Here is a 249722-nt window from a genome sequence, read left to right on the forward strand (position 1 = left end):
TACAGCTTCATCCCCGCGACAGATGTTCCTGGGGGGGTGTCATTGATCCAAGTTAAATGAGGAGGACCCTGCTGCCATGTTTAGTTTGATGCAGCTCTCTGTCTTTACCGACCTCGATTCCAATCTTGAGTAGCTGGCTTGCAGGAACTTAATTTTCAAGGCAGGCAATATTAGCAGGGCGTGCCTACCTAGCCTTAGTAATTAATAAGTTCAGCCCCCCCCCAAGTCTATTTCCTGCTGCCGTCGCTATTGTAGAGGAACTCAAACAATTGCATTTCTGGTCATCACTTGTCTCTTCAGTGCTCATTGATGGCTTTGTGGACTTGAATGCTTTGGCACATCTTTCCTAGCTCCGGCTGGTAGCTGGAGGCGTTTTTCCCCCATGTGACAGTAGTTTGTTGCCTAGAGAGATGAACTTATCAACTATCTCTACAATTTGTATGTCAACTTGAATTTCTTCTACTTGCAATGAGATCTTAGTTTTTGCCTGAGAAACATGTTGTTCGTAACTATGTTTTCTGAGGAAAACTCTCAGACGTTATTTACACACCAGCTGTGAAGGGTGGTATAATCCGTGTCACTCGGAGTGAAAACACCGGCCAAAAGCTTTCCTGGTGTTTGCAAGGGTGTGTCTCAATATGAAGCTATCGCGTGGCTTAACAGGTGTGCAGCTAGGATGCATCCCTACCTCTGTCTAGACCTTACATAATACCAAAAACTGATTCTCCAGCTGTACCCTGATCCTGAACCTTCTTATGGATCTTGAATTAGACCCGAGGGGCTATTAGATGTAACAGTGCCTCATCAAGACTTCTGTGGGACGTTGCAGCTGTGAGACTCAATGGCCACTTTGAGTCCAAAAAGGGGTGCTGTCAAAGGGCGATTGCATTTGTAATGACTCTCGGGTGAAGGACAGGGACCCAATGTCCACCGAAGGTCACTCTGCAGTGAAAGTAATTCCTTGCAGCAGGACACAGCTTGGGTCTGAGGAGCTGGATCAGTTCTGATACATTACGAACAGTTTTGTTGCAAGAGATCTGTACCAGTGATGCACTGACAGTTCACTTATGGGAATAAACAACGTAGGGGTGCTTACATGTAAGCTACAAGCCTCATAGGAAAAAAGGCGCAAGTGAGAAGAAAGAAAGAAAACTCTGTAACATTGGAGATACACTAAAAAAAAGGTGGTGGTACAAGACTTAAGGGACAGGTAGACGAGCAGAAACAGTTGTTTACCATCTTTTTCATTCTGTAATACAAAAGTCTTCTGATATCTAGTTTGGCGTGCATTACAGGGAAACAAGAGCTAGCAAAATTCACACAGGCTGTAAGCCAGTCACAAATTCTCAGCCATAGGGCTGCTCAAGTAGAATCCTCATTCACACACATACATATATGTGTGTGTATACATATATACAGGGGCTACAAAAACAGGGAAAAGCAAGATTTACAGACAGATCTGTGTAGGTATTTGGGAGATTTGTGTGAGATAAATACTATTTCTGCAGGGTAGCTTCAGAAATGTTTGTGTTCATTCAGCTCATTTCTCACATGCTATATAAGCAAGTAAATGTACCCACCTTGCAGTTTGTATATAGAGGTGTGGTTTGTTTTCTTCCCCTGTGATTACTGGTGTTCTGTGCGTGCAGAATAAAGCAAAGAGGTTTGACAGCTAGGACGGAAGGTGACTAGGTATCCATTGTTTCTACCAAAGCAGTTGAAATAGAATATCTTATGGGCTGTTTTTAAATAAAGGGAAAATGTTTCCATCACTAATATAAGCATTTTTAAAATAAAATTACTTTCATATTCAGAAAGCAGTTGGATTCCACAGTCAGTTTAGTCTCTCAGTATGAGGGATCAAGTACACTAACTTGGTTACTCTTGTAAAAACAGTGTGCGATGTCCCTGGGACACCCCAGAAAAGACGTACAATCAATTTTAGCGTGTAGGTAATGTTTTGCTCCAAGTACATTTCTTATCGCTGCACGCTACATGACATCAGAATTATTATTAAAATGTCTCTATTACTTCTGTATCTGATTTAGCAGAGCCTACAAGGGCAGATAATTGGGAAAGCATCAGACTTTATTGTATGTTTACATAGTGAAAGTAATTTTATAGTGAATAATTAATTTCTTATAAAAGATAATAGTAAGTTAAGAGCAAAGAATCAAAGGTAACGTGGTCTTGATACTACAAATCCTATTGCAGATAACACTGTTGCCTGGAATCAAATAAAGATATCATACATTCACCAGGAGAAAAAAGTGTGTTTTGGATTATCTCCATGTAGCTGAGCTTTTCCATAATTTTGCATTGTGGTAATGATTCACAGTTCGGAAAATGCTTTTTTCTTCCTTTATAAGGCTTTTTTCTGACAACACCATCAAGCATTACAGTGGTAGCATTTGTATATACTTGTTGACTGAAGTGCTCCAAGGGTAACAGTGATTTAATAGTAACAATGTTATTGTTAAAAAGCAAATTAAAAAGTTAATTGAATCTGATTTTATTTACATGTATATCTCCTTACAAACTAGAGGCCCACCTTTGAAGATGCTTTGAAGAAGAACTTCAAAGAAGTTACTCTGTACTTTGTATTGAGATATACATGCAAATAAAATCAGATTCTTCTTTCTGAAAGCCCTATTCAGTTAACATGAGATGGCAAGTCGGTTCTAAAGGCTCCCAAGACAGTGATGAAAGCATCTTGTTCTTTAGCTTCTATAATTAATCTTCAGATGTATTTCACAGGGTGGCACCTTGTACTCATGGAAACATGACATCACTGTAGCATCACCTTCCAAAAAAGAGCCTAGTTTGGGACATACCTGTTCATATGAAGTAAAGTACTTATTTGTGGTTTACAACTAGCAGCATAACAAGGTGCGTGTGTATCTATCAGCCAGCTTAATGTGCAGAACAATGCAGTGAGGTTGAAATGATACATAAAGAAAATTAATTAACACTGGATTAATATGGATGTAGAATCATGTGGGTTAGGCACATGTGTATTCTGCTTTACAGAATGATGACAGATATGCCCTCAAGAAATGTCACTGAAAATGTGTCAACATGTATACTTACATTATATCTCTCTCTCTATATATACACACACTACGATTTGGCTATCTAAGTGAAGGGATATAAGCATATATAAATATTTAGACTTCTATATTATTACTGATCAGTTTCCGCATCTCTAACATGAATAGTCCATTGAAGTCAGCACTATTACACGTGAGAGCAAGTAGTTTAAAACCTCCACCAGTATTATGTGTGTATCCAGTGTCAGCTTACTGCAAAAAATCAATTCTTGGTTAGCTACCAAAACATTAAATATGTGACCTGCTTAAAAACTAAACAAGTCTTCTGCCAGAATGTGGATGTTGAATAAACCACCTCCTCGGGCCAGCAGTATGGTGATTCGGGCACCCACAACGTGGTAACGAGGGGAGGAAGGAGGGAGAACAGAAGGGACTTGCTGAATCACTCAGAAAGCAGAATCTTTTTGGTTAGGCATACGCCTGCCTCTGAAGTCGGATGGCTGCTCAAAGCTTTTCCCTTCAGTTTGCCCCAGTTTCCTACTGTACACCAACCTCTTTAGCTCCTTGCTAATGTCCTCCTGGGACTTGGTCAGTTTTGTTCCAGCCTTCCTCACTTCTGGAGGTGTCTACTCTCGTTGTGCCCTAGTTCCTTCTCTTTGTCTAAGTATATCTTCAGTTCTCCTCTCCAGCCCTGCTTTGGCCCCTTGCTCTTATAGTCCCTCAAAGACTGAGATGGTTTCCCTAGAACCTAGGAGATCCTGAGGAGCGAAAGCTGATTCTTCCTATCATGGGAGCTTTGATGAATTCCACCAACTATAGACAGCTGTGCTGGTCAGAGCAAAGGTCCATATAGCCCCGTATCCTAACTCCAAAGCAGCCAATTGCAGATGCCCGCAAGAAACTGTAAGAAGCTGGCAAACGTGATGTTGCTTCTGAGTACTTTCCAGTCTCCAACAGGTTTGTGGTTCAGATGCAGTTTCTATGCACGTAGCAATGTTACGTGGCAGTCACCCCAAGAACTAGGCCTCCAGGGCCTGAATGGCCCTGACCAGTCCCACCTGGGACCCCTTCACCCCACTGCCCATGGGCCCAAGAGCCCCATTTCAGCTCAGCCCGGGGCCTTCAATCCCCGCCTAAGCTAAGGGTCTCCAGCTCTCTCTTCAGCTCCTGGATGGACCCCTGGGATGTATGCTGTGGTCTTGGCTCCAGAAAAAAAACCCTGATTTCTTTATACGCCCAGAAAATTAATGTTGAAAGAATATTATTAACATGTCCACTAGTAAGTCTGGATTTCATATTCACAGTATCATGGAAATAATAGTGGTTGGAAAGCACCTCTTGAGGTCATAGCATCATGGGATACTTCAGGTTGGAAGGGACATCATGAGGTCTCCAAGTCAAAGTAGGGTCAACTGTGTGCTCAGACCAGGTTGCCCATGGCTTTATCCAGCCTATCTTGAAAACCTTCAAGGATGAAGACTGCACAAATGTCTTGTAGCACAACCTCCCGCTCAGAGCAGGGCTACTGCCACATCAGGTCAGCTCTGGCTTTGTCTGGCCAGGCCTTGAAACCTTCAAGAATGGAGATTCCACCACCCCTGCAGATAACTTGTTCCAGTACTGCATTACAGTCCAGTGAAGAAGTTTTTCCATGTACAATTTTCAGTTATATAAAAACATGCTAATATTCTATGTGTTCAATAGATATAGGAGCTACTGTACGGTTACATTTGCCTTCCTCTAAATATTTGGTTTAAATGTTTGTAACATGCATTAAGATCCTCCAAGGAAAAAGCACTTTGGAGCTGTACATCAATTGTTTTAATAATCCTGATACTCCAGCTGGACAAGGAAAAAGTCTATCATTGGCTCTGCCAGCACACCCAGTATTTCAGGTATAGTCCCAAACCTAATACAATTTTTCAGACTCTGTCGGGGATGTAAAACTAAGATTAGTGAGAAATGCATTGGTGGTTCACTAGTGTATAATGCATTCTCCTTTGGAATTATTTCAAAACGTTTTCCATGTTTTTAGATGCTGGCATGTTGTAAAAAAAAGTAGGGTTTTCTGAAGGATAAGGCTGTGAGTCACTTAAACGAAATGTTGTGGAGGGAAAGCAGACAGGGAAAAGACTTTTTGCGCAGGATGATTGCTAATCTCCATCTCTCACCATTGTCTTGCTTGGACAGTGTTTGTTCACATGTTAAAATACATTCTAATCAAATTATTTCATCTACCAAACAGTTTCACGAATTTTATTATAAATAACCTTTCTCACAGGACTCAAATGACCCATTGATAGACTTGAGAAAAGGCTTGGATAATATGGCACCACTCCTTCAAATGCTTGCATGCATGTTCAATAGTAGACAACGATGAATTTCATATGTGCTTTTAAAATAAATCAAAACAAACCTTGGGCAAATCCGTCATCCTTGGGCAGCCTGCTGAATTATTTTTGCAGGTAGTCATTGAGCTACTCACTGTAAATGTAACGATGTTTACAATCACTCTAAGGTCGGCAACATGGTATTTACAGAATTCCATCAAGGTCAGCAAAACTGAACCCTTGTGAACCAAAGTGGGAAGTAAATTCTAGAAACAAGACCAGATCAGAACACATGTGACAAAAGGCTTTTCTTCTGCACAGCTGGGGACGTATTAGTGCAGAGTATGGTTTCTGATGTCTATTATGGAAATAATACGTGGAAAGGATTGCTGCATTTTATTTAACCTTAAATTTGTAACACCTGTTCTTGGCAGGCACCTGCTCTTTTCTCCTTTTAAATATTTAAATATTGAATAATGTTTATTATTAATTTAGTACAACAAGATAGAACATGCAGCTCATATCACAAAGAACCAAGGAGCATCTTTTGTTTTCTGTAGCCTGCTTTTTAAACTGTCAGTAATTTATCACAAGAGGACCACAATGGAGTAAGACCTTGCAGAAAAAAAAAGTCTTAAGGTAGCAATTTAAATAAAATACTTGCTCAGTTGTTTTAATAGTTTGGCTAAGTGCCTACAAAAATTGTTTTATTTTCTTTGCCAGTGTTTGCACTTAATGTCACTAAGAAAAACCACTATTCACATTCTCTCTACGAAATGCCACTGAACAGTATTGCTAGTACAGAGTAACCCAGGCATGCCAGGGAAGGTCCAGTAAATAAAGTTTAACTTTTCAAAGCAATTTCAGCCTCACCTCTAGCGTGCACAAACATGGGCTTGTGGACATAATCACCTGCACACACCTCTGAATCTTCAGTCATGGCCAAGAATCCCAATGGTGCGAAACTCTGTATAGACTCAGGGAGCAAATAAAGGCAATTCCTACCACAAAGGTCATACAACAGATGGATACAAGACAAAAGAGGAAAAAGAAAAAAGGAAACAATTAGACAACCTGGATCTACATGATCGACCATGGTTTAAGCACAGCAGCAACCTAATTTTTTTTAAAAGTTCTGTTGGCGTTATGGGCAAGGATGAATTTGTATCTTACAGGAAAGAATTTGTAGGTGAATTTTGTTGATAGATCCTTTGACTTAAAAGAAAACCAGGCAAACTTATAATTTTCTTCTTGAGCCACACAATATAAAACTAACTTGAATAAACTTTTTTTTTTTAATGGTAAACTCCATATGCAAAATTATAGGCCTCATTTGGAAACTTTGATTCAACTCAAGAAAATCCAGTAATTTTTCTAAGTGAGAAGATTTGTGAAGATTATGCCTGCAAAGAACTGTGAAGGCAAGCAGGTAGACTTCCTTTATTGAATGTGCTAAGAGCATGAAATATAGCTATATCACAGTTACAGTTATAGAAATAAAGTTATATTATAGAAATAAAGTTATATTATAGAAATATATAGTTATATTCTAGAAATGTAACTCAGATTGGTATCTTAATATCAAAGTAGGACAGTGAGTTATTTGCAGTCTGCAATTCTTCCTGGTCAGATTTGTAGTTGGCCTCAAGTCACTTCGTGTTGCTTGGGAAATTTAATTCCCTTGCCCCTCTATAGCTTGGGGGCTCAGTATAAATACAACTGCTACGATGTTTCAAAAGCACCAAGTGACTATTTTTTTCCAGGCTAGAAGATACATCGCTGAGAAGTTCCACTGACTACATGGCTGTTCTCCCAAACAGACATTGCAAAGCATGTTTGTAATTTCAGACTCTGTTTTGTTAGACATATACAAATGCAGAATGAAAAACAAACAAAAATCCATTCCCTAAAGAGAATAAATGCACACAGAAATATTGGTACAGAAAACCGTTTCTAAGCAATGCATACGCTAACAGTACACTAGTTTTCTTTTCATATGATTTTACTCCAGTAATTCTAATTAGCAAAGGAAAAGTTAAGTATCAGAAGCATTTTCCTTTGCATTGGAAATACTAAAAAGAAATAGCAGCAAGAGGTCTCAGGTCCAAACAGGGCACCTGTGACTGTGTGCACCACATTCCTGTAGAATAAAGAGGGCCTCTGTAGCAAAATGTTTAAGGCTCAAATACATGATGGAATACAGTGGGCATGCGAGTAGCACTGTTTCAGTGAAGGCAATTGTCTATAGCCTAATAGTTAATTATAGTATGGTACAGTAGATATTAGTGAGAAGACTTTTTTACTATTTTAAGGTTTTCTTAAATTAATCTTAGTAGAATAACAGGTTTAAATGAGACCTCCTTATCAAAGTAGATTAAAAAAACAGCCATAGGGAAAGCATAGTAAAAAGTTATAGACTTCAGTGGAAAATAACTAACTACATGCATTTACAAGTTTTGGTTGTGGATCACAATAATTGTATTAGTATTCAAAACTGCAGTTATAACTGTCATTAAATGCAAAGCACAGAAAAATCAACACATTAAAGAATGGAAGTGGCATCATTGTGAGACTGGGTTTTGGTTTTGTTCGGGGTTTTTTTTGGGGGGGGGGGGGGGGGGTTCTGTGTATGTAAAACCAGGGATTAAATTTGCAAACTTTTGGAAAGAAACTGTAAGGGAGACTCCTGGAAGGAGGCTCAAATACAGTCAGCATTTTTTTTCTTCTAAAGAAGCTACTCCTAAAATAGGAAATAGGCTGAAATTCTTTACACTTTCTTTCACCCTACTATTAAGAAAAACTAAACAGAACTTTTTTAGCTGTATTTCACTGTATTTAAAAGTTGATTCCTATGCCATTAAGCGAAGTGTTTATACGTTTTTACTTGAACTGACTAAAAAATGATTTTGCTAGAAATGCTTAAAACTCGGCATATTCATAGTCCTCTAAGGAATGTGTACTCTGCCAAGTCTGAAAACACTTGGAACAGAAAGAAGGTCTGAGTAAATCTTGCATACTGTGCTACATTTTTTTAGTGATTTATGAACAAGACGCTGATGCTTAGCTTGTACAGTTTGTCTGATCTATGCAATGAAATAAACACAGCTGCATTTATTACAGTGATTGCATAATCACACATTTGGTACCCACAAACTTTTGGGAATATGCAGTGAGCAAGCAGTATGTACTAAAAATCCTAATTTCCTTTACGTTCTCTAATATCACTCTCAATTTGTTTTAAATTTAATATAAGGTTTTGGTTGTATAAGTTAGAAATTTTAATAGTACTGTTTCTGCAACACCAGTAATTCAGATCATTTACATTGGTTGTAAAGCAGTGGTACTACCACTGCACAGGTCATAGAAAATACAAACATGCCAGCCGTCACAGGTATCGCTTTGAGTTTCCTAATTTGGAGTTGTATAGATCCTCAACTGTTACCCCATATAGTGTAGACTTTACTACTCAGTGTAATTTCTAGGTAGCCATAAAATAGTTTTTCCCTTACTGTCAGTCTTCCAAATTATTATTTTGGAATTTGAAAATCTTTTATTAGACTTTATTTGTTAGCAATATGCCAGTCTCTGAGACTGACTGGGTATATAAACAGAAACGCTGAGCTTTGCAGCATGAACACATTGGATCTCATCCCAACTGTGATTTTGTTTCATCCAACTGAAACCAAACGGGGAGGCATATTTTTTAGAAAGTGTTATACACATAGTTTAAATAAGTACTCTGCTGTAGCTGTAGTGACTGATGGTGGGAAGCTAATACCTAAGGAGAAGTTGAGTTCTGCTTTAGTGACCAGCACAGTCTGCATGTTCGGGAAGCAATTTAAGAGACTCCCAACCATTGGATGTATTGTTTGCCCTGAGTACTGAGGCATTCATTTGAGAAGATAATCAGCCTTGTTAAAAGAATACAATTTCAAGTCTTGTTTGACTGAATTGTTTTTCAAACTGTTTTAGTTTTTTTTGTTACGATATTTGGTTAATGAATCAAAATGTAAACTGTGTAATTACTTCAAAGGAGACCACATATAACACAATTAGAGAAGACATAAATGTGGTCAGTGTCTTAGATAAATAAAAATTTCATATGGAGTTTACAAAAGCTTTCAACACAAACTGTTCTTATTAAAGCTAGGGACAGCAACAAAAGACTTTGCTCAGCATTTATGAAATCTCCATATGTTGAGTCTGATTTTCAGCCGATAACTTCTCCAGCCTTTCTTTTTCCAGATGAAGGTTTTCTTTCACAGATAATGACAGCCATATTCCTGTCCTACAGTCACTTGCTGTATGCATACCTGTAGCTATGTAACTCAGTAATAATGAATAATTATACATGACTTAGACTAGATTTATATTAGATATAAGGAAGAAATTTTTCATGATAAGGGTGGTGAGGCACTGGAACAGGTTGCCCAGAGAAGTTGTGGATGCCCCATCCCTGGAAGTGTTTGAGGCCAGGCTGGATGGGGCTTTGAGTGACCTGATCTAGTGGAAGGTGTCTCTGCCCACAGCAGGGGGGTTGGACTAGATGATCTTTAAGGTCCCTTCTGGCCGAAACCATTCTGTGATTCCATCATATTTAGATGGCTGAAGTCCTTGTGAAGTGGAAACCTAAACACTTTATCAATTAGAAAAAGAATATATCAGAAGTTTTTTCTGCCACAGAGGAAGTGGAAGTGAGGAATGCACTTTGTTAAAAGACACAGAAATGCCTCAACCAAATGAAGAAAATTGGTATGGCAACTCCAGGAGTAGTAGTATTGATCCATTGAGATAATTTCTCAGCAACTTGGTTTCTCTATGGGGAGATACAACTTGGGGTTGTTTCGATTTTCCAAGAATTTGAGTCCTAAAGGCAGGTTGTCTCGCAGTCCCACACTGCCATAGTGACTGACAGTCTTCTCTTTGCACTGTAGTCCATTGAACACAAGGACCAAAAGCCTCTGATGATCACTATGTGCTTTGAGCACTGAGGGGGCTGTAATGCTATAGTCATGTTTTCATAGGCTCTATGAGCTCTGGCATGTGTTTCTATTCACAGCCTAGATTTCCCCCCACTGTTCTGCTCCCCTGAGAATGATCCAACATACTGCTGTGTCTTGAAGTGCAGAGAGTACATTTTCCTGCAATTTCTTCACAGCACGTCAGCTGCCTCATTTTGTGCTGCAGGGCTGCAGTAGTTCTACGCTGAGGACTTCAGATGCTTGCAGAGCAAGCTACACGCCATGCATCTGTGAGCAGGAATGGAAGGAAGGAAGCAGGGGTGGAAGAGCTCCTCTTTTAGTGGCAAAGAGCTGTTACGCCTGGTTGGTGTGTTGTTGAATCATATCCTTAGGCCATCACAACTACCACTTCCTCCACGGTGTCACTCCTACTGCAGTTAGCTTTGATTGTTCCATTGCACTATTGCTAGCATGGCTTTTATCCAAAGAAGACAGCTGTGTAAAGATAGGAAAATGAGAAAGGGTTTGAGAGATTTTAAGCTTGCAGAACATAGTGTGCTGACTCTTGACATGTCTACTTGTGTAGATATGCAGAGCTCGGTAGCTCTGAAAAGCTCAGGGACCAGCTAGCAGAACAAGCCAAGGTCTAAACCACAAGCTGGACAGACTTGAAGAATAATTTTTAACTTAATGTTAGGACTGAGAAAAGAGAGCAGGTACAGAAAAACCACTGGGACTGGTGCAACAAACCACCAACCTTTAAGATAGTGCTCAAGAAAATATTAAACTCATTTGCTATGAAAGTGTGGATACATCTGCTAAGTACTTTGAATAACAGGGATGAAGGTGTTGGAGTTACACTGCTGCCTTTGTTTAACAGTGAAGATAACACAGTGAAGAAAATCAGCAAAAATATTACAGAACTAAATAGAAAAGGGAGCTCAGCTCCAGGCTTCAGGCAAGTGCATGACCCAGGGATAAGCCAGACAAGGAGAGCTTGGGGCTGACAGAAGTTTGAAACAATGAATGTCCAGGGAAAAAGGACTTTGTAAGCAACCTGTGTCAGAGAAACACCAGTCATCATCAGAGAAGTTCTGCTCTTAGTTTTAAAAGAATATCCACAAGATTCCATTTCTGGACAAGGCGGGAGTCTTTTGGGCCATGCTGGGTACGAATTCCAGTACACAAAAATACCAGTTCCTGTCATTGGTAAGCTGGAAGAAAAGTGATGATCGGAAGTTCTGCTGCATCGTCAGGCAAAGGTGATCTTCAGTCTAACATAGTGGCATGTAAATTTGAAGAAACCCAGCAAAACAGCTATCATTTTTTCTGTGGTAATTAATTTGATCATTTGATAATATTTATATACAGCACAAAAAGTATGCAGTCATGAGGGACAGACCACAAAAGAAATGGGCAAAATTCTGGTACCATTTAACTTTGTCAGGAGTCAGATCTACTCCCACGTTCTGCCTATCTTAAGAAGGTTTCTTTGAAAAAGGTTTTCTATTGAAGACAGAAATGAAATGTATGATGATTAAAAGAGCCCAGTGGCCCAACAAGACGGGGAGCATCCACATAGTTTTGGTTAACCAGGAAAGAATAAAATGTCAGAAAACATCCTTCTCTTGCAGAATTGCCTCTATTTCAAGCCTACACCAAACTTCTACAGCTCGACAGCCAAAGTAACTCAAAAATACAGAAGCTGACTATGTGCCCAGAACACTGAGCTTGCTTTCTAAATTACAAACCAGAGCTCGTTAGCGCTGCTCTGGGAGCAACCAAGAAATGCCCTCCTCCATCCCTCCAAGTTGTACTGTTGTTTATTTCTGCATATCAACATGGTTGGGTTTTCCTAGCCTACACAGGCATATAGCTTGAATCTGTGGGCTAAGCTACAATGGATGGGCCTGGTGATCCCAGCTGACCACGGCTAAACTACCCTCTTGGCACGTAACTACAATTTCAGGAAGAGCTGCCTGATGTTTCATGGTTGGCCACGTGGCTCTTGTACTACTGCTCGCCGTTTGCTTCTGAGAGCCCAAACGGATTGCAGCAGCAAGCAGAGTGAAGAGCAGCATTCATTCCGCAATAGGTGATGAGTAACTCCCACAAGACTTGTCTTCTGTTTCTTGAAATAGAACATGAAAGTTATTAGGTCCTTAATTTGGTAATTTAACTTGAGGCTTAAAATGCTGAAGGAAGAAAGCTACAATTCAGACATAATGAACTTCCCAGTGAACTTTGAACTTTCATTAAAAATGAAATCAATATTGACTTGAAATATTTAGTAAAGTCTCTACCATCCTTTTGTCTTTTTCTAGGCTCTGTTCCTCTTCTAAGAGGATCTCCCGCTCCTAACTGAGGGTATTTGCAGGTGTGAGACCCAGCACATCGGGTCACAGCTCCGCCAGGCTTAGCTGCACAAGTGAAAGCGACTGCTGCCCACTGAGCTCACAGACCTCCTTCTCCAGCAGATGCAGCTAAACGGAAAGCAGCCCCTCGCTCCCGCCACTTACACACCACGATTGCCATGAACTGCGTTGACGTGAATGTGCGGGGCCGTGAGCCGCAGGGGTGGCTCACCCAAGGGCAGCGGCCTGCCGGACAGCGGGGAGAAGCACCGGGGCAGTCACCGCTGCTGCCCCGCCAGGCACTGGCCCCCCGGCCGGCAGTGCCTGCCTCGCCCCAGTGCTCCCCCAAGCCCGCGGGAGTATAAAAAAGGGGCAGGAGCATCCTCGCAGTGCTGCCAGAAAAGGAAACATTTTCCAGCCATAACTGCTTGAAGTAGACAATATGCATGGGTATCCGAGGGGGATGGGGTGTCCCTAAGAAAGTCTGTATTTCCGCTGAACTTAGAAATTTTCAATGCTTCCTTTCTAGCATGATGAATACTTTAAGTCTCCAACTGTGTAAGTGTTTAAGCTCCGTTTCCCTTCCTATGTCCCTTCCTTTTGCACTGGAAGAAACAAGCTCTGAGACCATCCTTTACTGGTTTCAGTTAACCGATGTTCACATTTCAGGCACTCAGTATTTACATTTCTTTCACACCTGTTTTTTTCTGAGTATTCCATATAGTAACAGCCCATTCTAGAAAAATGGACCCAAGTAAATTAATGAGAAAAAAGTATTCTTCTGGAATAAACATACAGACTTTGAATATTTCAAGAACGTCAGTGCATTCAAAATTCAGCTTTATTTCTTAACTTGGTTTAACTGTCAGTCCTAAAAAGACCTTACTTTTTATGAGACGTTATTCCCACCAGAAATATTCAAGCTGTCACAGTAGTTCATTTTACAATTTGCAAACATAGGAACCAGTGAAATAGGTAAAGTAGGCTTCACTGGCAGTGAAATTCCACTCACAATAGCTGAGGCTCTTTACTGCATTTAGGTGTTGCCTAAAGTTTTGATTTCTTGTTATTATTCTCCCTGCACTCAAATCTGTTTTAAATACTTCTTCCTGCCTACAGATAAGAACATGCAAAAATATTTGCAATATCAGGATTTGATCTGAATTTTCAGAAAGGATATTAGACGAGTAAATGTATCTTTTTAAAAATACCTATTACTAAAACTTCAAAATAAAACCGAGTAATTTCCAATCAAACAAACACACTCACGTTCTTGTGATATCTGCCCTGGCAGATAAGTTGCTGTGGGTTCTTTTTGGCTGACACCTGAACTGAGCTCTTTGCTTGTTTTCCTCCTGCTGTGTTTTATATTTAAGTAAGTCCACCTCATACTTGGTTTCCCCATGATACTCCTATAGTTTAAACAAAACAAAGATACACTCCTCTCAATTCAAACATGCCAGTGAACAGGCCATAGTTCTTATCAAACAACTATCCCAAACAAAGACATCTAAGAACTAATGAAGACATTATGTCCCAAAATAAAACCAGAAGAATTCAATATGAGAGAATGACTGCTTTCCATCCTCTGTTAATCAATCCTGACAGCTTCCCTGTCGCAAGACTATTGCTTAGGATTCCTTATGTGCTTAAATCCCTGATAAAACACCATTTAGCCTGTTTGCACCATGTTCTTCTCATCAGTTTCTACAAATATAGCACATATGCACTCAGTGGTACTGTCTGTAACAGAAAATCAGTGGGTGCATTCCAAGTTGCAAAGTAATCCATAGGTAACCTGCATGGACCGAGGTCTGAAGAAAGGTGGTTTTGTTCTTTAGTAACACTAGATTGCATTACTTCCCCTCCCCCCCCGCCGGGAAAACTTGAAGATGAAAGATTTTTCTTGATTAATGTATGAGAAGAATTAGTGAATTTCAATTTTTGTGTATGAGTATTGCCCCTAAATGTGTTTCCTGTAGATCTTAACTCTTGTGCATGCCATTGAGCCTTTGGTTTGTATTCCACTGTCTGCGGCCTTGCCCCCAAACTCCTCCATGCATCAAGGAGCTTCTGAAACACTACTGGTGGAATAGTTTTCTTCAGGTTTCCCTTAAGTAACTGAGGCTAAAACTACATGAGAGAATTACTATGATGCAGAATATTTTGTTACAAATTATGTGTCCCGAAGATGCTAATGGAAGGGCACAGTGCATCTGTCCCTGGATCCTTCCTTCTCCAGCTGATTCTCTTTCTTTCATCACATCATAGATTCATCAGCTGCAGACAGAGCCAGAGCAGGCTATGGGGCAGGAAGGGACCATACAATTGCTTTTCCCCAGGGCCCTTTTCCACAAGAAGCGAGGGATTGGGTTCCTCTTTTTATCATATAGCAGGAGCCAGAGCAAGGAGGGCATTGTCCAATTAAAATTAAACAGCAGCTGTTGACAGTTGCTATTAGACTAAATTGGTTCTGCGGGGAATAGCCCATTAGAGCAGTCATCTCGATGAAGAGCTGATTGTGTCTTACACGGGCAAAGTGCAGGGGCTTCTAAGGCTTGAACCTCCCTTCGGTCCATACCAGAATTACGGGCTGGAGCAACGTTTGGTGCTGCGACACTCGATGTCACGCTGCCTGGTTCAGACTTTGCTTTTCCTACCTTAGTGTCAATCTTACTAAAAATTAACCACAACCAACAGCTAGAGCTCCTCTCACACCGCGACTCCTGTTTCCCAGGCAGGCTCTTCTTCCCCTGCCTTTGAGCAGCACCTCCGGCCTGACCTGCGGCACGGCAGGGGAAGAGGCTGAGGCGGGACGCCAGCGGCGACCTGCCCCGGCTCTTGCTTGGCCCCTTTCGCCGGGCAGGAGGAGGCGGTGGCAGCGGGGCCGGAGGGGGCTGGTGCCCCCCCGGGGAGCCCCGCTGGCCCGGGCGCAGAGCCCCGCGGGGCTGGGCCGGGCCGGCAGCGGCTACCTTGGCTGTTAGCTGGCCGGGAAGGGTGAGGCTCTGGCAGAGGCTCCAGTTCGGGGAGCCACAGGTAGGCGGCGGCCTCTTTTTCTTTTCCCAGGTTCGTGGAGGCTTTTTTTTTTTTCCCCTCCCTCCCCTCTCTCTTCCTCTCTTTCCAGCTCTCGCTTTCCGGGTTGGGAGTTTGGTGCGTTCAGAAAAGTGCCTGCAACGGCGCGGGGTTCCCCAGGTGGGGCTGCTCCGGGCTTTTCTCTCCTCCTCCTCCTCCTTCCTCCCCCCCCCCCCCCCCGGCTGGCTTTCCTCCTTTGCGGCCGCATCCAGGGCACTTCAGCCCCCTCCCACGCTTCCTCCTTCTCCTCCCCCCCCCCATCTCCACTTCGGGGAGAGAAAGCCGGGCTCTTTCCTGTCTCCCGGCCGCAGGGCAGCGCCGCGCCGCCGCGGGTTCTCCCCGCGCCCGCCGTGCGGCGGTGCTGCGGCGGCGGCCGCCCCGCTCCCCTCCCTCGCTCCCCTCCCCTCCCTCCCTCCTCCCGGGGCCGCTCCCTCCTCCGGGGGCCGCTCCCGCACATGGGCGCCGCGCGGGGCTCCCCCTCCGCCGAGGCGGCGGCAGCGGCGGCGGCTCACCCCCGGCCCCGGAGCGCGTAGCCCGGCTGCCCTCCCGCCCCGATTCATTTGTTGTTGTTGTTGTTCTCCCTCCCTCCCTCTCTCTCTCCTCTTTCTGAACTTTTGTCACCGCGGCCGCTGCGCGGATGAAGACTTTTTGCGCCGGGGACGCCTAGCTTCTCTCCCCCCCCTTCCCCCCCCCCCCCCCCCCGCCACCGTGCCCTGCGCTGCCCTCCTTCCCCCGGCCGCGATGCCGTTCCCCCTGCGGACCGTGGAGCCGCTGAAGCTGTGCAGGTTGGAGGAGGCCGGCGGGGACGGCGCGGAGCGGGGCGGCCCGGCGCCGGGGGACCACGCCGGGGCGGCGGAGGGGGGCGGCGGGCGCCGCCGCGGCGCGGTGCCGCTCTTCGGGGCGCTGGAGCAGGTCAGCTCGTACGCGCTGGTGTCGCTGCTGATGCAGCTCTCCGACCTCTCCCGCTGCGCCGGCGACATCTTCGGCGGGATCCTCAGCGAGGCGGACTCCCTCTGCCACCGCAACGCCCGGCTCCAGCGCCGCCTCGGCGCCCTGGAGGCGCTCCTCGCCCGCCTCGACCACCGCAAAGTCAAGATCCGTGAGTGCGACCCTTCCCCGCCGCTGCGAGCCCGGGACGGTGGCGGGGCGGCTCGGGGCGGGGGGAGGGAACCGGCCGGGGGGCGCCCGCCCGGTGGCGGGGCGGTTTGCGCGGCAGGCTCTGCTTTATTTACTTATTTGTGGAAAAAAGAAAATCAAGAGGGAAACTTAAGCATCCCCCCCCCCCCCCCCCGCCCTCCCCGTGTTCAGGTGGCGGCGGCCGCCCCCGGCGTCCCGCCGCGGCTCCTCCCGGGGCCCCGCCGGTGCCTGCCGGCTGCAGCGCGGCGCTGCTCGTCCCCCTCCTGGTGACCCCGGCCCCGGCTGCCGCCCGGGCAGGGAGGTGTCGGCGTGCGGGGCCGGTGGCTGCCGGTGTTTTCCCCGTGCCTGTGTCTGGCAGAAATCTATTTCGCTGGGGAGAGGGTGTCTGCAGCGAGGGCAGCGGGTTGACACGGGGGCGGAGGGGAGCGGGCGGGCTGTCGGCACTTCCAGCGCAGGGAGAGTTTAGCTGGGAGATAGCGCGGTAATCCGGAGGGTGGGCTGGGTGGGTTTGTTGATATGTTTATGCCGAGTTTGCGCTAGACTTCGGATCAGCCGGGCTTCTGACAGTTCAGCCCACATGCCTGATTAATTCTTTTGTATGTGCATGGGAAGACCTCGGTAAATAGAAACCTGGATACACTTTGCAGCTAGTTTTGTATCTCTCGGTTCTCCTGAGCTTCTGTTCTGCGTGCAAAACTGATCCCAAGCTGGTGTTTTCAACTTCTTATGGAGCACAAGCAGCAAGATCCAGACTCAGCCTCGGATTCCTAAGTAGTGGCAGCATGGGGAGGTTCTCGTTAAGTTTCTTTCTGAGCCTGTAAAGTGGCCCTCAGAAGCGAGTAATTGTACAGCTAGCTACACAGAGCTATAGGAAAACTTTTTTCCGAGCTTGGTCCAACTTTGGAGAAAGGATCCGTAAAAATTGTATCATCTGCTACATGGAGTTTCATTTGTGCGTGTCCTAGCTCCCCACAGACTAAGTGAAAGATGGCTTGCAACATCCGCTTAGCTTTCTCAGTGTGTTGGAAGCATTCACGAATCCAAAGAACTGTGTTGCAACTTCTGTGGCAGCTGTATAAAGTATAAGCCTAGCCTAAATAGGATTGCTGCTCGGAGACCACCAATAGTTTTCTTCTAAATGGCAGTAGAAAGCCTGCTTTGCATATGGCATACTTATGAACAAAATTGATAAGGAAGGCCTTTCACAGATACGATTCAAAGAGTATGAATCCTGTATGGGTAACTTACCTATTTCATTGCAGAATTATTCCTTATGGTATACGTCAGTATATGGTCCTTCCAAAGGAGGAAACCATCGTCACCCTTACCAAAAGGCTATTTCTGTGGTTTGTAAGTGTTAGGCTAAAGTTCTGTGATAACCAGTTTGACTTTTTTGGTGCTTTCTAACAGCTTGACAAACTTAGGGAGCTTTTCTTCCTCACCAAGACAGGTATATCCTTTTCTGCCAATATAGTTATGTTAGTTTGGCATGGCATGGTGCAGTCAGACTTGAAATGAGAATGTTTTATTAGTGGGGATACCTGCAATATGGTGGTATATTACATTGATGCCCTGATAGGAAGCAGTATTTATTTATCCCTATTTTAAATAGGGAGATCATTATTACTGTATACTGATACAACACATCTAAAGGGAAGGGTGAAATAAGGCTAGTGGTGCACTGTGCAAACCCTGAAATTTTACATGTGTCAGTTATTGTAGTCTCTCTTGGTCATTGTTTTGCACAAGTTATATATTTACTATGTAATTTTTTTTATTACAACTCAGTTCTTTGAGCTAAACCTGTTATTGCTTTTAATTTGATGATCTTTGCTCGTCATTGCAATTCACAAAACTGAATGCTGTTCTTATGTTTGGCTTTCTCCATTTGGTTTTAAAGTCTTTGGTAAGTGGCGTCTCTGCTGTCAAATTTAATTTTGCTGCTTAACAGCTGCATTGCTGCTGCTAATATTTACGTTTCAAAGATCTCATTTATTAAAGTCAATAAGAATTAATGATGATTTCTTTCTAATATTTTTTTTTTTAATTGTATGTAGTGCAGCCTTTTTGAAAAGGAAGATTATTTTGTTTGCCTATCGGTCACAAGGCATTGATGTATAGGCTAAGCATATTGACATGAAGTTGCACATAAAGACATGTCAATTCTCTTATATGCTTTCTACATGTTGTAATCTGGCCAAGGAGGCCGGGTGGGATGATCGGTTGTAGTTAGCATCATGAACGTCTCTATAATGCAAGCCGTCAAGGCTTGTCTGCAAGTTTAACCCTGTTCCTGGCATTAAAGGGAAATATGTGCAAAACAAAGAGAATGGTTTAATAATGCTGGCTTTGTTTGGGAACAATGACAAGGGGGATTTTTCCTTCCCATGTTTGAAGATACAGAAGCTTCATGGAGAAAGCTGTTCGCTGGTTTGGGACTGTAAGAACAACAACGATTGTAAACAAATTTAATTGCTTTCCCATTTACTAGATTATTATTGCTCAAAAACCTTTTCTTGTGGGGAAAATATTTTAAACTACTGTATCTCTCATGATGCACAGGCAGATGCAGCATGACATATCAGATGACTTAAGTATTTTGCTCTGACTTTCAGGATGAGGGGATAGGACGTTGTACACCTGCTGTTCAAATCATGGGTAATTTCTACTTGAATAAATGGCTTTTGTTCTCTTTGTGGGGCCCAGACAATAACTTCCTCTTGGAACCGAAGGTCCCAGGGTGACTTTTATGATCCCAGCATGATCTTATATGAGAAGGACCAGAAGAGGACTAGCAAATTTCAAATCTGGGTCACAATCAGTTCTTGGGAGGTAGCTACAGATGGGCAGCTGGTATAAGCTATGCTGCATATGTCCCTGGTGCTTGGGAAAGTACACACTTTGAAATTGCGAGGGGTTTTATTTGTGTACTATCATCATTTTGTTTCATCATTTAGTATCCTTCAGATAACAGGGGTCTGTTAGTGCTTGTTCCTCGCTGAGCATGGGTGGGGGTGTGAGGGAGGGAAAGGAGGGAGAACAAAGCTCCTTGTCTTCAGTTAGTCATTCTTTACAGTCGTAGACTGCGCTTGCTTGTCTGGCTGTACGGTGTGTCCTTGTGTGTGTGTGTAGGATCCATATGCTCCTGGATATACGTATTGGAGTATTAATAGGTAAATGTGTCTTGAATGATCTCTGCTGTTTCTCTTGTGTTATATACTCTTTGGTATCCTGTAGTGAATGCATTAGTTCAAGTACATCCATTCGTTGCACCACATGTAAAAGAACTTTGTGACGTGGCAAACTGGTTAATGATGTGCTGTACTGCAGTAGATGCTATGTCTTTGCAACCCTTACTAGGGCGAAACTTCCTCATCTATCAAGAGTGGCTGGACGTCTGCCATGCCCTTCAGCTGGGAGGCCTGCTTTCCAAGGGTTTTATATTGGTGTGCCACATGCACTCGGAAAGCTTAATTTCATGTCCGCTTCAGGATATTGAAGGTAGCTTTCAGTTGTATGTGATCTTAGTGATGGTTGGTTTTTCGAGGGTTCGCCACTGATGTTGGGGTTCACTGGAATGGTTCAGCTCTCTCTGGTTTGATTTGGCTGTCTTAAACTTTCCATTTAGGGTGGTAGAGAAGCTTCTTTTTACGTCGCCCAACTGAGAAACTTGTGCCTGACTCTATTTCAATACAAGGATATTTTTAAGGCCATTTAGTAAAATGCTTTCCTGACATGTATTTGAGCTTTGCATGATGAGCAGGGTGTTGTGCCATAAGAAGGGACATCAAAATATGATGAGACATGTTCCTATGGGGCCAATGACTGGCTTATAACTCATGGTGGTGGGAGGCACTAATGGCTCCGGGTGGTTTATAAAATTCAAGTGTAGTATGCAGTACTCATGACCTTAGTTTAACTGCACTAGCCACGTCTAGAGAATTAATTAGATTCAGTACTTTTTTTAACAGTCTCTCATCAGGTTTTCATTAAGCTTATGTGCATTGCTGTTTTGCGTGGTGTTTTGTTATATGTTTCCAGCATCCAGCTGCCGTAATATGTTTTACACCATGGAACTGGCCTAACAGCTTTTCATCTTCTAGCAGTGTGCATCTGTAGCTGTGACCTAGCATTAGGTGATGTAGTTTTCATCACTTTCAGTTCTTAAATGTCAGGGTGGGTGAGGACAAGTGCCTCTTTGAAGTGATCAGAGCTCATCAAAAGGCCTATGATGGCAGCAGAGAAATCTTGCGTGAATTACAAGGCCAACTCTTGGGAAACGCTGTGAGGCCTTAAACAGTCATTGTTTTTATAGGGCATGAAGAAGGACATTTTTTCCATTAATATTTGTCTTCTGCCATCTGCAGACACTTATGCAAAAATTAATATTGTTGTTGTTTTCTGTGAATCCTAATGGTTTGACAGACTGGAAGGCTGTCCCTTCCATCTTCTGTGGTATTTATTTTCAGTCTTTCTGAAGAGATGTTTTGAGAGAAATGCTGGGAGGTTAACCTAATGACAACTTCTGGTTCAGCTTCTCCAGTAGTAGGATGGGGTTTGGCCAGTTGTACCTCCTATTCTAACAAGAAGAAACTGATCCTGTGGGAGGGAGGAAATGCTACCTCCTAATTAGCGTTGTTGTTGTTTAAAATCCTTCAGTGTTTGGTTTTAAAGGCACAGCATAATCATTTGATGTTCATGCAGAACGTCCATACATATGTATGTATTTTTTTTCAAGTTTAAGCACATTAATGCAAGAGAGCTGGGGGGACGGGGAGTATGGCTTTCTATTTGTCTGCATGATGGAAGGACAATCCAGTTTACACTTCATCTCCTGCTATTTTGTTTAGTAAGTATTTTCCACTCTTTGTGTGCAAGGCAGTACTGGAGCACATTTCCTGCTTTAGCTGAACAGGAAGCTTTATTCAGCTTATTCCTAGGGAAACCCCTCCTCCATCCCTCGCCACCAAAAGTGAGCATTATTCGAGACAGTATCAGCAGTAGGCAGGAGATGAACGGGCTGTCTGACTTTCTGGGCTTTCTATAGCTTCTGATGTAAGGATAGAGTGTACAAGATACTCGTCATCTTGTAATAACAAGAAGAAACCTTCTTTAGAAAAAGGTTTAGGAAAAAAAACCAAACACACACCCCCCCCAAAAGAAAAAAAAAACCCCACACCACAACCAAAAACCCCAAACCAACCGCCAAAACCATGGTGTGCTGTTGAGGAACCTTTGGTGAGAAAGGACTGACTTTCAGGTGAAAAATTCTGTTCTAACGCTGTGTGGGAGCTACAGTTCGGCTCCAATACTCTGCAGATGCTTGAGGTGACTGCGCACTATGGTACTTTCCTCCTCTCTGTTGCTGTGTAATATGAAGATTCAGCAGCAAAGTTCAAACCACGTTAAACAGTTAATTGCTAAGTTCCCCTTGCGGGGGGCGGGGGGGGGGAAGAGATTTTCTCTTTTACCCTGTTGTAATTATTCAGATTGCTGCTCAGAAGCAATATAACTCTTGTTTTATTTAGCTAGTGCGAGACTAATTATCTGTGGAAATTCAACCTGATCCAAAGGAGATTTTGTTTGAAATAAGCAGGAAGAAAGTCTGAGTTAGAAAAAGATTTCCCATGGGGACGGTGGGCCAAGTCGCTGTCCTGCTGAGTGGCAAAGCTCCAGCTGAATTCAGTTTGATGAGGGTTTGGCTTGCTGTTTTGAAAACAGTTGACACTCTTTGGCTGAAATGTAGAGCTGCTTTGTACATTGCTCAGAACCTATTATACACCACCTATGAACATTTATTTCTGTAGATCTTATGATTGGCTTGATCATTCAGGAAAACTGTGTTTAGGAGAGGTAGTTAATGAACTAAACATACTTGTATTAGTTGTTTTTAATTAGGATCTATTTTGAAGGTTCCTAGATATTTTAGGATACAATAAAATGTCCTCAGAAGTTTCTCTTCCTATTAGTATTGGCACGGTCTCAGCTTGGTTGAGTGCGAGCTAGTAATCTTGGTCTTGTGGGCTTCTCTCCTAAGCTGCTAATATGAAGTTCCTGCAGAAGAGGCATTTTTTGGGTGAACCTATTAACAAACATAAAACAACACAGTGGAAAGCCACTGAAATTCCTCAAAACCTCTGTCCTGGAATTTAAACCAGCCTCTAATCAGTGGAGAGTCAGATGAGGCTTTCAAGAGGGATGGGGAGCAGATTATCCCACACATGCTTAGTGATTCCTGCACCTTCCTCTGAAGCGTTTGATGCCGGCTGCCATCAGCCATGGGATACTGAGTTTAACCTTGCCAAGGCCAAATTCACTGTGGTAATTCCTGGCCTTTTTCCGTATTTCTGGGTGAAGGAGGGGCAATTTCCCTTTCCCCATCTTTCTTTTTTTCCCCTGCATGTTCAAATAAATGATAGGATAAACGAGGGCATGTGCTTTGGTTCTTGTTATCAGGAGCATTAGTGCAGCACAAACAGAAAGGGAGATTGAGAAACAGAAGGAATTAAAAAATGCACATTGAAGGCTTGGCAATTATGCAAAGTCCCAGTTTCTTTTGTAGTCTTAAACTAGCTATCAGCAGGCAAGATCAAAGCTGTCCACCCTAACAGTTAACAAGATCAATTAAACATGGTAATTACACGTTGTTCTCGGCTGTAGGTTGTATAGGAAACCTGCTGGTTGGATGGCAGTCTCCAGAGAGCCTGGATGACACGCCACTTAAGAGACTGGAAAAAATATCTTTCTACCTGTGGGTTAAGCACAGATTAATGTGGGTGGACTTTGCAAGTTGTTTGTATTTATATTGTACTGTGTTTTAGTTGGGCAGGGCTTCTTCTGGCTTCAGGCTGTCGTGTTTTTTTTCTTTGTCATTTGTGAATTATGGTGTTTTAAGTTAGGTTGGTTTTTATTTATTTATTTATTGGCCTCTTGTCCTTTAATCAGCACTGTGCCTATGAGATTTCCTTGCCCTTTGAGAATTATGAGTAGTTAGAATACGGATATTTAAGGTCCTACTGAACGTGGTTGTGCTTACATCACTGTGCAATCTGGAGGCAGGGTCGCTGTGCCTGCAGAGAGAGGCGGTGCCGAGTAATTGCTTTGCCGTAACTCCTCTTGGTAGTTTCCCCATCAGAGCCACTGGTCTACACGCTTTTTAGGTTAAGGCCTGATTATTTTTTGTTCTCCTTCCTCTTCTTCTCCCTTCCTCCTTTTCTTTAGTAGTTTAGGCTCCCCACCCCAGGTGTGCTCTGAGCTGCCTCTCTGCCTCCAGTCCTGCCTGCTCTGAGGTGTGACCGTTTCAGTGCCCGCTCTGCACCTCGCCACCCATGTCGTGCCTGATAAAACTGGCCTTGGGCATCTCCCCTTCCTCAAATACAACACTCCCTGCATGCCTGATAGTTGGTAGGATTTGGGAGGAAGGAGGGGAGGGGATGGGAGGCAGAGACAAGAAAGGGTGAAATTTGATGGAGCTTCTGGCTTTCTCATGACAACCCCTTCTCCCCCCTCCATTTCATACCCCTCGGTGTTAGCCCCAGTGTAAAGCCTTCCCGGCTGGGGTTGTGGCACAGTGGATAGCACCATAGTAATAGTCTTAATTCTGTCCGAGTATGTCCCTTTGTTTGTTTTTAATGCTTCCCTTCCAAACACAGAGATGTCTATTGCTCTGCTGTAGGAGTATAAATCCAGAGCAAAACCATTTACACCATTACAGTGGTGGAAGTGAGAGTATCCAGGTATTACTTGAAATAAAAAAACCTCAAAGGAATTCACTTTAATGTGTATCTGTGGCTGAGTTCTTGTACCTGTTGAACTTAAAGGACATTTTAATGTTTCAGTAGGTTTAATTTCCCTAATCTACATGTGAGCAGCAGCTCTGTTTTAATCTGAAATTTAACATCTTGACAACCAGTAGATCTGTTAAGTTAGTTGATTGGATATTCCTTTTACTGTAATCAGGCTGTAGTCTAACTAAGCAAATTTTGATTAATCTAAGATTGTAATTTTTTAATTAACTTAGCTCCTACTTTTCAGAGATTAGGACTATAACATAATGCCTCCTGAAGTAAATTGGAACTATGGATGCTATCTGAAGAATTCAGCCACTTAATTTTTCTACTACCAATAAATACTGATGTAAATAGTAATGGAAAAACGATAAAGTAGATATTTCAGGCATATTGAGTAATAGTGACAGTGGTGGTTTTTTATTTTTTATTTTATTTTTTTCTGGTTGAATGGCCAAGTGGAAAATGAAAACAAGAGACTTCTCCAGAATATTCTAAATGGTAATGTATTGTACTTGAATGCTCTTCTTTCTCCTTGCTCCTCCCAATTTTTTTCCTTTTTAGTATCAAAATGCTAGCTACAGAACAGCTCTTATCAACTTTTAAGTGGTAGGATAAATATTGCTGCTCACTGGCTTCCATATATTCTTCTGTGTCTGATTGTTGCATTGCTAAGCTTTCTCAACAGCTTGGGTTTGAGTAAGAAAGCAAGCTTAGTCTTTCTCCTGGCAAACGGACATCTGTCTTCTGTTTTCTACTTTGGCGAGTTTTGGCTTTTGGCCACAGATGGAGTTTGCTTATGGGAAGCTCAGCAGGACCCGGGAGGAGTGCTTTGTGGGTTATCTCTAATGGCATCTTTTGTTCCTGTTGTATGGGAGGAAAGAGCTCCCAAGTGAGTGCTGTTGGCTTTCCCTTCCTATTCAGTATCTAGTTGATGCTGAGTAACTGAATCTGCTTGAATGGCTTGAAAAACTAAGTGATGTTTGGCTAATGCGGTATCTTTAAATGTTAAAAAGAAAACCTCAAAATGTTGTTAGCCACGTTGTCCGTAGAGGTGCTTAAAACATTTTGAATTAGAAAAAGGAAGCCAACTACCAGGAAATGGGAACAAGCTCTTACAAAACTTATCTAAAACATTCCCTTTTTTTGTTAGCTGTGGTACTTGATTTTCAATTTAGAAGAAAGATAGCCCAAGCAAAGCTTGATTGATTACACAGCAAGATCCACCCCACCCAACCCCACCCCTTACTCTAGACATGATGCAAATAAAATCCTTTTTTCTCAGATTTTGAATGATTTTTTTCCCCCCCTCCAACATATATACTAGACACTGAAAATGTTTCTTTGCAGAAGTCCAAGAATTTCTGGAAATAATCACTCTGCAAGATTGAGATATATGTTAATGTGTATATGAACAATAATGCAATGAAGTATATGGTTATAGTCTCCTTTATACTATTTTGATTTGTAGTGTTGGAAAGATGGAGGCCCTGTTTTGTGAACTTCAACATTTTAAATACGAGAAAGAACTTAATAAGTTTGTTCTACGTGTGTTATGAGGGAGAAGGAGAATGAAAATACTGTAATGTTCATAATATGCCTTGGTGTGTTACTTTAGATGCAGTTTTTTAAAACGTGTTCATTAAATTATTTCCATGTTCTATTAAAATAAAGGTAGGTTGTTACTGCGTGGTTCCTCCTGCTAGCTTTTGTTTAATAGCATGTGTATGTGATAGAACATCAAGAGTATTATAAGGTATAAGCATGTTTATCGCAAAAAGTCAGTTTGCATGGCTGAATGCATGCCATAGGGAACGAGTAGGGTAGGAAATAGAAGGGTGATAATGGGGGAATAGAAAGGTTTTGTACCAGTTGTGTTCGGGAGCTTGAGGGAAGGCAAGATACAGGAAACTGGTATAGCAACTGATCTCCACGGGGCCAACACCCTTCCCTGTATCTCTGGCTGGTGCCCTCGCAGTGGGGAGCGTGTGCAGTCCTGTTGGGCAGGCTGGGACAGCCCGAGCCCTGCGGGGAGCAGTCCCGCGGAGAGGGGGGGCCCTGACCCCGTCGGGCTGCAGCTGGGCTTGGCCCTGGTTGTGCAACGTGTGCCGAAGTGGCTCTGCCTCCATGCATGCTGAAATCCCGGGTAGCATCATGTAGGGTTTACCTCGTCCTGGGGAGGCAAGCGTGATCTTAACGAGGGTGGTTTAAATGTAAATAGATTATTACAGTTGATTTTGAAATTATAGTCACAGTTATAATTATATAATAATTATAAAATACATGGAATTGTAATCTATAATCATGATCTTTACCTTCGGGAAAGACAGGAAAGCTGGAGAAAATGAGGTGAGTGTGAGCCAGTTCTCTTGCCCTGCCTTGTCTTGGTGGTCGGCAGTAGGACGGGGCTGCCCTTCAGCAAGAAGTCCCCTGCACGGAGAGGAGGGAGGCTGTGCTTGCTTGTCCTGAAGGAAGGTGAAACTGCAATGTTGGCCGACTTGCAATCACAAATTTCCTTAAAACATTAGAAAGCACTTATTTAGCACAGCCACAATACAGATTTAACTGTGAGCGTAAGGCTCTTTGCCCTGAGAGAGTCTAGTCTTAACACATACAAGTCAAGCTAGAAGATGGCAATTTAGCTAAGTGTGGTTTAAAAAGGTCTGTGTTGAAGAACCCAAAGTTTCACAATAGTTATGGGCCTTCTTGAGGTCTAGAGGAAGAGCAGGTAATTAGAAACCCACGGAGTGTTTGCCTGAGGCGAAGAATACCACAAAAATATAGAGCTCTTGCTGTTTTTTAGTTTGTCATGTTACAAAAGCCTCTGTTTGTTCTGTATCTGTTACAGAGACATTGTGTCTACTTGATGGTAACGAAGACCAAAACTATCTGCAGTACTTATTATCTTGCCTGCTCCCACTCATTGCTGAGTTTGGCTTGAATTCTGTAATTTGTGATGTCCCCTCTGAAGAGTGTGGTATGTAACATGGGAGGGAGTGCTCTTCAAGGCGTGTTGTTTTGACCCTGTTGCTCTAACAGAGCATGTTTTCCTCTCCCACCCCTTTTCCCAACACACAAAATACAGTAGCTTTTTCCTTAGGAACCATTTTGTAACTGTTAGTAACCTTGCTGAGAAATTGTGAAACTTGCTGCAGTCTGGAAACAGCTACAGCTTGTAAACAGTAGGATGAAGAGTAGGTAATTTAGCATTGTACCTAGACTAGAGATAATGTGCTGCAGGTTAACACATCAAATATTTGAATGGTTTAAATGCATTGTGTATTGCAACTGGTAGAAAATTGCATTAGGTCATGATAGACAAAAGCTTGTCTTCATTTGAGCTCCTGTCAGCTTGGCATGTTTGTGCTCCGTTGGTTTTATCACTAGTTACCTCTGTGCACATATGGTATTTCCAATTTAGATTATTATTAGTGGCTTATAAAAATAAAACATGAATAAACTTAATCCTGAAGACAAATGAAAGCATGAGTATATTTCTAGTAGAAGTTTAAACTTACCAGGGAGAACCCCAGAATATCTGATCATTTAACAGAAATAGCAAATCGGAAAAACGACTGACTGACAAAAGGCAGATACCACCAAATAGCAGGCTTCGGTATGAACTCTGTAGGTAAACACTGAAGTGACCAGAGTCCTTCTCATCAGTCAGCCTGAAAGTCCTGCGTGATCTCAGTTAACACTAGAGCATAGTCTTCACTTACAGGGTGTTACAAAAGATACTTGAACCGTGTGCTGTTTGCTGCAGTACCTTTTTTGATTTCTCCCCCCCGCCTCGGTGGCTGTTGTTGAAGCTGTGACTGTGTGAGTTTGAATGCAATGAAACTTTTCAAGGAAAAGTTCTTGAGGCTGCTTGAGCCGTCACCAAAGATCATGTATAGAGAGCTTTGCAACTGAAAGGGTAAACGCTCTTTTCGTGGTCATTGAAATTGCAGAATCCCAGACTTCGGACGGCACCTCTGGAGATCATAGACTGATAGAATAGTTTGGGTTGGAAGGGACCTTTAAAGGTCATCTAGTCCAACCCCCCTGCAATGAGCAGGGACTTCTTCAACTAGATCAGGTTGCTCAGAGCCCCATCCAGCCTGACCTTGAATGTTTCCAGGGATAGGGCATCCACAACTTCTCTGGGCAACCTGTGCCAGTGTTTCACCACCCTCATTGTAAAAAATGTCTTCCTTATATCTAGTCTAAATCTACCCTCTTTTAGTTTAAAACCATTACCCCTTGTCCTATTGCAACAGGCCCTGCTATAAAAAGTTTGTCCCTATCTTTCTTATAAGCCCCCTTTAAGTATTGAAAGGCTGCGATAAGGTGTTCCTAGAGCCTTCTCTTCTCCAGGCTGAACAACCCCAGCTCTCTCAGCCTTTCTTCATAGGAGGGGTGCTCCAGCCCTCTGATCATTTTTGTGGCCCTCCTCTGGACCTGCTCCAACAGGTCCATGTCTTTCCTGTGCTGAGGGCTCCAGAGCTGAACAGAGTACTCCAGGTGGGGTCTCACGAGAGTGGAGTAGAGGGGCAGAATCATCTCCCTCGACCTGCTGGCCATGCTTCTTTTTATGCAGCCCAGGATGCGGTTGGCTTTCTGGGCTGCGAGCACACATTGCCAGCTCATGTCCAGCTTTTCATCCACCAGTACCCCCAAGTCCTTCTCCTCAGGGCTGCTCTCATTCCCTTCGTTGCGCAGCCTGTGTTGATGCTGGGGGTTGCCCCAACCCAGGTGCAGGACCTTGCTGGCCTTGTTGAACCTGGTGAGATTCACATGGGCCCACTTCTCGAGTTTGTCCAGGTCCCTCTGGATGGCATCCCATCCGTCAGGTGTGTCAGCTGCACCACTCAACTTGGTGTCATCTGCAAATTTGCTGAGGGTGCACTCGATCCCACTGTGTATGTCATTGATGAAGATATTAAACAGTACTGGTCCCAATACGGACCCCTGAGGGACACCACTTGTCACCGATCTCCATCTGGACATTGAACTGTTGACCACTACCCTCTGGATGCAACCACCTAATCTAACCCCCTACTCAGAGTAGGCTCAGCTTGAGCAGAGTGCCGAGAGCTGTGTCCAGTTGGGTTTTGAATATCTCCAAGGATGGAGCATCCATAGCCTGCCTGGGCAACGTGTGCCAGTGTTTGACTACCCTCATAGTAAAAAAGCTTTTCCTTATGTTTAAATGGAGTTTCTTGTATTTCAGTTTGTGCTCATTGCCTCTTGTCAAAGCATTATAAGCGGGAACACTAATATACTCTTCTTACTGGAAGGTAGTCCAAGAGGGGTGCTAATTTGCACCCAAGATGGACAAACCTGATCAAGAGAGCTGGGGTGCTCTGTGGCCTTAGGTAAATGTCTTAGCACATTTATCTGAAAAAGGATGGGTAAGGGAAGGTGTTAGTTAATCAAGTAACAAAGCTGGCAGCCAAAAATCACATTTTTTAAATTATAATTTTTTTTATATTATTTATTTATAATTATTTACTTGAGGACTTCCGACCTTGCAGTGCTTCTTTGGAAGAGCTTTAATACTCTCAATAAAAATACCTACTGCTTCTCTTGAAAGGCAAGGTAATAAACTTGATCTCAGAAAGATGGAAACTATCTCCAGTGGAGACAGTGGAAACTGTTTCCAGTGTCTCACCTTACAGATACTGTCAGCAATATCTCTTAGAGAGTGAAAAGCATTCAGTGTTTGCAGGAGGAGTCCTGAACAACCCTTCTGCGTGCTTAAGAATTTCAGCAGCAGCTTCTTTTCGAGATTCTGACAAAGATTCTTGGCTAGGTTTTTGGAAACTGTCTAGGATCTAGGTTACGTTAATACAGTACCCTTTTTTTGCTTGTCGATGGGAACTTTATTAAGCAGGTTAGAAAAGATACCATATAGTTCTGTTCTTCACCTTGCTTGGGGCAAGCAAGTGAACTCCAGTGAGAATTACGAGAAACACCTTTTTCATCATCCACAGCAGCAGTTGATCAAATGAAGTAGTCCCTCAGTATCCTGAGTTGCTGCTAATTAAACACATTTTCCTATCCTTCCCTTAAGTAAGCACCCCTTTAGGCTGCGTTAAGTGCCAGGACTTTGTACGCGTGATGGTGCTTTAAATGAAACTTGTGATTTAAGGGCTAAATAAAAGCTATTGGAGAGAAATAACTTATTTTAAAATGTTTTTGTTAGACTGCAGGATTATCTGGTTTTCTACATAACCTATTACTTACACACATGGATGGCAAACTATTATTATACATTCATTTTTTTTCCCAATAAAAGTTCATAAACTCTCGTTAAAGTGTCCAAATGCACATGGAGGAAGCCAAACTGGCATTTGATAAAGCTATATTTAAAGCTCTTGGCAGGACTTTTCCCATATGAAAGATGTTATGTGTAAGCTCTTGGAATAAAACTTTAAAAAGTTTTGAGATGACAATTCTAAAGACTACCAGATCATCCTAAAATAAAGCGATTTAAATACTAGATCACAGTTTTGTGTCAGAGTTCTCTTGTCTTACACCGTCTTTGTATTGTACATGTAAATTGATTTTTGTTACAGCACCTCTGGGAAATATCTGCTGGATAAGCTTGTCATCTCAGGTATTTGGCACCTCCGTTGCTTTCTGCTGTGGAACCTTGCAAAAATGGGGTTCACTGAAAAGTCTGGCCTTAAGTATTTGAGCATAATGAATGATTTATTTTTTTTCCCCTATTGTGTTTCTAAGGAGAATAGTTACAGCCTGTGGAATACATCCTGTTTTCTCTGCTGCAATGAAATCCTTGCTTTTTATTCATAATACCTACTATTTTTCTTCTTTGTTAAGGCTGTCTAGATCTGACCCAGGACTTCTTAGAGCCAAAGGCTAATAGAGATGTGTTCCTTTGTTTTTTACCAGAGAGGAAAAGGTTGGGGTTTTTTTTAAACCAGTTAGTTTTCCCTGTGGTGTTTTCAATCAAACCTTGTGTGTGTGTGTGTCCCCAAAAAAACCCCAAAACAACCAACCCCCAAAACTCCCAACAACAACAAAAAAACCCCACCACCAAACAGAAAAGCCCCCATCAGGTGAAAACAACTGATTGACTTTGTCCAAGCTGTAAGAAAACCACAGAAGTAAAGGCTTTTTATCCTAAATGTATATATTCTGATTTTGTTTTTCTAATCTGTATCATTAGTAGCGTACGTTAAGAACCTAATCCATGGTCATTTTAAAGTTGATTATATTCTTTGATATACATTTTTATGTAAGTATTGTGTAGCTAAAATGTCTTTTTGCCTGTTTCTTGTTTGTGTTTAAGGTCAAGAAGACACAGAGTGGTGAAAGTCTGGGTTGACTTACGATTTGCGTTTTCCAACATCAGTTTTGACCTTGAGTTGCTAAGTATGAACTTGGAACAAAAGAGCTTTATAGAAGTGGTTGATGGATGGGTTGTAATATTGAAGTTTCCCTCCCCCATGCTCACATCCTCGGAGCTCAGTCTGTTGTTAGACTGAAGCGCTGTCTTGGTAGGGAAGCGCCCACTTGCTTCGGGAGTTAAAAATGCTGAGGCTGGCACTTTGGGAGTGTGTTTATTATAGTGAAGATGTAGGAGAGAGAGAAAAAGCAGAAAGTGTGTAGGTAAGTTTTGGGTTTTTTCTTTTGGGAGGATATCCCCCAATGTTTCCTAATTAGGTAATTGGCTTAGATCAACATTTTGCCTATCTATTGCATAGGAAATGCTATTATATTCCTTTTATCTTCTCTCTATGAACAGCTTGCTTTCTGTGTGGATTGTGGTACATTTTTTTAAATCACTTTTTTTGTAAAAAAATCTTTTTGAACACTATCCGCCTCCAGCTTTCCCCCCATTTATTTCAGTAGCTCTAGCTATCGCAGGTTTATGTTTCGGCAAAATTGCTGAGATTACCTCTCATTCTTCTTCACTGAAATGCTATAAAAACAGAGAGGGGGTTGTTTTGGGAGGAGAGGAAATTACCAGCAGTGGAAGTAGCAGCCTGAATGGTGGTATATCCAGGAATGCTCTGGAAGCCGGATTTTGCAATAATGAAATTTGAAAACAGAGTTCCTCCTGACTAAGGATTGCCCTTGAGTTTTTAATCAAGCTTTATTAATATTCAGTAATGAGTATGGTGTAAGGGCAGGACTGCCGTAGAGCAGTAGTGGGGCGAGCGGTGCCATGTCGAGCTGGTACTGTGGCTCCCAGCTGGGCTTCTGCCAGCCGCCTGGGGTGTCCTGAGATCAGAAAGTGGGGGAACGTGGCTACCTGTGCTGTCATATCCAGTTGATGTCTCCTTTGCGTTTAATTAGTTAATCTGTTTTGCTGTGGATGGAAAAGGTAAAGTGGTTACAAGAACAGATGGCACAAATGGAAAGGGATGGATCGAAGAGAAACAAAATCAGCATGAGGCAGGCATCGGTCCCATTGAACTAACCAAGTTCTGTCCTCTGCAGCCATCTTGCAGTCAAGTTAGATTCTCATGTGTGTTGTCTTACTGTTGCCAGTGCGGGTTTTGTTTGTATGTGAAACAAAAATAAACAGATGAAGGGGAGGGGTAGAAGTGTCACTTGTTTTGCTGGAGGGAATGTTAGGAAAAAAAACGAAATTAATGTGAAAAATCAATAGAAGTTGAAATGCTGTGGATGAAATCCTATGAGTACTACTGATGCTTAGAGTGCTCACGGTTGCCAGCATCCCTATGAGACCTCTAATAATGACCAGCACTCTTGTACTGTAAGCTTGCAAGATGTACTCTAATATGATTTAAGGCTTGCCTGAAGGTTAGAGATCTTTCTCTGCAAGTCTTGAAGAGACAGATCTTGATTTTGGAAACTGGAAATACTCTTACTGAATTTGTGGATGCAGAAGAATGGACTGATGCACAAAGAACTGGGAAACCTCTGTATGAAAATACCACCACAAAAAAAAAAAAATAAATGAAAGAGCAACATCCCTTCTTTCACGGCTGATATTTCAAAGTGAGCCACAGCATAGATGTGGCCATCGTGATGTGGCCATAGCTGTAGCTAAAAGACGTTCTCGCTCATAGATCTCAGAAGGGCTTTGAGGATGGCAGAATTCCCATTTTACAGTTAAGACAAAGAAAATTCAGAAAGGTCAAGTGGCATGTTGAAGTAAGCTAGTATCAGAGCCTGCATCTCAATCCTGGTGAAACAGGATATCCCAATGGATTAAGCTGCTCTCCAATTTGTAGGCTGCACAAGCTTGATCTGGCTGGAATTGGCTTGCCTTCTGTTGAACTTCACTTTGATCGGTTTGGCTTTGATGAATAGGGCATCAGTGGCCAAACCACCAGATCTGAGGAGGAAGGGAGTAGGAGTGCCTGGTATTTTGCAGACTGGGGCTGACTGTGATGATTAAGATGACTTTAATGATAAAAGAAAATAATTTCATTATTCCATGTAACATTCCATAGACATTTAAATACAAGGCATTGCTTTTCACCCCAGCATTGTATGAAATTAGTATTTTTATTATCATTATAACATTTCATTTTGGTGCACTAGGAACTTCACCGCAAAAGTACCTTCTCTAATGATCAATGTTGCAATGGTCCAAAGGTGTCTTGGATTTCCTGTTCGCCTGCTCGGCTATGTGTGTGCCCAGAGACACTCTCTGCAACGCTGTGGTTCATGCTTGCTCCTCCAAATCTGGCTTGCGCTGGCAGCCTTCTCGCTGATCTGCTGGTTAATGCCTGGGCTGAAATCTTCCCTTCTGCTTCAACAATCCTAAAAAGCCTTCCTCAAAAACCCCCACTTTGATTAATTCAAACAAATTGAAAAATAGTTTTACCACATAAATTGGTAAAGGATTATAACGTGCATGTACATACCAAAATTACTTCATGAGGTATGTCTGAGGATTTCTGTGGAAAGGGTCAAATGCTTTTTGACTTCGGTTAAGTAAATTTCACAAAAGATGTGTATGTGATATTCCCAGTGATTAATTGCTCTCAAATACTTATCCCAGCTGAGTTATGTAATATGAATCTCTGAAGGATTCCCAATAAAAAGTTTGTGAATGGTAGATGTAAATGTCTGCAGTGGCTTTTGAAATTTTAGACGTGAAAAGTGCTAATGGGAAAAATATTTTACATAGCTCCTGAGATAAAGATGGGGTCTAGAATTTTTTAAGGTCTTGTGTTTAACTCCCTCCCAGAATTTGAGGCTTTGCTATAAATTGTTCCTTGTGCTTCTGGCAGAACAAAAGTTGAGTGTATTCAAAGAAAGTAGACTAAGGCTGAGAAGTGAAAAATACCAAATGGAAAGGTGTGTACCTAATGCCAGCTGCTGCATGTGAAAATCTGCTATAATACACTGCAGATTGTATGATAGGGTGCTATTTCTGAGTACCCCAATAAGGATATTTTTTTTGGCAGCAGGATGATTAACAATTTTTCTTGGTTACGTGGAGTCCTAAATTTTTCAGAGTGCTTTTGCTGGCAACCCAGAAATTGGAAACGGACAAACACTGAGCTGAACATGTAGAAGTTTTCAGTATGTATAGAAAATTAAATTTCAAGGTTCACGATACCTGAAGATCACAGAAAAAGTTAGGAGTTTTCTTTGCGTTTGGTTGAAAATGGAGTTTGCCAGGGTGTAGCCTTTCTGAGGCAGTTGGAGGCAGGAGGGGGTTACCTCTTGTGCCGGAGTGCTGACATCAGCATTGACTTAGGAGCCCTGTGCCTGCTGCATGCAGGGGATGGGTAAAATGAACAGTTTCTCTACTTAGGTGTAAAGGAAATACAGTAAAACTTCTGTTGTGGTAAAGGAAAGCATACCTGAACACTTGAAAGTGTGAGATCTCCAATCCAGATAGGCAGACAGCCTGTGCTTATCTTGTCTGTGTTGCTCGCCCTCACTACTACCTCAAAACCAGCTTTTAATGATGAGGCTGCCGACACACTCGCATTTCTCCATATGATGTGCACTTCTATGATCCTGTTCCCTTGTATTGGGCTTTCTTTGTCACTCGTCGATCAAGTTCTTGAGTGGTATCATGCCAACCATGTTTTCGGCGCCATTTACATGGCAGTGGTGGCTTTCAGGTCTTAATTGCCTGTGCCCAGCTGTGGCAGGAGAAGTTTGGCCCGTCCACGCTGTGTCGGTCGCAGCTCAGTGCTAGCTCACAGCAGCCCCCCTCGCTCTCCCCCCCAAGAAGTGGCAGTCCAGACAGGCTTGTCCAGTAGGCTACTGGTGGGACCACTCCCGCTTCAGTTACAGACTGGTTTCTTCTTGGATGCTGGGAAGATCTTGGTGTTGGTGCAAATAAAAATAAAATCAGACCTAATCTGTTTGTGCTCAGCTGACTAATGTGACCAGTATTAAGCGCAGCTGATTGATTTGCTGATATTCTGTTTTCCCTACAGGGTCGTAGCACAGACCTTGAGATACTGGGATGCTGTGGTCATGGCGCTTGAATAATTATTAAAAATAAAAAGAAGAGAATTTTTGCTAATGTAAGAGCGTATTGCAGCATTTTTGTGTGTTGTGTTGTTTTTTTTAAGGATGCCCACATCTGCAGTCTATCATGCACGGCAGTGCTGCCCTTTCTGTTGTAGAGGAAGATGGATCTTTTGAAATGCTTCAGCTGGTGACCAGTAGCTTCTTGCTGTAGTGTTTTACTTGGTCCATAGTTGGTCCATATCAGAACCTGATGATTAGATATGCAGGAGAGTACCGAGAAGTGAGGAAAATGCACCATCGTTGAAGCGATGAAATAGTAGTGGTTCCACCAGTCTCGAGCTCTAAGTCAGGGCTTTAAAACAGATTTAGACTTCAGGGAAGCAAACGTTACACAGAACTGGAGTTTATAAAGCTCTGAAAATCACATGTGGGGTTTTTTATGCCGAGGAGAGAGACATTAGTCCACGCTTGCATTCATTTAAAAAGCCATTGACTTTATACAAGCAATGATCCCAAGGAAGCGCTCCTGTGATTCCCAAGAAGGATAGGCAAAATCACTGGCTGGCATGAAGGCGGCACAGGACACGCGTGGGGCATCTTGCAGCTCCTGATGAGCAAATGGGGGGAATGATTTGGGCAAGCGTGGCCAAATGCTGCCATTTGGGGCTGCTGCCAGTTAACAGGAGTTAGGGCAGCCCCTGGTTTCGGTGGCACTCGAGGAAAAAAAACATCAAACAGGAGCCAGCTCTGGTACTTTGTTGGCCAGCCCTCCGTTGCTTTATGACCACTCGGTGTTGGCAGTACCTCTTTCCACCTCTTCAATGCCAGTGGCAACATTTGGAAAAAGTATCCGATTCCAAAATAAATGTGCGCATGCAGATTTGCTGAGAATTAACACGAAGTGTGAAATGAAAACAGATTTAGTTATTTTGGTGTAAGTTGGTATGTAGTTCAACTCTCTGTAACCACTCCCAAAGGATATAATAAATACTGAAGTGTTTAAATATAAGGCTTCATATTTTCTTTAATAAATGGTTTTGAGTAAAGTGTCCTGAACTGTTGTTAACTGTGTAGAGCAGTTAATGGTATGAGTATGTTTTCAGGATTTTTGTTCAGCTTATGGGTTGATAGTGCACTGATTGGAGGAAAAAAAAAATCCCTGTCTGTTTATAAATGCATCTAAAATAGATTTTTTTTTTTTTAAATTCAATACCATTAGATATTTATTGTCTTAGGATCAGATTTATAGTGGTGATGTTTTTAGGGTTTCTTTTTTTTTAAAAGCTCTCCTCACAGTCCTTAAAATAAAGCATGCTGTACTCTCTCCCAAGCCCTGCCTCCCCCAAAAGAAAATATTTTAAAACATTATTTTTAGCTCAAAAGTAATTCAGAAATTACAGGTTGAGTTTTATTAACCTCCTTCCCAGCCCGCTGCTACCTATAAGCATGTGTGGCCTGATCTCCTATATGAAGTCATTCACGTTATTGCCAGCTGAAATCTGTTCTGGGTAATATAATTCCCCAAAGTAATGCTTTTTTATTTCTGAAACAGTGAATGTCTCAGCACCATGTGTTTATGACGATAGTGATATTTTCAACCATAACAGCGTTACTCTAATTTACACGCATGGAATGACACTCTTAATTTGTAATCTTTTGAGGCACTTGGTCTTATTCTTGCAATAATTAAAATTCAGCTGAATAATTATGAAGACTGGCCAAGCTTGTCCTTACTTTATGTATTGTTTGCTTGTTTTTATGGTTGCAGTTTATGTTTTTGACAACCAAACCCTGAAGCAGAAATGGCAAACAAGCCCCAGTTGGCATATTTCTAAGGTTAGCTACGCAGCAATGAAAATTGTGACAGCTATCAAGTAGTGGGAGTAGCAACTAAACTGAGTTATTTGAAGCCATACATTGCGTTCATTCATATGTGGCAGTTCCTCCATATTCTGCATGTAGTTCTGTTCATTTGTTTACGCTGTAGGAAATAAATTACATTTTGAAGATCAGCAGAGCTTCAGAAGTTATTTACTCACAAGCTTTATTTACAATAGAAAAAGTACAAGTTTTTATGAACAAACTGTAATGAATCTATGTAATATATATATCTCACTGGTCAATATCAGATGTCTAGTACTGATTCTTTTCATCAGCTTTACTAAATGTAGTGAATATTCTTAAGCTTTTGGCAAAGTTAGTATTGTAAGTATTTGCAATTCTTAAATCCTGGAGACGACACCTAAAAAACCTGAGTGGTCTGGATTTGTTTTATCTCAACACCTCCAAGTCCCGCTCGATATGTACCACTTTGTACCATTTTACAGTGGGGAACGGGCGCGGAGGTTGGCTTTGCTCATCCCCTTCCCTCACTTACGGGATGAGGAGTGTACAGCTCATCTGACTGTAACTGGAAACAACTGCTGAACTTTCATCTGTTAATTACCCATTCATTGAGGACTGCACTGCTGTAGCATCTGTTAGTCATTATATCTTGTTTAAAAAGAAGCCAGTAGGAAAAATACAGGAGGGAGAAAAACAGTGAGGTATTGGTTTAGAGCACAGAATTGATAACAAATGTTCTATTTCTGGTTTCTTTGCTGCCATGGAAGCCTTGTACCTTCATACAAATAATATAAGTGTCTTTCATCACCTGTTAAATGAAGTCTGCGCCAGCTGCTTGCAGGTGCTTTGATTATTTTTAGTTTATGCATGTATCAATAGAAAGCTTTGAAAATTCTTGGTTTTGCTTTTTCTTTCCTCTGCCTGTGATGTCGTATTTCTTTGTTGTTTTTTTTCCATCCATGGTTGTTATCAAGCTTTTCTCTAGATGGCTTTTCACTTTACTTTCTAAAGCGCAGCGGCACAGGGAGCCTCGAGAGGCTCCAGCGACGCAGAAGCTGGAGCCTGCGTTGCAAGGCTGCGGGAGGTAGCACCAACTGCTCTCAGACACAAGCTTGAGAGCTGTCACTACGCCGGTGTCAGTAGCGTCTCTTGAGCTGCCTGCAAGGATCTAACAAATTCATAAGATTGAGTTGGGATTTTTAGAACAGTAACAAAGAGAATTTGTGCAGTGATTGTGAGAGGGTTTTATATTTTAACTCTTATTGTTTTGGCCTAGAATTTACAGGTATGGTTGCTGCTTGTTCCCAAACAGAAGAATAATTTCACACCCTTACTTATGAACAGGTCTTCCCTGTTTGATATGATGTGAGAGAGCCATGTACAGTGTGTGCTTAGCTGTTGGAATGGTGCTCTGCATAAAACTACAGTGCACTTCAGTTTGTGCTGATTTTTGCTTCAAACTGGCTTGTGTGTCTTTTCAGTAAGTTTTATCTATTGGAGCATCTACGCTATGCCCTGGCATAACCTGTCCAGCCATACCTAACACACCAGAAGAGCTTGGTGTGGGGTGTGTGTGGGAAGTAGCAGAAATAAGGCACCACTGAAACATTCCAGACCTCTTCCAGATGCATTTTGACCCCCAAGAGAAGGTAGAAGAACATGAATGCCCCCTTTGATGGTGGCAGCAAGCTGGTGGATGGGCTTAGCCCACCACACTGGGTGACACCTGATCAGCGTAACTGCAGGTTGCTGCCACCCGTCGTCCTCTCCTCCTGCTGTTGCTGCAGGCTCCTTGGGCCAGATCCAGTGAAGGTGCAGTGCTAGTTCAGCCTACTGATCCAAGGGGAAACTTTCTGGCAGAAGGGACAGCACACAGTTTTACTGGATTAGGAGTAATGTCCATACTGGAGGTATGATGGTGCATTCACTTTGGTAGTGCCCACCTTAAAAGCTTCTGCCCTCTTTCCAGTGTGCTAGCTCAGCACCAAAGTGATCACAGAAATAAGCTAAGTTGAGATAACTGTGAAGAAGTAAAAGAACCTGGTAGGAGCTCTTTATCTGGCATTTGCTTACTATAGAACCATACATGAGTAACCATGTCCTTGGGAGGTTGCTGGGCTTGGGAGTCTGGACTTGCTGTCCAATAACTTACCTTGCAAGCTAACCCTAAATGCCTAAACTCAGTTGATACCTCCCTCCTTGTTTTTTTGATTTTTCTTTTTTTTTTTTTTAATTCTTTAAAGACAACAATAGGTACTTTTCATTAAGCGGTCTCTTCAGACTGAAGGCAGGCAGAGTGCAGGAGCTTCAGTCACTGGGCTGGTGTGAAATAGCAGCGCTTTCTATCCCTCCTGCTGAAGTGAAGGTCATAGGACCAGAAAGGAAGAAACTGGGAAAGAAGCCTCCTAGGCTTTGTAGCCTGGGAGTTAGGGCACTTGGCTGTTTTGGATTAATGTGGGTTTTGGTCTGCACTCTGGGATTTTTTTCTGCTTTACTCCAGTGATTTTTTCCATGTCTTTTATTAATGATAATACAACTATTATTAATAAAAAGTTCTGTGTATCCAATTCTGGGTTCTCGATTCCACGTAATTTATAAATCTAATTCCTTTACCTAGATCGCCAAGTATTTTTGGCATGTCAAAATGGAAAACTTTGCTTCCTATATTTCTCTAGAGTATACCTCTCCGCTCTCTCAGCATGTCTTGTCTTTGTCTGTAGGGACTGGAATTTTCACTTAGCTGAAATTCCTGTTTCTCACACACCTTGAGTATTCATTAGTTTCCCCTATTGAAATTGATGCCAGACCTGTGTGGCTTGATCTACTGCTGTAATTAAATGCAAATTAAACCAGTTTTGCTCAATCTTAGTCTGCATTACAACTCACTAATTAAAAATGCCTAATGTCTTGAAAAACCTGAGTCACTGAACTTAGCCTGGTACAACAGTCTGTGACTTACGTTGCAGTGGCAGAAAGCAGCTGGTTTGGAGTTCAGAGCACAGCAGATGCCTCTCAGATACTAAATAAGTAGAAGACAGGATATTACCCCTTCCTGTTTGCAGCTCCTTTAATAGGAATTGAAAAAGTTTTTTTAGACAGTTATTCACAAATGACGGGTTTAATTCAACCAGTGCTAATGTCCAAACAGGCAGGTCTGCGCTTGTAATTTTTTTGATCTTTTCTGTTTTGCTGGAAACTCAGGGCTTTTAGGCTGCCCTGTAATCCCGCTTCCCTGGGAGCCGGGGTAGGAGGACTGCTGCCCCTCCGTGTTCAGCCCTGCCTGGCTCTTCCTACATTCATTGGTGTCTCATCTCCTTTTGCATTAAGATCAAGTTTCCTCTTTCTGCTTGATTTCTCCCCTTCTTGCACATCTCTACGCTGTTTTCATTTGTTCTGTACATTTGCCTTCAGTATTTGATGCTTCCCAAAAAGCTCTCCTGTTCAGAACACATTAGGGTTATAACAAGCATGCCCCTTAATATTAGCTCTCTTCTTTGTAAGGTGCACATGGGGCCTGATTTTGAAATTCCCTTTGGAGTGGGGAGATTGTTATTGCTCAGCACACTTTCCCTCTACTGTGTTTGTAAGCATGGCTATATATACAGTTTAGCTCGGAACACTGTATATGATAACTAGTAGACACGCTGGTAGGAGCAGGCGTATTGGTGGGTAGCTATTTACTGCCCAGTGTACAATTATTGCTTAATTGCTTTTCATTAGAGTTGTTTTTTTAAACTGGTTCCACCTCTATGCATGTGTTCATTTCTCAGGCTAGTCTTAAACAGCTTGGGAAACTGTCTGAAGATTGTGTAGCCGGTGCCACTCCACGGGCTGTATATCTGGGATGTTTTGGGTTGTGATCACTTTTTGGAACTTTGTCTCCCCACAAGAAGACGACCTTTCTCAAAATCAGCCCCAAACCACAATCCAAACACTGTACGAAGTTTTTACTTTGTTTTCAGTGTCACTAATAGAAAACTGTTTATTCAAAGGAAATGTTTAAAATTAATGGTGGTTCTTTTCCTTGTCCCCAATGCTTGGTCATTCCTAACATTGATCCTGAGTGCTCAGATTGTAGTTTCTCAGTAATGTAGTTTGAGTCAGGATTTCTTGGATTTTAGCATGGCATGGACTTCTTTTTTGGTACCAGCTTCACCAAAGGACAGTAAATCTTCTTGCATCTATTGAGCAAGTGCAAATTTACTATGCCTGCCCAGTCTGTAATTATAGTCACAATACCAGTGAGCAAACTGATCAAATACTGCCTCCACAAAAGTTGAGGTGACTGGCTAGCTAGCATTGTAGTGGTTTTGACCGTTAGTGATCTGTATTGGATGTGAACCAGTGCTCTAATACTTACATGTTGGTCAGATTGCTCATGCCCCTTGGCTTTTGTGAAATGTATTTGTTGGTTGCCTGTGAGCGTTACCATAGAGGGAAGGCTGTTAGAGGTTTCACAGTGATAGTAATATTTTGTCTTTTAATGTGTGAGTCTTACGTATGCAAGTGCAGAACCAAAAATGCAAAGAGCTCTGGTTTTGGGACTCAGGCTGTTCTTTTAACCTTGCCTTCTGTCATTGCACTTTTAACCCTCTCTGTAGCTTTTTCTGAATGCAACAGAAGTAAAAATGATGGGCATTTTGTAAGCAGCAGAGAAGCATGCCATCGAAAGCCATTTTAAGCTTGCGTATACAGCGTTGTCCAGTTGGTTGAGCACTGGAGTAGACTCACAAGACTTGGACTCCTAATTCCAGCTCTACCATTAATCCCCCACAAAAACCGGGATAGACTCTTCCTGTGTCCCTATATTTACTAGGAGGTCTAATTCAAGTGAGCTAATAGGAAGCATTGAACAATCCAGTGAAGAGCGCATTTCTTCAGTTCTTCCTGTTGAAATCAAGGCCTCTCTCCAGTTCCTGTTTTACTCTTGTTACCATTAATAATTCCTCCTAAACCGGTGCTGTGACTCGCATTTCTCTGCTCTGTCTGAAAGCGAAGCTGAGCGGAGGAGGAGAAGGAGGTTGGTGCATCCTCTGCTGGGGCAGTTTCCTGCCCTGCACTTCCCTTTGCCTGCCCAAGAGCAAGAATTAAATTGTGGCAGGCGGGGCGGTGGGGGAGGATGGGGCCCACCCTTTTAATCAGGAGTGCTGAATTCAGCTGAACTTGGGGCTTCAGGTGCTTCTCTTGCTGCTACATACCTCGTCATGCCCCAAATCAGAGTTTTAAGTATGGTACCGCAGAAGAAATAGTAAAGCAGAAGCCCACGTCTTACTTAAGCACATGCAGGCAGCCCTCCCCTGTGAGCTTAAACTGTGCAGACAGGGAGTCTTGGCAGGGGTGTGGGTAGAGGTGTGGGCAGAGGGGTCCGATGGAGTGGCGGGAAGTCTGAAAGGAAGGAGGTGTTGAGTAGCAAGAAGAGATAATGGTCAATGGAGGAGGGGCCAGACCAGCACTGGGGCGCATGGGAGCACCGCAAGGTTACTAGAGGGGAGATGATAAAAGAAGGGATCAAGTTTAAGTAGCGAGAGTGGGAGAAGGAAGAGGAGAGTATTCTTGTTTGTTTGTTTGTTTGTTTTTAAACAAACAAGTGCAAAACCTGTCATGAGATGGCCTTTGTGGAGAGACATAAACCAAAGTTTGCAGCCTGGTTAAGACTGTGGGGGTGCATCAGCTACTGTGCTTGTAAGCATGGGAACTAGTGCCTGTGTTCCCCTGTACAAAACCTGATACTTACAGAGAATACTGCAGAGATTTCTGGTTTAGGCTTGGAATGTGGCATTTCAGAAAAAGCAAATGTTCTGCTGTACGCGGGTATGTCTCTCCTGCTACCAGAGGGTTTCTCTGCTGCCCTCTCAGTTCCTTGTCGTGCCTGAGGTTGGATAAGATCTTGCAGAAGAAAGTAAAACCAAAGTATGATCCATTCGTGATGAAATGTTTGCTTCCTGACCCTTCTGAAGGACTGTTTAACTTCCAAAGATTGAAATATTATGATTATTTTAGCATGCCCAACCTTGCTCATTGCCCTTTCCCAGTAATGGTTGCTGTATGTTTTGAGAAGAATAGCCATGCGTTTTTTTTAAAGATTTGCATGTGCATACTGAAATATAGGTTCGATCTCTTCCACAAAATAATGAATGTGATTAGGGGAAAAAAAAGAAAAGGAAAAAAAAAGACAATCCCTGCCCTCTCCAGTACAGTGTCTGTGGAAGTATCGTCCAGCTTGTCTTTGCTCGAGGGTGTTTTCTCCACTTTCAGCTGCTATATGAAATGCACTAACTCCATAAAATCATAATAGGCGATCTCAGGGGAGGTCAAATATAGAAATTATACTTAACTGTATAACATGAGTCTGCTTAAAAGCTAACAGAAATAGAACTCGGCCACAAATAATATAATGCTGCAGGAGTAATAATACACTATATTCTGGGTTTTTTTCTTTTATGTTCTTCCCTGTCTGCAGTCCCTGGTAGTTTGGTTTTGGGCATCAACCCTGTATAGCTCCAGATGAAGCATGTTCAGAGGGAGAACAGTGGTTTTTACCACGAGATTTCGACAGGGCATCCTTAAAAGAACACTTCCTCTTCTCTCAGGTCAAAACTTCTGGTTGGGCAAAACTGATTTGAGATCAGTTCTCATCAAGGAAATCCAAAGAGAGTCAGTTTTAATTTCTAGAATTCAGTTTCATTAACTACAATCAATGTAAACTTTTCCAATAAAAAGGAAGCTAGTTACTGGATATTTTTGCAATCATTGGACTAATATCAGATGTATTAAAAAAATAAAGCAAACTCATGGATAAAGATCTAACAATTAAAATTAGGTACTGTCATATGTCTTCAAGTATCTCAAGTATGCGATCATGTGAACAGTGTTTGTACGGTACGGATGAGCATGTCTGACCGCAGTGTTATTAAGGGCAGGAGATTCAGGTTTGGATAACATAGAAAGTGACTGGCTGAGCAAAACACGGAATCCGGTGCCATGAGTCCTGTTTTTATATTTTATTCATAGGTCTACTGACTTTCTACCATGGATCTGTAGTCTTGGTGTCTATTGTGAAAAGGAGCTTTGCATAATGTATGATTCCTTTTGAAATGGACTTGAAATACTTCTTAAGGGCACTGTGCTCTGTCTTGGGGGATGGACTTGTAAAGAATTACAAGCACTGGTTGAAGAGGTGCAGAATATCTGGTTTCAGAGTCTTTCCTCCTATACTGATAATAATGTTTCTGTATAGTAACTGTGTAAGCAGAGAGTGGTGGAGGAGATCTGTTGTGTCTACAGCGGTGAGGCAGGTTGAAAGCTGAGAAGCTGCTGTGTGACAGCAAGGGCTTCCCTGGTTACTGTCAAATTGTCTGTATGTATTTACTTACCTTACTTTTTGCTCGCAGCCTGACAGTCATGAATTTTGGTAATTCACAGTGGGGAAATTTGACTGCCAAAGGAATTGGCTTTTGTTGCATGATGGGATTTGAACCCTGTGTATGACATTGCATTTAACAAGAGTTTGCTCGTTGCAAATGTGCTTGTGTGTTCATTCTGTCGGGAGCAGAAAGTACACTTGCAGCCCTGCCAGGGAGGGGAGAAGGAGGGAGAGGCGGAAGTCCAGAAAATGGTAAGTTCTTGCCTGAATGTAGACACTGTTTTCTGCTGTGAACTTTTGTACCTGCAGCACTCTTGGATTCAGCTCTACCAGTGGGAGCAATCAGCTTCTGGTCAAGAAGCGTGTTCATGAGAGCCAGGAGGAGATTTCTGGGGGAAGGGCTACAAAAGCAAGGGAAACAAATGCACATTGGAAACAGATTAGATTCTTGAATCTTAGTAAATTGAAAAATTACAGGATAACTTCTGCTTCAAAAAGCCTTCTGGAGATGAGCTAGTATTTTTCGCAAACTGGAATGACCTTAGCCTTTCTTAAATTGCTGCTCAGTGCGAGAACACAGTTAAACCAGGAGATTAAAAATGAGCAGAGTTCATATTCCTACCTGCAAATCAGCTAACAACTGACACTTTCCACACTTGGTGGGAAAACAGTACAGGAGTAGCGTTGAGAAGACCCCAGAACAAATCAAGCACGTATGAGACAAAGAATCAGCAAAATAATCTTGAATTAAGAATTGTGGTGGTAAGCAGCATGGGCATGGCATTTGAAGTATTTACGTTTTTTTTCAAGTTCAATTGAAGCTTTAATTTGTGGTGAGATGGTTTTTGAAGTGCCGGCATTATCAAGGATTGGCACTACAAGCCAGTCAGATGTATAATGTGGATTGGAAAATGTTGAACAAAGTGGACAATAACTGTATTTTTTTGAAAAGTGTCTCTAAATTCATCCCGTTGGTGAAATTCTGTATCTCTTTCAATTGGCATTTCAGGTTTACCGACTGAAAATCTCTGTGGCTTGACTGGTTACGAATGTTTTCATGCAAGCACATTAGCTTTTAAGTTGGTACATAAGCTGCTTTTTTTTAAAGAAAGTGAATAAGCTTGTAAAATAGTGTGTTGGAAACAAAAAAAGTCTTTTTTTCATATAGACAGATCTGATTCTTTAGAGAGCATCAAGATAATTGTCACGATTTTCATTTTAAAAGGAAACCAAGAAATCTTGGCACAAGTGTAAAACTTTCTGTTGCTATACTGGCCTGTTGCCTGGAGCTAAATATTTGCCTCATGAATTTTCCTTTCCCTATCAGGAACAGGAAGCAATGTTACAAATGAAATGCATTAAGGTTTGTAAGTGATGCCTGTTATTCAAAAAAGGAAAGATGCTGTACATATTACATGATTATAAACAAGATAAACCGATTTTTATTCTGGCTGAAATTTGGACGATCACTTATTTTTTGTGATTTGAGCACTTCCTAATGTGGAGAGTTGTATCTGCTTGCTGCAAGTCTCCTTCATCTAGATAACTAAAACATGTATTAGAGTCAGGTTTAGTTATACAATTTCGAACACTGTCAAGATGACTAGACACATTTTCCTTTTCCTCTGTTTTTCTCTTCATTTTTCTTTTCTTTTAATGAGCTCAGCCATCAGCGAAGCGGGCTCTTGCTGTTGCTTCTCGGCCTTCAGTCTTTCACGTGCTTCTTGTAACTCCTCGTCTTCCCTTTCGTCCCTGTCCCTGGAGGGGTGCAGCAGTGGCTGGGGGCGAGCAGCTGCATCTTCTCTCCTGCGTCGCTCCCAGCGGGCACAATGTCTGCGACAGGCCGTTACCTGGAGTAAAAGGAAAGAGAAGCCAATCCTGTCGAGGGACCAGAAAACCACAGAGGCCGCGGAAATATGGAAAAGGCGTTTTAAGATTTTTTGTTCCTTTCAGGGGCTTCTGGAAACGCTCCTGCTTGTTGGGAAGACCTCACTCCGCTGCGTCAGACAGCAGGAAACCCAGCGTTCCAGGCAGTGTACCTGCCTGCATCCCAGGCGGTGTACCACAGGCTTGGTCTTAGGTACATAGTATATTTTGTCAAACACAATGAACATGACAAGTGGCTCACCTTTTCCTGCTGCTTGGGACGAGGTAGAGGATGAGCAATTGATTCCTGCCCTTCTCTTAGTCATAAGGGAACTCAAAGCCACCACGCTACACGCATACAGTTGATAATATGGTGAACAGTTCTCTAAGGCTACAATATCATGGTTTTTCTCCCTATGTGTTTGGGTTTTTTTGAGACAATAAAGTGATAGTGCTAACTTTGATTGTCACTGAGACTGATGAAGGGCTTTTTGCTTTAACTATGTATCCTACAAAAGCTACTCCATGCGTGGAAGATATTAGTGATATTTAACAATAATAAGCCATTCAACTTGTATCTTTGTTGAATCTGCAAGGGCCTCGCTTTTTGCTGTATTTTTCTGCTTTGTAACAGTTGCCATGTTTATGGTATTAAAGGATAAAATTTAATGGTGAAATAAATTAGCTAAAATGCAGAGCTTTAATTTTTTTGCTACTTTCTGATTCTATGTTTCTGAAGTTGGGCAAGTTGGGCTTTCGCCAGTCTTTTTTCAGGGATATCATGTTGTCTGATGTTTAATCATTTCCCTTTCATTACGTATTGTAAAGTAAGATTTCTGATCTCCGGTACAGACTTACATATTTTATTCTCTTTATAGGTAATTCTCAAAAGTTTTCCTTTCATTTTGCCTATTTTATGCAGCTGTGAAAGGGCTTCCTTCTTAGCTAAGCATACCTGGCATTAACTGTTCACTGTGTATATCATTATTACATATTTATAGTTCTTGAATTAAGCTAGTTTGAATGAGAGTTGGGCACACAATGGAGTTTTTCCATCTATTCTGGAAAAGCTTTGCATGGTAATAAGCACTGCAGTTAGCTGAAGTACTCTTATTTCCTAAGGAGATCTGCTTTCTCTGGACTCTTGAGGAATTGTGGGAGGGTGCTGTGGTAGCCGTGGTTTGTGTCTACCTGTGCATTACCATATTCCCTTGTAGGAATCAGCCAGAAGAGTTTTAGAAAACCGCTGTACTGTCTTTTATGTTTACATTTTTGATCTGTGTAGCGTTCCGGGAATCTTAGGCAGTAATAAAAACTGCAGTCCTACAAGGGACCTGTCCATTGGCTTTGCAATCCATTGACTTTACTGGGCAGGCTTTTGTTTTCATAAAATGTATTGAGATACACGCTTCCAGTTCCTGATTCATATCAGAATCAATTTATTATGTTGAGGGTTTTATATTTAACGTCTTTTTGAGTTTTGTGTTGCATAAAAGCATCAAAGTATAAAATATTTTTTTGTCACTCAACTATAGTGTTTGTATGTTAAAAATAATATGTGTGTATGGAGTCATTGTTCTGCATAAATCTTTAGAGTGTAAGAACTGCCCTTCATTTAGATGACTTCTAAAAAAAAAATACAGAGAGAGAAATTAGAACCAAACTGATACAGCTCAACCCCAAGAAATACCTGTGTCCATTGCAAGAATTTGAATGACCTGGATTAGAGGCTTTGAATGGGGAGCTGGAGGAGAGGGGGAAGAGAAGGCGGTGTGTTTAGGCAAGAGAAAGAAGATGAATAAGTAAAACACCCAAGGAAAGATCAGGAAGTTTGGGGCTCAGCCTGGACGAAGCTCAAGGTGTGTGGCATTGGGATTGTGCCCTGTGTGACAGTGGTTTTGGGCAGCGAGCAAAAGAAGCGTCTCCTTTTTAATCCCTCGTGCACACAGGGCCACTGTGGGTTGCTATGAAAACTTTCAAGCTCTCATTGCGAATTCTCTCTAGCTACAGCAAATTATCACACACAGATTTTGTACGGCTGTTCTAATGCAAATGGACAACATTGATTCTTCTGTCACAGAAAAAGTGATATTGAGCAAACCATCTGCACGGGTGTTTTGCCTGGTACAAATGCTGGGAATATAGCCGTTTCATTCTACTAAGCTTTTATTTATAGTTGATTTAAGGCTATTTTTTTATTTGTGCCTTTTAAAGTGTGAAAACTTTGACTCCTGTTTTATTTCTAAAGATATTTACTATTGAGGAGCTGATGTACTTTGTTTTGGAGGCCAGGCTTTTTTATGCACCGAGTTGGTGTCCTATGAATTGAGATAAAATCTCTGATAAACGTGGACTAAGTTAATGATTCTTAACAAGTCGCCAGGATGATATTTATTGTTTGCAAGTTGTTTTAACTTGTAACGATCCCTTGACAAACCAGCAGAATGGCCTGTGATTTGCAGCAGCCTGTGTGTCACAGAATGCGCTTACTAGTGCTTTCCACTCGCTATTCAGCTTGCTGTTCCCTGCTTGTTTTCTGTTTTTAAAAAGTATTTTCATTGTCAAACCGCATCCAAACTATTCAGTTGGAGCAGCCCATTTGCCGGTGCTCCGAGATGCTTCGTTTTGTCCCGGCTGACACCTGATGATGGACGCAGAATATTCTGAACCGAGTGGTAAATATGAGCCTTCTACTTATGTTGCTATTTTTAGATATATTGATTTTATTTAGGTCCAGCACATGTTTTATGACTGTGACTGAATGTGGACGAGGTCATGGTACTGTTCGGAGCTCTTTATACCAGCAAAATCCCATGGATGTAAATATGTAGAAAACAGACAAACCATGCAGAAAAAAATCCTGTTTGCAGAACATTGCTGTGATAACAAAGGAAGATTTTTGTCTTCTTTTATTTCTGAAATCATAAAAATCCTACATAAATATGTAGGTTCATAACAATATTTGTTAGCGAATAAGGGTCTTCTATGAATCTGACTTTACAGGCCCTTCAAAGCTAAATAGCAAGCTGAGAAGGACCTATCCAGAAAAAGGCATTTGGAATGTCTGCCTTGGTGAAATAGGAAAAAAATGTAGAAAAGCCTGAAACTATGAGTATACATTTAGTGCTAAGTTTTGGGAGAAGATTGCACAAAAATCTACAGACCCAGATGAAACATATAAAATAGTCTATGCAGTGCATCTTGTATTCTTTGCATTTTTAATTTATTAAAGGTTTTTCTGCTCAGTTAGTGTCATATCAAATACTGAAAATTGGGATGGATAAGAGTGCTCCAAAGAAACCTTTCTGATGTGTTTCTAGAATTCTTGTTTGTATTTTAGGAATTAATGCAATTATTAGGGCATGATTCTACAAATATGTACAATTTGTCTTTTCTTGCACCACCTAAAGGGAACTGCTCACACAGTCAATCAAATGAGTAAGTCTTTGCAGGATTAAATCTTAAGTGGTCTGAAAAAATAAGACCTCTAAAATATTTTTATGCTTTTAAATGTTTTTAAAGTATATATGTAGCTGATATTTTATCTCAGGTATGTGTGTCTGCATAATTTCTACAGTGGAAAACCCTACTTGTTTGTTTCTTTTTGTTTCTCTCTCTTTCGCGTGCTCTCTCTCTCTCTTTTTATTTTTTAACTCGACAAACCAAAAGATACTTTTAAAAATTACTCGCTTCTAAAAATCTAGAGAAGCCCCAATGATGTCATACTTAAAAAAAAAATAGTTTTTTCATTTTGATGTTGGAGAGCTTTTGTTCCTCTTCCTACTGTGCAAGTGTTTATATTTTACGTTTTTAAGGAAATTAATTTTGAATGGTTTCTGATTAGTGGCTTGGCCCTGCTTCATTGTCATGCTGATTTGCATATGGTTCTCTTAAAATATCAGCAAGGCAGACAAGGTAATGGGGGGAGAGCCAGCAGCCCTGGATGTTTCTGGCCACCTTAATGTGGGGAAAGCCTTTGAGGTAAGAGCAGGAACTGGGGAGCCAGGTCCTGAGCTGGGTGTCCCAGGCAGGGAGTGAGGGACGATGAGGCGGGGAGGCAGGCAGCCGTCAGAGCAGCACAGGGAGGGATAGCTGGGGAGTGTGCAATAAGAATATGGTGTCTTCTTCTCCCAGATCAGGGAAGTTCAACATCTGATTTATAGCATTGCATAGTGGGCTAGAACAAAGGGAATGTAACTGGGAGCAAAGGTGCAAAATGCCAGAAAAACGAGCGGCTGAGGGGAAAACGCTGTGTTATGGCTTCAGGTGCAGGCAGCAGTGCAGCCGCTGGCTGCAGGGTGCAGTTCGCTGATGACTGGGTCTGAAGGCTGTGCCAGCTCTGCACCCTAGCAGTCCGGTGCTGCTGATAAATAGAGAATTGGAGTGGTGTGGTGGTGCCCAGCTGGGATGTTCTGTGCCAGCCGAGTCATTACTGACCGAGGTGGGACACATTGGCACTGGGACCTGACCTTTAAATCATCTCCCCCTTGTAGTGAGGGGTGCATGGTTTCCCTGCAGGGTGTCCCTAATCCAGGTTATTCCCTATCAGTGCTGCAATCTTCCTGTTTGCAGGACTGAGATGTGTTATTGCTGCAGTTCCAGCATTCATTGCTTTCATTCATTCGACCTGAAATACGTGAATGCCAGGTACGCAGAAGTGCTTTGTAATATGGCTGGAGATATGTAAAGGATTGGAGGGGAAAGCACAAATAAAACATCATTTCCACAGCACATTTAATTTTATGTTTGCTTACATGTGGAAGACCTAATTGAATTAAAAAAACTTCTTCATTTACTAAAAAGGGAGTTTCTTCATGACTATACAGTCAGTAGCTCTAAATTTAGTCTCCTACCGCTGTCAGGTGAATTTAAAACTTGGTTAAGCAGGTGAAGTTGGGCTGCCTCTTGGTCACAACGAAACAAGCAAAACCCAGTTGTGTTTCCTTAACCCTCCTAGGAAACTGCAAACCGGAGGTGTATCCGAGGGTGACAGGTTGCAGGTATTCCCCTCCATTTTTTGCTCCTTAACCCTTGCCACTGCTGGGTGGTCAGCAGCCTTGCACCAATGCACGCGTCTGCCACAGCAGCGCGCTGCTTAAGCCAGTTGCCCCGTGTCAGTTTTTCTCCTCTTCTTAGCTTTTATAAAAACTGGTATTTTATTATTATCTAGTAAAGAATCGTACGTGCTATGTCCCATCTTGTACATTTGCTAAAATTGTTTTATTTCACTGTCAATTTTTTTTATCTTGTTGGAATAAATGGGGCTTTAAAAAACCACAGTGAAGAGTTTAGTCTAAGGGAGGGCTTAAATCTTAAGTTGCTTTCATTTATGTCCTGTGATATATTATGTAAAATCCACTCAGGTTTTCTTTGTCATATTTTAAGTAATAGGCGCTGCTGTGCTTGCAGTGTAGCCTCTAATGTTAATCTAATGAGGTGAAGAGCAGGATTGCAGCTCTCGGTACTCTCGGCTGCTCCGGTAGCTGCCGTGGTCCCGGGTGGTGGGTGGCAGCCCATGCGCCCGCTCTCGGCTCCGGGACAGCGCCCGCACTGGGGCTTGAGCTGGTCGCTTGAAGATGCACTTGGGCATGTGTAGCAGTCACTGGGGTGGGGACGTGCCTGCAGGCTCAGCACCTAGGAGACAACCAGTGCAGAAATGAAATTTACGCTTCATTTTCACATTAGTCCTCCACCTAATTTTTTTTCTTTTCCTGACAAAGTGACTGTACCTGCTTTTTAGCTGGCAGAAGTCTGTCAGCCTGGCACTTTGATCCTGAACTCAGAAATAAATTGTGATTAAATTGTGATGCTGGTCTTTCCATTTGCTGAAGCTTGCAGTAGCTGCTCAAGAGGAACACAATGCCCTGCTAACTCCGCTGTGTCACTGTTGGCTTCATCACGACACCAGAAACATCTTTTGTTCACTGGTAGTTTATAAAGCTTTTCCTGATTGTTTTTAAATTGGCGTTACCCACTGGGAGAAGTTCTAGGTGGGGGTTTTGGTTTGTTTTTTTTTTTTTCGAAGAGCATGAATGCACAAATGTGCCTCTACTTACTGTGTGTAGGCTTAAGTGAAGTCTGAAAAATTTTGAGGGAGAGAACACCAGTATTTGATGTTAATAGATTTGAGAGTAAGCCTTTTTTTTTTTTTTTAACTGAAGACCAGGAATTTGTGTAGTGCCTGGAGGTGCTAAATTCCCAAGCAATAGACAATAGAGGAATTGAAGTAACTGAAAAGTTGAATGTAGAAGGTGCCGCTCGTATGGTTGTAGAGCTCAAGTAAACTGCAGTCAAGTTGTTTAGGTGTTTATCTATATACTTTTTAATTAAATAGTTAATAGGTTTATATTTGGGAATAAAATAATATAGAGTTTTATGTAGAATCTGAATTATTTTTCCATGTTTTTGTCCCTCACCTCCAAAAAGCATAAGCAAAGGGAAAACATCATCAAGCTAAGCTAGTACAAAGTTACACTGAACTATAGAGCTGTAATGGGAGTTTTTATAAATTCTGTTCTTTCCATCTGTTTGTGTTTGGGATAGGACAGGCCAGAGCTGAAATTTAAGACTTTTCTGACTGTTTCAGGTCCTGCTAATTTGCCTATGGGTAATTCAGAAGCAGTATCCCTTGAGGGCCTCGTGCCTTCTGTGTGCTATGCAGAGATGTTCCTGACCCTTTCTGTGATCTGTGTGAAACAACCTTGCTTACCTGTTGACTAAAATGAATGAAGTTCTGTTTTCTGTTAACTGGCAAATTACTTCTGCTGCTGTATTTCTTCAAAATGATCTAAAAACTTCTGGGAGGCCCAAATGAAATTGCCTTTTTTTTTTTTTTTTAAGATCTAGTTCTCTTCAAGTGTAAATTGTTTGGAACTGAAGGTTATTGCAGTTTGAAGTTTCTGGTAGCACATGGAATCTTTGATCTCAGTTGTATTCCAAACGGCCACATCATTCATGTTTCCAAGGCATCACTGTGGTTAGCATAATTTACAGACTTTTCACAGTCTTACAGGAGACACATAAGTCAAAACTTTCAAAAATAGGTATAAAGCTTGGGTTTTAAACAAGTTTAACTGTTGACAAAAGTAGCTTGATGGGTTTCCCTCCCTCCCTCCCTCCCCAGAAGTGAAGTGAGAAGCTTATATATAATAACTGGTACAATCACTGTAGACTCTTTGCTATATTATAGTGTAGTACCATATGGACAGTGGCATCGCCTATACCTAGTGCAGTGCCATATGGATACAGCTGATGTGTCTACTCTGTTAACTGTGCAAGAATGATAATTTTTAATTTACAGCTTATTTTTTAATAATCTTATGCTTGTTTCCTTCTCCTTCTTCCACCACTCAATACCAAAAATGTCAGTTCTGATCTTTTTCTTTTTTGTGAAGGCTGTGTGGTAAGACTTTAGGGTTTTAATGGTGAAAGAAGCACAGTGTTTCCTTACCCACTGTGTTAGTTTAGTTTTTGTGAAACTCAGAAGTTTTTACAAGAACTTTCTGGCATCCGTTGTGTTGGTGTCTGCACTCTTGATTTTGTTACTCTTGCAGTGTCACCATTTTGCAAACTCTTGATCTTCCAGGCTAGACGGGATCTGCATTTCTAATACAAAAATTCAGACATTTTTACAGATCAAAATGGAAAAAAGGTAGACAAGTTCCTCCAGAGCTATTAACCTGGCGCCTTCTCATGAACGCTAATTAATTTACTCAAAACTACCAATGACACTTCAATTGCAGCGACTTTCCTTGAAATGTGAAATACTGCAGTATCCACAAATTTTCAGGATTATTAAAAAAAAAAAGTACCTCCAATAATGCCTGAGGATTCAATTTTGGTAGCTTTAATATAAAATTTGCCTTTTTTAAAGTAGATATTAGCCAAATAGAAAATATATGTACAAAATACAAAGGTTGTTCAGAAGCTTGCACAGGGTCATAAGGTCAGAGGGTGAAGCATGATGAATAAGGAAATAGGATATTTTATTAGACTAAGGTGCATTTAAAATATTTTAAGAGTTATATTTACTGGAATGTTTTTTCTGATACTTCACTGTATGAAAAAAATCCAAGCATGCTAATAAGTTGTCGGTATTTTCTTTTCCGCTGTCTCCAACTAAATTGAAGCCCAGCTCCATCATGATTTTCTTTTCCCAACCTATCCTCTTTATTCCTAGTCTGTGAGAGTGTAATTTGAAAAACACACCTATCCCCTGGGCAAGAACCAACAAAGTTTGACTTGTTCTACTAGATGAGCTCTTCGACCAAAATAAAATCCTCCCAAATTAGAGCTGGGGTTGGGTTGATGAAAACAATAAATTGAAGATTGAGAGCTTGCCGATATTCACATTTCCCATACCAAACTTAGTATTTGTCAGGTATGTCATCATCTGTCTTGCCATCATTTGTCAAACTAAATGCCGTTGGAATCAATGCAAGTTTGGCATAAATCTTGATAACAAGTCTTGATTATAGGTAATAATGAACACCGGAAAATTGTGGTAATGTTTTTGGTAAATGCTAAATTTTGGTGTGGTGTGGAAATTGTGGGAGAAATTCTGCAAGACCGTGATTGAGATGGACATCCTTTTGTGCTCATAGTCTATACAAACAGGCTGGCTTTGGAAGAACACTGGAAGTTGCTGCGGGGGTAGCAAATATTTTGGAAGTTGGTTTTGGCTATAGAGTCATGTTTATAACTGGCTGTTACATTTAATTGTGGTGTTCACAGTTCTTGTCTAGTTAGAGGTTTCTTATTTCTTCTACTCTTGGGTAAATTTCACTGTGTGTGGTTAAAGCTGAAATCAAACATTAATGTTAATGCATAACATTATTTGAATGTTACACAAACAGATACTGAATAGGTGTTTGAGCAGATTCAAAGTGAATATTACTGAAACAGAAGCAATTTTAGCAGGAGGTGTCATGTTGAAAGCAGTGCAACAGAAACTTGGTGCTATAATAAAATATCTTTTTGAATTTAAGGTTAAAATTTAGGTACATTGCTCTTCAAGTCTAAAGATGGTCCTTTAGTTGGAGACTTCCTTATGCTGAGTTGTGGGATATAGCAACAAGGAGCAGTTGGCCTTAGCCTGTGCTGCCAGAACCTGGTTTGATGAGTACGTTCATACACAGTTCAGTCTCGGGTCTGCTGGAGTGATTTCCTAGTGCTGTTGGCTGGCTCTTGTGATGGGAAACGATATGGAAGTTGAAAACAGTGTTTCAAGGAGAGGCTACAACTGGCAAGCTCTTCCACTTGCTCACATGCAGAAATCTACGCATTTTAACTGGGCATATACCAAGGCAAACAGACTCCAGTTTCTGGGAGGAAAACTGCGTTTGTTCCTGAGCTGCTTCATGTGCAAATTGGGTACCTTTGCCTTGGCACAGGGCGTGTGGGTGGAGATAGGAGCAACTTTACTTGTCTGAATTTTACCGACTGCTACAAATCTGTCAGAAACCTGATGTGAGTTTTGGTGTCTGAGGAAGGAACTACCGCAGAGTTTAAGGAGTTCCTGCCTTGAGCCCTCTGCTGCAGGTTAGTTCCTCGACAGCAAGATTTTCCAAAGCTTATCTATCAAGTGCTTTGTCATGAAGCTTCTTTAAAAAAATTTACCCTCAATCTACTTTGAGGTTTCAATATAATAGAGATGTAAATAAGGCAGAATATTTTCAGGCACATTTTATAAATTCAGAAATAGTTCACTTCTTTGTAACCTGCTCCAATTTTTACACAAATTCTTCTTAACCACAATTTATTATACTAAACTACAAGACAGTAAAAATTCAAACCAGATATCATTGTGACTCTTGGAAATTTGCCATCTCCAGAAGGTGTCCGACTTCCTTAAAAGCATTAAATCTATCCATATTTGCAATTTTCCTATTTTGCAATTAGTATGTGCCTAAACTTTCGCATTTTTGACAGCTTTACTACATTGTGCAGGTGCTTAATGTATTTGCACACTTGGATTTATAGATGAATGTCCAGGAATTTTTTGGTAATATTAGAGAGCCAAGTGTTTTAAAAAGAGTGAGCTTTGGCTGGGTAACCACATGTTTTATGGTTCTCTGTCTTCTGTGCTTTTGCCTTATATTCCCTTTTGTCTGGGCCGTTTCCATGCCGCCCCTGCTGTTGAGCCGGCAGACCAGGGGGAGGGTAGCAGCTAGCCATAGCTCCTTGCAAAGCGGTGCTCTCGCCACCGTTGCTCTTCAGCAGAAAGCAGTAGGCACATCAGTCTTTCCAAATATTTGCTATTATCCTGTTCTTCCAAGCTTTGCTGCCTTCTCCTGATGCTCAACTAGTTTGGCCCGCGTTGTCAGTATTGTGTATTAACTTTACCTGTCAGTGAAGTGATTGCTTCATTGTTGTTGTCCTTGCCAATTGTAATGTTCAGTCATTGAATGTCTTTCCCTGACTTGCTTGTTGTTTTATTTTTCTTTCATGTTATATAGCGTGCATAAGCTTTTGCTGAGTGATATATGCAGAATTATTAATCATTTTAATATATAAAGGCTTAATACATACCTGAGTCTAATGAGTAAGGACATAGTTGTTTAAGCTGCAGATTTTATTTCTATCTTGTAACTCAAAATAAACAGTACAAAATCATAGGCTCCATTCCAATTAACCATGCTTATAATAGTACTGTGAAGCTGCATGTGTTCTTGTCTCTATTTTCTTTCCTTCTGTCCATCAACCCCCACCATTTGTTTGTTATCCCCATTTGTTTTATTTTCTCTGAAGGCTGTAAATGACTTGGAGAAAACATTTTATATTGTGTGTTTGTATGGCTCAGGTTGGAGTCTCTTACTGTACGCAATGGTTGTTTTCCATGGGAGTGACACAGGTGAAAGACAGCAGTTCTGGCACCAGCATTAAAGGTGGGGCCAGTTGTAGGATGAGCATAAGCTCCAAATTATGATCTGGATGCAAAATTGGGGTAGCCTGTTTTTCTGTTCTGCTCGAGTCTGTAGTTGCACACTAAGCTTTTACAGAGCAAAGTCTCCATGAACGCTTGGTTAGACCTGCACAGCTCATGGAGTGTCATCCAGTAATCTCTATGCCAGGCTCAGTAACTCGCGTTTGAGCTGGTCATCTCTCTTAGAAAAATGTTTGACAATTAAAATTTATAAAAGCTAAAAAATATTTTTCATCCTAAAAGAGAAACATTCTGAAAGTATACTTCAAAGTCTGTTCCTATTCCCTAAGAGTTCGTACTCTACAACGTACATGAAAAGTAGAAATTTTAGTTCTTTTCAGAAGAGAATAACTACAAAATATTTGAGCTTAAGTAATAGTTTTTCTAGGAAGTCTGGGTTCCCCTGGCATTACTTGTATAATCCCATGTCTATGGAAATGTCAAGTTTGCCATTTATTTGCAGCATTTCAAGATACAGCGCCAAAAGGACTTACAGAGGCCACATACTCAGCAAAAATGTAGTGCAGAGAGAAGCCCGAACGCTAGCAGCTCTGAAGCTGGAAATACTGGCTTTATCGATGTGTATCTGTTGTACAGCTTTTGATCAAGCCTATGAAGTTTGCATCCTCACAATGGGGAATTTTCTAATGCTAACACTTTTTACCAAATAGGCAGGGCTTCCAGTAAAGCATGGCACTGTGCCAGCCCATGATGTCTTTCTAAGAAGCAGGCAAAAAAAAAAAAATCTCACTGTTACATTCCTTTTGTTTTCCAACCGCCACAGTCAGTTAGTTTTGTTAGATTTACATGAAATGTATCCTTCTACGGAAGTACAGTAGCTGTACCGAACACAGTATGTGCTGTACACTCTGAGAAGGTTTCATGAGCAGCATAAGTTTCTTGCAGTACCTGCGGTATGTTTGTGTGCTGGTGTGATGCCAGGGAGCCAGAGCTTCTCTCGCTGTTGTCAGAGCTGAAGGAAACGCAGTATTAGAAACTTATAATTTTCTTGTTTTGGGGCTTTTTATGAAATACTTAAATGAGAAGAAAGTAACTGTTAAATAGAAATAAATGTAAACCTGGGGAGGGTAGCTGGGAGAGTTGATAAAATACATTTTGTGCAAGTTTGACTACTTGCACCAGTTTTCACATAAATAAACATCATTAGGATGTGCTTCCAAATCTTGATGAATTTTTTTGATCTGTGTACCATGGTGTAGTGCCAGGAGCTGGCTTTCAGAGACCCGAAGAGCTAAAGATCAAGCTTTGCAACTTAACTTTTAAGTGAGCTGAAAGGTTCTACATGTTAGTACGAGGTTTGGTTAAGACACTTCTTGGAGTTGTTGTTTGGTTAAACTTTCAGGTGTGTATATACTAATTTTCTGAATTACTAACTTACAAAAATAAGTGGAATATGGATTACAAAGATGCATAGATGCATCTGGGAATTATACCTTTTGTTTCTCTGCTAATAAAAGGCATAAATTACCTTTCCTTGTCTAAGTAATTGTGAGGTTTGCTGGGGCGGGGGGGCACAAAACAAGCCCTGCTACCTAGCTCAAACTATTTTTTCAGTGCACATGGGTTTTATATATGGTTAGTTTATTCTCCAAAATTTCTCTTTGCAAGAATTACTCAAACCAATGACTCTTGCTCCTTTTCTCCACTGAGTTGTTGCACACGTGGTATTTACTGCACGTGAGGCTGCTTTTACATTCTGCAGAAGCCTGCCAGTTTTTTTTCTTCTGTTTCAAAGCAAGAGTTCACATCTGAATGTTTCCTGACTCTCGTGGTGGAAAAGGTCTGTTCGAGTGCGCTGTAATAACTCTGCAGAAGGGTTAAAACCCAGGGGAACAGGAATCAAGCATTTGAAAAGATAGAAAGGTATTTGTATTCTAATAAAAGTGATGAGTATTTTTTTTTTCTTCAGGCATGAACACTGTTTGCCTTGCAAATGAGAATTCAGTTTCTCAAATCCATGATAATTTAAGCAGTTGTGAATGTATGAATGAAACAAAATGTAGAGATTGCGAAAGTAATGCAAATGAATGAGAAGTTTTATCTTTTTTAAAGTTGAAGTAAATTGGGTTGAGGGTATTTGAAACCGATATGGAATAAAAGAAACAGGCATTTAGCTGCACTCAGAACCCTGCTTATAACACAAGTGTTTTAGCAACTGCATTTTTTCCTTGAATTCAAAGCTTTGTTTGAATGTAGGTGTTACACACACTAGAACACCAGAGCATTGGCTTTGGCGAGTGAAGCTTTTCTACGTGCGTTTTCTTGCACATGGGTGTTCAGTGAGCGCAGGTGACAGGCCTTGGACAGTTGCCTCTCTTGGGGATGCAACGTCATGATTTGTCTTTTCGTGACCTAAAATCGGGATTGCAGCCTGGGCGTGCCAGCCGCAGGCAGTTCCTTCAGCAGGTAGCTCATGTCTTACACTCTGTAGGGGACTCTCTTCTGCAGTCTAGTGACAGTAGATGTTGTCAGTGACAGGGAGTCAGCACCTTCGGTGTTACTTATTCATACCTTGAAAACGCCTGTTGGATACACGATACGGTACTGCATGAGATGTAGCTTTCTCTCCAAAAAGGCTTATGTGGATAGGCTTTACTTGCTCATTTATGAATTCTTCTAAGCCTAGATAGATTTATCTCTGGCAGGGAGAACTGGCTTAAACTGTGTTTTTACAAGATGAATTCATATCCCGTGTTTCCACCCCGCACTCGCATGCACACCCCTCTCAGTTTTTCCAGTGCAGCCATACAGCTCCCCTGTGACCCAGAGCAGGGACTGGGTCTGACTTATAAATGCAAAGGCAGGGGGGGGAACCAACGTGTTTTGCAGTTTTTGTTTTGCTCAGCGAAGCTAGATCTGATTCTCAGCGTGGCTGTGTAAACAGGCGTGCTGGCATCGCTGTAAGGCAGGCAGCAGCATTTCAAACAGGCACTACCGTGGGAGGCTCCGGTGGATGAAATCGTGTCAGGAGCTTCCAGTGCGTCTGTGCGGGGGTCAGCCCGTCCTCCTGTCACTGGCACAGTCATGCTGATTTTTTTTCCCGACTTCATTCACACCTCATCCCTTTCCTTGAGGTATGAAACAGCCTTTGATTCATTTGTAAGCTTTGGGAAAATTAACACATTCAAATATGGACGGATTTATGCAGGCAGTCTCTCCGATTAATGGTGTTGGCACTGTCAGTTCCTTTTGAAGCTGCGTCTTTGAGACATTTACCTGCTTGCTTATTTTCCTTTTTTCTGCTCAGAAGCCTAGCAACCCCTTTATAGCTTCCTTTCTCTTCACCAGGGAAGCGGAGGTACAAGTTGAAGAGCGCTTCTGACAACACTGATCAAAAATAAGCATTTTTCTACTTCTTTGCAACCTCTAGCCTTTACACCCCACCCCCACCCCCCCCAGTTAGTCTTTAAAATTTCCAGTACAGTAGCAGACAAAAATAGTTAAATTTAAATACTTTGGAAAAAGCCTCCATCCTCCCTGTTCTTGACTTCCATTTTTCTGTGGGCTGATTGTACTGTTATTTATCTCAGTTCACTGCTGGGGTAGGTTGCAGATTCATCTCTAGTGTGAGAAGGTGGCAGAAGCTGCCACTGTTACTGCTGGGTTTTGAATATGTTGTAGTCTGGTATTTTCCTGCTTCTAGAGCTCTTTGAAGAGCCTGAGAACCAGTTGCATGTGCTTTTTGAACTCCTTCCTCTTGAGCGAGGCAGGAATCCCAACTGGCTGTCCCTGCTGATGCAGGAACCCGAGAGCTTTTCCTTAGGACTGCATCCTGAAAAATGGATGCAGTGACATAATGGCCACCCTGTTTTGTGTATCCTTTTCCTTCATTCCTTCTGCTCCTCCCAAGTCACTGAGGAGCAGCACATCAGCGTGCTTGAAACCATGTAGAGATATCTGCAGCATTGCTAGGATTGGCACACAAAAGAAATTGCAGGTATAGGGGTGTTGGGGTGGCCTTAGCCATAAGAATTGGTGGTGGTCTGATTCTTACTGCATTCAGGTTTCGATGCTTTAAACAGCTAAATTGTATAAAGTCATACATAGTAATTTGTATGAAGTAAGATAAAATGAAGAGGAAAGGAAACAAGACCCAAGGGCCTTTAGCATGCTCTTATTAAGACTGTAACCAAAATACATGTAGAAATTATAATTGAAGACCAACCCGAGTCTACTTTTACACCTCTGATCTGAATACTACAGTTTCAAAGGGGAGGGGTTAGTTTGACTTCTCAGTTAACAGAGGAAAGAGAGGAGAGGTGGAAAAATGTCTGATTCACCAGTTAGTACATATCCAGAGTTGTCTTGTCGTGTTAGGCTTCAGCTCATTTTGTATACGCATGATTGCAATTTCCCCTTTGCTTAATGCACGGAACAAAACAGCATTTCAGGAGAACTGGCAAAAAGGATGGGATGCGCACTGTGTGCGGGGTGTCGCTGCTGCCCCTTGCCGTGCCTGATGCCTGCACCGGCTCGTCCTCCTCCTCCTGGCTGTGTCAGCCGGGTGGTGGGCTGTGGGGCGAGCTTAAGCACGGGAGGGCTACGCGCGCACACAGCCTGCTGGCTACTCTGCTTTGATGAAGTGACTTTAAAGGCATTTCAAAAGCAAGTATGTTTTTGTGATAGATCAAACGGGTATCGTTGATGTAGTTGGTTTGAATTTTTGACCAGAGAGATACAAGCTGTAATTTTCCAGTGGAGGTATGTGCCGTGCTCTACTCTCACCCCATCCCTCCCTCCCCAATTTCTTTTTTGTTATTTTTCAAAAACACAGAGATTTGACCCCTTGGATGTTTTAAGACTGTGCTAGTGCTGCGATACATCAGGAGCACAACTGCTGTGGGTATTCTCTTTATCCAGGCCATCGTTCCAACTGTTGCAACAAATTATACATAGCTTGTTAGGAACAGAACACAGACTTTCCCCTATAAATCGCCAGTCCTCAAGTGCAGTCGGGTTCAACTCCACGCCTGAGCCTGCACAGCTTAAGAAAGTCTGGCTTTGTCTGACGGGCACCAGAGACATTGCACGTAGACTAACCAGACGCTGAACCCTTATGCCTGTGTAACTGAGATTGTATTAGTTGTGCTTACATTAGCTCTCTGCTGAATGGAGTCAGCCTGCCACAAAGCAGGGTGACGTTGGCAGCGGGGCTCTGGCCGGATCCCATCCTTCCAGTTGGAGGGGAAAGCATTCCCGGCCAGGAGGAGCGCGGTTTGAAAGCGGAGGGAGAGAGGTCGTGTTTCAAAGCTGCACACAGAGCTGATGGGAGCTCGGGTGGTTGTAATTCAGGTGGAAGCGGAGGGAAATGAAAGAAGGAGGAATGTAAACGGTGTGTGAAATGTGAGTATGCCGGCTCAATTGTAATATTACAAATCCAAATACAAATATTTAAAATCTTTTATTTAACGTCATTGTGTAACCAAATTCATGTGCGGTCAGAACATGAATGCAACTTCATATAAATAAAGAACACCAAAGTTACTTAGAAAACAATCCACATTTAGTCAGTTTGGCACAGTTTCCCCATGATATGTCACTGTCTTCCAGTCCCTGCATTACTAGTAGCGTCACTTTTCAGTATGCTCTCCATAGGACAGTTCTGTAACGTTCAGTGGTCCCAACTGTGACACCCTGTAACAGAGGCACCTCACAGCCACTTAGTTTTCCGGCCTGATTGAATTAAGATGCTTTGAGCAGGGACTATGATCAGGAGTACTGTACAGGCAATGCGGAGCATAGTTTGAAGAGTGGAGCAGAGAGCAAAGAGTGGAGCAGAGTGCCCTACTCAAAACCAAGAGACAGCTCTTGGAGTGAAATTGCTATCTAGGTTGATATTACTGGCATTGAATATTCAGTGTTTTGAAGGAGAGATATGAGTTGGATGGGTATGTTTTGTGTGTGTTGTAGTATGCCAAGCAGATATGCAGAACTGATTTACCACTTGATGTTTGGCTCATGATGGGAGGTGGAGCTTGAAAACAACAGTCATTTAGTCCCAAGTTTCTTCCCCAGTTACTTTTCCTTTATTGCCTTTCTGCATTTTTTAACAGCTGCAAAATTGTACGTTCCTCCAATGGAAGACAGTGACCTATATATAACTCAAGTCCCAACGCCATTAGCAGTGTAATAAAAACAAGTGATTCAGAAACTTTTTATCAAAGCTGTAAATAAACAATGAAATTAAAGGTCTACTGAAGGTGATCATTTTCCACGTGGAGATCTGATGGCCTCGTGCACATACACGGAAGCTGTGAAGTTCCCGTCCTGCTTCTGGCATTGACAGTGACTGCCGCGGCGGTGAGCAAGTTGCATCACTTCTCCCCTGCCTTCCGTGTTAAATAGTTTCCTCTATTAACTGGCCGAATTGTTTGTTTCCTCTAGAGTACTTCATCAGGAAGCTGCCAAACCTGACGTACGGTGGAGCCTGTCTTATTCTTTGACTGGTCTCATTGAAGTTAGTGGGTGTGCTTGTTAGGCTGTAATTAGACTTTGTTATGAGTAAGCAGCATCAGGCTATAAACCTAATATCCTTCTGAGATGAGTGCTGCTTAAATAATAAGTAACCTTCTGTTTTGTCTATCCAGTCTAGTTTAATTCCAGTAAGCTTTCAAAATGAAACACTATATTGTATGGCTCTAATAATTTCCTGTAAATAGCAGCTATTTCATGCTGCATTTAGACCTGCCTTATACTTGATGAAAATACATGTGCGTTTTGCGCTGATGTTTCCTTTACTTACTAATATACACTTTTTAATTCAAATTTTTTTATTCAAATATCTTTCTTTTGCAAATTAGCTCTTCCTGTTTGCTCTTGCCTCCAGTACTTATTCTCATCTTGCATATTACTGTTCCTTCCAAAGCAATTATTGCTTACATTCTGTGCTGTACTTGCTGTACAAACACTATCATATGTGATATAAAATAAAATAGAGCTAGATATTTCAAACTTTGCATCAGCTAGACCTGCTTAGAGAATCCTGTTTTGTTTCTTCTTCAGTTCTGTCTTCCTTTTGCTTCCCATGTTTTATCTATGAAAGCTGCTGTGTCTGAAGACCCTTTGCTACCCTTGTGCCTTTTTCTAGTACTTGGAAAAATATGACAGGGTTAGGAGGTGGGTGATGGCCATCAGTAAGACTCGGGAGTGGATGAACTCCCAGAGAACATGATCCTGTTTGTAGAAATGCAGTCTGAATTATTTTAAATTAGAAAGTCAGCTACAGAAATTCTAGTTGTCAAAATATGTCCCTCAAGCTCTCTGTGCTGTGTAGAGCCATGGCAGCATGCTGGGAGAGCACGTGTGAAGCTGCCTATATTGCCAAGAAGTCTTATATTTACAGTGGTTTCGAATGTGTTGGCTGTCCTTCCCTTGCCACCTCCTGTCCCCTCACCTGCCGCGTCCTTTGCTCCCGTGGCCATGTGGCCTTGCACTGTGGCTGGTTGTGCCGGTGCTGGGAACTGAGCCGGCGTGGAAAAGGAAGAAAGGAAAAGGGGCAAGCTTTTTTCATCAGTGTCAGATTCTTGCTGGGTATGACTAGCGGGGAGAGGGAGAGGAGGGATGAAGTGGTGAGGAATGGAAATTGTTCAAGCCAAGGTACTGCTCTCACTTTGAGCGATAAGACTATGGTCTGAGAGTACATCAGCCAGTTATAAATGATTGACTTACTGTTGGCTTAGACGTATAGCTTCAGACCCTTCTGCTGTTTATGTATGCTTTTAACAAAGTGGATATGGTTAATTTAATCTATATTTATGATGTAGTTGGGACTGCTCAGGACAACGTGAGGTCGGTTACCAGCTCTCTGCTAATAGGTTGTAACTTTTGAAGAGGCACAAGACAGAAACCGCTTTTGTTTCTGTGTGCGCTCCCCCAGGAGCTGCCGTACCATCTCCTCCTGGGATGAGCTCTTCCTGGCCCAGGTGGGTTTCTTTAGGGACGCAAATGGGAAGAAGTGTGTGAGGGCAGGTCTCGGTGCAATGGTTTCCAAGAAGGGGGAATAAAGCGTATGGAGGGTAGCGGCTTCCCCTGCGGCATTTGGGCTGTGCTTGTGGATCGGATCCATCGCTCTTCTCCCACGCGCTGGGGGAGGCTTGCAGCATACTCCAGCAGGTACTGCGAGAAGGGAAGGGCAGAGGAGGTGTATTTTGGGTGGATTTTGACTTTCCCCTCAAGCCCTTTCTGAACAGAACAAGAGCAACAAACCCCCCCCCCCAAAATGTTTTTTCATAAAAGGTGTGAAAACAACCACAAACCCTTTCGTGTTACACAGATAATTTAGAAGGCACCTTATACACAAAATTCAGTTGTTTGAAGTTAGTTTTCGTTGAAGTTGTATGTGTGCCTCTGAAATTTCCAGGTGCTTAGATATTTGCTTAACAAAAAAGCTTGTTTTCTTTGAGCTAAACTAAATACTCAAGATTTGAAAAGAATTCTTAGGCAGAAGAGCCACCTTCTCATCCTGAAGACTAATTACTGAGGCTTTCTGTTTTCTCAGGAGTCTCATCCTCTTAGAATAAATACTGCATTTTCAGAGCACATTTCCTCGCTTAGAATTTCACTTGTTAGGATTAGCTATTGTAGTGCTGTCACCTACCCCGCGGGGTTGCTCCTGCTTGGCTGCGTGGGGGAGAAAAGGGAGAAATTACTGCAGCTTGCAGAGATGCTTTACCCTAATTATTATTCTTCATTGAGGAGCAGTGGTCCACGTTAGTGCTGACCACTGGAAAGCATGCATTTGCAAAGTGTCCACTCCTGGAGATCCAGGAGGAGAAACAGCCCGTATTCAGGTATAAGTAAAATTTCTAATGCAGCTGCTCCATGTGTAAGTGTTTTCAATCTGTTTCTGTTTTTCGCTCTTGCAAGTCTTCATGGTTTTTGAAGGGAGGGAGGAAAGGATTGAAGTTTCTTTTTATTAGGTTAAGTAAAAATAGGACGTCAGTGCATGTACAGTCTACTTTGGGGGCAATCAGTATGGCACCCACTACGTGGCCTTGATTATGCAGTTAAGGGATCAGAAGCACTCTGTTTTTTATTCTCCACAATTTAAGCACAGTAAAATGCCGTCAAATAAGGTCTATCAGGATCCTGTAAGTTTGATGAGGCCCTTTTCTTGCATTTTTCTTCCCTGCTAAGCTGCTCGGTATTCCAGCGTCCTCCAAACTTTTGCATGCTGTGAAGTAACGAAGCAGAACATTAGATCTTTTAAATCCTAAGAGTGCCGCAATCTTCTGAGCATTTCACAGCACTGTTGTCAGCGAAGAATGCGTGTGTGTATTCTCTACGTTGTAATCCCCCGAGTGTGAAATTAGATCTGCTACCAGTTTCTTTTTCTTTTTTTCTCTTCTTTAATTCTTTTTCATATCAAATATAATATGTAGTTTAATCACCCTATCTGTTTTTTGGGTATATAAAGCAAGGGATTACCCTTTTGGTAAGTAGATTTCCACTCTTTTTTTTTTTTTTTTTTTAGTAGTACAGCTTAATAGTACAATTTAAATAGAATGAATGGTTGTATGAAGAATTATAGACTTTTTTTTGTCTTTATTTTTACATTTGGGCTTCTTTTGAATATTTACCAATGTCAGTCCTATACATCCCTATTTATATTTTAAAAATCTGCTTTAGTAGCATATGGCCTTTTTGTGATGAAAGTTGGGCTTAATGAGTGCTTTCAAAACATTATTTTGCGAAACATAAAGATAATTTTGTATTAACTTCAAGTTTCAGTAGCACAGTAATAAAAGTGTCTTAAATAGTTCTTTACTGTGTTTTTGTTGATCACAACAAGTGTTAAGTCTTTTTTTTTTTTCCCCTCAGTTTAAACAAGTCAGTAAACTTTTTTTATATCTGTGTCTTCAGCTGTGAAAAGAGACCGATGCTTACCTGGCACATCATGGAGTAATGTGAAACTAGTTAGTGCTTGAGATTTAGAAAGGGGCCGGGGGAGCATGGAGAGTTAGTGAGTGACTGACGTTAGTAGCTGGCACAGATGTACAGTTATCTGCAAGGATAAAAATATACAGACGACTGGAAAGACACGAATGAGATTGAATTGGATTAGTTTGAATAAAGGGATCCAGTGGTGCAAATGGCTTAAACAGCTGAAATTGTCTGCTCTGTGCTCGCCGGCATGATGAAATCCTTACAGGGATATGGGAAGTCCCTGTGTTATGAAGGATGGAGAAGGTTCAGGTTCCTTTATGGAAAGTTGAGCTACTTGGAGATGTTCATCTGAGGAAGCAGCAGGTAGTGCTTGTTGTAAATGTGTTTTGAGTTAGCAAATCTGTTGTGAGTTTATCTGGGGAGAGAGTTAGTGGATGGGTGGGGGGAGGCAAGTATATGTGGTCTGTAATGCCGAGGGGGAAAGATCGTTTATGGGCAGCTTTGGGATTCCAATTTGCTGGAGTTGGGATGGACACAGGGACAAGGTGCCAATTTCTCTGTCTCTTAGCACAGGTGTGAGTAGGGCCGTTTCTGGATGCAGTCATTTGTTGGGGAAATATCTAATTTTGTTTCTGTGTAAATTAGATTTCATGTTTGGAAATAACATGGGCATATTTCTAGTCCTTGCTTATTGCAGGTGGATTTAAATAGGGGGTTATATTTTTGGCATTTAGCTGACTAAACAAAAGAAAGAGTGTGCTTTCATGCTTGTGAAAGAACAAGTTGTCCTTGCTGTTCAGAATAACCTAGCTTTTTCATCTGAAGATGAAGTTAGTTAAATAGTCAAAGCATACACAGTGCACAAGGTCTGCTGCTGTAGAGAAGCATGAGTATTCTTTACTTTAAATGAATACATTTATTCACTGATTTATCTTCAGTAAAAATGTAGGGATTATAATGCAATGAAGCTGTGAGGGACTTTGATGTAACAAATCCTGGAAGCTCAGGTGAGACTGTGGAAAACTTATAACTTCCTTATACTGATAAGCTCATAGGGGCTGCAGACTAAGACTGGCAAGGAACAGTGATTGTTTTTTCCTTAAAGCTGATTTGCAAAAATATTTTCATGTCTTTTAAAATAATAATTAAAAGCTTTGAGTATTCACAGATACCCTTGTTTAAGAGCAATCTAAGCTTCTGTTACAGTTGAAGTCTTCTGTGATCCTGTTCTGTGATTATGGGTAGGAAAGAAGCAGCATTTGTTGAAGTTGTATACTTTGCCTTGTCGTGGCCTTGCATGTTTTTAGTGAAAAGTGCGAACACTTGAAATGTTGGAATTTCTTTTAAGCAGCAGCACTCTGGGCTTTTGCCTCCATACTCTTTAATCTGGGTGAATATGTCTAAACAACTACGCTGACATGGCAGTCATCATCCAAATGTTTACATTGTGCTGCAAAATAGAGGAAAGCTCATGAAAAAAATTCCATTATTTGAGATTTATTTGACATACAGGTGTGTATGGTTTCAGGATGCTGTTGCATCCCTTGTTTCCTGGAGAGTCCTCTGTTTGATGTAATAATTGTGGCATTTTTCTCCTGTGTGAAACTTGTTGCTGCTAGCTATCTTTTTTGGCTTCTAGAGGCATTTAATGAAGCCTTCTCTTTAGAATCCCGTGAGAGATATAGCAAGATCAGAGTGGAGCAGAGCTGCCTGTTTATCACTTTCCTTGCAGGGAGAGTCGTAGATGCCACGCTGACTTCTTCCTCGCTGCCTGGTGTGGCTCACAGCAGTGATTTGCCTGTGACCTTTCCTGTGAAAGCTGCTGTACTCGTGTTCGTTAGTGTAGTTCTTGCTCACACTTAATAAAGGTAGGTCCTTTGATGCTGTTGGCATGATTCTATACTTGAGGGCCCTTGGCTGCACTGATTTGGTCATAGTTAAAGCATAATGAAGTCGTGTTTGCTTGCTTGCTTGCTGCTCAAAAGGCTTGGTGAGAACTTGTGTATGCCTTTGTGTTAGGCATATCTCATACTCAGGATATAACTTTTGTTTTAAAATTGAGCAAGGAGATGTGGTGGAACCCATCATTCATGATCTTTAGGATATATTTGTTTCAGTGTGGGACAATTAAAAAAAATTTCATAATTCAGAAAAGAAACAGGTCAGCCAGGTGCAAGAAACTCTGTATGTCTGCTGTGCTTTATAATCTAAACAATTTCATGTTAAGAACTTGATCTAAAAGACTTTGAAAAGCTTTCCTTCCTCCATTTTGAGCTATTTCATGATTTTTCCAGTGAATACAGCAATAAACTTGTTGATTGGATGAACCTTCCAAATCTTGTTACATTTCCATTTTAATTGGAAAATGAATGAAAAGCTATTATAACCAGGGGCAAGAGCAGATGTGAAAGAAGTGAGAATCCTCACAGGGACTCCGTTCCTTGCTGGAGTGGCCTTTGGTATGTGCTTTAGCAACACATTTAAATTATTCATATAAAAAATTTCAATATGAGTAATAACCATTCAGTGCTCCTTCAATGATGTTCTTCTGAAAAACAAGAACTTTTAAAAACCTGGTAGGTTTTGAGACCAGGTTTTGAATGCTTTAAAAGAAAAGTTGGTCTTAGACAGATGTAGTCTCACAGCTAATAATATTGAGAACTCGAGAGCGCCTTCCAGTGATCACAACTGCTTTATCAACACTTAGTCTGGTCTTGCTTCTGTTAAAATTAATGAGAGTTTTGTCACCAGCTTCAGTGGAAGCAGGCTACATCTCTTTAATTATTTGAGCTTCGCTTCACTGAAGTTTGGTAGTAATTGTAAAGTTAAAGTACAGGCGCAGAGTCAGAAAAACAGACGTGAAATCCTGGCCCCATGGAAATTAGCTGACTTCTATTGTGGGTTTCCTCACAGAGCTTTTTAATAACCTACTCAACTGAGATAACTGCTGTTCTGTAGTTTTCTCTGTTTGTAAAGTGGAGGAAATGATATCATAAATCACAAGGTGGTCATGGGCCTTCGTGTATTAATAATCTCTAATGGAGTGTTAAGATTGTTCTGGTTGAAGCGTGACGTGGATATGTAGATAGATTATTGAGTCTCTTGTAAATAACAAAGTTGTCTGTTGCCTACATACTAATTCACTGGTGGAAACACAGCAGAAAGAAATCTCCTTTATTAGGAGAAGGCATATTTAAGCAGGTACCAATTAATTATTTGAAGGTATCTGTAGCTGGATGGCTGTTTCAGACAAGGGCGTCTCCTCCTTGATGATCCTCATGGTGGTTTTCTTTGTGTTTTTTTCCACCTACTGCAGGAAATTAAAGAATCGTGGACCTGCCTTCATAGCATGTGCACATAGTATATGCTGTGTTTCTTTGTAGAAAATACCACGCTGTCACACGCTAACAATGACAGGTTGTGCTGGCTGTGTTGTATCGGATCTCTCCTGTCAGAGGAGATGAACAGAAATGCGGCAGGCCTGGAAGTGGTTATCCCACCAGTGGTGCACTGCTGGGAATTTGAGGCTCCGAGGCGGGCGTGTAACCTGCCCCTTGCTCAGCACCTGGCCCGGGAGCTCCGCTGAGCTTAGAGATCAGTCGTGGGAGTTTGAGTGAGCCTTCAGAGGCTGGGCTTCAGTCAGGGCTTCCCTCAACCTGTGGTGAGACGCCATCCTCCCCGTGTCTCACCACAGCCTTTCTCTGGGGCTTTGAAGAGGGAAGGTTGGGGGAAGTCCTGATTGATTTTGCTGTACAGGTCTGGGAATTAGTATGCAAGTTATGAGACCCATAGGAATCATCAGCCAACCCTTGCATCTCTTTGATGACTTGCTGTGGCGGCATTGTGGAACAGTGCTGCGGTGAGGCCTGTATATTCTGCAATCCTGAAAGACACAAGAAGTGTTTTAAACATCTGTTTACTTAGCTTTAATGTACAGTCTACGAGCAAAGGCAAAACCAAATTAGAAATGCGGGTGTTGCAAAGGTTTGTGGCAATGCTGAGTTATATCTAAAAGAAGACAGTAGGAATTGCTGCAAAATGATTATTTAACGTAGGCTGTAGGTCGGCGGCAGCCTAAGAAAACCTATCTGTGAACTCAGTGGTGTCTCCTCCACTGCTGTCGTCCCACCCTCCCCTCTCTGCTGAGCCATTTCAGTAAGCCGACAGAAACAAAACCCGTGGGATAACACAACAGAAAAAAAAGATTATTTTCTGTTGGGTAAGTGGCTCACGAGTGGAGGGCTGGGATGCTGGCAGACAGCAATTAGATCGGTTTAAGCTGCATGAAACTGGGGCCTCGGGGCTTCCCTCTGCTTCATTTCTCAGCTCTAACTAGCCGGTCTCTGCTCCAACTCGAGCGGGGCTTGTGGCAGGAGCTGCCAGCCGGCGGGGCCATATAGGGGGTAAGTGCCAGTGCAGAGCTGGGAACGCAGCGGCTGGAGCTACATCTCAGCTGCTACCCGCTCTTTGGCTGGTCAGGCTTCCTCTGCTCTTGATGGGCTTAGTTGGAAAGCGAAGAAAATTGGGGGCATGTTTTGAGCAAAACCTTGGCACCAGCGCCTGTCGCTGTGCCCTCCTTGCGCTGGCGCACGTGTGTGTGATGGCATGGGGAACCAGACGGAGGTGGGGAGGATGAAAAATGGCCCATGAAGGTTTGATTTGATTTACTTGACTTTGTGGGGTTATTTTTCAGCCGGATCCGTTCCTTGGGCCGGTTGGCTGCCGGCGCAGCACCGGTCCCTGTCCCGTGCAGTGCAGGGTGTGGGCAGGAGCAGCTGCGGATGGCGGCTGCTGAAGCAGCGCTGCCGCCAGACATTGAATCGCAGCTTAAATACAGCTCGCGCTGCTCTAATACTTAGTTTAATTTGTTTTGGCTTCCCTAGAGAAAATCATTTGTTATGAAAACATAAATGTGATAACATTGCTTGACTAATTCCTCCCTCCTTAACCATATGATGTGCCACAGGGAACTGGGTGATTCCATTTTTCCCGAAGAATGCTGGATTTCAGTAACCTGTGAGGCTGTGCTAGTGCTGCGTCTCTATTTCGGTAGCCTGCACTGAAGTGTTTATGAAAGTTGTAAAGAAATGTTCATTTCCAGTTAAATTTTAACATTTGTATTTTAAGAGGAATACTTCAATATTTTAAAGTACTTTGAACAGCTCTTTTTGGAACACAGCTTTATTATTTCATTAAAGCTCAGTGCCACTGTGTCTCACAAAATATAAGTTGCTTTAGAAAAGTGAACATCTCCCATTTTTTTTAAAGCAAATGCCTTCATTTAGTTGTAGGTCAATGGTAGATTTATTTTTTTTTTCAAATATATATATATAGCAGAAAAGAGGGAAGAAATACATAAATATGTAGAGTTGCTCTGGTTTTGAAAAAGCTTACTACAATTGCATTTGTGCCTTACACATCAGTAATTGAAATGCCCTCCGTTTACAAACGTACTTCTTGTTATCTGTTCACTTTGACACAGATGAGCCAAATTAGAGTTCAGTGGTAACTATATTAATTGGAAAAATTGAACAATATTGTCTTAATGTTTCCCCTTGTAATTATGGGAAATACATTATCTTATTTGTGGTAGTGGTTGGCTACCCATATATCTAGTAATTATAATTGTTACAAAGAAGTAAAACAGAAACAGATTTTTTCTGATGCCACATGAATTTCACTGGGAATCGGTAACGATTGCAACGAACATGCATTTTTGAAGAAGGTTAAGTAAACAAACAAAAAGATAAAAAGGTTCGTTGGCAGGCTGACAACTTGCTAGAGTTTCTGCTGACTCCTCTGAGTTTCCACTGTGATCTCCTTCCTTTGAAAACAGGACGAACGGGTTCAAAATTATTTGGCTGTGCTGTCTAAATTGGCTGCTTTTCACTGTCACAGTAAATGAATTTTGATTAAAGAGATGCTTTGAGCAAAGGTGGTGACAGATTTATGCTCTGCAAAGCTTTACCTGGTGACCTGAGTCTCTAGGCCTGGAATTATTCTATATTTAGAAGGGAACAATTAAATATAGCAGGAGCAACTGAGGTTTTTTATTACAACTGTGTAGCATTTATGATTATCATAGAATCATAGAATGGTTTGGGTTGGAAGGGACCTTAAAGATCATCTAGTTCCAACCCCGCTGTGATGGGCAGGGACACCTTCCACTAGACCAGGTTGCTCAAAGCCCCGTCCAACCTGGCCTTGAACACTTCCAAGGATGGGGCATCCACAACCTCTCTGGGCAACCTGTTCCAGTGCCTCACCACTCACAGTAAAGAACTTCCTTATATCTGATCTAAATCTTCCCTCTTTCAGTTTAAAGCCATACCCCATGTCCTATCACTACATGCCCTTGTAAAAAGTCCCTCTCCAGCTTTCTTGTAGGCACCCTTTAGGTCCTGCAAGGCTGCTATAAGGTCTCCCCGGAGCCTTCTCTTCTCCAGGCTGAACAACCCCGACTCTCTCAGCCTGTCTTCATAGGAGAGGTGCTGCAGCCCTCTGATCATCTTCGTGGCCCTCCTCTGGACTCGCTGCAAGTGGTCCATGTCCTTCTTATGTTGGGGGCCCCAGAGCTGAACTCCAGGTGGGGCCTCACGAGAGTGGAGTAGAGGGGTAGAATCACCTCCCTCGACCTGCTGGTCACTGTTCTTTTGATGCAGCCCAGGATACGGTTGGCTTTCTGGGCTGCAAGCACACATTGCTGGGTCATGTTGAGGTTCTCGTCAGCCAACACCCCCAAGTCCTTCTCCGCAGGGCTGCTCTTAATCCATTCTCCGCCCAGCCTGTATTTGTGCTCGCAATTGGCCCGACCCATGTGCAAGACCTTGCACTTGGCCTTGTGGAACTTCATGAGGTTCGCACGGGCCCACCTCTCCAGCCTGTCAAGGTCCCTCTGGATGGCATCCCTTCCCTCCAGCATGTTGACCACACCACACAGCTTGGTGTCACTGACATGCTTGCTGAGGGTGCACTCAATCCCACTGTCCATGTCACTGACAAAGATGTTAAACAGCGCCAGTCCCAATACTGACCCCTGAGGAACACCACTCGTCACTGGTCGCCACTCAGACATCGAGTCGTTGACCGCAACTCTCTGAGTGTGACCATCCAGCCAATTCCTTATCCACCGAGTGGTCCACGCATCAAATCCATGTCTCTCCAATTTAGAGACAAGGATGTTGTGCAGGACAGCATCAAATGATTTGCACAAGTCCAGATTATGCAGATAAAGGCTACACTTTGGTTTATGGATGAAAGCTTTACACTTTTTTTTTTTTTGGTGTGTATAAAAGCCAGGTCAGAATTCAAGTGCACAGATTCTAACCTAAGTTTGTGGCCTTTTGATTTAATAATATGTTTTAAATCAAGTGTAAATAACAACAGAGAATGCTGCTGAGTAAACAATTCACTGAATGCTTGGAAGAACTGCTTTAACAAAGTGAATAGTAAAACAAGGCAAAGACTCTCAACTCCTTGCTTTTTAAGCAATACTAGTGAAGTGAACCTTTACGTGGAAGTCTTCAAAATTCAGGTTTACAATACAATCAAATTAGTGTCCGTGTTCTCACACTTGCTCACTCCGGATGGAGGAGATTTATCAATTCAAGTATATGTAAGAACATTTTTAAAAATGGGATTGAATATTTTATACGTTCCAGGGGCAGCATCTCTTTTTGGATGACCTTTTTGTTAGCTGCTTTGTATATAGGACTTTACCTACTGGGTAGATTTAAATAGTGTGCAATATATAAAAGGAATGGAAAGTGTATCTATCTGCTTATATGTATAAATAGATAAAAGCAGATATCTGATGGGAGTAATTTCCTGCAGAGAGAAGATGCTGACTGAATACACTCCATTCTTGCACATTGATTCCCCCCCCCCCCGGTGTGTATGTGTGTTTTATAGAACAGCAAAAGCCTTTAATGAAGTCATCTGGCTGTTGATTGCTTTCATATCAATTTAAACTGTATTAACGAACTTATTATCAATGATAAGAATGGTGAGCTGCCAATAGTATTTTCTTTCTTAGTGGAAGTTAAAACAATTTCATTTATATTAGTAAAAATGTGCAATTGTAAGTTCCTTATCTGTTGCTAGTAACTCTTCCACTTGATGTTTTGGTTTGGAGTAAACATGAATTTTGGGCTTTAATTTAGTGTCTCAAAATGAAATACTTCTCTTCCTCCCCTCAGTTTTTCAGCAAGGAGATTTTCAGGTATTTGATTGTGGATTTTAGCTGGCTTAGGTCACCTTATATGCAAAGGCTGTTTTAAAGCAAGAATTTACTACATTTGGGAATTTTTAAAATTTTTATTGATTTCAGGACTAGTACAATGCTCGTGAAAGTTTTGGTGAATGTGTGGGTTAACACGCTGCATGCCTGGGTAAAGAGGATGTTATATTGCTGTGCAGTTTGTCCAGATACTGTATCCATTTGCTACCTTGGTAATAGCCATATCAGAGCAGGTAAGGGCGAGAAGAGATGACAGAGATGGAAGGAAAACAATGACTCTGGCAGGGAATGGGGCTTTCCCTGTGCTGCCCAGAGCTCTGCTCTGGCTGGAGGGGCGGCCAGGTTGGCCATCAGGTGGGGAGGTTGGCCTCTGCAGTGCTAGGAGAGGTACTTGCTTCCCACTCGGAGTCTGTAAGCAGATCCCGTGTTTCTACTACAGTCTGTCCAAATTTAAAAACCCTGGAGTTCCTCAAGCCCATCGTTTGGTAAGAGGACAGACTATTTTTACATGCAGTGTGTAAAGCCAATATTACACAGTCCAAGAGTATTACAAGAAAGTGTTGGTATGTGTAAAAAAAATACATATGACCAAGTTTATATTAATGCCTTTATGTGAAAAGTTGTTTTTAAAAAAAGAGTTCATATTGCATCAAATCCAGGTTTAAATAATGAAGTCCAAGATTCTTCAGTTACTGATGAGTTTCGTACATGGTGCTATTGTAATTTTTGGAAGAGAAGCAGGAGTGACTTCATTTGATTCGAGGGGTATGGCTTTTTTCCACCGTCTCCTGGAACTGGTCTGAGAGAGAGAGAAACACATGTACTCCATATCCCTCCACAAAACTACCGAGGGTCCGCATTTACAAAGCCCTCATTGAAATGTGCTAGTCCTTCTCAAATAATTAAAAATGAGAAATGAATCACCAAGTTTGTACAACTGTATGCTCTGCTCAACGACACTTTCTTTCTCTTCAGCATGGTAAATTAAAAAAAAAAGAAAAAAAAAAGCCAGTCTGGTTGACAGTTTCTAGGAATATTCTAGGCCTTAGGACCAGAAATCTGTTCATTTTATTTACATTAACTTCCCCCAAAAGGGAAGAAATAAGCAGCGCAGTGCTGTGTTAGCACAGCCGTGCTTTCTAGTGCTTCTGCAGGTCGCAACAGTAATTCTCCTGCTTACTATCCCTGTAGAAAATGTGCTGATAACATGAGTGATCACCTCCGGGAGAAGTAACAGGTGAAGGGGAACGGTAACGGGAGGATGGAGGAAATGGTAAGGGGGACGCTAGTTTCAAGAAACCACCGGCAAGTGGTAAAATGGAGACTTGTTTGGGGGAATTTTTGAACCAGTGGTGAGGAGGCTGGCGCAAATGAAGGTTCTGCGGGGTGGGAGGATGAAGCATGAAGGTTGATGGACACAGCGCAGTTGGCCTAGAGAAATGATGACATGTATGGCCTCAGATATTTTCTCTCAAGCACGCAGTTCCCTCCTTGCCACATCAAGTGGGCTCAGGCCACATAAGCCTCAGGGGCAGTAGGTGTCTGAGAACTTCAGCTTTGGTTGCTACGGCTCTCTGTTAGAGAGCAGATTTTATCTTTGCAAGAAACTTGATTTTAGTGTCATGTTCCTTTGTATGGACTCGCACGCTTTTGCTGGAGGCCAGCTGTGTTCAGGGAGCAGGCTGCTGGCTGCGCTGGTGGCACGAGAGGGAAGCCGACAAAATCTGTATCGCCTCAGGTTCATTTGTAAGCAAGGGCTTGTTTGCAGCGGTGGCGGGTAAATGAAACCATGCAGCATCTTCCTTAGCCTGTGACAGGGAGTGTTCATGCCATGAGGCACTGCAAGTGGCTTCCCCTGTAAATTTGCCCCAAATGATGGCGAAGTAATGCTGGGCTGTTTCTTAGAGGCAGAGGTAGGGCTGTACTGCTGAGAATTTAGAAAATGGAATATAATAAAAACCAGGCTGAAATGACATCATTCTTTTCTGTTTCATAAGCACGCGCTGCATGTGTGGACAGTGCACAGATGTTTTGCTTTGATAACTTGCTGTGTAGGTTTATGGCCTCAGAACGTCGATAATTAAAGAGGTTGGTTTTATTTTGAACTGTGTGAAATTCTGTGGAAGCATGTATCAAACTTTAAGTTACATCTCTGCAATGTTTAGGGTGTTCTAGTCATAAAAATTCACTACTTTCAGTATTTAGTATTTTAAGTATTTTTTTATTACTCTTCCTCCTCCTTTTTTTAGTTGCTAATTGTTTCCAGAGATTTTTTTCACTGTGATGAAGACCTCTGTTGACATTTTTCTTTTCTTTATTTAATTTTTTCTTTCTTTTCTTTTTTCTTTTTTTTAAGTGCAATGTGTAGGGAGGTGTTTTGATTTCATCCTCTTGTGAGAAAGTCAGAGCAGTAAACTTCGAACACATGATGTTTCTTGCCATCAGGATTTCCTGCTAAAGGTGTCCGATACCACAAAAAAAAAAAAAGAAAAAAAAAAGAAATCTCTGGAGAGCTTTCTAATGATTTGTCTTAGTTTACTCTTGTATTCCAGACTAGACTCTATTGTGTCTAAGAGCAGGATTGATATAGCTGCCTGAATCTGCTGATTGCTAGAGAACAGCTTTGCTAGATGAACATAACACATTCCATAGGTTTCTCCCTTTTATGGTCTCAGTTACAAATAGTTTTTTAGCTCCAGTATGGTTTAGTGAATGTATTCTGCTTTTAAATAGACATTCAACATATGTGTGTCTGCTTTAACAAAGGGCCAACAAGCCATAGATCAGATCAAAAAATCATTTTTCAGTTTGACTATATAATCCTACTAAATGGAGTTTATTTTTCTTGTATGTCTTTTCTTTTGTTTGCCAAAGATCCTGTTCTTTAATATTATCCCTAAGTTTCCTGAGAACCTCCCAATCAAATGACTAGGACCCTATTTTGGTCTTTTGTGTTGATGATTCAGAAATGCCATAAATTGAGAAGAAGAGGGAATTAAGCAGTAACATAAATATAGTGGAGATGGTGGCTGTAGCAGACTGCTTCAGCTGTGGACCAACAGTGATTTACAGCAGTGCATAGCTTGTGTTTCTTTACAGAAGACGTGTTTCAGAGCAGTGAAAGGGATCAATAAAATGCAAGAAATTTTTCATTTTATATCATATGAAGAAGGCTGTGCTGAGTTCTCAAAAAAAAAAAAACCAAACAACCCCAGAACAACAACAAAACCAAAATAAATCCATGTCCAAATCCCCTATGCTTGTTGTAAAATCTTGTCCCTTCAAAGAAGCTTTAGGTCAGAGGCCTTATGGGGGCGAGGGAAATACTCCCCTCTTCCATCCCCAAATTGTGGCATCTCTCCTGTGGGCAGAGGGTCATCGTTGTCCTTGTGATGGAAACGTCAGCTCTCATTCTGCTGACTATCTTTATTTTCTCTCAAATCCCCATTAGTAAGCTCCTATGTTGTCCAGCACTCTCATCGTTGTCTTCCTTTGTGTGGCAGAAGCATGTGACGTTTGTTGTAAATGTTCTAGACTTTTATTTAGTTCTAGTTCTAAAACATTATTTAGTTCCAAGGTATTATGATTCGTTTTGAGTATCTGATTCTTCTGCATTGCATATCTCTTGCCAGCTGTATGTTTGTTTGATCATAAAAACAGAAAAAGCAATCTGGGTTGACCACTCTTGCTTTCAAGGCAAATCTATCAATTGATGGCTTACTTTATTCAATTTCAATAAAAACATTTTCAGTATACTCTGATTTATCTAGTCAGTCATTAATGCTTCTTCTTTCTCACCCCTCAATATATTGGCTTAGTTTTCTCTAAGAAAGGACAAAAGAAGAAAATGTCAGTCTATAGCAGATACAGGTCACTTGGCTAAATTGGTAGGCATGTTTCATCTTTAGATACAAAGTGTTAAATGTTCATTTGGTCCCTTCTTGCTTTTTCTGAGGATAAAAGCAGCTTTTTTTGGAAGGTGATCTGCAAACTCAGTAGTAAGCTGTCTCTTAGATGAAAATAAGAAAACATACACAGGAAATTTTTCAATAGGAACATGTGGTTTAATCTTTCATACAATGCAATATAAAAATGGATAAGCTCATTTGTTGGTGAGTTGGCTTCAGTAGGTGGCAGTGATTGACTTTTTAGTCTTCTGTTTTTGTCCTAAATTCATTACTGATGCAGGATAAAACGAAACAGGAGAGGAGGAGAATACATGAAGTATACATCTTGTGACAGTAATTGATAGCTAGGTGGAGGCATCCATCCGGAGCTGCCTGCTTGCGTTTATACACACCCAGCTTCGGGTGATTCAGAAGGAGACTTCTTTTACACAGAGCTAGTGAAGAAAGGGAGGGGGGTGGACATGCTAGTGGTGATCCCATTGTGGCCACCTCAGATGTTGCTTACTTTGTGCTTAAAAAAACCTGTGAAGTTACCCTTTTCAGAATGAGAGCTTTTAAAGATAAACTTGGTTGTTTGGGTTTTTTTTAAGTTTGATTAAAATCTTAGTGTAATCGATGATGAGAGTTTTTAAGAATCAAGATCAGATTTTCAGTAAACTCGTTGAATAAAATAAATATTGTAGGACAAGAATTTTAAGTTTCATTAATTAGCTTTTGAGCAAAATCATTTTAGTCACTTGTGCTTATGTTTGGCTGTGTGTTTTCTGGGAGGAGAGTGTGCGTTACTGGTTCGTACTGGCTAAAGTCTTCACCATATAGAAAGCTTTCTTTCTTATTTTCATGCAGTTGCTGCTTCAGTTCTTGCTTCTCTTCTAACACTTGGGATCTTGCAGTATTTTTGTTAGTATTCTTTTTCTAGCTACTTGGTGGTGAGCAATTACTTCGTAAACTGCTTTCACTACTAAGGGTGTGCACCCAATTACCCAATAATGAAAAGCCTGTGTTTTTCTTGCTTCCACCCTGATGGGGCATCAGCTTGACAGGAGTGACATTAAAATTATTGTATGCAAGCGTTCAGCACCCTCCCCAGGAAAGCATCCCTTATCTTGCTTTAACTGCATTCCTGCAGTGTAACTGCTTCCATTACAGAGAATTTGGCTAAGATCTCCCCATCTGTAGAAGTGTGTTTAACCAAAGCATTCAGGATCTTGAGTTTACTTGAAAAAATAATGAAATATGAAAATAAAAAGGATTTTTTTATAGCTTTATTTATTTTATGATTTTAGTTTTTTTATTCATTAGTTTATTTTCTTTTTCTTTGAAGATAAAAGATGAGACTTCCCCAATATGTGACTCCAGAACCATGTAAAAAGCACAAATGATTCATGAATTTTGCAGAAATCAGCACTGTGAAAGCAAATTGCACATGCTGTGTTTACATCCGTATGCAGAGTCAGTTGTTGCTCTGTGCTACCTTGCCTTCTTTGGCTTAGTTTCCCACTTGCACTATCCTGGGAAGCTGCGTATGGAGAGGGAATGATACTGGAGAACATGTTTGATGAGGTTAAAGATATTTTCTCATGTGTCAGTGTGTGGCTGTGACTAACAGTATCCATCAATGGAGAAGAAAGCAGTCATTATGGAGAGGCTGTGGGATGAGAAGAGAAGGTAGGAAGGAGGCCAGCCTCCCTGCAAGGAGATGGCAGACCCAGTTTTACAGGAAGAACCTGTAGGACAACTGCAGATGAACCTCTGCTGAAGACATGCAAAGGCAACAGCCCTCCCTAAGCTTAAAACTAGCTGGTAGCGCCTGAAGGATGAGTGGACCTGCTGCTGAAGGCAAGGAGGGTATTTCAGGCTGCATCTTGAGCTGTTTTTCCGAGAAGGGGTGTGTGTGTGTTATGTGTTTTGGTCAAAGAGTGAGCTTGTGTCCTCACCTCAGCTGCAAGGCAGTGACATCTCTTTTCCATCAGGGCTGGAGGGCCAGGGATGCCTGTCCTGCCCTCTGCTCACATGAATGACTTGTCCTTTTTTTTTTTTTCCTCTCTGTGCTTGCCGCTCCAGCACAGAAACGTATTTTCTGCCCTGTCTTGTAGTGGCTTTCTGCAGTAAGGTCTCAAGGTGAAGGTTTCCATTAAAAAAAAAAAAAAAAGATGTGTTGAAAGCCAAGCAGCAGGCAACAACTTTGCCAAGGGGGCCTAGAGTTAAAAATCTGTAAAGGAAATAAGGTTCCCTGGAATTAAGGTGGAAATACATTTCCACTTAATTTCAACAGGCTGCCCTAACAAATTGTAATGTCTGTAGTTGGCTGACAATGTAGAAATAACCCATGAACTAAAAGAAAAGTTTACTTCGAAAGACGGCTCTCTCCAATTATTTACCTTGGCTTCGTCCTCTCCTGAATTGGGGAGAACATAACAGTGTTTCCCTCTCTTGATCCCTGTCTTGGCTGGTTGCTGAGATGCTTTTAGATATAATGAAACCTTCTTAGCACAGGAGAGAACTTCCAACATAGCAAAACTGATTGCCAAACCAAAAAAAACCCCAGTCTGCATCCAGTAATGACCTTCCTGTGATCTTGGATTCCGTATTCCTTTTGTGCTGTGGCAATGACTTTTCCACACTTTTTTATGAATTGTTTTGAATTTTTTTTTGGTGACATAATTCACATAAATGTTCTGAGTGCTCTCTTTGCCCAACCCTGACCTCATCCCACTATGGAGTTTCTTTAGTATTTTTTCCTGTGTTGAAAACTACCAAAGACTTCAGGCATCATTTTCCCACACATGGTGAAAATAAAGCACTATTGAAAAAAAATAAAAAATCACCCCCACAAACGGATTTTCCCCCAAGGAGCAGCTCTGTTTGAAAATCAAAGCTTTTTTTTTTTTTTTTTTTGAAGTACAAGTTGAATAGGGATCCAGGAAGGCACTCTGCTCTGACCTTCTTCTCCTTATCAATACCCTGAATTGTCCAGAAGAGAATTGGAGAGCTTGTAGAAACCTCTGGACAGATGTAGCCTTGGGGGTATGGCTGGTTAACCTGATGCACTCTGCTTCTGAAGAAGTTCCTGTTCTTTCAGTGCTCATGTCCACCCTTCTCCTTCAGCTTGCCGTCCCATCGGTTGTGCTGACACAGCTGTTTTGGGGCCATAAGTTGGCTCACTGCAGTGATTTAGATTAAATCCCAGCATTTCCGAAAGGCCGCGGTTGCAGTGGTGCAGTGTCCCGGGCAGTCCCTGAAGCAACCATGCTTGCACGGGAGGAACCCTGCCGCGCTGCAGCGCAAGAACAAGCACGCAGAGGGCAGGGAAAGACGGCAACTTTATTTTCTGGCTTTACTTGAGAGCAAAAGAAAAGCTACTTTGTAATGACCCCACCTGAGGGTAGATCCCATTGACTACCCAGGAGGGTGGGCTGCAAGCACTCTCCTGGGGGCTGTCATAAGGGTTTTTTTCAGAGATACTCGCAGTGACCCCTAGAGCATCCCAGAATTTGGGAGCCATAAAGCAGCTGCTTTGTCTGTTTGTTTAGATTTTTTTATAACTGTCTATAAAGTGGTGCTTTTTTCCTCAATTTTTTTTTTTCTTAAGAGAAATCATACGGGGTACTAACTTGACAACTAAACTGTGTCTTTTAAGATGGCCCATTCATTGCTGAAGGATGCTGGCAGGTACCATATATTTTAGCCAAGATGTGATTTGTTGTTGTTGTTGTTGAATGATCTTTAGAGCTGTCAGTCTGTTGCCTTTTGCTGGCCCTAAACTAAACCGAATAACTCAGGATCCTGTAACCAGAGTGGCCCTTCATAAATGAAGGACAGTTGGGTGCAGTGCTGTAACAACAGCCTGTAGAAACAGCCTTAGACCAAGGCATCTTTTGTTAAGCAGAGGAATATTAGCTACACTGAGAGTTCCTTAAAGTGGGTGGTTTCTACCGCCAAGCTCAGTAATGCTTGTCGTAATGAAAAAAACAATACTGTCTGCAAGTGAAGATTGAAAGCATCTCCTCACATCTGTTTGTCTAAGCTTGGGAAAAGGTGCCATTGGATGAGAGGAGCAAATCCTGCTGCGGCCGTGCTCGTACTTGAAGGAAAAGCTTTAAATGCCAGCAAATGCCAAGGCGTCTTTCATGAAGTTAGTTTTAATTTATTTTTAGACATGATTAATAGTTACTGCAATATTTGCCTTGCACATTTTTTAATGGAATGCTTTAAAAAACTTGTTTAATATGTGATCCCTTTTGTGTAATTGTGCTCTCATACAATGTCTTTGGTGAGAATGAACTAGCACAGTTTTACCCAGAATTGTTTGGAAGACACCAGTGTGGAAAGCAGAGATGACTCACAGTGCCTTGGAGGAAGAAGAGCTAGCAATTAACCACAGAGCATGGCATTATCTCTATGCCAAAGCTGGCTAAGAAAACCAGCATGTTTTCCACTTTGCTATTTCAGGAAAAAAAGTACCGCGGAGAACTATTGGCTCTTTAAGCAATCTTGATAATCTTGTCAGCTTGATGAGTTTAGAACAGGTAGCATGGGAGGCATGTGAATCAAAAGAAGGTGGTAGTTCCCATCTAGAAACCATTGTTATTTTTATTTGATGAATAAATACATACGAAACATTCTCCTTATTTGTCAGCAGACTCCTCCGGGTGAATAAACTTGGTTGCATAACAAGAATGTGGTATGTGATAGAGCACATGGTTAGATAATAAGTATTTCTGCATAAATGTATTTTCTGTGTAATCGCATGTGTCTGTACCCATATTTCTTTAGGAATATCTATATGGCATCTGTTTCTACTGCTGGCAGTCTGCCAGATGCTTGTAAATAAGGAATGTTTATTGCAAGCGAAATAATAAGTATCTCTTACTTCTCAGTGTCATTTGTTTTCCATTTGCGTTTGATGCAATAGGGTTCGTGTTGATGAAGGTGGCTTGACTTTACAGGCAGAAATAGGTGAAAAACACAGCAATTAAATCTTCATTTTGATTTCTTTACAATAAAAATCTGTCTTTTAAAGCATATGTTGAATATTTTCTTTTGGGAATGTGTTTCATTTAAATTAGTTTGACATGTCCTTTTATCTATAGTGACCTTTACTTTTGCCTACACAGAGAATACAGTAAGAAGGGGGTTAGCTTCCATTTTGGATCCTACTTCTTTTCCTCACCCCCTCACCTCCTGAAAGATGTAAAGACATATTGCTGTTGTGGTGCGCTGCCCTGGGCCTGTTCTCGTGGAGATCTCCTGCTGCTCCACTTCTTCCTACGTAGGTGTGCAAGCTCAGTTACCGAGCTCGAGCCATGTTCCTTGTTTCTGCCAAGGAGAAGGTGAAAGACCTCAGGAAATATTGCATTTGGCACATGGGCTGCCAGTTGTGCCAATTGCTTTACTTCATTTAGTAAAAAGAAAAAAAAAATTGGTATAGATAGGAGCAGTATTTTGGCATTGGCTGGAGGAGAAGTCATGCTGAAGGAGGTGTTTGGGAGTTAATGATGCATCAGGATTGATACTCGGTTTCCAAGCATCTGAAGAGGAAGGCTTTGAAGAACCTGCGTGATGAGGAGCTTAGAGTTGCTTTCAGGCTAGCAGAGTATTGCAAGCAGATTGCCTTGTGGGCAGGAAAAAGCCCTAGGTGAAGACTAAGCCTGTAATTTAGTCCACTGGTTAATAGTGAAATGTCAGGGCGACTTCATTTAAAAATTACTATCAAGGTGTGAATCTTCTTTGCCTTCATGGAACCACCTGAAATAGCGATTGGTGGTTGGCACTGGCTGTGAGAAGTCAGTAAGTCTGTGTTCTAAGCTCTTTCCTCCTTGGGAGAAGTTGATTTGGGGTGTTAGTATTGTGGGAGACATCCACTAGGCTCTCAACAGATTAGTATCTGATGAACAAACATTTTTTACACCTGTAATTTCAATAATACGTGATTTCTCTTTCACTTTCTACCCCTCCCACCCTGTGTTTCACTAAGTAAGTGGTATGCCAAAAGATGAGCTTTCTTTAGATATGTAAACAAGAAGCTGTGGTGCAAATTACAGAAGATTGCAAAGCCTTGATTTGGTTTTCTCTGTGCTGTGAGCAAAGAGCAACGATTTAAGAATTGACACTCTTGGTTTTTTAACTGCAACTAAACAGCTGTTCTGTTGAGGGTGATTACTTCACATGCCAGTGGTTGAGAGGCAGTGTCAGATTATTCCTGCTGCTGGCATGAATGTCCTTATTTATCCTGTCTTCTACTGAGGACAATTTGAGCTTTCATTTTCCCTCCCCTCCTGTCCTCACCTTGTTTTGGCAGCTGATGAATAGGAACCCTTCCTGTGTGTCCAATGTTTTATGTAGGGTCTGCTGGGGGGACCACGGGCTCTACAAGAATGACCCTGTGTATTATTCTTTTGTATTCTGGGGTCTTTCTCCACCTAGAAACTGCTATTGGTAGGGGAAAATGTTAAAATGTTTCAGGGTTGCAAAAAAAGAATCAAGGTTGATTTCAGGTCTGTATGTGGCAGAAGGGGAAATTGCGGGGGGGGGAGAAAATTTTTCTCGTTGGTCACAGTTGGTGTTCCTGCTGAATACACGGATGTGTACATATGGAGTGAGCACATGCGCAGGCACTCCATGCAGAGAGAGCACATACACAGGCCATATGTTCATTGTTTTAGAAGTTTTGTCTTCTCATGTATTTTTACCAAGCTTTTAACAGGGCTATTTTAATTGGGATTAAATAAAACTATGTAGGACAGTAACTAAGACACAAACTCTGTGTTTTCCTCCTCGCTCTCTGTGTGTCAGCAACATTCCTTGTGCTCATCCTCCGCCTAGAAATGAGTTTCTTTTAACCTAGAGCCTGTTGTGAGGAAGAGACGAGATTGCAGCATTCCTCTAGGCGTGGCGGGGCTGGGTTTCATTTACAAAGTTTGTCCAGAGTTGCAACACACTCCTCTCTACTAACCATGTATCAGGCTAAGCAGGCATGCAAACTTACAAATGAACTGAAAAAGCATGATAGCAATCCTATACCTGTGCACACACATGCAGAAGTGAGCCTTCTGTCTTTCTTCTGAGTTTCAATATTTATGCATGGTTTACGGAACAGTACATTCTTAACTTGGTTCCTAGAAGAGACATACATACAACGTCAGTAAGGTCAAATAATTTTGCTGTTTTGGCTGTGAAGTAACTTTGAAATATGTTTTAAAGATACAGGACTCAAGACAAAAAGATGTGCGCAAACAGCATTCATATCTATAGGAAGAAATAGTTTCCTGTGTTTTGCGTGTCAAAACAGTGAGACCTGGTTATAACACACATATGAACTACATTTTCAGTATCGGAATGGTCAAGTCTGCCCAAGCGTCTCACTGGGTTCTAAAGTTCCTTTTTAGCATCTGATTATTGCAAATATCTAGTAAGACTTACTAAATTGCATACTTTGTAAGTCAAAGAGTGTGTAAATACAAACAGGAAAAAAGAAAACAAACCAAACACCTTTTGCATTTATGGGCCTGGTAAATAAGATGAAGAATGAGGATTTCTGAAATTACTGACGATTCTTCTCTGCTGCTTCTTTAGCCGCTCTCTCCTTTCTTGTTCTTTGTGGTTCTGTTATCTACAAAAACATTCAGATTAGGGCGTTAATTAGTTTATGTTAACCAGCAGAGGGCTTCCACCTCAAAGCAAACAGCCATATCCCCTCTGCAGTTTCCCTGGTATCCTCTTAATCAGAGAAGTGGGAAATAGAAAGACATTTATTTAGTTGTCTAGGGTACTTTCCTGCTGGCAGAATGGTCCTCAATTGCATGTTAATAAATGTTTTTTATACAGTTTGTTTTTAACTGGCTTCCAGTTGTTTTTAGTACAGCTGTCAGCATTTCCACAGGAAACTTGGATGATCCAGTAGAAGTTTCTTGTGCTTCACCAAAATCTCGTATTTCTAAATTTCTAATGTAACTGGCGTGTTGCAAAGTTTCATGTGCATATTCGGGTATTAAAAGTGATTTGAGCACTTTCTTAGTATGAACATAGCATATGCTGAGTAAAGTAGTAGGAGAGAGTAAACTGATCTTACAATTTAAAGCAATGCAAGTTGCATTTATAAAGTCAGAATTTGTTTAAACGCATGTGTTCATTGCAGAGCGTTCAAGAGCAGAGAGGAATACATGTGAAGTAGAGACAGGGTATTACAAAAGCTCACAGCTTTCCTGGGAGGTAGGAGCTGCCCGATGAGACGCAGGGGTTGGTTTGATTCAGAGCGTCCTTCATGTCAGCTGGGACACCAGTTTGGAGTGGGTGGGTGCCTGGTGGAGTAAGGGTCAGTGCGGTGCAGCAGTAACGAGGCACTGAATGCTGGCTGACTTCTGTATCACCTCTCGAGTTTCTCTCCCGGACCCTGTGAGTGACTTCTTGTGTTGATCGGAACTGTTATTGATAACTTTTGGTGATGCAATGGACAGACGAGTGCCTAGGGAAAAAAAAAATCATCTCTTCTTCAGACAGAAAATTTACTTCCTCCTCCAAAATCCAATACTTAGATAGTTAATCTTCACAGACTATCAACACTTGGGATGTGTTGGCTAACAGTTGTGAGTGGAGTACTTCCCTGGCCCAGCCTCAGCTTTGGAGGGGAGGTGACCCTACGGCTAAGAGATTTAAAAAAGATTTTGTGTCATGAAAGCAGAGCCCTACAACTCAGGAGGACTTGTGTAGGAATCGAGGCAGTGGCTACAGTTAGCGGGAGCTTTTAGCAGAGCTGTCTTAATTAGCGAGTTGTCATGCCCGGCTCAAAACCCACTAAAATTGCTGATTACATTTTAAGCGCCGATAACAACAGCTTTCTATGAGCAAATTGCTAAAAGCTAAATCACAAGTGTGCGTCACCCTCACTGTGTCGCTGCTGACGCCGCTGTCTCACCCCGGCACCCCTCGGGTGGTGGGAGCGGGCTTCGCGGCCAGGCGGCTGGATCCCTGCTGCCACCTGCTGGCGCGCCCGGCCCGCGCGCCCTGCCCCGCCCTGGCCGCGCGCCCTGCCCCGCCCTGCCCTGCCCGCCGGGTACTCGGGCAGGCAACCTGGCAGCTCCTGTTGCAGGTCCTTGCGGTGCCTTACGCTGCAGTGCTGGCGAGGAGGGCTACCTGTGAAGTATCCGAGTACTTGGCCGTTGTATGAATTCATTGAAGTCCTGTTACTTGTCCCCTCAGATTGTACGATGACATAAAACCTCACGTCAACACCTGTGTGCTGGGAGAGCAGAAGTTATTTTACCAATAAATATAAGCTGCTTTATTTGGAAAATAGTTATTGGTTGCCATGAGGTAAAACTCCGCTGTGTACGGCCAAGGCTGAAACTTAATGCAGTTCGAGCCCTTTCCTCCTGTATCCCTCAGAATATCCATCATACTCTTACCCAGCAAAGCTCAGTACTTGAAACTGCTCCTGCGGTCACTGATGGCCTAACTCCTTGCGTTCTTGGAAGCAGATTTTCTCTGAAATTTCGAGTTTGCATCAGTTCTGGAATTATGCTGATTAAGAAAACCAAAAGCTTGCGAATGCATTTGTACCCGGTTGAAGCAGGTAGGTGTCTTACACGCAGTGAACTTGCCTGCTCTTTTGGCATCAAACCATTTTAGAGAAAAACAGCATTTGTTTCTGGGCGATTCTGGTGTTCGTTCTGCCCCTCTTACAAATATCTTACTTTTTTGCTAACAACCAAATTGTGCGAGCGCCTTGTTTGTGCTCCTTGCTCGATTCCTTTCTTACAGTAAGAGTGGTTTTGTTGGCTGGGTGGGAGGTACCCCCACGTGCGGCTGGTGTTGTGGGGAGAATCAGGCCCAGTTTAGCCTAGCACTTTATAGAAACTGTCCTCCTGGTTTTATGAAATTTCCTTACCAAAGTAAGTACAGCTATTCAATTAGAGAAAATACTGCCTGCTCTGATGCAGTGAATCCTTCTGCGGTACAGAAGTTGAAGGGAGGGAGGCTGGTGGCAGGTACATCATACAAACCTGCCCAAAAACTGTTTTATCTTCTATGGTTGTCTGCAGTCTGATTTTTTTTTTTATTTATTTTTTATCCCCCCCCCCCCCCCCCCCGACCTAATAAAGTTGGAAATGTGGATGGGATGCTTGAAGCAGTCCTACAGTGCAGAACTCCCTTCTCTTTTAGGTGCTCATTTATGGTACGGTATATTTTTAAGTTGGAAAAAACCCCAAAAGGATAAAATGGGTAACAAAACATAAAGGAAATTTTCATTTGTAATTAGGGCATTCAAAGGCTCTGTAATAGTTGCGATAGAAGCAATTAATAGGCATTGCTTTTTGTGTGAGACAGGGCCTACTTAAGTAGGTCGCAAGGCTGGTAGCCAGGAGACCTACTTTCTTTTCTTAGCTTTGCCGCTTATCCTTTCTGTGATCTTGGGCAAGTAACTTCATTTTTGATCCTTTTCCTTCTTTACTATTTTTTGCCCCTCTCAGGTCCATTCACGTTGGAAGGGAAAGAGTTTCTCGCTACGTGCTCTGCACAAAAAGGGACACAATCTTAACTGGAAGTTTGAGGCCCTGTTGTAATACCAAAATGTTCTCTGTGGCTGCTTTGCTGTAAGTAATCATGCAAGAATATGGATTACTTTGCAGGTTTGCTATGTGACCATTTTATAGGGTACCTGTATAAGAACAGGTACGCTGTAGATAAAGACCTCTGACGGAGGTCAGGTTCACAAGGTTTCGATACCTACTGAAATTCCCACACATCTCTGCCTGGAGATGATGAGCTGCGCTGGGGAGGTGACCATATGTAGCGGATCCGGTGGTGTTGGGACAGTTTTTGGGATGGAGGGTCTCTCAGGGCTGCCGGGGGCAACCAGTGCCCTTCACTGGCTGCAGTGAGAGCTGCGTAGTGAAGGGTTGAGTCTGCAGGCAAAGTGTTTTCAATGGGTTTTTGACGGTGCTTAATCGAAATGGCTTTATGACTGGCTGGTGATGAGTTGTTACCACCTGAAGGAAAACACCCAGGAAGCCTGAGAGAGAGGTGTCCTCTCGGCTGTTGGAGCAGTGGCTGCCCCAGGAAGCGGTACTTGTGAATCACCCTTGTTACTGTCTGGTTGAGTCATCAGAAATGATAGACTAGGAAATGTAGGAATTAAATTAACATGCAAATTGTGCCAGAAACCACAGCCCAACCAAAACCAGAGCACGTCTGCGGGGTTTTGGGGTTCGTTTTTTTTCTTTCTGTGTTGTTCGGTTTTTACACTGAACCGAAGCCTTTTCCGTGCAACAATTTTTTTGTTTGCTGGCCTCAGGGGAATGCAGTGGCTGTGAGCCGTGTACATGTGTTTGCTTAACAACTTTTAGAGAATTCTTGGACAATCAGGTTGTGATAGATGGTAAAAATCCTGATGGCATGTGAGCCTATGCATATTTGCTCTTGTTCACCTCTAAAAATAAAAAAAAGAGGGGGGGAGGAGGAACCAATTTAGCTTTCTACTTCAAAACCTGGGTTTCTTCTTCTGTGATTCCTTCGTGTTTTTTTACTGAGATGGGCTTGTATTAAGTGAACCAAAAATAATGCCTTAATCTTTACATGCATAACCCGGAAAATATGAAGCCTATTTACTTGTATGACGACTTCATAAGGGAGAAAATAGTCAGGTTGGAAAATTAGCTAAGCTTATTAGAAGTATACATTGTTTCTCTTAAATGGCTTTGCAGAGTGTTTTACAAAATTAAATTTAATCCTCTGAAGTGTGTCAGGTGCTAAAATTTCCAACTCCTTCGCCTTGCGTTTGGCTGATGATTAAAGCATGGATTAACCTGCAATTCCATTGGTGTTAATGCCTCAATATGTATTTCAAATGATAATTGCTATTTTCTCTTGATCTTGGGAAATTTACTTTTGATACACATGTGCAACAATGTATGCTGATATTAAGCTTCTTGTCACCTACAAATAAAAAGCATTCTGTGGTAATGACAGTATCGTGATGGATCTTTTCCTGCAATGAAATATAATAATACCAAACTCTGAGCAAAGCATTGCACCACTTGTATTTACAGTAACAATGGAAATGTTGTTATGGTCAATCACCCGCAGCAATGTTTTCACCCCTGCATCATCAAGTTGTGACTCAGGACCATGATATAAAGGCAGAGCTCCAGACAGGTCAGGAAAACTCCTGAAATCAAAGTGCTGCCAAGACTCCGGGCAGGTCTCTGGGATTTACCCTGGCATTTTGGGTTAACCTGAAAGGGTTTCCTTCTTGTTGGTTTCTCTAATCTTCTGTTTCTAAGTAGTGCAGTGGAGAGGAGATGACTGTGATTCTGCAGTTCCTACCAGTGTTTTTATACATCTGGCTCTGTATAATTTAGCCAGTAATAGCTGTGGTACTTTACAGTTCTCTGTACTTTGCAGTACTGGCAATTGCAAATGTTTGCTCTTTCTCGAAAGAAAAAATAAGTTGACTTAAAGTATGGTCTTTGATTCTTTGATTTTTACCTTAAATCCTGCCTATTTGAACATGGACTGCCCCAAAATGGATATTCCAGTGTTTGGGTCTCTAGGGCTGTCACCCCACATTCTCCAAATCTTCTTTTAAGCAAAAGGTCTAAAGAATAAAAACGAAACAACCCCCCCAAACCCTACCCAAGTCTCTTGTCTCATCAGGGATGGGGAGTGGTGTCTTTTAAAGACAAAAACCTCCAAAATAGAAGGCCTTGATGACATAGTGAGAAAAGCAAATGTTAGCAGTGCGTGCTTCCATTCGTGCATCTCTTCAGCCCCCCTCCCCAACCCCTCTACACCACCACTGACTTTGGGAAGTGGTGGAAGACGTGTGTATGTACATATGCATTACCTCTCCAGGCGAGCTCAATTTAAATGCAGCCTATTAAATTATTTACAGAAGACAGTTGGCCAACCCATTGTGCTGTGTTAGTAGGAGCCAAAGGTCACTTTGGTGTGCCTGCTTGATTCATAGGGTAATCTGATACAGTACTTAGCTTTTTGCCTCCCAGTCAGTGGGTTAAACCTTATCCTCTTATTATGAGTCGGAGAACCATAAGTTTCAGAAAAAGCCGGAGCCTTTGTTTTTAATGGTTTTGAAGAGGCTGTGCAGCAGAATCCAGAGGGCTGCGAGAGCATCTGCCATGGGGTCGGGGCGTGTTCTGCAGTAGTGTAAATCTGACTGACAGCTTGGGAGCTGAAACACTGTACCCTTGTTTTCTTAAGCTGCTTTTCCTTTTGCTAACATCATCTGCAGCCAGTAGGATGTTAAGGCATTAATGCTTATTCTTCAGATAGGTGGCACTTTTTTGGTTTTTCATTTTGTTTTTTTTTCCCCTGTGTTCCTCGCTACCAGCATCTCCTTGAGGATTCACTGAGCTGATTTTCTTGGGTATCTCATACATTCAAGTCTATTCTTTTGCTGCAAGATACAAACTTGTGTGTTTTTTGTCAGCTTGCATCTTTGTGACAAATCCTGTCAAAAACCACGGGTATTGGGATGCCTTGGTATTGCCGACTTCTGTCTGCTTTAAAATGCTGCCTTTGCCTCACCCCCTTCCAGGCTTACTCCCTCCTGGAAGCAGCATTGGTGTTGGCACGCAGGGCAAGTGATTGGCATTGTGGCAGCTTTCAGTAGTGCCTGACTTTTTAAAACCTTCACACCATGGAGTGCTTTTTCCAGCTGCTAGTTTAAAGAGAAGGTGGCAGAACATAGCACAGCTGGGAGTGAAACCTGTTTTGTGAGCTGCAGTCACATGAGTGGGAGTCTGGTCACTAAAAATGTCTGCTCACTCACGGATTTTGTTTGTGTCTATGCACTTGTTTGGGGTTTTTTGTTTTGTTTTTTTTTTTAAATGTACCACCAGGTACAGGGGCACTAATATTTTCAGCACACTCTGTTCAGGATGCTTGTGGTGTTTGCAAGCTCCAGAATTTTATTTTCCTCTCTTCAAGTCCGCAGAGGTGCACAAGTGCGTTTCTATTTCTGCACGCAGGGTTCAGAAGTTTGTGCTGCCACCGAGCTGGCTGAGGAAAGGAGGAGTTTTGCTTCTGCGGTCGTGCTTTTAGGAGAGCGAGCCTATCGTATTTCACTCTAATCCTAAGCGATAGCCACGCAGTCTGTTTTATTGTTAGAAGAGCCTTCCTGGAGCTCCTTCACCAGGCTTTTCACTAGGGGCAGCCAGAATGAGGAGGCAGAAGTGTGGTCAGTCCATCGTCCCTCCTGAGCTGTGCCATGCTGGGGCGTGATCTCTGCCTACTCTTCCCCTGTCGTGGGGTGTTTTTGATGAGCCAGAAGAGAGAACTGAATCGCATGCACGCTCCTGGGGAGTGATGCCAGGAAGAAGAGTGGAGCTACAGTTTTTGCTGTTGAGTGGAGAATGGGGAAAACACGTGCCTTAGTGCTATATTCTGCTCAGCCATTACATGCTTCTCTGAGCTGCTGCAAGGTGCCACTTTCTGCTGCTTTTCTCCCCTTTGTTTTCTTTGGCAGCTCCCTAAGTGCTGTATCAAAACAGCTTCAGGGGAGCTGCGCTGGCACAGTGACCACCTCCATACTGGTGCTGGTTTAAATGCAGCGAGAAGAAACCTGGACGGAAGTCGGATTGAAATTGTTTAGCCTCCCATGAAAACCACAGAGAAAGGGGACAGGAACAATTTCAGAAAGGTCTGTTTGGAACCGAGGCCAGTAGCTGGCTTGAAAGAAAATGAAAAAGGAGTGTGTTTCAAGATCTTTCAAACTCAAACAAAACCCAGGCTCCCTCTCGCGTGCTGTAAGCTGGATAAATTTCTCCTCCTTATCAAGGCAGACAAAGAGATTGTTTCGCAGCGATGGTGAACTCTCCTCCATGTGCATGCAGCAGGTAGACGAGGATGATGAGAACTGGACCTACAGGAGCCAGCATAGAAAAGGTGACTCGCTTTCTCTTTAACCCTTGTGATTGCTGGTGCCGTGTCAGCCCCTGGTCCGTGCTGTTGTCCAGCTGCTCGGGTCCCGCTGGGAGCCGGGAGCCGCAGGTGGGGTAGGAGGAGGAGAGCAGCACAAAAGCCTAGGCGCAGCACCGCCCTGCCAAGTTTTTCTCGGGTTAAAACTGTGAAAGCTTATAGTAATCAATGGGGAAAACCTTAATTTCCCATCTGGGCAACATAAAGGTACTGACTGTGTGGTGTGTAGGTAAGTTTTGTTTATGCTTCTTGTAGCCAGTAGTCACTGGTGGCAGATCCTTTGGGCAAGTGCTGCAGGAATCTCTCCTCTGTATGTGGTATCAAAAGCCATTTAAGACTCGACTTGTAACAGTCTGGGTGGCTTTTTGGATGACTGCCTCATGGTCCTGCTGGAAAATTCTAAGTGTATTTTGTTTTATGAGGGCAGAATGAGAAGAGGTCCCAGATGCAAAATAAAAGAGATGATGGGATGGTGGTGGGAATTGCTCCACAGAGAGGAGGAGGGAGATCTAGGATGCAAGATAGGCAGCTCTAAATGAACCCTTGAAATACTCAAACCTGGAGTATATTTTATATGAGACTTTTAAAAAGTACTTTTTTGTGTTCATTTTTTTGAATGGAGTTTGTCAGGTACTTATTCAAGCATACCTCATATTTACCATAAATCAAAATAAATTTTGGAAGTTTGCTCCTCTGAGATGGTGAGCTACTGTTACCAGTGCATTTACTGGCTGGCAGGCAGTGGGGGGTGTGTGTGTGTGGTTAAAAATACTTGATAAAGTGATTTGGTTGTAATTTCTCTAGTGCTGCCAGAGCACTAGTTTGTTAATGGAAAGTGTAAGGTTGACTCAGTTCTGCTGTAAGGTCACTTTTGTAAGAACAGGCAGGCTCTTACAAGGTTCAAGGGCATTTGAACTTCAAAGGCATTTTTATTTCTTTTCATTTCTGGGAGCAGTTAATAGCTATTTGACCAGAATTTCAGTTCCGAGTCAGAATAAATTGTGGCTTTAGTAAATGGTTTGGATGCAGGAACACTAACACAGGATGTATACACTTGTGCTTTGCTCCCAGCACGCTAGGAGACGATTTTAATCTGTGCTTTGAAGATTGTTTTTTAACCCCTTTCGCTGCTGAAAAACTTCTAAAAAGGGAGTTGCATTTGCAACCAGTGGCTAATTTTTACTTTTGATTGTTGGCTTGTTGATATTGTACAGCAATGTCAGATACACTTCTAACGCCTGTGGGCTCTTTCACACTGTGGATCAGAAGAACTACGTGGTCCTGTTGCTGGTCGCTGTGTAACTTCCATAAAGTTTCTCATGCTGCCTTCCTTAGCCTGCGCTCACGCCACAAGGCAGAGATGGGAAAGGAAGCTGTACTGATGGATTAACGGTGTATTAATTTTTCTGAGTGATTTACATAAAGAGCCCATTGTACAGGCTGGAAGGGGAGGGCAGAATTCCTCCCGTAATTGGGCAGCAAGCTATGAAAGCCTCCCTGCCTGCCTGTAGCAGAGATGACAATACGTCATTTTTGAAAGGAAGGTGGAGGGAGGTATAGATCATGCAGGCTTTATTTCCCCTTTGCAGGGCACAATTTGACTCGACTTGTAAAATCTGCCTGCATCATAAATCTAACTGTGCACTTCTGTCTGACCGGGATCCTCTGCTTGGAGGGAGCTGACAAACTGGCAGGGGATGCCAGGGCTGAAGGGAGTTTGGGTTACATACGCAGGCAGAAGTAGTTTGTACATGGCTGGGAGTGTTTCACCCAGGGCTGCAAGTCAGGCTTGCACGATGTCAGAGCAGTTTGAGTATCAGTACCTGGCTGAGTCATCATCTTGGGTTTATATTCAAAGGCAAAACATGTGTGATAAATGAATACTTGTGTTCTCGAATTAGCTTGCTCCATTGGACCGTTGCGTTACTGCTTGCCAGCCTTTGTAAAACTGAGGGCTCAAAACAATATTGTCTTTGGTACTCGAGTTAACCACATCGCTTAAAATTAACGCAGACTAGAAAGAAATGGGATGCACAGCAGGCTGGAAGGATGGCTAGTTTTATATAGAAAACCAGACTGTTTATTTTAAATTAGCTGAAAAACTATAAACATTTCAGCTATCAGAGTAATTTTGCCTCCAGTTCTTCCTCAGGTAAATTGCTAAAAAGGTAAGCCTGACAAATCACAGGCTCTCCTTCTACCTTTTTCTTTGCCTAACTGTACATGTAAAGGCAGGAGTGTTAACAGAAGTTGGAAATGAAGGAATTATTGTTTTTCTTTCTGAGCTGTTTCTCTTCCTGTCTTTTTAAACCTCTTACTCTTTTGCCGCTTCATTGCTCTTCCCGTCTCAGATTGCATTCCCACAAGGCTGCTAGGTGACAGGCACAGGACAGCATGTGTTGCGTGGTATTTCACCAGCGAAGTGGCTAATCTGCATTGGCTGCAAACGGGAACTTGCAAACAGTAGCGAGCAGGGAGATTGGTTGGATTTGTCAGTTTAAAATGAGCAAGAAAAACAAAAAGTAAATGCTAACTACAAACGTGGGGCACACCCTGATGTCCTGCGCAGCTGAGCTCTGTGTGGAAGTCGAGTCGCAGGCTGCTGCTTCGCTCTTTGTTTTTTAAAAGGTACACAGTAGTGCAGAGCATTTTGGAACTAGTAGCACCAATTAGACTTCACATCTGATAAAGCAGTTACTAAAAGAGACGGTAAAAGTTGATAGTAAAATAAAGGTTTGTTGTTTGAAACATTTCTTGCTCAGCCCTCTTCCTCCCCAGTCAGCTGGAAGTCACCAAAATTTGAAATGAGAGCACACTAACTCCCATGTTTCTCTTCTTTAACCTGAATTTTTAGTTCAGATTTCTTACCTTTTGGGCTAGCAGAAGTTTCCTTTATTCTGGAGCATGCGTGTGGGTGAAATGATATTTTTTTATTCCCTATGCCTGCTCCAAGTGTCCTTTTTCTCTTGCGTAGGCACTGCTTATCCCTTTCTGTTACAGGCGTTCCCGGAGGTTGCTCCAACGGGAGAGGGCAGGCCAGTGTGGCCAGAGTCGATCTGAATTCATCCGGCCTGTTATGGACAGAGCCCGTGGAGCTGACCGTGCTTCATACGGCTGTGCACGGGGTGTCGGGGCAGCGGTACCAAGGCACCTTTGCTGACGGGTGCTGCTGACTGAGGTTGTCCGTCTCATGAAAGCCACCGGAGCGGCAGACGCCGGCCTTCTGAGTTGTGTAGCTGCTCCGCCGCCGCCTTGGTCAACAGAGCTGGCTTGTTCTGCTGAGCAGGGTCCTGTCGGCTCATGAGGCAGCTTTGTGAGCACTCCGTAACTTCTGTGCATGAGGTTTCCCTGGTTTCCCTCACAGAAGATACCTGTGCAAGGATGCCCTGTGCTAGTACAGCTGCTTTGAAGAGGCAGGCGTAGGACCAGTCAGACTTCGATTTTTGTCAGACAAGCTTTTTGTTGGTAGACATTCTAGTTTTCATCCACTTTGCTCTTCTAATGGCACAGCTTGCTTCTGGTATGCTCAGTGGGAACCCAGGGAACAGCTTGATTTTTTGCAGTGGCTGAGCCTAAAATTCCCACCAGAAGCAGGGCTGGTTTGCTCGCTGATGGTTCCTGGAAAACCGAGCAGGTCCTGGTTTGGAGGCTGTTCCCTGTGTCTTGGTGCGTTTCTGTGTGTGCTGGAGGTGCAGTGGTAGGCATGTAAAGCGGGCAGCGTGCTGCTCCTGCCCCCAGGTGTTTTCAGACTGAAGCTCAGAGTGTTTTTTTTCTTTAAAAAACACATTATTGAAAAAACACTGACAGAGTTATTCTTTGAAACTGAAGCGAAGGTGCTTGTGTGTGTTGCAAAGGATTTCTGACCTGTGGAAGTATTTAACAGTCATTCATGTGGGTCTGTGCTGTTTACCATGAGCATGACATAGCAAGTTAACTTTGAACAGAGATAACACGAGTCAGTTTATGGTACAGATCTCACCATATTTACTTTGACTTTGCAGAAAAGGAGATGAGTCGCATTTCAGCATCATCTTACCGAGTTTTGCTGACTTTATTTTTCTTCTTTTTTCTTTTTATTTCTTCCTTCCTGTTGGTTTTGAGGGTTGGAAAAGGAGAGCTTTTGACAGCAGCCCTGAGCAGTGCTGCCTTCACGGCTGGTCTTGCTGATCTCTCCGCCGTGCTGGCAGGGATGCAGAGAAAGGGAAGATGTTTCTCCGGAGTGGTTAAATACGCCTGAGCTAGTGACGTTATTTCTCCTGTTATTTCCTTCCAACAGTGATCTTCTGGCCAGGTGTTGGAGAAGCACAATTAGCAGTCAGGTCTGGCCACAGGTAGCAAAACATTAAAAGAAGCTGTTACCCAATGGGGAGGTTTTCCCCCTCTCCCCCCAGCTCCTGTCCCTGCTTATTGCTCTGATTTTTTTTACCCACTGCCTCCATTTTATTTGGTTGCTTTCCAACCTTTCTGCATCACGAGAAAGTCAAAAGTCTTGGCTGCTTTTTACTGCAGGCTGTACTACCTGGAAAACATATTTGGAGTCATTACGCAGAGAAACCTTGTTTGTCGGATAACTGTGGTCTTTTAAAGACAGATCAAACCCAGTTCAAAAGGTGGCAGCCACTGGCTTTCTGCTGTCTGCTGGCCAAGTCTCAGTCCTTAATATAAAAGCGTGTGGAATGCCCTTTTTTTCCTTGCAAAAACAGTCTCAATGTGAAGCTTTCTTTTAATGCTAAAAGTCCTTTAAACTCATAGGTAACTACTTGTGGGCTCAGCTTTTCGTGTCCTTGTGGCGTGTCCAGTGGAGGTAATCCTGATGTCCTGATGACAACTCTTACCAAAGCTGTCAGTTAACTTCCTAACTACCCACTGCATATCATGGTCTGAGAATGTCACAATTACCAAGGGGTTAAATTTTCACAAACCGAACAATTAATTTCTTCTGTCACAGCAGCAATATTGGTGCTGCCTTATTATGTCAGTAAAAATGATGTTCTTTAGCTATGCCTATACTACCTGTGGTCGGTTTAAACATATATCACACAAGTTTGATACTATCAGATGAGTTTTTCTTCACATTCCAGAGGCAGAATTGGGACTCAAGACCTTCAATTTTTGTAATACTGAGGAGTTTGTATTTTCAGTGCTTCCTGTAGTAATGAGATGTAAGAGTACCAAGAACTAGTAAGTCCCCATAAGCAACATTACTGAATCCAGACTTGCTGTTGCTATTCTAATGTAAAATCATTTAATGGGGCTTTTTTTCTGTATGTTTTTGCACAAGATCTTGTGTTCAAGGGGGGAAAAAGTCATGTCAGTTACTACATAGATAAGGGCCTATAAACCCGAAGGGAGCTGTTAGCATTTGTAGAAGCAGTAATATGTGATGGATTGTAGTGTTGGGGTGGGTGTGTCTGAAAAGTATTCTTGAAGCTTTGGGCAAGTCCATAAATAATCATGTATGGAAACCTCAAAAAGCATTTGCGTAAGAGACTGGAATGACTCCAAAACAAATATTATATGTTTTATATACCTTTTTGTGGAACACATCTTTTTTTTTTTTTTTTTTTAAAGAAATGAATGTTTTATAGACATGCAATTTTGTATATATGAGCACACATATACAAATCTAAATATTTAAGTGGAAAAAATAATGAGAGATTTGATACAAAGGCCAATTTTCTGTCTTGTCATCCCATTTCCTTTTACGTGTTGTAGGTTCTGTATGCAAAGATAAAATTGGATATAGTTATACACATTTGTAACAATTTGCCTATATGGTCAAGTTTGCATCTTAATTTTTGTGCTTGAAACTGTTGGATGTTGTGCTTTTAGGGAAGCAGTCCTCAGCTGGGAGCAGAGGTACTACTTAAATTACTGAGACATGGACTATTTGTCTTAGCACGTTTGTATCATGGCACAGCAGACAGTTCTGTAAAACTTTTATGATATACAGTGGCAATCAAAACTTCTCATGCTGGTAAAACAGCTGGAGACAGTCGAAAGTCCTGCATTTAACTACAACTTGAAGTAGCAACTTTGTATGCTTGTACATAAATGCAGACTTAATCAAAACTTTGCCTTCTTTCCCATGTCTTCTGGTAAATACTGCTGTAGATGGGAATCTGAAAGTGGGTTTGCTAAGCAAAAATTTGTAAGCCACAGAAACAAATTAAGTAAGAAATATTGATATATATCGCAGAATCATTTGTTCAAACCCATACCTCTACTTTCGCTTTATCAAAAAAACATGATCCAGACATCATTGCTATTTGTTCTATAAAATCCTTGCCAAATTTCAATCCTTTGCTATTTTTATAGTACAAATAACTGTTATTTAAAAAAAAAATTAAAATTGTTCTTTGTCACCTGATCAAAACCTTCCAGGTGAAAATAGAAGAAAAAATAACTTGCTATGACCTTAAGTATTTGCTGCAGTCCTTCCCTGTTTCCCAGCTGCTATCCCAGTGTGTCCGTTCCTCTCCAGGAAGCAGTGGCTGGAGAACTGTAGTCTGTGCTAAAGGACATTTCCGACTAGATTTTTTTACAAACAGTTGTGGCTGGTTTCACTGTCTATATGCTGTCTACTCCAAGAGCCATAACCTCTTACTAATGTAAGTTTACTGTGTTGAAGGGTCTTAATCTCTCAGGGGATTGTGGAATTTTTTTGTTATGATGGAGTTGAAGGGAAGAACACGCTTGTACGGTGTTACTGTGGGGAATCAACATGTTAGAGCTGCTGTCTCAGAAGTGTGCTTTTGTTAGATGGAGGGGAAGTTAACCGCTGGTATTTGAGAACCATGAAGCTCCCCAGGTTGCTGCTCCCGGGGCAGATGCTGGTTCCTTCTGGGCTGCTGCGAAGTGAGACCCTGACTGTTTTTACTTTTTGTGGCGCACCTTGAATTTCACTTGCAGAGTAGCTCCAGTAAGAGTTTTCTTGGCTGGTCGCTGTAGAAAACCACAGTCTTGGGAAATGCAAACAAATTGAGTAGCACCTGACTTAACCGTGTGTTTCCAAAGTTACCAGGACATTGCAACCCAATTTGTCTTGCAGTTTCGCTTTACTTGATGTGTGGATTAGCACTGTAGCTAGAGCAGCGCTCTTCACAGAATAGCGTGTCCTTTGCTTGCTTCTTTGCAGCAATGAAGAAACGCACAGGGTGCTGTGATTTTCCTTCTGAGAGTGTATCGTTTTGACCTTTATGAATGGTTTCAAGTTATATTTCATGATGTATACACTTCTATATACTTTTATACACTGTATATACTTTTTCGTGTTCCCAGGATACTTCTCATTCCCTCTGAAGTCCAGCTAATCCTTAGGCTGAAAACTTGGGGCAAATGTTTTCCCCTCAGTAGAGGGTCAAAACTGATGTCTCCTGACCTTCACATTTTACTCCTAGCTAGCTGTATTTTATAAAGCAGACTGGATGTTTTCCAGTGAGACATTGTATGCACTGTTTGAGCTGAAACAACGCGCTGTATGTGCTTTCCTATGCACTGGTCATCAAGTAAAAGAATACATGAAAATTTCTGTTTCCCTGTAGTTGTTAGCCAACTGTTTCATGAATTGGCCCCTAAAACTGAGGGGACCTTTGTCTCTGGCGTGGTCATAGCTCACCATTCTGGCAGGACATTGCAAATATTACAGCTACTTGGTTTTCTCCAATCTCCATCACAAATGAAAAGAAAGTGAAGTTAAAGGTTAAGAATGTGGTTTAATGACTAAAGTTAATGAATTTTGCAAGAGTGTATTTAGCTTCTATTACAATAGTTGGAACAATTAAAAAGGGTGGATTTGACAGTTTGTAATTTAAACTGTGAAATTCATTTTCTCTTGTCTTTTAGATGCAGAATCTCAATAAAAATAAAGAAATTAAACTCTAGGTTTTCCATCCACCTGTTTTTTTTGCTGACATTTATCTATTAATTTATCTACTAGCCTCTCTTTCCCACTTGTAGGTAGAAACCCCTTTGTTGTCTTTTTCTTTTTTTGTGGGGAATTGAAATGGAAACTCTGCTATAACCTTATGTGTAGCTTGTTGTTCCAAAGCCTGAGCTGAAGTGATCTGTTAAAATAAGGCTTAGGTGCTTATGATATCTACACAAGGGGTATTTGCAGTATGCGAGCATGTATGTTGGACACATAAGAGTATGGCGTATTTTCCATCCCAAGGAAAGGTAATCAATATGTACACCCTCTGCTCCTTCTAGAGCTTCCCTTACATGTGGCATGGCAGCTTCTGCTTGGCACTTTATCTCCCTGAAGCAGATGGATTCCCTGGACATTGAGTCTCGATGAACTTGCGGTGTACCAAAGGCAGTTATGAGCTGTGAATTAAATGCATTGCAACTGGTGTATCACTTGCCCATTCACTCAAAACAAAAAGATGTGAGAAGTGCGTAGAAGGCTTTTGGTAAAGTTGCTCAGAAGTTGTCAAATCAAACACCGAAGCAGAGGGATTGAGAGGGCTGCATATTGCTTGAGAGTAGCTCACAGAGATGCCAAATAGAAGTTGCCCCCGGTCGCAGTTTCTCCAAGGTAACACAGGTCCATAATAAAAGTGCTCGTGCATTTGCGTGCATGTATATTGGAAGGGAGGGAGGAGGCAGAGACATGACCCCTCTTCCCACTTCTTACATGAACTGTGGGCCATGTCCATTAACCATGGTACAAGAAGCCGTGCTTGCCAGTTGGCAGGTCAGGTTTGATAGGGACGGCTGCTGGAGGGAGGCACGGCTTGGTCTCCTCGCTGCTTCGCCCGGGAACGGCACCTGCCCACCGGGCACCGTGTGCCTGGTGCACGCAGCACGTCCTGTCAGTCGGGTCCATGACCCGCTCCCGTCGCCTGCTGCCTCTCTTTCCTTTTGCTTGCTTGCATGGGTGAATTTTCTTACTTCCCTGTGGCTGTGTTTTATTCTGCACGTGCAGGTGTTTGCTCCCTAATGCAGCAGGGATGCTCACGGTTTACGTATTTGGCTTAATACTCTGAATCACGCTCTTGTAGGCACCTCGCTAGTGACTATCTTAATTAAAGAGGGACCTATGGAAAAAACAGGCTCTTAATTTTGGTTCTGTCATTCATGCCTAATTTCAATGCCTGAAATAGGTATAGAAACTAATGAATAGTGGAGGCTCTTGCCTTTTAGAAACTGAAATTTGTTTGTACTTGCTTGTAATTTCCATGGAGTCTTTTGTATCTGTTTTTCTCCCTTGTAGTCAAGACTGCTGAAGAGCTGATGAGTAAGGATGACTGATTACAGCATACTGTACACTTACATGGAAACTTTCATCCAGGAGTTATTAACTCAATTTTATTAACCTTGAGTAATGCATTTACATGCATGCATTTACATGCATTTACATGCCATATACGATAAATACGGCATTTTCATTTCAGAATGAAAATGAGGTCATTGTGACATGCAGTGGCAGAATCAGGTATGAAATGATACGTTTGACTTGTAGCCAACTTAACATGCTTTTGCAAAGGGAGAAGACCCCCTGCGCTCAGCAGCACAGCGCCTTCCACTGAGGTGCCGGCTGGTTAAGACGGTGGAACTGGACCAACACTGAGGGGGCTGCAGCTCCTGCACAGTCTCTGGCAGATTGTGATTCAGCTGGGACTGTGGGGAAGGCAGCAAATCTATCAAATTAATCAGGTCAAATGAGATATAACTCATTTTGTTCTCCCTGCTCCACGCTGACACTTCACACACACGTGCCGGAGCCTCAGTGAAGCAGCAGTCGCATTTCTACCCCAGGGATGATGGCAGAAAACGCCTCGGGGCTGGCTTGGGTTTGTAGTGAGGAAAGAGCCAGAACAGGTGGGGATTCAGGAATATGTCCCATTGCAACGCACAGGTGAAGCTGTAATAACCTACAAACCGCTCTGACAGCCTGCTCTGCGCACGGTTACTGATGAGAGTGCTGGTTCCGTTTGCTACCCAAGGACAGTGAATGCCAAAGTGCCAGTTCTTGTCCTTTGTTTTCAAGGACTTGGGTGTATTTTGGCCCATAGCTTTATATCAGAAGAGAACTGCTTAAAGTACTGCTGGTTTTAGCTCAGTATTTCAGTGAACTATTTTTGGTCTGTTAAGTAAGCATTTTGATGACGTGAATGAAGACAGCTCCCAGCTAGTACTGATGGTGTGCCTGCATGGTTGTACCCCTTAGGTCAGAAGAGAAACTGATTTTTCTGTTTGCTTCTTTGTGTTTGTCTGATGCGTGTTTCGGCCTCGCGGAGTTTTTTGATAAAAGACCATTGCTCTGTGTTTGGTGACAATGTGCTGTAATTGTGCGTATTTCGGGAAACAACCTGTTCTTTTCTCCTCCTCCTTGTAGGACAGTGCGTAACGGTACAGTTGTCTTTGGATGCCAGGTTGATAACGGGGTAATTCAGATGTCCTTCCTGCCACCCGTGTTTTTGATATTCCTCATTACCCAAAGGCGGCCGCAGAGTATTCCTCATTGGCTTGTTGTTACCAGGGCTAGTGAAACACTGACGGCGTCAGTCTGAAGGAGCAAGCCCATGTCAACCTGTGGTAGACCTGCGGCGATTTTCTGGAGCAGTGCATAGGTGACTGTGCAAATGAAAGTGCCCACGAGGGGCTTTTTGGTTTTTGTTTTAATAGCAAACATTATCGATAAAGCCCTGTTGCATCCATTAATCAAAGATACTTTGACACTCAGCCCTTGCAAAACAATCATCTTTTATTTAGGAGCAGGTCTTTTAGCAGCAAATTGAAATTACTGGATTGCCCGTTGTTTTTCCAGGCTTTTTCTTCAGAATTTCTACTCTAGCCTCTCTTTAAATTTAGGACTGTCAGTGACTGTTTTGGTACAATTAGTTTTCTCCTTCTCATATGGTAAGCCTCTATGCACTTTGGTCCTCCCTGCACAAGCAGGAATGTCCTCTTTGTTCGACTTCTGCAGCAAAGAAATTCCTGAATGAATTTGGAGAAGTTGGTTACAGATTCCTTTCTTGACCTATAGCAGCTCTTAAAAAGATTTTGCCCTCTCTGTGCCCTTTGTCTGAAGAGTAAGGCAAACAAAAGATAAGGCGAACTAATTCATGACTTCATTGTATTTGTTTTCTTCCTCACTTAAGGCAGAAGACAGCCCATTCCTGAAACCATTTATTTTATTATTTTTAATGCCAAGCACTTTGCACCTGCAGACATTGCTGGGTTTATTACAAAGAACTTTTTGTTTGTAATAATCAGAAACCATAACACAATTTCACAAACGCTGTGTGTAGTATCTAATTGAAAACTCCGCCAGTATAGCTATAGCTAGGGTGGGAAAAGGAATAAAGTTGTTTCACTGAAAATTGTCTTTTGATGAAAAAAACAGACACATAGATAAAAGATTTGACTTTGGCTCCTGAATTTATATGTGACTAAAGTGGAACTATGTCCCTCCTTCAAGTAAGAGGTCAGTTTTAGGTTTAATTCTCTGGGAAAACAATTTCAAATGGTTTCAGAGGTTTTATTGGAAGAAGGTTGTTTTAGAAATCTGTTTTAATTATGGGTAAATGTTTTTTTCAAATGTTTATATTGGTTCTGTTCATCCCTGTTGCTTAAAAGTGCTTAAATTCATTTTTCTTCTATGTTTGAATATTTGGAAAATTCTTTTTCTTGTGCCATTCTTGAAAGGTACGACAAGGCCCTGTAGCTGCGAGTCTGGGAGTACATGAGTAGCTCTATACTCGTTTCACTGATAATTTGAGAAGGTCCATTCACCGCAAGTCACCTGCCTGCATTACTTTTTGCAGGACAGGACACATCCTTTTACTTCCTGCTATGGTGAATATTTATCAATTTGAGGTATTTGAGTTAATCACAGGGTTATTCTAATTATTTACAATGGATTCTGCTTTAAAAGACATACTTCCAGCATGATCATTTGAGCAAGTTGCTTGTTTCATTATGTTTCCTGTGACTTTCCCCAAACGAATTTCATCTTCTATAATAATTTTTAAAATACTTCTTTCCTTCCTCACTGTATGAGGAAACTCCACCCTAATCAGTGAAGAATTCCTCAAGTGGAATGGATAACATAATACACACTATCAACTGCAAGAGATAATAGCAAAATACTTTCCCTCGCTTTGGAGTTACAAGAATATTTGGTTTTACTTATCAAAATAATGGTTAATATCTTTTCAGCTGCTGCTCGGTTTCCGAGTCGATGCTGCCCCTTTAAAGATACGCTGGGGCTGACCTGACCTCTCTTTATCTTCCCCCTCTTATCACCAGTGGGACCACAGCTCCTGGTAGGCTCTGGATCTGGCTTTCCTTAGTGCTTGAGCCGACTGCAGACTAAACGGTGTTGGGCTGTGACAACCTTCGAGTTGAACATTTTATTTTTACTCCAGCTGTTTTGTTTGGGTAGTTTCTCAGGGTGGGTTTTTTTTTGTTTTGTTTGTGTGTTTTATGCACAGTTTGAAAGGGAAACATGTCAGAATGATTCAGGCTTTAGAAAAAAATCTCTTTCAATAGTTGGCACCCATCCAGAGTATCAGAAACGTACGTCTCCGCAGACCGCTTTGGTTCTAAAAGGGAAAAGGATTTAATTAGACGTCCCAACAGCCCTGCTAGCTGGCAGTCAAATTGGGATGTGCTTTGCTGCACAGCAACACGTGAAGCAAGACAGAAACAGCCTACCCCCATCCTTTTTCCATGAGTTGGGCAGGTCTGAGCTGCATTTTCTTCCATGCTTATTTTAATGGTGCAATCTTTACTATCAAAAAATGGTGCAAGTATATACATATTTTTCATAAATTTATCTCCCTCCATCCTGTTGCATTTTCAGGTTAGGGCAGCTAAGAGAAATGGCACTAATGACGCTATGTTTTCAACAAGGGAAAAATGACACTGATGTATTTCTTCTAGTTGTTCTCAGAGAGCTGACAGAAATTTCAGTGACTTGAGAGGAAGGGAGAGAACGAAAGACACGGTTTGGTGTGTCAAAATTCCTGACTCCATGTGGTTTAAACATTTCTATTTAGAAGACCATGACCAGCCCTTATTAAATATGGATATACATGCACAACTCTCCATGTCAGTTGTGGTCTCCTCTATGGAGCCAGTCTGTTTAGGAGCCAGTCTGTTTAGGAGCCAGTCTATTTAGCATCCAGCCAGTAGGGGCGGTGCCTCCATGAGAGGTGGCGATGGCAGTTGGCATTATCTCCTCTACTTCTCCCTTCATGGGGTAGATGTGGTGGGATATGTTCCTGGAGGCAGCGCTTCACACTTGTAGCTGTCTCTTCAAATGCAGCTCAACATGTAATGCTTTACACAGTCAGTATAGTTGTAATTTGACAGTTGGAATATATTTCCATGTTATTTCCGTAGAGTTCACCCCGGTACAATGGGGAAATCTAGTTCCCTAGTGTCACAGACAGCAAAATGAGATGTAGGGAGTGGGAGAACCGGTTCCCTGATGGGACTCGGAGTCGGGACCAGGTGTGATGTCCTGCAAGTGTCACAGCTGCCAGAGAGGGTCCAGGCACCTCTCCAGTTGCTGCAAACGCCCAGGCAAGAGAAGAGCATCACTTGGACCTCCTGCCTTCCTAGATGGCAAGGTCCACCACCTTTGAGACACTCAGTGGAATATGAGGCCTCCTTGGTTTTGCTGCTTGTAAAGCTGCGCACATGTCTTTGGGGCACTCATAGAGTCCTGACACACTAAAAAAGGGGGAAAATAGATGCTGGACTGCTTTATGCCTGTCTGGGGTTTGGTAATTCTGCTCCCTTCCCAAATCTGTGAATTTTTATTTCATTTATATATTTTTTTAAGCAGTCCCTCTTTCGCAATGGGCATCAGGAAGGTGGGGATCCCATTCAGGCTTCTTTGCTCTCCTCCCGGTGAGGGTGGGAGAGGGAGCTGGTGAACAGGACACAGAGGGTATCCCCCGAGGAAGGGACGCTGGCCGAAACCCTCCCAGAGGGGTATGTGCCACTGGTGTTACAGCCCAGAGCAATTTCTGACTTTTCAGCACTTTAATACCATGTTGCCTCTAAGTTGTGTCTAATTTCTCAGACAATATTGTTGTTCCGTAGTTGGCTTCCTCTTCCTTGTTTTATTGACAGTTTTTCCCACTGCCTATGTGCAGAACTGACTGCTGGTTTTGTCTCGTTTTTGTATTTTTCTACTTGTGTTTGTGATTCCCCTAGAATCTGTTGTGTTGTTTCTCGGTCCCCAGTGGTGTGTTCGCAGCTGCTCTCAGTCCCCACTGATTATCACTGATGCGCTGCTTACTTCCCCTTCCAGGTAATTAGTGAGTAGATTTAACAAGATTGGACCTTAAAATCCCTCTGGTATCCAAGTAACCTTCCTCCAGCTACAATATGTTTTTGTTTATTTTGCCTCCATGAAGTGTTTATTCCTGAAGCCCTCTGAAGAGTTATGGTAGGAAATAGTGCGTGCATGCCTGGAGCACCAGAAAATGGAATTAAGGGGAAAGGGCCCTTTTGCTTCTCAGAGCATAAGGAAATCTCGACATTAGTCTCTACTCTTTCTAGAAGTGTTTAAAAGAGAAAAGGCAGGCTAAGCGATATAAATGCTGTTTGTGGATTTTGAGCTAATCCACTGTAATGTCTCCACTTTTCTGCCACTGCAGCCTGCTCTTAGCCCACTCTAAAATGAAATAACTTTTCTTACGTGGTGACAGATACTTGAAATGTGATACTTTAATATCTAAGCATGGCTAATGGTACTCAGCATCTCATTAGCGCTGCTTCATCTGGGGTCTAAACTGCTGTTTTCAAGGTGTTTGGACCCCAGGGTTTTTTCTGGAGCTCCACCCAAAGATAACCTGTGTTTGCACGTGCTCTTTATTTTCATTTGGCTTTACATGATTTTAGGACTCGTGCATTTGGAGACAGTTGCAATTCGTGGTTGTTCAGCGAGGTAGGTTACCCTGACCCTTACCTTGCTCCCTGGTTCTTGTATTTCTTTGCTGTACAAGGCCAGGCCCTATAAAAGTTAGTCAACAGAACACAGCTGCATTTAGACCCAAATATCAGCAGTAAGCACAGTGGTGGTGGCAGCTCTTTGTGACCCTTATAAAATGAAATGCTTACAAGGTTGTGTGCTTCTATTCCTGAAGGTCTCCTCTGCAGAAATAGAGTGTATGTAAGAAATCTTTTTAGCCACAACATCTCTGGTATTGACCTGGAGAAGCAGTCTTAAGGTGCACAGAAAGGAATATACAGTATTCAAAACATAAGCATTTTCCCACTTGGACTGTGGAGAGTAGCTGGTGTGTTGTGGAACTTTGGTACCCCTAGAACTGAGATGTTAGTGAGAGGGAGGAATACACCTTCATGAGGTTCAGGCTGGCCCTGGCTCTAGAAACTGTGGTATTCATCTTAATATAAGAAGTCAGTTAAGATGCAGCACCGTTTGACATCTTGTTTAGATTTTCCCAACTATGAATCTTCTTTGTACAGAAAATTGGGTGGACGGGTCCTCTGTCTCTTGCTAGTAGTCAGGTAAAGATGCGCTGTCTCTACCTCAACTGTTCAGGTACGCTTGCAAGATTTTTGTTTATTAATTAAGCCTGTATGCAGAGATGAAATAGAAAACTGCATAAACAAAGCACTTGCTGGAGAGCGACCAGACATACATTCCAGAACAAAAAAAAAAAAAAAAAAGAAAAAATTAAATCGCAAAGAGCAGAGTTAGTAATTCGTAACGAACAGTTGAGTGGGATTAAAGTGATGTACTTCTCTAACGCTGCCCGCAAGCTGAATCCACAGCGGTGAAACCCGCTGACCGATGAGCTGAAACAATTGCCTTCAGGCCGGCGGCGGCTGGGACGGGCCGAAGGTGACCGGCAGGCCGGCTCTGTAAGCCGCGTTTTATTCGCACGCGTTGTCCTTCGGGCCGAAGAGGGGAGGTGAGCGATGGGGAGGTGTCGGCGCCGCCGCGGCGGGGACCCCAGCGGACTGGGCGTCCGCCTCCCGGGGCGGCGGGAGCTGGCCGGGGCCCCGCTGCGCCGCCTGCGCCGCGCCGCGGGATGGGCCGGGCCGGAGAGCAGCTGGCCCGGGCACTGCGGGGTGCCGCGGCCGGGAGGGACGGCCCCGCCTCGCCTCTGCCTGGGACAGACGGCTGCGGGATGTTCTGCCTGAAAGGTGAGGGTGCGGCGCTGGTGCCGTCGTTTCCAGCTGGACCTTTGCGGCTGGTGGAGGAGGGGTTTTAGAATTGAAATGTAGTCCTTGAAAAGAACCAAACAAACAAAGAAAGTGCATTCAGTGCGTGGATGAATTCGGAGAGCGTATGAATTCGTTGCTCCTTTTGTTCCTGCGAGCGGGACATCGCCGCCCGGCGTGAGTCCTGTGGGGAGGCGCAGGGCAGCTCGCCGGACAAAAGGCCGGGCCGGCTCGGGGTGTGCGGGTGTGCCTGTGTGGCGGGTCCGCTCACACAGCGGGGGGGTTCAAAGGGGGGTGCTTTGCATCGCCGGAACGTCTGTAGCGGCTTATTGTGTGGAGCATCTTTACTGGTGATACTGCACCAGAAGTTTATTTACCTTTATTCGGTTTTGCCCCCGTTTGGATGAAGTGTCATGATGTGCCTGGAGAAGAGCAGAGAATTTGGTCGTGCTGCGGTGTTGCAGATGCTTGATAGAAACTCCTGCTGCTCTGCCGGGTGATGCTTACTCTCATTTAGAGGTGGTGCAGAGCCATTGGGACAATAAGACTTTTTATGTCCAAAGAGGTATTTTTATTTTATCTTTTAATTGAACTTCCTAAGGACGTGGTTCTGAAAGTAAAAGACTAGGAAAAGCTTACTATTTTTGTTTAACGTCCATACTTCTGTTTTTATTAAAAACTGATATTACTGCTACTCTTCTTTCCTTACTGAAGTACAGTTTTTGAAAGCTGACACCAGAGGGCTGTTGTAAGGAAGGGTTTAGGAGTTGTAAAAAACCTACTTTCCCTGGGAAAGAACAGCAATTAAGTTAAATACTGGAGTGCTTATCAATGCTTGCTCAATATTTTTCTCTTCTCTCTAAGCTGATTCAAAACGTTGACTACTTTTATTCTACTAATGACTTCTATTTGTGCAAAGTCCCCACTAAGGATCTTGGTACAGTTGCAACCATAAATTTAAGAAGGCATTAAAAAAGTTCCTTTCCTGCAAATTTCAGAGTAGTGAACCAGTGTTCTAGAGAAAACCTCAATGAATTGTACAACACAATTTGCTATGCAGTGGTTTATCTTAAATGAAATTATTCCTGTGTACAAAGTCAAAAAACCTGCACTGTTTAAATTTTAACTGCACAAAGAGGTTTTCAATTCATGATAATTCAACAGATCACTGGAATTTAGAAACAATGAAAGACAAAACTTTCGTTAAAGCATTAACTTCGAGACAGAGGATAGAAGTTGTTTAAATGAAGAGTATAATAGGTAAAACGTTCTCAAGTGAGTTGGGTAACCAGGCAGCTAAGAACACTGAGGCTTCTGTAATCTAGATCACCTGACTGAAAATGAACCAAGGAGTAAATTTGCAGAGATTGTCATATGTGCAGCAAATGAGTTTGTACAGAAGCAAAATATTTTTCTCTTGCATAATAAACTTGAATTACACTTGCCTTTTTTTTTAATCTTAAGTTGAATGTATGGAAAAAGTCTTTTCAAAATTTTCAGGTTTTATTTCTGAATAAGAAAAGTTGTTAGTTACAAGATATAAAAGCCCATCTTAGGGCTCCGCTTCAAAGCAGTGAAGGTACTGGATAGTTTTGCTGCATAGCAACGTATTTTGATGTGTTTAATTTTTTCCTGTTTGCATGCACTTACGTACTGTTTTCTCTAAGTCGCTGTGCTTTGCACTATTTTTTAGTTTGTAGTAGACCTCTCCTCACCTTGAGGAGCAACAGTTATTGTGTATTACATTATTATGCGTTGAAAATCACGATCCTGAAATAATCAGCTGGGGCGTTATCATTGATAACCTTAACATGCGAAGGAGAGAAGTTGTTACGCACCAGTCCTTTTACTGACTTGATGGTAGCCTGTATAGGGAGGAGGATTTGTTTGTCTTTGAAACCGCGCGACACATTTGCCTTTCGGATGCTGGTTTGTTTGGGCTCTGAGGGCTCAGGAAGAAGTAGTGTAGTTGTTTAGGCACTGCCCTGGCCGCCAGCTCCCACGGTGTTTTCTCAGCCTTATCCAGCGAGCAGTTTCGATCAGATGAATTAGTCCCAGATTTGCATAGGGACTGAGTTGGTGTATTCAGTGGGCATGGATGTGCTGGGTGTGCATGGGATCGGTGATGAAATCCCTGCTCTAAAACTCGGTCTCCATGAGCTCTAGGGGCCTGCTGCCTCTAATTTTTTTCTTTTTTTTCAGGTTGCTGTTCTGTTTGCTTTATGATAGTCCGTACCTTCAGCACGGAGCCTCTTGTCACTCTGCCCTTCCCAGCTGCCCCTTAAGATGTTTGGGGAAAAGAGGCGATGGGTGCTGGGTGCCGCTGTCCGTGCATGGTGGGCGACCCAGCATCTCCTGCTTGCAGGCTGACCCGAGCTCTCCAGTGCCGGGGCGGCCCTCTCACCGCACCAGCCCGCGGGCAGCGCTCGGCTCTTTGGCACGGCCCTTGAGGTGACCCCCATCGTGTGAAACACGAGTTGTATTGGTGTTTGATCAAAATTGGGCATCTGCAGCAGAGGCAATGCTGCCTGCCTGATGCTGCATGCTTGTTATTGACCTTTTGGACTGAATGGGTACAAATGGAAGATTTAAATAAATTTTCTTATAAAAGAATTAATTCCTAGAAGGGTCACGAGCCAGTTCATTGGCATGTGCTGAAAAATGAGCTCATGTTTCTGTAATATTTGCCTAGAGTTTCTCTTTCCTTCATAGTTTTTGGAGACGGAGAATAGTGCCAAAAAATGCTGTACAGCAAGCATGTGCGCTTACTGCTTGCCTGCGCTTGGGAAGTATTTTCCATCGTTGCTTGTCTTACAGCTGTGGATTTGAGAGGGAAGTCTTTTATACTAATAATAGCAAGAAGTTATGATAGAAGCTATCCATGAAAAATCCCAGGCATGTGCTGCTTGCTCCCTGGAGAAGGGTTCCATGCTAGAAATGCAGATTTTTTTAATTTATTTTTTGTAAAAGATCACAGAGCTGCTCACCAGTTGTCTCGTGTGTTCTGTGCGTGTAAGGACATTCCTTGGATTCCTTTCTTGGCAATGTTCTCATAAAATATCCAATGTTTGAAAGCAGAAACAGATTTTCTCTGATGTCTTTAAACAAATGCCTTTTCCAAGTTGAACTAGGCAAGCAAAAATTTGTACAAGTTGCTTTCTTCTTTTTTCTTTTTTCTTTCTGTTTAAAGTTTTACTTTTTTGTGTGTATAACACCAGGCCAAAATGAGGGAGGGGACGTGTAGTAATCTAAATGAAGGAATCTGTCACAGTGAAGATTCTTTGCAGAATTTAATGAGTTTAGTTTAAGCCTAAGATTGATCGTGTGGCCTTTGTTCCTCCGACTTAATTTCAGTTTTTTTATTTCTGAGTTGTGTGTAATCATAATGGGACTTGTGAGTCAGACCCATTCTTTTTGTAGTTGTTTTTTATGTCATACGCATTATTTTAATAAGGTGAGTAACTTTGAGGATGTTTCTTATCTGCAATTCTTCAAAATATAAAAGCAGTTTGAACAAATGCAGAATTAGTACGAACAAATGCAGAATTAGTACAAACAAATGAGAATTAAGTATCAAGCATATGACTTTGAGTTAAAAAAAATCTACTTCTGAAAGAAGAGCTCTGCTATTTTTCTTCATTTGTCCTGCGTCTTATGGAGTTACTCTTTCTGCTGTGCTTTTTCCAGTCTCTCTTCTTTGCCACTGATTTTCCTATCCTCATTTAGTGAATGGCTACCTGGTTCATCTCGGATGCAGCTGGGGTCTGCCGCTCGCTCTCTGTCTGCTGAATGGAAGTGTTCACAGTTACACCTGTGTGAATCCCTGACGTGCCAGGAGAGCCACAGAGAGCTCTGTCAAACATGGTGTATTCACACGCTATGGAAAAAAATCAGTTTTTACTTAATTACTAAAGGGATTTTAGTGTTTAAGACTGCTAGAAGTTTGAGAGTTTTGTTGGTCAAACGACAGCTTTATTATCTCACGCTGAAGGAAGGAGAGTTACAGAGGTGAGGAAAGATACGTTTGAGGCTGAGCATGGCTAACAGCATCTGGCACAGGACCGGCCTCTCTCTGTCAGGCAGCAGTAAATGCGTATCGCTTCTAACCATGCCTGGAAGTACGGAATGAAGCAGAACATAACGAAAGGAAGATTATAGGTCTGGATAATAACATTCTCACTAAAGTTAGCCAGGTGCTCAGAAATATTGAAGATCCCGTGTACTTACTTTTTTCTGTTAAGTATCATTCAGCTGCTCCACCTATGGCTACGGTCCTGGTGTGTGATGTTGTGCTTGAGCACCGAGTAAAACCCTGTTTCTGCTTGGATGAATTTACAATCTAAATACATTGGAAGGGGGCACGATATATAAAAGCAAAGTGAATTTCTAAAGGCAGCAGAGTGCCTGGGTGGCTGAGCTGCGCCGTGCCCGCACTGCCTACCCCACTTGTTTCTTGGCTCTGTTTGCAGCAGAGGGGGCGAATGGAAATGTCAGAGAATACTTCTGCCATGCCGACCCATCGGGGGAGAGTGGTGTACCCCAGCTCTTGTTCCTGCGATTCAGAGGTTGCCCGTAAATAGATTTGTTCACCACATTGTGTAAGCATGTTGTTCCACTCCTTGGAGCTGTTTTCATTTGACCGCTGCTGAGGAGACCACCAAATGGCACGGGCACAGAACCTGCAGAATGAATGCCTATTGTTTGCTGTGGTTTTGCTTTGCTTTTTTTGGTCATAGAACAGGGTGTGGGTGCCTATTTTTTCCGTTAAATTTTTAAGAAGGCCAATGGCAGTGGGTGAAGCAGGGTGAACGTAATCAGACATTAGATAAAAATCTCTTCCGGCAGGTACACCAGCCTTTCCCAGGGCACGTGGGGCTTTCGCCCTAAAGTGGTATGGTGACAAGGCAACTCGTATAGATTCAGCTGTGAAATCAGTTAGTATTGAGCCTCTCCTTCAGTAAATCTTTAGCTGATGATTGGAAATGTGGAGATCAGGATAGGCTCCTGTATGTGCCTAGCTTTCAGTACTTGAATTCAGCTTGTGCTTTTCAAACACAGGGCAGTATAAATACACACAGACAAAAATACTTGATGCTTGTAGTCCAGTAGTTTACTCAGGTGGTGTTCAGTCTTTAAGACTCTATGAAAATCGACTCATCTACTGTCACAACCGTATAATTAACACACAGCTTTTCCTTAGACTCTATTTTTACTTTCATGTGAGCATTTAATGCACACTCTGCCTTTCTGCTCCACATCTAGTTCTTTACTGCAGGCTGCAACAGGAGCCGTTTGCACAATTCACACAGCACTGCAATCCTGAAGAGGGCCTGTTGGTAAATGAATCATAGGTAGAAAGATCATCTGCTGTTTTCCTTGACCTGCTAATGTTTGCTTTTAAACAATATCTATTAACCCACTCCATCATCTGGAGGGCTGCGAGTACAATGCAGATGGTGATTGCTGTGCAAAGCAGTAGTAGAGGGCAGTGAATTTCTGTCAAATTGCAGCAAGAAGCCAACACTTAATTTTAAGCAGTAAAAGCGTGCAGGCTAGAGAACGCTAAAACAAATGTAAAAAGTAGCATGCACAGCTGATTGGATTCATAAGCATTGAAAGAATTTCATGCTGAAGTGGTCTTTGAAACAGCATGCACATACTTGGAACCTATAAATATCTTCATACATTTTTCAGTGGTTTAAGCAGAGTAATGATTTCACATTGTTTAAGTATTGCGTTACCAGATTTGTACTGTCTATGCTTGTCACTCTTCTACATTGGCTTTTTTTTCCCCCAACAGCATTTGTGCAGAAGGCCGCTGTTACTTCTGGGGAAATGCCATAAACCTTTGTCAAATGGGAGACCCGTTCCCTGTGAAAGCACATTGCCTGCTATTAAGAGATGGAAATTTTATTAATTCTTTTATTCAGAGTCCTGTCACAGCTGTGACCTTGCCTGTGGTTAATGGCTGGCAAAACAGTCTATAATTACCCGAGGCATCTTTTTTTAATACTATCCCAGTGTTGTCTGACTTCCAGTCCTCTAGAGCATCCCACTTTTTTCTAGCTATATTTAAAAAAATTTCAGAAAATGTTTTTGGCATTTGAAGCTCTTGTCTAACTTATCTGGACCTTCAGACTTTAAAATATTTTAAACTTGATTGCTGGTCATATGCAGAGGGATAACAGAAGCATGGCTTATGTAGCCTAGCTGGTAGCTTGGGAGGTAAATACCACAAGGACGGAGGAAACCTGTTGAAGTCCAAGGGGAGTATTGGCACAACATGAATGGTTATGAGTGCATTCTGAATTAATTGAAGTCAGACGTTAAAAGGTCCCAAACCATCCGAGGAGGGAAGTTGTGCAACAGACTTCCAAACAGGATAATGTGGACAAATAACTGTTTTTAAGATGGTTCTTGATAAGTCTGGGGAGAGTTTAAGTCAGAATTTCTGGAGCAGGTAAAGGAAGTTTGTGACAGAGGGCCATTGGGCTACGTGGAGGCTTGGGGACAGGATTGCGTTTGTCCTGTGCGTATGTTGTAGTTATCCCATGTTTAGGTGCTTCTGTTGGTCCTCCTGTGAAGCCCAGGAAGAATTATCCCTTTAAATATGTAATTGCAGCTTCTGAAATTTCTCTTTATTCTGTTCTGCTTCAATGAAGGCTGGCCGCGAGGAAAGGCAGGACGAGGAGCAGGGTGTGCTGCAGGTCCTCGCGGCATCAAACTGGCTCGCAGGTGTGCCCTGCTCACCCCATCCTTCCCTTTAGACTGAGCAACAGGTACTGCTGAGGCGGAAATCTCCCTGCAAGCTCAGCCTGGTCGGGACCACGGGGCTTTTCCTGTCCTCTTCTAGTGCTGGGTGTGCTGCACTGTCCTTAGAAGTTTTATCTTACAGATTTCTTGCTCTCACAGGGGCTTCAGACCTCGCTGACACCCTTCGATTTTCTCTTGCTCATTTCCTGTGATGCACTGTAGTTAGATACATAGTGAGATACTGCCGTGTCTCTCTGTAGGCTGCTTGCTATAAGGTCTTTCTTGGCCCGCGAATCCTCCTAATCCAGAGACCTGTTGGAAATCTGCTCTTTGCAGCACAGCATCCTGGCCCCTTTCCATTTCTGATTTTTAATCCATCCCCGTTTTAATTTAAACCCATCAATAGTTGCTGAAACAGATAAAATGGGAATTTTAGCCACATCCCATAGTGAAGACAGGGACTAATACTTGTGGTGCTGAAGCAAAGGTATCTTCAGCAACAGCAGATACTGCTTTTTAGGAGGGGAATGTGCTTTCTGTCTGCACCTCAGTCACAAAGTCTTGGTTTATTTTGTGTGTCTTTTAGCCTTAAGAGAATTGCTGCATCTTTAACATGCTTATGTGGGATAAAGAAGCGTGACGCTTAAGTAATGAGGAAAACCCAGGTTTTTCCTCCCTTCATTATTAAGGTCAACCAGTTGAACGCTCTTGCCTGAAGGCTTAATTTGTGGGGAGGTTTGTGTTAAATAAATAGGAGAAAAGCTTTCTACCATGTGAATGCACAAATGCACCCTTCTTTAGTCGGTCAGATTTGGGTTTTTTTGTCCCAGTTTCATACCTCAGATGAAGTCAAGATCACAATGAGGTTTTTGTAGTTGCTGGCAACCAGGAGCCATCATTTGTACAGCACCCTGTGGATAGGTGCCCTTCCCCATGCAAACCATGCCGGAAAACAGCAGATAGTGGGAAAACTGAGTCCTTCTTGAGGAAGGAGGATGCAAGGTTTGGTGTTAAACTTCTCTCCTTACAGGCAGAGTGCTGGAGTAAAGGTGGCTGTCAAATTAGGAGAAGGATATGTGCTTAGTACCTTAATTAGAATTTAAAAAATGAAATACGTTCTTTCTCCTGCCTGTTACACAGCTATGTTTTGAGAAATTTATGAGGAGCAAGGTCACTTCAGTTCACCTTTCCTTTTCAGAAAAGTGAATTTAAAAAGGCAAATGACAGCTGTCAGGTTGTCTCTGTTTCTTTGTTACCTTCTGAAGGTTTCAGAAGAACACCTTCCCGTGACACAGAGTTACGCCTTACTCAGCTGTCTTCCCCTCTGCAGCCATGGCAAGACTCGAGATGGCAACAGCACTCCTTGGCAGGATTGAGGCCAAGAATGTATTTAAGAATAGAAGAAATGAAAAGCTATTTTTCCTGCCTAATGGATATTTGGAAGACAGTTTTTGTTTCTTTTCAAAGCCTTATTTTTCTTGATCTTCGGTGTGTCCACGTGTATCGTTATGAGTCGGTGCATGCTCTGGAGCAGCGTGGCTGGCAAGCGCAGTGCCCCTGCCTTGTGGCTGTCCCGAGGATGGCTGTGGCGGGAGATGTCCCACCCTGTTGGGTCACACAGCTTGTAGCTCCACCCTGAAGATCTTTAAGGGTTTTTCGTGTTGTTCTCCTCTGCAGAGGTTGCTCTGATTACTTATTGCTTTTCTTTTTAAAGGATTGTTTTCAAATCAGTTAAAAATAATTTTACTTTTCTGCTAAAATTTTGAAACCTGTTCTTGAATTACCATCCTAATTTGTGTGGCTTTACTGTCATTTTTCTTTTTTAAAAAAAAGTGTAGTGCAAAATACATGTAGAGGCTGAATGACTCTGTTCAAGAACAAAAAAGTTTATAATGATCTGTTCAGCTTCAAATTTACCTTGATCCAGTAGCCTGAGGAGGATGTATTCTGTCAAAATATGGAATTTCAGAATATGTAATTCTGAAATTAACAGAAACATAGATTTGAAGAATTACATAAATTTTCCATGTCCTAGTTTATGGCTTTGATATGGGCCTTGTCATAACCAAGACATTTTGCATTGCTCAGTCAGGGTTGTTGCAGAGGAGATCCTTCTCTGACACATTGTCAGCATGTAGGGAGGGTAATCAGAAAGGACACTTGTTTTCAAGAATATTGCTTGGAAATTCAGGATTAATTTCATTTCTTTTTTTGCTAGTGAACAGACTGAAAATGAAACCTATATACAAGTGGATCTCTTAATTTGTGTGCTTACTGTGGCATGTATACAGATGGCTGCTCTTTCCAGTTGATTCTGTGAAGCTCACCCATTTGACTTGTATTTTTTACAGGGCAGTAACTCCAGATACCAAGAAAGAAGGGCACTGGTGGGCTGCGTAGCAGCTATAGCACCTGCATTTAATCATTTTGTTGGAAAATCAGATACTGTAAGCACAGTTGACTTCAGTAACTTTGTATTCTGTATGAAAAAGCAGTCCAGAAAGTTTGTTGTTAGCAATACAAAAGTGACAAGTCAGTATGAATTTTCTGTAAAAATCGAGACTATATAATTGATACTAACTAGTTTACACATCATATGGATATATTATTGATCCAGGACTCAAGAAGAATGTTCTTCCTAGGGTGTGAGTTTGTTTTGGATTGAAATACTGTTACTTTGTACTGCTCCTCAGTAGCTTAATCTTTTCCATGGCCATGGGTGCATATTTTTGTCATTACTCTTTCTAATGGAATTTGATGCATTCCTCTGCTGTGATCTGTAAATCCAAGAGTTTACTTACTCTTTTTAAAAAGCCTTTATGTGACCTGTTGGAAAGTAGGTGGGCTGTATTTAGCCATAATTCCTAAGAAGCTAGTGCTAACTGGCTTATCTTGCATAAATATGATTTTCAAGTAAATGTGACACTTCAGATTAAAAATTTTGTACTGAACCATTCCAGGTTAATGTGATGATATTTGATATAAAGTATTGTTGTAGTTCTTTTAACATACTTCTCTTTGCTGAGGTATAACCTTTCCTTAAGCTGCTGACAGAAGTGTGTGACAAGGTTACTTTTTTCGTTGGTTGTACACTTAAAAATAATAAAAATACCTTATCTTAATCACACAGCAATGATTATGAGAAACTATGTCTACACTGGCAAGTAGCATGACAGAAGAGAGAGGGACCTGTAGCATGGCGTAGTCGTGAGGTCCTTGCGCCTGCGATGCAAACCAGTGGCATGGGATGTGGAGGTGGCCAGGGTCGTGCCAAAAGGAGCACCCCTGAGTTGAACTAACATGCAGCTGAAATGTGTGCTGATATGCAGGAAGATCCTTTCAGGCTGCAAAGTGAAAAACACGACCATTGAATTTCTTATTTTTATGACAATTACGTCTGCCATTCTTGCTTTTAATATTGTTGCATTATATTGTAATGTATTTGTATCTAATGTATTAGCTGGTGTTCTGTGGTCTGAAAAAGAGTGAATGAATGCCTCTGCCCGGCAGCAGCTGACTGATGTTCTTTGATGTTGAATGTTGTGCCCTACAGAGTGGAAGGTCTTGACCTTGCGGGGGTGGGTATTACCTAGCAGTTTACTGTCTAAAATGGGTGAGCAACAGATCAGCTCATCTTTTGACATCTCAAGAGTTTTTTTTACTACACGCTGAAGCTGCGCTCTGTTAGTAAAACTGAGTTTCACTTTTTTTCTTTCCTACATGGAGCTTAAAAGCAGTTCTTTATAGGGCGCTCATCGAAGCACTCTGACCATGTAAAAACAAAATGGTTTTAGAAGTACCCACTAAAAATAATGAACTCTCTCAATACGGATTTGAATTCTTTTAATCATTTTTGTGGTTTTAATCTTGAAAGCCCTCCTGGCTCTCCATGACGCACCTGGCCGAAGCAGGCCTTCCCGGGAACGTGCCTGTCCAGGAGGTGGCACTGCGTTTTCGACAGCGGTGATGGTGTACATGAACAGAAGGCAGCCTCAGCAGAGCATCTCCTCCAGAAGGAGGAGGGCTAGGATGCTGTAGCCTTCTGACTGAAGGCTGCTTTTCAACGGTGGCTTTTCTCAAGTAGTGTAGGTTGCTTTGGTTTTTGTATTGAAAATCCCACTGTGTGTGGACTCTTCCAGTGAGCTGCTTGGGTGGCAGGGAGGTCGCTGCTGCTCTGTATCGGAAGGTGCTTCCCTCTTCAGGCTTTTAAATCCATTAAAGGAATTGTGAGAGAAAATAGGAGTGGGGAGACGACGACTTTCTCTTCTGTTACCATGGTAATGAGTTTAATGAGTAGACCTGAAACGGGTAATCCTACCCAAGTCTGAATTGCCATTTAATGAGAGTTGTAAAATAAGCTGGTAGAGATGTGACTGCTTTGCTCACAGAGTGCGTGGGTGTACCAGCATTACCGGCGCTGCCATCCATTGTGGCTCCAGACTGGAAGCTACTTTCTCCCCCAGCTTTTGGCAGCATCATCTTTTGCTCCGTGTTTTCAGAAGCATGAGCAGATGCGTGGGACCCAACCCCTGGAGTAAGGCAGCAAGCATAGCTTCTGTTTCAGCCACCAGCAGTAATATCTAATTGCTTCCGTCTCGCTAACGGCTCTGTCTTCTGTCCCAAATCTGTGTCACCCCCTTCCCGAAGGTGGTCTGGTTCACAGAATGCACCAACCAAAGTACTTTATCTTCCTTTTTGCATGGCGACAGAGCTAAAACAGAAAGGCATAGAAAGGCTTTTCTGAGTTACCTGCTGCTTATACAGCTGGCTTTATTTGCTTTCTCATTTAAATATTGCAAAGCAGTGATCAAGAGTTAATATCAAACATAGGACATTGCTTGTTGCTCTTAAGGCTTCCTAATTGAAAGTAAAGATGAATAATTAGAACACAGAAGTGTATTTTTAAGTGCCCAGGGACTGCCAATAATGTAATGCGAAGTGTGTTTTTCTCCTCTAGCGTCTTACATGTGCTGTATATCAAAAAACTTACTGCGTTAAAAATAATTACAGAGGGCTATTACATAACAGCAAAGGAAAAATTAAATTAAGATATAAAGGAGACGGTAATGGGTATGTTGAGAGTTGATACAGTGGGGAGATACGGGGAGGCTGTTCCGGATAGTAAGAAAAGACTCTCCCCCACTGTCAGCATGAGAGATTTGTATATGAAGAGACAGAAAAAGGCTGTTGATGGAAACAAAGATACCAAAAGTATGTGCAGCAATCTCTGCGTGGTTTTAATGAGAAAGGTGTTAATTCTGAGCTTACAGTGAATATGAAACCAGAGGAGCTATTTTGCTAGTAGGGCTATAATTGCTGGAGAGTGACAGAAAGCAAGAAACTTTTTTCAGGAGGGTTTGTAAAGATTTTTTTGCTTTCCACCAAGGCATTGATTCCTCACAATCCTTTTAGTTTGTTTTTGTTTTCATTTTTATTTTTGTTGTTGTTGTTTTCTGTTGTGTTTTATGGGTGCCTGCTGTATTGAATGGTTTGCAGATTCGGTGTCCCTGCAGAGGGCTGAAGTTTGCCTAAGGATGACACTTTGAATCTAGGACTGGCTATTCGGGTACCAGGAATTAAATTAGCCAAATGCCCCAGCATTCAGGGGTTTGCATCCAGTTTGTTAGGCACACAATTGCCAGCAACACTTGCTGTAGCTTTTCACAAAGCATATTTGATTGCTAGGACTGCTTTTAGCTGTCATGCCAGTCAAGCTCTTTAAGCCGCACATGACTTATTACTTATGTCCTTTAAAAAAAAAGTTAAAAGCTTGATAGATGCTATGTGATCACAAGCATATGATAAAAATACATCCATGAACGTAGTAGGGGATAGAGCTAATGCTGGAGAATGTGAAGATGGCCACGTGGAGAGCGCTTTTTGGAGCATCATGAAGCTTTGTGTGCATTCTGGCAGTGGTGCCTGCCGCCCCCCCGAGCCCCTTTCATCTCCCCTGCGCCCTGATGTCTGTCGGTATTGTACGAGCTCATCAAATGTTGGGCTTGCTTTAAACACTGTAAAGCTGATATCTCCTGCTTGCTTCTTGTTTCAGAGATTCATATTCAGTTAAAAAGCAAATTACAATGCCTTGAGGTTTTTTTTTTTTTTTTTGCCTTCGTTTTGAAATTCTTTAGCTTTTGTGTGCTGTATGTGTATTTAAGGAACATGAGTTAAATCTTCAGACACACTGAATTAATGCATAGGAAAGAGGAAAGGTACATGCACGGGCCAGGAGAGCAGGACATCCTGTGTCCGATCTGGCCATTGCCAGCTCCCGAGGATGCTGGGGTGCTCCGCCGCGATGGGCAAGTCCTTGTTCTTGTTGTGTCGCAAGTTGTTCGTCTGTAAAGGGAGGATACTTTCTCTCCAAGAGTACTATTTTAAGGCTTAGTTAATGCTATATCGCTCTGATGAAATAAGTTTAATGTATAAATTTTTTTTCTTGTTTGTTTTAAAAATAACTGTTTAAGTACAATTTAAAACCTCCAGCTAATCAGCCAAAAAGCCCAGAATATATCAACCCATCACTGCTTAAAATAGAATTGCTGTCTAATTAGGGCAGAGTTTATCCCTGTGGATTTCTACAAGCTCTCTTCAGTTTGCAATGTGGCTGTTGGGCTTGCATCAGAAATTACTTCATTTGATGGTTTTGTTGTGCATGGTGTTCATAAAAGTGCTGTTATTGTTGTTTCCTTCTATCCAGAGGATCTACAAATTGTACATAAAGACTGATGATACAATTTCTTATGTAGCATATTTATAAAGATTATCTTAATACCAGAGTAGGATTGACATGACCATACTTTGTGATTCCAAATCCCCTGAGTTCCCATTAGGTATATCCTATATGCTTTTTAAACTCCTACGTGTAATAAATCATCAGTATCATTGCTGTTCTCAGAGCTCAGGAGCATATATGCCTGTCTAATAAAAGGGCTAATGTTTTCTTCAGTTGTTTTTTTTTTAATTTTGTTTCTTGTAATCCCCGAGTTACAGTTTTGGGAGTCTGTCAAACTCTTAACAGTCTTTTTTCTTTAGACCAAACGTTGTTTCCAGTATAATGTAATCAATTTTCTCCCTAATTATTCAAGCTCTCCCTAATAGAGCCTGACTGTAAAGAGGTGTTTTAGCAAAAATGAAATATGCTGATAAAGATGAATATGCATGTTTAACAGTCTGCTCAGAACATTCATACTTGCATTACTAGTAATTGAATTTTTAAAAGGTGTGAAAAAGAATAATAAAGGAAATGTTATTTTGGGGAAATCTTTATATAAATGATAACCCAAGGCTGAGAAAAATGAACAGCTTCACTTTTGTGTATTTGAAAAAATAAAACAGCACTATAGCTGCAGTAGAATAAGTGAAGTTTAATCAGAAGTTTTGTGGTAAAATTTTGGGTGAAATTTTGACTTTCTCAAACTTAGACAGAGTATTGCTCCATATAGACACAGTATAAAATAATAGTTTCTTTTTATAGGAATTTTTGGGGGAGACTAGAAGAAGAAGAGGCAATGTACACAATGTCTTTCTCACATGAGATGGTACTTCCTCTTCCTAACTCTCTATGGTTTTGCATTTGCTAATAGCTGAGACCGTAACTGTCACCAAATCTGTTATCGTATATGTTACCAAGGTCTTCCAGGCTTCAGGGAAGAACAGATTTATTCTTCAAGTGAAAAATTTGTGGGGACATTAATGCCTACCATATGGTAAATATACTTGTTAAACTGGATTTCAGCCTTGACCCCATTATTGTGCATCAGCCTTACTTCGTGAGCACACATTGCAAACATGGCTAATTGAGTATGTCTGTGGTCTAGAGAAGTGCATAGTAAATGTCATGGGGACTCCAGGCCAATATGTTGTCCTGTGTCATCTTGTTAAGTGTTTGGGAACATCTGAGTCTGCTGAACACTGAATTTTGTCTGTGTCCCCTGTCTTCTTGCTCCTGTGTTTGCACTGCATGTTGCCTAATAATACTGGTTTGATGTATAGATCTACACTTAACTTTTATGTCAAGTAACGTGATTGCATAGAGATACAAAGACTGCATGCAAACATCAGCTGATATCCTTTTGAAATATAATTTGATAACATGATTTTGAGTCATTAAAATAAAAAGCATAACAGAAATCCAACTGTATTCTTGTCTAATAAAAGATACCGCTCCTGTCTGCAGGAGAAATAAATACAAGCCCCAGTGCACTCAATAGCCTGTTGGTGCTCGGAAATTTTGTGCATCACATCTATAAAAGTGACTCTTCCCAAGACCCTGATAGTCACAGGGAATCGAAAGGGTGAGGCAGCAGGCACAGCGGCTAGACAAGTGGGTTACAGAGATACTGTCCCATTAGGGAGGCGTTAACGGGGCCTCCTTATGAACTGGTTCACTAACAGCACTCAGAGCTTCATCCCACCCAGGAGGACTGTCTAGACATTCATTTATTCTGGCGGATGCAAGAATATCAGTGTGGTTGATGAGTGAGTTGAACTCGGCTAGTGTTAATCACAGTTTGTCTTTCTCATAGTCTGATGAGTAAATGTACTTGGCTTTGTAAATTTGTATTTGCCTCAAACGCCTGGTTGACAGCGTTCAGTTTATGCCGGTGAGTTTCTGCTGTATGTATAGACGAGCCAGCGGTGCCGACAGCTGTCGCCCATGCTATTGGCACGTTTTCCCCATTCCATCCATATTTTTGCAGATACTTGAAATTGTTGCCAAAAAATGTAAAATTGCAGGCAGGACTTGTTTCATCCCTGTTTATTAAAGTTACCCGGCACGTTTCATTATAAGACCTGTTTTCATCTGTTTGCAGGTTTGCTGAGATTCGACCGTGTGTGGTGTGTATAAAACACTATATAGTGAAAATTATTTGCTCAGGTTGCTGTGCAAAGTAACAGAATGTAAACAAAAAAACCAAATACCAAACAAGCCAGCTTCTTGCTAACTTTCTACACTTTGCCAGCACTGTTGAGTCAGCGTTGCAGACAGTTTATGCTGGGAGGTGCTCTGTGCTGTGTTTTGCATGTTTGAATGCTGATGCCACACTGGTGCAGTGCCTGCGGGCAGCTGGTGTATACACCCTGCTCCCGGGCTGTGGCTGCCAATGCAGGCAGCAGCAGCGCCAAGGCAGCAGGAGATGCATGTGTGCATCAGGGAAAAGAGGAGATGTGCATCTGATCTAATTTTTTTGTTGTTGTTGTTAAACTGATTTTTTTTCTGTCCAGAAGTTTATTTTAGATATCAACCAAACAGCAGATAAAGCCTTTTCTAAAATGTGTAAATACTTACTTGACACTGTTGTGCTCCTATATATAGAGCAGCCACCTTCATGAACGGTATGGGCTGCGAACAAAGCACTTATAAAGAAGAGTTAAGGACACAGACTAAGAATTGGTCTTTTTTGTACTTTACTGAGGGTTTTGATATCTTCCCATTTTTAAAAACAAATATTATCCCATGTGATCTTTTGAACAATATAAATAAAAAGCAAACTTTTAAAAGTTGCTGAAGACAGCAGTTTATGCAGGGTGCATGTCTCTTGATGGACTGTTTTTCTTGCTGTCCTAATCTGACTGTGCTGTTGCAGCCAATTCAAAAGCCCAGGAAGGGCACGCTTCCTGGATCCCAGAGAAAAACAGTATAGGGGATGCGAAATTAGGGTTGATGCGGTTACCAGCATGGAAACTTGCTTAATAGTGCAGTATTTGGGAGAAGTGCCATGGACTAATGGCTTGCAGATGAGGCTAAGAACTGAGAATACCTCAACTCTAATCCTGGCTTTTCCACTCTGTGGGCAGGTTACTAAATCCCTTCTAGACTATGTCTTCATCTTTAAATAGGAATAATACCTACCCTCTAGAGGCATTGTGAGGATTTATGTATTTATGCAGTACTAACAGAGTGCAAACTGATAACTGCTTGTGCTTTGTATTCAGCATCAGTCCAGTTGTAGTCTAACCTGGAAGATACCTTCTTCTTTTGGTGACAATCATTATGATTCTGACTTTGAAAGGGAGTTTCTTTACTAAAATCCAAATACTGAAATCGTGACACTTCGCTCTTTTTTCTTTAGTCTGTAGATTTTTCCTGCTTTTGCATTCTAGAAGAAGGTAAATGTTCTTGTTCTTGGCAGATGCCTGCCAAGTTACAGTTCTCTAGCTGTCAGTGTCACAGTGATTACAGTAAGTTAGCTTTAAATAAGCTTCTCGGATATGGCCATCTGCGTATGGCCATAGTACCTGTTGTTCAGGGGGTGGTGAATAATCGGGGATAAGGCTGAAGAGAAGCAGCAGGCTGGAGCGGAAGCAGGAAGGGAGAAGTCTGAAATCTATGGCAGGTGACTGGGTTTCCCCGCTCTCTGCAGCCCATGTTTTCCTGCTCGTGGCTGTGAGACGGGGGCTGGCAGTAGGGCAGGGGCAGGGCATCCAGCAGCTGGAGTGAGCTGCTTAACCAGGTGGTTGATTCTTCTTGTTTTCCTTCTTTTTTTTTAAGGGCTGACAGATTCCTATTCAAAACAGTTCCCAGCATAACCGAATAGCTTAGCCTGCCTAAGTGCAGAGGAGGAGAAAATCTTTTCCTTCGCAGCCTTTTGAATGCATCCGTTCAAGGGTTATGAGCAGGCCACTCCCTTCTGCTCCAAACTAGCCATTGGGGACAGCAGGGACATCCTTGAGAGCAGCATCTCACAATGATCGCCTATGTGCACTGCCTGCCCGCGGACCCGATGGTCGGGTGCCTCGGCAGGAGCAAGTGGCAGCCCAGCTGCAACGATGAGGAGGAGGAACTTATCCCGCTGCATTCCAGCAAAATGGGAAACACTCACACCAAGCTGCCCGGGCGCCTCAAGAAAAAGTTACTGAGCAAAGATGACAACTCCTTCTGGCCAAGTAAGAAAGATCAGTTTCTTTTCATTAGTTGTTCTGGTCATTTAGCGTTGTGTTGTCGTTATTGAGGAAATAAATAAGTAAAACAGACTTAGAAACAAGGAAGATACCCTTATTTCTCGTATTCTTTTGGTGGATGAAGGCATTGGGAACAACTTCCTTCTGAAAAGAATGTATTTCCACTTCAGGAGAGCATATGTAAATATTGTATCCGGTGGGACTGCTAAGTTGATACAGGATGACACTGTCTTTGTGCATGTGATATGTCTATGTTTAGAGGTCTTGAGCACTTGCTTTCAGTTCAATAATGCTCCTTTTCAGCAAAGTGATTGTTTTAGATGAGTGGAGCTGTTGACGTGGCACTCTAATTGAAAACTATAGAAACAATCAGTGGATGAAAAGGCCAGGAAAAGTAAGAAAAAGGTCTAACAGACTCAAAGATGCTTAATGCAGTTGATGAGTACTTATTTTTTAAAAAAATCTGCCTTTGAATAACCTCAGGTCTGAGGTTATTTTCACTCTGAACGTGAGAAGAAAGAATTCCTGAATTGTGATGACTCTCCTTTTTTAATCTGTATAGTTTCAAGTTTCACTGGTAAATACAGATGGGAAATAGGGAGAGAATAGGACAGACAATGGTAATGTTCAGCTGTTTTGGTTTTAGCCTTATTGCTTGCCTTCCCTTTTTTTCTGACCACCTAAGCAAAGGCACCCAGCTGTTAGTGGAATGGTTGCTCAGAAAGTGTATTTAAGGGTGATGGGGGAGAAATTTCACAAGACAAAGAAAGCTTTTCCTGCAAAAGCCAGCTGGCTAGCTATCTTGCACCAGGCCTTTAAAAAAAAAAAAAAAAGTACATGAATATATTTGCAACTGTATTGATTTTTCTTTTCCTCATTAGTCTCATGCTGATCATCTGACAATGGCTACTTATTACCACCAATTGAAAAATCATGGTCTAGCCACACGGTGCTAACACTGATTAGTGAAACCACCTGTATTTCTGTTTTCTGTATTACAGTATTCTCCATCTAGTGCTAAGCAAGCTTCGTTTGATGTCACCGCCTGTAGGAGCGTGATTTACCACATGGGTGTTTCAGGCCTTTTTCAAGAGGAAACAATTTCTTAAAATATGGGGAAAGAAAAATCCAGCTCATCTACTAAATTTTTGTATTTTAGAGCACAGGGTCAATTCTGGTTCATTCAGAGGGGAAAATGAAAATGCTTCCTTTATGTAAAATTATATAGCCTCCGTACTGTAGGACCTGGGGAACCTCTGAAGAGGCTAGGTGCTAGGAAGCAGCTTCAGGGATGCTCTCGGGGAGGAGGACATGGCCCCTCTGTGCCCCAGCCAGCCTGGGGGGGATGATTTTGTCTCGCTTGCTGGGTGACAGGTTAGTTCGTTCCTACAAAGTCGTGACATTGACTTTCAGAGCTGCTTCTTGTAGTGCCCTTGGAGGTGTTGCGCTGGTATCTGAGCTCAGGGCATCGGGAGCAGCTGCTCCGTTTGAACCTGCTTCTCCGGAGTGTGGAAATGGGATTGAGGAGCATAAGTAGGGCACTGAGAAATCCCTGCTCCCTCCCTGCAGCTTGCCTCCTTTTTATCTTTGTGCTGTCTGTAGGCAAAGGTGTCAATCCCCTCCTTTCTAAAATGCACTTGAATTGAAATTATAAAACTTTTCAGAAGATGAGTAGAGACAGAGGAATGGGGAACGGAGCAGTACTTTAAAGAATAATTATGTGTTTAGTATTAGAAAGAGATAGTAAATACATGCTGATGATCTTAAATCTTCTTTGCATTTAAAAAGTTCAGAAACTGAAACACGGATTTTTTTGCTGGTTATTTTTGCATTTAAATAGCCAAAGTCACTTCAAGGCACTGTCCAGTTTCTTCTTGGATGAGAACTTAATGACCTCTGAATTGAAATTATGTAAATAGGTGTGCAAAGAAGAACCTGGGAAATTTTGCCCATCTGAATGGTGTGATATAGTTCCTATATAGACAGTGGGAGTGTCTGCTCTCCCTGTCCAGGTGCATTCAGTTTTTATTGTTGCTTCAACATATTCCTAATGAAGAGAGAAGAATTCTATTTAATTCTATTTAATATTTTAAAAATTGTGTGCATGTGTGTAATTTTATTGATTTATAATATAGCACTTATATAAGCAATTGAATTGTTTGACTTGTGATCTGCTAAAACTTTTTAATGCAATTTCTAGTCCCTAACAATAAACTTTTACGTGTTTCAGACCAAGTTTATTGTTGGTTCCTTTATGTTGAGTTTCACTGAAGTCTGGTATGACCCCATGCATTTTATTTGTTCTTTTTGAATTACAAACCATTGAAGTTTCAATATTTAATGTTGGATCCTTGAAACGGTGAATGGCAAAAATCAGTTAACCTGCTTTCTGCCCTTGCTTTTCCCAGGAGAACCGCTTGTGCTTCAGTGGTGGTGTCCTACCGCGGTACAAGCATGTACATGTGGGACACCAGCTGTGCCCCGCTGGCTCCCTTTCCTTCTTACTCATTCCCAGTCTGTAGAAACAAAAGAATGGCAACGTAATTAAGACATCAGTTAAAAGCGTTATTTGTGGGACAGGTACTATTTCTCTTTGAGATAGGGAGGCTGTGTTGCTTTTAAACTCTGTTAATGTTTATTTTAAGGAACAAAAGTGTTTAAGAGTGGAAGTGCTTTCTGGGACCAGGTCAAGTGATAACTGCAGAGCACAGCAGGGGATTATTGGCTGAGCTTTATCTCTGTTGATAAAGGCATCCCTTTGGGGTCCTTATCGAGCGTCATGAGAACCGCACTTGGAGAGCTTTCACAGTGCTGTTGTACTCCATAGAAAATGCCCCCGGTAGTGTTAGGGTTGTTTGAAAACATAATACAGTCAAATTATTGAACTTTCTTGTGGGCTAGGGAGCCTCCTCGCTGAGGGGATCTTGATGGTCTGCAGCAGTAGTCCCCGGCACTCCTGCTCACCCTATAGCATCTCTGCTACAAAATACTCAATAGTCAAAATATTTGTGGTGTGATGTAGCAGCTGTGACAATCAAGTGACCGTGTTAAGGTTTGGGGTTTGTTAAGCTGTAGCAATTGTTCTGATAAAACTGTTAAATTAGTGATACTGTGAAGTGGAGGTTCTGCATTACCAGCTCAGCCTCGTTTCAGCATCTGTGATGCCATTCCTCTGCCATTCTTTGCTGCCAGATTGACTGTAAATAGACAACGTAGGATTGAAATCAGCCAGAGTGCAGCAATACATCCTTTAACAGCCTGCCTGCCTGCCAGAAAAACGGTATTGCCATGGTGGAGGGACTATCACCATCACGTGTTCGATTACAGACAAACTCCAGTGGTGCTGAGTGTTTGGGAGTTGGTTTTCCTGCAGCGAAGTTAAGCTGAGATCCTCCACTGACCAGGTTTGGCAGAAATGCGAAGGGCTTGGTTTGGTTTGGTTTAAATGCCTGCTGAATTGGACTCTGAGGCTGTTGGCAGTGACTGCTGCCGTGGGAGGCTGTCACCTCCTCCTGGTTAGAGCATCGCCTGCTTCTTGTGGTTCCCATTGCCACTTCATATTTTATCAAATTCGTGAAGTTTAAAGATGTGGTATGCTGTTGCTAACCTAGCTAAACTGTAGCATCTGCCAGCTTTTTGTGACGATAAAGTTTTGGTAAGGATTTTGGAGTTTTTTTCTTTCTTTTACAGATGTGGGAGTGAGCCAATGGCAGTATCAGATTACTTGTAATGTTTGTTAAACAGTAGCTTCAGTTATTGGGATTTTTTCTCAGTGTTTTGTTGCCTGCTAGCTCATGAAAGAATCCTTTCTTCTTTTTCATTCATTAGTCTTTCGAAGGACAACAGCTCTGTCTTATCTGTAAAGCCGAGACCTTTCTGTGTGTTGTGAGTTTTGTGAAAAACATATAAAATTTGAAAGAATAATAACTAGATCTGTTTATAAATTAATAGGATGTTCTGAACCAAGTTGGGTATTTTATTATTCACTATTTGCTATGGCTTTTTTCGCCAGGTTTCTCTTCCAATAGCAATGAGATTTAAATTTCCCAATTAAAGGATGTTATATAAAAAAAAAAAGCCAGAATCCTTGCGACTTGGGAGGATTCATCCTTTGCCTTCTCTTTTAGCAGTGTGAAACAAAGACTGAATCGCTTTCCATCTCTGCAAATCCCGCGCTGTGCGGAGCATTGAGCAAGCCTTTGTGGCCTTCCGTGCCCTAAGTGACAGAAGGACTCAGTCTATCACGGTGAATGGCCGGGACGGCTACTTACAGAGCCTCATGCAAGTGACTGGCCATCCTCGTTGCCAGCTTTATCTGCTGCATCCAGCTTGTACCATAACAGCTGACAGATCGGATTGCATCAGATAAAGCCGGGAACTGGTTTGTTTTGAAAAGAAAAAGTAACCTGAATATAATTCTTATTACGTGCCTAAAAAGAAAAGGGGATTTTCCCCCCTTTTCTCTCCATGTTCTTAACGAGGGCTTGTCTTATGGCTGAGTTTTCTTGAAAGTTTTGTTCATTTGGCCAGAACAAGCCACCAATATCTTGCAAAGCAGAGAAACTTGTCCATTTGTACAAAATTACTTCAGGTCTTGGATAAATAACAACTCTTCTGGTGTGCATTTCTGTATGTGTCTTGCATTTTTGGCTCATTTTGCGGCACGTTCCCTGCGTGTGCCATAGAGAACAAGCCTCCCCGCCTGTCCTTTTCTGGCCAGACCATGGAGGTCCAGCTCTTGGTCTCCTGTGCTGTTGCCATATGGCTCGTAAGCCCTTTTGAGAGTCAGATGCAAGAGCATTGTGGATGAAAGGAGGGATGAAGAAGATCTTGGAATATCTGGGTAAAAAGAGATTAGTGTTGGGATGTGGTAAAACACTTAATAAGTGAATCAGTAACATGAGTATGAAGGCCTTGATGTGTTGCCTCACCGAAAGAAAATGCTTTGCTAGCCTGGCTGCTCACTGCTAGGTGTGAACTTGCGCTTGCCGTTGCAAGGAGGTGCTGGTGGTGAATATTTCATGCGTTCCTCTCTGCGTGCGAGCAGATGAGAAGCTGTGTGTGTCACTCAGGAGCACAAGGAAGAGGTGGGGAGGTTTTGGTAAGGAGCTCATTAATATCACTGAAGTGCATCTGGAAGAGTCTGGAAAAATAGAGTTCAGAAACATCTTTTGTGTAGTGTTTTCAGCAATTGGAGCAGGGAGCATCTGCTGTAATTAAGGAGGTGGCGCAAGGTAAGTGCAAATCCACATGTGAAACCGGTGAGATTGGAAAGCCTGTGGTTGAGGATGTTGGTTAATGGTAGACTGAATAGGCTCTTCAGTTCTTAATTTGATTAAAAATCCTGGGGTTTATGGATGGTGGGTACAATATGTTTGCAGATCTTACTGGGAGTTGCTTTATCTAGTGCGGTGAAGTCAAGAAATGATTTTGAGTGCTATAAGAAAATCAGACTTAAATCAGAGTAAAGCTGAAACACGGTAAGGAGAATGTGAAACGCCACAGAAAAGGCACAAGCGTTTTAAGGGATGCCTTTATCAGCCTGGCTAATGGAGTCACACTAGCAATCAGAAATGGATTATGGCAGTATTACCAAAATCGATTTTACTATGCCATGTTTCTTACTGCGTCTCACCCTCCCCCAGGCCAACACTTTGAGATGAAGTGATAAAAGGTAACCAGGTTTTATAGCTGCAGTGCATTTTCTTGTGCTGGAGGAGTAGAGAAGCAAATTCTCCGATTAACAAGGCAGATATTCATATCATTCCTTCTGGAGCTCATTTTCCAGGACCCTGCAGATCGGTGCCTTCCACCCATCTCCTGAGTCAGGTGGTAGAGGGCTTCTGTGCCGTTTGGCACGTTTGCAGTGCTCCTGCAGCAGAAATCCTCCTGATTACTTGTCTTCTCTTGTTAACTGCTACTAAATGTGAAAATCTTCAAAGGCTTCCTTGCCACTCCCTTATTTTTCCTGTGCCAACTGCTCCTCACACAGTGTCCTTTCCCTTGTTTTTTCTGACACTATTGGGAAGCCAGAAGCTTCAATAATTGACCCCTTGGAAAGGTGCAATGGTGTGTTGCCTTGCAAATACTTTCATTTATCAAGTATCGTGTTCGATGCTTTGTGTATGGCATGTGCTGCCCCAATTTGAACGTGGGTAACCTGCAGTGCTGCTTTTGCAGAGCCTGTGGTAGGTGGTAATGCGATGATTGAAACAGCATATTGCCATTTACGTTGTGGGTATGGTGACCTCTGTGTTGTGCTCAGAGGGAGCAATACGGGCTGTGCCGCTTACCGCCGGTGAGGGACAACCAGAAAAGGGTGTACAGCCTCCGCAGGGGACACGGGCTCCGCTGGGGGACCCTGCACAGGCAAAGGGTCTGGCTCCTGCATGGCAGCGCCTGTGGCGAGGCCTCGGGGGACCAGGCTGGCAGAGCATCGCTGCCATCCGCCCCAGCACCTCTGCCCGCTGGGGGATCTGGGTTGTGTGGGTTTGCTGGTGCTGTGGTCCCTGTCCCCTTGTCCTGCCAGGGCGCGAGGGTTTTGCTCCTGCTCTCAGCTCCCAAATAGCTCAGGACTGTCCCTGAAACCAGTTTTCCTCCGTATGGCTCCTGCGTGGGCCAAACTAACGCCTTTTAAAGGAAGCGGTATTAGAAGTCTGATAGATTACAACAGATTCTTAGCCCTCTATTGTTTCCCTGCCCTAATCCAATGACAGATCATTGAAAAATATGCACGCTGCTTGATCCTCAAGATTTTCAAACCTCTGCTTGGACACAGTTATAGATCAGCTCTGCTTTTGTCCCCCGTCCAGAGCCACTCGCTCCATACTACGGGCTGTGATACTTTAAGTAAACACGCACTCATTCTCTGAAATACATCACTTCTCTCCTTAACTCTCGGTTGGCTTGTGCAAACATCTTGGAGGTAAAGCAAACTTGCGCTTTGCTGGCATTGCAGCTGGCAGCATATAAATCTGTCTTATTGATACCTTGTAGTGTTAATAAAAAAAGACATGTTTAAAATAATCCCAAATGCCAATAGGCTTAGTGACATTTAAGCATGAGCGATGCTGTCAGTTCATCCGCAAACAAAAGCGGTACATCTTAATTTGTCTAATTACACTCTAACATGCAGACCAGCTGCTGCTGTGAACAAAAGCAGTTGATCGCACCATTTTATTAATTGCATATTAATTGCCGCATTCATGTTAACCATATGGGAGGCAGTGGAGTGGAGTGAAGGCTACTTAGTGGTGGAAAAGAGAAAATGAACTGGCAGAGTGGTATCTTCAGAGGAGAAATCTCAGAATGATAGGGGGCCTGGAGCTTGCTGATGCGATCTGATTTTCAGAAGGAATCTGTATTTTTTTCCCCATGCTAAATTATTGTATTTAAAAGTGAGAGGGATTTGAGTAGAAAGGATTGTGCCTTGCATGGTGACTGTGTGTTTGTGAAGGTACTACTGTGCAAGCTGGTACTGAATTTGTTTGGTAATTTGCAGAAGGCAGCCTTGCTGGCATGTGGCCGTCTGCCTTTGCCTGCCTGCTGTGCCAATGGATGCACCCGTGCTGCCTGGAATCACTTCTCATGGGAGCAAGGCTGGAAGAGCCAAAAGGAGTACAAAACTTGCTGATTTTTATGCTTTATGCAATTTTGCTGCAAGTATGTAGTCTTTTTAGATAACAGTGGTAAGTCTTGAGCAGAACTGGGCTTCTTAGAGTGAAAAATAAAAACCTTGACACAGGTGGGTTAGCTGGTTTAAAATACCTACAGCAAAAAGCAAATGGTAGTAAACTGGCCGCTGCATGAATCTGGCATTAGATTACCTTATAGGATGTTGAATAATGATCTTCTGAAAGTGAGACTTTAGAAAGCTGCCCACTTTTCTTCTTTTCTGTTTTTGTGCCCTGTGAAGGCAGCAGCCGCTCTTGGCAGATGCGCGGCAGTTCTGTCGGGCAGCAGGTGTAGGTTACAAGTACGCACGCAGTGACTTCTCTCCTGTCACCCCCAGACTGACATTATCACGGTCTATAGAGCAGCTCCTTTGGCGGGGCTGTGGGGTAGCCGTCTCCTGCCTCCGGGCAGCCGCTGGCCCGCAGGTGGGCACCCGCAGCAGGGACAAATGATATGATACGTGCAGAGGAAGCTTACTGAAACAAGACAAAAAAACCACCCAAGGTCTACCTTGAGTTTGTTTGCTCTCTCCTCCCCTTCACACGTCTTTAGGAAGGTGAGCAAAGCCCCATGCTGGAATTTTTAAGCCGATGAAGGGGCAGCAGGTTCGGTAGGAGGAAGACCCAAGGGCAGCTCGTTGCTTTCTTAGAAAGGAAGCAGTGAGTTAATGGCAGATCAAATAGAAATATGTCTAATTATGTGAAAGGAAGCTCAGGACTGGACGTGGAATATACAGTGATTTAGAGAACTCAATCTTGTCAGTTGATTAAATCTGCCTGCTTGGGTTTTCTAAAGTGAGTATTTCAACATTAAAGGCTTAGTCCCACCTCACTGCCAACAGATGACATTTTGCTTGCATTTCCTAAATGTCTCAGAAGAGCTGGGATTGGGAGAGATTGGTTATTTAAGGGAAAAAGGGGGTGGGGGGGCACAGCCTTTGTTTTAATTAATGTATTGTTCCAAAAAAACCTCACCCTAAAAACGTTTTTCAAACTGTATTGCAAAGCACAAAAGGAGGCACAATTAAGAAATTACTAATAAGCAGTTGAAAGGTAGATTGGATCTGATCTATTCTAAGAATATGTGGTGCAAACCAAACAATAATGGTGACGTTCTTATGGCTAAGCAGAAATTGGGGCAGAGGGGTTGTTTTTTTGGTTTTTTTTTTTTTAATCAGAAAAATGCTTTAAGTGGCTCATCGCAATTACGTCTCAGTTGGTGCTGTAATACACTGCAGTGGGATCTGGATTATGGGGATGATGCATGATTGGAAAGACACAGCTTGAATTTTGGATTGCAGGCGGTGCCTGCCATTACAGCAGTTACAGAAACAGAGCCTGACTTGTGAACTGACCAGTTTTGACCTGGAGTCATTGGAAGAGAATAAATGCAAAACCCCATGATGCCACTTCTCCAGTCACAGCAGAAGGGTACTTAATCAGCATCCCCGTGTCTTCTGTGCGCAGGCAGGCAGGCTGTGGCCTGACTATTACTAATTTAAAGGCCGAATTCCCCAAAGCACTGCTCGTGGCTGTTAGGCTGCAGCTCCTGGCTTTTGTTTGGAAACTGTTTTTCAATATGCTGGCGACCATCTAGGTTACCAGCGAGGGCTTGTCCCCATCAGCTGAGCATGAACTGGTGTTGCTGGAGACTAGGCTTCTGGAGAAGAGAGAAAAATTTGTAAATATTGTGGTTGAAAGGCAAATTATCCAACTGTGATGTCTTTTCCGTGGGAGTGCTCAGCTACCGCTCTGCGAGGGATCAGTGGCCACGTGCTGCTCATCCCGAAGGTCTCATCCCCCATCTGTCTGATTTCTGATCTGAGCCGCGATGACTATGGGATAACTTTTCCTCCTCTGGTTCAGTGCTGTCATTTGTTTGTCTGCTGTCCTTTGGGTGCTTTGACAAGGAGTTTAAGAACAGTGAAGTTTTACACACAAGGGCTGCAGAGCACGTTTGTCATTGCCCAAAAGCATTGACAGAGGTTTAGAAAACCATTTCTCTGCAGTTTCATGATCTGTTCCAGGGAGGGCTAATTAAAGTTGTAGCTGGGTAGCATCTCCAAAGCAGGTTTGGCACCTCTCCTAACTGAATGATCCCTCATGGTTGTTCTCCGCATCAACTTTTAATCGGCATGGCCCTCCTTTTGTTTGTCAGATGTTTGCCACAAACACGATGGCACGGCTGGACCAGGGACAGTGGGCTGCTGTTTGGCAGGTGTGAGCAGGTCCCCAAGCAGATGGTGGTAGCAATGTTCAGGTAAATAATTAATAGCATCAGAGAAAAAGACACTCTTTTATGTCCAGTAGCTGAAAGTGAGCATGAGGTTTTTATCCTGTGTGTGATGCTAACCTTGTCCTGTTAGGTTTAATTAATCCGAAGAGGAGCAGGATGCTAATTGCCCTGACATAAAAAGAAATACTTTCAAAGCCTGTATGAACAGTGTTTTAATGTCTCCGTTCCTGGAGCAGGGTGTATGCTCTGTACAGAATATTAGACGTTGTGGGATGTGTCAGATGCTTTTAATGGCTGTAGTTTCAACTATGTTCTTCAAACCAGCCGTGGTTTAAAAACAAAAATGTAAATTGAGTTTTGGTGTGCATCAGCTTCGACGATTCCTGGCATGGTGGCAAAGCGGGCATCCTGTTAGGCAATGCTTCTGTCTAACTCAAGTGGACTGGGATTGAAGTTTGTTTAGTGCTGCATTGCAGCATCCATAAAGGGTGCCAAAGTCTAGAACTGCTTGTATCATTATCCATAAAGATGGGAAAAAGGAAGAGCCTTTTCATGCATACTACATACTGCAGAATAATTTTGGGAAAATATAGCTGTGGTTTTATTGATTGGTTTTCCTGAGGGTGTAAACTTTATTCACATTGACCGTGTTATTGATCTCCCACTTCCTTCTTTATGTTCTGATCTGATCTTCTGCTTCAGGGGTCAGCCCTGCCGTGGAGCCGGCAGGAAGTTTCCCACCTGACTCTTCCAGACTATTTTTAAATCGAGCTCCTCCTCTTTTCTCTATAACTTGTGATGTAAAATGCTGTCTCGTTCCAATTCTGTAACAGCACAAGCTGTCAGTAATTAACTGTCCTCTGGACAAATCTGTAACCCAAAGTTGAATTGGGATTGTTGTGTGTAGTTTAAAAATGCAGCCACTGGGATACACTGTAGTTTTATCAACTGTCTTGAGATGGCAGGGTTGTTTGCTTAGTAGTAGTTAACGACTGATATTTCTTTGCCTTGTTCTCACTGTCGTCTTAATAACAGCTACTGGGAAGTTTCAGGAATGACCGAGCTGGGCAGGACAGTTGATTGTTGCAAGCTCATTGTCTGTGCTGGAACACCCATGGTATTTCTGCACAGAAATTTATTTTTAGGCTCTGCATAGTTGTCTCTGTATTTGTTTGTGTGGTGTCTGCAGTCTCCGATCAAGTGTTGGAAATCTCCGAGTCATAGTATATCTCCTGTTGGCAGGATGATATGTTTAGAAGCTCTTTCAAAAATATATTGGTAGTTTTAGTGTAAGCGATGTTGGTCTGAATTGTGGATGCATGCTTGCATTTCAGTTGACTTCAAGTGAGAGTTCACCACTGGAAGCAAGTTACTCCGAAGACGTGATGTCAGGTTATAGAGCGTGTGATCTGTTCGGAGCTGAAGTGGGGGTGATGGTGCCATAGCTGCACCCTTTCAAAGGTTTTCAGATACAAATAGTGAAAGTACTTGAAGAAATATTTTTAAAACTAGCATCAGCTGTCTCAGGTTTTACGCTTACACTTCTCCTCCAACTTTTCTAACTTATACTTCAACGCCTCCAACAAAATACAAACTTTTCTGCAGTTTATATTTTGGGGAAACCAAGGATACCAAAAGAGACATTTTTGCAATTAAAAATGGTATCTTTCATTTTAAATGGTGTATGTTAAACCCCTTGTCATGTTACAACTTTACTGTTTGTTCAGTTTTCTGATGTTCTCCAGCCATAGCTGGGAATAACTAGTTTTTCTAAAATACGAAAAAGTGTAGGTGTATGCAGTAGGGATCCTGTAGAAAAAAGTAGGGATCTACTCCTTTCCCTTTCTGGCAGAAAATGGAGGCAAAAATGGCAGACTAAATGCATGAAGGGAGAGAATCTCCATTTTTTTAATCTTTTTGTGGATTACCTTTTGAGGAAGTAGATGGTGATGCCTGTTGTTTGCTTAATGCCCCCACATACTTATTCATTGAAACCATTGCCACAATATTAAAAATCATGATAGTTGGTGTGCTCACCAGTGCTTTCTGAAGATGTTTGGTGGCAAGGCACCTTTTTCACAGTAGCATCATTTAAACTGCTAGATGCATTTTGCTAGCGATCCGAAGAAACGCAACTATTCAGCTGTTGATGTTGACTGACCACGGCATATTGTGAGGTTTGGGCTGCTAGGTTGTGTACGATTAATAACAAGGATGTTTGCACCTGTGATGCTTTTAATCAAACAGGTGATAATAAAATTTTAAGTTGGTATCCACATTATAAATTTTGAAAGTTCAAACAATTAGCAGTGTGAATTTGGGAGGCTATCCTTTCATTTGGCTTTATTGAGAACTTCTAATAAGAAGATGCTGACCACACAAATATAATCGTAAAATTTGTTTTCAAAATCTATTGGTATTTGATAATTTCTGAGATCCACACGCCCATGGCCAGCCAAAGACGCGCTCTGGGGATGCTGTGGTACAGATGTTGGTTCAATTGTTTCCTTAGGAGCTTAAAACAGGTTGCTGAATCATGCAGCAATATAATTATTAGGTGACTGTTATAGGGACTTGATGCCTTACCTTAGTTTGGAGAATACTTTTTCAGGGCAGATTGTGCCATTAGTTAATTGGAACATGCCCAGGTTTTCAGATTTTGTCAAAAATCTTAGGGCTTTAGGGACAATAACAAATGTCACAACTGCTGAAATCCATTTATTATTTGCGAACCTTAGCTTTTGCTTATCATTTTGCTATTGTGTTGTGCAGCTAACATTTTCAGGTGAAGTTTTTGAAAGTTTCTAACTAAGAAACAAAACTTTTTTTCAAGCTGCTGTGTGAGACAGTGAGTGAGCACTTGGTGCTTGATTTTGGCATGAGCAGTTATGTGATCTTATGAAGGCTGGTATTTTCCAAGGAGCTTAATTTTTTTCACTTATAGATTGCAAAGTTCTTAGGAAACTAGAGGATGTACTGGCCTAATTTTAAGAGAGGGTGTCTCCAAGCTTACATGTGAGTCACCCTGAGTCTATTAAGAGTCAGCAGAAAGAAGAAAAAAAGAAGAATCTGCCAACTCCTTATACCAGGGTAATCCATATACAAATAAAAGTATGCCAAAGAGCAATGTTGGGGGGGAGACGGAGATAGGCTACAAGAATTCTTTCTGTGACCTTTAAATAAGTGAAATGAGTGGGGAGCGTGTCCCCTTCAGGACACCCATAAGGAGAATGCAGACTGAGATTAGTTGTAGATGTCTGTTGGATATTAGTGCGGATCCACAAGTGCACAGCTGCCAAAGATGGAATTACAGGCTGAACAGGGAAGCGGTTCGGGACAGAAGTTCAAAAATGGCATTTTTGCAGTCTGGTTTTGTTGGTTTCGCTCCGAGTCCTACAGGACGAATCGATGAGAAGACTTACGCAAACTTGTCTGCCTGGTATTTTTTCTATCACTGATTCAGAAGACAAGCATCTTCTCTATGGTGCATTATTAGGGCAAATAAGAGTCAAGATTTTGCAGACTAACTTACTTGCTGCAGCCGTTTTTGATCAGTTCTTCAGGATAAGCCATAGCACAGGAGCATTGAGGTGGATTTGGAATTTAAATTGAGAATATTTTCTGGTGGCATTTTAAAAGGGTCTTCCTAGGGAGAGAGAAAAGTACTCTTCTGGGGGCTGACATTGCCTTAGCTGGGGTTCAGGAATGGTCAAAGGAAAAAGGATTGTGCCCTGCAATTTAAAACAAAACCATGAAACAAAATAGCACATTCACTAAATGTTTTCTGTTCTCCTGCCTGCAGTTACAGTGTGTGGGAGATGCTCTAACCAAAAGAAACTGCTGCTTTGTCTGCAGGCAGCCCTGCCCACATGGTCCCTTTTCTCTCTGGTGATATGTTTGCATGATAGAGGATCCTGTGGAAAGATGTTTTGAATTGTCAAAGGAATGAATTAGCTTTATTGTGCTGTGACCTAAATAGGATCATCAGATCAATCAGTCTGCTGCTTTTCTGTCCTCTCTGGCTTAGGTTGTGCTGCTTCTCCTTCTCATCTTCCTCCCTCTTCCCCCTGCCCCCACCGGGCAGCCCCCTTCCCAGAGCCTGCAGCCATAATCCCTTATGAGCATGAATAAAGGAGGGCGCTGCCGCTGCCGGGGTACCCTCTTTAAAGCAGTACCTGCTCTGTAATTGCCTGCGCGGAGACAGGCTCAGCGCCCGGCTCCCCTGCCAGTTCGCTGGGGCACGGGTCCTTCTTGGCTTTTTGTTGCGGTGGCTTTGGGATAAAATACTTTTCCTCCTTTGTTCCCTCTCCCCCGTGCATTCTCCTCCTCCTCTTCCTCCTGATCCCAGGTTTAATGAATTGTAATTTCTCAGTAGCCGGGGAAGTATCGCCCTTCACCAAGGCTGAGGTTGCCTTGAAAGAGGCCATTGTGAGCGAGCTGAGCTGGAGACAGGAGGGCAGCTGAATGCGGTGCCGCCTGGGACTGCCTTTGTGGAAGGAGCACTTTTGTTCTCCTGAAAGATGCCGGGAGAGGGCCAGCCGGGACTGGCTCTAAGGGAGGGAGAAACCCCTTCTGACCATAAATTATTGACTCCTGTGGTCTGCGAGAGTGGCTTCGACTCCATTTAAGCACCTGTAAGTGGTTGATGGCATGGGTAAAGGTGGCCAGAACAGGCATAAAGCTTGGGCACAAGTTTTGAAAACACTTGAGACATTCACGTTTCTTATCTCAGGTGCTTGATGTTTTTTAATGATGGAAGTCTTGCCTAGAAGTGAAGGTGCAGCTTTCAGTGCCGGGTGGTGTTGGTCTGAGCCAGGCAGGAGCCTTGTGACCTGCAGGAAGGGGTTTATAACCCTCCTCCGGTTCAGGCTCGCCCTGCAGACGCCTGGGTGCCTCTGCACAGCCTGGGGAGGGGGTGCTCGGGGTCAGTCCCATAGCTGCTCCCCTCCCGACACCGCAGCTGCTCGGAGGGGGCGGACGGGGGTGGCAGGGAGCAATCCTGAGCACATCCTACACGGACCCATCCCTGCAGACACACTGGAAACAACTGCCTTCCAACAGCTTCTTCCCCACATGTCCCCGTGCGAGCTGCTGGAGGGTGGCACAGTGGAAACTTATTTCGAGCGAGTGACATGTCCATAAAAAGCAAAGGCATTGATTTAATTGTTTTGAGTACACTGCTTGCCAATGTTTCTGCTTTCCCTTTTGCTTATTGAACAGAGACTCGCTGGAAGAGCTCTCACGGTGCAGTTCCCAGCTCAGTTGTATGGTTTTACTTTTCCTTTGCTCTTAAAATGTCATCGGTGCTATACGGTTGTTTAATGGAGGATTTTTCCATCGTCTGAATAAAGTCGCTAAGGCTTACTTACAACTTCAAGTTTAGGTTTTGAAATGATGATACATGTTAGTAGTTTGATGCATCATTCCTTTCATGAACTTGATGCATGTGTTGGGTTTACCTCTCCCTCATGAAAATAAGTGGTAAAATTTGTCTTGATTTGTGGGAGGGAGCAGGAATGGGTTGCTTTAACTATTCTTGTGTTTTATTTGGTTTTTTTTTAACTTAGTACTTCCTAAATTTTGTGTGGCACGTGTGCATAGGCTGATGAGCAGCAGTAGGAAGGAGAACAGTTGATTCTCACCAATTCGTTAGTGTCCCTGACGGACAGCTGCCCCCGGGGCTGCTGCTGGGCAGCTGCTCTGGCTGTGGGTACGAACAACCCAAGTACATCCCTTTTCAACATTTGCCTTTTTATAAAGCCTCAACTTCTTCAACGGATCTTGTGCACTGGTGCAAGGTTCAGGGCATTGGGTTGTGAATGGGAGCTGAACAGGAGAGCCCCCCCCTCCCCCAGGGGCTGGCCTGAAATATTTCTGTGGAAGCCAAGTATTTCCAGATTGTTTCACACGCGCCGATGTTTTATGTTGCCGTGAATGTGGAGGGGTGGCTGTCCCAGATGGCTGTCGCAGAGCAGGTCAGCTGGAAAGCCTCTCTGAAGAGGGGAGAGAGCAGGGAAAGGGGTGAAGGAATGGCCGCAGCGTTTCAGGCACGCCATGCGCAAGCAGCCACTCGTTCACTTCTCTTCTGGATGTTCGTGGCCTCTACTGGAAATTAAAATCAGTTTAACCACTCGGGGATTAAAAACTATTATAATGTGAACTAAAAAAAGACACAGTTTTGCTAATGAGTGTGTTACACCTTCATGATTTTGAGCGTGCTGTTTGGCACTGCATCTTGTGCCTCTCATTTTCTTTGCTTCAATCTCTGACTTGTTAGTTACAAAGGAGTTTCTTCTGGGCCAAACTTGTAACCTAAGTTAACAATCCCATCCAGTATGAAGTGAGAATTAGCATTTGCTGAAAATCTTCTCTGTATTTTCTGTATTCCTTGTGATAGTATCCTTGTGCGGTGGCAAGTGAGTGTGATCCCTGCTTGTAAGGATGTGGGAACTGAGGTGGTGGGTTAATATTAACTTGTACAAGGTGAGTAGGAAGTGTGCCACAGAGCAAGGTCTCCCCAGTCTGCTACCCATCTCTGAGTCATTTGCTTTTAAAGAACTGATATCACAGTGTGTGCACGCCTACTGTTCGTGCTGGGTTTATCCAGCTTTAACAAACTTTTAAATTTTTACTATCAAGGTAATTTTAGGTGTGTTGTTTTTTGTTGTTTGGTGGGGTTTTTTTGTGGTTTTGTGTGCTGGATTGGCAATGTTGGAGGCTAAAGTCCTTTATCTGTTTGTGTAGTGACTACAACATAAATCTTCTCAAACTGCCCCATCTTTTCCTTCTCAGTGTAGAGAGGCGGGCTGTGGAGAAGCACACTTATTTCATGCTTTCAGCTCTAAGAGAACTGCCATTAGAAGCCAATTGCGGTGACAGTTTCTTGTTACAGGAAAAGCGTTTTAGAAAAGCTGGATTGAGACAACATGCTGAATTTCATGGAAGCCAATGGGTTTGTCTCAAGTAGGGAAGAGTTTTTGGTCATTGTTGACCTAGTGCAGACTTCGAGAGATGCAGGTACAAGTAGCCAACTGGTGTTTCCTTTGGGGTATCCCCTCATGATAGCCATTTTTGATGTTTGACCTCTTTATCAGCATGACCTGAAGGAAAGTGGAAGCCGAGGGGGGTGAGGATGAAAGGCAGACATCATCGTATGCATTGGTTGTTACAGGGTTTGAATAGCTGCCTCCATACTGGAGATCAGGGCTTGAGGACAGTGATCAAGCGCTTGTTCTCAGGAAGGAGAAATGCTTCAGGGTGGGTTGAGGATCCAATAACAAAGAGCGACACTGGACTTGGCACACATCGCAGCCCAACGTGAAACAGGGAAGGGTTCCCTGAGCCGTCCAAAGTACCCAGGATCATGTTGATGCACAGGGGCTTGACCATGAAAAGGGAACAAAGTCTTACTTCCCAGGGCTTGCAAGCCTCTGTGAGGTGCCCTAAAGACCTCGGGGAGAATCTGTCTCACTTCCAGTAGCCCAGTCTCCCTCACATGCTAGCTGGAAACTGTCACCTTCCCCTGTGCCAATGCACAGTAGCTCCCCTTCCCACTTACAGAGGCACTTTCTACATCCTAAAAAAGATCACCACCACACTAAAGAAGGAGTTACCACATTCTGGGTTTGCTTTTGGATGGCAACGCTGCTGGAGTTAGAAATGGAGTCATTCTGCACTCGCCTCCAGAGTGTGTCCAGCAAGTGGGCATTTACAGTGGTTTTAATGATGTATGGGTGATGGCAGATTCCTAATGGGGGTGGTATTGTGTATGTGATTTAAAAAAACCCCAGCACTAAATAGTCATCTTGTTATCAGAGTTTGATGCCAGGGTCATTTTTTGTGTAAGGTGCTTGATGGAAATCAATGCAAAAGCAGAGGTGCCTTCCCTGCCATTGCTGCCATGGCACCATGGTCTTCTGTCCCTTTGGCAGAAGTGAGCCAGTCAAAATGTCTCTTGGACCAGCAGCTGCTGGAGAGACCTGCTGCTAATGGCAGTTTTGGTGTCAAACCCGTGTTGTAACTGTAAAGTCTCTGGGTTTGGAAAATACTGATAAAATGCTGATAATAGGGTTCAGAAAATGATGGAGGCACTTTGTTTATAGTCTGCGTGTTGCTGAGTCTCAGCCATTTGGTGAAACTTGAAGTTCCCGGGGAGCATCTGCTTTTTACATGCTGCACTCCAGAGGCCAGATCCTCCTGCAGCTTTGGGGTCAGTCTGAGCCCCCTGCTGCTGGCATTTTTCTTTTTCCTGAGGAAAAAATCCTTTTCATTGTTAACCCGAGGGGGTTTCTTAAGCTTGCTTTGTGAGGGAGGGCTTGCTTCTTGAGCCTAACCACTGTGCAAAGGGCATGCCCTGCTGAGCACATTGATTTGGTGCTTAGCATTTCTCTTTAACTTCTGCAAAATTGCAGTTCACTCCTAGGAAGGATGGCTGTGGACCTCTGTACAGATATATTATTTTTAAGGCATGAGGATATAATGTGCATCTCAAAAAGCTGGGCTATTTAATCTCTGTGCACAAGTTTTATTTGATGAATAACAGGTTCTCTGTTAGCCGGAAATAACTCGATTTTGTTTTCCATGTATCTGCTCTGAGATGACGCTAATAAGAATGAATTAGGAGCGTTACTGAATGAAATTCAATATGTAAAATTAGTGGGCTGATGTCCCAGGCAATGGCAATGACTACGGGGGGAACAGTGGACCTGGAAGGGCAGGCAGTGCAGAGGGGAGACTGCATGTTGCAGCCAACTAAAACGCACCTCATGGGTCCTTAATAAAGTGGGAACGAGAGGGTAAAAAGGGGGGAAGGGGGGGGGGGGAGAAAGGGGGAAGGATGGGAGCGGTGGGAAAGCCGGGCGTCCTGATTTGCACGAAAATGCAACTCTCATTTGCAACTGGAAGGAGGCTGCAGGGCAGCGGCTGGGGCGCGGGGCCGGCGGGGCGCCGCCCGCCTCCCGCCCGCCGGCGGGCACCGGGGAGGTGCAAAGGGCGGGGGAGACGGTGCGGCATCGCCCTTTGCTCCGCCGGCAGAGCCGGCTAGGGCCATGGGAAGGAGAGAGATCCCCTGCAAGCTCGGACTTTCTGGAGTAGGCAAACTTGGAGAGCGGAGGAAAGGATGAGAAGAAGAAATGACTAAATGCGTGGGTAGCAGGAAAGCCCGATTTTTGGTCCTGTGCAAACGTGAATAACAATTAACTTTTTTTTTTTCTCCTTCTCCTCCTGTTTTGCATGTTGAAACTGGCTGTTTTCAGCCCACAGGGTTACATGTGAGGGGGAAAATTCAGGCTAAAGAATTGTAAAGGGTTTCGTGCATCAGGAAGATCTAGACAGATTTAAAGTTGTGATTTCAGGAAAGAGAGGCGGAGGGGAGAAGCCTGGAGAAATTCGGTGCGCAGAGTTTGAACAGGCTCAGTCTGGAAAACAGTCACCTTTCTGCAGCTCCTCCTTTCTATGGGATTTAAACTCCAGGATCGCAGTTCAACACCTTGAAAATGGTGGTTTTCATCAACACAAAGGTTAAATCTCTCATGAAACTTTTCAAGAGAAAGGGTAAGTAGTTGTGCGTGCTTGCTGTCCTTTCGGGAGGCAGCCGAGTCCCGCAGGAAAGAGCAATTGCCTTAGGCTTTGCTCCTGCTTTCCTGAAGCCTCTTTTTAACATTTATCTCACTCTCTTCTTCGTTGAGTATTTTGTAGTGTGCGGAGGCAGCCTTATGAGGTGCTGTAGGACCTGTGCTTTGGGGTACTGTTGCTTTTGAAGTCCTTTGCCGCGGTGGTTTTGAAGGAGCCAAACTCCTCGGTGTGAAACAAGCAGCTCGGTGACAAGGCTGAGTGTGTCGGTGTCACCTGCAGTCGTGCAGAGGTGTCCTGTCTGCTGGGGCATCCTCCCAGCGTCTGTCAGGCATCTGTCTCTGCTTGTGCAGCTGCTGAGCGCATGTGTAGCTATGGGCTTGTATCTCTGAGGTGTCTACATAACGCTTGTTCTGAGCCGAGTTTTGGTTTTTAAAGATGCTCTAGTTGCAGAAAGGCTTTTAAAACCATGATTCTTCATTTAATTCATGAAGATAGACAAATTGCGCTAGGGAGAGTAGTTGGCAGATGTGTGCAGCGCTTCTGTCGACTAGTTTTGATGAGCATTGCTCTGATGAGTAGTAAACTTCAATTTTGGTATGGTGGGACTGCAGCAGGCCAGTGAGCTTGGTGGCTGGTGTTCCCCTCCTTTTCTTCCTCCCCAAGCCTTACTCCCCTCCACGCCCAGCTGCTCAGCCAGGGGATGGCGAGGGGTGCTTTTTGGGCAGGTCATTGATTATAGCTATCATTTTTTCTGTAATATTGGGATGATTGATGCTCTAACCAGGTAGGTGGTGACTTGTCAGTTTGTCATGATTTGGGTTTGACCTCGTAGTTAGCAAGGACGAGAACAGCAGGCACAGACTGAACATGTTATCTGCCTTGTTGCAGCCAATACGTCTGCGAGAGGGGAGGGGATGCAGGACGAAGCCACCTCAGAGATGATGAGACCAGTCGAAAGTCTTCAAAAACCTTTTTTGAGGTCTGATACTACTCTAAAAAAAGTGAGGAAAGGCAGTTAAGAACCTCCCCCCACCCCAAGTCCTTTTAGGACAAAACAGGCATTGAACATTAAGCTGTAGATAGGTTTTGAAGCGAAAGGCATAGCTTATTTTCTTTAACGAGTACCGATTATTTCCGTCTGAAATGATCCCGGCAGATGCACAATGGTGTTAGGGAAAGAGTCATTTTTCAGATGACAGGAGGCTGTTGCCTTCGTTTTGCTTCTCAGTTTACACGCCTCCTCTGCTACCACAGAGGCATCAGAGAAACTTCACAAAGTGATGCTACAGGCAGCACAGCAGCGCGCAGTGCCCAGGCAGCGAGGAAAGCAAAGGGGAGGTGCGGAGCTGGCAGCGAGGGCAGCGCAGCAGGGCAGGTGCTTGCGAGGCAGCACAGCTGTAGTGGCTTTTTTCTGCTTTGGAGAGCTAAAAGCAAGGATGTGCAGCACACTGGCTGAAGGCCAAAGGGTGTCTGGGGGATCATAAAATATGACCCCCAGCTGCCCTTTTCCTGTTATTACAGGGTGGAGGGATAAGGCCATTCAACTGTAGAAGTTTTTATTGATGATAAACTTTAAACAAAAGGTGATGGCTGTCTCTCGGGAAGCATAAATGATAAACAAATATTAGCAATATGTGCTTTGGCTGATTCATTACTAGACTGTCTGTAGGGAACTTTGAACTTGAGCAAGGTCTGTATTTTATTTTCACATGTGTATATGCTGAGAAGAGGTGGCCAGAGCAATCCCTCTTCAGTGCTGTTGTGCTCTGAGCAGTATTTGCCCAGGGAGTTGCTGTTGTCCAAATCTGCTTTCCACTCACGGCAATGGAAAGTAGCTGATTTGTTGGCTTCAGTGGAATCTTTGTTCCTGGTTTGAGCGAGCGTGAGGTCGGAGAAGGTTATTTCCTGATACAAATGAACCTGTCGTAATCTCTCATGGCGACTGTCATATTCCCAGGGTCACCTTTGAGCAAGAGGAAGCTATCCTGCAATGCACAGTGCCTGGCAGGATCAAGGGATGGGGAAACTGATCTTGTTTGTGAAGACTGGGAGCTAGAGGGCGGAAAACAGAGTTGCAAGTTCAGAGTAAATACAACAGCAAGTATAAACACAGGAAGAGGGAAAGATGCTTCCTACATAACATAAATTTAGACTAAAAATGAGAGGAGGGTTTTTAGCTGTCATGGAAGTGAGGTTCTAAGAGAGCGTTCTGGTGGGACTACAGTGGCAAACAATCGTTTTTGTTTTAAGATGATGCGTGGCAAACTTACATGTGGGGTTTCATGATATAGCTATCTACAGTAGCATTTAATTTTCTTATTATTGTCTCTCTCTGCAGCTGTTTCCAACCTAGATGAAGAGAGTAGATGGACTGTGCACTACACTGCTCCATGGCACCAGCAGGAAAATGTCTTCCTGCCCTCCTCAAGACCACCTTGTGTGGAGGACCTGCACCGACAAGCCAAGCTGAACCTCAAGTCAGTACTGAGAGGTAAGCTGCTGCTGCTGCTGGCACAGATGTGTCCTAAAGGGACAGTAGTTTTTGCCACAGTCTTTGCAAATGTATCCAAATTGCAGGCTTTGGAAGAAGCTTATTTGTTTTTCTGCCTGCAGCACATGGGGAACGTTAGTGGGATGTACCCACTCAAATGTAGGGATAGGGCAAAAATGCTTTTGCTATCAAGAGGCAAGGAAATGTGTTACCTGGCAGAGCACTCTAGAATGGAAAAGGGGAAGACCTTGTGTCTTTTGGCCATTTCCGTTTAGTCTTTGGAGTGTTTCCAAAACGGTACCTTCAATTTCAGTAAGTCCTGAATTATTCCATTTATACTTCAGTGTAAGAACCACATCAGAGGTGTTTCATTTGGTGATTTCTTTTGTTGTACAGCGTCATTTCTAGGGATGTGGCTACGTGTGAGAGGTCAGAAAAGGTGCTGAGGGCAGAGAAGGGAAATGGGGAACAGGGCACTCACAAGGCCTCTTTCAGTAGTGAAAGTGCTTTCTTGCAGAAGGGTGCAGCGTATTTTTAAGGACCCTTAGTACCTTCATTGGGGGTGTACCCATACGGTCTGGCACGGGAGGCATTGTGTTTTGTTAGTGCAGCCATGAGGACAGAGGCAGGCAGCCAGCAGAACATCTGTCCCTGGGCCAGAAGTAAAGTTTAAAATTACAGCTTAATGTCCGTGTTCTGGAAATGGTTAACCTAGATTTTTCTTTACATTGGCTATTTAACAAAGGGGTTACCCTGCAATGAGCCAACTCATTTCAAGTCCCTTTTTGTTTCCGCAGGAACTGCAGGTACTTGATACCTTACAGAGTTAAACTGATTTAAAAGAACATTATAATTTTTGTTTGTTTAATGCAACATTTCTGCTTTTTAAACCTGCAGAAAACTTCATTTTGTATGTCTGAATAGAGAAGTATTTGGCTGCCGTATTTTATTTCTCTTGCCATTTCTCCAGTTAATTGATTTTCACCATCTCTTACTAGGTGCCTTTTGTTATCATTTAATAGGGGAGTTGACAGCCAGTGTTATTAGCTCACGCATGGCTCAGCTGATAGCCTGTGTGTCCTCTATACTTATTATTGGATTAATACATTTGTGCAGCCCTTTAGCCTTGAAATGTTTACTGTTCCCTTGCAGGCACACTTACCAGTTCTTTACAAAAGAAAAATATTTGCCTGCTTTAGATTAAAAAGAATACTGCTTGTGGTTAGCTTTTTGTAAGCTTTAACTACTCATTCTTCTGTTTTTCTGTTCTCTGTTTGGGACTATTATCGAAGAAAACTGCACAGGCTAAAACGCTGCTCTGATTTTCTTGTGTTTTATCAGAAATGTATCTACTGCAGTTTCATCTTCTATTTCAATAAATTTATATCTAATATATTTGTGTGAAACTAAGTAATATATGCTGCTTCCCCCAGCTTACACATCTGAAGTTATTTCAGTCTGCTGGTATTTTTCTCTGGAGCTGCTGCTCTGTATAAAACAAAAGTTATTCAGTACTACTAACAACTAGTTAGCCATTTGTGTTAAATAAACTGGCTTGTGCACATGATGTAGGACTCCTTGATAATGAAGTGAATTTCAGTTTCATGCTTTCAGGGTAGTAATTGAGAGAGAGAAGAAACTGTGGTGCCTTCACCAGACCTCAGGCTGCTGACGTAGTCGACGGAACTCTGCTATTTATTTATTTATTTAACCTCAAGCTCTTCCCCTGGGCCATGTTTATTCCCTAAGAGCAGTTTTAAAGTAACTCCTTGCTGTGGCCTGTAGCTGTCCCGAGTAGCTATAGCATGCATTTAACACCATTTTCAGTAATTTCATTCTTGCCTCTAGGGGCTCTGAGTAGTAAGAGAGGCACTGACTAAAATTTTATCCGTTTTACTCTCCTGCTGCTTCAGCCAGCACTGTGAAATTAGGAAGATGCCAGTGCTTCTGATCACATTTGGAGGATTGGGTTAAAAGTTCTGTAGCTGAGTTTCATTCAGTGTAGAAGTGCTGTTGAAATTGTGACGTAGTTGTGACAACTGCCGAACTGCTTTTCCACCTGCTGCTTTAGAAAAGACAGAGTTTTCCGAAGCTTCTTAATGGGCAGGAAGTAAATCCAGTGCTATGTGATTATAGCACAGAAGACCTTGAAGAAAAGTAGTCTCATGAGAAGCACCGTTGGGCTATCATGGGAACTTTAATTCTGCATTTCTTGGTCTCATCATGAAGCTTGCATTTTGAGGGTGTTTCAGATTCATTGGTTGAGGTGAAGCGTGGGGCAGTAGAACGGCTGCGTGTGACCTGACGTGCTGCGTACGTGGTGGGGAATGAACAATGTTGCATGACAAGGCGCGCGCTGTACTCTGTGCAGGAAACAGTGGATGAATCCCCTGTTCTCCAGAAAGCATTTGCACAAACTGGAAAAGAGTAGAACAGCAAACTTAATTTTTTCTTTGTGGTAAGTCGGAGATGAAGTAATGGACGTGTATGGCAGTGGAGAAATACTCAGGTTTAATAATAGGAGAAAATTCCTTGCAGTAAAGATACTGAAGTGCTGAAATAAATCTTTGAAGCTATGAAATTACTGGAGATTTTTAAGAATAGATGAGAGACTACTCAGAAATCGTTTGTGTATATTTAATCCTACCTTTAGAGGAGGCTGGGAAGGAAGAGAGAACCTCTGGTGGTCCCCTCGAACCTGGTAATGGGGTCCTGAGGGCTAAACTAGTAGCTATAGTTCAGACCATTGAAACACACGTGTGAAAGTTTTCTAGTCCTGTTCTTGTTTGGATTATGAGATCTGATGTTGCTGGTACATGGCAACTTGATTGCAGACTAGTAATTTGTTACTGCGTTCATTGCTCCCCCAGTGAATGGAAAAGTAAGTATAAAACTTAGGTAACAAATAGTAATTCACATGTAGAGCACAACAGTCATTTAAACCACCTGTAAAGATACTGAATGTATAAAGTAATTCAGGCAAGGTATTCCTTTCTATCAAGGTGTTTTCACCCATCTAATACTAACCAGATGAAATCCTGGCTAGCTTTTTAGACAATGCAAGGTCAAACCTGTTTATTCTGGTATGATTTTAACATCAAATTTTTGACAGCATGGGTCTAGCTAAAACAATCTAGTGAAATAGATAGGAAGCTGTCTGTTGTCTAGAATAAACTTTTAAGCACCACTTAAGGAGCAGAAAAGCTATTATTGCTGCTTATTCTTAAATTTGTTTAAGAATAAAAAGTTAGGGATAGAGATATTAAAATGTATGATATCTAACCTGTCTTGAGAGAAATGGAGTACTCTGCCTGGTGATCTCTGCATGCTCTGCATACCTTTACAGGAAGCAGTGTTGTGTTTTGAGGAGGAGGAAGAGATTTTTTTGTTAATTTTTTGTGCAGTTTATTATTTTACTTTGTATATTATATATTGAAATGTTCTCTGCTTATCACACTGTGGAAGTAGATGCAGCATGTGATAGTAGATGCTGCATGGGGAGATTTTTTTAGATTTTTGTACCTATGAACTAGCCTTTTACCCTTTTGAAATCCAGGGGAAATACTGTGCTTTTCCTTTATGAAGCTACTTTCAAGTATAAATGGTGAGATCTTGCATTCAAATTTGTTCATAACTGAGGTAAGCTATTTATCCTTCTTTAGGCATGCAGGTGCTCAGGTGCCACCTGAGGTTTTAAAAAGCAGTATTGTCCAGTAATCTGAATTAGAAAATGAAGCACCTGGAAGCTGGAAAGTTTGTGAAGCACAGTATATCTGTTCCTGAGAACTCAAGTGGCTTTATGTAACTTACTCTAAAATCTAAAGTTGTCATTGACTAAAATCAGGGGCTTGATATGTTCAACCCAGGCTGCGTTACTGCATTTTAAATGAAAGCTCTCAGTGCTTAACCTGATGGCTGGAGCAGAAGAGCAAATTCAGCTGCACTTCAGTCATGGTACCATTGCAATATGATTTATACATTTAGAAGATGATGCAGTTCTTGGGTTGCGGTGATAGATCTCGGTTTTTTTTAATGTTTTGTTTGCATTGGATAAAACAGGCTCTCCTTTTCTTTGGGGAAGGAGCCAGGACCTTGGAGTGCCTGGTGGAGCAGATGGGGTGACACGTGCCATCCGAGGCGCCTGTTTCCTTACCCTCAGGGCCAAGCTGCTCTAACGGGCCTTTCCTGAGAGCCTGTCTTAAGTGGCCTCTTCCTCATGTTTTCGTGGTCACCTTATGGAAGGTGATTCCTGGTGTATAGACGTTCAGATAGAAACAAAACAATATTGACCCTTGAGGAGTGTTGTCTGACTCTGTGCTCTGTGTCACTGTTTTCTCCTAGGGAGTTGTGAAAATAAGAGATGAAGAAGATAGATGGGACGGAAGAGCTGAGGCTCTGCATGGGGTCAGGATCCTCAAATCAATCCTATCCTCTTGCACTGTGTGCTCTCCTCCAAGGCTGAAGGACTGCTTGACTTGTTTAGTCTCATGTTGCCAGTGTCTACTGAGTGGCTGGACCAGCTCTGAGAGTCTGGTCTGGACAGTAGCAGAGCTATGAGTTTAATGTTGTTCAGAGTGGCAGTGGTTCATTTTTTTTCTTAAGGCAGACCGTTACCTGTGCTAAAGGGGCAAGTGCCACATACTTCAGTGTTTCCTACAGCTTTTTTGATCTGTGAGGCCAAGAGGTGGGGTGAGTGTTCAACCAGAGTCAAGAGGGTAGCACCATAAAACAGCCCCCGTCCCTGACACAGTGCATTGACAGATCTGGCTTGTTGCTCTGCAGCAAGGTCGTGTTTAAAGGACCAGTGTCTGAAGAAGTCCCTAAAGTACAGTGGTCTTCACCTGGGAGCACAGATACAACAGCAGTAGTATATAGCAATGACACAAGTATTTGGTAAGAAAAGTAAATTGAGACTAATCCTCATTTTGCTAACTGTCCTATAATCCAAAAATGACAGGCAATAAGGCATGAAGCATGAAGATGGGGAGGAGATACAGCACTGTTGTGGCGTTGTTTTGCTTAACTGCTTGGAGCGTGTCATAAGTCTGCCTGTCTACCTTCTGAACAGGTTTGCAGCGTTAGCAGTGTGTTCACAGGTGTAGGTCCAGTGTCCTAAAAGGAAAGCCTAAAGTAATCTGGAGTGCACTGCCCTCAGATAATCTTGCAAACTATGATGAAGTAAAGGAACAGAAAAAAATTTTCCTATCATGCACTTGAGTTCTCTTTGCTTCTGCATTTTTCAAACTATCCTATATTCTCCCTCAAATGTGGATATAAGTCAGTTGCAGTGATGGGAGCCAGAGCAGGGCATACATAGCCAGGTTTCCAAGGGGCAGTTATCTTCCAGTTCCCACAATTAGCAGTGTAGAGCACTTTTGATTTAAAAAAAAGAAAAAAGCAGGGGAGGACAAGCTCCACTGTTGTGTGTTGTCACTTGTCCATGAGTTGGGAGACAACAGGTATAAAGGGAAGGGATGACATAATCGTGTTAAAGGGCAAACACGGCCAGATTGAAATGGTATTGGGCTGTCAGGAGATAGCCAGCTCCGGAAGGGTCTTATGGATGCTCTCTCTGTGCAGTTCAAGTTGCAGATGAGGGGCAATGTCTTGTCGCACGCTGCTGGTTACTGCCCGGGCTGGCTGTCCTTTCCAGCAGATAAGAAGGTGTCAGATACGTACTGAGGAAGGTGTAGCTGTAAATAGTGGGAACAGTCCATATGCTGACTTTCATACTCCTTTTCAGACTGTAGCTGCGGAGACTTCCTGCACAACTGCCTGTACTTTGTGCCTTTTTCCCCCCAGGGTAATTGTGTTGATTCAAGCTATGTACATAATATAGGGCTCGTTGTTCCAATGCCTGCGATGATTCATTTATTATCTCATCTTCAGAAGAGCTGGATTTGGCTGACTGTAGCTTCTGTTGAGCTTTGTTGGCCAAATTCAAGGAATGTATTTAAGCAGCAGTGATTGAAACACTTGATTTGTTTTCCAGAAGACATCTGGTTAGCATTGTCAAATAAAACGGGATTTAAGTAGTTACTCATAAAGCCTCTATTATGTCTTGCTGCAAGACCCTCCAGACAGGTACACGTTTAGTCTTTGTTTTCTCAGTGCATCTGCCAGATCACTGTTCAGATGAGCAATATTAGGGTCAGCCCTACTAGTTGATAATCCTGCTGAGAAGATTATGGACTTAAAATAATCTTATGTTTCATTAAAGAGCTGCAAAATAGGGAGGAACCACTTTATTAACAATAGGTCTGGTTCAGGTTCAGAGAGATGTCAAGATGTGAGCTCCCTACCTTAAGGAAACCTTAATGAAGTAAAAGACCATTAAAGGCTAGGGGTAGACCATATGTTCCGGAAAGGCCTTGGAGCTGTAAAATCAAAAAAATCAACTTATTTATCTTTATTTTAGTTTCAATAGTCAATTTAGTACCAGAGGTTCTGCCCATGTATCCTGCCCTTTTTACTGTTCCTGAATTAATTCACAGTACATCTGTTGATGGTTTTGGCCGAGTTCCATACTCCAACTGCCCTTTCTAATAAGGAATTTAAAAAAACGAATATTGAAATGAAACTAAGCAGGATTTGACCAGGAGTCTAAACTGCACATGTTTGAAAGCTGCTCTTGTGCTGAAAAATCGAGTTACTTGGAAGCATTTAGGTTCCTTATTTTTAGCTTAAGTTATATAGCGCAGTGCTGAGTGTAAAAACATACAGGGTGGTTATATGTAGATTGATTGCATGATATACCTGATAAGTGAAAGCAATTCCAGTGAAAGGGTTAAAAGAAGATGAAAATTTGTTTCAAAATAATACTAATGATACTATTTTTTTGTTAAACCAGGTTGACGTGTTCTCTTAATGTCTCATAATACAAGTCAGAATCAGTGGGAAGATTTAGCTGAAAGATTATCGAACCTCACCCCACTTCAGATCTGTGCCTTTAGTGGAGAGAAGAAATTTGAACTGTTACTGTCTGTGGTGTAGTTGTTTCAGTGCTAGGTAAAGCAACTTCTGTCACAAGGAATATCAGACTTTTGGTTGTTTCTCTTTTTGCTTTTCTTCCTCCTTCCTCTCTTAGATTGGGGTGTTATACGTGCTTGTTTGCAGCATTTTAGACAGCTTTGAGTTTAACATTAAGTGTCCTAGGAGAAAAAACAATAAAAACACCCTTCATACTTTTATATTAGCTGTGTGCAGTTGTCTAAGAAACAACAAATATCCATAAAAATGCTAGAGAAAAAGTGGAGAGAATGATTTGATTTTAATGCCAGCATCAAACATGCTTGCAGAAATTTAAATTCACTCGAGACAGTGATATTATTTTGAGCACTCTCCAGTGACAGCTTGTTAACAAATATAAAGTGTAATGGCTGTTGCATTTTGGTGCCATTAAAAAGGTTTTCTGTATGGCTAAATCATGCAGATTACCTGGGGAATTAAGGGTGGGATTAAATGTATTTGTTTTTTAAAAGCTTCAAGAAAAGGAAGAAAGCAATGATCAATGTGTTTGCATTGATTTAACCCTGTTAAAGGTATTTTCACATGGCAGAGTTCCTTTTAGTTTGGATCCTTCTTAAAGACTTGCATCTGATTTGGACCCTTGAAAATAAGTCTAACTGCATACTTGCTTTACTGTAATGTTGCACTTTCATGCCCCATTCTTGTGCTAGTACAAGCATCTGTACAGCTGAGCCCTGAAGCAGGTTAGAGAAGCCGGTCTGGAAGGATGGGCTTCCCAGCCTGGCTGGGTGTCCAGTTAGCATGTCAGGACACCCTTCCCAACGAGACAGTGAGCACTTGTACGTTAGAGAGAATAGACCTAACATAAATACATTTGGTCGCTTTCAGTAAGATTTCTGTGAAGTATCCATTCAACAGACTTCTCCATCACGGAGTCCAACAGCCCTCTGTTAGGGTTACCTTCATCCTGTGGAGCCCAAGACTTCCTTGTTTCTGGGAAACTCCACACAGCATCTGTCATTAAAAGCTACCTGTGTGGCTGGGCTTGGCTGCTTATTCAAGAGAGGGGACACACGTAACAGTCTTCAAAAAGTCTGATAGACCTCTCTTTTTACTCATCAGGTAAGAAGGCCTTGCAGTAAACGATTAAGTTTTGCCGGTGGGTTAAAAACTTGCCACTTCATATGGCACTTGCCTGTGGAAGAAGCATGTTGGGTACCAGTGTTCGCTGTCTCCAGGCTTGTCTTAAGCTTTTTTATATGTACTGATAAAAATAAAGATCTAGAAATAGCGATATAAAATTGCATTTTGGGGGAAGAGAGGGGAATAATAGGGAAGGTAGCTGGATTGGCGAAGGCTGGTATTAGCCAAGGCATCTAGATCGAGCTGTTGAGCAGAAGTTTTTTCAGCTGGACTGCCACGGTACTACATCTGTTGCAATTCCTGACCCATTAAAACGGGAGTCTGAACAAAACAGTGCACTGGATATATCACAGCTGAAGTTCATGAACTTGCTTTGCAGTCAGCATTGGTTACAGTTCAGTTGTTACACAAGTGCATCATTGCTGTGGCTTTACAACATGTTTTAAAGCTTTGATATAGAAGCACTCCCTGTGATAGTCAAGTTCTGCAGATGATATGGGGATTTATACATTTGAGGGGAATGGGATTTGATCCAAGCTGAATGAATTTTTGGGAGGAATATGAAGTGGTAGAGGCAAGCTGTCTGCCTCATATTTAGATCCAGGGACAAAAATAGATGCTGCATTGGAATTAAATTGAGCTGCTTTTTTCAAAGTCATATTTAGCATGAGATATTTGTCGAAAACAAGATTGCCTTCGTACAGCTCTGCTTTTATACAGCCTGTTTCATCCACACAGAGCGCTGTGCATTCTTATCCCCAGTTTACAAACGAGGGACTCGTAAAGAGGCACGGAGCGAAGGCAGTAATTTTAGTTAGCTTTACTAACCAAAGAGACCTTTGAACTACAGCGTCTGTTTTAATTACAGTCCCAGGCGTAATCATTCTCAACAAGCTCTTTATCTTGAAAAGTTACCTCCCTGAAATTCCCCGGTTAACTGCATAGTCTGCAGTTCCCCTCGTCTTATCCACGTCTTACTACAGTGCTGCAGGTAGGCAGAGAGGCAGCTGTGCCCTTGAAGAGGTCCCAGTTTGGTAGGTGTGCTCAGAGCATGTCTTGGTACACACCGGTGTGTCCAGTCCCACACAAAACCTACCTGTGGCTGTTACAATTCAGATGGTAACCTTTTTGCCTAGTATTTACAGCACGCTGTTAGGAAGTTGGAGATTTAGCCTGTGCTCACATCATCCTTAAAGAATTTAAATTAGTATTGACATGAAAAATACTTTCTTAACTTGCAGCACTTTATTTTAAGCAACTGTTGGATAAAAAGCACATAATCCTCAGAAGTAGAGATATTGAAATCCCTGTTACATTCTGCTCCTCATGAGAGAGATGCCTGCAGTGTTGGACCCGGCATTGGTCGTTATTCACATGGTGAGGATGAGAGTTAAAGAACCTCAGGTTCTTCCTTAGTTGGCTTTACCATGAAGTGCCTCACTATATACCCGCGTGCTGCGGCCAGAGTGTACATACCTGCTTGGACTCTGCATTTAGGAGGCACGTACACGAAATTTAGATTGTGTCGTGTCTGTCTGTAGATGTAAGTTCTTGACTGGATCTAACCTGAAGTGATTTGCTCAGATGCAGCAATGCTGGCTGGGGAATCCAGGTCTTTTGACACCTACACCTGTCTGTCACCAACCCATGAGGTCTTAGTTGTCTCAGCTGAACTGGAAAAACAAATTCAAAATATGCATGAAATAAATTAAAATTATATGCAGTTATTTTTCAGCTTTGAAACAGAAGGTTCTTCTAAAACAAAAAGCAGTGATATAGTACATATTGTGATTGTTAAAGTGCAGCATGACCTATGAAGTAATGGGTCATTTTTAAAAGTTTGCTTTTACAAGGTGAATGTATATTGTACTGCAGTCTGTCTGGTTTTAGGTGAAATTTTGAAAAGCTACTTGTAAGATAGTGTTTGTAGTTCTGACTTAGGGAGGAACATGGCTTGTTGGTATTTACGGAAAAAGGGCTTGGCTACAATGTTTGAAGACTTAAAAAAAAGATATCTGACCTCAGGGAGTAGAGCAATTTTCCAGTGATATGTGCAGTGAATGGATAAATGTGTTTTAATATACTAGTCAGCAGATTTATTTCTGTAGTTGACAGTTTAGCTGACTCTTGCAGTTACAGCCTCTCTCTAGTACAAAAAGGAAAGAAAAAAATCCCCCTCTACAAAATACAAGTTACAACATGAAAGGCTCTGCCAAGAAGTCACCCTGGCTTTAGCTGAGATGGTTTTTCAAGCATGCAGATGCAGCTGTCAGCTCATCGCTTGTCCCTCCTTGCTGACAAGGAGACACCAGGGGATGGTGCAAAGGCAAGCGAAGCGTGTGCTGGTCTTTCCCCTTTCTGCCTCTGCACCGGGGAGAGACTGTCTCGGTGGCTTTGGGCAGCTCTGCTGAGTGGGCAGCATGTCTGCTCCTCTGGGAAGCTGCCTCTGGTCCGACTGGCATTTTCTCTTTGGGTTTTAGTGATTGGTCTCGAGTTCCAGGTGTTGTTCTTGGATACGAGGCAAATTCAGATGTTTCTGAGACATTATCTTTCTGCCTTTCATTGCTTGACCCATCCAGTGGGATGGCTAGTTATGCCAAGCAAGTTGGAGCTATTTAGATGTCTGAATAACCTTGATGCCGAGTTTCTAAGTTTATGCTTGTGAATATCGTGGTAGTTTAATTCTTGAACCAGTGTCTTTACTGCTTACTAATAACTACTTAGAAACACAGAAAAGTGGCTTTTTTATTAAACTCTTTAATACATGCTTGCGAGAGTGTGTCTGAGTGTGTATGTGTAGATGTAGACAGCTACAGAGCTTAAGGCCTGATCCTGCAACAGTCACGTGAGCAGTGTTTACTTCTATGAGTAATCTCATTAGGGCTAATTTAGGGAGTGATGGCTGTACATTCAGGCCTGAGGCGTGGAGGACTGGTCCAAGGTGGTGGCAGAAAGCTGTGGCTCTGCGCTGCTGCTGGGGCTGCGCCTTGGGGAGATGTCCCAGGCTCAGATGGGATCCAGCCCTGAAAACCAGCACCTGGAGCCTTTCTCCCTGCAGCCAGATCAATACAGGGCGCCCCGACCCTGGCAGGCTAAAGAACAATTTTATGAAGAAGCTCGTGAACAATGACACCTAGTCTTGCGCAGTTCATTTACAATTCAAAAAAAAAAAAAATTACGGAAAACTTCTGAAAACGACCATGAATCCATCTCCCTCTGACCAGTTCTGCAGCTGGCAGGGCGATGCGTTTTCCTTCATATAAAATTCAAGATACTGTGACTAGTTTTAGTGGTAGGAAGCTCAGCAGGTACGAAATGTTACCAAAGTCAGTTAAAGGAGGGGAAAGGAGCCAAGGCATCCAGTCCCCTCCCAGCAAACCCAGCCTTCCTTCCGTCACGGAGCAGTGCAGTGTGTAGGTCTGACTAAGCAGACAAGGTAAACATTAATCCTGGTTTTCCACAGTAATACCATGTCAGACGAATTACTGAGGTATCAGTGCTGTGCCTTCTGTTCACTCCGGTGATTTGTGGCTCAAATTATCATGTAAGAATATGGTTTCAAGTTGTTGGAAAAGCAGTAAATCGCCTTTGTGTGCGAGACTTGCTACTGTGTGTTACCAGCTCAGGGTCAGATGCAATTACATGCGAGTTCCTCCTATAAAATGAGAGGAGATCTGGGCTGAGAGGCCTTGGAGATATTTTCATAGACTTGGCCTGACTGCCTGTCACAGAGGCCATAAGATTTTACATGAAGAGGTCGAGTTATTCATAACAGTGTTGAATTCAGTGCCTGTGGCTCAAAACTCTGGTGCAGAATCACAGTCAGGTCGGTTGAGCCCTCGCTCTCAGCATCGTGCTGCTGATACCTGCCGGTTCCCCCGCTTATTTAGCAGGAGAGAAGAGAGCTGAGAAGGGTGATGCACTCACCTGCTGTCGGTGAGAAGCACATCCTCAGCACACTTCTGTCTGATGCCAGGATTTAGCAAACCCTGCGGTAGTGCAATCCCGAGCAGACACACAAGTGGTTGGGTATATGGCAGCGACTTGGACACAATGGTATCGCGCACTGACAGCTTTAACTTGTTTTGTTCTGTCGTGCATCTCCTGAACTTCGTATCTACCCTGTTCTAATAACTGTGGAAATGATGAGGGGACCTTTAAAAGGTTTTTGACCACATTTCCCATGCACTTTCTTCATGCTTAACTAAAACCACCCTGTGAACAGCAAAACTCAACTTCAGGTAAAATTTCCTTCTCTAGGAAGGGTTTAACTCGTACCATGTAAGTGGGGATAAATTACATTGTAATATAATCTGACTGCTGTCATTTTTAAGCAACATTTATAATACAGAGGAGGTTTTGAAATTTAATGTATCACTAGTACAGAAGGAGATGGACAAGAACTAATTTATGGTTTTACCTAGCCAGAAAAACACTGCCAGGGCAGCAGAAGATGACGGGCAGCACCCTTGCACACTCAGTCCCAGAAGCAGTCGGAGGATGAAGGGGAGGTAGTTCCAGCCTTCATGCCATGGCACTACCCAGTGTAGCCACTGATCGCAATTGCCAAGGCAGTGGCTCTTTCGATGGCTGGGTGAATCGTCAGTGTTTGTGTAAAGAAAACTGGTTCATCTGGGGCACAATAATATTATTGCACATTTCAGATCAAATACACGTAAGATTAGGACTTTGAGCTTGACTGCAGCACGTGCTGCAGATTTGAACTGGCAGGCGCATCCTTAGGAACGGGTGTTTGTGTCCTGCCTGATGCAGTCTCCTGGGGTTTGCCCTGGCAGTTCTTTGGCAGAAATATGGAAAGGCTGTGCACGGTTTTGTATATTGGATAATGTGGGTAGTGGCAGCCCTGCCGCTGGGTCCAGCCAAGAGTGTGTATGTCCGTGGCTCAGCTAACACTAACGTATTGTCACATTCTTAAAACTGAAGATTTTTAATAACTGGAACTAGCTGTATTCTTCTGTTACCTAGTCAGCTTCAGTACCGAAATCTCTGGAATAACATGCATAACTGTTAAGAACTTTTTCACTTAACTCATTGTATAGTGCTCCTCTCTGCTTGGGGTTATGGGAACAGGACAAGATATTGCTTCTCTGGGAAAAAGAGAACATGTCTGGAGTCTTTCCTAGAGTAAGTATTTCTAGCTTCTTCATTGGTATTTTTTACATAAATAAAAACCTTTTATCTGAAAAATAAAAACCTGATTCTTTACAGAAGACCATGTGCACCTTTAATAATAGTGATGAGATGGGGGGGAGTGTGCTTCCAGCTAGAACAGTTTTTAAACAGAAGTTGCCACCCTTGGTCTGGCAGTGACAGTAGCTTCAGTTAGATGCAATGATTGACCTTGTGTTGCACTTGTGGGCTGTTGCAATGTGAAGTAAAAGTTACCTGCCTAAAACCTCCGCTGAGGTTTGGCCTTGAGTGCCATCCACGGTGTGTGTTTCCTGCTGTGCTGCAAAATGTACGGTGACAATACCTAAATAGAAAAGCTGTTCCTGGGTACAGATCCCTTTTTTGTTGCTGTGGTTCACCTGGCGGTTTGTAGCAGTTCTCTTGGCTTCTTCAGCAACGTCACTGCAATAACTTCTGATGTTACATGAATCTTGTATTGTGGACAAATGGAGGTTGCGAGCTTGACAAACTGCCAGTTCTTTATTGTCAGTCCACTTGAACTTGTGGTGGACTTGAGACCTTCGGTGTTGACTTCCTTAAGTTTTTGGAGCTCTTCCGGCCTTCATGAAGTGCACTATTCATCATCTTCATCTCCTTGGTTAGGAAAATAAATAAGGTCAAGTAACTAATATCAGAGCGTGCATCTATCACGCTGCAGAAGAGCCCGTTGCCCTTGGGGCGTGCCATGATGCCTGATGTTGGAGAGTCACAGGAGTGGCCAGCCAGGACCCTGGGCCTTATCCCAAGAATGGGAGGAAGAAAAACCACATTCTTACATACCCCTTAGGTTGTATTCATGTTTGTTTGTGGTGATCTAGTGACTGATCTGAAGGTAAAACTTGCAGTGTCTAAGTTAACAACTTAGCGTGTTAACCCACGCTACAAGTTGACGCAAGTCTTTGGGCTGTCTTGTTCTGCCGCAGCCCGCTTATCCCTGTTGATTTGTAGCTCAAACCGACAAAGAGCTCATCAGGGTGCTCACGTTTGTGAGTGTTATGTGCTGGATCTGGCTGGATCCAGTGCCAGATTTGGGAGGGCTGTGGAGGAATTTGTTTTACTGCGGTTGCTGGCAGTCATTTTTCATCCCTCTCCTGAAGTACGGCAGCTGTTTGCCAGATGTGTGCAGTGTCGGCATGCTCACACACATGAAACAGGTAAACGGGGTTACCAGCCCTCTGTTCCTGAGATGTAGCAATTGATCTGGATCTCAAAACCCACCACCACGGCCCTTGCTCCTTGAATTGAGAGAGAAGTGACAGGTTCATGCCATACTGCTCTTTTTGACCCCATATGGAAACATGTGATAGGCCAGGACGTACGTCTGGCTCTGATGGAAATGGCTAGTTGTCAAAGTGTAAGCTTGCCTTCTCGCTGCGCGTGTGCAGATACAGGGGAGTTCGCACTGATTAAATCCTCATAGAGCTGTGGTTGCTCTCGGTCAGTTAACCCATCAGCACGGAGTCCTCCAGACCTCAGTCTCAGAAGCATCTGAGTATAACAGACGACACGTATGCTGGAGTTGCAAATTCTAACTCCACTTAATCATTTGCCAGGCAAAAGCCTCTCTAAAACCTTGCCCTCAATATAATCATTGCATGTTTTCCATTTTAAGGCGTATTCAAAAGATCAAGATAGGGAGACAGATGATAAAATCACAGAAAGTCTTTCTCCACCAAGTGATGAGAAAAGCGCTTTGTGTCATGATAATGCCTGTGTATTGTGCAGAAATTACAGTTCCTTAGACAGAAATGTGCCAAATACTTAATTTTCTTTTTGCTTTCCTCATTTTTCAACAGATTGAGATATCTGTCTCTGGAAACGTAAAGCTAACAGTTTGACTGGGCTGATGAGTTTGGTTGCTGCATCTTGAACATTTAATTTTTCCTTATGCTCTGGCGTCTGCTATTCTTTAGCACAATCACACTGAATATCAATTAGGAGGCGGGAAGATGATTGTGGAAAACTTGGGTGAGGGGGATGAGATGCTGACTGGGATTTTGGCCGCTTTGAGTGGGGATGCATGTTTGCTCTGAATTCTTTCTGAACTTTGAAAACACTTCAGTATTAACCTACACGTGCTCTGCAGCGACATGAGATTTTGAGATCCCCGTGATTTGCATTCCTCTCTCCAAAATCACAATAAATGGTCTCTTCCGCGGGCAGGAAGACAAGACAAGTGGTCAGTGCCAAAGTTATTTAGCAGATGGTGCTTGAGTAGTGAGCAACATCATCATTTCAAGTGTAAGGCACATAATGGATGTCTACCGGCCTGGCAAATGAGACCCCCGGTGTTACTCACGTGCTTCCGTCTCCCATCCTGCAAGATGCTGCCATCTGTCAAGACACCGAGCCAGGCCTCGCTTAAATAAATAAATAAATCCATTTCCTCCTTCTTTCCAAAGCTCTTGCCATCTCCTGGGTTAAATAAAAGCCATGTGTATATACGCTATGTGTGGGCTTATGTATATAATATATGCGAGGGAGGGGGAAATACAGATACCAATATGAGAAATGCACCTTTGGGTTCTGTTACTCGGGACAGACAATGATAATGCATGGTAAACATTTTCAGGAAAATATTGTGTACTTGTGTAAGTGCCGTTGTACACCAAGTGTAAACAGTAATGGCTCTTGTCATGAATTAATCTCCTCTTTATCTGTCTTTTGGCAGAGTGTGACAAGCTGCGGCGGGATGGCTACCGGAGCTCGCAGTATTACTCTCAGGGCCCCACCTTCTCCTCGTCCTCCAGTGGAATCTGTGGAAGTTACCAGGATGATTATGAAGAAATTGAACAAAAGGTAATGGTGGGGGGCAAAGTGCTGGAAAGAATACATGCCTGGTGTGGTTTAATTGCCTACCATAACATTGTACAAATAAGGCAGGATTTTTAGAAGACTGTAAAGATGCATATTCCTTTTAATTACTGTGATATTAGGTCCTCTGACTTCCCTAGTCTCTTAAAAATCCCAGTTCTACCCGTGCATTTACATAAAGTTCCCACTGGCAAAATACAGGTGTGAAAGCCAGAAGGAGTTTGGTAGTGTTCTGGAGGGAAGACCCCAGCAAGGGTAGCTGTTTTGAATCTGTTAAGTGTTTACACTCAAGTAGCAGGAAGAGCTATTAGCCAGCCGTCAGTGTACTCCAATTGTAACAGCAACATGTGCACGCTTTGAATTGCTAATACAGGCAGTTATGCAGTGTCGTTAGGTAGAGGCTTTGTCCTCATGCATCACAACTGTTTGCGTAAAGGCATCCAGAAGAATGAAAGATTGCCCCACTAAATTGGGTTTATCAGCTTTCTTTCATTTTGCTTCATGGTTTTCATGTTTATATGCCCACATCTGAACTCCGTGTATACTTAGCTTAGAATCTAGAAATGAATTAAGCAAATAAAGAGAGAAAGAGAAGGGACATTTGAGCAAAAATCCTAAGAAAGTTTTCAAGACATATTGTTATATATACGTCAATTTATGTACACTTCAATTACAGAACTAGTAAGTTGCGTTAGTGTTCTAAAGACGAAAAGAAATTTTGCTCCCCTGTCATTCCCTTACCCTGTTGTGCCTGTGGGCTCTGAAAGAGAAGCTAACTTTGGTGCTGGGGGAAAGGACATTACTGCTGGGGTGGACAGCAAGATGAACCGGAGCCTGGCTGTCCAAACCTGAAATGCTGGAGCTCCTGGGATTTTCAAGATAGATAATTCTAGAATACTTTGCCACAAACTGTTGCTCAGAGAGTGGGAGGATATCCTTGATTGTAACGCAGTTTAATTTCTTTGCATCGTTACTAAACCATATGTGCCTCTGTAGCATGGACCAAATAACTCTGTCTCTACACAAAGTGTGCAAATCCTGAGAACTCACTTTAAAGGGTACAGTGTTTTCAGTTCTGTCCTCCATGGTTTTTAATCACATAATAAAAGGTGCTGTGGAATATGTACAGTCTTTCATCCAGGTGGTGATTGCATTATATCTGTGTATTGGCAGGAAATGTTAGAGCATCTTGTTTAGCTGTGTGTGATATGTACTGGCAGTGAGCAGAGAATGTAAAGCACATTCATACTGTTGAATGCATTATAATGACAATTTGCAAAACCTTACTGAAATCAGTGGAATTATGATTTCCACTGGGGAAAATATTAACACAATTTTTGTTGCTATTAATGTACTTCATATATATGCATACATATATGTTACCAACTGGTCTTAGCCAATGCTGTGCAGCATATGACCATCTGCACGTATGTAAAACTAATGTAACATTTAAAAAATGTAAATACGCTTTTTTTTAACAATTCGAATGAGAGCGTATAAGCATGGGTGAGCTGTCGTCCTTATCTTGGTTAACGTTTTTCTGGAGTGTTAATGTAACATGTTACTAACAATTTCTGTGCATTCTGAAAAAAATTAATGCAACTAATTATGCTTCAAGGGTAGGGATAGCACTTCCATTTCAAATCGGAATAGTTTCCTTTAAATATTTTTAGCTGAAAGGATGATTCAGAGCTGTGGAGAAAGATAGTGGCCAAACTGACAGTCGTGGATGTTACTGATTATCTCAGAACCTCAGCCTTAACCCTGCTGCTCTTATTTGCAGCTCAGAAAGGCATTAATCCCTTGTAAAAGGTAGCATGATTCTCCCTTCATATTGTACAACTGAGTGTTTAGTGGTGTCCTTTGACCACTATCTTTGTTTAATTGGCTTTTTTTGTAATGGCCTAAAATTTTACTCTTTTTTTAAATGAACTCTTACCACAACAGACCTCTGAACTTGAATTATAATCCCGCTGGTAAAGTGCCAAGTAATTCTAGTAAGTCTTATGCCTTGAGCGAGTCATATTTCAGCTGTCAGAAGAGTTCTTCAGTAGCAGTGTGGAACTGGGGTCACCAAAATCCCGTGATTCAAAATGTGAACTTCTCACCACTAGATGAAAGCTTTGTAGCTTTGATGTCTATTCAAAGCAAAAAAGCCAACATTTAAATTCTGTACATCCACTACTTAACAGTTGAAATTTGAGAACAGCAGAATAATGATGGATGGATGAATAGCTATTTACTGTCTGGAGATTTGCTTCGAAGTTGACATAATTACCAACTTGCAGAAAAACTATGTTTTGCTGCATGGCGATTTCACAGAGGAAACCATCTTTCCCTACTCTTCTTAATCTGCTTTAAAAAAAAAAAAATGTAGCCAGATATTCCACTTCTCTGTCTTTGCTGGAGACCTAATATGAAACCGTGGCTAGGTGATGCGAGAGGATGCCTTGATCCACAAACATTCTTATGTTTTGTGATACAAAATGAAGTTCTTGGAACTGCCCTTTTACTCTTAGGTTGATTCTTACAAGTTATATTAATGGAGCACAGACCAAGCTCTACTGCAGTGTATTTCTGCTGATCCTAATTGAGTTTGTTGGCGATTAAACTGATTTATCTGGGTTTTACATCTCAGTACTGTGACCAGTGTCCTTCTCTCTCATCTCTTACTGCTATTGATGCGACTTGGGAGCTGTTCCTGTCCTTCCGTATCACTCAGCTTTCTGAGTGTCAAAGATGTACTGAGATGTCGCTTTCAAACTCTGGTTCCCCTTATATTCTGAAATGTGTACATTGTGTATATTAAATGTATTTGTCTTTTGTGTGTTTTTTTCCTCATTCTTTTTTCTTTCCCTTTTTATCACTCATTCTCTTTGTTTCTTTTTGTCTTGCTCAACAGTCTAGTCTGTTAGACTGCATCTCTCAGTCTTGCATTAGCGCCTGCTGTAACTTGGTTCCCTGGAGCAAAAAGGTACCTTGCCCACGAGTGGGACCATCCAGCTGCCATATCTGCAGCTTGATGTTACTTGTAGCATTTAGCATATATGCAATCTTACTCTGCTCTTAGCCTTCAGTCGTTACCTGCTTCTGTTTTCTGTTTTAAAAAAAAAAAAAAAATCAACTGCTCAACAGAAGAATGCCATGCCAGGTTTGTTTCCTTTATTTTTCCTCATTACTCCTTCTTGTCTGCAGTCCAATATCCTCTGTTTACTTGGTTCACTGAAATTTTTTAACTCCTTTTTGTCTATTAACATTTGCCTCCTTTGAAACCCCTCTGCCAATGAACGCTGTGTTTTATTTAAATGGCTGCTTCATTGGTTTTTAATTAGCCAAGGAAAACCTTTACTAATTTGGAGTAATGTATTTTTCTTAAATGATGAATGTGAGCTACAGAGAGTACTTGCTCCCAGGCATACAGTATATCATGTCTTTATTTCATCTATGAAAATGTTTGTATGCCAGAAACTCATGGTATTTTTCCCCAGGTCCTGTCATTTGGCTTATGAACTTTGCCTTGATACAGTCTGTTAAGCTTCGGGTGCAAAAACATTTATTTTGCTTATTCATGGGGAAAAAACCCTGTATTTTCACCGCTGTACTCAGCCAAACTGTTGGTTGTCTCTTCAATATCTGCAAGAGACTGTTTAGTATCTTAAGTGAAAACAAATGCATTAACTGTATTGGCTTGAGGGACTTGAGGAGGTCTAATTCAAAATTTTGCTTGGCGTTAAGAGGGACTAAAGCAGTTGGGCACTCCAGTTTGGAGGTGGGAACGCCTGAGAGCGCTAAGGCATGGGCTCTGGCAGAACTGGAGATACTTTTAGGTGGTGGTGCCCTCAGCTGGCCTCCCTGCCCCTCTGCTGCAATTGCATGGGGGTGCTCTTGTAAGCAGCACATGTGTTTTATACTGCTTCACATTACTGCTCAATTTACTGAGTTGAAACAGCAATACAAAGCATAAAATGCCAAAGCGTAAGGAAGTGAGTACAGAAACTCTTTGAACAAACAAAAGAGGGTAATTCTTCACTCACCACATACTCACACTGTGCAGCTGCTGCAGGAATTGTGGATGCTGAAAGTTTACGTGGGTTCAGAAAGCAACTGGGTAAATTCTTGGGGGGAGGAGGGGAGGACTCCATCCAATGCTGGGAGAATATTCAGGGGAAGGTATCCACTGTATGCATCCTCTGATTTAATTTCGCCTGTATATCATTGATTGGCCATTATCATAAGGCAGATACTAGGTAGGCTTTTAGGAGCTCTGAACTGATGCTGTACAGCTCTTCTTATGTTTTTAATCCCATTGCAACAGAGTAGAGGAAGAAGAAAGGAACACTTCTGTAGTGCTGGTTAAGGTGATAACTTGCTTGATGGTCAGTAATTTCTGCTTACAAAAAAAAAAATCCCTTCCTTACTGAGACAGTGAAGGTTATGAAGTGGAGGATTTAGTAGGATAGCAAAGTTGGCTAGTGCAACTGAAGATCTGTGTGTAGAAGTAATAAAAGGGAATATTCTACGAAAATTGGGGGAACTAGACTGAGGACCTTGGTCTGGAGGACACCAAATAGAGCAGGACATGACTAATTCAACTTAAGTGTAAATTAATGTAAATTTATCATGTGGCAGTGTTCCATAACACAGTGTGAAACCTCGCAGGTTGAAGCAGGCACATAAAGTGACATTCTCAATTGACCAAGAAAGAGGAATTTAAAGGTTTGGGGCTTGGGTTTTTTTTCCCTGTTATTGATTGTCTTGATCCCTTTCCATTGGGTAAAAGGGCACGTGAAGCCATCAGACCTAGTAACAGGCTGGAGAAGAAATAGGATGTTGGCAAATAGTAATAGACAGATGAATTGATATGGCTGCTGTCCGCAACACTGATATTCCCCCCCCCCCCCAATTTTGTTTTTCTGAGAAATTATAATTTTAGAAGTGATTGCAGTAGACAGGTAAATGACATGACTAGAAGTTTGAAGTTCCTTTGCTGAAAGGTAAAATTTGTGTGGATTGAATTTTCTTCCTGGAGGTCCCATCTTTTTTCAAACAGTGTAGTATAAACCCCTGGAATATAAAAAGATTAAGAATACACAGGGTATTTAGGCAGAGCGTGCTGTGAGATACACGGCATATACTCACTTGTCATCTGGGACCTCTCAAATAGCGTGAATGTGCTGAGATAGTGAAACCCTTTTGTTGTATCTCAGCAGCTGAGTAGGCTGGGGGACAATATGTCAACAAGGCATCGGAGAGGCTCTGGCTTACTGAGCCATATAGCTTGTCTATAGGGTATTTATAGGCCATTTTTCTCCTGGATTCTCATTTCAACTCCCATTTGAAAGTTCATGCTTTTTCCCCTCTAATGCATGTTTGTGGAAACACTGTGAGGTCCAAGGCTGCTGCTTTCACATCCCACCTTTCCCTCTTCCCATGTCCATTAAAAAGAACGAATTCCAACAAATTTTCCTGAGGAGACGAGTGTTAACATCCCGTTGCACAGAAATTTGGCCATTTAAGTCTAGCAATAAAGTTGTTATGAATCAGAGATGCTTTAAAAATGGGACAAGTGCTTTCTGTTCTATTATGAACACAGTGTTTATGATGAGCGTTGCTAAGCAGATACATAATCTCAAAGTACCGCCTAGTCCAGTTATATTTCTGATATAACAGACCTTACTTCAGAAGACATTCCTGTTACACAGCAGCAATTCACTGCATCTTTCGGCAAGCTCCTGTGTTGTAAATCTGGGAATGTTTGCTAAAAATATGTAAATCCCTATTTTCATCCTGATTATAGAGGTAAATAATTTGTGAAGAAAGCTGAAAGATGAGCTGCTGTTTTCCTCTGTGTGCAGTAAAGCTGTGTACGGCTTTGTCATGCTGGTTAAAAGTATCTTCACATCAAAAAAAACCCTATACCACTATCATTGTGAGTATTTTGGAAGAAAGAATGTAAGTACAGACAGTCATGCTTCTTCAGGAACTGTGGAAAGTGTACCTACAGATGAAATGTGAACGTTTACTCCTACACCCAAAACAGGCCACAACTCTGTTACTGAATTATTTTGTAGAAGTACAGACTGCTGTCCTATGGCAGAAAATCATTCTTAACTGCCACAGTGCTTTGAACTCAACTGCACAATTGGGTTTTCAATTGCTTTTCATTCATTATATGCTCACTGGGCTGATTCATTTCTGTCCGTCTTCCTCCATCTGTCCCCAATTTTCTCAACTTTTAATTCTGCAAAATTTGTGATTGTTGCTCCTCATTTTTTTGGATAATTAGGATTCCCTTGTAGTAGATGCTTCAGTTCTTCAGTTTTTCTATCTATTTATATACTGTAATGGAAAACGTGTTCTGCTTGGTTAGGGTAATTTCCTTGAAAAGGAAGGGTGGCTTTGTAACCAGTATCTCTGCCACTTGACATATTGGAGTAGCCCCTGGTGACTGCTGTATGACAGCTGAGACCTGGCACTGCAGTATAGTCTGAATGTGACAGAAATTGATGCTGACAGTATCAACCAAGCAGAGTATCTGAAGGTCGCTGGAGCTCGTCCTTGCCCCACACAAACTGCAAAACCAGGCTTTAGGTGTCTCCCTTGGTGCCCCCGAAAACGGAGAAAGCGATATTTCTTTGCCTCAACCCCTGATTACTCCTTTAAGTGCACACACGCGTGGCTGCTGTGACACTGGGCTAGCACCCCTGCGCCACGTTCCTTACAAATCCTTTCTCTCTCTCAGCTGTTTTTAAACCTAATTGGGGGAAAGCATGGCCTGGGGGCAGCTTTCCCTTCTGTAATGGCTTTTCTCTCCCACATTGCTTAAGTTAATGAAGGTTTTTATGAATTTGAGTGATTTGAGGTGGGAAAGTCCTTGTGTTTGTGTGTAAGTACATATACATATGTGTGCCCACTCTGTATATGTGTATAAACAGTGTATGTACACACACTCATAAAAAGATAAGCATTCACATTATATTTTTATAGAAATCTTTTTTAGAGCCTCTTAAAAACAATGCAGACCTGAAAAAATATTGGTGTCCTCCAAGAAGCTTGTATTGAAAGAATTGCTGGGGCTTTCACAGAGCTGAGCCCTTTTCTACAGAGCAGCATCTGTCCCATCCGCAGCCTCTCTAGTAAAGAAATGCAAGACTGACAGAAAAGGGTAATTTCCTCGAAGAAAAGCTCCCACGTTTCAAAATGTGGTTCCAAACCACAGGATGACATTAGTAATAATTTCATTGCCTAAAATGTTTTTTTATTATTACCTGAAGAGATTTTACTTTTCTATTCTTTTACTTTTTGCCTGGAAGTTGCTTTTATTTTTATTGAATAAAATGTTGGGCCCTGTCCTAAAGGATGTAGTGTCGAAGCATAATAGAATAAATAAATGGTTATTTATTTATAAACAGCAGGAATTCCTCATGGTAACAGGAAGAAAATTAAAATCAGAACGATAAACAGTGGTTGCAGCACAGTGTCTGGGCATGTCTTTTGTATAGCACTCAGCTTCAAGAGAAAACAGATCGCTTAGACTGAAAACCTGTAATAACAAAAAAAAAATCCATCTGTTATAAATAGCTGTGATGTTTCTTTCCATGACCGTGTACAGCAGTGAGGGAGTAACTACCGGGAGAGGCAGTGATCCAGTACTGACAGCCCTATTTTGGGTAGTATTCTGCTCTCCAAAGGGAGAGAGCAATAAAGAAAAGGGGGGGAGGACTGTAACTCTGGTCTCGTGGTAGAGAGGGAGGTCCCAAAGCAAACACCCCTGAAAGAGTGGAGTCGGGAGGTTGCAGAGACGTCTCTGCCAGTGCTGCAGCTGCTACGCAACTCCTCTTCCATGGTTTTCTTCTCTTTTTTGTTTTGCCTGGGGGCAGGAGGAGGTGGAGGTTGGTTTTCCTCCAGGTCTTCCTTCCTCTCCCTGCTTCTGGGTTTCCCTGGGGTGCCTTGCTGGCAGGAGCAGGGAGTAGAGAAGGCTGCTTCTCCCGGGTTTGCTTGGAGCTTGTGACCACCTGCTAGAAGCCCCAGTGATGTCTTCTGCATGCCCTGAACCTGCCTGTCCTCAGGATTTGCCATGGACTAGTACTGTCCTATCAGTAAAAAGCTACATGATGGCTTTCTCTGCCATTACTGTCATGCAAGCAAGGACCTTGTAATGAAAACAGATTTGCTCCCTGAAAGCAAATGGCTTTTTTGGTTATAACTTCGTCTGGTGGAAGGATTTGCGCAGGCTGTTGCAACCTCTTTTTCTGGTGCAGAAAGTTTTTTGTTTCATTGGTTGGTTTGATTTTTTTAAGTGAAACACCCATCATGGAGGTGAAATCTGCCACTTTGATAAGGAATGACTTTTAAAATGACCATTCTATGGCTACTAATATTGCTAACTGCTTCACCCCTGAAAAATGGGCAAAATGAAGCCCTTGACTGTGGCATGAGTTTCTCCAAAGCCAAGTTATTCTTGCTACCTCACTGATCCATGGCTGATGATTTTGTAGAGTGCATTGGCTGGTTCTTTTACTGAGCTCTCCCAAAATCTGTCTCTGCATAACAGGCTTCTTGCTGAGACCTTACGCATCCTTAGAACCTTGTACCGCTGGAGCAAAGCAGCTCTCAAATCTCATCTTCCTAGTAGGGCACTGGGAGGGGAGAGGGGAAGGGAAGTTAAACCGCAGTGCAGTGAGAGGGGTTAATCACTCCAGGGACGATGTCAGTGTGTAAGGTAATTAGTTACTGTGCTTTGCTATGCTCAAGACCACTCTTGTCTCTCTCATGGGTATATATTCCTTAGACTGATCAGATGTCTTGGATAAGTACAATCCAGGTGTTTTGTTGTGGGTTGTTTCTGTGTTTTTTAAGTCACTCTTTGTGTAGGTCAAAGTGTGATATGTGTGAGGGTCTATTTTGCTCCACAAGCAATTGTGCTGACTGCAGTGGCAATGCCTTAGTAATACCATAGTCTTACCTTTTTTTTTTTTTTTTTTTTTTTTTGGTAGTAAACTTACGTTGTTGCATGTATTTCTGTTTGTAGTGTCCTGTCTCTTCCCCAGAAGAAGAAAAGCTTATTACCATCAAAAGGCCTAAAACTCCAGTTTCAAATGAGTTATCAGATATCAACACCCAAACCAACTGGACTAAGTCACTCCCACTGCCAACGCCAGAAGAGAAAATGCGACAACAAGCACAGGCAGTCCAAACGGATGTGGTTCCTATTAATGTGACTGGTAGGCTTTTAATTTCAGTAATTACATTACACTGATGAGGGAGGGAAGGGGTAAAAGGGGATCCATACAATTGGATAGTATTTTGACACTCATATATTTGATGCATGAATTGTAAATTGCTTATTGCACCTTTCTGTGAAAACAGTGGTTTGTGTTTAATAGTCTCTCTCCAAACTTAATGAGAAAACCTCAAAATCCTTTAAAATGATCATTAATGAAGATAGTCTACGCAACATGGGCTTGAAACAGCATTAGATATTCATGAAATAGAAGAAGAGGATTGATAAATAGTAGTGTTTTGCTGTGGACTGCACTGAAGATATGTAATGGAAAATCATGTTTTATGCAATGCTAATGATATTTCAGGATTTTCTTCCAGGAATTTTATGTAAGGAAGGTTATCAGGGACTTCTGTATTCCAAAGACTAAATGTTACAAAATTCAAGCAAAAAAACTAGGGTCTTATTTTTATCAGCAACAAGAGGTTTAGGTGACAAGGAGAGTAGGATAAAACCTGCAAAAGTTAAAGGGGCTACGTCTTCGAGCAAGACTCTCGGTAAGACACTCCACTTACGTGACCATAGTCCATCTTTTCTTGTTACGAACTGTGTACTAACTCTTCATTTTGAAAATGCTCTTTGGTTTTACAGTTGCAGAAGTCCTACTCTTTGGAAGTTAAATTATGTTAAAGCCTAATGCTGAATAGATACTTTGTTGTATGTAAATAGAATTTCTGTGAAAGATTGAATTATCACTTCAATATAATAATCCCTCTTTTTCTGCACAGTATCAAGATTGTCTGTTATTAGTTAATTCAAATAACTGACCGTTTGCCTGCCAAAACCAGGATGATATTCAATATCCAATTTATTTCAAATGCCATGTGGCACGCTCTGGCTCTACGCTCACTCTTACAATCAATAGCTTGCAATGTTTGGTTTTGTTTTGAAAGTAAATTAGGTGTTCTCTTTCCATGCGTAACTACCAATAATTTTGTCATCTATATTTTTATAAACTAATATTTTAAATAGTATTATTTAATAGTATTTAAATAGTATAGGAACAGTACTTCTGTGACAAACATCAGAGAGCTCTGAAAAATCAACAAGAAACATTTCCTTAAAGAAACAGCAGAAAATATTTTAAATAAATAGCACAAAGACAACAGAAAATTGTGAACACCCCACCTCTGGAAAATAAATAGAAGGAAAATAAATGCAGTGCTGAAATGTTACTAGGCCAGTTGGCATTATCTAGGGAATGTAGGATACAGGTGCAGAAGGCCGAGTTATGGGGACAACGGATAATCTGACATAATCGATAAGCTTGAGCAGGGCTTAGATACTGCGACAGCAGGAACAGAGTACACTTACAGAAAGAGTAATCTGCTGTTCGATTTAATGACCCTGCGTACTGAAAATATATGGGGGAAGCAAAAAGATGGAAAGCAAAGTGAGGTAAAAGAGATCAAATAACCCTCATAGATTTAATTCAGTGTCACTGGGAATGTTACCATGTTTGGCTAAATTACACTTGTGACTTCAGCCAGCTTAATTCAACTGGTGTAGCAAACCTTGTGTCCCCTGAATTGTTTGGTTTGCATTCATCAAACTCAGCAGTTCTCAACTTTTCTGATAAAAGTAGTGCATGTGCATATTATACCTCACCTTTCTGGAGTGTGCTGTTGAGCGTTTATTCCCTTATAAACATGGTAATCAGAAGGGGTAGAAAGGGAGGGCAGTAAAGGAAGACTGCTGTTGCAGTATGTGGATGGGTCTCTGGGATCCACTGTTTCCTTTCCCTTGGAATAATTATATTGCTACTGTGAAACAAGGCAAGCACCAGTAGCAGACTACGAGCCACGCACAACAAAAAATAGCTGCTGTCCTTGTTCCTCTTTAGAAAGTCACAATCTGCTCCCCTCCTCTGCCCTCCCACACGCCGAGTAATTTTATTTTGTGAAGTTCCCTATGCTACTGCATGAGGCAGGAAAAAAACGACCAAAAATTCTGTGCCGTTTGTTCAACGTGCCGTGGAACAAACCATTGTCAGTTTTTGTTTTGATCTGGATTTTTCCTTTGCTTGCTCTTTTTCTCACTCTCTCGCAAAGGAGGTAAAAAACCTTCCATTTTATTACTCGTGGCATGAAATAAAAGGTTAGCCTCTGAAGAAGCTACTGGCAATTGACAGCATTTTCAGCAGTGCATTAGTAATGATTCTGCTACAGTGGCCTCTCACGTGGCTGTGCAATAAATGCTCCGCGAGTTCAGCTTTTGGGGCTCTTCAGTGAACAGATTGCAACTAATACAGTAGTAGTAAAAATCTGTTGGATAGCCTGAAGGTGCAGGGGCATTGCATTAGGCTGACAAGCTGCTGACTAGACATCCAGATTTGGAAGCAGTTTCAGTCTTTGGGAGTGCCTGGGCTGAGCTTATTCTGGCATGGAAGGGGTTGGGCTGAATTTTCAGTGGTGGCCAGTCTTTGCTTTTACATATCCTGGGGGTTAAAAGATGTATAATGGTGTCTGCTCTCGTGGGTTTTCCGGAACTAACTTTCTTTCCAGATGGAGGAGTCTAGTGATGGTGGAGGTGATTAGTGCCAGGCTGGATCCTGCAAAACATTTAAGCATTTGCTTGAGTCGGGCTTCACTGACTTCAGTGAGATTTGAGCACATACTTAAATATTATCGGTGAATCCAAGGAAACTGAGTAAACTGCATGAGGGAAAACTGAGTAAACTGTATAAGAAATGCCTAGATGATTTGTTACAAACCTGTAACAGAAGGAGAAAAGTGTCCTTAAATCTGCAAAATATATTTAACGTTAACATCGATAGTTTCTAAAAAAAAAAAAAAAAAAAAAAAGACAAGAAGGGAAAAAAGACAGACGTTCTGATTCTGCTTGTTGGAATTTATTGAAACTGCTAGTTTTAAATTCTACAAATTTGCACAGTGGCTTTGAAAAAGCCTTTATGTATCGAAAGCCATTGAAGATGGAATGGTTGAGTTAGCTCTTGGGTAGCTCAGAGGAAGAAGTTACTGTGGATCAGTTGACACAGTAGCATTTCCCCATGGTCATCCTGTTTGTGCTGTCTGAGGCTTCATGTAAAAGACTCTCTCCTTGTTTGCACCCTCTATTTACCATTTACATTTTATTCCAGGACATTCAAAGCTGTATTTTAATTTCCTTGCAGCTCACCATCTCAGGCATAATTATTGGCCTTTGAATGGATAACGATATGTTCAGAGATGCAAAAGTTTCTCCTTCAAATTCTTTGGATTTGTTACAATGTGGCTAGAATTATTATTATCCTGCATGGCAGGATTACCTAATGGTTCTGACCCTGACCCCGTAAGGGTCCTAACGTTCTAATAGTGGTAATGCCCCAGACAGTGGATAGTGTGTCTCAATATTTCGGGGCTTCTACTAAGCCAGTGGGATCCATACCTCTAAATTTTATAGATCCCATGGGCTTCCTCCTCCCTTAATCTGCGCTGACTTCAGTCAATCCAAAACTTGGATGAAACTGGCACTTCTTTGTAGCTGCAAGGATTCCGCTTAGCACAAGTGCAGCTCATGGGAGCACAAGGCTCCAGTCAAACAGAGTCAGGGTCTTTATATTTACAATATGATGAATGAAACTGCTACATTTTTTCCTTGCATTTTCACAAGTCCACATGCTATACTTTAATATATGACTGTATCTTTGACTGTTATAGAGGTAATGAGGTTTTCTATGCTGTTTGCACGACACACATCACACTGATGTGCAGTCAGCCAGGGATAATATTTATGACATACTAGTTACTGTGCATTAATCACTTTTTAGAGGTAAATAATTTGGTCATCAATTTTCAAAAAAAGCGTAGAAGGCAAAAACGATATACATGTATATCAAGTTTTTTCTGCATTTAAGTTTTAAATGGGTCATCTAAAGGACATTTAGCAGTGCTTTAAAATGCTTTAACTTCTAAAAAGGGAACTTACGTGTGAGGTACAGGGGGTAGTCGTTAGATTTTTAGAAGTGACAGAGAATTAACTCAGCTCACAATCTACGGGGCAAGTTTTATCTTGCTACTAGTAAAATGGCCAAATTACGAACCTCTAAACAAAAGTGAATTCCTAAAGAAAAGCTGCTTAATGATAGTGGTGCTTCTGGGTCCCATTATGATACAGCACATGGTCATCATAAGGCTTTGTCTGGCAACATGCACTTATACACACATTTTTTCAGCTCTTGCCGTTGTATATTTTTATAATCATTTATAAAGTTTCAATTTTAAGCAGCTTCCACTTTGACTGAAATATTTATGAGACCACAAGATCGGTTTGATCTCTGCATGCTCCATAGTACTTATTTGTATTCATGTTAAAAGATCACCACCAGAAATGTGGTACACTCGACAGGTTCAGAGCAACTTGGAATGAAAAAGAAGCGTCTCGTGTGATTTAATGATGGAGCTGCGCAAAGACGTTGTAATAGCTGTTGCCAATAGCAATGTCTGTTCCTGTATAAACCATTGTGATCTTTCATTTTCATGAGCAGATTTGCTTTTTCTGCAGCTCATTACTTTAAAATTAAAAAAAAAACAAAACCACACAAAAAAACCACAAAGGGCCAAATGAAAGCAAGGATTCTGCTCACTTGTGGAATTAGAGCTGCTCTCACCAGATCTGAACTGGGCTCAGGAAGTCAAAGTTCCTTTTAAAACCTGCAGTACTGTGTAATGGATGTGTGTGTCTAAAGCCTTACTGTGATGATATGCTGTATCTTCCTTCAGTGTAAACCTTCATTGTAGGACCAAGCTAACATCATTTATTAATGCCTTTTTTTCCATTTCTACAACGAAACTAGTGGAAGAAAGTGCATGATGTCAGCGTGCTTGGAAGTAATGTTGCTTTGCTTGTTCTACCATGTATTAGGGGAGAATTTCGACCGCCAAGCCAGCATTCGGCGGTCTCTAATTTACACAGACACGGTGGTAAGACGGCCGAAGAAAGTCAAAAGGAGAAAGACTATTACAGGAATCCCTGACAACATACAAAAGGAGCTAGGTATGGCTCATCAGAACTGTATTCCATCCACTGTTCATTGTCACTGCTTATCATTACTCGACTAATAACATTACCAGTGCTCATGAAACCAATACAGTCTGATAGCCTATTACAGTTCCAAATACGTGTGTGCCTCCTTGCCACCTTGTGTATCGGGAAATTAGGACCTTTTATCTGTTGACTTCCATCTGTTGAAGGGAACAGGGTATTTGGAAAATGGTGTGCTGGTACAATGGAAATCTGCAGGGATGTAAGGTTTCTGGGCTTTAATGATTTCCTGGAGATTTGGTCTACTCTCCCCCAGGATGTTCACTGAAGCAAAACTGAAGTGGGCAGGCATTTTGGCTTGCAAATAATTACTCAGTGGAGTAAAACAATTCATGGATGCCTTCCCGAATCTGCCGAGAGTTGCATCAACAGTGAAAAACCTGTATGTTTTCCAGTTCAGTTTAGATCTAATTGGCGACCCCTTAAGTATCGGTGTTACTTGATTGGAAGTAATTTACATGGGCTCATTAGCGATTGCATATATTCCAAAGGAAAAATGCCTACTCGGTCACATTTACACTACCTCAGGCTGTCCTCTTTCACAGTTAGTAGCATACGTGATATTCAAAGCTGATGAAGCAGTCTGAATTTTGGCAGACCTTTCAGACACTTTTTGCAGAACTCTGATTTAAATCAATTTTATTTTTAAAAAGGATGTTTCAGTTTTTCCCAAATGATAACTTCACAGATAAAATAATGCTCCCCCTCCCTTTTTTTTGCAGTAAAGGAAGAATGTCTTTTAAAATAGTCTGGCAGAACATAATTTTAGGTGCTTTACATGTGGAATCGTCTCATATATTGACGATTTCAGTAAGTTTTACTACCTTGCATTTTGCATTTCTTTTTTAATTGTTTTCAATTCTTGGTTCTTTGTCTAGATTTTTCAGAAACAGAAGCACAAATATGTAACTTGTCTGGATGGGTTTGAAATGAGCTAGAGGGCCAGGCATAGAGAAAGCCAAGAAACAAGCAAGTACATGAAGAGCAGTTTGTGAGTGGAACTGTGCCCCTTCAGCATCTATAATGAAACAGTGCCCTGCCATGGGAATCCTCTGCCTCAAGAAAGAGAATTCAATTGCCCTAACCCTGTTAGGACAGCTGAAGTTAGGCAGCTTTAAATTTCTTTGCCTTTGGATCTCACATAAGGATTTTATTTTGAACTGCTGCTCTGAGATTCGTTCAAAGCTGTCCGGTGTCTTTGTCCGTCTCTTCTTGTGGGATGGGTGCTATTTTGTGCCTGCCATAGGGAGCTCCTCCTCATAGTGTGGGTTCCCTTCCTCCCTCTTCGCTGTCCATAGTGGGCCTTGCCACCTGGCAGGAGACACTTTCCAGACCTGGAGTCTTCCTGGAGGTCAGAATGTGAATTTGTTATTTCCTGAGAGAGAACGACACATTTATCAGCCTTGCAATCAACTTTAAGCAAGATGGAGATTTAAATAAAATAAAGTAGATTTGTTCTAACCAAACAAAGATCAAAGCTGGAAACAAAGCTACATAAAACTTAATATTGAATTATTCTTAACAAAAGATTTCCTTCTCCTGTTTTAGGTCTCTCTGAGGCTAATCCCTCAGATACCATGTTTACAGCTGGTTTGAGGAATAGCAGAGACAACCCTCATCCTCTCTCATCTGTTCAGGATGGATACTTTTTACATTCCCTTCTTCCATTTTAAACGAAATCGTTTTGCTCTTTGTCCAGAGCTGAGATGAAATTACTTGTGCTCCTTTAAAAATGCTTGTGTCACTTATGCAAAACTGATAACAGGACATCTCTTAAACTGTTCATTTTCAGGGTTGTTACAGTGGTCTTGAGTCTAGTGTGGTATTCCGAAAATTAAACACATACCAAGGTCATAGTTTTCGACAGAGATTCTTTCACACATGTAGGACCTACCTCAAGGGCAGATAGCGGAGAAAAGCAGAGTGAAGCAGAATGTTTTGTCCCACACTACCGTTTGTCACTTGTTCCCGACACTCTTTCAGGCACGTGGATTTTGAAATGGATGACAACAATACTTGGGTGGATGTGCGGAGAATGCTTCCTGCCAGCAGCATTTCCAAAACTTTGAGGTTACGTTTGTGACCGCTTCAGACGGGTGTTTAAATGCTTGAAAACATCAACTGTAGGTTACCTGGTGGAATAAACTGAGAATGCAGTTGGCATCTATCTTAAAAATAATTCTTCAGTTAATATCTTAAAAGAAGTTTGTGACTTTTGCCAATCTGTTTGCTAAGGGTGACAGGTTTTATGGTCTTGGTTTCGGTCTTTCATCTCTGTGCTGAGCACATTTCATGTTGCACTGCTTGAAGGTTTTCCTTGGCTCCTGTTTTAAGTTGTGGAAATTTCAGGGCTGGCAGTATCTCACTGTAGGAGCGCTCTCTGGACGGTTCCCTGGCCCACAACCAGCAGGCACGTAGGGCTTCAGCCATCTGCCCTACGGTGGAGGTTGTCTGAGGAGCTCCATGTTGCTTCCGTGGTGGTTGTATGTCGTCCAGACAGCAGAATGTATGCCAGGAAAACTCTCTGATGGCAGTATCCATCCTGTTAGCGTATTGCTTTCCATCACAAGTGCGCTTGAAAAGAGAACAGTTATCAGTGTCTTCAGCTTACAGGTGGGGAAACCAGGCATGCTGCAGTGAAGTGACTTAGCCAGAGTCACCCACCATGCTGCTGGCAAGGCTGGGAATAAATCAAGTCTTCCCTCATACTTGTTCAGTGCTCTTTCTGCCTTTTCTCCCCTGTCACTCCCCAAATATTTATGTAGCCGTCCATTCCCTATTTCTCTTACGCTGTCCCAAAACAAACAACGAGTTGTTTTAAAACATTCCACAGTTCATTTGATCGGAACAAGGATCCGGACTAAACTCCAAATCAAGCAATTGCATTGTGCCTATTGACATTCTCCCTGTGGTTTCAGCTGAATAAATCTCTTTGTTTCTCCCCTAAAGCATTGCTGTGAATGGCTATAATATTTACACAAAGATTAAAATCCCTTGGTACACCAAAGTTGCTGTGCACAGGCTAAATAACCAACACATACAGCAGATTCTTGTTACCTCTTGTTTATCCTTCAGAAGGAAGCAGAAACTTGAGAGAACCTCAAAGCTTCAACCAAGCTTGAACTATTTTTATTTCTTGCGAGAGAGCCTGGAAGAGCTTCTGCCAGGACGAGCTGCTGGGATTCTCCCCTGGCTGCTTTGGCTCCTTTGGAATAAAAAAGACCAAACAGAAGAGAGAGCCTGCACTGGCCTGAGCTCAGTGGCCGTGGTACCCTCGTAGAATTTATCCAAATGTACTGAAAGCAGTCATTAACTGCACCCATGAGGCATGCGCTGAAAGTATCTTTAAACATTCCTACTTTTGAGCATTGTAATACTGCCGTGTTTTCACAGGTGTCTTCCAGTGATGAACCAGTCTCTCTGCATAGACTGGAAACTTCCACATAAAAAATGCTGCGTAAATAAAATGCGATGTGATAGATGGGATTCTGAGACAGAATAAGAATATGAGATGCCTACCAGTTTAGAGATGCCAGTTATTTTCTGAACATTTATTTTTTAACAGCAACACCCTCTCAGTACTGTTTAGCAGAGTGACACCAAAGTAAGAGGAGAAGGCAAAGCGTTCCTCTCTCTGCCAAACACAGCAATGAAAAAATTAGTTTTGCATACCTCTGAATTACCTTCATTGTCTTGCAGAACATAAATATTATATATATATTTAATGGAGTCAATGTTGGATCAAAACTGCAGAAAGGGCAAGAAACTTTGAGATGATGTTTTACTTCAAGTTTCTGTGCTCTCAGTTTCTCTGCTCTGTGTTGCTATTATCCATCGCCTCTAGCTGTCTTCTTCAGATGGTACCTTATATGCAAACCAGTGTTCTCCCCTCAGGCAAGAAGATGTGATTCCCAAACAGAAGTTTGGTAGAGATGAGCAGCTCTCTGGGAGAACCTGCCGCAGGCCTTGCTCATTTCTTGGCTCTTGGTTATCTTCAGCTTCCTTCTAATGTTCCAACTCTCCAGATGAAATAAGGCAGCAAAATGCCTTCACATTTCCATGGTCCCTTCTCTGTGTCAGTGCTCTAGGGTCTGGCTCAGACCAGACTAACTTTCGTTTTTTTGAAGGTACCAAGTTACCTGGTTGTGAGTGTTTCTCCAGAGCTCTGCGCTGGTGCAGTCCCAGGCACCAATGGACAGCTTCTGGTGTCCCAGACTCCCTCCCTGTCTTGCAGGAGGAGCAGGTCCCAGACCTGAGTATCGGTTCCACCACAGTTCGTCTTCCAAATAAACATACCTCACCAAAGCAGGGGAGAGGAAAACCATCTTCAAGTTTTCCACCTTTTGATTTCTTCTTATTCTGCTAGGCATTTTGCTTTTCTTTAATCAAACAGAAAGTTTCTGTCCTCTTTTGGTTTTCAAAAAACATCTTCTAATTTTATGCTTTGTGTGTACTTTCCTTGAATTATTTCAATAGGGTTTTTTCCACCTTAAGGTGCAATTCAGGGTCTTTATGGCTCTGTGATTTTTTTTCCCCCCATCTACTTTTGTTTTTTTCTTCCTAACCAAAGTGTTCAGAGGGTCAGAATGACCTCATATGCTTTTCTTTAGCTTATTTCCCTGCCTCCCATTTTCAGTAGCTCACAACAGGTTGTCACCTGTAGGACCTCCTGTCAGTCATCAGGATGGATATGACTGATACCTGAACTGTCCGTCCCTCATTTGCTTTCTTGTGGCACAGCTCAGACCCCTGTTGGTACCAGCCGGTGTCCCAGGTATCATTTGGGACTGTTGAAGCTTCTCCTTTGACATGCCTTAGAGGAAACAATTCCATCTCAGCTACACAGGGGCACATAAGTCCTTCTGATCTTTGAGAACTCAGCTGTTCTATTAAAGACTCCTCTTAATTGATATTCTTTTCCAGTTAGTCCCTTTGGCGCTAGCAGTCATTCAAGTTACAGGTCCCACAGGTAAGAAGAGTCCCAGATATCCAGTGGTCCTGCAGAAATACCATGCAAATATCCAGCTGTTCAAGCCAGTAATTCTGCACCTGCTTCAAGTTGCAATTTTAACAGTCTTTGGAGAGAATACCTCTCTCTTAGAGTTATTGTGCCTTTTAACTAATACTGGTTTTATAGCTGTAGTTTCTCAATATTGTACGTTTCCAGCACTATTCATCCAGAGATCAGGGTGTTACAAAATATGTATCATCTGCTTTTTGATAATGGGGGATGAAAGACAGAGATGCCAGGAATATAATATAATCTTTACCAGAGGCTGTTCAGTTAGTGAAATGAACAGAAACAAGAAAACTTAAATTCCCTATATTTTCATCAAAATTCGCCCTTTCAGGGTGGCAGTGATACATGCAAGGATTCAGGATATTTTTTAGCTGGCAGTACTGAAAAGTATCGCAGGATTCTCTGTAATATTTTTCTCCCCTCTGAGAGATTACAGATGCTTCACAGAGCACAGTGAAAATTCCTTAAAATTACCATAAGCCCAGTGTACTTGTCTGTTTCTTGTTGAGTGTCTATTAAAAATCATTTGGTATGTAAGTACTAGGGTAAAATAGATGAAGAATCTCTGGGTTTTTGTAACACTGGAAGTTGTGGTGCCTGCACAGTGACTTGGCCAGGTCACCAGGTTTGGAGGAGGATTGCTAGGTGGGGCATGAGGAGAAGATGAAAGCAACAAATCTTAGGAATGTGCCTGTGGCACAAGAGGCAAGTGCTTATAGTAGAAATGATTAGTCAGAAGAAGTTTGGGAAGAGAGATTACTTCTATATACTAGTTGAAACAAGCATGTTCTTTGTGATATCAACACACATACTTTTTATCCTCTCAAATCCTCAGTTCTCTATGCTCATTTCAATGCAGAGGACTTTTCTGCTGATTCTCTGCAGCAAGCTGCTTGTGCCACCAGATCAGCCAGAGTCACAGGGAGACAGGGAGTCTTCTAGTAGCTAGTACCTGGCCCTAGGGATTACATGCAGACACTGTCATTTTTCCATCGAATTTGCAGTCAGTCTCAATCCCTGTCATCTCTAATGAGCAACACCAGTAACTACCAGAGTCAGGGAAAACTGGTATAACATGTATATGCCTATCTTGGATCAAGCGCTTGGAGCTAAGGTATGCATTTGAACCTCTTCTCTGTGCTTCCATGCAAGAGTTGTTAAATATGTTGCATGTTTCCAGATAGTGGGTGTTCTTTACTTGCTGCTGGAGTCTACACTGAATGTGTGGACTAGGGAAGAGCATTTGCCCTAGGAGATACTTTCAGCATTTTCAGCATAGCAAGAAGTAGGGTAATACAGAAGAAAGGAGCATAGATACAGGTCTCCTGTGGTGGACATAGCACTGGCTGCAGGGCTGCGGGACACAGGATAATACAAAATGCAGACAAGATGATTATTAATTACATTCAGCCACATTTATCATACCACCAAATTGCAGCCACTTCTGACTTCATAACATTCAGCATCTGTAACCTGACGTCCAGTTCTGCAATATTTTTTGCTGCTGTCTGCTCAGACATCGCCCCTGCAGCTAGATGGACTTATGGGTGGTATTCTTTAAAAGCCCTGATTCAGTTCCAGAATTTTGGTGTTGCAGAAATCTTGTAACTTCTGACTGCTATTTATTTAAGTAGAGGTTTTCTGAGAGACATAGCCTTTTCAATGTAATAGTCAATTAAAGGTTTGAGCTGTCCCTTAGAATTGGATTGTTCATCTTCTAGCTGCAGTACCAACAAAGGTGGTTTGATTTTAAGGATTTTTGAAAACCCTTCCTTTTCAGTGTTACTCTGGAAGCAAGTGAGGGTTTTACAGTGCATTTGTAAGTTGCAAACAAAATACTCCTCACTATCCTCCTCTGAATTCCACGAAAGTCTTAAAACCCTCAACATTTTAAGAGAATACCTGAGTCTTAAGTGTTCCTTTGGTTGTTTTTTTGAACCGTTTTCCCTGCAGATTTCTGTTGTCCCCCTTCAGGAAACGGAACTGTAAGAAGAGCAATTGCTGTATTATAAAGGGCATGTAAATCCTCACAGCTTTGCATGAGATTGTGCATACATGTAAAGCCAAAAACAAAGCTGAAGTAATTTCAGAATATGCTGCATTTATACAAAAAATATTTAAAACCTCAAAGTCATATTCTTGTAATAGCAACAGCCATGAAAAGTCCCTTCCCTGACCATATCCCATATAATGATTGAAGGATGTAACCCTGTAGTTTATACTTCTGAGACTGTGCTGTCTTGCCCCCTCTGAACCCGGCATTTATTTGGGCTCTGAACCATTGTAACTACAAGAGGCCTCGCACTGGTGCAAAGACCTGCCCTGACAGGCTTCCCTGCAGTATCAAGGTTGTAAAGGTTTACTGCTGTTGAGTCAATTTATGCAGTTTCCATGAGCATATTAGACTGGACCCTAAGTTACATCTGTTCTAGGAGCAAACACAGGGTCAGCACTGATGCTCAGCAGCATCCTGTGGTTGTTCATGCTGCCTTCTTGTTAGAGTGCTCCTCCGGCACGGCTCTGGCCTGGGCCAGCCAGCAGTCCCCCAGGCTCTGTCTGGGCATGAGTGCCAGGGGATGGGGCAGGAGCTGCTCCCCCGGGCATTCTGGTACAGCCATCCTTGGCCTCTTTTATTTAGTGGCGTAGAGATAGCGCCAAGGTTTAATTTTCTATTTCAGACATTGCTGTGCGTTTGCCATAAACAGCATGTCCCAATAATGCATTCTAACACTCCTGGGTTTGGAAGGAGGAAAGGGGAGGTTAGCAAGTCCAGCGTTGTTCCACTTTGCCATTTACCTTCCCTAGCAGTAACGTTTTCAACAAGCATAAACCATCCATCTGCGTTATGCTGCTTGTGAAATAGAGTGCATTTAGCTTCCTTTGTGACTAAAAACATACTGCATACTGAAATGAGGTGCTCCCAGCCACAGGTCAGTATGTGACAGTATTAGATACTCGCTGTAGTGCTGACAGCTTCGTTCTCCACCAGCCCCATCCTTCTGTCGTGTGTGTGTGTGTGTGTGTTTCATAGTGGCAGAAAGAAGAAAAATACCCCATCTCTTTCTTTATTTATATAACTTAGTATGCAGATATTTATTACTGGATATTTTTAATTGGCTAACAGTTGTCATCAGTGATGTCACGGTTCCAGAACCACTCGTAATGTGTACTTTGATGTTTTTCTCTCCCTTAACCAAAGGGGGACACTGATTCTATAGAAGAAACACACATGGAAAGCAAAATTAAATTATTTTTCTTACTGCACAGTTCTTAATAACTGTATACATAATATGCAAATACCTCTCTTGGTTGGCTGCCGTAGTCCATCTGTTCTGACAGTATCTCATATTAGATTATCCAAGATATTTGCCAGCATCCGACTATCTAGCTTTGCTGCAAGCCTCTAGCAGAAGCAGAAAGAGGCTGTGTTTTCATGAGAGCAAGAGAATCTACACAAAGCAAACTAAATAGGCTTCAAGCTGCTAAAACACTACTTATGTGCCTGCGGATAAGAAGTAAACAATCTTTTTGTGTGTGCTGCTTTCACTGTAGCCTTTTCAGAGCCCTCTTTTCCTTATCCTAAATGCATCTTTGCCTGCCAAGAATAAGGATAATTAAATGTCCTTTAAGTGGTGTTTAAAGCTGCATGGTAAGAACACCTATCCTCCTGATCCAGTTCCATAAAGTAAATATGAAAGGAGAACAGTCCTATCAGGCGTGCTACTTCATCGCTCCTGAGACTAGCTAAGGCGGAGACTTGAAATAACCGATCTTCCCCCGCAGTGACATATGCAGCATCCTTACAAGCATCTCCAGCAGCACGCCTGCCTCTCGTGTCTGCTATTTATACAGTAATGCAACTGAATTGAAAAGCAACAGCTTTACACAGACTAATTTTAAAGCAGTGCTCTGGTTTGTGATTTTAAAAGGCAGCTACCAATAAAAATGTAAATTAAAAAGAACCCTAGAGTCCTTTCTACTGACCCAGTGATAACTATATTTTGAACTACAGCTGTTTTTCCATTGTCCTCAAAGGTTTTTGTTATGCCAATATATGATTATTACTACTTTAAAAAAAAGTACAGTTATTTTTTATTTCCTGACAGTGCTGAGGATGAGACGACCATCATTACTAGCTGTTTCTTTTCCCCACTTTTCAGAGTTTTTCCTTTATGATAAATAGAAAGTAGTTGTATGGAGAAATGTTATTTGATGGTTTTCTTTGCAGTGTTGGATAATGTCTGTATAAATGCTGTTGTAGCATATGTATTATTTGTGGTAAAACAATGCATGTTTCAATGTGTTAGCCTCCTTTCAGATGAACTGCAAGACTTGGAGAGCTATCTGTGTCTCCTGAAAATTTTTTTCTGAAGTCTAATGCTTTTAAAAAGCAGATCTGATTATTCACATTAGTCTCCAGATTTCCTTCCCCTTTTCTTTATTGCGTGAGGCATTAGCATGGAAACACACTTCACGTTTCTCAGGCTTTTGTCTGTTCCTGCTGCTTTGCCTACTGGAAGTCAAACAGTGCTACTTGGTTTCTGACATAACTGATTGCTATGGAAATTATTACCATGTCATAAACAGAGGATTTCATGTGTCGAATGTGCGGCAGGAACACAGACGGTTCTGTAAGCAGAAGGTTCCTGGTAATAAGGAAAAAGGGAAGAGAAATGCAGAAAACACACGATGCCTGTGCAAAATCCATTGTTGCAGATTCTTTTTCAGAAGGCATAACCTGCAAGAGCGTGGGGATCAAGCAGTTTGCTGGGTTTTTTTGTTTTTAAATGAGTAAGAAGATAAATGTGAATTTGTGCTTCAAGAAATAATTATTTTATTTTGACTCCAGCAGTTGGCACTGGCCAAAGTGATTTCCGAGGGCATTCGATGTATGTCCCAGATCACTGTTCCACGCTAGGGAGACTAGACAGCTATCGCTCTGCTATGCAGCGCTCTGAAACCAAGGACACCAGCTGCCAGACAGAGGAAGTTAAAGTTGTGCCCCCTTCAATGAGAAGAATACGTGCGCAGAAGGGACAAGGCATTGCAGCCCAGATGTCTCAGTTCTCCAGCTCATCTGGAAACATGTCAGTGATGAGTGATTCTGCTGCAGTTATATTTGCTTCTCGCCAAAATAGCGACATCGGTTTTCACAGCTTGCCTCGGGCTGGTGTGAGAGTGTCTCTGCAGTCCCTAGAGCAGACACAGAGCATCTCTAGGCAGACAGAAGACGTCACTGGCACTTTACCCCACCAGATAAGTAAATTGCAAGTGGATGATAGTGTTGTGCATCTGAGGAATAATCCTACGACGGGGACCCTATCGAGGCCAAAGTCTCAAGAGGTGAGAAGCTATGATAGTGAAAAGTCCACAAGCCCAGCATGTGTGGTCTCTCCTCATGCCACCTACTCAACGAGCATCATACCCAATGCAACACTGTCATCCTCCTCAGAAGTTATCGTTATTCACACTGCCCAGAGTATTGGATCATTGGATAGTAAAATGACCAGCTCCACTGCCTACCCAAAGCCAAGAGACAATCCTGTTGCCAGCAGTGCAGTAAGTGGGAAAGAAGATCACCATTCTTCAAGCGGTAACTGGAGTGAGAGTAGCTCCACACGTCACTCACAGACTTCAGATACCATCCCATCTAATACTGTCATGATGCTTTCTCTTGGTGACTCTGCTGTCTCTCTTAGCACTCCTGGAAATGCAGAGGCTGGGTCTCAGAGCATGAGCTACAGCTGTGGGAACAATCTTGCTTTATCAAACCCTTCCCAGGACAGCAATGGTAGGAGTGAATCTAGCTATTCAGGGGAGCGAGCACAAGCAGCAGCGAACAGCACAGAGCATTGGCTGTACAAGTCTACAGAAAACAGTGAGACTCCTTCACGCAAGGTGGCTTGTACCACACCAGGCTGTGCCACTCCCGGTAGCAACCTGAGCAGCAGCAGCCTGGAGAGGACTTCGGTCAGGGACGATTCTACTTCTCTGTATTCTGTGGACCACGATGGTTATTACAGTTCCATGCATATGGACTCCGGACTGAAGTCAGACATGCCATGCAATAGTCCTAATGGTTTTGGGAACCCCAGAGATAGCGTGATAAATGTCTTTGAAGGAAAGGAGAAGAAACATCAGGATGAGCAGTCAGGCCAAGGTGACAAATCCCTTGCAAGAAACATCTCCCTGAAAAAGGCAAAGAAGCCGCCTTTGCCACCATTCAGAACAGACTCACTCAGAAGGATGCCCAAGAAGAAAGGGCAGTCCAATGGACAGGTGCTTGATGAAACCCTCATTGCCACCCTCCAGCATTCTCTGCAGTTGAATCTCAAGTGTAAAAATGGCAGCTCCCCTTCCCAGAGCCCCTGTAGTGATTATGAGGATCCCTGGGTGTTGCGCTCCCGCAGCCAAAGCTCAGTCAGTGCAAGCAGCAGCATGATGTCCACCACTGCTCCGAACCTGTACTCCATCTGCACAGTCACTCCCTCTCAGAGTGAAACAAGTAGCATCAAGTCGGAGTACGCTGACCAGTGGGGTTACTACAGTGAGTATGCTGCAGTGACAGATGACCAGGTAAAATCCCCAGTAACCCATTCTGCCAGTACATCATCTGCTCTCAGTGACTGCAGCATCAGCCACTTCAGTGATGGCTCAAGGGCTTCTGTGCCACAAGTGCCCAGTGGACTGGCCAAACCAAAGAGCACTTCTCCGGAGAAATCCCACCGAGTCACGTCGCCATCGAGTGGGTACTCCAGCCAGTCCAATACACCCACTGCACTTACTCCAGTGCCTGTATTTTTAAAATCTGCATCATCAGGAAACGGGAAATCCAAGCTGAAGCCTAAAGTGCCTGAAAGGAAATCCTCTCTTCTGTCTTCAGTCTCCGTGTCTTCATCCTCCACTTCTCTTTCTTCAAATACATCTACTGAAGGGAGTGTGAGTGTGAAGAAATTGGACCCCACTCTGAGCTCTCCTCTGGATTCTGGTGCACCTCCTCCACCACCTCCTCTTCCAACATCTCTTCCACATTGCCCCGAGCTTTCCCCTCCCCCTCCTCCTCCTCCAGCAGAAGTCATGGATCTGTCACCATTGCCAGCCTCTCCCACCTTCCCCCCTCCTCCACCAGAAGCTGATGTGAATTCTTCCTTTGCCCAGACTGTCCCATGGTTTCCGCAAGAACCCTCCGTCAGTTCGTTCTCTTCTCCTGTTCCTCCTCCTTCTACTTTCCCCTTAGCTGTCCCGCCACCAGCACCACCTCTTGATCCCAAACTAACAAAAGGTGCGACAATATACCCACAGTATTCTTTTAAGAAACATAACCAGGAGGATTCTTGCTACAGTCCAGTGAAGCAGCCACTTATCAAGCAAGATGCATCAAGACCTGTGATGCCCTTAGTAACTACCAAAGCATTGCAAATGGTGCAGCTGAGGTCTGTGAAAAAAGCGACAGAAGGTGAACCATCACCTGAATCTGCTTCTGAAACCACCTCTCAGGAAAAGGGTACTGTAAATTCACCATCGCAGTCTTCCCTAAAGCCATCTCTCTCACTAAGACTCAGTAGCAGCTTAGGCGAAGAGGAAATGAAAACTCAAGGCACTTCATCTAAAAACTCAGTTCAAACAGTGGCTCGGGGTTCTCCTCTCATGCTCTCCGATAATGTACCTGCGCTTGACAGCGATCAAAAGCCTGCGAGTGCAGTAGATCTAAACAAGTCTTTCGAAGCTGATGCACTGGGGACGGCTACTGAAGACACACCTGAGTCTTCAGTGCAGAGTGAAGACCTCCATTCTGGCATGTCAGTTCAGGGGTCACCAGCGTCTCCCAACAAGACTCAGGTCGTATTGCCAAGCAAGAAACCACCTCCTATTTCAAAGAAACCCAAACTGTTCCTTGTTGTACCACCTCCACAGTTAGATCGTACAGTGGAGAAAATAGCTGAAGTGAGCGATACTGTCAGAAGCACATCAAGCCCAACTAAGAGAGACGCTGTGCTTGCACACTGCGAGGAGGCGAGAAATTGTCTTACAGATGGACTCAGTTCTAGCGAGATGGACTCTGGCAGCCTGGTTCCTGAGGGAGGAGCTGCTGGATTCACCTTCTCTGAGACAGTGGGAGCTAATGCCTTTGTGGTACAGCCTGCTGCATCACCAGTTCAAGAAGAACCCAGGCAGGAGGAGCAGTCCGCTTTTGATGAAGGAAGCAGTTCAGGCAGCAGCCAAGACAGTGGCAGTAACACGGACGGGCACCTATCTCAGGAGAACGAAAGTGGTGAGTCTCTCTTCTCTGACTCTTCTTCAGATGCAGCAGTAGCTATTTTAAAGAAGCTGGGGAGTGAGAATAGCAATCCTAGCATTCAGGTGGGCTTCTATAGAGAAAAGAACCTCTTGCGATAGTTATAACTAAAAGCCTAAAGAAAGTTGCAGGGATCCGATTAATACTTTATGAGATTTCTTATAATTCTTTTCTGACTTCTCATTCTTGCAGACATGGAAAGAAAATGATGCTTTATTTAACTGTGCTAGGATTAAAACATGCTATGAAGACATGGCTAGCTTTGTTAATTTTGATTTTGCATTTTCGTGGAAACCGTACAAATTTTCGTTCAGTATTGTTCTCCGCCTGTGTGTGTGAGCAAGCATAGGCATTTCGTGCACTGCAGTTTCCTAAGCAAGCGTTGTTCTGAAATCACAGTAGTGACAACGGGGCACTCGCTCAATCTCTCGGATGCTTTGCCTTAGAGGCAGCGAGGGCTGGTTTCAAGATTATATGCCTGTTGGGTTCCCACAATGGACTGACAGTATTGTTCATTCTTTCTGCATAGTGGAGGTATTTGAATCGGATACAGCAAATAGTTCATTTCTGCCGAGCAATAGTTATGGGGAAGAGACGGACGGAGTGGCAACACCAGCGAGACCAAGGACTACTGAGGATCTTTTTGCAGCCATTCACAGGTACTGCAGAAATTGCCCCTCCCATACTGTCAGGTCTGGTAGTTCTGTCAAAAATTAATTAACATTGTTTTACTAAAGCACCCAATTACAACAGTCATTGCTTTAACAGAAAGCACACATTTATCAACTTTCTACTAAGGCTATATATGAAAAAGATAAGGAAAAGAATTTGTGTTTTATTGTTTTACAAATTTATTTAATCCATTCTGAACTAAAAGCTACCAGATTAAATCAATATAGATTATATTATAAATATCCTGCCCCTTAAAATATCAAGTTACGCCTAGTATTTATTGTACTGTTCTCAATCTGCCATAATAACTCTACTGTTGCTTTTTCTGTGTATCTTTTTGTTTTCATTCTCGTTCTTCTCCATCTCTTTTTACTCTCTTCGCTGCTTATATGGTGCAGTTTGGGACAGAGGCTCAACGCTAATGCTTCATGGCAAGCGTGGCTGAAACTGGCAAGTAACGCAACATGTCAGTCATATGGCAAAACATATGGCAAACGCTGGATTATAGTTTGCCATAATCCAGCCTGAGGTCGGGTGTTTTGTGTCAAACTGGTTCATGAATGAAATGTGCAATACTGGCTCTATTATTAATGACATTATTCATTTCCCTTAAAAACAAAATCATTCTGAATAGGCAACTAGATTTTTGTGCCATTCACGTTAGGTTGTCAAAAAAAGAAAAGAAAAAAAAGCTTAAAACCACAAAATGAAATGTGTGCACCATTTAAACAGTACACACAGAAGACCATTACCACTCTCTGAACTACTGGGCTTGCTTTTAGACTAGAATCGATGTAGCGGTAGTGCCATCTTGTGGCTTTGTCTCTTACTGCAAAATGTAGAGGGGCCGTCTCTTTTAACTGGTCACAGAAAGTGCTTGGCAGCATCCGTGTAGGTTTATCTAGGTGTTTAGTCAGTTTGCACATCTGTGCATGAGTTCTGCATCAGGAGTACTGAGGGCCGGGAAAAGCCTGTTGTGAGAACGTGGCTGGGAGCTGGGAGACTGCAGCACTTAGGATGCAAATGCTATTTTTTCATTTTTGGAACGATTCTGTTTCAGATATTACAAAAATTACATATATATGATACTGACATTTTATAACTTACGGTTACCTCTTAGGACTTGGCCTGTAGGAGCTGTTCTAAAAATGGTCTGTTGCATTCATGTTGCATGGCGCTCACTAGGACTGCGACAAATCTGTTTTTAGAATGAAATATTCTGGCCAGTAGCCTTTCTCCATTATGTATGCAGATAGAGAGTGGATCTCTGTGTGTATGCACATACATGTAATTCATGAGTTTATGGGGAAATGGACAATGGAACTGGATGTGACATAGTTAAAACTGCTTGACACATTTGTTATTAAGACCTTGCTTTTGCTGGCTTTAGACTTGAACCACTATCTTCCTTGGCTGTTAATTAATAAAACCCGTTCTGGTTCCTTCCCCCCCCCCCAATTTCTAAAAGGTATTATTTCAGTGATTGGCACTCTTGAATATGTGCTTTGGAGCAAGACAAGAAATTTAGTGGTATGTGCGTTAAGGGCAGGAAGAACAATCTAAGTTTAAGTCACAGTTTTGTTTGAGTATATACCCTATCTCTGTCTGAAAAGCCACCAAAACCAAATTTGGTTCTTAATTTTAAGTTTCTGCCGTAATTCATACATGCTGAGAAAAGCTGGTTAGATGCTGACAGCGAACTGACTGCTCTACATTGCATTCATGGTCTTACTGAATTACTTCAAGCCAGGATAACTAAGTCTTTCCCTGCAGATCTTTGCAATTGAATTTTGCTTTCTGTTTATTTGGAATTTCATTTGGGTTTTGGCAGGAGCACAACCCCAGCATTGCAGTGTTTAAAGATGCCCATAGGCAGCCACAACCCTAACGAAGGGAAATCTTTTCCCTGTAACTAATGCACACACATGTTCGCATACAGACTCGCAGAGCATCCAAGCACCAAATTCACTTGCTGCCTACGGTACTGACACACAGTTAAATCTAGACAAGGTTCTTATGTTTGCCACTACTGAAGTCATCATTTAATCCCTATGCTATCTTCTGGTGTCCATTCATTCTCGGGTTGAATGGATGTTGGTATTACGTTCTTCTTCCAGAAGGGCAGGTGGAGGCAGCAGCAGCTGAAAATAACAGCTGTTACAGCTGCCTGTGGGGGGTATCATCAGTGATCTATGCATAAACTTCAGCACTTGAGAGACAGGATCGCTCCAAAGTCTTGGCAGAATTTATGGCAATGTCTGTTGCTGCCACCTACTCAGCTGAAGGATCCTGCTACTTCGTTTTCTGGGTTTTTTGTTATCAGTAGGCCGCAATGCATAAAGACATTTGAGCTTGCCTTGGCAAAATCTGAAGGCCTTTAAGAAAGTACAGCTAAAGATCACGTTAAGTAGAAACCTGTCTTACAAGGGGAATGGTGTGTATTGAACACATGCTTGATAAAAATTAATATGGAATTATAGCATGACAATCTTGTATTTGTAACAAGTCTGCTGACTTGTTTTAAACTTATGCCAAAATAGCATATGTAAAATTAGCCTTTATACGATCTTTTTGAATTAATTCTTGCGTAGCCTGCAAAGAAGCAAAGCAGCTTTGCTACAGTTACAAGGCATGTAATACATTTCTTTCTTTAAGATTTCTAATAATGTGAAAATGGGGCAATAGAAGTCCAGTTTCCACTTACTCCTAGTTCCACGATTGTTTCTTAATTTTGTTTTTCTTATCCCTGCACTTTACATTTAAATTAAAAAACATTCCGCCCTTTCATTTGGAAAGATAACTTTCATGTCAGGAAGTTGGTCTCTCCTTCATTTAGTCAAAGAGTTGCAGTGACAGAGCACCAGCAGAACTGTGAATTTTGTCTGTGCATCTTAATAGAAGCTGGAAAACTCAGTTTTCACTCTTCATTTAATGTTTGGGTTTGGGAGGGGATATTTTTTTTAAATCGCTTAATCCAGAGTGGTTACATGTGGCTCACTTTACTTCATCTTAACATTAGCAGCAGTGCATTGCAATATCCTTTTCTAAAGGCAGGTGCACTAAACTACACTTCTAATTCTCCCGAAAGCATCAAATGAAATAGTAAAACAAAACAAAGCAAAAAAACCCAACATACTCTAGATTACGTATTTTTAATCAAATCCCCAAACTAACAGACAAATGACATTGAGTATACTCTTTATAATGCATTAGTCTTAGCAGTTGAATACTGACTCCAGAAAACCTGATTCACTAAATTCACTGAAGTATTTTGGACATCAGTATTGCCGGTTTTAGTAGTTTCGTTGTTCCAGATTTGCAGAAAAAGAACAATAAACTTAGCTTATACCTCCAATACCTGCATTAATGCCTATACAGTTTTGGTGGTGTTCTTACTCATGCTTTAGATTTAGATTACTTCTCCCTTATCCCTCTCTCTGCTTTAGCTTAATTCATTGTCATCCCTCTACGCTGAGTTTAATTAGGGGAGGTAAAAAGTTTCATTTTTTGTTTGGTCCTCTTTTGTTGTTGTTTTTCAAACTCAGATCCAAAAGGAAAGTCCTTGGCCGTAAAGATTCTGAAGACGACCGTACCCGCAACCATTCTCCGTCGCCCCCCGTAACTCCCACTGGTGCTTCCCCAACCGTAGCTACCCTCAAACAAGCCGGATCAATTCAGAGAAGCGTTCGCAAGAGCAGCACCAGCAACGACAACTTCAAAGCCCTGCTGCTGAAGAAAGGGAGCCGCTGTGACACCAGTTCCCGCATGTCCGCGGCAGAGATGTTGAAGAACACAGACCCGCGGTTCCACCGGACAAAGACTGATGCCTCCCCTGACCTTTCCGACAGCCCTGCCAGCTGCTCACCCAGCAAGAGCAAACGGGCCCAGGAAGAGTGGGCCAAGAGCGAGGGCCTGATGCCAAGGAGCATGTCCTTCTCTGGCACTAGGTACGGCCGGTCACGAACGCCCCCCTCTGCTGCCAGCAGCAAGTACAATGTCCGCAACCGCATCCAGAGCAGCCCCATGACTGTCATTAGTGAAGGAGATGGGGAAGTGGTGGAACAGTCAGAGGGCAGGGTCCGAAGGACTTTGGAAGAGCAGCAAGAGAGGCAGCTTGATATGTTTAACAGTGATGAAATGGACATGAACGACTTTCCATATGCTGAGGAGGCAGGCTGCAAGGAGACCTTGGATCCAACCCATCTAGACTTAATGACTCAACCAGGTACTTCAAGGAAGTATCTAAGCCCTTCAGCTGAAGAAAGTTAAAAGGCAGTGACAAAAGGCATTGGATATTAGTCTAGAAAAGGACAGAGGACTAGATTCCAGAAGAAAGCCCAGACCAGGACAAGTTTACTTTGCTGAGCATTTATTCCATGAACTGCATGTGTGTGTTTAAATGCTAAAGCAATGATGGTTCTGCATGGTTGGGTTGGGGTGGGGAGGACTTGCTTTGAATGAGTGGTCTGTGGCTTAAAGAAAGTTAACAGTTCAATTTTTTGTGTAAAGCCTTAGAAGTCCTCTTGTGGGGGGGAGTTTTCTCAGAGCCTGTAGGGGTGTGAAGTTTTTCTTTTTCTTGAGACTGCAATTGTGCAAGCAAAATTTAGGAATAAGCCTGAAAAAGAGGAATGGGAAGGCTCCTGTGGTACAAGCTGGACATCTGCTTCAAAAGCATTGGAGTGGTGCAGCGTAGTGCATTCGTTAAGCAGAGAGAGGCACGATGAGGCACATTCACCTATGAGAAGGTTAGTAGGGTTGGTGCTGGGGTTACATGGCTTATTACTGGGGTATGCCCCTGTGTTCGATGAAGTGTGTCCTGCTAAAGCAATTAGGTCATGAATTGGTCCAGGGTACTTTTTTTTTTCTTTTCCTGAGGGAAAATGAAGTACATAGTTAACGTGGAAAAGGGAGCCAAGTTTTATTACACACTACTAGCTGCTATGCAGCCACACACATACGCTTGGTGAAACACTCATTTCCAAGTGAATTGCTTCCTTGACTAGAGTATTCCCTTAGAGAACTGGAACAACTGGATGTGTGTGGAGGATGCAGGCAGACAACAGAAAAGTGGGAGAGGAATTAAGCAGTGTACTGCCAGAGTTTGGAAGGGTTATGTTTCTGAATTAGAAAGCAGAATTTGACTTTGAGAACTTGCACTACAGAGCTGTAGGTGGAGCCTGTCTTTCAAAATTTAAACTTGGGAGTTGTGTTTTGCCAGAAGTCTTTCTTCCATTTGTCAAAATGGGAAGATTATTACTTTTCATCACTTGAAATACAGATACTTGCTAACTTTTGGTTACCAAAGAATAAGTTACAGTTACTTTCCTTTTTGATTTGCCTGCAGTATTTCTCTTCTTTTTTAACCTTAATAATTTAGTGAGGTTCGTTTTTATTGTATATTTTACAGATAATAAAAACATTTAACAGTTTTCCAATTGTAAAGACAACCATTAATTAAAACCGGAATATTGGCTGGAGTTTTTGGTTCTTAGTAGGAATGAAGCTTTTAATTTTTAAGAAGAATTTTGCATCATTTGATGGTGTGCGCAGTTTTTGTATTGTTTGTAAATATTGAAAGTTGTTAAAATATCTTTTGATCTCCCTACCGTAGAATTTATACATTTTTAGATTGCTTTTAAGAAGAAAAAGCACTCTTTGTAGATTATTTATTTTAGAGAAATATGCTTGTAATCTCTTTCTTCAATCCTTTACTTGTTAGTAATGTAAATTTCAGGGGCCTTCGTTTAACTCTTCCCTTCATAAGAGGGGAATAGTGATGAAAATGCTGTGACTTTGCTTCAATAAAGAAAAAGGCTGCCAGTTGCCATATTGTCTTTTGAGTTGACTAAAATCTCCTTCAAAAGATGTGTCCCGCAGCGTATGGCAACCCACTGAATGCCATAAACCATGCATCCAGCTACTAATCTCCAGTTTTCGTTGCAAAATTTACTAATTCACTTTAGAGGCAACTAAAGCGTACTTACATATCCATCCTATTTTGGCATCTCAATGCTGAGACTAAAAAACCTGAAATAATCCTAAGCTTTTTCCAGTATCCTTTGTGAGTGTTTCTACTACTTCTCTCTTACTTACTTGGAACCTGTCCCAGAAAACTAAAATTCTTGGAGAACCAGATTATAAGCAGAGTGAGTGAGAAGTGAAATGGAGAAGGTGAATCCAGCTGCGCTGACTGGAACAAGGGTGGGATTAACTGGTGCACAGCAAACTTCCTACCATTTTTGCATGCTAAATATATTTAAAGAACCATTGGATTTTTTTAATTAAATGAAAACCTAATTGGATAAAGTAGATCGTTTCAGATATTATTAATATTGATCTGAACTACGTACTGTTGCAAAGAGATCGTGCAAAACATTCTGCAGCTGCTAAATGTCTCATGAGTGTTGCTTTGGTGTTTCTCCCAGAGCTGATCACATGAAACATAGAGCGCTGTGTCCTTTTCACAGCAGGTACTGTCCCTTTCAAAGCTCTGTGTAAATGCTAGCTAGTCCTCATGCCACCATCCTGACAGGAAAATACTCAGGCTTTGTTTTATTGTTTACTAATGGGGAAATCATCTAAGTGAAAAATTGCAGCATTGGAGAAAATTACAGTTCTGGTGTCTGCAACTTCTGCAGTACTTTGCAGCATTTTGTGCGAAGTGCCTGTAGGAGGGAGCCTAGCCAGCTTGTTTCCCTGATGCTGGCCAGCTGATGCTGCCTGTCGTTTTTATAGGCTACATGGGGAACACTTTGGAAAGTCCCGGCTTATATGCACACCATCTTGTCAATGCAAGTAGGTGAGATTAAACGTAAAGGTAGCATGGGCTGAATTTCTTCTCTGGCCACAGGTAGCCTTGATGCTCATCTAAAACCCACATCTGGTGTAAGGCGAGTTTGGGTTGAGGCTCAGGTTTTGGCTAGTGTACAGAAGGCAGTGTTTATGTAGCCCTAGTGATGTTGCTACATGACTACATTTTACAACAGTATAAGATGTAGTGAAATACATTAAATGTGCTGAAATATGTTTAATGCTGTTTATAATGGTATTTAGGCAACTGATGTAGCTTTCTTATAGAGAGATCACCATGTCATCTCCCCACCACCATCATCCTCTGTAGCAGCACGCAGAACTGGTTAGTAGCTCAGTTTTTTCAGCAATACTGTCCTTGGCCCAAGTTTCCGCTACAAAACCTTAAGAGCACAACAGCTTTAGGCTGTGTTTTCTGTACTGGCAACAACTTTGGTGTGTATGTAATTATGGTAAAGAAAACATGCTTAATTTTCTGTCACACATCCAACTTCAAAGTTACTTTCTTTCATTATAAGCTTCCTCCATAGGCAGGTTTTGCAGTTGTGGCTTTATTGGTCAACAAGTATAGATTAAGTTTAGCAAACCTCTGCTAAAGACATCCAGAGCAGTAGGAGAGGAGGAAAAATACACAAACTTTGGCCATGCTAAGGAGACTGTTGTCATCCTGATGCTTAATGAATCATACTGTTACACGGCTTGCTCAGAGTTTACAGTTGGTTTACAGTTTGCCTCTAAAACAAGAATCATTATTGAAGCTAGATGTGAGATTAATTTCTGGTTTTCCTTTTATTGGGAATGATTTTCAGCTTCAATCTTTTCCTAAATTTTGCTCTGTATTAACTCATTCTGTGCTTCCTTCATTTATGTTCAAAGTTCGTTCTTACTGCTGTCAGATGTAGGCAACCCCAATCCCCCTTAGAATCAGAGCCCTTCAGTTACTACGTTAATACACTCCTAAGGCTCTGTGGCGTTTACAAGCCTTCACTGTTTATATACTGGAGAGAGAAGAATTTATTATCTTAATTTAAATGAAAGATGGTTATGCAAGGAGCAATAGCTTGGTGAGAGGAGGTTTTGAAGGTTACTGGAAATCAGTTAAAAGAATTGGGAAAGAAGTGGATTTGATGAAGACAGTGTTTCGAGGAACCAGGACTGGACACTGGTTCATGCATAAGGCTTGGCCTGAAAGAAGGCACAGAATAATGGCAGAAAAGGTGAATCAGGGAGATTACTGAGAAGAAGAGAAGTACAGTGAATGCACAGAATGACAGTAAAGTATGAGGTGGGCAGGCTAATGCAGATTCTTGAAGACAGAGAAGCTTCAGCAAGTACAGAAGAGAGAAAAAGGCAAAGGAACAATGGGATAGTCACAGCAAGGGGAAAGAAAAATTTTAGCCTGTGTGTTTCTTCACAATTCAAAGGGTATAGAAGGCCAAAGTCAGTCAAACATGTCAAAAACCAGAAGAGGAAAAAGAGCAAAATTCTGTGAGCTTAGAGAAGCAGTAAAAGGCTGAAGCGAGGAATGCTCTAGGAGATGTCAGGCAACACTGAGCAGGCAGCTACAGGCTTGAGCACAACTCTTGGAAGGGTTCTGTACAGAAAAGCCATGCCTGAAATCTGGAAAGAATATGGCATCAGGAAGATTAAAGCTCAGATTCATCTTGCCTAATTCCTACCAAGAACCCTGCGTCCAGTGATTCCTGTGGCCTGGCTACAGTTCTCCAGACACCTGCGTTCTGGTAACTTGCTAAACCTTCAGTTGTTTCCTGGAGCGAAGAGAGGCCACTTGTGCGTGCAGCACAGGGATAAATGTCTTCATAATATTGCAAGCAAATACATTGTCAGGTATTGTTTGGATCCCACAAAGTTCTGGAAGAGCCATTTATAGCAGCAGTCACTGCTCCAACAAAGCTGTTGCTATAGTACGTTTAAGTGGTTCAAAATGATGCATTGTTTGCTTCCATAAGAGAAGATTAAAAGGATGGACTTCAACAATAAAACAAAGTGTTAAAATAATTTATGGTGGCAATGAGGAATCATTTTATCTATTTTATTTAAAATAACTTCAGTACTCCCAAAAAAGAAAGCTACAAATTACATTAGCTATATAATGTACAAAGTACATTATATTAGCTTTCTGAGTTCCTCCCTTATACTTTATGTGCTGAATAACTTTCAGAAGTTACTTCTTTCATGGTTAAGACTAGAAAAGTCTTCTGACATAAAGTTGATAATTTTCTTGGTTCTAAAGAGGTGTTACTGACTTTAAATCAGAGTGCAGCATTAAAATCTTGCAGATACTCAGTACTGGATCATGACTGTGGCTATACTGCTGTGAATTAATAAACACTCAACAGAGTAAAATATAGAGATGTTTGATAAAGAAGTGGTATGTCATATATTGTTCTGAAAGACTAGGTAAAAGCCTTGATAGCAGTTCCCCAGCAGAATGAGTACATTTTATGTTGTAAATTTAGCTCTTTGCAGTTAGGTTCTTTCACGTAATGTGCAACCAACCTTTTAAGGGCCAATCAGTTCTTCTCTCAACAATGCTAATACAAAATGTCATTGATTTTTAGTAGGAAATTGTCTGTTAATAGTGAATCCAAATATGTGTGTCTATGCATGTGGGGGGGTATATACAGAAGAGAGAAACGCCAATCCCAATGTATATCAGTTGCTTCTGTCTGTAGTATACTGCTCTATTTGTGCACCAGCCTTCAGTATGAAAACAGAAATTCTAGCTACTGAAGGAACAAAAAAAGTAAAAATCTGTCAGGACATGTAGGTTGCAGAAGTTTCTGCATATTCACTGCTTCTTGGAAAAAAAATAGTAAAAACGTAAGTTCTTTTAGATGGTAAAAGGTAATTTGTGGGGGAAAAAAAAGAAAAACATATCTAAATTACAAAAACAGTTAGATAAAATCTGGCAACAAACAAGAAATACAGGAAACAAAATGTCCTATCTGCCATCTGAAGAATGCTTCCACAGTGGCAGTATTTAAGAATTGCTTAACTCCCATGTTCTTCTTGTGCATCTCAGTAGTAAACTAATGTTTTCTTTAAAAGTCAGTCAAATATACATTGTTGGCTCCTGAAGGCAGGAATTTTCTGTGTCCATTTTTCTGCAGCCCAGTGTGAAAAGAGTGTTAGAAATGTAGCTAGTAATTTCATTTGGAAAAAGTAAACTGATTCCTAGGCCAGTTTAGAACCGGTGAAAGAGCATTACAGTGACAAGAGCATGCAGTGCCCAGTGCAGCATCACCAGTTGAGAAGCTGCCCTAGTGGAGTCTGAAGGACGGTCCCATCCTTCTCTCCTTAATCAGGATGTTGTAACGCGCTGCCTGAAAAATGGTGATTATTGTAAATTACCGTGCCAACTGGGAGCTGCAGTGTAGGCAAAAGGGTTAAAAAAACGCAAAGCCCAGATTTATATAGTCAGTGCAGCGGTCACAAGCTAGGGAGTGATAATGATTTTAATATACTTACCTTTTTATAGAGTCCTAATACAAAGCAAAAGTACATTTCAGAAAGGAGATCTTAAGACAACAAAAATGTGTGCACCAGGGAGCATGTGGCTGGGAGCAGAGGTCACGCAGTTGCACAGGAGTCAAAGTGTGGCTCTGGGGTAGCTTACAGCCACTTGCAAGCCATGGACATGACATGCAGTACCAAACAACTGGCGATCCCAGATGAGACTGACATATTCCCATACACGGCACACTTGATCTTTTAGGGCAAAAGTGTTATCCAGGATCAACCAACCTTAAATTCTACAGAATGGTCTCTGTGCTGTGATATACAGGGGAAAAAAGTGTATCTCAATGTGATATTTAAGAGGGTATTATTCCAACATGGAACACTGATAAGACTGTTTTTCTCCATTTACTGATGCAGATTTTTGCAAAATTAGTCAGAAGTGAAGATTGTGGCACATGGGGACATGAAAAGCAGTTGATAGGTTATTTCTCTGAGTTTAAAAGATCACCAGCACTACTTTGTTTTTTAGACTGTTAAGCACAACCCTAGGCAAGCGAGCTTGTGTAAAATAAAAGCTTTTTCTGAAGTGCAGCTCTGAAGCCCAGGACTGACTATGCAACAAATTGGTCATCTAATTCATGGGATGAGTTTCTTGCATGATGTGACAACCTCTGTAGATCCAGGTTGGATTTTGGGAACAAAGGACCTCAAAAATTACTTTCTGTGCCACAAACATGCTCTGTCTCAATTGATCACCAGTGTCTGGGAAATTGTAGTGACCTCTTAGAAGAGAAACTGTTAGCCCATGTTAGAAGTTATCTAAAATACTTGCTGAGAAAAGAGGGAAGAAGGTACCTTGACAATTGTATTGGGTTTGTGTGGCAAGGTTTTGGTAGTGGGGGTGCTACAGGGGTGGCTTCTGTGAGAAGCTGCTAGAAGCTTCCCCTGTGTCCGATAAAGTCAATGCCAGCAGGTTCGAAGACGGACCCGCCGCTGGCCAAGGCCAAGCCCATGAGTGACAGTGGTAGCACCTCTGAGATAACATATTTAAGAAAGGGAAAAGAAGTTACAGGGGAGTAGCAGTTGCAGCCAGAGAGAGGAGTGAGAAGATGTGAGAGGAACAACTCTGCAGACACCAAGGCCAGTGAAGAAGGAGGGGGAGGAGGTGCTCCAGGTGCCAGAGCAGAGATTCCCCTGCAGCCCATGGTGAAGACCATGGTGAGGCAGGCTGTCCCTCTGCAGCCCATGGAGGTTAATGGTGGAACAGATATCCACCTGCACCCCGTGGAGGACCCCATGCCGGAGCAGGTGGATGCCCGAAGGAGGCTGTGACCCCGTGGGAAGCCCACGCTGGAGCCAGGCTGCTGGCAGGACCTGTGGACCCATGGAGAGAGGAGCCCACGCTGGAGCAGGTTTGCTGGCAGGACTTGTGACCCCGCGGGGGACCCATGCTGGAGCAGTCTGTTCCTGAGGGACTGCACCCTGTGGATGGGACCCATGCTGGAGCAGTTCATGAAGAACTGTATGTAGCCCGTGGGAAGGACTCACGTTGGAGAAGTTTGTGGAGGACTGTCTCCCATGGGAGGGACCCCACGCTGGAGCAGGGGAAGAGTGAGGAGTCCTCCCCCTGAGGAGGAAGGAGCGGCAGAAACAACGTGTGATGAACTGACCGCAACCCCCATTCCCCGTCCCCCTGCGCCGCTCGGGGGGGGAAGAGGTAGAGAAAATCGGGAGTAAAGTTAAGCCCAGGAAGAAGGGAGGGGTGGGGGCAAGGTGTTTTAAGATTTGGTTTTATTTCTCATTATCCTGCTCTGATTTGGCTAGTAATAAATTAAATTAATTTTTCCCCAAGTCGAGTCTGTTTTGCCCGTGACGGTAATTGGTGAGTGATCTCCCTGTCCTTATCTCGACCCACGAGCCTTTTTTTTTATTTTCTCTCCCCTGTCCAGCTGAGGAGGGGGAGTGATAGAGTGGCTTTGGTGGGCACCTGGCATCCAGCCAGGGTCAACCCACCACAACAGTAAACTGAAATTGTCTTTCTCAAAAGTCATTCTGGTTGTTACTCTTGTTTGTCAGACTTTTCCTTCTTTGGATAAGCCATACCTCATGTCATCTATTAATTTATGTAGACTGCCTTAGCAGTATTCTTTCAACAGGTATTTCCTCGTCCTGCTTCAAACATCTTGCTAGCATCAAGACTTCTTTGTGATACTGGTATATGTTCTGAAAGGCCTGCCAAGAATAATAAATATGAAGGGAGTCTTAAGCTTGATTGTCCTTTATGCCCTAGTCTGTAGACCATGGACTCCCAAAGTTCATCGGTTTGGGAAAATGCCATCAGTGGCAGCAGCTCCTGCTTCTGTGCCAGTCCACGTGCATACATGACAGCATGGGGGCCTCCAGCCTTGTTGGCTCTTCAGTTATTACTGACAGCTGAAACCTTTTAGTTTGCTAGACTGTGGATTCAGAGAAGAGTTTCCTGCAGCTACATTTCTCTCACCTCTTCTAACATGATCTGCCAACCCTTTGACTCCACTACCTTTCCCCTCTCTTAGCACGTCTGCTTTCCTTAATCACAATCCCAGGTGCCTCTTTTTCATTCTCCTCCAGCAGAACTCCAGAGACTGACCCTGACCTCCAAGCTCTCGCTCACCATCCCGTTTCACACCCAGCTTCCACAAACCAGAAGCTCAGCTCTGTGTCCTTAGCCACCCCACCTTGTCCTCGCACCCATGAAAGGACTGCAAACAGCTACGGAGAGCGGTGACGCCACTTTAGCAATAACAGTATGGACAGGTGCTCACAGTGTGCACTTAAATGCACGGTGGGAGATGTCTCTGCCGTCAGCACCCAACATCAAGTTGTGGTTTGTGCCCACAGTATGGGAGCCTCTCCTATAGCCTGTTAGCCTACACCTTGCAAGACTGTTGCCTACAGTCTATTTTACTGTGCTCTCTTCACCTGCAAATGTTTGGGTTTCCTAAATATCTGTGAAGAGAGGTGGCCCTGGGACAAAAGACAGCGTGTATTAAACATCTTTTCAATGAACAAACTGGTAAGATAAATGGTCGCACATCTTGATTTGCATTTCTCAAGAACTTGATGTCCTGAGAGATGCTACCTGGAAAAGTAGAATTGTGTCAAATAATAGGGCCTAATTGGGAACACTGAAAAAACAGAAAAGATCTACGTTTTTCCTGGTAGTCTTCAATTTTGCTTTTCAGCAGTCTGTAACTCTGAGAAATACTGGAGTCTGAAATTCAGTTTGTTTCCTTCATGTTTGCAAAGTACTCAAGTTTTTTCCTCTCCTCTCTAGCTCCTGTTGGCACAATGTTTTTATTGTGATATATGAACAACCAATGTGGGATAATAACGGAAGATTGGCAAGGAGGATTATAAACACGCTCAAGTGACTTGCAGCTGAGGTGTAGAAAAACGCATATATCATACTAATTGTTGTTTAGCCTTGCGTGTTTGACAAGTAGAACATCTGTGTTTAGACAACATAGGCGTGTGATAGACTTAGAGGCACCCTATCAGACATGCTTGAGATTCCTGCCCTGCTGTGGGAAAGATTAAAGCACAGTGGTAAACTACGCCCGCGCAAATCCCTGATAAGCCGGTGAAAACAGCAGGTTTGGTGATCCTCTAGCATGGACCGAGCTCTGCGGTGCCTCCATCCCCGCTTGTGTGCCTCTGCCCGGGTGCTGCTTCGGGGATCCCCCGGTTGGCGAGGTAACGAAAATAACTTTACTCTGCATTTCATCCATGGTTTTGTGGTTGTTCCTGGATCCTGCCTGTGCTGACTCACACATTTTGGCGTAGTGGGCAGGATCCAGGAGCAGCCATTCCCTGGCCGGCAAAAAAGTCCAGGACTGGGGAGGACACGATGGTGACTCCCCGTATTCCAGTATGGCCCAGTACTGAGCGCTGGACCCCCGTGGCCACTTTCCTGGCTACATGGGCTCCGCCAGAAGCATGGCCTGAAATAGATGGCGGGGCGGTGGTTACCCCCCAGACAACTGAAAGAGCTATGTGTGGGTTGCCATGGAAAGTGGCATCAGAGTCTTCCTGCAAGTTAGCAGGGAGATTGGGATGGTTATTAGTTACCAGTCTTGGAGCTCTTGATCGTGAAGTTGTAGCATTATGGAGTAAAATGACAGAATTGGAAAAGGAAGTCAGGACTTCACAAGATGCAAAGGCGATCACGCAAGAAGTGATTACTACTCAAGCAGAGCGGTGCCATGGGCTGCAAGGTACTGTAGAGCGGTTGGTAGCGTGTATTGCTAATAAATGAAGGGACAGATATGGAAAAAGTAAGGTTTCGATTTCCCAAGTTCGTGCTCTCACCACAAAACCTTTGTGGGATCCCGAGGAATGGGATGGAAATATCTGGAGTGAATCCTCGGACTCCGAGGTTGAGTTTGAGTTGGATTTAGAAGGCAGGGAGGTAGTAGAGGCACAACCCCCCATACAAATGAAGGGGCAGCAGGAACAAGCAGATGGTGGAGTGCAGGTCACATGTACTTACACCCCGAAAAAGTGAACGGAATTTTTAGAGCTCTATCAACAAACGAGTGGGGAAGGCATACTGACATGGATTTTGCGAGCTTGGGATAGTGGAGCTGCATCTATCCATTTATTAATGGGTGAAAAAGATTTATTAAGCCCTATAGCCAGTGATGATCAGATACAACAAGGATATACTCAGTTGCAAAATTTCAGAGATCCTGATGGGCAAGATATTATTGCACCTACACTATATCAATGGTTGTGTGCAGCAGTTTTAACAGCAAATGCTGAACCTGTCGCATTAGTGTTGTGCCTTGGAAATTGGTGTACAATGGAGGAGTGTATTAATTTAGTGCGGCAGATGGGGATGGCTCATGCATTGATTACGGGATCTGATCCGGACAGGGTAGCAGTAACGAGAAGTATCAAAATGCAGCTTCCGAGAGGAGCACCTGCCTCACTAAAACCCTTGATTATACCAGCAGTCACAAATGCTACTGGTAATGTAGGTGCCTTAGCAAATACCTGGAGGGTAACTGGGGCTGTAACTTCGGGACCATCTGTGCGGGTGGTGGAAAAAGGAAAGCCGGCAAAACCGAAAGGAGTTACATCACGGATGATGAGGAAACAAATGTGGAATGATCTTTTACAAGCCAGTGTCCCACCATCAGAAATAAATGGGATCACAACATCAGAAATGTTTCACCGATGGCAAAAGTTAGCACCTACGCAAAAAAGCCGACTGCCTCCGGCCCCGCTGCCAACTCTGTGCCCACCCTCTACCCCGCCTGCCACCTCAAGGCAAGACACTACCTGGCAAATGCCAAAACAGCAGAAATGAAGGTCTGGCAGGTCCCCCAAAATTGCCGTCACTGTAGCCTCTTACTGCGAAGGGGACCAACACCTCTATGTTCCTTTAACTATAAAGTGGTGGTCTAGGGAGATTTTACATGTGTTAGCTCTGGTGGATACTGGAGCTGAAGTTACTGTATTAAATAGTAATATTAATAATAAAGAAGCCACATCACAGATCTGTGGATTACGGGGAAATTCAGCCCCTGCCCTCTGAGCTAAGGTTACCTTAACAATAGGAAATGCCACTCCATTTACCACAACGGTGTTAACTGCTGCAATTAAAGAATATATTTTGGGTATTGATCTGTTGGCAGGACGAACAGTTGAAACTTCAAGTGGTCGCTTCTGCTTCAGGACTTCGCAAGCGGGATTCACTATTCGATCTATAGCCATCTTGCGTGGATTCCTAAAGTGGGATCCTGTTGTGGTGCCCATGCCTGCCAAGGTGGTAACTGTAATACAATATCGTATTCCGGGGGTGAGGAGGAAATTACTCAAACCGTTCAGGCACTTCAACAAGTGGGAATCGTTAAGAAAACCATGACTGCTTTTAATAATCCTATTTGGCCTGTTCGAAAACCAGACGGCACTTGGAGAATGACTGTAGATTACAGAGAACTGAATAAAGTCACTTGCAGTTACAGTACCAGACATTCTTACAGAAAAAATTAGCAAAAATTTACAGCCCTGGAAGGTGGCGATAGATCTTGCTAATGCTTTCTTTTTGATAGCCATGGCTTCAGAAAGCCAAAACCAGTTTGCCTTCACCTGGCAACAAAAGCAATCTACCTTCCAAGTATTGCCTCAGGGATACAAACACAGTCCCTCCATTTGCTGCCAAATGATAGCAGCTGATGTAGCACTATGGCCAGGTACCATTACTGTTTACCATTATATTGATGATCTATTGATTATGGCAGAGTCACAAGAAATTGAAGTAGCTGCTGAATCGCTGAAAGCATATTTACAGGACCGAGGCTGGGCAATTAATCCAAAGAAAATACAGGGCCCTAGTACTACTGTACAATTTTTGGGAATAGTTTGGCATGGACAGATTAGAGAAATACGAAATAAGGTACAGCAAACAGTCCAGTGATTTCCTGTACCAACCACAGTAAAACAGCTACAGACCTTCTTGGGAGTTTCAGGGTATCGGAGAACTTTTATCCCACATCTGGCGGTATTAATGCACCCTCTGCAGACGTTAACTAGGAAGAAGGTTGGTTGGCAGTGGACCAAGCAACAACAAGAAGCCTTTGATGCCTGCAAAAATGCTTTGATTGAGCATGTGCAATTATACACTCCTAGGTGAGGATATCCTTTTGAATTAGAAGTAACAATTCTAGATGATATAGTCTTGTGGGATTGTGGCAGATGACTGGGCCGAAAAATCAGAAAGAACCTGTAGGATTTTGGTCCAAGGCATTACACGGCTTTGCTGTACATTATACCCTGACGGAAAAACAAATTTTAGCTGTAGTTTGGGCACTACAAGAAACTGAAAGAATCACAGGCCAAGATAGCATGACTGTACACATACCCGTACCTATTCATGGGTGGGTTACTGATGATATCGTTAGGGCCTATGCAGGGGTAGCTCAGGCAGCCACACATTGGAAATGGAAACATTATTTACAGCAGTGATTTCTACCAGGAAAACCACATGTAACCACTCAACACGCCTCTCTTCTAGGAACTGTATTGTTTAATCATATGCTGACACTAGGGGAAACTCTCCCCCTTGGAGATATCCCTATATCTCCTGTGGAGGAAGCTCCCCCTTATGACAACGTTAATAGAAGAGCACAAAAAAGATGCCTGGTTTACCAATGGAAGTGCAACATGCTGGACAAAGACAATGGAGAGCAGTTGCATATGCTCCAGTTCCAGGAATGATATTATGGCAAACAGGTGTACAGGCATCTAGACACTGGGCTAAACTGATTGCAGCATCTCTTACCATCCTGGAAGGGAAGGCACATCATTACTTATATACTGACAGATGGGTTGTATACAAAAGCCTCACATGTGGTTACCCCGCTGGGCCCAAGAGAACTGGCATGTACAAAAACACCCTGTATAGGGTGCAGATATATGGCAACAAATTTGGCAATATGTACAAAGGTATCCTTTAAAAGTAAGGCATGTCTCAGCTCATCAAAAAGATGATTCACTTGAGTCACAAAACAATAGGGAAGTAGATTATATGACCTCCGCCAAAGTACATGCTCAGACTATAAATGAGCATATAGCTTGTGGACATCAATCAGCTCATACTGCGTGCGCATGGGACATTGCTCACAATTAAACCCCTCTGCCATTACATATTTATAAAGCATGTGCACATAATTGTACTATTTGTATGCAGCTACATTTAAGGGCATTATATAGGCCATGGGGAAAGAAAAAATGGGGTCTGTGGGCCTTGAATACCTGGCAGGCCTATTACATGGGTCCCCTGCCCCTGTCGAGGGGGTGGCAATATGTATTCACTGCTGCAGGTACAGTGTCAGGACTGTTTTTTGCTAAACCCACCAAATATGCTAATCAACATAGCACCATTGAAGCATTAGAACAACTCATTCATCAATACGGACCTCCTCACCAAATACAAAGTGACCAAGGAACACACTTTAGTGGACATAATGTCCAAGATTGGGCTCAAGGGCTAGGGATAGATTGGATATTCCACATTGCCTACCATCCCCAAGCTAATGGCTTGATTGAAAGAATGAATGGAATGTTGAAGGAACAATTAAAAAAGCTAACCAGTACTAAAACTTTACAACATTGGAGTTTGCATCTTACTAAAGCAGTTTTTTTGTTAAACAGCCGGAATATTCATAATCAAACATCCTATGATCGTATTGCAACACCTCCAGCACAAAACATGGTGAGGACTGAAATTCTTCCAGATGGTATCTCTCCCAAAATATTAACTACAGGGGAAATGGAATTGTTTACACCAACAGATTGCATGGTGGGACCACAACCTATTACTCTAGATGTGAAGATACATATAATAACCCCTGAGAATGCTGTATGGTTCTGTACCCCAACCTCTCCTCTTATTTTACATCTTCTGTTGATACCAGATTCTCGAGTTCTTATATTTCAGGTGTCTTCGATGAATACTGTGCCTTATCTAGAGGAGACAGCATTGGAATGGTGTTATTGGTGTCACGAACCCAACATCGAATTGAACTTCAATCTGAAAAAGCGCAAGCCATAGCTCTTCAATCTGTGTGGGCAATTACCCCACATCAGGTTATCAAACCCGGAGTAATATTAGCTGAAGGAGCTGGAGCAATGGCGTACGTATTGCTGGAAGGAGACGACACTCCTGTTTTCCTCCCTTCTCACAGGTTCGCTCGTCGTGCTTTGTAGTCTTGTACTACAAGCACATGCCCTGGATACATTTCTGCGAGATCAACATATAAATACTTGGATTTGGTTGGCCTCTACGGTAACTAACTCATCTGCCTTTTGTATTGAGGGAGGATTAATGGCTGCAGATCATTTGACAATGTGTTTCATTGGCATGCCAACCCCAGTACCTGTATTACAGGATTATACTATGCTAAGTGCTTTTGATACTAATGTTCCTCATCATTGCTATTTTTTCCGAGTAGGTAACGGCTGTACACCAAGGAACATTACAAAATCGATTGGCGGTGGACTATCTCCTTCTCCGACACCATAAACGCTACTCTGATTTTGAAGGCATGTGTTGCTTCAGCATAATTGATGAATCAGCCAGCGCAGAGGGCAACATTCAACATCCCCAGGACTTAATGCATCAAATGAAACAATCTACTGGTGGTGCCTGGCTAGCTGAGTGGTTTAATTCCATGACAGGATGTGTGGGACACCTGATTCAAAGCATTATTGTAGGGATATGTTTATTCCTTTTTCTATATGTGTTTATTACGTGCCTCTGTAATTACCCTGCCCTACACCCCACAATCCCAAATGGACACCTCCAGCTTTGCCAGCCCCAGCAGAAGTGGTCTCTTGAGCGAGGGGGTGGAATGTGGGATAATAACGGAAGATTGGCGAGGAGGATTATAAACACGCTTAAGTGACCTGCAGCTGGGGTGTAGAAAAATACATATAGCATACTAATTGCAGGCGAAAACAGCAGGTTCAGCGATCCTCTAGCATGGACCGAGCTCAGCGGTGCCTGCGTCCCCGCTTGTGTGCTTCTGCCCAGGTGCTGCTTCGGGGATCCCTCGGCTGGCGAGGTAATGAAAATAAATTTAGTCTGCATTTCATGCATGGTTTTGTGGTTGTTCCTGGGTCCTGCCTGTGCTGACTCACACAATCAAGCAGGAAAAATGCATGATTATAGAAAGTAATATGTAGTCTGATGTGATATAATCTACATAAATTGTGGCCTTTGTAAGAAAAAAAAGAAAAATGTGGGGTTTTTGCATAAGAATCATGCCAGTGAATGCCTATGGTAAGAGGGTAATGACTTTTGCAGTATTACAGGCTAATTCAGACCAGGTTTTCGCTTTAGGCAGTGCATGGTTTAGTTGGTGAAAATGAAAACTCAGTTCCCTAATGCAGGAAAGTAGGTACTAGTTTACTAACTTTATTATTCTGCAGATTCCCTTTGGATTATAGGGACACAAACCATTTGGCAGCACCACACAAATTAATCCACACCTGGCAGGCACACTCATTTCTGCTCTTTCCTCAGTGAAGATATCCAATTCCTTCCATCACCCTGGTGTTTGAGTGGCATTAATGGGAGACTGCAAAGGTGGACGCAGAGTGGATGTGCACCAGGCTCACTGGGGTACCAGCTATATTTTCATCCCTTCAGAAGAGCAGGTAAGTAAAAACAGCTCAACGGCACATAGAAACTCAAGCAGATCAGCTAGAGGGCATGGAGTTCAAGAAAGCATCTGTCTTGGTAGCTTGTTCAAAGGCTGCATTTGCTCCTTTAATTCTGTACAGAGGGCAGTAATACCACAAATAAATCTAATATAACTTCATTGTTCTGCCATAAGTCAGTCGACAGCAAAGTACGAACACCTGTTTTTCTGTACCTTCACATCTTGTTGGATTCTCTGCTGCATCGCACAGTGCACACTGCAATAACATGCACACTGTATTTATGGAGTCTTTCTTCCACATGGATTTTCTTAGTGTCTTACAAGAGATCAATACTACAGTCTTTCCCTTAGTGAGGTCACTATTATGGTCACTTTCCTTGAAACTTGAGTTTCCATGAAACTGAAAGAAACTTTACATTTTTTAAATTATCTAATTTCATACAGATTTCACAGAGAGGCCATAACAGGGTGGAAAAGCCAGTAGGAGGAGAAGAAAAGACTCTGAGATCCCATGCAACATAATCACATTACATTAGACTCGTTTTCTGAGGAAACCTTGCTACCCAGCACACCCTTTCTCCTCAGCTACGTAGTAGGCTCCTAGCACTGTGACCAAAGGGAGTATGTCTGAAGGATCACTACGGGTCCTGAACGTTGTTTGTTTTGTAGCAAGCCTGTTAGGAATGGGGGCAGCTCCCCATGGGCCAAGCACTTTACAGACCGGACAAAAGAGTGTTCCTGTCCCTAGAAGATGTTTATTAGTCTCAGTTGTTTTCTCCTCTCTGAGGACTGGAAAGAGTTAAATTTACTCACAGATGGGCAAAAGAAAAGACCACAGCTGCCTGCGGGATTGGAAAGGCTAGGCCAGGTGGCAGCAGCTAAGTAATTCTGAAGGAAGTCAAGAGCAGCACTAGCATCTAATTGAAACTAGCCAGACTACCCAAGAAAATTAAATTTTGGCTGCATAATGATTGCTTAAGGGTTCCTTTAAATCCTGGGAACTACTTGATTGCTCTGTAAAAACCAGGCCACAGGTGAAATCTTACTACAAGTTAAAGTTAGTTTTGGAGTGAGCTTTGAAAAGCTCAATGAAGGTGGCAGTTGCATCTGAAGACATCTGTAATGCCGAACCTTGCTTTCCCATGGCTTATCAGGCACTGTTTGTTACAGGTATTTTTAAGTGCAGAGTGTTGAGTTACATTACAATATTTGTTGCTGTTTTATTGACTGTGACCCAAAACAGAAGCCATTCCTTCTGTTGGAAGAATCCTTGCCTTCATAATACTGTGTAAGGGAAAACTTGTTGTTCAGGGAGCTACATCAAAGCTGATGAAAGACCTTGTACAGTATGGAAAACAGCCATGGAAATCCTCTCAAAATGGTTGTAATCAAGTAGTTTTAATGTAGGTCAAATGTTCAAGTTGCTTTAAATAGTACAGGAATTGTCCTATTGATGTTGGTTCTTCAGTACAAATTGCATTTAATCTTAGTTATAACTTTCTGAGTGGTACAAGCAGTGGAACCAGAGGATGTAATACTTAAAGGCCTTCAAGAGGAAGAAATTGGAAAGTAGATTTAGAAGGAGCTGTGTTAAATGCTTCTTCTGGTGAACAGGGCGTGGCTTTAAAGCCTTCTCTTTTCATTCTTAAGCTGACTGCTGAAAGGACTACTACTACTACCCATTAGCTTCTGTGCCCTTGATTCAACCAACAGCTAGATTAAGGGTGCCCTGACTGTCAGATGTATGGGGGCTGTGGATTAAAATTGGACAGCAGCAGGTGTTATCTCTGCTAATTACCAGACTCTCTGCAAGACAGACTCCCTACCCTGTCTAAAGCCAGACCTGTGAATCTGCCTCTGGATTGCTGCAGTTTTGTGTTTAGTGAATTAAGGTAACGAAAATAAGTGCTGCTCAATCCTTGTGGCTGTGCTGCAAACTTCATTATTCAGCAGGTACTTGATGACCCTTTCTAGGAAATTGTTTGGGTGTCCAAGCTCTCCCCTTGGTGTTGGGGAAAGCACTCCCGGTCCTCCTACATACACATTACTCACCTTTTGCTGCCTGTAAGGCCTTGTATCTCCTCACACCGTTACCTTGTTAGGGTACCTGTTGGTCACGGACACCCCTGAGGAAGGCATGCGGGTAGGGGACATGGGAGCAAGCACTGATGGGGCTTGGAGGCTGTCTCTCCCCTCTGCACAGACTGCTTAGGGAGGGAAACTGAGATAAAAATTACTAAGTACTAGTCTACTCAGAGCAAAGTATCTAGTATTAAATACTTACAGCTATGCTGATTTACCAGACACTTAATGGTTCAATATAGTGCTATTGTACCATCACTTGGGGTTTTGGACAAAGTTGCTGCTTGGTCCAGCACTCTTCCGTGGCACCCCTGGAGCTCCTGGGTGGGTTTGGCAGTTTGTTCTCATTTCCAGGAACTTGAAGCATGCAGGGAAACATCTCCTGACGGCCTCACTCGGAAGCCACGTTTGGGGGGAGCAGAAGCCCTTGTACCACTAAGGGTGGTTCATCGCTTATCAGCCCAAGGTGCCAGTCATTATTTAGCCGCCGGCAGTTGTTTTGCCGCTCGGGGCACGCACGAGAGGAAAGAGACCTTCGCTGCAACTGTCACAAACCGGGAGTGGGACTATTGGGGGCTGAGAAAGTGGATTAAGAGGCTTAATTGGGGAGGTGGAGATGTAAAGACGTCACCCCACCCCCCTAGGCCGCCATCTTGAACGCCACCTCCCACGCCTCTGCCATCGCTCCCGGCTGGCAGTGCCGGACTGGCTCGCCATTGGCTGCTTGGTGAGATGGGGCGGAGCCGCGCCCTGTCTGCCGGGCGGGGCGGTGGCAGAGCCGGCTCCCCCGCCGCCGGGTCGGGCCCGGGCACCGCCGGTTGTGCTGGGCGCCCAGCTCGCCGTGCTGGCCCGAACGGCATCGTCCGGCGCGTTTCCTCTCGCTCTCCCCCGGTGTACGGCCGCTCTCAAATAAAACTCCCGCTCGTCGGCTAACGCCCATGTAAACTTTGGGGGTAGGCAGTGCTTTTTCCGGCACAGGGTCTGCCCTCGAGCAGGCCCTGGCTTGCCAGGGGTGCTGTAACGATACAGAGAACATCCATGTTTTGTCAAAACTTACGCTTCGAAACCGTGCTAACTGGAAAAATACCGGTTGGAGTAGTTTATGTTGTTGGGTCCCGTTAAAGTAATTCATGAAAATTACTAAACGAAGGCGTACAACTTTAAAAAGGACTGGCATAGCATTGGGGGCACAAGAGTGGGCGAACGGGAGTTACTTGAAAACTCCCTAAGGCTCAACAGCAATGAAATCCAGCCTCTGCTTCGGAGTAGCTGTTAGGTGTGGTGATGTCCGATTGCCCCAAACAAGCTGAGTCTTCGAGAAAGTGGGCATTTAATCTCGGTGTCTGCACTGTTAAACACGATGGCAAGCTACCTAATGGAGAGAAGGCCTTTCGGTGCTCTCCTCTTCTGGGAACCGGGAGATGTGCACAGCCCAACTTGTGCCAGGGAAGCAGATTGTTGTTATAATGAAAATTTCTTTTCAGCTTTTCAAAAATCAGTCTAATCGCTCTAAATACAAGCCATTCTGGAAATATTCTTTATCTTCTAACAAAGCTAGAAAATTATATTTACTGGAAATTAATGTGCTTGGTGTAAATACTTTGTGACACTCAGTCCCAGGTGAAACTGAAAATCTGTTAATAAATAAAACTGGACAAAGCAAAATCATAAATGTCTCTGACAACTGTGTGGTTAGCTGGCTGGGGGGCGCTGCCTGGAACGAGCCCAGATAGCTGCCAAAATACTTGTGTTACTTCATAGGTCTAAAAGGAGGTGATAATTTTTTGAGGTGATGTTAGCTAAAGAGAGCGAGCTGTTCATGTGGAGCTCTTGGATACAGTATCCAGGCGTACTTTATGCTTATGGTATACCTTGCCTGTTATCTCTAAAATCTATATTAGATATTATATTTAAAATAAGGTATGCATAAGCTAGATAAAGAACAATAGATTAGAAAATAAGCCCTCTGACTTACAGGATGACATGCAAAGCATAAAATGCAATATCAAACAGCAGTTCTTTCCTTGTGCTCTGGTTTATATCAGGTCATGTTTTTAGGAAAAGAAAGTAGAATTTACTCAGTGCCTCATTTACAGAGAGTCTACCATAACTGCTGGCACACAGGTCTAGATGTTACCAGTGTGTCAACTTGCTACTTTTGAAATAAAAATATGCTCTGAGGGTCTAAAAATTGATTATTTTATTTTGTTTCCAATAGAGATCTTATGATATGATGGGCCGAGACTATGCAGCCTGTCCTTCTTATGGGTGGGAGTGGCAGGACTGAGGCTGCTGAAGGGGAGCACAGAAGCATGGGAGATGTGCAGGACCTCATGGTGGAGCGTGCCACTGCTCAGGCCTATTGATGTCAACACCTAAGGACCGTCTCACCAGTCTTGGGTCAGGGACACCATGCTAGTCGCTTGTGTAGCGCTGTGCTCCTTCTCTGGTTGATGATTTCTGGTAATGCTTTGGAAAAGAGCCGCTGTGAAGGTCTCAGAATTGTGCTAGACAGGAGTGTACTTTGCTTCATCTATCTCCATACTAATGTCCTCTGTTTGCTTTAATCTTCCTGCTGGAGCCAAACACTGTAAAGGTTGTGGTAATGGATCTGCATTTTTTTCTTTTTCCTTCCGTTGCACACAACAGCAGCATTTTCTTGTTTCTGATGACCACAATGTTTTGTTGCTATGTGGATTACACTAGAAACTGGCCATATATAGAAATGTTTAGATTTTGCATCATTAACAGAGGAAAACTGTACTTGCCAGTAAAGTGGTTATTAATTGAAAATAGGGTTTATAAGCAAGCTGATTCCCTTCAAGTTGATTTTTGTATCTAAAACATAGATGTACAGTCTTTCTGAAGAAACTTGAGGCCATACTAACATCTGAGAGTGGTGTCAACTGCATGTTTTCCAAACTGGAAGAAAAAGAGAAAGGACAAATGCCACAGAACTGAGACACATACTGAGTTTTTAATGGCTCTGCTTAAATGATTTGGCAAGTCGTTGGCTACACAGGCAGTGAAATGTGTTTGTAGAAATATGCTTGAGTTTGTCTATTTAACCTGCAGTGGAAACTGGTTTCATGCAAAGCACTTTATAATGAAAAACAGATATTCCAGGTTATGAGTAGAACATAACACACGATACTTAGTTTTGCTCTGTACGGCTGCGGGTCAGTCTGTAGAGTTCGTTTCCCTTTCTGTGTTGCCTTTTATATAGCTGGCATAAAGGTAGAATTAAAATAAAGGAGAGAGAAGTGAAGAATGGGAAGTAAGGGAGGGGAAAGCAAGTTTGTAAGAGGCTTATTTCTGGATGGACACGTTTTCTTACTATTTTTTCATTGTGATTTGCATTCTTTTGCTTATTCCTTTCCCTTTAGGGTGCTTGATGGGGTAGGGCAGGAAGAGCATGGCTCTGCTTCCTGCGCTCTGTGCGTGGAAGTCCACTAAAGAAATTCAGTTCACTTGCACTCAAAGAACTAAAAAACATGCATTCAGTTCTCTTAGTTTGAACCTGGAAAAATAAAAGACAACAAACCAAAACACTCTACAAAATAAAAGTTAGACCTTGAATCCTATGAATGGGCTTGACATGATTGGAAAGGATTGCCTGTACATGCTCTTCTGCTTCCAAGTATTTATTTTGTCACAGATGGAAATGTCTGAAAAGTTGTAAGATAAGCATTCAGGAAAAAAATAACATCCTGACTATATAGGAACAAATGAATATGTAAGGGACTGGAGAAGATAACATGATATTAATGGCATGACTTGTTTGAAATTCTGCATACTGAAGTTGTGATTGCTGCTTCTTCCTTATACTTATTTTCTGACAATAAACTCTCCTAGACATTACATTTTTGTGAATAGTCAGAAGTGAAACTACTGATGGAGCCAAAGTCATAGACAAGTTTGATTTTCACACCCTCAACAAGTGTGAAAGACATTGGGATTTTTTTTTACTTAACTGTTTAACGGAAAGCTTGTGAAAGTGCAAATGTACATTTACACCGCTGTCAGCCTAGTCAAGTATCCAAGAGTTTTTAACAAGAGTTTTCAATGAGTTTTTGCTGTCTTCACTGACATCTATGCTTCTGCGGCGTTGATTTATTAGCTGTACCCAGCCTTGCTAGCTATACCATTGAGAATGGTATGCTGTGTTTATTACAGAGGACACCTCCCTTATGCTCCACACTCACATGCCTTTCCTGTTCTGCAGAAGACCTGGTTATCCAAGTGATGAAAAGAACTACTGTGGAACAAAAGTCATGACATCATAACATGATTATTTATTAACAATTAGACTGAAATTAATAAATTCCATGATTAAAAATTCCTAACTGTTTCACTTATGGACAGTTTTTGAGAGAGGAGTCAGTGAATAATTTATTTGCCATAAGCATTCAGCTCATTCTTATTTGATGTTTTTGTTCAATTTTCCTCCTTAAAAGTTTGTTTAAAAAAAAAAAAAAAATTACACTCCTAGCCAGAATAAGACTGCTGACGCAGCTTCCCATATAGATAAAACTTACATTTGTAAGAGCTGTTTTGCTATTAGAGCATATATAGTTCATGCTAGTGGAGTTTGTACTGGCAAAAGTAGTTGTGTGTCTGTATTTGGAGGCTTTGCTGGCATAGGGACTCAAGTAAAATCCTTGTAAGCATAGAGTAAGCCAAATGTTTTATTTTGGGGGCAGTTCTTTCTTGGCCGCCGTGGTATTATTGAACTATCATGAAGACATTCCGACTTGATGTCGGGGTTTTTTTCTTTTTTAAAAATTATTCCACTTCAGTGAAGCCAGGATCTGAATGTCCAGTCAAGATATTTGTTGCAAATGAGCATCTCTCTTCAGTGAAATGTGTGCACAGAAATGCTTGTTCTTCCTTTCCTAGACCAAGGGTGGAAGCTGGTTACTTTCATAAGACCAAGCAGTGACTGTTGGGTTTTGAAAACACATTTTATCATTGGCAAGTACAAACCAGTGAGTCATGAGTTAGGTTTCAGCTCAGCAAAGATTAGGTGCCAGATGCTCCATCTGTGTACAAGCATGAATCAATTTTATCCAAGATGTTAGTTTCTGAGCTCCCACTGTGGTTGCAAAGAGCTATGTCATCTTTTCTTCCTTCAGGTAAAAGAAAAGAGACAGGATATTCTATTAATATTAAACCACTGTCTTATTATTGGAGATACATGGTGCATACTTTCAGTGGATATTTGGTAGAACCATTTTGTATAAACTACCTGTGTTGTTTTCCTTTAAATGTCTTTTGAGCAAGAAACTTGCACGTGTGTGAAATGTGTATACATCTTAGTCTACAGAGTAGTGGACCTGTGTCAGCAAGGGACTCTGGCAGCTCTTACAGAGAGGACAAGCACAGAGATTGCCCTCTAAGCTTTTGAAAGCCTCCTTAATAAGAGGGGGCCTGTGTTGTTCCATAGTTTCTTACTAAGTATAAACAAGGGGTTGTATATACATAATTAATCTCATCATGGTTGTTAGTGTTTTGTTAATGGAAAACTGAAATACGATTATGCTTCACATCATGGTGAGTTCACAACTTGTAAGACTTTACATGTGTATTAGCAGACATTAATATTTAATAAGTCCTAATCTTAATCAGATTTAAACAAAAAGAAAAATGTATATAAGGACCTTGTGGTTATGAAGTACAATGCCAGGGTTACAGCGATCTCTGGATGCACATGAAATTTCATAGTATCAGATTTTCAAAGAAACAGACATCTGATTTAATACAAAACTTGGAAAATATGAACAAAATTTACTTTGATATAGCTTTAGGGCATAGGAACAGGAAAGGACCCAGAGAAGACATCTAATCCGTTCCTTGCTCCAGCTAGGATCCTTCATCACTCCTGATAGATGTTTGTCTAACTTCTTAATGTGTCCAGAGATGGTGCTGCCAGTGCTTCACTGTACCTTCAGACTGCACTTCACTTTTAGAAATTTCTTTTCTGACTTAGTCTTGCTGCACTTCAAGCTCACTAGTACCAGTTCAGATTGCTGCAGGCATGAAGGATGTTTATTTTACTTTGTTTGCAGTTACCTTTTATGTATTGGAAAACTTAATGTCTCTCCTCAGTCTTCTTGTCTACAGCCGCAACTCCAACATCTTTCTTTTAAATGGCGTGCTCTAAACCTTCACCTTTCAGATTAGTGGAGCTGAGAAAATTAAAGATTTTTCACCTACACTTACAGTTGCTGTATTGCCAGACACGAGCTCCTTTCAGATCGTGAGCTCTCCACTTGGATGCGGAAGGTGTTTGCCCCAAGGACCTGATAGCCGCTCCGCAACCAGTAGCAGTAATACCAATAACACTGCGGTTACTGACATGTGTGTCACCACAGGCTGATATGATCAGAGGTAGCTTCTAGGCAATGGAGATTAATTTCAGTATGTTTGCCTGAGAAACCTTCTCTTTTTTGTTTTACTGGACCTTCTCTTTGGGGTGAAGATTTAAGAGTGAGATGCTGGTTAGGTTAAAACCCACTAGGGACAATTAACATGCAAGACTAGACAAATCTGTGTTGGAATGAGGTAAGGGATACCAATTCCAGATGGAATAAAAAGCAGTCTATTAGAAAGAAGAATTTAAGTAATGGGGGTGTTTCTGTTCATTTGGATTTGAGCAAGTATCTGTTTTTAATTGTCTATAGTAATGCAAATGAACAGAAACTATTTGTCTAACGCAGGATTTGAGAGTTATCCAATAAATACTATGTGAGAGGCAATCACTCCGTTCTTGGAGAGAACAGCAATTCTTGACTAGTTCTAGAAGTGTATCAGTCTTGGTCACAAGAAATATCAGTCAAGAGGTTATCTTAATTGTAACTAAAGTAACTGGAGAGCAGTTGAGAATGATGAGCCCAGGGATTGGGTTTCAGGTGCTGCCCTGGCAAGGGTAAACAAGAAATTGTGCTGAAGAACAGCGTAACTCGTTTCAGAACACAGCAGATCAATATGACACAATTCGATACGTTGGTGGCTGAATTTTCAAGCATGCCTGTACAATTCTGCTGAAGTTAGTGGAATATACAGACACCAGAGGCAGAAGCAATTTATCTTTGAACCTCAAACCTTTGTATACCTTGGTGATTAGGTAGCATATGTTGTTTGGGGCTCTTGTATTTTTCCAGCTTCCCTTGTAGCTGGCAACAACTGCATGTACCAAATATTAAGGAGGTAAGCAAAATGCAAGGAGACAGTAAAATACAGTACTTTCAAATGCATCAGCAAATACCAAGAACTCATCCCAGACATGTTCTGAAAAGAAAAATGGTTGATTGAATTTGGATTTGTCCAAAACATCTGCTGCTGCTGTTCTTACAGTTTGGTGGCCAAAAGGGAATGTTAGAAAACGTAACGATCTCAACAGTGTAGTTCAAGAAAATAATCCCATTTCTGAATTACAAAAGGCAGGGTTTTTTTCTTGTTTTAAGGGAACTGTATGAGTGGGATCATCAGTTTTGACCTGGACTAGTTGGTTACTGTGGTGATGAAATTTAACTACCTGCAGCTCAAAAGTGGCCTGTCTTTCTTCTGCTGTACAGTGATGATGATTGATTCTTCCATTATTGTGGTTTTGTTTTTCTTTTTTTCTTTTTTTTTTTTTTTTTAAAGGAATGTGGTATGTTCACAAGGCAGGACTGGCTGATATTGCCACCTGTCCTGGTTGCGGCTGGGATAGAGTTAATCTTCTTCTTAGTAGCTGGTACAGTGCTGTGGTTTGGATTTAGTGTGAGAATAATGTTGGTAACACTCTGATGTTGCTAAGTAGCGCTTATACTGAAGCCAAGGACTTTTCAGTTTCCCATGCTCTGCCAGCAAGCAGGTGTGCAAGAAGCTGGGAGGGAGCACAGCCAGGGCAGCTGACCTGAACTAGCCAAAGGGATATTCCATACCATGGAACGTCATGCCCAGGTATAAACAGGGAGCTGGCTGGGAGGGGGTGATTGCGGCTCTGGCATCAGTCAGCGGGTGGTGAGCAATTGCATTGTGCATCACTTGTCTTTTCTTGGGTGTTATTTCTTTTTTTGTTATATTCCTTTTCATTACAATTATTATTATAATATTGTTATTCTTAGTTAGTAGTGTATTTTCTTTTCCTTTAGTTATTAAACTGTTCTTATCTCAAACCAGGAGTTTTACTTTTTTATTTTCCTCCTCCCCCCCCACTGGGAGCGGGGAGGGGGAAGCGGCTGCGTGGTGCTTAGCTGCTGGCGGGGGTTAAACCACGACAACACCTCCTGACAGCTGCTGGAATCACAATGTGCAAGTCAGGACAGCCTTTGGGTTTAGGAGTTACACCAAGACTGCACACAATAATATGTAGTAGTTGTTATGTTGGCAAGCCACAGACAAATGTAATGTCATGGAATAGCTGACACCTGCAAGGAAGAAGCTGTCATAACTTTTGAGGCTGTCGGGATCCATAGTAGCCACCTTCCACAACAACAGCATCTGTCAACATAGTGAAAATGCTATCCTGTAAGAAAGAATTAAAGATAGCATACATCATTGTCCAAAAGTATGCATGTGCAAGCCCTCCTGAAACTGAACCACTGCCACCAATGCACTTGAATGAGATTTACTTTGCCCTAGTGATGAAGGGGAAGGGAGTATAATGCTGTTCTGAAATACAGACCAGATTTTTTTCTTTGTGCATTTGATTTTATTAATTTTTCCCCAACTCCTTTACACACTGCACCAAATAGGTCACAGGGTTTATTGTTGTAGACTTGTAAATTGGAAAAGAAGTCAAGCCAGTAGCCTGGAACGTCGGGACCTTGCAGACCTTGGCAAGCGGCTTGCAGAACAGTGGTGTGCTCTTGTGTGGTGCTGCTAGAGTCTTCCCCACCCAGAACGATCAGGTCTTCTCTGGTTGTCCTCATTGTTCAACTGTGATAAAAGACAGCCTTTATCCACAGTGCACATTTGAACCTTTGGGGACAGCTGCTGGAAATTTTGTAGAGGTTATATATTTATTTGCTTTCCTGAGAGCTGTTGCGATCATTCCAGAGCACTGCAGAATGATGTGATGTTAACACACACAGATGGAGTGAATCAGCTAGTCAGAAACTCAATTAAAAATAAACACATAAAAATGAAAAAGCTAAACTGGAATAGGTATGTGCTAAAAGCCCTTTTTATGACCAGTGAATCTATAGCATAATTCATGTTTTCATGTAGCTGAGGGATTGCAGAGGGACAGATTCCCACCTGTCCTTAAGTTTAATCCTTGCATGACATGCTTTGTTAACTAGAATACCCGTGTTACCAGTCTGGGACCGATTTGGTGCTATGCTGCGTGTGTACGCTTGCCACAAATGGAAGGCAGAGAATCCTAGGATGAGGTGAAGAGACTCATTCCCTGTTACTCCAAGTTTCTTCCTTCATTAATTCATTGGTTTGGCGCCTCATTTGGAATCTTTTCGCTAATTTTAAAGGCCATAGCAGTTCCACGTTTGTGCCTTGAGGGTCTGCATGCTTCAGCTAAGATGCTTCCGTAGGAAGTTTATTTGGCACTGCTGGACTGCAGCGTGCTCTCTTCGTAAGGAGGCACTGGACCTGGAGAGAGCTCAATGTGAGCCTCGTCCATGGAAGTCTTCATGGTGGCCTCCTCATAGGATGGAGGCAAACACACAGTGAGGAATGTGGCATCAGGGAGCAGAGTGGAGTAGTGGAAACTCTGTTCGCTGTTCCAGGGCAGCACGGAAAGAAATTGGACACGTCGTGCTCGGGCAGGGCCTCGGGGAGGTCAATGCTGAAGATCTGCCCCTGCGGAGTGGGGCGCTGGCAACGGCGGTACAGGAAGAGCAGCAGGAATGCCAGGAAGAGCATCATGGTGGCAGGCAATATGATGCACAGAAATGGTTCTATGTCGTCTTTGGTTGAACTTGTCTGTTGTCTGCTCTGTAATCAAAGCAAATAGGTAGTGTGTTGGATTCCTGGAGACCTCTTAATCAGAGGGAAAAAATACATTCTCCATCTCCCCCCCTATGACATAGCAGTTGCTTTTCCAAATTACTTTCTGTCTGCATTAGTGGCATTCAAGCAATATGTTTTGCAGGCTCATGAATCACTAATTTCTGTTTGCTGGTCCATTAAAACTAATGACAACTACGGACAAAAGAAATGGAGAAGCTGCAAAGAGTGGTGCGTTTCTAGGAAACCCTGTCTCCAGTGGGGAAAAAACCCAACAACCTGGAACTGTATGTATTTTGGTATGAGATTTTATTACTCTTGGATTATACTGGGACCAGTCCTCTTTGCAGGAGATTGGTCAAGCTTTTAAAACTTGGGAGAACACTGAACTGCAGAGGAGTACGGCTGGTGATCCACCATCTAGTGATGTTTCTTTCTATTTGGAAAAATCTACTGTTTACTTTAAAGAACAAATACTACGACAACTATCCCTTTCATCAGGACCCACTGCCTACAGTACCTGTTCTTTGGGCTGTTCTAACCTTACAGGCCAGCCCCAAATAAAACACGGTGTGTCAGGACAGCCTGGACTGCGGCTCTTGAGCTTGTTCTGCCAGCTATTCAAGAATTGTTTTCCCTGTTTAAAACTGTGCAAAAAGAACTTCTGGTCTAAGAGTAATAGGAGCTGTGACTGCTGTGTCAGCTTTATCTCCTGCAAAATGTAGCACAAAAGACCTCTGTCCCACAGCTTTTGAATTGTGCTATAGCATTAACAGGAGTTATAAGCTATTTTTTAAAAAAAATAACATTTGTGCTTTTCTGTTGTATTAGCTTCACTTTTAAAATTTAATATATCTTCTTTCCAGTCTGACTCTAGCTCTAGCTTCTAATAACTGGATCGCATTCAGAGTCTAGTCTAGAGAGGGGGGAAACCCCAAACCCTAAAATGCTGTTTATTGTCAACTCATTCCCTTTGTAAGTACTTGAAGACTGTAATCAGATGGCTTTTTCACAGTTTTATGGTGAGACTAAACAGATCAGTGGATCAGTTTTCCTTTATTTTGAGCGAAGGCAGCTTTTCAGGCTAGGAGAACTCAAGTGGTTCTTGCCTCAAAGCATTTGGAAGCAGGGATGCAAATGGCCTGTTTGCAGTAATGGCTTTGTGAAAAGGGCCAGTAACTCCAGTGCCCCCTTCTTAGTCTGCAAAAACTTTCTCAGCTTATTCTTCCAAGAATGACAATCATTCTTTTAGCTACAAAATCACACTGTAACCTATGTTCAGCTGATTATCTACCAGGCGTTTGTTACCTCTCTGCTTTGTTGTCATGTTATGAAATTCTTAGTATGTGGTCATGCCTAAGAAAAAGAAAGTAAATAGTTTTTGACTTCTAACAAATAGTGTGGGGGAGATTTCTGCTTTTTGTCCTGAGGTATTGTGGGTCTGAAGCCAAACCCATTAAAGTAATTTTAAAATACATCCTAACTTTTGTGGATTAGCTATTAAGCTGTTTTTCCCCCAGCTGTCTTTTACCACAAAAATGCATACTAAAGAACTATTTCATATTTACTGATCATTTCTTATTAAAGAGTTTCTGGCAGTACAAGCTGTTGTCTTACCTGACCATTAAAGGAGCTACAGGAAACAGCAGAGTTGGAAGAAACTGTTCAGCTGTTATTCTAATGCAGATGTTGTTAAATCATTTTTAAAAAATAAGGGAATTTTTTTAAAAAAGTTTGTTAACACTTTTTTAGTGTGTCTTATGAGGTACATAAAACACTTCACAGGAAAATGAGAAAAAGCATTCAGTGTCATGTTTGTGCATTACGTATATTGAGACTCACTGATACTGTTATGTTACCGATACTCTTATAATAAATATTTAGAAGAGCTGAGCTTATACTGGAGAGCATTATTCATGATCAATGAAGAGCATGTTTTTGAGATCCAAGTGTAAGTTTTGGGTTTAATTGTAGGGAGTGGGCTTTCAGTCAGGTTAAGTGTTGTTCTTAGGATCTGTGAGTTGTACACTAGTGTGGTCGTTTGTGAGGATAGAGGGTGAGATTGCCAGTGTTTCCCACATGAGACTAGTAAAAGGTATATAAAGCCCTGATTCTCTTACTTTTAAACTCAGTGCAACTTCCCTATAAATTTCACTGCAAGGATATTCGTGTTTTAAATAATGGCCAAGGACGGCGTATCCTTCATGTGCTGGTGGAAGCACAGACTAGTGTTATGGTTGCCTGACACATCCTGTTGTAAGACATGGCCTCATACAAAGACCGGATTTCAGAGAGCCCACAGGAAGGCGAGGAGGCAGAGGAGGGACTGGTGGATTGGACGTGGATTTGAAGCGCAGGATGAGAACTGCTGTTCCTGAAGTGAGAAGCTGTGGGCTCGTCAGGGGAGGGCAGAGTGGAGAAGGGTGCGGATCAGAATTGTGCAGCAGTGTGGATGGAGAGCCTTGGCTTGTGAGGGGGATGCACGAGATGCAAAGCAGTGGGGAGGAAAGCCAAAAGGGAACCGAGAGTGAGAGCAGTAGGATTGGATAGGACTGAGAAGAGAAGTCTGAGGAACAAATGGCGGGGCTCCTCTCTCACTGCACGAGTCCCATTCTCTTTGCAGAAGAAGAAGGAAAGGGCTAGTGACAAACTGGGAGGCAGGGGAAGGAAAGGTTAAGCTTGATGGAAGGAATTAACAAATGTCTTGGGTCTCAGGGGAATACTTAGCTCCAAAGCCGTAACTGGAGCCCAGCAGTCTTGGGCCTTGCAAAGAAATACCCATCAACAGAAATATGTAAAATATATTGTTGTTGGAGGGGCCAGTTTGCATCTAATGGTAAGAAAATGGCAGAAGAGAAACTATTTGTAGTAGGAGCTAGCTCAGATGGCCACAGTCTGTGAAGTAGGTATAAAAGGATAACCTTGGGTGTCAGTGTGGTCACTGGGCTGAAAACTCTCTTTTTGTTTAAAAGCCCTCCAAGAGTAACATATAACATTGCTTCTAAAGTTGCAAATTCAAGCCCTCAAGGGTGAATAAATGCCAGTATTTTGGAAATCTGTGAACCCTTAATTTGATCCACAAGGCACATCATTTTTCATTACATTGTTGTGTACAAAGTGCCTACTCTAGGGTTGTGATAGATTGCTTAGGGAAGACCACAGTACCTCAGGGTAACGTGTTGCAGGATGTGTAGAGTATGTAGTGCCTGAGTCAGGAGACCGGGGGAAGAGAGAGAACTGCCTGCTAGTTTGGGATAGTGTATGCTCTCCTGGGAAGCTGTATTCCTGTCGCTGTTACTGAATGCTGTAGGGGGGGTGAGACAGTTCAGCTGAGGTGTTTGTTGTGGGTTATTCATTAGTTGTACCTCACTTTGAGTGCCTGGGTCGAGATCCCTGGATCTGGTCTGCAGAAATTCTGCATCTGCATTGCTGTCTCGGAAGGTGAAAGAGCAATGCCCTGAGTCTGCGAGTACTTTATTACATTAAGGGATCTGGGCAAAAGTGACATAGGTAATTATGAAACAGTTCATATCCTCTTGTAGTCCCTGAAGTGGTCAGGCAGTTGGACTAGATGATGGTTGTAGGTCCCTTCCAACTGAACTACTCCTATCCTGTTCTATCCTGTTCTATTCAAAATAACTACACAAGTGCCCGGTGACTATCTATTCAGTAATGTGTACAAAACAAGACATAAGAAATTTGTTGTTTGAAGAAGATGCAGTAAATAAAACCCTGGGCTGTATGCTGAGAAAGGTGGGGAGAGTAGCACATTGAATGGCTAGTAATGAAGTGAATACCATGTCCTGTGTAGTTGTGAAAGAACAGTAAGTGTGTATTACTACGATCTGCAAAATAGTAGCATGTGAAGCAGGTAGGATTAAGGATTGGGTAATATGTTTTTCTGTATGCTAACAGGTGACAGTAAGGACCAGTTTTCCTCAGTCTGTGTTTCAAAGTGTCCATAGCTTTTTAAACACAGCTAATGTTAAGCCTTAGCTTTCCTATTTGGGTGAAATAATCTGTAGGCTACTTAGTGTATTATTTGAGTTGAAATTGTTAAGTTAATACCGCCCCACAGATGCCCAGAACCTGAACAGGGAGTTACGTGTCCATTTTGATACTGCCTCCTGCCAGACATTTTGCATGGACTGATTTTACATTGAGATGTAGTTCAAAAAGCTGATTAACTTCTTGTAGGTATATCCAGATATATATCAAATGTATTGGGAGACAATTGAGCAGTGTTAGGCTCTGGTTTTCTGTTGCAGTTTTGTGCCCATTTCTGGGACAAGTGGCTAAGGGGCTACCGAAGAATGTTGCAAAGATCTTGACATAAAGACTTGGAAAATCTTGTAGCCATTAAAAAAAAGATTATACTAAAAATAGAAGTAATTTTAATAAAATGAAACAAGTGTCACTTCTTAGAAAAAAATTAATATTTGCTCTGAAGTTCTAAACTAAAACTAAAGTTCTAAACTGAACTAAAACTAACTTCTAAAACTGAAGCTCTAAAACTAGGAAAGGAACCAGTGTGTATAGGTATCAGAAATAACTGCCAGAACTGGAAAATAAAATGATCTAGAAATGAAACTGAATCTTCAGCAATTGAAATGAAAGTGTAAGCAAATAAACCAACTGCAGAACATATATAAAGTAAAATCCTCTACTGTTTAACATCTGGAAGTTTCCAAACCAAGCATATGAAGTGACTGAGGGAATTACTTGGTAGTGTTTTCTTGACTGGTTTGGTTTTGATGCTGCTGCTTCACTGGAGGTCAGCGTGCTCTGCCCATGTCATCACAAGCAGCTATTGTCGGGTTTGTAATTGACAAAAATAAGGCTCCGACTTCCAGCATGAAATAAGTTACAGACACATAAATACAGGGAAAATATCCTTTATAAAGAGAAAGGCAGAAAAGGGCATGGGGTAAAAGGGATTAAGTTTCTAAAAAGTCCTCTGTTTTCCCAGAGCTGATTTTTAGTAGGATGGTTTGGCCATTGTAGGCTCATGTTTATTCTCTTCCTTTCATTTATATCTTTGTAAGGACTGAAGCAGAGGGTCAGTTTTCCCAAACACTGAGCACAGACTAGAAGTAGTAAAGCCTTTCATTAGTAATCTGTCTGCCTACATGTTTGTAACATGCTGAGCATGTACAGTTGCCAGTTTACAGATTACATGGCCCATATCAGTTTAGATGAGCTTTTACTTGTGCCTGTTGGTAAAGGAATGAAATGCAGAGTGCAGCTGAGTTGTGTGGCATTTCCATGATGAGTAATGGAATGGGTTTAGAATTGAACTCTTTATCTAGACAAAAGAAGCCTAGTACCTGGCTTTGAAGGGAATGACCTAATAAGGCCAAACATGAGTTTAAAGAAAGCTTTTGTGTAAGGATAGAAAAAGGAAAGTTTATTTGGCTTGCTTAAATTCCCATTGAAGTGATTGATTGGTGCTAGGATTTATTATGTTGTTAATAATTTGCTAGGGTACTTAGGACTTTATTAAAAACATTTTTATTAATATAGCCCATATTTATACTAGTATCTTTTGAAGTTGAATCAGGAAACCGATACTTCTGAAATGTTTTAAGTGGATTTGGAACAAAGTCTGCTTTGAAGTCTTTAGGCTGTGGTCCATGCATAGGTGCTTTTCCAAGCTCCATCCTACTTCTTAAAGCTGATTCATTATTGCTTGTAAAAAGCAAAAACATATAACTCTGGCAAATAGTTTTTGTATCCATTAATTATGACACATAATTTTAAAGTGAGCCTAGATTTACACTGAATTTTCAAATATTTGTTAGAATGTGACTCTGGTGATGCTGTTTGTTTCTCACTGTCAGATAAAACCAGTCTTAACATGTGAAGACATTTCCATTGCCATTCTAACTCTGGCAATGTTACTGATGGGGTAGACTTTGTAAAAATCATAGAGGCATTTAAAAACTACTTTTTCTCCTGTTTTGACCTCCCCACTCCTACCCCCTTTTATTTTACAACAGTACACTTGATATCTCAGCTAAGTAGCATGGCCAGTTCATTTGCTAATGCTACTTGACTCAGACATTTACTGGGGGTATATGTGCACCTTAAATTATTATTTCTGATCAGAGAAACCCTTTTGCTGTCTCCCAGACAAAGCCAGAAAGGCAGGCTGTGTTTTCATCTCCGAGGGCTACTTCCCTCCCCCCTCCTGCCTGCATGTGATCTTCTCTCGCAGAAGTAATCAGCGCACAGCTTAGGGAACAAGAGTTTATTGCTGACTGCTACTGACTCTTAACATCTGCAGAAAGGCTTCACGGGACCAGATCCAAAGTGTAAACATGCATTTAAAAGAAAGGAAATTAAGGAATAGTAGAATGCATTATGCTTAAAAGAAATAATTAAACTTCTTTACCTGCCGCTCCAGCAAGATTTTTCCATCTAATGTTTTTCTTTCCCCACAAATGTGTTTAAAACAACTTAACAGCAATACATAAATGCTCTGACTCTGTGTAATTGAGCAGTACTGCTTTGATACGTCTCAATACCCAGGTATTTACTCTGTGCTATACACTGAGGCATTACACAGATGTACACACACATGCAAAGTCAAAGGACATGCCACAGAGACGAGCAGGGGGGTACAGACCTGAAGCTCTGTTTCCAGAAGCGGCCCACCCGGTTCGCTGTTTAGCCAGTCATAGTTTCCCCTGTCAGCGTGTCCAAATTTTCTCCAGCTGCTGCCCAAGAGCCACCTCATGCTTTCATTAACGTGGTCCTCCGTCTTCGTGCCTCCACCTTGCTTCGCCGCTTGCAACTGCGTCCCCGCCTCCCAGCCTTGACCCAGCTGGGCTGCTGTCAGCTAATGATCCCTCTTAAATGATATCCCGTTTATAGTGGAAAAGAAAAAAAAGAAGTTAGACACCCCCCCGTCGTCAGGAAGCCAAGCAAATAGATCTCAGAGCCTCTCTCCACTTCCAACTCAATCTCTCTGGATTTGCTTCGGTGGCCTACATTACCAGCAAAGCTGGCATCAGGTATTCGGGAGCCGGGGCTGATAGCGCTCTGATTGGAGCGCTCCCTGCATTAGGATTATTAAAAGGGGAATTTGCATGTGAATCTGAGCCCACATGGTCATGACTCCGTGTGGATAAATAACGCGGTATATTTAGGGATCTAATAAACACTTTTTCCAACAAAATAAAATAAATAAAACCCGTGCTTCGATGTTGAGGGCAAAGGCTCCTCCTCAGTTGCGCAGCGCGAGGAGGAACCACGATCCAGGCAGGTTTTTCCTCCCTGTTGTTGGAACATACAGTAAATAGTGAGAGTGGTTTCTGGGTAGAGAGGCAAGGACACAAGGCTAAATGCTGTGCTGAATTATTTAGCAGCGTTAGGATGTAGATGTTAATGATAAATCCAGAGCGAGCGCTCTGCCAGGAAAGCTTTGGTCACTGAGAGTATATGATTGCTTTCAGTAATAACAAGTTGTCAGTTCAGTTAAATCAGGACTCGTTTACAGCTTTCTAGGATACACATTGTTACACAGCAATTGTTTCCAGTGAGAAGCCTTTGTGCTGTTTATCCAGGAAAAAAAAAATATTTCACTGATATATGTTAAGCTCTGAAGGGAGGAGTATTTAGTCTAAGTTGAAAGTTGAATCAAGGTTTAACTCTTGCTGAAAAGTTGGAGGTGTCTATTTCTGCCTTGCTGTGAGCAGAGGGAGAAGCTGTCGGTAATAACCCATTCAACTGTGATGTATTTTGCATGGTTTCCCAAGGCTAACCTGTTCAAGCAAAAGTTGTGTTCGGGACTGATGATACAAAACTGGGGTCAGAATTGTAACCTCTTATATCTTGCTTGGACTTCCTTTCGTCAACTCTTCTTTTGAGCTTACAGCTCCCAGAAAATTGCGGGCCTAATTGGCAGCAGGCTGAAGTCTTGCAGATCCAACAACAGCAGGCAGAAGTGCCAGCACTTGACGTTTCTAATGAGAGGATTCTGGAAGAGCCTGTTGCAAGGCTGGCTGTGATCCCTGCAACTGCAGCGTGCAGGAGAGATTTACCCTGCAGGTGAACCTGGGCTGTGGGAAAGACAGGAGATTGATAAATCCATCCCATTTTGCTACCGAAGTTGCCAGGTGAGCAGTGGACGGGGAGGAATAATATCAAATGAAGGGTTGGTCTCGGTGCTGAAGCAGCCGCGTTGTTCATCAGAAACTGGACCCTGCTCTTGCTTCTCCTGAGGAGGTCCTACGTGAAGCTAGAAAAGTCACCTCAGCAAAGCCTTTGCACGCTTGTGATAAGGCTCCTCCTTTCCTCGGTGCCTCGCTTGTCATCTTGGAAAGCACTTTCAGAGGTGGTGAGTGCTTGCAGCTGCAACCAGAGTCCAGGGGAGTTACGCTGTGAATTCCAACGTCCCCTGAGAAGCCAGGTCCTAAATGTGGCTGAACAGGTCACAGCAAGACAGCGAAATACTTCTGACTTGATGCCTCGACACCTTGTATGGAAGCAAGAATGATGACCATCTTTCCCAAACTGGTGTTAAGAAAATAAATTCCTTAAGGAGTCTTGTGACTGTGTAGCTTAAATCTGTCATCTCACATGCAAGCAGGAAACATTCATGTACTATCTTAATTAGGGTCTTAATACAGCCTCTAAGATTATTAATGCTATTTTTAAAAGCTTGCTGTAAATTTGCTTTGGGACTGTGTCATGAAAAATGAGAAGTAAAAAATTATGTCTGCTTACAGTATAAACACCCTGTTGGGCATCCTTGGATTCTAGTTAGATGAATTTTAGCCAAAAAATAAGGTGTGCACTTTTAAGACTCACTGACCTGATTTACCAAATGCTACTTTGAATTCTTGACCTCTGGAAAATGTTTAAGAATGATTTAATTTTGTAGAGCTGAGGCCAAATGGGAATTTGTGGAAATGTGGTGGCCTTTGTCATGCAGGTAATTAGAATATAAAATGATTGTCTCTTTGGCTTTTTATGTAATCAGTGGACCCAGCAGGAAGATTAGTGAGAGTAATGGGGATACCGTCTTTCTACTGCCAGTGGTCAGACGCCCATTTGACATACTGCCTTTGTAGAGAAGATCTGCTCTTGTGCAGGACTGAAACAGTACCACTCGAGACTGGATTTGTGATGGCAAATCTGTTGCAGATTTCTACCAACTCTGTGGGACACACATGACACTTATTTCTCCTCCTCACAAAGAGTCCATAAATACCACCATAGCTTGGGCATGCTGTAGTGTGGAAGCTGGGGGGGAGGAAGAACATCCTTGATTCCAAGCCCCATGGCCAGATGTCAGGCTTGCCGCTTTGAAGCGCGGGGGAGGTTGACCTTTGGAGGTCTTCAGACCTTGACATGGACAAAACTTCCCCCCCTCTCCCTCCGCTGGCTTTGTTCTTTGAAATAGTTTAATCTAACAGTTGCCCTGTCAAATAATCTGGAGAAAATAGCTGGCATGGAATGGTACCACCGAATTGATTAAAGTTTGGTAAAGGTTTGTAAATCAATTGCAACATGATGTTTTTAATTGAGGCAACGTTGCTAATACCATTTCCAATGTTCTAGCAGGGGAGCAGGGAGAGACTTTCTGAGGAAGTCACTGCAGAAAATAGGCACCTCCACTGTCCTCAGTACAAAGCTCAAACTGTCTGTCAAATAATTAATCTTTCTGATTTGCTGAGATGTTCGAGGCTAGCAGTGTAAGTCTAGGCTGTATTGCTATTAATATTGGTAGGGAACAGAATATCCGCAGTGCCCTAGATGCCTTTCAAATTTCTTGCTACTTTCTTCCCCCAGTTTCTTTCGGTGCTTTCCGCAGGCGGTGGTGAACCTTTCCTGCTTGAACAACTGTGCTGCTCTGAGGGAGGGTGTGAGGGCTAACCTGAATGATGCAAAACTAGGAATTATAGTGGGTGAGCTGTTACCGCTGTAAATGGTACTGTGTTGTCAGGTGTGGATTCATCGGATGAAATGGAGAGAGAAGCTGACTTTTGCCTGTAACCAGCTGGTAGGTGCTTCTGTGTCCTTCAGGCAAGAGTGGTGTTGGCCTCTGTCCATTCCCTTTCACTTGGGTAATTAAGCAATTCACAGTGATTTGCTCTTTTTTGGTAGATTTTTCATGATATTGAGACTTCGGCTTTGTTTTTTTGTTAAACATCAATACCTTTGTTTTTCAAAAACAAAGCACCTTCTGAAGAGCAACCTCCTCCTCCCATCAAACTAAAACCACGGTCACTTCAAAGGGTAGATACAAGTTGGCATAGCCCTGCTGAAAACCGGTATTCTGGAGAGCAGCGTTTGTGGACAAGCTGCGCATACTCATGGCCTGTGGAAATGGAGACAGGGAGACCCAGTTACAAAATGTGTGCACGCTGATGTTACGTACCTTGGCGTAGGAGCAGCAGCGACCATGGGAGCAGGAGGAAGTACTGCTGAGGTATTGATTCGATGGTGCAGGTGGGTAGCTGAAAGCAAAACCTTTAGAGAGAGTGCCAGTGCCAGACCTCAGGTCGCTGCCAGAGCAGGATTGCCTCCTGCAGAATATCCCTTGAAGTTTTGTGAGTGTAGCAATGCCTGAAAAGCTCTGTGGCCACGGCAGAGTGCTGGTGACTGACCAGCATCCATCTGACAATACCGTCTAGAGCTTTGGGGGTTTTATTATTTATTTTTTTGTAATTTCTGTCAATCTTCATTTACAATTTCTGTCAATCTTCATTTACAGTTGGTCATCCTTACCCTGAATTCTTGTTTTCTCTTATTTAAGTCTGCCAGTATGCACTGTATGGCATTTTGTTCCTATTTAGCCAAACTACAGAAATTCTTTTTTGTTTGTTTGTTTGTTTTGGGGGCGTTTTGTGGTTGGGTTTTGGGGGGATTTTTTTGCTTCAGCCCACGTTGCTTTGTGCAACCACTTAGCCATCTTGTCAATACTTTGCAAACCTTTCCGGGTGCTGGGACACCGAACAACCTGCTGTATAAGAGCACTGTCCAAAAGTGAGCTGTTACCTTTCCACTTGCACAGCAGCCAGTGCCTGGTAGAGAGGGTTAGGTGCTCAGTGGGACTGGCAGCTTTCCCCGAGCCGTGCCGCAGCGGCTGAGGCGCCCGACGCCATGTTGTGAGGTCCCCTGGCACAGCCGGGTGCCCGCGGCGTTGGGGAGCTCCGTCTGTCCTGCAGCCGCTGCCCAGCTGACAGAGCCCATCCCAGCAGCGCTGGCAGGTGAAATCCCCCATGTCCCTTTGGGCCTGGGTGTGCAGTGACTTCTGTCAGCGTGCCTCTGAAGAACATTTCGCTCTCCAGGAGATCACAGTGAGGGCAAAGGCTGGAAAACACAAACTTTTTTAGGGGGGAAGGGGGCTAACCTTGAAAAGCGTGACACATTTTTCCTCACTGTCCTAAACTCTGTGTGTGCATGTGTGTGATTAAAGTGTTAGGGAATTGATTTCAGTGCTCGATCGTGTTTTGGGGAAAGGGAGGTTGGGTTGTGATTTTTTTTTTTTATTTTTATTTTTGAGGGAAGTGGGAATTAAATGTTTGGGCGTGTTTTCTATTTTCAGGCTGAGATATGCACATTTTATTTATTCGGTCTTCCTGACGTTGTCAGACCCTCTCCTCTTTGCGTTAATGTTGGTGAAAATTGTGCTGCCATCCTGGGCTCTGACTCTGCTATCACAGTCAGTCGAAATTTCGCCATTGACTCCATGCAAAGGGGCAGATGTTAAGCTCCGTATATCATCTTACCTGTCATAGCTAAGTGGGCTAGTTTCCTTCTGCATTATATGACTTCTGTTCAATGTAATTGAAATCAAACGAGGGGACTTTTTTTGCTTTAGTAAAGCTTAACTCAAAATGCATTTATCTGGCATACACTGTAAAGATGGCCATGGCAGTTCAGTACCCCGATATCTGAACTCCAGTTGCTTGAACATTTATGCAGGCTAATTCATCCCAGCGCTGTAGTCTCCTGGTGACTGTGTGGCCTCCTGCCCTGGAGCCTGTGGCATGGCTTATCGGGTGCTTTGCCTTTGGTCTTGAAGAAAAAACATTCTTGACTGATTCTGCTTCTCTGTGATGGATTTTTCCTTTCAGGCTGTCACCTGCAAATAAGCATCCTCTGCTTTTCCAAGGTACATAAAAGATTGTTTTTGCAACTTACGCTGACTCAAGGCTGTTACTTTCATCAATAATTAAAACTGAACTTCGTAGCACATCACCTAGCCAAAAAAAAATCGGAATTTAAAAAAATAATTATATATGCACAAAGTGTAGGAATAGAAAAGAGCCATTCAATTTATGTAATAATACTTCCACCATTTTACCATAACTTTCCTAAACGTGTTGCTGAGTTCAATTTACTTTTGAGTGATTCAGGATTACCACTGTTCTGCTTGGGAATCCTGAACTTGAACTGGAAACTGAGCATGATCTACAGGTTGTCCTGTACCAGTAATAAGAGGAAACAAAGGTTAGCTAGATGTCAGGAAGATGGACGGCCTCTCTTTTGATCTTTCTCAGAGTTGTAAGGTCTTGGCTTCTGCAGCTATTCAGTTTAACCTGAGTTTCGTAAGAGTGTACGTGGCCCTCTTTCCCAAAATGCAGTTAGAAGCAGTTTGCAGGCATCTTTTCTGAGATAATCATAGAATCCTTTAGGTTGGAAAAGACCTTTAAGATCAAGTCCAACCATGAACCTAACACTGCCAGTGTTACTAAAGACTGGAGTTGCACATGCATTTAAGCACCTCTGGGTGAAGCAAAGCATTTCTGAAGAGCCCAGCTGACCACGTATACTTCTGGCAGCATATGCTTTTAGAAGGGTTGCCATAAGCTTAGTGAGAGATTAGGTGTTTTGCTACTTTATAAGGATGATATTCCAAAAAGAAAAAAATGGATTAGAAATGCTTCAGGCAAAGGGAGCGAGGAAATGGAAAGGCACTAACTAGGGATAAATATCCCACGCTGCTGGCATACCCAAGAAGGGGGCAAAAGCTCCACGGCAGCAGGCAGCCTGAAGGTGGGGAGAGAGAGGGAGAAGGGCAGCTGTGAAGGGGTGTCTGCGTGTGTATGACTGTGAACAAGAAGAGGCAGATGTTGCTAGGAGGAGGAGAGCTCATTCCATATTGTGGAAAAGCTTACTTCTTGCAGTATATCAAAATAAATGAAGTCCCCTTAAGTAAAAAATAGTCAGTCCTTAAGTATACCTGAAAAAACACTCATTGAGATTTCCTATAGAAAATACTAATTTGGTAGCAATATAAAATGTCTCCTCTTTTCCATTTTTTTAAAAAAGCTTTATACCATTCTAATACCAGCAATGCAGCCTATTTTAAGTTAAACCATTAAAAATAAGGCTGAACTATTGCTTTCTTGCCTTTAATAATAACAATAATAATAACAATAATAATAATATAAAATAATCTTCTATGTCTGGGAGATCTCTACCCAATAGATTGTCTAACAGCTGTAAAATTTGCCTCTGTTTAACTACCAGCTATGGACACCATTATAAATTATAATATTTGTAGCATCTGCAATGATGGCTCTATCTCTCCTTTTACAAGACTTCAGGAAGTAGAGCAGATGTGTGTGTTACCACTGACATTAAAGAATGGCACATAAGTTTTTTGTATCCTTTATCCACACTTTATTTCTTTTGCTGGTTTCTTCCAGTAATGTGTGCCAATATATGGAAATAAACTTTTAAGGAGAAAATGTGAATGTCTGGTTAAACTTCAGCTGAGATTTTAAAAGTAAACTTTTAAGATTTATCTGCATCTGACAAAACACTATTTATTTTTGTAGTATGGTATTGTTCATTGTATTCGATGTTGCTTACCCTGATTGTTGACCTTGTGTAATGCTGGGCAGGCCTTAGATACGGACCTTGCAAGCAACCTGCGGAGTCTTGTGCTGCATTGATTCAGTAAGTTGGGAATTGGTGAAATAATGTATAATAGTGGAAAAACCTAGAAAACTTAGATTGCCCAAATTTCAATCATCTCCCTTGCAGCATGTTTGAAAGTTTAAAAAATTCCCAAGCAAACAACAAAAAAAAAACTCAAGCAGAAAAAGCTCCCCACAGCAATGCATAATCTCTATTAGTATCATCATTGCAGAAAAAAGATTAGAAAAGGGAGACTGCACCAATGAATTCTCTTCTCTCCCAAACATTCTTGTTTGGGGTGTGGATTAAAAGTTAATCATCCTGTTTTGCATTGGTTTGGTTTTTTTTTTTTTAAATTTGTTTTTCCATAGTCCAGGAGCTCCAAATGTCTTTCACGAATACCAAGTTCTTGTTTTTAGCTCAGCAGCTGCCCTTTCTGCTTTTTTCTTGTGGGTTTTTTGGTTTTTGGTGGTGTGGTTTGGTGGGGTTTTTTTGGGTTTTTTTAGATGTATAATTCACACAGGTTGAATCTCACTTTTTAAAAAATCACTGCTGTTACAATAATCTTTTAGTGCATTTGGAATTTTTTTCCCCTCTGTTTTCAGGTGGTTGCATCTTCCTTCAGTATTGTGTGGGGCTTTAGTTGGTGCTTTATACTTCTTTGGCAAGATTGCTAATGACAGCGTTTGACAAAACAGTATCTAATTCTGGCCACTCTGTGATCCTACTAAAACAACTCAGCCCAACTAAGTGCAGGCAATGATGATGCAATTTTTGCTTTGCCTATAATGACTGAGTTTCAATCCATTTAGCAATTCTTTGTTCAAAACAATACAATTTTCTGCTGGAATATTGTGAATCCCTGTATCAAATCCCTTGAGACTGTATCTAAATACAACAATCTCTGTGTCAGTACTTGTTGCTAACACAGTAAATTTTATACAAAAACATGATCATATCTTCATAGCCTGATTTGGTTAATGTCATTTGCTGCCAAAAATCTATCGACTCTAGATGCCAAAGGAATTAGCCTTTCTGATATTGTTGCTTAGAACCAGTGTGGCCAAGAGAGCGCTGTTGGAGAAGGAATAGCCCTTCTAGCTTCTAAAACTAGCTCAGTTCTTCACCAGATTGGAAAAAATGCAAATTACTTATTAGTCCTTTGTCATCACTTTAAGGCCAGGTGCAGCTCCAGAGCAGAACTGTAGGTATTAACATACTCTCTTACAGCTTAATGTCTCTACTACAGATTTAGAGAAGCCCTGATATCTTTCGTGTCATTAACAATGAATCTGTAAGTCTTCATTTGTCATTGTTAAAATGCTTGAAACATTTGAAAGCCTGAGGAAATACAGCTTTTGAAATCCATTCCTGCCCTGAAACATATTTAGCAATAACAGTAAGAATGAGTGAGTTGAAAATATCTGTATAAACTACACCAACTGATGCAGTACCTAAGCTTGTAGTGGATTGCAGTTGCCGGTATACATGTGAGGACGAGTGGTAGGACAAACTGGACCAAAGACACAGCAGTGGGGGGACCTTCAGGCTCTGTAAAAGGAGGGTTAAAAGGTTAAGCACTGCCAGTTCCTTGGGTGGACTTTCGGAGAGCCAAGGGAGAAACCATAAGGAGAAAGCTGCAGTACGCTGGAGGATAAGCTCAAGTAGCGGAGGTTACCCAGCTCTCACTGACTGGCCTCTGGCACGGATCAGGCAGGTTACTTGCTTCTCCTTAAAGCCAGCTCATCACTGGGTAGGTGGCTTCCCTGAAGCTGCAGACTGCATCCGTATGAGAACTTGGGCTGTAAATCGGGAGACACTTGTTCAGTGTTGTGCTCAGTTGTCAAGGAAAGGCCAAGGGAGACCCTTTGTTCCTTCAGGACAAGGGAGAAAATTATTCCCGTCCATGGACTTCTGAATCCATATGAAATTCCCTGAATTGAAGTGTGCATTATTTCACAGCATCCGCTGAGAGGCTTTGGGCAATTATGTGCTGTTTTAATTTAGGTGAACTGAAACATCACTTTGCTTGAAATAACACACATTTTGTGTACTGTTGCAATTCAGAGGTCATGTCCTGAAGCTGAATCTCCTGTTGTGAATCTAAAGATTTCTACTTCCAGCTTACGGGGAAGATGCACCGTCTCCTGGAAAACCTGTAAAATAAAGTTCACTGTAGAAATGAAATGCATGAAGAAAATCTTGTATATAAGAAAGGCCCCAAATCTGCAGACATGGCAAGAGCTTTATTTTCTCAAGTGCACTTTGTAACGGTTCAACTTGTCAACAAAATTGTGGTCAAGCCTAGATTCGAGGGTATGACCCTTGTTGCACAGAGACAGGTCAGCTAGCCTTAAACGTGCAGAGCTTTATTAGCAGACCTGATGGCATACATTGACTGCAGAGTTACCTGATGGGGCAGAGAAAAGGGAAAACTTCTCCCCACCAGTCAGGTGGGAAGAGAAGTGAGGGAATGCCAGGCAGGTGTCCTCCTCCTTGGGGTGTCCTCTCAGTGCAGCAGGTGCCCTGTAACACTTTGCTGAGCGTGACTGCATTGCTTTCATTGGGAGCTGCTCAAACTCCCCACTGGTTGCTTTCACTTATGATGCTGCTAGCATCAATTGCATCATGCTTGGTGCGGTGCATGTGCTGCATGCTGATTGGTTGCTAAGCTTTGTGCATATGTGTTATTGGGTAATGTCTATTGGATAAATAAAGAGCCATTACCCTAGAAGGTGCTGAAGTTACCTACTAAAAGCTGCGAGGGGAAGGCTGAAGAGCACTTACTATGGAGCTATAGACTGGAAACTAAAATGCCAGGAGGCAGAGGGGAAAAAAGGGATGAGTTAAACACGAAAGGCAGACATTTTCTGATGTAAGGGATATAAAAATGTTTCAGAATCAACCAGTGCAAGGCCATAAGGATAAGAGCGCTTGGGACAGCGGGGTAAAGGCACTGCCACAGTGTCCTCGGGCTGGGTAGATAAGAGCTGCAAGAGATGCAAGTGGAAAGTATGCTATGGGATTGGAAATGAAAGGCCCTTGGTATTAAAAAAGGTAAGGCACCATGCAACACCCTCAATAGAAAACCACAAATACAAAGGCAAAGGCTTTAAGTGTGGCTTCTTAAAACGAGAGGCTTAGCCAGGCAGCTGGGTGTGGCATTGAAAACAGGAGATCATGAAAGAAACATGTTGTCTGAGGGATGTGTGAATGATTGGAGGGGAATAATTACACTGTAGAAATATCTGGACAGTGGAGCTGCTGAGAACCATTATTCAGTGTGGACAGCTTTACAACTAACAGGCTAGGTTTTCAGCTAGCAAATTTAAGCTGCAGCCCAAGAATGATGTGCTGATATTGAGGTGTGTGGAGTTACGCGATAGCATCTCCTGTGGGAAGCTGACATTGAGGTGGGGGCTTGTACAAGTAGAAGGGCCAAAACAGTAGCAAAACGTAAAGATAATTCTGCTCTGGGGCTCGGGGAGGTTGAATGGATGATCTTTTATCCTTTCATCCAGTTCTTTCACACGTGCAGTCTGTCGTGTCCTAAATCCCGGAGACTTCATTGCCCCAGGTTGTAGGGGCAGCACGAGACCTGACTGGTTAGAGGCATTTGTGTTTTGATGTTGCTCTTCAGGTTGGGTTTTTTTTCACTTTTTTTTGTTCCAAACATTGCTTTTTGCCATGTGCAGGATGATGCATCCTTGACAGCGATGCTTGTCCAGCCAGCCTGGCTTGGTTTGATGGCTCAGGCTCTAAAAGAGACACTAAAAGTGATGTAGTTTGGCACTTGTGCCCTGCCCCAGGCTCTTCTTACTCATCTTGTTTTTCTTCAGCAATCACTGCAGATCTGTGCTGTTGTCTAGGATGGCGTAGCTTACCCTATAGGCCCCCCACCACCTCTGACAGACACTTAATGGTGATCATCCTTCTTGTCCTACTCTCAGTACAGCTCTGCCTAAAAAATTCCAAGGCACGCTGTTACACTGCATTTCTGTTCCATCCTCTTACTGCTCTTTTTCCCCTGAAATGCTAAAGGAGATTTGATTGAAAACTTGTAAGAAAAAATTATTAGCAAATTAGATTTAAACCTTCACTTTTTTCTTTTTTCTTTTTTTTTCTTCATGGTTGGCTTTGCAAACTAATAATCTTTATTCTCTTGGGCTTGGGGCTGGTCACAAGAGCCTGCACTGAGATATTCAATTATTTAGCGTCCTTTTAAAAGAAAAGATAATGTATGCAAGAGAGATGTAAGATCTGCTCTGCTGACCATCCCTGCAGCTGGGACTTTAAAAGAACATTTTTATCAGGGCGCTTGCTCTTGTGGTGCCACCATTGCAATTCTGCCCAGAAAACAATTCCCATGTTTCCTCAAGGGAAAACAAATTGCTTTTGCAGGTAAGTGTTTCGAACCAACCAAGAGCCCTGTCAACTTCCTCTCCTTACATGAGTTACTACAATACATTTTCAAAACCATTTTGCACTTTCTCATTATGTTTGACATTGTTGTTTCCCAAGCTTGAAGATTTGTCTGTCTCTGACCTCCTGAGCATACTTACTTACAGGGATAGATTTCAATACAGGATCTTATCCAGTTTAGTTTTGATCTGTTCCTCTCCCCATAATCTCTGGCACAAAGGAGAACCTGATTTGAAGTACAAAGCAGTCTGCCAGGAATTTAATGTAACATTCCAAAGCATAGTAAATAATTGATAAATGCCACGCAGGAAAGTATTCTAAATTATTTTAATCTTCAGTAATTTTGTTTGACTGTGGTAGGGAATGAGGATGATGAGAGACCTCCTCAGAAGTGGTCACACTAACCACAGCAAACAAAAATAATTCAGGTTGGGCATATTTCCTCAGAGCTGGCAAACCAGAAGTATTGTCTCTACTTTATGGATACAGATCTCCCAGTAAATACAGTGTAGATAAAGGTACGATTCTCTTGTAAAAACAAAACAAAAACTAAACCAGATTTACTACCATGGATTTCTATCAGGAGTCAGAAAATTGCACACACAGCCTGACTAATGTGTTGGGTTTGGGTTTTATGGGTTTTTTTTCTTTTTTTTTTTTTCCTTCAGTATAAGACTAGGAACTAACTGACCTGTGCTTACATCTAAATTGTTTTGATTTATTTGGGATTCTCTTGGGTTTTGAAACCTGGATGCTGAGTGCACTGTTCTAGGACATTGTGTCAGGCATTTGGATAACAAGTTCAATTTGTGTTTGTTTACGGTGATATTAGATGTTAAGAGGTTTATCCTGATGCTAGCTTCTCTGCCAAAAGCTCAGAGATTGGAGATCACCCTGTGTTTCACAGGGCTTAGCAGACAGAACCGAAGCCTGGTTCTACTTCTTATTTCTACTTCTGTCACAGGCACACTCAGTGGACCAAAAGAAAGGTTCCTCCATCTGTAAAACATGGGTCAAGAAACATCTGTCCTGGAGAGAGCATGCTTCCAGCAGGATTACTGAAAATATTGTCCTGTTATTACCATGGTGGTACTTTCTGAGTGTTTGGGTGTACGGATGTGCCAGTGGTCTCCTATGCAACCCTATTGTGCATTAGCTGTTGCATCCAAAGTGCATTTCCCTTCTCTTTAGTCTTGTACCTGAAGTATCTGCTAGTGTCTCTAGTTTGCCTTTCTATTGTCCCTCCCATAAACTGTCTTTGCTGTTGGTTCTTTTTTTCTCTCCCTCTTGCCAGATTATCCCTCAGGTCTACAGCTCTGGGATAAGCAAGAGGCCAGAGCATGCAGTGTAGATACTTTGGGCCCTTTTGAGGTTAAGGACAAATTTTTTACTTGCTCAGTTGTTCATCCCATCTGTAAAATAGTAGTAGTGACGCTGGGCGCTCTCTTGGCACCCTGTCAAAAAATAACAATTAGGAAAGATGTCCGGCTTGGTATCAGGGGAGCTTTTAACTTTTAGTTGACCACAGATGAATACAGTGTAGCCAGTGGTAAATCTACACTGTGAAAAAACATCAGTTTTGAAATCCTATTTGTTATAAATAAATGTATATCATGGAGGGAGACTAGGGTAACTTGATGTCCGTGCACCGATCTTTGGCACTTGTTGTAATGGCAGAGGAAGGAAGAGCTTTAGCAAAGCTGTTGAGAGAATGTGAGGTTTCGTGTGGTTTGGTGGGTGTTGTTCCTCCTCTGAGCCTCCTGCGGGTCTGACTTGTGGTAGGCTCTGGAGGGAGTTGAGAGCGCTGACCTTCCTGGACCTAAAAGTCATCCCTTCAAAATTGAACCATGATCACTTTCTTCTCATAAATATGTTTGGTAGCAACTTCTATGGGAAGTTTTCATCACTGGTCAGTTAACAAAACCAAAAGCAATCTGTTAATTTTGTCTACAAAGCAATGCATTAAATGGCCGCTGCCTTTCCTGCTCCCTGTTCTGGAATCTGGCGTATGAATTCAGTGACTCCACTGAAGGGGAGACAACGCTTGAGATTTAATGGTGTGGCTGTTTATTCCTTTTTTTTTAATTTTATTATTTGTTTTTTTTAAATATTTGTTGACAGCTGTTTTCTTTGGCAAGTGTTCTTAACACTTTGTTCCTCAACAAAGGGAGAAGCCCAAGTGTCTTCAATAGAACTACAAAGAAAGTTCACCACTTCCACCGTGTGTGGACCTCTTCCTCTTAACACCGGTGGCAGCAGAAGCTGTGCTAGTCTGACCCCACCATTAAGTGAGAAGGCAGCTGGGAATTTGTACATGTAAGGAGTCAGGGGAACAGTGGAACAGTACTTTCTGTATTTACCCAGTTGCTGTTTTACATTAATGAATGTGGTTTAGGAGGAAATGAAAATCTTTCTAATGGGATCTAAATGAGATGTGTGGAGCAGCAGAAGGTAGTTTCCTGGAATGGAATTACATCCGACTGTTGGGATTTAACACACTCTGTTTTGCCATAAGATTATTAAAGCATCACAACCTCACTTAGTTGCTTTGCTCTTAACCTTCATGCTGATGAGGCTGTTGTGTAACAGACATTGAAGGCCAGACCTTGTGTTGCTTCCGTGCATGGGAGCCCATGCCCAGAGATCCCAGTGAGGCCAGGTGGGAATGCTGGCTGCTTTTTCACTCTTGAGATTACGTGGAAAGCTTGCCTTTGGGCTGCAGATAGCATCCCTGAATGCACAGAGATGTACCCTAAAGGTTACTGTATGCTGCTATGTCTTTTCACTGCTGCTTTCAAGGAGCCCCATGACAATTCTCTTGACAGGAGTACTGGTCAACCCTTTCTTCTTCTGTACCTAAATTTTGGTTGCATATGGAAGCGTGTGTGGCCGCTGTGAAGAAGGTGTTTACTGTTTTCATTAAATATTTCCATTAAAGGTTTTTCTCCAGCAGGAGTGATCATTGATCCAACTTTAATCATAAGAGGGATTTAGGCGATAGGGGAGAGCCCTTGCCGAACTTTTTAGAGGGATGAAACATTGCAGCATCCATGCTGCCTGCATGCACCTGTAGACTGGGAACACTTTGTGAGTGCTAGCTAAACTGAGTGTGATTGGGGAATGCCTAGCTTAAAAACCCAGCAAAAGTTTGGCTGTGAACTAGCGCTCCGAGGAACCCTGTCCTGTGACAGCTGCTTGGCTGCTTGTCCCTGGAGGTGTTTACAAGCAGTGGCTTTCATGCTGGGGGCTGGGGTGGTGGTGGGATAGGCACTGTCTGGATTTCAGTGGCAGTAAAGTGGTTACTTTGGTGTGTGATGGAATTTGTGGGGTACAATCCCTAAGGTTACCTTTTAGGACAGTTTTCGAAGTTATTTATGTGATTGAAAGTAGGTGCCTTTTCTGCCATGTTTGTGTGGTTGTTTGTTTTCGTTTTTTTTTTTTCTTTAATTCCATCTCTAATCAAAGCCAAAAGTATTTTCCTCATTTTAATGGATGGAGAAATGCCTCACCTGTTTAGACACTTCAAAATTCTGCATAGTGTCTACTTGCACCTT

The 249722-nt window shown here is 42.4% G+C and overlaps 2 protein-coding genes across 3 annotated transcripts; one reads left to right on the top strand and one right to left on the bottom strand.

Moving 5' to 3' along the window:
* Positions 1 to 16508: 16508 nt before the first annotated feature.
* Positions 16509 to 201148, top strand: NHSL1 (NHS like 1). Of its 2 annotated transcripts, XM_050894254.1 has the most exons (9): positions 16509 to 16866; positions 150746 to 150898; positions 166872 to 166999; positions 169917 to 169988; positions 176046 to 176238; positions 181161 to 181292; positions 191210 to 194632; positions 195186 to 195315; positions 198874 to 201148. In XM_050894254.1, the coding sequence occupies exons 1-9, from the start codon at positions 16509 to 16511 to the stop codon at positions 199595 to 199597; spliced, it is 5313 nt and encodes a 1770-aa protein (XP_050750211.1). In that variant the 3' UTR covers positions 199598 to 201148. The 2 variants fall into 2 exon arrangements, with proteins under 2 accessions (XP_050750211.1, XP_050750212.1); XM_050894255.1 differs by lacking the exons at positions 16509 to 16866; positions 150746 to 150898; positions 166872 to 166999; positions 169917 to 169988 and having other exon boundaries at positions 176128 to 176238; positions 191213 to 194632.
* A 26307-nt stretch (positions 201149 to 227455) lies between these two features.
* SMIM28 (small integral membrane protein 28) lies at positions 227456 to 234604 on the bottom strand. The gene is given in 3 exon segments (XM_050893481.1): positions 227456 to 227664; positions 227667 to 227853; positions 234494 to 234604. Coding segments are annotated over 3 exon segments (507 nt in total).
* Positions 234605 to 249722: the final 15118 nt, after the last annotated feature.

Source organism: Gymnogyps californianus, chromosome 3 (assembly GCF_018139145.2).
Source record: "Gymnogyps californianus isolate 813 chromosome 3, ASM1813914v2, whole genome shotgun sequence".
Lineage (NCBI taxonomy): Eukaryota > Metazoa > Chordata > Aves > Accipitriformes > Cathartidae > Gymnogyps > Gymnogyps californianus.

Bases quoted from the DNA above. Each gene is read 5' to 3' on its own strand.
- NHSL1 (XM_050894254.1), top strand. From the start codon at position 16,509: ATGCCGTTCCCCCTGCGGACCGTGGAGCCGCTGAAGCTGTGCAGGTTG. The intron at 194,633-195,185 runs GTGAGTCTCTCT...CTTTCTGCATAG, and splicing joins ATCTCAGGAGAACGAAAGTG to TGGAGGTATTTGAATCGGAT. The intron at 195,316-198,873 runs GTACTGCAGAAA...TTTCAAACTCAG, and splicing joins CTTTTTGCAGCCATTCACAG to ATCCAAAAGGAAAGTCCTTG.